The sequence below is a fragment of the Podarcis cretensis genome (assembly GCF_951804945.1).
Source record: "Podarcis cretensis genome assembly, chromosome: 2".
NCBI classification, from domain to species: domain Eukaryota; kingdom Metazoa; phylum Chordata; class Lepidosauria; order Squamata; family Lacertidae; genus Podarcis; species Podarcis cretensis.
The window spans coordinates 90,918,955-91,207,312 of record NC_137171.1 but is presented as its reverse complement, the minus strand read 5'-3'; the positions used below and the strand labels follow the sequence as shown (position 1 = coordinate 91,207,312).

The 288,358-nt window shown below is 42.6% G+C and overlaps 2 protein-coding genes across 4 annotated transcripts; both read right to left on the bottom strand.

The window, feature by feature from the left end:
• Window positions 1-4,024: 4,024 nt before the first annotated feature.
• OXTR (oxytocin receptor) lies at window positions 4,025-27,955 on the bottom strand. Of its 2 annotated transcripts, none has more exons than XM_079963811.1 (3): window positions 27,610-27,955; window positions 17,508-18,786; window positions 4,025-6,243 (listed from the first exon to the last, which is right to left on the bottom strand). In XM_079963811.1, the coding sequence occupies exons 2-3, from the start codon at window positions 18,424-18,426 to the stop codon at window positions 5,996-5,998; spliced, it is 1,167 nt and encodes a 388-aa protein (XP_079819937.1). In that variant the 5' UTR covers window positions 18,427-18,786; window positions 27,610-27,955; the 3' UTR covers window positions 4,025-5,995. The 2 variants fall into 2 exon arrangements, with proteins under 2 accessions (XP_079819937.1, XP_079819936.1); XM_079963810.1 differs by lacking the exon at window positions 27,610-27,955 and adding an exon at window positions 19,151-19,350.
• Window positions 27,956-155,020: 127,065 nt separating this feature from the next.
• On the bottom strand, window positions 155,021-264,903 carry RAD18 (RAD18 E3 ubiquitin protein ligase). 2 transcript variants are annotated; one of them, XM_079963556.1, is made up of 13 exons: window positions 264,769-264,903; window positions 263,037-263,118; window positions 258,006-258,067; window positions 255,462-255,532; window positions 242,571-242,908; window positions 237,689-237,788; window positions 228,012-228,196; window positions 223,042-223,118; window positions 222,296-222,356; window positions 206,156-206,287; window positions 202,328-202,490; window positions 183,451-183,513; window positions 155,021-155,671 (listed from the first exon to the last, which is right to left on the bottom strand). In XM_079963556.1, the coding sequence occupies exons 1-13, from the start codon at window positions 264,820-264,822 to the stop codon at window positions 155,578-155,580; spliced, it is 1,482 nt and encodes a 493-aa protein (XP_079819682.1). In that variant the 5' UTR covers window positions 264,823-264,903; the 3' UTR covers window positions 155,021-155,577. The 2 variants fall into 2 exon arrangements, with proteins under 2 accessions (XP_079819682.1, XP_079819683.1); XM_079963557.1 differs by lacking the exon at window positions 183,451-183,513.
• Between the last annotated feature and the right edge of the window lie 23,455 nt (window positions 264,904-288,358).

The window sequence follows — 288,358 nt, the reverse complement described above, 5'->3', positions numbered from 1 at the left end:
TCGGCTGTGCCCCATAGTACTTGACCCATTTGCAAAAAAAAAGAAAGAAAGAAAATTTTCCAGTGTTGGACTATGCTTAGTCTTTCCAGAGGTGATAAATGTGGACAACACACTGGAGTTGAGGGCTCACATGACTAAATGTTTCTCTGGATACGCCCCTCTCACACACCATACACCACCAACCTCAACACACACATAAAGCTTCTTCACATTTTAGGAAAAGGTAAAGGGACCCCTGACCATTAGGTCCAGTCGCGGCCGACTCTGGGGTTGCACGCTCATCTCTCTCTATAGGCCGAGGGAGCCGGCGTTTGTCTGCAGACAGCTTCTGGGTCATGTGGCCAGCATGACTAAGCCGCTTCTGGTGAACCAGAGCAGCACATGGAAACACCGTTTACCTTCCCGTCAGAGCAGTCCCTATTTATCTACTTGCCCTTTGACATGCTTTCGAACTGCTAGGTTGGCAGGAGCTGGGACTGAGCAACGGGAGCTCACCCCATCACGGGGATTCGAACCACCGACCTTCTGATCGGCAAATCCTAGGCTCTGCAAATCCCACAGCGCCACCTGCGTCCCTTCTTCACATCTTACAGGGGCCTAAATTATGCCTGTCTATATTTTTTGTTCAGTGTGTTTCCAGTTGTGGAGTTTCCTTGATAAAGGACCTTCTTGTTTAGTTTGAAGAATTGTGTTTGTGGCATGGAAGGAGGAACAATGGTGGGGGGGAGGGGGGAATCCTGTCTTCCCCTTAAGTGGTAGTAGCCATTTGGTGAGGAGACTGGTTGCTTGGAGGAAGCAAAATAGGCCGTTGGCCTGAAAATGGAGCTTATAAACCACTGTGTTTCCAGGAGAACATGTTATGAAGAACAGTTATGGTTGTGATAGCAACCTGGCATTTAAACCAAGTGCCTGTTAAAACTGATGACAGTCATAGTAGCGGTAACAGTATATATGACAGCAAGTGAAAGGTCCAGGTGTTCTGGTAGTTTACGGAGGCAAATGGACTATTCCTCTGGCTGTCAGAACTTCCCTATGTTATCTTTCCTATTCATCTCCATCTCCTTTCCTTCTCTGGCAGTGCTGGACTACACTGTCATTACTTTTCAAGCTGCCCATCTGTATCCTAACCCTCTGAGCTCTGTCCAGTAAGTAGCTTTATCGTCTTAACCTCTCTGGTGTCCATTGACTGTTATGAGGAACCATGACAGAGGATTGCACAGCAACAGCAGCATTTATAGTACTATGCCAAGAATGGGGGCCTTTAATCCTACAACCAACCCTTAGGCCACAGAGTTAGGAGTTACTACTGTCACTTGGTTCTTCTTATTTGGTCCAGCCTCAATCTCAAGTCAAACAAGCAACATTTTTCAATGTTGGTTGTAACTTGGCTTCCACATTGATTTCCAGGCTCTGTAAAACAGAACTAAATACTTTGAGATCCTATAGTTTTAAAAACTCTAAGACAACTGAGCCAATAACTCCTGCCCCATTTGCCCGCTGCCCCATTTCTTCACTGCTCTCCCCTGCCCATACTCTCCCCCTGCCATCACCATAGTCAAAGGACTACCATTTTACCTTCTCTGCATGCAGAGGACCTGGAAATCTTAATGGGAAAATAAAAAGACCATAAGCATATGACTGTTTCAATAAATACAAAAATGAGTGCTTGTTTAATAAGGCATGGCGTAATGTATGCTTGGTGCATTACGGTTTTATATTTACATATGCTTTGCCGTTTGTTTTTTCTTGGGTTTCCATCCATTTCTTTTATTTGCCATGTTTTCAAATTAAAGAACACAACCAAATATTTACATAAAATCTTTTTTTTCTTTAAAGTACTTGCATGAGTTACACAGCAATGAAGTTATAGCCACATAATATTTATCAAATTTATCTACAATGAAATAAGTCTCGACCTTAAGTAAAGCTTTTTAGAACAATGTGTTGGATGGATCCCGAGATGGATCCTGAGAACTGCTGTCAGGAGGGAAGTCCACAGACTGCCCCTTTCCTTCCTCCCCGCTATAGAGAGCAGTAGGAGGACCTTCCTGAACAGCATGGAATGGGCGGAGCTCCACTCAAGGGGTCTGTGCCTGATTTTGGCCAGTCCTCTTTCCTACTCCATCCCATGCCATTCAGAAAGGTTCCCCAGCTGTCAGGAGACACTTTGCAGGCCACCAGTAGAAGAGAGGGAGGAATGAATGAATGAATGAATGAATGAATGAATGAATGAATGAATAGAAAAGGCCCCTTCTGCTAGCTTCTTTCTGTGGCTTGCTGCTCATGGTTCTCAGTATCCAACCCATAGCTTTAATTTTGCAAATGTTTAAGCTCTTGAATTGCTTTAAGATCTCCCACTGAAATTGATGGACCAACTTCCACATTTAATAAAGATTCTCAGGATACTTAAAAAAAAAAAAAGCATCAGTATGTAAGACTAGGCCTGAAAATTGTTACTGCTATTAATGCTATTCCGTGGAATTACTCCTGAATGACACCGCTGATTTTCCTGACTCGCAGTGGTATTCTCACATTGATGAAGCTCTGAAAAAGACAGGGAATTTCTTGCCAATCTATCCAATGCATTTTGTCAAGCAAATGAGCACTTATAGGCTCAGACCTTATGCAATATTCATACAGATTTCCTTTCACTAAGAGAAAGGTTAAAAGGTTAAAAGAAAAATGTCGGAATCAAATCCTACTGATTTGATAACCCAAAGCTGAAGTACTTTGGAGCCAGCCAGCCAGCCAGTGTTCACATCTGTTTTGAAGCATTGCTGGGGTTCTCCTTTCAGACAAGATAATTAGACTCATTGCTATTAACATGATTTAATTTTAAAATGTCTATCCTACCCCATCCTTTTGGCTCATTTACAATGCAAAAATGAAAAGCTGCTCAAATGCAGATTAAAAACAACAATTAAGATATCCTCAGATTTATCCCCAGCCACTAAAGATGCAATCCTAAAACTAGGGAGCAAGCCCCATTAAACACCGTGGGATTTATATCTGAGTAGATGGCATAGAATTGTAATGTAAAGGGCTCTTTGCCTTAAAGTGGCAGAACTAAATGGATGCAAGCAGTGGAAACATGGGATATGGATACTGCAGGACTGCAGGTGGAGAATCTCTAGAAGTGAATCCAGTTTGGATGGAAAATCCTCCTTTGCAGTTTTGATGGATGCTCAGATATTCTTTGAATATTCTCTGAATGCTGTTTTTGGCATCCAGTTATATTTTACCTTCTCTGGGGGAGGGACAGTGGAAGTGCAACCATGTTTGTGGCTTCTGTTGGATCTCTCAGTGGCTTTTGATACCACACTGACCATGGTATCCTCATGGACTTTCTCTGCGAGTTTGTGGTTGGAGGCACTGTTCTGTAGTGGTTTTGCTTCTACTTACAGGGCATGTCCCAAAGAATTGCATTGGGGCACTAAGTGCCTACACCCTGGCAGTTCAGTTGTGGGGTGCTGCAAGGCACTATGTTATCCCAAAAGGCTATTTAACATCTGTAGGAAGCTGCTTGGAACAGTCATAAGGAGAACTGGGCTCAGTGCCATCAGTGTGCTGGCCAACTCTATTGTTCAATTAAATCTGAGTCGGGAGAGGCAGTGGAGCAGCTGAACCAGTGCCTGTATGCAGTGGTGGGCTGGATGAGGATGAATAAACTGAACCAGAGCTCTGTTAAGAGAGAGAGACTGCAGGTGAATAGCCCCCAGCTCCTAGAATTGAGGACTTTGACTGTTCTAGATGAGGCTGTAAAGGTAAAGGTAAAGGGACCCCTGACCATTATGAGGAACGGCTAAGAGAGCTGGGCATGTTTAGCCTGGAGAAGAGGAGGTTAAGGGGTGATATGATAGCCATGTTTAAATATATAAAAGGATGTCAGCTAGAGGAGGGAGAAAGGTTGTTTTCTGCTGCTCCAGAGAAGCGGACACGGAGCAATGGCTCCAAACTACAAGAAAGAAGATTCCACCTAAACATTAGGAAGAACTTCCTGACAGTAAGAGCTGTTCGACAGTGGAATTTGCTGCCAAGGAGTGTGGTGGAGTCTCCTTCTTTGGAGGTCTTTAAGCAGAGGCTTGACAACCATATGTCAGGAGTGCTCTGATGGTGTTTCTTGCTTGGCAGGGGGTTGGACTCGATGGCCCTTGTGGTCTCTTCCAACTCTATGATTCTATGATTCTATGATTCATTAGGTCCAGTTGCGGACAACTCTGGGGTTGCGGCCCTCATCTTGCTTTACTGGCCGAGGGAGCTGGCTGTACTCAATCTGAAAGAACTGGTAAACAGTTCTTGGAGCCATAGTTGTCCATGGAATCCCAGGGGGCAAAAACCACCTACCAATCACTGTTGGCTATCTTTTCTTGGGTTGGCAAAGATATGTTGGCTACTGTGATTCATGCATTGGTAACCTCATGTTTAGACTATTGCAATGTACACAGTGTAGGGCTTCTCTTATGGCTGGTATGGAGTCTGTGGCTACTGCAGAAGGCCACAATCCACGCAGTGAGTGGTGGCCCTTACCAGATACATATCATACCTCTACTGTAGAACCTGCACTGGCTGCCTATTAGCCACCAAGCCAGGGCTATTTACTTATAAAGCCCCCAACAACTCTGGAACAGATTTACCCAGATTTTCCTTCCACTGCCTGGCAAGGGCATTAAGATTTTGATTTTTTTTTAAAAAAAGGGAACCTGGATAGCCTGGTCACAGTCTGATGACCGTCAGTTTGTTGGCACTGCAGTGGTGAGCTTTTTCACTTGTAGCACTGATGTTGACGAATTAATTTTCTGCTGAAATATAAGAGGCCCCATCTGCATTGGCATTCTAACAGCTTTTGAAGATGCATCAGTTTATGTTGAGTTCTTAACCTGAGTGTCCTGTTCTTAACTGTGTATTTTAATTATGAATATTTATATCTTAACAGTTTGTATAACTTGCTTTTAAACTTTGTGAACTGCTTAGAAGCTTCCCCCCTCCCTTTTTGGCATTAAGTGGTATATATATAAATACAAAATAAATAATATTCAATATCTTGGTAGTCGATATCTTGCAGTCTGTGATTGTCGGCATGCAATGGCGTTTAGTTATGAGACAGTGCTGGCAGCTGGTGAAATGTGTCTCCACTACAAATCCTGGGGACAGCCATTTTGCTTTTATTTTGCTGCAGTTATTTCTTTTTAGAAGTCTGTGAGCAATGGGGTGTTATCATGCCCCATCACTTCCAAGAGTCATTTGGTTTCAAGCTTCTCCAAGTGGCAATTACTTGTCTTTAATTTTTTTAATAATAATAATAATAATAAAGGTAGCTCCCTTGCTCAGACCACCAAATCAAAAAAGGTCTTAATTCTGCATTGATTTTTTATTTTTTTAAAAAGATACACATTAACGTTGAAATGCAATGGGGCAAACTGCTCTTTGGGGGCATGAATAAATGGCATGGAGCATTTTTAGGCTGATCAACCCATCTCTATCTGAAAGTTCATTTTGTGGTCGGCATTTCCACATTTGATCTCACCTCCTGGCCTGAAAAGTTAATATGGGGCAGGGAGATAGTTATTCTATTGCAAGTGTAGTTTGTCTCCTAAAATGCCTCCACTTCTATCTGATCCATGCTGTAATAGTGTTCAAAGAGGAGCTGTCCTCCACTTTGTACCTGTGGGCAGATGTTGCCTTATGGCTTCAATGACTTGTGGAGTCCATTGTGTCTTTTAAAAATACAGCACTAGAACCTTGAGCTATCCGTTCTGTGAACTACTATTATGCTATAGCTGTCTTTCTGCTATCCTGCTCCTTAAATAATGAGTACCCTGCACATCATACACACATTTTAATATATTTTATGTAATATATTATATATATGTATATATGTATTTACATCCAAACACTCCTGTATACCTCTATTTCATATTTTTAAGTATGTACACGCTAAGGCCAGTCTGCCCATCTCATTGTGGCACAGTTCTTGGAGGACTTGGGTTTCTCCTCCTCACGCTGTGGACGGTTGAGTGAAGCTCCTCTGACTGGAGCTTTTGAGGCTCAAGACGAAGGTGGAGGAGTTGCTTTTCCTGCTAACGCTCAGGTCACATCCTTGCCGAGATTTTAAGTACCGAGAGGAGCAGCAGAGGAAGCGACGCAAGAGGTCATGGAAAAGGTGGCCTGTGAAAAGCATGTAGATCCAGGGGTTACAGCAGCTGTTCAGACTTGCTAGGAGGGTGGTGATGATGAACGCCACTTCTGTAGGGGAGAAAGGCATGACAGGTAAACAAACAGTGCACAGTTCTGTGAAGTTTTAGCTACAGCATGATTTGCTGGGGGGAAAGGGCCCATATTCCCACTATCATGCCAGGAGGGTCAGAAACAAACTGGAAGGTGTTATAAATGCCCGGCTTTGGCTCTCCTTCAGCCCAGCACGTCCTATAGTACTTCAGTGACATTACAGAGTTGGAAAGCAAGAAAATATGATATGATCCTGGGTGAGTGACTAGAACATGGTAACTGTGTAGAAGAGGTAAACCATTTGGCAGCACCAGGAGATCCACCTCAGATGGCAATTTTTGACATACATACATTGAAAGAGCAATAAACTGTCATTCACTAAAATCCTGCCCAAGTGCTCCATGTTAAATCAATACACAAAGGGGAAGTGAGGCTGCACACCAACCCCTACATTATGTGCACTGAGTCACCCCCCCCCCACTGCATCTCCACATACAGGGCAAAGGTATTCAAGGAGAAGGCATCTATGCCTAAAGCTGTGAAAGCAAAAGCTTTCATGAGACCTGATTACAGGTGGTTCCAGGTCGCGTGGAAGCCTAAGTCCCCATCACTACAGATGCTGCATGATTCTAAAAATTAGAAAGTAGAAAAATCCATTGCTACTACTGAGAGAAAAATCAGCCAGTTACCACGTCATTTTTAGGCATAGATTTCTCCAACGTTTCACTCAGCAGAAAGCTCGAATCTTTTTCAGATTCTAACAGTTGGACTATAAAAGCAACTCCAAAATCTGATTTACTTTGAACTAGGGATGAAATTCAATTCAGTTTGCATTTAAGGCAAGTCAATCCAATTTGCACTTCCTGAAATGATATGTGAGCCAAAGCACAACTTTCTTTCAAAATTCGCACTTACCTGAATTTTGTGATACGGTTCTCCAACCAAATAATGTTTACAAAAATGCATATACTAGGGTAAAATGTGAGTAATAAAATGTGAGTGAAAATAACCCACTGAGAGAGCATTCTGTGCAAAGTAAAATGAAGCCTCCCCATCATCGCCCTACTCTTTGCTTTCAGGAAATTGGAGGTCAGGTTTTGGCACTGCACTAATCACACTAAACTTTTACAACTGTGTTTGTACTGTCTCATAGGATTTATGGCCTATTATTTTGTTTGTGCTGCTGTAAAAGTGTTACTGAAAAGTAATTACAATATGATTGCTTTCAACTGTTTAATGTTCAAGGAAACAATGCCTGTAAGAATCACTCCCTTTGCATGCTAGATGGAAAAAATGGAAAAGGCTGGAGGAACTTTCCCGTTTGTTAACTACTCTTTAAAATTACCAGACATTTTGCCAACTCGTGAATTAGTTGCACTTTCTGTGAGGTCTGATTTGGCAGGGTCCAGTCTTACTCAAAAAGCATAACTGGGGACATTGAGATCAATGTCAACTTTCAGACTGAATCATAGAATCATAGAGTTGGAAGAGACCACAAGGGCCATCGAGTCCAACCCCCTGCCAAGCAGGAAACTGCTGAGAGTCTGAGGGCCCTGCTCCTACCTCTCTCCACCAGGCCTGGGGCAGGGCCCAGGACTGCTGCTGCCCAACAGAGAGTACTATTTACATTCTTTTAAACTGCTTTTTAATTGTGTTTTTAATCTTTTTTACAAAATTAAAATTCTTTTTACCTGTTTTTATGTGTTTTGGAGAGGTTGTTTGGCTGTTTCTGTTTATATTTTGATTATGTCTTTTGTGTTTTTATCTTGTAATTTTCTCTTGTTAACCACCCTGAGACCTGTGGGTATAGGGCGGCATATAAATGTAATGAAGTATAATAATAATAATAATAATAATAATAATAATAATAATAATAATAATAATTCTATCAGTCTCAGTTTTCTTTTAGGTGTCAATATTACACAAGGTCCGTTGTGCACCACAGCCACCTGTGACAACATAACAAAGTATTTAAAAATCACAGGAAAGGTTGTTTATATAACACACTCACCGCCCCCCCCCCAAAAGACAGTATAAGTTGCAACACTGAACAGCTGGATCAGTCCAATGGCCAATCTAGTCCATCATCCTGTTCTCACAGTGTCAACCAGATGCCCAGGACCAGCCAACCCATGAGGCAAGGTGAGACAAGTCAACCCAATTTGCACTTTCTGAAACAATATGCAAACCAAGGCACAGCTTTCTTTCAAAATTTGCACTTATCTGAATTTTGTGATACAGTTCTCCAACCAAATGATGTTCACTAAAATGCACATACTTGGTTAAAGTGTGGATAATAATAACTATATTTGGCAGCAGGATCCGGCCTCCAAGGACAGCATCAGCTGCTGCCGCTGCTACTGCCATGGTGACAGCAATGGCTGCAGCGTGATCCCTGGAGGCCAGACCTGCCAATGCTGCCTCTTGGTGAATAAGAGGCACTGCTGTTCTTCTCCCACCCCCAGGGAGGAAATAGTGAGGGCTGCCTCTGGGGTCTCCTGGGGTCTGCACATGCCTGGCTGGATTCAGAGTGGGTCCCTCCCCCCCCCCCCCCGCGATGGCCTTTGAGTCCAACTGTCGGGTAAGGTTGATTTGATTCCCTCCTTTTCCACCAGTGTAGATTTTCAGTCACTCACTCCTCCCAGGTTGCAGGCGACACCATTTTGCAGTTCACCTCAGGTGCCAAAATGTCTTGGGCCAGCTCTGCAGATGCCTGCGGGAAGCCTGCAAGCATTCTGCTTGCTTGTGAATCCCAGCAACTGGTTTCCAGAGGCACAATGCCCCTGGAGTGGAGGTTGCCCATTCATTTGCCTCAGCTGAATCTTTGTCAGTAGCAACACTGTGCTTTGGATTCTACAGGCTGATCTGTGAGAGGCTGCCAAGCAAATGGCCATCCTGTTTGGACAGGAGGCTAAGCCAGATGGGTTGTGTTTGCTTACCCTTCTAGTGCTGCCGTTTAATATCCTAACTGATTGCCTCAGGCATACCCTTACAACAGCTAGACATGCCAGGGCCATGGTCCTGCTTGCTTTAAAATGTTTTCGTTTTGTTTTTAAAGGTGACCCATATTCATTGTTGAATAAATCCCTCCAGATGCCCTATATCTGCCAAGAAAGAGGTATGTTGAGCTCATGTGGGGTCTTGCCTTTGAAGTGTAATAAATCACAAAGCAAACAATGGTTTTAGCTATTGCTAGCAAAATGCCTTGAGTGGTATGTGTTCGTGTGAACAGAGGGCTTGCATATTACAGGGATCTTTGGGTATCTGGGCCTGTGCAATGCATTGCACATGCATGCATGTACAGTGGTACCTCGGGTTACATATGCTTCAGGTTACAGACTCTGCTAACCCAGAAATAGTACCTCGGGTTAAGAACTTTGCTTCAGGATGAGAACAGAAATCGTGCTCCGGTGGCACAGTGGGAGCAGCAGGAGGTCCCATTAGCTAAAGTGGTGCTTCAGGTTAAGAACAGTTTCAGGTTAAGAACGGACCTTGGGAACGAATTAAGTACTTAACCCGAGGTACCACTGTACTTCTCTCTCTCTCTCTCTCTCTCTCTCTCTCTCACACACACACACACACACACACACACACACACACACCCCTTTAAGTGAAGATTGAGTCACCTAGCAGCATGCATGAAAGGCAGGTTTTTCTTCAGGTGCTGTCCTTTATCTTTGCCAATGAGTGTGAATGCAATCTTTCCTTTCACATGGGAGAAAAGAAACAGGCTTATTTCTTCTGTCCCTGGCAGCTCCATTCACTAAAAGTCATATATATAGTCCTGCCTCTTCTTAGTCACATGAGTCTGACATTAGAGTGCCTGAAATTAACTTAGATAGATGTATATTAATATAACAGTGACCCATAAGAGGAAGGGTTTTCATTCCCATTGTTGCTTGGTCCACTACAAATGGTCAGAGACTGCTCATGCATTTTCATTAGACTTGCAATAATATCTAATTTATTCAATATGAGTTGTGTAACTAAGAAAAATAGCACAATATCCTGACAAACACAATGTTATGGGTCCAAGGCAAGATTCATATCCGGCAAGCTCCTTTTACAAAGGTTTACATAGGTTTTATAGTAAATGTAGTAGGTTAGGTTTCTTCATATATAAATAAAATGCAAGACTGTCATTATGCAGCCCCAATTAAAACATTTGTTGTGCTGCATCACAATCCTGGATTTGCATGAAGTCAGGGGAGGGGAGCAAAAGAGGAGGCAGCTTGCGCAACAGCAGTGGCCATGGTATTAGAGCAAAAAGGGATGAGCATTGAGAGGGGGAAAGTGGTGGTTTAAAACAACAGCTGAAGTTTGAATAAAGCAGGGGATGAAAGGAACTGAGAGGGAAAATGGTGGTTTAAACAATGGCAGAGGTTTGAGTATAGTACTATGTAATATTTGAGGGTTCCACATTCTTAATTTCTCTCACATGAGGTAGCTGACAAATGGAAAACAGAAAAGTTTCAGTACAGTGAGAAGGGCAATACACTGAAAGGGGGGAAAGTGGCTGTTTTAAACAGCAGCAGAAGTTTGAGTAAAGTGGGGGTGGAGGAATACAGAGGAAAACTCTGGTTCAAGCCACAACAAAGGTTTGAATAAAGCAGGCCACACACAGTTGCGCTGTCTCTTCTGTTTAGTAACTGATAAACTGTGTGTGCAATTTTTTTCTGTGTTACTGTACATTATGTTTTCATATAGGCTAAGATACCCACAAGCTTTTTTTTTTCATTTAAAGGTATTTCATGTGCAAATAGACTTATTGAAAGATACATGTTTTAAGTTATATTGTTAGCTTTTAATTACATCCTTGCATGTGAACCAGTACATATGTAAATATAAATGTTTATTATGTTATAGAATCATAGAATTGTAGATTTGGAAGGGACCCGGAGGGTTCTAGTTTCATTGCTCTTTCTGTTGGGATACTACATTTTTAAATTTATTTTTTGGTAAGCTGGGGACTTCTAAAATTTGACATAGCTTGGGGTCTAACCATGTCCTAATCGTTCTCTGGATAGCAGGATGAGCTTGGCTATCCACATTGTGTCTGTGATGTATAGAGACACCCACATATATGTGTGAGGTTGGGTCAAAGGTTATTGCAGGCTACAGCGTGGTGGTGGTGGGGAAAGCAATCTGAAATAATTAGACAAAAAGCTATTATGTTTGAAAGAGTCCAGGGGGGGAAGGTATCAAGACTTCTGACGCACATTTGTTAATATAGGGGCACAACAACTCTGCCCAGAAAAGCTCTTTACAGCTCTACATCTGGAGGCTGGAAGATAAACATTTTGCTCATTAGGAAACTTTTCATCGTGCTGCTTTCTCAAATGGGTTTTTGTATTCCAAACGCCTGACCCAGCCATGCCTCTGTTAATCAGAGTGCTTCGCTTGGTGGATTGTTAGCTTTTGCACTTTACATACACCTTTCCAACTGAATGCATATCAGCCTCTGACAAGCGCTGTAATGAAAGTTATTGCGTGATCCTAATCTTGTTGTCTCTGTTGAAAATGTCACCGTGTGCCATGTGACTTGCTGGTAAATCTGTGGGATTTAGTCCACAGTTCAGACGGCAGTCTTAGGGATCTTTCTTCTTGACCGTTTCGCCTCTCTGCGTTAATTCCTTGAATGATTCATATTCTTGTAATATGGATTTAAGTACTGGTAATTATAACGGATCAGCTTGCAAACTTGCAACAGAAAGCAAAACAATAGCTATTGACTGTGCTGGGCTTCCAAATGGCAGGGGTACATCAAAGGGCACTGTGTCCATGCCCCCAACCCCTTTCTTCCAGAGTACAATAGCCATAACCACTGGATTGTTCCCAGTACTCTTTTTCTAGAAAAAGAGGTGCCAGAACTTCCAATGAACACCTCCCTTATTCTCGTATAATGGCAATGGTGCCCACCTGAGAGGTGCCAGAATTGATCACCTTCTCTCTACTGGGTTTTGTATTCGCTGGAATGAGTCAGGCTCATTGATGTTCCTCTCCCCTGCCCTCTCTTCAGTTATAAGGAACTCTAAAGCATCACTGTCAATAGTTGTATCTCTCCCCCAGCTGTTATTTATCTGTCCCATCAGGGAGGAGAAAGAGGCATGTCTTCTCTGGCTATAGATTTACCTCTCAGCCATTTTCCAACAGCAAGCCCTGCTAACCAGGGCCCTGGTCCAGCATCCACACTGGAGAGGAACACAGTGGGCAGTGGGGTGGTCCATGCCATCCATTCACAAAGCACATCATAAACACATTCTTATAACCATTGCCTGTTGAAATATCCTCCCCTCTTGCAAAAAAATTAGAAACACAGCCTTTGGAATTCCAGTTAATGGCTTTGCAAGCACGATATTTGCAAGTACAGGCAAAATATAGGATCAACAACATGTCACCTCAGCTTACTCTGCACACAATGTGGGTTATTTTGATGCACTGAAGGAACAACTCACCACCACCACGTAATACATCACGTCTCTAGACAAACAGCCATAGTAGAGTAATACCTTTATTAGGACCAAGTCAAATGTCACAAGGTAGTGTGCAAGCTTTCAAGTTTTCTGGAACTCTTTTTAAGGATGGAAGACTGATAGTTAAGAAAACTGCAAGCAAGCAGAGATGGGGAGGGTGGGGGGCATGCGGAAGAAAACTGGGCATGATGTAAAAGCCGCAGACTCCGTATATAAATAAATTAACTCTGTGTATCTTAATTATATTATGTCTCGCTAGGCGCAAAACAGATTTCAAGATGCAACTACGACTACCAGGACAAAGAAACAATAGTGGTTGTTTCCCTACTTTAAATCATTTCCCATTGAAAATGCAAATGCCAGCAGTCACTTGGATCGACACTAAACAAAGCACACATGTCTTTAGTGAAGTAAAGAGCAGATAGTCCCCGAAAGCTAATTTTAGGTAGTTTCACTAGCAAAATTGTCAATAGAATTTGGTAGTATTATCTAGTGTTGATCTAGTGGTCCAGGGCATGGAGCCCCTGAAAGCTAAGCTCATTCTTTAGGTGATCATCTTCTTAGATACTTTTCCTGTATGAGTAAATTCTATATCTTCTAAAACACACAAAAGTTGTAGGTAGTATCAGTTGATCCTAAAAATTGTATGTAACTATTTTATATATGTTTTTGATACATTGCTTTAGTTTTTTGGGGGTTTTCCCCAGTGCACCAACCAAGCCATCTATGATTTTTGTGGTCCAGATTCTAGGAAAGCACCTAAAAAATAAGCCACAAATGTGGCTTTTACTCATCATCAGTTTTCAACAGAATAGGAACTGCTAAAGAATACTTGTCAGGAAAGTCTAATGAGCAATTAAGTTTCATGAAAGTTCCAAAGGCTCCCGAGTGCAGTATTGTTAATGTCTCTCCTTTTAGGTTATAGCTGAAATGACAGATCATAAAGTGTCTGTCAACATCTGGATTCTAGATTGCCAGGAGGTTCTCCCTGCTTTTAATCTTCTCTAAGCAGCAAAATTCTCCATGGGTGTCTTGGCTCTCACTAAACTGTGTAATGGAGACAAGTATGGTTACCAGATTATGAAAGATCAGGATTGAACACTAGTATCCTTCATAAAACTGTCACGGGAGCAAACTCTTGCCTTGATCTACAGCTGTGAGTCATGAGATGGTGAGTAAACAAGTGAACGCATGTGTGAACCAGCCCCAAATTTATGAACTTATCCCCTGTTTCACTTCTAGAGGGAACTAGCTAGAACAGCAGGCTGCCACTCCGGACCAAACGAAGTCTCTAGGTCGCCACTCGCTCATTCCAATATATTTTGTGCAAGCACACAGTGATGCCTCGGTCCATTGTTTTGAAATAACTCTTCTGAAAGTGGCATTGGTCCTTCATGTGCCTTAAGGATGACAAAAGCGAGGAGTTCCTTGCCCTTGATTTGTTCCCTGTATAAGGCCAACCACAAGACGAAGAGACCCCATTTTCCTTGCCCTGCACCCTTGTTAACTTTTGGAATAATTGGTAAAACATTTCAAGGAGACATTTAGCTTAGGACTCTGTTAGAATTTTTGAAAACACCGTATCAGAGATAAGGAAACTTCATGGGGGTGGGGGAAGCAACATTGCTCAAAAGGTGACATATAATACCAGGAAGTGTTTAATTCCTTTTATCACTCCTATTCCCAATTGAATTTGTTCCACACTTTTCATTTTACTGTTATCTCTGGTGAGAGATAAGTGGTTTCTCTGCACTCCTCAATTCTCACTCCTCTTTGCCACCTACTGTTTCCTCTCTAGTCCATGCTTTTTATGCTCTGTCACCTTTTGCAGATAAAGTTGTGGTTGTCAAGTTCTGTTTTTGCTAGCGGAGGTGCCAAAAGTTTTCAAACAATGCTCTCGGTAAAGAATAAGACACAGGTCCCTCTGGTTCTTTTAGCAGTGTGTGCACACAATGGTAATCATTTCAGACAGCCTGACAAAAAACCTTTCAGTCTTCCTGTGATGCTTGAAAGAAACAGACCAGATATTGGAAACATTTGTTGCTATTTACAAGAAGCTGTTGGTTCCCTGAAAGTATTAACAGGTATTAACAGGTTGTAGCAATCTGGTTCTCGTTTCCTCAGGCGTACAGCTAAGGACTGGGATCTCCCCAATCATGACAAGGCACGCTGTGGGGATAGAGCTTGCTGATCTGAAGGAGCTAAGGCTATAATTGTCACAGAAGCCCCACCCAACAAGCATAGTCTGTGTTATGCAAGTACTTGGGTTGAACAACTGCTCCAGGACTGCTTGTGCCTTGGCTGGCCAGTGGCTTATGCCAGTTGGAGAAAGCAGTATCTTTTGATAGGGATTCAGGACCCTGTGAAAACGTTTTACAGATTATGTTTCCACACTTTTCTTCACTGCACGTTTTGCAATGTTAAAGCCCTGCTGGGGTTCTTTCACCAAAGAGTACTTGCCCCAAAATTGGGTTTTGGCTTCCAGGATAACAACAAGCAGAAGGTGTTTGATTTCTGGATATAGTTTTAGAAGTAAGTAGCAGGAAAGAAAGACTAGAGAATATCTTGCTTCAATACTTGGTACTCAGACATAGGCACTGATATTTATTTCATTGCATTCATATCACGCTCTTCCCCTAAATAGGCTTTGGGCGAAGAGAAAGTCTCTTGGCAAAAGTGTCCCTTTCTCAGTAAGCTTCATGGGCTAAGGGATGAATCTGGGTTTTTCACACCCAAACCTATCATTCTAGTCACCCGCAGCGCATCGGCTCTCAGTTCAAATAAGCAAGTAGCTCATGTATCTTCTCCCCCACAAGGGGGGAAAAATCAACTGGGGAAAAGATTTGAATGGGGAAATGGTTAGAGGAGAAAGTGATAAGCAAGACTACTCTGCTACTCCTCCATTTACTTGCAGTATCCTAGTGATGCTTGTTGTTGAAAAGAAAAAGATGAAAATGGGGGGGGGGGGTTTGGACTAGACACGCAAGGAATTCCTGGCTTAAGAAACCAAGTTTAGACCACAGGAGCTAGGTGTATATGATATTACGGCTGTCAAAGTGACATCAGTTATGAAAACTTAAAATAACAGAACTGGAAGATACCTTACGGGTCTCTTAGTACAGAGAGGGACAGCTAACTAGCATCCAGTCTTACCTAGCTTTCATCATCCCCAGCAAATCTTAGTGTTAAATCATTTGCCTATATTCACTTGCAAGGAAATTGTTCCCCACCCCCTGAGTTTTAACAGGTGGATATTTTTTTTAGGGGTGTGTGTGTGCATATAATGCCTTGGAAATGTCCAACTATGTGCTCTAGATACGTAACTCCAAACCCCTCATTCCTAACTGACACTGATTTTGGAGCAGTTCTTGATGTCCCATTAAGGGCTTCAGGTTGGGCGGCAGAATATGCTTTTGACCCCCTGTATGATCACTCTTGAACCCACAGGAGCCCCCCATGCCTTTACATGGGAACATCAGTGATGTGAGGCAAAATGTGAGTTCTGTCTGTGGTGTTTAATCATTCACACACATAAGTTGCCGCTTGATCAAACGACAAGCACACATGTGTGGTAGTTGATAGCCTTGAGTAGCTTTTCTACAGAGTGTTGTTGTTTTTCTTCTTCTGTGTGCTGCCGGTGGATAAATGCTACATGGCTAAGAATTCTGAAAGGTAGCCTTAACCCATTTAGAGAGAGGTGAGTGTTTCCTATTGCAATGAGTGTCTCCCCTCATAGCACTAATCCTGAACCAAGCCCCCGGGGTGAGGTCCACTGACCCCCTCACTAATGTGCTCATTAGCTTTTGGCAGTGGTTTTCAGAGGAACAACCTGGAACCTCCAGGCTTTGTGTACATAAAGTTCCTCCCTGACACAGAGGGGCAAATTAAGATTTGGAGAGGGGGGATCACAGACACTCAGTAACTGACATCCATCTATATGTTAAGAGATCACTTATGCCAACCTTTGTGGGCAGATGAGAGGCAGCTTTTACAAGCAAAAGGAAACTGGAGCAACACTAGTTTCAGTAAAGGAACCCAATCTCTGTAATTTTGTCATTGCTCAAGAAGACGCACCTGGTCATCTCAGTTCACAGCACGGGAGACACCTCCTTGTCAGCCCTCCATTCAGCTTTAAACTCGCCAGTCACTGACAAGCTGGCCACCCATTCACAAAATTCTTTTTATCATTTGGTCTCACTTCAGGGTGAACCCAGAGTGTCTTTGTGAATCCACCAGTATTTTCTTATGAATACCAGTGTTTTCTTATGATCATTTTATATTGCTTTATGGAAACCATTTACCCTTGTTTAAAAAAACACAAACAAATAAAGAAGCCCATAATATATTAGAGATCTATAAATGCATTCTTCTCCTTCCTGCTGCTCATTCTTTCTTCACATGCCTTATTATCCTGCTCCTCATTTTCAAAACATCCAAGTCCCTCATTTGGGCAGGCAAGGCAGTGAGGGAGAGAGATACCATGTAACATACCCAAGGTCACATAAAGAATGGCTAAGGTCTCCCAGGGTTACATCTCAACCTTCTCCACCCCATCATCACTCTGGCAAGTAAGCAAGCTGGTCTTCTTGCCATGCCATCTTAACATGTCTCGATTTATTTTATTGATTTATTGTTGCTGAAATACCTCTTGCATATCTTAATTCACATTGCACTGCAGATCAGCTGGTTTGATAATGAGCTCAACTGAGATACCTCTGTATTTTTAAAAAAGAAATTATTGGGTGGCAATTCTCTATACTCATTGCACACAGCTTGTATAGGCAGGGAAAGGAGGAGAGCAGACTGTACCTTCTTTTGGAGCATTTTCGTCCCACGCAATCCACATCTGCACAATGAAAAAAGGAGTCCAGCACATAATGAAAGCTAAGACTATGATGAAGGTCATTTTGACAGTCCGGATCTTGGCTTTGGAAATGAGTTTGACACTGCTGACCCTGGAGAGGGTGCCTCTATGGGGATTCCTAGAGGTCAAGTTCACATTGGTCTCATGAAGGGTCTTTAGCTTCACATTCTGCCAAATCTTGAAGCTGATCAAGCCATAGCAGATAGTCAGCATGACCACAGGGATAACATACACAGTCAAGGTTATCCAGGTGATGTAAGCTTTAGGTCCCCAGGGCTGGATGAAATTTGCCCAGCAATCAAACACCCCATTATCCACATCCTGCATGGAAAATATTTGGAGTTGTGGGATGCTAAACAGAAGGCACACCATCCAAGTGAGGAGGACAGACAACCGGTCAGACCTCCTACGTAAGGACCTCAAAGGCTGGCAGATGGCCAAGCACCGATCCAGGGACATCAGCAAGAGCATGTAAGTGGAAGCAAACATCCCCACCACCTGCAGGTATTTGATCAACTTGCAGAGGTAATCTGGCCCAATGAACCTGAAAGTGATGTCCCAGATGAGCTGAGGCAAAACCTGGAAGACGGCCACCACCAGGTCAGCGATGCTCAGGTGCTTCATGAAGAAGTACATGCGGGAGTGCTTGTGGCGGGTCGTGTGGATAGCCGCCAGCACACACAGGTTTCCAGTCAGGGCAAGGAAGAAGATGAGGCAGAGCACGGCCACCTCCACCTTGGCAACGTTCTCATTCCGCTTCACGTGAGTTCTGTTGCTTTGGGACGTCTGGTTCTCCACACTGGAATTGCTCAAGGAGCAGTTGTAGATCCACGGGTCACTTGCAAACAAGCAGAGAGTATCCATGGCTGACTGCTTCCCATCCAGTGCCTTTTGCTAGATTGATCTGAGGCTGGGAGCCTCTCTCTGTGAGCTGCAGTCCCCTTCACAGCTCTCCCTTCCTTGGGACCAGGCCTTTCAGTTCTGCTTTCCTTTTTCTGCAACGCCCCTTTGCTCCCATTTGGTCTTTTCTTTCCTAGATGTATCTCCACTTCGCTCCCTTTGGGTCATTCACTAGTGTTTGCACATGGAGAAGAGTTGTGAGTGGCTTTCCCCTCTCTGCAGGCTTAGGTGCCCTGGGAAAAGTCTGGGGCTGACAAAGTCCAAGCAGCCAGCTCTGTCTTCCTGTTACCTTCAAAATTACTCGACCCTCTTCCTCCTGGGCTCCTAAAGCAGTCACAGAAAAAGCAAGGAAATGTGTTTTTACCAGAAATCAGAATCACCACCCTGCATCCCTGCCATCCTCTCAGTGCTGGACCCTTCCCAGAATGCTGCTGTATTACTAGGGCACTCATTCAATCTCAGGACCGTTTCAGTTTGTTTCAATGGATTGCTCCAGTTTACTTTAATGCAACAATGAGCCATTGGCTCATTGGTTCACAGAGTCCCTTTGGAGCTGTGGTGTTTATTCCAACATATCAGTACATGCAGATCAAGGGAGAGAATAAATAAAAAGAACTACACACTTGCACATATTATCTGTTGTTGCTAAACACGACTTTCCTATTTGCAAAGAAATCCTGTTCCTTACCTTTAACTCATTCCTTTCTTTTAGAAACTCATTGGCTGTAGAGTTCTTTTCTCCATTTAAAATGTAGTATTTCCAGCTACCCTTCTCCAGATGAGATGATCCAAGGATTTCAGGTGAGTGTTTAATCCCTGTGACACATCCAGCTGCTCCACAAGTTTGCTCTCAAATGAATCCAGGAGGACAGAGTGGAGGGAGGGGGGTGGAGGAGGAGCGGAGGCTGCAGTCAGCCCTTCAGAGTCATTCATGGGCAAAATATACTGCTACTGTCTAAACACTGCGGAGATCTGTTTTTCCATTAGGTGGCGGAATAGGCCACCGCTTCGCTCATGTTTGCAGCAAGGGACTAAAAGCTCAGGAGAGACAGGATTGAGATTCCACTCAACAAGGACCACTTTCCAAATTAGTTTTAGATGTGCACAGCTACACACAGCTGTGTCTTAAGAGGCATGGAAAAATGCAAAGTCAGAACCCAAAGAACAGCAAAATCTGATCTATGAGTCCAGATTTGGGGGGGAAACAGCTACCTTTTGCTAACACCTCTCCACACAAATCCCCACTGTGCCTTTGCTGCATGCAAGACCAGCCCAAGATGTTTTGCTGCCTGAGGCAGAACAGCAAATGGGTATACCACCAACTGACATCTATAATATCCAAGACTCGCTAGGCTATTTTGGTGCTTGAGGCAGAAATAGACATAAGCACCTCTCCCTGAGAGCAAAAACAAGCAAACAAACCACAATAATAATTGACAATTTCCTGGCCTTTCATGAAGCTCATCTGCAGCTGTTGGAAGTGACTACTGTACTCTGCCTACTGGCAAAGCCAGCTCTAGGACAAATAGTGAGGTGGCATGCTGCTCACCCACTCAAAATGGAGGGGCAAAGCTCTTGCACTTCCCTGGACCACTGTGTGAAAACAGTGAGCAAAGATCTGAGGAGAAGATAAGTCAGTGGCGTAGCGTGGGGGGTGCAGGGGAGGCCAGCCGCACCGGGTGCAACATCTGGGGGTTAGGGTTAGGGGGCGCAAATCCACAGGTTAGGGGCGCAAATCCACGGGTTAGGGGGCGCAAATTACTTGCCTTGCCCCGGGTGCTGACAACCCACGCTACGCCACTGAGATAAGTGACTGCACCTTCCAGGTAAAGATCAATTTCATTACATAAACAGAAACCACACTTTACATTTCCAAAGACCTGGAAGTGATTATTACTACTATTGTTCTTATTATTAATTACCTGTCCTTAACCCTAAGGTCCCAGGCAGGGCTTTTTTTCAGCCAGAACTCACCGGAACTCTCAGGTAGACACCATTGCCATTATAAGAGAACATGGGAGGGGAGTGAGTTCTGGCACCTCTTTTCCTAGAAAAATAGCACTGGTCAAAGGGCAGTTTAGAGCAAATAAAACACAGTTTTAAAAGTTGTTTTTTGTGTGTTTTTTAGAACTGACACTCACAAAAAAAGGCGGAACCCACAAATATACATATAAAGTGTCAAGAACCAGGGTAAAGAGGTGAGGAACCTGCTTAACGTGATTATCCTCTTAAGGTAAAATGCTTGGTTGGCGACTGGTGACTGGTGGAGAAAGGTGTACCTACAGTATAAGAATGCCTGCCAAATGCCATGTATTTGCGGCCAGTCTTTGAGAAGTGATTCCACTGGCAGCCTCTGCGCAGATCTCAATAAACTCTTTTCTCCAAAGAACTCTGATCCCTGGTGAGTTTGTCCGAGGTCCTGGGGAAGCGGGCAAATGAGCCTTGGCTCAGGGTCCCTATAATATAATAAGGCTTCAAGAGGTATGAGGACAGGCCTTGCGGATGCCTGAAGGAGTCGATGTCTCTGAGTGACACTTTTCTGACTTTGTCAGAAAGCTCACAAAATTGAGTAATCTGCCTCACAACCTTTGCTAGTCCTGGTGACAGTGTTTGCTTAAACAGCTGTCACACCAAATCCCCCAAAGATCTTTTTAAACTCCGTGGAGTTTAAGAAGCCTGCTTTTTTTTAGCTTTTTGCCGGTGGGGGGGGGGAGTACAGCTGTGCTGTGAGAAGAATCTCGGGTGCATTTGGGTACATTGTGCATTCCTCTGAGTCACAACAGTCATTTCCCAATTTACCTCTCTGGCTCTTCCCAATATTGTTCTGCACTAAATGCTTCTGAGTTTTCCCTGGGTATCTCTTCTCCCACCCTTAATTATTTAATTTAGGCAGGAATCCTTCCCCCTCCAATTTAACTGAAAAGCATACAGTACATGTTTTGGTTCAGCTGCACCTCCTGTCTTTTCCCTATTTCTTTGTTAACAAGGAGATAGTTTCATCCCGGTAGCTTGAAAAGTGGGGTGGGGGGGGATATGGGTGCTCTTTGAAGTGAATAGATTAGATGTTGATTTCTTGAAGTAACAATTTAGTTGTGTGGTAAAAGCTTTGGGGGAGAGACCCATCTGTTAGGCTGGATTGGAGCTGCAGTTTAATTACTCTCCTTTTGTGTTGACAATCAGACTACATAAAAGAATGTCAGGCGCTAATGAAAAATGGCTTTCCTGTTTACAGCATTTACTGACAAGAGAGAGACAAGGGACAGGATCCAGCTCTTAGGGGTTTATATGCTGTTTAGAAGAGTCCAAATGCCTTCAAGTGTTTTGTGACAGGTGAGGGATGGGGGGAGACCGACAACTTCAAAGGAAATTTGAATTCTATATTGACTTCCCTGCAAAAATCCTAAAGTTGTAACCCCAACCCCTATTTTTTTCTTTCTGAATAAATTATGAAAGCAATTTTGCATTTGTATGCTCCTTCACTTCTTATTTTCATCTCTGAAATTCCCCTCCAGATTCTTAGTAGTTTTGAAGTTTTTATTTGCAGACACTTATTTGTTTACTAACTTGGAAGCTGGACCAAATAGATTCAGCAGAATCCATCTAAACTTTTGGAACAACCTTAGGGGCTTTTGAAATGTATAAGAGCTCTCTAAGCATCCTCACAGCTGAGCTTCCTGTGAGCAACCAGATTCTGTTATTCAAATCCCCTATTATTTAGGGGCTTCAGATGCACCTCTACACACACACACACACACACACACACACACACACACACACACACACTGAAAGAATGCACTGAAGGGGATATGGAGTCCTGTGAACAATCTCTAACACTTGCTGCAGATGTGTGCAGTAGCCTCAGGGAGGGAGGCTACTAGACCAAATGGCCTTGCAACTTGCTTCATGGGCTATTTTAGTTCACGAGGGGGAGGGTTCATCTGATCTTCCTTATTGTGAAGGCATTTTGGTGTCACACATGCCTTTCACAAACTATTTGTATGCTGACAATGATACTTCTACATTTGGACATTTTTTCCTCAGAGAACAGAATTCCTTCACCAGAATATTAATGAAACACTGACCAACAATCAACTAGCACTCATTTTCTCGATTTAAATCAACAGTGGATGCAAGACGTCACTTCATTTATTCATTTATTATTCTGCTGTTCATTTATTTTTTGCTCCAAATGTTGTTCCTCACGCCTCGCACACATTCCATGGACTGCCTACTCCGATTAAACATACAACAAAAGCATTTTATCCAGTGGGCCTTAAATACCGTATGTTTTGCTCTATTGGACGCAGTTTTTCCCCTCCAAAAATTGAGGGGAAATGTGTGTGCATCCTATGGAGCGAATGCAGGCTTGTGCCATAGCCACGCGCAACCCCTCCGGCAGGGAGAGGCTGCACAGGGCTATGGCCTTTAGACCTGCGCAGCGTCTCCCGGCAAGGAGAGGCTGCACGGGGCTAAAGGGGAAGCCAAAACAGCGAGCGGGATCCATCCCGCTCGCTGCCTTGCCTTCTTCCATAGCTGCGCACAACCCCTCTGGCAAGGAGAGGCTGCACGGGGCTAAAGGAGAAGCCAAAACAGTGAGCGGGATGGATCCCACTCGCTGCCTTGCCTTCTTCCATAGCTGCACGCAACCCCTCCACAAGGAGAGGCTGCAGGGGCTATGGCTTCTTTAGCCCTGCGCAGCGTCTCCCGGGAGAGAGAGGCTGCAGGGGGCTAAAGGGGAAGCCAAAACAGCGAACGGGATCCATCCCGCTCGCTGCCTTGCCTTCTTCCATAGCTGCGCGCAACCCCTCCAGCAGGGAGAGGTTGTGTGCAGCCTGTACGTTGCTCTTTGGGGCTGGGGGGGATATTTTTTTTCTTGATTCCCCCCCCCCTAAGAACTGGGTGCGCCCTATGGTCCGGTGCGCCCTATGGTGCGAAAAATACGGTAAGCAGTTTGAGACTGTTCTTTTCAAGGAAAGAGACCGATAGTCAAGCAAGATGTGGCTTTGGGAAGAAAGCTATGCCTCTGATATTGCCCCCCCCCCGCCGCCCCAAACCTGTGGTTAGCATGCACAGCAAAGAAACATTCCCAGCTGTCAGCTAAAAACAAGGCTAGAGATTAGGCTTCCTCCCATGAAGCCTTTTGTGTTTTGGTTAAAGGTGAACCCAAATCACCACAGCCGCCATTTCTCCACTCCAGTCCTCCTCCAGTAGCTTTACTTTTTTAAAAAATCTGTAAATTACATAACTACAGCAAAGCTGCATTATCAGAATATATCATTCTAAGTGGATGAGCCAGCGTTTGTCCCAAGCGATGGCAGTGGCAGTGGCAGCTGTAACAGAGCATCCCACTATGTTTATGACTGGTTGCATTACTTTCAGGTTAATGAAATGTTTAAAAAAGACATCAAAGAAAATGGTTATGCAGAAAAAGACTCAAACTTTCAAACAGACATAATAAACAATGATTGTAAAACTTTATCAAAAATGTATAAGATATTGTTAGAATGGTATACGAAAGATGAAGAAGTTAAATCAGTAATGATACATTGGGCCAAGGACTTTGGTTACAATATACAGTTTGATGATTGGGAAATAGTATGGAAAGAAAATTTAAAATTTACTGCATGTATGGTGTTAAAGGAAAATGTCATGAAAATGTTTTATAGATGGTACATCACACCGGTAAAATTAGCAAAAAAGTTTAAGACATGTAATAAGTGTTGGAAATGTAAAGAAAAAGAAGGAACGTTTTATCATATGTGGTGGGATTGTAAGAAAGTGATAAGTTTCTGGGAGATGATATATAATGAATTGAAAAAGATGTTAAAATACACATTTGTAAAGAAACCAGAAGCTTTTCTTTTAGGGATTACAGGAAAGGAAATAAGGAGAAAGGATTGTAAACTTTTCCAATACGCAGTTACAGCAGCAAGAATTTTATTGGCCCAGAAATGGAAGCAAGAGGAAATACCGACGATAGAAGAATGGAAAATGAAACTGACAGATTATGCGGAATTGGACAAACTAACGGGGAAAATTAGATATCTGCGAGACCAAAAGTTCATCGAAGACTGAGGAAAGTTTGTAGAATATCTGAAAAATGTATGTGATGTGCAAACAACGCTAGTGGGGTTTCAAGAAGCACTGCGAAAACTGAGGTGTATTGCTAAAAAGAAATAGAAGGGGGAGGGAGGACAAACTGCAATACAAATAAAGGGAATGTGTAATTGAGAGGTAAATATGGAGATTACCAGAGAAACTGAAGTCCAAAAAGAGATAATTTGTGAAAATTTGGATAAAATTGTATAATTGTGTTGAAAATTAATAAAAATTTATGTAACAGAGCATCTCGTTGCCTCAGCATGGCCACCGCTGCCAGCCTCTTACCTTGAGTAGCTTGTAGTGGCTGCTGGAAAGTGGGCAAAGAGGAGAGAATGCCCCCACTGAGGCCCAGCCCTGTGTGATGTGTTGGCTCTGAGGGGCAGGCAGAGGGCAGGGCTGCTGTTATGTAGTGAAGTTTCACCCTGGGCCAGCAGGGGGATACTGTATATAGTTTTCACTCAGGTCTGTAGATAGTTTTCACTCAGGTCCACGTCAGTTATTTTAGGCAGGAACTCTGGGCTCTTGTTGCTACAATGTTGACAGCCGGCTGCCTATAAAAGCAGGCCGGCTGAGCTGTTTGCAGGCAGTTCTATTCCAGCTTACAAAATAAAGAGCTACTTGGAGAAATCGCTGTGTCGTCTGCTATGTCAACCCACAACTTAACAGCTGCCATGGGTGGGAAGAAAGGGGGAGCAGAGCAGAGAGCAAGGAGTCTTGATTTAAAACAAAAAACTTTGTGCGTCCCTGTCTACTTACGCCCCTTTCTAAAATTTACAAAGAACAAAATAAAATAAAATCAGGATTAAGGGTTATTCTCAGGACAGTGGAGGGTGTGTATTTTTGTGTCCCGTTGCTGTTGTGTCCCGCCCTTTCTCTGGTAGGAAATGCTTTGTGTGAAGGCTGTGGGGCACCAAAAAAGGGAGGTCAATGAGGGTCAGCTGTGGGTAGTGAGAACTCCTGCAGGGGTGACAGAAACACAGGTGCTGAAGGGGCAACATCGCCTCCAACATTCCTCAGGTGAAAATGTCCCTATTTTCATCTGAGGAATGTTGGAGGGTATATATGTGTGTGAGTGTGTGCCCACACGCTGTCAGGGACTGTGCAGAGGAGGAATGGTGGAGACTGCCTCTCCATCCTGACCCTTCCAGGGAGGAGGAAGAGGAAGACAGTATAGAGTTACAACGGGGGTTTGAGGGAGGTTGCGACTCAGAGGCAGTTGAGGGGGAAAGTTGGGAAATCATGGGAGAGCCAGAGCAACAGCTGGCTGACACGTTGTCACTAGAAAGCATTCCAGACCCTCCATCTCCCAGAACCCGGCAAGCCTTAGAAGTAGGAGAGCAAAGAGCTTGAAGACAGAGGGCACTTAGTGGCACCCATAGAGGAGATGATGATGATGATGATGATGATGATGATGATGATGATGATGATGATGAAAGAGGAAGTGGGAGAGAAGGGGGGTGGAGATGCACTCGGGACAACGCCATTATCCAAGAGGCAGTGTTCTATAGTCTCTCTTTGTAAAGTTTGAAATAAAAAAGGACTGTAAGAAACTTTTTCATGTCTTTATACTTTCCTGGGCAACCAGCCAGGAGCTGCTGACAGCACCTTGACACCACCATTAACTCCAATTTTGGGCAAGATTGTGCTGATTTTTTTGGTGAGATCTTCCCCAAATGGATGCGATCTTACACCAAATCAGCACTGGTTGAGGTAGTACTTCTCCACCACTAGCGGATGTGACAGGTCAGGCAAGGCACCTGTGGGTATGCCTCCTTGGGGGCTTCTGCAGCCTGAAGCAGAGGTTTCACCCTGCCTGATAGCAGGGCCAGCTCTGGGAACAGTATAAAGACTTTTTCCATAATAGGCTAGTTTCCTAAGAGAGCAATCCTGTGCATGTTTTTTTCCTCAAAGGTAAATCCTGTTAAGTTCAAGTGGAGCTTAGGTATTTAAGCAGTTTAAGAGGCAATGGCAAAGAATTTAAACATGTGGTCCTACAGCTGCAGTCTGAAGTGGTAGGATCTCAGTTTGAACAAGTGGCATAGTCCCCAAAGAGCCACACAACGTTTTTTATTCTGAACATGCTGTTTTATCTTTGCAAATTTTCTCTCTCTACTGAAATGCATGGATAATAATAATAATAATAATAATAATAATAATAATAATAATAATAATTTATTTGTACCCCTCCCATCTGGCTGGGTTTCCCCAGCCACTCTGGGCGGCTTCCAACAAAGACAAAAACTACACTAAAATGTCACACATTAAAAACTTCCCTCTGAACAGGGCTGCCTTCAGATGTCTTCTGAATGTCAGGTAGTTATTTATCTCTTTGACATCTGATGGGAGGGCGTTCCACAGGGCGGGCACCACTACCGAGAAGGCTTCTGACTTTCCTCAGATAGTTAACTAAGTTTTATGCAGAGTAGACCTACGAACTTAATGAGCAAACTAGGGCCATTAATCCCAATGGAATTCCAATGGATTTTTTTTTTTTTTGCAAAATCTCAAAAAAGAGAAGTTTTCGAGCTATTTTAAAGGAAATATGCCAAAATCTACACTACCAACATGGGTTGCCATATGTCTGGATTTTCCTGGGCATTTCAGCAATTTCCGTCCGGACAGTTTCTGACAGCCAAATCCTGGATATGTCTTGGAAATTCTGAACATATGGCAACCCTACATTAGAGTGTCTATGCTCACAGCTGCCTGCTAGACGAAGTTAATTGTGCTTCTAAACATCGTTGTGCTGGGGCTCTCTGCATGTTCCTCATATTCAGCCCATGCTTGACCTACTCCATCCAGTGCACTGGCAGTGAACCTTAGTTACTCACTTCTCTCCTCTTTCTGCCATGCTACTCCTTGGTAGAATAAAAACCCATCCATCATGCGAAAAAGAAAAGGAGAGAAAAAAGAGGCAAACAGGTTCAGAACAAAGTGTGCAATTTGAGTCAGTTTCTATGAATTGGCATTGATCTGCATACAGACTGATACAAATAACCCCAACTGTACCAACATAGACATTTGCATTTCATTTGCGTATCTTACCTTTGGCACCACGTGATTCACTGCTTCCACAGGCAACCTGCAAATTACCATACAGTTCTTTGTTTCCAAAGGTAAAAGTTAGAAGCCAACCAGCTTCTCTTGACCTTGCCTGACTGCCCTCTGCTACAGATTTTGTATTATTTTCTCCACTCCCACGGTACATTACACTGCAGCACACATTCAAAGCAGGAGGCTGGATGTGACGGCTCCAGATCACTCTAGCCCCGTGATTCTATGTTTAGCAACACTCACCTTCCTGCTTATAGCATCACATTCTGGTGTGAAGTGAACGACCTGCCTGCCTCTCTTTAGGTTGTCATTCATGGAGTTACGCTGTTCAGTCTGATGGCAAATGGGTCTACTTTCCCCCCGCTTCGCTTTGCTGGAAACTCCCACCCCACCCCTTTTAATTTGCTTTCCACTGAAGCAAAAATTGCTCTCTTCCCCTCCCCTTTGTTAGAAGGAAAGGCTTCAGGGAGCAAAAGATGTAGCATTGCCAGCTTTATAGCTTGCCACCCGCAAGATGAAGCAGTGGAGCCTCAGTCCAGACTCAATTACGCATGCAGGGCACAGTAGTGCCGCTTTGCAGGAGACTTCTAGCGAGTGCTCTGCTTTCAAAAAAGGAAAACAGCTGCCTTTTGCTCCTGCAGGACATAGTGCTGCCTGCTGATTTCTTTAGGTGTGTGTGTGTATATATATATATATGGCTCAGTTTATAAAGAGCAGGAATTTAGACAACTAATTTAAAAAATGTGAGACTTTTAAATGGTAGGTCCTTCAAAGGCTTCTAAACTAGGATAGATAGGAAAAAGTGTGACCTTCATTTTTACTATTATGATTAATCTCTTACAAGCAGCGTCAGTGGATATGGTGCAGCCCAAAGCATCACAAGCAAAAGCAAGCAAGCAGAAATTAGGCATGCATATTTAATTTTAATATTTATTTATAAGACTGCATACATCGGTTTCTCAGGTAGTTCCTCATCCAGACACTGAATAGAGGACACCAAAGCTTTAGCTCAGCACAGTGCCTCCAGGTGCATTTGATAGTTGGGAGAAGGGATTAAAACATGAAGGAAAAGGAGTGTAACACAAGGCAAATAAGAACAAATGCAACCATCAGGGTTAGCCATCAGGCTCAGGAGCCACTAGAAGAAGAAGAAAGCCTTCTCTTCCACAAATTTGCCAAACCCTCTTTCAAAGCTATCCATGTTGGTGGCCAACACTAGTGGGAGCAAATTCTATAAAGTCTGAAAAGTTGTGTTTAAGTTGAAGATCACGGGCTAAACCATGGGTAGGCAAACTAAGGCCCGGGGGCCGGATCCGGCCCAATTTGCCTTCTAAATCGGGCCCACAGACAGTCCAGGAATCAGCATGTTTTTGCATGAGTAGAATGTGTCCTTTTATTTAAAATGCATCTCTGGGTTATTTGTGGGGCACAGGAATTCAATCATCCCCCCCAAAAGGTCTGAGGGACAGTGGACTGGTCCCCTGCTGAAAAAGTTTGCTGACCCCTGGGCTAAACTAAGGTCAGTTTAAGGGTGGCTTCAGGAGCAGTTTATTCCTGATTCAGCCTAGGGATTAGCAATGGGAATGGATGTTTCTGCTGTGCTCTTCCTTGATATCTTCCTCCTGGTACATGGATGCCCATGGACAATAGATAGAATGCTTACAATGTAATTATCTGATTGAATATTCTTACAATATAATTATATGAATGAATACAGGAAATGAAAGAGAGCCGGACTTCTGGTAGTTGCATATATCCTTTGATGAGAACTGGAACATCTCACCTCAGAGGAGGTGAAAGATGCCTCTACTCTAAAGATCAACAGTATGTGTGTGTATATATATATATATATATATATCAAAACCATTCAGAGTGTCCTATCATAGAAAGGTTTGGAGTCTGATATCCCAAATCCTACGAACACATTTAGCATTGTGATGGCGAGAATGATGATTCATAAATGTCCAGTTGTTGATGATGAAAGGAGAATAAAGAGTGCATAGGAACCCAAATAGATGTCAGGATTTGATGTCTCCATCAGACTGTACAGCTATCCACCAATCATGATCATAGAATTATAGAATCTCAAAACTGTAGAGTTCGGAGGCACCACGAGAACCATCTAGTCCAACATCTGCAATGCAGGAATCTTTTGCCCAGTGTGGAACTTGAATCCACAACCCTGAGATCAAGAGTCTCATGCTCTACTGATTGAGCTATGCTGGAGAGCAATGTGTAAGAAACACTTCCCAAGAAATTGGAACATTTTGATTATCTACAGGGTCATTTTAATAGCAATGCACGGAGTAATGCATGGAGAATATTGTATACTGAAATACGTTTTACATTATGTTGAATTTTTCTAGCACTATTAATAGTTTGTTGATTGCTCTTTTCTAATGAGACTTCCCAGAGATGGCAGAAAGGAGTTAAACATTGGAAGAATGCATGTGCCTCATGAATATTCGCTCCCTGTTCCGATAAGCATGTCACACACAAATTTGTCCAAAGTATGGTAGATGTGGCCACCAGAGTTTCTGGGATCAGAATCTGGATCAGAATATTTAACCTAAATTTCAGGATGCCTCAGATTTCTGCAATGAGTTCAGAGTCCAACTGCCAGTACACCTGTGAAAACATAAACAAATGGCTTGCTTAAGATTCATGCCAATGTTCCACTTAGGATCCACTTAACTTCACTGTAGGCACAATAAATGTTGGTTTTAATTGATGACACTTCTCAAAGAGAGAGAGAAAGAAGAAGAAGAAGAAGATTTAAAAGCCATTAAACTGGACAAATGGCTGATGTTACCTGCAGATAGATGAAAGCTTACAGTGCTGCTTGCCAGGACAGTATGGCCAAGTCCTCGCAGTGCAGGCAAAATATGAAAACATGTTATATAAAATCTAAACCACAATCAGTTGACTAGCTGGAATTTGATGAAACTAAAAAACAAAACAAAAACCTGGGAAACACATAAAGAGAACCAGATGGTGAATGTCCTCAATAAATGCTTTATAAAAGATTCCGCAAAGGGTAAACGTAAATGCAAAAGTGGGGAGTGATGTGGGGGGCAGCATTTTTTGGCTGCAGCCCACAGCCTTGTATGATTCATGTAGTCTCAAGTTAAGAACATGAGAGTTGTCTTGCTGGATCAAACTCAAGTTCTAACTGGTCCAGCATTCTGCTTCCAGTTGTGGCCAGCTAGATGCCTCCGGGAAGTTTATAAGCTGGACATGAAAGCCATAGCTGATTTCTGTTGTTTGGCCCTCAGCACCTGGCATTCAGAAGAATATGGGGACTGAATATGGAGTTGCTGTTGCTAATAAAGGTAAAAGGTAAAGGACCCCTGAATGGTTAAGTCCAGTCAAAGGCAACTATACGGTTGTGGAGCTCATCTCACTTTCAGGCCAAAGGAGCCAGTGTTTGTCCACAGACAGCTTTCTAGGTCATGTGATCAGCATAACTAAACCACTACTGGCACACGGAAACACCATTTACCTTCCTGCTGCAGTGGTACCAATTTATCTACTTGCACTTTGATGTGCTTTCGAACTGCTAGGTTGGCAGGAGCAGGGACCGAGCAATGGGAGCTCACCCCGTTGCGGGGATTCAAACTGCCGACCTTCTGATCGGCAAGCCCAAGAGGCTCAGTGGTTTAGACCACAGCACCACCCGCTCCCTTAGTTGTTGCTAATAGCCATAGACAGACCTATCCTTCATGACATTGTCCCATCCTTGCATAAAGCCAGTCTTAGTAAGTGCTAAATGCCATTGGTCTGAATCAAGTCTAAGGCTGAATACGCAACAGGTTGTCAATGCACATGTGACTTGCACATTTGGTCACATGGGTACTTTCAACCAGTGCTTTTTCCCTTAAAAAATGTTTAGGGGTACTCTCATTTTCCTACTCATGTTTAAACACTGCCCCTCAATGAGGCCAAACTTAGATTCACAAAATGTTTAAGGATATGCGTACCCTTGCGTACACCCAGAAAAAAGCACTGCTTTCAATTGAACACTTCTCTCAATACTTCTGGCCTTAGTGGGCAGTGTTTGATGGGATGTATTCGCACTGTGTATTGTTGTCCTCCTCCCCTCAGTTATTACTTCCCCGCCCTACCTAAGTTCTGGAAACTACAGGTCCATTGTGGGCCCATGTGCAGGTATTTGTTTACCTATGCGCAGGGCCAATTCATTTTTATTTATTTTTTGCATATTTTTCAAAAGACCCAGTGTCCTTTCTCCAGAGTTTGCCTGAAGTTCTGTCCAGTTTCACAAAAAACGGTTCACAGATTTTGAAAGGGTTGTCTTCTCCCCTCAGTGCTGGGGATCATAAAGGGGGAGGGTGCTGTCGCACTCAGGTCCTGCTGGCAAGCTTCCCATATGCATGTGGTTGGCCACTGTGAGAACAGGATGCTGATCTGGTTGGGCCTTTGGCCTAATCCACAAGCACAACCCATCACAAATCCTTTATCTTCATTTTGTGAAGCTAAAATCCATGTGTCATGCTTCCTGGGTCCAGATTTCTGAGCCAAGTCTTTAGCACGACTACGAATACTGTGATTTTACTAAGATGTTCCTGTCAAGACATATTCCTGAGCATTGCCTGATTTCTTTTTATTTTCTTTCGACACAGCTTGCAAACTGAAGAGATAAGAATACCAGTATTTCTATTTGACAGGCTACTCAGTACTACAAACAATGAAATGTGGAAAGTTCTCCAGTGGCATAAGAGAGCTCTAAGAGAGCTTCCAGCAGGCCTTGTTCAAATCTGGGCCAAACACTTGGAGGACTTAATGCCGCAGTGACCATCTCCGCTGTAGATAATTTTGCAAAGCCTAGAGTGGCCGCGTAAAAAGCTATTTGGAAAGAACATCCTATCAAGCCTACATACACCCTGTGGGGCTTAAAGCTTTAATTGATTATTCTCTGTGATTAATTCATTAAAGCATTAATCCTGCCTTGCAGATAAGTACACACACATAAAAAAAAAAAATTAACAGCCCCCGCTCCCCCAAAAGACATGCTATTTTGTCTGTCCACGTACATGTTCCTGTGTGGCTCAGAGAGGCTTGCATGTTAGGTCAGCCAAGCTTCACTTCAGCAAGACATTCATACTCACCCCAGGCATGTGAGTAACTGGGCAGTTATATTAATTTCAAGATTTCTAAAAGGTTTTCAGTTAATTAGTGACTGTGGGGAGCTGAAACATAAGTGGTTGCAGAAGACAGCATGTTCTGCATTTCAGATACCCCAAGGAGAAAAAAAATAATGTGTCTGCAGAAGCCGCCGCAGGCAGAGGCCCCTCACGGCAAAGACTTTTCCTACTCCAAAATCTGGGAAGGGCATTCCAACCCCATGCAAAGAATAAGCTCCTGTTATTAGTACTGAAATTTGTGCAAAGAGAAATTATCAGATTTACGGAGCACTTTTTAAATGGCTTTTCCATCACCCTTGCATCAGCTCTAGAAGGTAGATCACAAACATTCCCCAGTTACAATGGCATGAGCTTTCATAGCCTACCGCCCACTTTACTGAATACTTTGTTATATTTGTTAGTCTTTAAGGTACTATAAAACTATCTGTCATTTGCCCAGGCAGGCACATTATGTGACCCGTGAGAGCAGCAAAATAACCAGACTGTACAACAGTGTTGGGATAAAATCAGGCCAAATCTTTATTGACAGCAGCAGGCAGGGCCAGGGTTCGCATCACATTGGGTGCCAGGGTCTCAGCATCAGTTCATCATTCCACAAGCCCCAGGTAAAGGTGTCCAATGCTTATTGGGCAGAGAACGGGGATTCCCAGATACCCTGGAGAAAATCTTACTTGCTTGCACAGCTGCCAAATCTGCCTGGTTAAAAATGCTTTTTAATCATCTGAAACTGACCAGCACACTATAACTCTGAGATATATTCCGGAAATGGGTATATCCTAGGCTACTCAATGAACTTTTTACAGTACAGCATATGCACCGCAGATGTTGGCAATGCTACGATTTGCTACACACCCAGATCTCCAGACCTACAAGGAACGCATCCTGATGGTGGTATTGTCACCAGATTAAAATGATAACTGAAGAGCTAGCACTGACAAAAAGGAAGTGTACCACTTGCTTTACCACAAGGAAAATGTAACATGAAAGCAGCCTTTGCATTGCTGAACACCCCACCACCGAACTCCTACCACGTGATCAGTCATTCTGATTTAATCATCAAAAGCAAGAATCCTGAAATACAGTGAGAAACATTTTCCTGCAGCGTATCTTAAACTCAGCAGCCGCATGTCCACGAAGACCCAAAACTTTAAAGCTCATCAGAACTTCAAAGTTTGGAAAGTTTTGGGTCTTCTTGCTTGCTGGTTTTTGGTGGGGAGGGGGGTGGTTTTTAAAAAAGTACTATTCCACACTTCTGAGCCTCATTCATCAATTACTTTTAACATGAAAGAAGAAAATTCAGTTTGATTTTTTTTCCCCCATTCCCTGGGTTCGCAGTGTTCCTGTATTAAGAACAGAGTGCAGTCATTCACACAAAAAATTATGTATGGAATATTTTATTGTAATGGCCAGCTCTGCTGCCTCTTAGCAATGAATGTAACAGAAAGGAAGAACCTAAAAGCTCCTGGTATTTCTTGTTCGACAACCGTACTCTTAAAGGATATGTGCGTACATTTGCACGACCCATTCTATGTAAGCCAAGAGGTATACAATAGAAAACTCAAATGATTTAAGTGTGTGTGCGTGTGAACGAAATCGAAGCTATTTTATTTATTTATTTGTTATTTAAAGCATTCTTACCCTGCTTTTCAGCACAAAGGGCTCCCAGAGCGCTCATATAAGAGCAATAAAAAGAAGCCAGTCTCTTCCTACAGGCTTAAACCAGGGAACCAGACAGAGGGCCTTCTCAGTAGTGGCGCCCACCCTGTGGAACACCCTCCCTTCAGATGTGAAGGAAATAAGTAGCTATCCTATCTTTAAAAGACATCTGAAGGCAGCCCTGTTCAGGGAAGCTTTTAATATTTAACGCTGTATTGTTTTAAGACTTGATTGGGAGCCGCCCAGAGTGGCTAGGGAAACTCAGCCAGATGGGCGGGGTATAAATAATAAATTATTATTATTATTATTATTATTATTATTATTATTATTATTATTTAAAAGACACAACACAAAAGGAAAAGGGACAAGGAGGGAAGAAAACAAATAACCTCAGGCACTGATATTCTCCTCACAACAATCCCATGAGGTAGGTTAGGCTGATAGATGATGACTGTCCCAAGATCACCCAGGGAGCTTCATGACTAAGTGGGGATTTGAACTTTGGACTCCCAGGTCCTAGTTCAACACTCTAACCATTACACTGCACTGGCTTTCTTTGTTAAATGTATGCCCCTACATTTCTGTTTTAAAAAATGCCCCAGCTGACTAGACATAAAAGCTGGCAACCGTAGAAATCCAGTCAGGAAAATAAGACTGGCCTAAATTGACTTGTATACAACAGAAGTATAGGCATCAGCTTGGTGTCTCTTGGGAGCGTGTTCCAAAGACAGGGGACCATCACCAAAACATTTTGGTCCCAGTTTCCCCACTTCTAATCTTTGATGACCAGGGCACTAGGAACAGGCCCAGTGAGGAAGATCTAAGTGAATGGAAAGAAGGGGGTCCTAAGGAAAGGACAGAAATAATGTGCCCATGATGAAATTGCACTCTTGATGATATCATTGAGGCATTGAGCCCAAGGCCTTGTAATCTGACTAATAGTCAAGCTGTTTACTGACATTTTAGAAATATAACTCCATTATCCAAGTTCAATTTCAAGTGAAGATCATCACCCCTCCCTCAGGACAAGTACAGACATAATTCATAGACTAGATATTAGCAGAAAGCATGTTTCCTGTTGTGATGGCAAGTCTCAGTTGACTGAATGGAGCATGTACTTATCAGATGTGCACTTCACCGCCTCCATTGCATCTGCAGAAAACAGCAGCAGGAGACTTTTTCAGATGGTTCGCAATCTATCGGAACCACCTGCACCACCGGGGCCTGGTAGGGACCCCAAGATCTCCTGCAATGCTTTTGCAAAGTTTTTTGCAGATAAAGTCGCTCAGATTCAGAAGGAGGTAGACTCCACCGTGGGAGCAGGGCCAGGGCGGGAGAGTGCTAGAGTTCTGTCTAGTCCTGTTACATGGGATCAATTCCAATCTGTTACCTCTGAGGTTGTGGACAGGCTGCTTGGACAAGTGAAACCGACCACCTGTCTCCTTGATCCTTGCCCATCCTGGCTGATAAAAGCGAGCCGGGAAGGGCTGGGCGATGGGCTCTGCAGGGTGGTGAATGCTTCCCTCTGTCAGGGAGCCTTCCCAGACCTGCCGAAAGAGGCGGTCGTTAAACCGCTTCTTTAAAAAACATCTTTAGACCCAGCCAATTTGGCCAACTATCGCCCAGTCTCAAATTTACCATTCTTGGGCAAGGTGATTGAGCGGGTGGTTGCCAAACAACTCCAAGCACGCCTGGAGGATGCGGACCATTTGGATCCCTTCCAATCGGGATTCAGGCCTCACCATGGGACTGAAACTGCCTTGGTCGCGCTGGTTGATGATCTCCGGTGGGCTAGGGACAAAGGTGAGAGCTGTTTCCTAGTTCTGCTGGATCTCTCAGCGGCCTTTGACACCATCGACCATAACATCCTTCTGGACTGTCTAGAGCGGCTGGGAGCTGGGGCACTGTTATACGGTGGTTCCGCTCCTTTCTCCTGGTCCGTGTTCAGAAAGTGGTGGTGGGGTGCCTTAGGGTTCCATTCTCTCTCCCATGCTTTTTAACATCTATATGAAGCCGCTGGGAGAGATCATCAGGGGGTTTGGACTGGGTGTCCGTCAATATGCAGATGATACCCAGCTCTACCTCTCTTTCAAATCAGAACCAGTGAATGCAGTGAAGGTCCTGTGTGAGTGCCTGGAGGCTGTTGGAGGTTGGATGGCGGCTAACAGATTGAGGTTGAATCCTGACAAGACAGAAGTACTGTTTTGGGGGGACAAGGGGCGGGCAGGTGTGGAGGACTCCCTGGTCCTGAATAGGGTAACTGTGCCCCTGAAGGACCGGGTACGCAGCCTGGGAGTCATTTTGGACTCACAGCTGTCCATGGAGGCACCAGCTCCACCTGGTACGCAGGCTGAGACCCTATCTGCCTGCGGACTGCCTTTCCAGAGTGGTGCATGCTCTGGTTATCTCCCACTTGGACTACTGCCATGCGCTCTATGTGGGGCTACCTTTGAAGGTGACCTGGAAACTACAACTAATCCAGAATGCGACAGCCAGACTGGTGACTGGGAGTGGCCGCCGAGACCACACAACACTGGTTCTGAGAGATCTGCATTGGCTCCCAGTACGTTTCTGAGCACAATTCAAAGTGTTGGTGCTGACCTTTAAAGCCCTAAATGGCCTCGGCCCAGTATATCTGCAGGAGCGTCTCCACCCCCATCGCTCAGCCCAGACACTGAGATCCAGCGCCGATAGCCTTTTGGCGGTTCCCTCATTGCGAGAAGTAAGGTTACAGGGAACCAGGCAGAGGGCCTTCTTGGTAGTGGCGCCTGCCCTGTGGAATGCCCTCCCATCAGATGTCAAAGCAATAAACAACTATTTTACTTTTAAAAGACAACTGAAGGCAGCCCTCTTTAGGGAAGTTTTTAATGTCTGATGCTGTACTGTTTTTAATATTCAGGTGGAAGCCACCCAGAGTGGCTGGGGAAACCCAGCCAGATGGGCGGGGTATAAATAATAAATTATTATTATTATTATTATTATTATTATTATTATTATTATTATTATTATTATCATTATTATTATTATTAACTTCAAGGATCCATGGGGTTAACCTGTTCTGTTCTGCAGTGTGTAGGCTCTTTCCAGAAACCAGCTCTCTCCGGCACCAGCTTCATCCAGCCAGTTGTCTAGAACAAGGCAAATACGTTTGTTGATGCTAGATAATAATGGCTGAGTGTACCTCCCTGCTATCTTGGACTCGAGATGTTTGGGCAGTAAATTCAGGCATTGCCCTGCTGCAACTAATGCATTCATCCTTCCTCCGGGTCTGGCAAAACGGCTTGGTGGCATGCTGAACAAGCAGATGGGGATGCCCATCTTATATTTCTGTTGCATGAAGTTGGGTGGGAAATCCCAGCTCTGTGAGTAAACAAGGCTGGTCTTTGTGTTAGTCAGCTTCACATTTTAACATTAAAATGGATACTAACTCTGGACTGGAAGAGATATGATCCTGCAGAAGTCCTCTCTTAGAATCCTAGGCAGACCAAAAAAACAAACAAACCCGTCAATGACCTCTATTGATCTGTCATTGATTTAAAAAAATCAATTTTCAGTTAGACACTTACAAGCTTTACATAATTGTATTATTCATTTAAAGTGCAGTTCTGTAGGCCAAGAGTAAATCAAGTTCAATGGGACTTCCTCCCAGGGGCTGCAGTCCTATGGGAGGAAGTCCCATTGAACTTGATTTACTCTTGGCCTACAGTAGGAAGAGCCATGCACCCGGGGAAGGCACAAGCTGCTTGTGAAGGCAAAAACCATTCATTGTTGTTAATCTGCCACAAGGCAAGCATTTGAAGATACACGCTTTCCTCTTACCCAGCTTTGGCTACAAAAGGTGAGATTGCAGGGTTTGCTGCTGCTGCAAAGGTAGCCAAAGTGAAGCCATTTTGGTGTGGTGGAATACAGCTCCCATTAGCCTTGACCACTGGCTATCCTGGTTGGAGCTGATGGCAGTTGTAATCCATAACACCTAGAGGGCACCATGTTACCTACTCCTATGCTAACAAATACAACAGGCTACCCCAATGTGGCATCCCCTGTGAAATGCTGAACTCTCATTATCCCTGGCCATTCGTCATGTTGGCTGGGGATGGTGGGAGTTGAAGTCCAAAATATCTGCAAGGCACCATGTTGGGAAAGTCTGGAATGCAGACTCCAAGTCATATGGTTCCAGGTGATTAGCCTATTTTACTTTGATAAGACTTTACTGCTCCTACACACTCCTACAGCTGACTTATGGTCAGAGCTATAAAAAACCAGACATTGCGCCTTGTGATAAACCAATATGATGACTTGATTACCAAAGATAAATAGCTGCTATGGGCTCAAGAACATGCCTTGCCATCTCACCTTTCCTTGAATTATTTGACTAGCCAAGGAGGCCTTAAGACTCAGTGCAGTTTGTCACATACAATCTGTTCTAGAAGTCTTGCAAGATCAGACTGCAGCCTCCAAATGATGTGTGTACTCCTTCTGACACTCTTTTGACCGCACATGAACTGTGTGTTCATGAATAATCCTCCTCAGACATACAGTCCTGCAGCCTCACACTAGTTTTCATTTCTCTGGAAAAGCTCATTTGAAAGTGGGAGACACCATACTTTGCTCACAAAACCCACACAGATATGGAAGGAGCTACAAAAGGTGAAATTAATCAATTAGGGAGACTCCCTTGGTGTGTCTCTGTGAAGTGGATTTCAGTTCATGAAAGCTGGTGCCATCATAAATTTAATAATGTTTAAGCTGCTGCACAACTCAGTTGTGGATTCAACACCAGATATGACAAAAGATCTGTAGGTTTCAAAGATGTCTTTTTCTTTGAATGAGATTTGTGTGCAGGGGCTGCTCTGATGGCTCACACAGAGCAAACTGTAAGTCTAAATCTGGTCTGCCAAAACCAAATTACATTGCATGGCATTACTTATTATATAACCTTATATGGAAAAATGCATATAAAGCTTTAGGAGAGCAATTGTATCAATGACCATTCAGAAGGAAGCCCCAGTGGGGCTTATTCCCAGAAAAAGATGTATAAGGTTGCTGCTTTATATAAATATGTAAAGAGAGGTGGAATGGATGTATACAGGGGCAAGGAATAGTACTGCAGCAGCAGACTCTACCCCTGACCACAAACATTCAGCAGAGTTTTATGAGCCACCTTGAAAGGCTTTGAGGTCAAAAGGCAGAATATAAATAAACAAGGGAATCAATCAAGGAATCCTTTCGCCAAGCATTCATACTTCTGGAAATAGCCTCAGAATAAATCACACACATAACAGTAAATTGGTGCCAGTGTACACAGTGTGAATAATTTATTGTGTCGTCGGGAAATGAAGTTTTGTGGCATGTGCAAGAGGGAGTGGATCACACCCTTATTTTGCATCCTAGCCTTTGCCAACCTGCTGCCCTGAAGAAGATTTGGGCTTCAACCCCATCATCATCCTCAGCTGCTGCACCAGGTTGGCAAAGTCTCTTCTATCCCTATTTGAACAATGAACTGGTTTGTTTAATGAGAAAGGTGCGTCAAGGACTTCCAGTATCTTTACAAGTCTACTCTTAATGAGTACACTTTATTTTACCTGGCATACATTTTATTAATCTTTTCAAGCACCTCAGACTGAAATTATACAAAGCCAAAACTATGGCCGCTACAATATGTTGGCAATGCAGGCAAAGTAAAGTAATGCAGTTTGATTATTTATTTTTCAGAACGTAAGGACCGCTCTTCTGGATCAGACCAACGGACTCTCTAGCCCAGTATCCTCTTTCCCACAGGGTCCAACCAGATGCCTCCAGGAAGCCCTCAAGCAGGCCATGTTGGTTGGGGTTGGTGGGAGTTCCAACAACATCTGGAGGGCACAAGTTTGGGGGAGGCTGGCCTAGACTGGCCTGCGTATTCCCTCTGTGTGTTTTCTTTCTCACAAAGGCTGCTCTTTAAACTCCTCGAAGTCTAAGAAGCATTTGAGATGTAGCTACAATAAAGTGCATGTCTCAGCAGCATCTCCCATTGGTATCTGAAACCAGAGAAGTCTAAAAGAACATTTTGGGATTTCTATGGGAAACTTCATGAAAGGCAGAGGAGAGTGAAAAGCAAACCAAGCGGACCTGCGTTCAGTTTTCCTGAAACTGAATAACATCTCTTCAAGTGGAGTATGAGCGTGTCTGTCCACTGAGTTTTTATTAAAACCAAGATGTTTCCTTTTATAAAGAATCTCAACTGATCTCTGAAAATTATTTCCACAACTAATACTATGTTTCTATCCATACACATACTGGACTGTCATTGTAGGAATTTTCTTAACCACTGGATTAAGTGCCATGGTTTTTGTTTTGGAAAAACATACTCTTGTAACATTTATTTTGGAAAATAAGCAATTTTTTTAAAAAAGGATTGCATTGGAGATCATATTGAGGGAAATGCCATAGGGCAACAGCTTATATGGAGGAAGGCAAACCTTGAGAAGTTCTTCTCACAGGACTAAACTAGGAAACTTGTAGCCTGGTCCTCACAAAATGGAAGGTCCAGTGTTGCAAGTTTTCATGTTACTCTTGAATATCCCACTCAATATGCTAATAAAAGCCCCTGGGTTCTCTCTGGATGTTTTGTAACCACAGCTACAACTATCCAGATTTAAGACCACAGTCCCTGAGGTCAACATAAGAACATCGACACTAGCACTATTAGACCAAAGGAACACAGAAAAATAATGGCAGTGTGCATTTGTTCTGGTAATTTTCTTTATGATATAACTTTCCCCCACTGTAATACTATTGTGCCTGGAGCTGGCAATAAAGCAAGGCCAGGAGTGAATATGGGAGAACAGAAACCAAGAGTGGATCACAATTTTGATTAAAATGAATTTTCAGATTGATATGTCAGGAGTGCAGAAGTGATTCCTCACGCCATTGCATCATATCTACTGCCAGTGGCGCCTCCCAGTACCTCTCAGCTGGGTTGAAAGTGAGCCATTACTACCAGAATCCCCTGCTTGTTTGGCCATGGTTCAGAAGAGCCCTAATTCCCCACCACTTAGTGCATACATAGACGGCCACCTGTCCTGTGTTCAGGAATTGAAGGATATAATCTTTTCTTGTTTTCAGGAATGGAAATATATAATATTTAGTATATATAGTCACATTTAATTGTTTATAATAGCCACTCAGTGTGTTTAATCAGTGAGTTAGCCAAAAAAGTTATAATTTCAGAGGTACCACCATGTTAAAGTGTTGCAATTGTGACACCTTGAAGACCAACACATGTTATGCACCTAAGTAGACTAGTTCCTGGCAACGTATCCCATAATTAAATTTGTTAGACTTCAAGGTGCCTGAGTTTATAGGTATTCTTGAGGAATAATCACATTGTCTATTTACCTTTTAACTTTCCTAAATGGTGCTCCTGAGGAGGAGGTGTCCATTTATCACACCCATGTCTTGTACATAGGAAGTGAGACTATCTTGTCCGGCTAGCTCAGAATTGTCTACACTGGCTGATGGCAGCTCTCTGGGTTTTCAGGCTGGGTTCTCTCCCATGCCTTTCTTGAGATGCTGGGGATTGAACCAGGAACCTTCTGCATTCAAAACAGGTGCTCTGCCACTGAGCTAGTAGTGTGGACATACAGGATTCAGGCAATTGGTAACAGGAACAGTCTTCAGGATCTATTTTTTTATATATATAAATTTTTTATTAAGATTTTTTAATACAATACATAAGAATAAACAGTATAACATATATCTCAGCAAAGTTTCACCACTTCTTTGGACTTCCTCTCATCTCCCGCTCCTACCTTCATTCCAATAAAGTTTGCCAGCAATTCTTGATTCTACTCTTATATCTAATTTTCTGGTCTCCTATTCAAAAAATTTTAAATTATTTTAAATTGTTACATAGCTTATCTTCATTACTCCATCTAGTTTAGTGGTGCCAAATTATTTATGATCCAGCATCCTTCTTAACATTCAACCAAATTACAATGTTTTTGCAAATAAATCTTGAATTTCTTCCAGTCTTCTTCCATCCTCTCCTCTCCCAGGTCTCGGATTCTGCCAGTCATTTCTGCCAGCTCCATGTAGCCTATCAGTTGCGTCTGCCATTCTTCCAGTGTGGGTAGATCTTGGGTTTTCCAGTATTTAGCGATAAGTATCCTTGCTGCCGTTGTTGCATACAGGAAAAAAGTTCGGTCCTTCTTTTCCACCCTCTGACCGATAATGCCCAAAAGGAAGGCCTCTGGTTTCTTAAGGAAGGTATACCTAAATACCTTTTTCAGCTCATTATATATCATTTCCCAAAAGGCCTTCACTTTAGGACAGGTCCACCAGAGGTGAAAGAATGTTCCTTCATTCTCTTTACATTTCCAACATTTATTATCAGACAAATGGTATATTTTTGCGAGTTTGACTGGGGTCATGTACCATCTATATATCATTTTCATAACATTTTCTTTCAAAGCATTGCATGCAGTGAAATTCAACCCAGAGGTCCACAACCTTTCCCAGTCCTCAAACATGATATTATGTCCAATATCCTGTGCCCATTTAATCATGACCGATTTGACTGTTTCATCTTGTGTATTCCATTTTAACAGCAAGTTATACATTCTTGAAAGTACCTTAGTCCTAGGTTCTAACAGTTCTGTTTCCAATTTCGATTTCTCCACCTGAAATCCTAACTTTTTGTCATTTTAAAACATTTCTTTAATCTGAGCGTAATGTAACCAGTCTCGCACTTTATCCTTCATTTTCTCAAAACTCTGCAATTTCCAGTTGTCTCCATCTTTTTCTAGTATTTCCCAATATTTTGGCCATTTGGCCTCCATATTGAGTCTTTTTCGGGCCTTAGCTTCCAAAGGTGAGAGCCACCTTGGAGTTTTGTTTTCCAATAAGTCTTTATATTTTATCCAGACATTAAACACTGCCTTTCTGACAATATGGTTCTTAAAGGCCTTATTGATCTTAACCTTGTCATACCATAAGTATGCATGCCAACCAAAAGCATTGTTAAAACCTTCCAGATCCAATATGTCAGTGTCTTCGAGAAGTAGCCAGTCTTTTAGCCAGCAGAAAGCTGCTGACTCATAGTACAACCTTAGGTCTGGCAGGGCAAAGCCCCCTCTTTCTTTCGCATCAGTTAATATCTTAAACTTAATTCTGGGCTTTTTGCCCTGCCAGACAAACTTGGAAATATCTCTCTGCCACTTCCGGAAGCACTCCGCCTTGTCCACAATCTGTAATGTTTGAAATAAAAACAGCATTTTTGGCAATACATTCATCTTGATAGCAGCAATTCGGCCTAACAAAGAAAGTTTCAGTTTTGTCCAACTGTCTAAGTCTCTCTTAATTTCTGACCAACATTTATCATAATTGTCCTTAAATAGACTCAGATTTTTTGCTGTTATGTTTACCCCTAGGTACTTTACTTTTTTAACCACATTTAGTTCTGTCTCTCTCTGAAACCGTTCTGACTCTGTATCTGTCAAATTTTTTCCCAGTACCTTTGTTTTCTGTTTGTTTAATTTAAATCCCGCCACCCGACCAAAGTCTTGAATCAATTGTAATACTCTTTTCGTACTAGATTCTGGCTCCTGCAAGGTCAAAACTAGGTCATCTGCAAAAGCTTTAAGTTTATATTGTTTCACTCCGACCTGAATTCCTTCCACCAACCGATCCCCTCTAATCATATTCAAGAGCACCTCCAGAACCGAGATAAATAACAGTGTTCCTTTTTCAATTTTGAACTCTTCTGTAACCACATTGTTAACTATCAATTTAGCCTTTTGTTCTGAGTAAATTGCATCAATCCCATTTTCAAAACCCCGTCCCACTCCCATCCCTTCTAAGTTTCCCTTCATAAATTTCCAAGAGACATTGTCAAAGGCCTTCTCCGCATCTATAAAAATTAGCACTGCTTTTGTGTTGATATTTGTTTGCAAGAGTTCCAGAATATCAATAATGTTCCTTGTATTAGCAAACAAATGTCTACCTGGGAGAAAGCCTGCCTGGTCCTTGTGAATTACTTCATTCAAAACTTTTTTCAGTCTACTTGCCAAAATGTCTGCAAATATTTTGTAATCCACATTTAAGAGAGAGATGGGACGGTAGTTCTTAAGTTGTGTCTTTTCAGCTTCCGATTTTGGTATCAATGTGATGAAAGCTTCTTTCCACGATTCCGGCGCCTTCTTCCCCTCCATAATTTCATTGCTAACCTCCATCAATGGTTGTATCAAGTAGTCTTTCAATGTCTTATAGTACTTGGAGGTCAGCCCATCTGGCCCTGGAGATTTGCCCAATTTCATGTTCTGAATGGCTTGTTCGATCTCTTGGCGTGTTATTTTACAATTCAGGATTGATCTGTTTTCTTGTGACAATTTTGGCAATCCATTCTTTTTCAAAAATTGTTTAATCTCAGCCTCATCTTGCGGCCCTTGAGTATATAATTTTTTGAAGTAACTCTGGAAACATTTTCTAATGTCCGCAGGGTTCTGAATATTTCTTCCTTCAATCTCCAAATTTGTAACTGTGTTTAGTTTTTGTCTCTTCTTCAACTGCCAAGCTAGCAGTTTCCCACATTTATTCGCCGATTCAAAAGTTTTTTGTTTCATTAATTTAACTTTCCACTCTATTTCCTGATTTATCAATTTAGAATATTGTGCTTGATAGAGTTTAATTTCTCTCAGGATCGGCTGTGATTTCGGATTTGATCTTAATTTCTTCTCTAATTCTTTAATTTTCTCCAAGATCTTGTCTTTTTTCTCATTTTGCATCCTTTTCTTTACGGCATTCTGTTGTATCAAAAACCCCCTCATCACAGCCTTACTTGCGTCCCAGATGATTCTTTTTTCCACCGTAGTGTTCAGATTTATCTCAAAGTAGTCCTTCAAAACTTTTTGGGCCTTCTTAATGATCTCCTGATCTCTGAACATGTTGTCATTCATCTTCCATCTAAAGGAGCCGGTTGGTAATAGTGTCATATCCATCTTTACTGCATTATGGTCGGAGCAGGTCTTTGGGCAGATTTCCACCTTTCTGGTCTTAGGTGCCAGACCTCTAGATATCCATATTTGGTCGATTCTTGTCCATGTCAGTTGGGCTTCAGAAAAGAATGTTCCCTCTCTTCCCAAGGGGTTCTTTGTCCTCCAGATGTCAATCAAATCCATATTGTCTGTCATTTCAAAAAAAATCTTTGGTAATCTGCCATCTTTTGTAACATTTTGGCTTTGTGACTTATCCATGTTGGTTGATACGACCCCATTCATATCTCCCATCATGACGATGTTGTTATAGTCCAGATAATCCAGCATGCTCTCGTGCAACTTCTTGTAAAATTCCGATTTCCCCTCATTTGGTGCATAGATCCCTAATATCAAAAGATTCTCTCCTTGATGTTGTATCTCAATTGCCAAGATTCTTCCATGCTCGTCTTTGAATAAGAATTTAGGTGATAGGCTCTCTTTTGCATATATCACCACGCCTCTCTTCTTTACTCGATCCGAAGATATAAATTCTTGGCCAAGTCTTTTATTTATTAACACTTTTTTATGGAGGCTAGTCACATGTGTTTCTTGCAGGCAAATGATGTCCAATTGTTCTTTTTTTAATATGTGGAATATCTTCCTCCTTTTTTCCGGGGAGTTACAACCATTTATGTTCCAACTCAGAAGTTGCAGAGACATCCTGAATAAATCTGTTATTTTTCTAGGGGTGGTATTTTATCCGCTGGGTCCTCAGGTTCCAAGTGTGCGGGTACAGCCGGTGCTCCAGGCCCAAAAGGTGATTCCGTTCCTTTTTGAAGGTCCTCTCTGTGTGCAATCAAAAATTTGTCTCTGTCTTCCAATGTTCTAATTTTAACCTTCTTCCCTCTGAATGTAAAGGATAATCCTTGAGGGAATTCCCACCTAAAAATAATTGAATTGCTCCTCAGCAGTCTGACCAGTTCAAGATAGGCAGATCTAAGGTCCAGCAGCTGTTTCGGGATATCTTTATAAATTTCAATTCTTTTGTCCAAGATGTCCAGTGCTTTTTCGTAGTGTAGGCCCAATATCTTGTCCCTTTCCTCCTTTGATCTCAAAGTTATCAAACAATCTCTGGGCTTCTCTTTCTTTGCAAATCTTCCAAGTCTAAAAGCTGACACAATTTTAAAGTCCTTTTCCTCTATATTCCAAAACTTGGAAAGTTCTTTAGTCAGGAACTCAGCTAGGTTACCTTCTTCAACTTCTGGTATCGACCTTATCCTTAAGTTACTCTCGCGGTTCCGCAGTTCTATCATAGAAAGATAGGTCTGATGTTCACCAACTTGTTTGCAGAGTGGTCTTACCTCTTGTTCTAAATTTTCAAGTTTTTGGCTAGTATCCTCAGCCAGTTTACGATTTTCTGCTGTAGCCTCCGTCAGCTGCCCAATTGCTTGTACGTTCTGTGATACCTGCCCCGTTATTCTATTTAAGCATTCTGTATTTTGATCAATCTTGGCTGTTTGTTCATCCGCTTTCTTATCCAAAGATTCCAATTTTTCATAATTTTTTTCTAAAATGGAAGCAGTTGCTCCTGAGGCCATATCTTCCAGTTGTGGCTGCTCAGTTTCTCCCTCCCCTGCCAGTGGCAGAGTAGACACAGTTTGTTCTTCCGAAGGCAAAGTAGGTACAGATGATCTACGTGTCTGCAAGGCTGAGGTTAAAGTTGTTAGAGTTGTTTGTCTAGTTCTTGGGCCCTTTTTTCTTGCGCCACTCATTCCAAAGTTATCTAGGAGTCAAGGTCACGCTGAGTTGTTCCCATGAGAAAGCAACAACCCAGAGATAAACAGTCAAACAGGAGGTAGGGAAAAAGAAAGTAGGATGATGTCACTGCTGTAAATCCCAAATCCTCTAGGGGGAGCTTAAAATGTCTTTAGGGAAGAATCCAATTCTGATAAAATTATTAAAGTCTAATTTAATGTCCAAGGACCTCCAGCAACAGATATTAAGCAGAGTTAGTGTTGACAGCAATACATTGTTTCTGACAGTGCAGACTGGTATTTCAAATAATGTTTCAAAGTAACAGGTCCAAAAGCCCTCAGATTGTTACAAGTCCTGGTACACAGTAGCCAAGTCTGCAAAACTGACAGCTCTGTTTCTCAGGCAGCTCCAGCACCTGGGTTTCTCATTCAAATCGTAGTTCCAATAGAAGAAAGTTAGCAGAGTCCAGATAAAGGAAGGAAATCATATAATTAAAATCCTTACTTTGTTTAAAAGCAGTTTCAATGGGTGCTCAGATCGAATTAGGTTGAAAGTTTCTTCTACGCCCCCACTCCTCCAGCTCCTTGCTTTAAAGTTCAGTAAGAGCGGAAGACGGATTTCCTGTTTTTCATCTCTCCGCTTTCAGCCAAATTCAGTATTTTAGTCTCAAATTATAAAGGTCCTTCTTTACTCACGGGTTGCTGCTTTTTCCGAATCAGAAGTTTCCAGGAAAAGAGGTCAGCGCTCTCCGGCAGCAGCTGCGCAGCTTCACTCCATGGATTTGCGAACGACTCACAGCGCCGCGATACCCCCTCCACGTTCCGGAGCCCCTTACGGGGTTCCTTCTGCGTTTTGGGGGCCGCTTCTGGCGCCCGCCGAGTCTCAAGACCACAGGCTCTTGCTGCCTGTGGGTTTTCGATGTGGGTCTCCACTTCGCCATAGCGGACGACCCAGTTTCCGCGGAGCTTCCCCCTCACAGAAGCAAGAGGACCGCCATTACCGATCGCGCCGCCTCCGGAAGTCCCAGTCTTCAGGATCTAATTCCAGATGGAGCTTTCTTGTAGATGTTTTTGGTTCATATAGCAAGCCTCTACAGAAACATCAGGAGGACAAAGGAGGGCAGACAATTGCATAATCCCTGCAAGTCGTTGTTTCCATATATTGTACCATGGCACATTTCAGCAGTATTGTTGTTGTTGTTGTTGTTTAGTCGTTTAGTCGTGTCCAACTCTTCGTGACCCCATGGACCAGAGCACGCCTGGCACTTCTGTCTTCCACTGTCTCCTGCAGTTTGGTCAGACTCATGTTTGTGGCTTCGAGAACACTGTCCAACCATCTCGCCCTCTGTCGTCCCCTTCTCCTTGTGCCCTCCATCTTTCCCAACATCAGGGTCTTTTCCAGGGAGTCTTCTCTTCTCATGAGGGGGCCAAAGTATTGGAGCCTCAGCTTCACGATCTGTCCTTTCAGTGAGCACTCAGGGCTGATTTCCTTAAGTCAGAAGTATTGACCTTCCCTCAAAGCTAGTGCAGAGGAGCTTCTAACCTGTTTGGTTGGGGCAAACATGCAACATGTGTGTGCATGTACACACACACAAATGGACAAAAAAAAATTCAAAAGTGTAATCTTTTAATTTAGAAAGAAAAATGTCACTACTATAAATCTTGGATTGCTCATATTTTGTGGAGGCTGAAATATTTCCTTTTGAAAGGTGGTGACATTTCCATAATCTACCAATGCAACCTTTTAAATAGCATATAACATGCTCAAAATGTCTGTGGCTGCTGCTGTAATTCTGCATCAGCTGATGCTGAATCAGTATCCTCAAGGAGATGCATTTTCTAAGCACAGTATGAAGTTTCACTCACACACAGCTACTATGAATGTTGATGGGTGTCGTGCAGCACAAAATCGATTATGCACTTCACAACATGCTATGGTTTATATAGCTGACTTGATACTTGACATAGAAGTATTTGGACACAGCATTGAGGATCTGTTTTCCTTGTTATATCAGGCACAAATATTCCAGTGATCTCAGTGTTATGGTCTTTTGGGATTTTGATAATTTAATCCAGGGATAGGCAAAATCGGCCCTCCAGATGTTTTGGGACTACAGCTCCCATCATCCCTAGCTAACAGGACCAGTGGTCAGATGATGATGGGAACTGTAGTCTCAAATCATCTGGAGGGTCGAGTTTGCCCATGTCTGATTTAATCCTTATGTTGTTTAGATGGGTAGAAATTGTGCCAGTCTGAGTGGAAAAACTTTGAGAATTCTCCCCTGCACCACCAAGAGGGACTGCAACACAACAGAGGCCCCAGGTGTGAACTAGCTAGCAGGTGATGGATCTATCCTCAGACCTCTTAGCTATGCCAGCCTGGAGCCAGCATAGTAAAATAAAAGGAATACCTGCTCCCCACCTTCTACCTTGGCCAGCAGTAGATCCTCTGATCTGCTTCTTCACAGCTCAAAGTTAGGATTGCTCTGCTATTTTGACAACACTTTCTGCCTTTGGTCCTCTAGATGTTGCTGAACTACAACTCCCATCTGCCCTAGCAGGCCTGGCCAATGGTCAGGGAAGATGGGAGTTGCAGTTCAGCAACATCTGGAGGGCCTAAAGCTCCCCACACCTGGTTTACTGGAAAGAAAAATGCCTGCATCACTCTTGGTCACCTTGCAAACAATAAGGCAAGTTCAAAACCTGCACCTACAGAAATTCTGAAGAAATTCTAAAGTGCCGTGAGAATGAGGCAGAAATGGAGAAACCTCTTTTGCAAGGGAAGCAAGCTTTTGAGAAATTGGAGGACACATTTTTGGCGCAGCACCAGTTAATATTATTCCAATGGGAGTTGTATGTATTTTTTTGCCTAAAGTGTGTGAAGAAATCACAGTCATCCTTTGGACGAAGGCCTTGGGCCAAATTTTAATCTCCATTTTGAACCTGGCTCACTTTGTTGCTTCTGGATTACTTTAGAATAGATTCATCATCTGGTGACCTGCACTAGGGCTGATGGATGACATCTGTACAGGTCACTTGGATCATCTGCCAGCATGGTGTTTTTGCTGCTAAAACAGATGTCATTTTTTGCATTTCCAGGAAATTTCATAGCGTCTTCTTCTCCCTCAGCAGCCACTCTGAATGGTTTAATACAGGTTTATTTTTCTTTCTTTCTTTACTATGGTAATACTGCACGATCCTTTATCCTTTTCATGGGCAACTCTACAAACCAAAATAACCATGTCACCAATTCAGATCCTGAAATTATCCCAGCAAGGGAATGTATATTTCCCATACAGCCAAGGAACAGAGGAGTAAGGCTCAGACATGTACGTTTAGTGCTTTTTGGTTAATCACAATATGAGATCCCAGTTTGTGAAGCTGGACTGTGAGGGTTCATGAAGGACAGAATTTGGGTCTATTATAAAGGACGCATAATAGGACTCCCCAGGGTGCATCTGTTGCTGGCATGAGCAGCTGCAGTCCTAAAATTTCTTGGCATTTGAAAGCAGGTCACTGATTCTTCAGCTGATAATAGACTAGACAAAATTCAGGGCTTTTCCACCTTTTGCCCCATCCTTTTCTAGGCACAGGTCCACACTTTAAAGCTCTGTGTCCTAGCTCTTTTCTCTTTTTGCCCAGGTGCTTCCCCTGTGAAAATCTGCTCTTTAATGCTGAATCGTAACAAATGGCAGTTTGGATTTTCTGTGGATTGTCATTTGCTCCGATTCAGAGCTAAAGAGCTTTCATGGGGAAAAGGAAGTCTGGATGAGCCCTCATTCTATTGAACAATCCCTGGAAGAATGATGAAAGCAAAAGTAGCTTTTCTTCTCCCTGGTCCACTTTGTGGTTGTGTGTGGCTAGGCTCCCTCTTCAAACCACAAAAAACTTCATAACATCTCATCTCATCTCGTACCATCTCGTACCATCTCATACCATACCATGCCATACTATACCATGTAGGGATGCGGGTGGTGCTGTGGTCTAAACCACTGAGCCTCTTGGGCTTGCCAATCAGAAGGTCGGCAGTTCAAATCCCCATGATGGGATGAGCTCTTGTTGCTCTGTCCCAGTTTCTGCCAACCTAGCAGTTTGAAAGCACACCAGTAGATAAATAGGTACTGCTGTGGCAGGAAGGTAAACAGTGTTTCCGTGTGCTCTGGCTTACGTCACTGTGTCCCGTTGTGCCAGAAGTAGTTTAGTCATGCTGGCCACATGACCTGGAAAGCTGTCTGTGGACAAACGCCGGCTCCCCTGGCCTGAAAGCGAGATGAGCGCCGCAACCCCATAGTCGCCTTTGACTGGACTTAACCATCCAGGGGTCCTTTACCTTACCTTTTACCATACCATACCATACCTTACTATGTTATTTGATTGTTTGTTTGTATTATTTAGAATATTCATATTCCACTTTTCAACAAAATGTTCTCAAGGCAATCTACAAGGTAGCATGCAAATATTTTTCAATAAAGTGATTTACATTCATGGCAGAAATGAGATTTTCTTAACAACAGCAGCAGCAACAGTAATAATAATTATATGTGAACATCCAGTGAGTCTGAATTGTTGGAATATTCAGGTCAGATAAAGGAAAGTACTTCTTCACACAGCTTATAATTACACTATGGAACTCCCTCCCTTAGAAGGCAGTGATGGCACCAATTTAGATGGCTTCAAAAGAGGACTGGACAAATTTGTGGAGGAGAGGGCTATCGATGCCACTAGCCATGTTTTACTCTAGTTTGAGGCAGCGATGCTCCAGAATACCAGTTGCTGGAAACCACTGGAGCGGAGAATGCTCAAATCCTGGTTGCAGGTTTCCCCCAGGCATCTAGCTGGCCACTTTGAGAACGGGATGCTAGACTAGATGGGTCATTGGCCTGACTAAGCAGGCTCTTATGTTCTTACATTTCAGTTTGAACCCTCCCCTGTGTGTGTTTAACTTGCCACAGGATCTTATCCCCACAGCCAATCTCTCCATTCCTTGCAGCTACATGCACATGACATAGGTGAAGCATCACAACTTGCCAGCACAGCACAGCGGCTTCCCTCAAGCAAGCAAGAAAAGAAAAAGGTTGTTTGGGCCAACAAGGTCACGCAAACCTACATATATATATATATATATATCTCCTGTAAATGAGTCTGCACTTCAGACACACTCCTCTGTTCCTTCAGGCACAAATAAAATGAAAGCACATTTCACAGCAGTGCAGGAGAACATTTATCAGAGAGTAAAGTAGTACAGGGCAGCATCGCTTTATCACTTAAGGTGATGAGAGCGACAGGCAGGAAGAAGGGAATTTAAAAGCATGGGAATATCGACAGTATTGGCCTACTTTTGAATCCGTTGTTTTTAAACACTCTGATAGGCTTCAGGGAATGCTTTGACATCACTGGAACAACTATGATTGGCCAAGAGCAGCTGAGATTCCAAAACACCACATATGCTTGTACCCAAAGGTACTTTGCTGTGCAATTGAGTTTATTAGCGAAATGTCACACTGAGAGAAATAAGCAAATGTTAATTATACCAGATGTTGAATATTTATCTTTCTTCTCCAGGTCCCAGGAATCTCCATGAAGAAGCTCTACGCCACCTGTGGTGAGAAATAATATTTAGGCCTTTCTTCACTTCCACACAGGCTTTAGGGATATTCTCTCTTTCTGCAATGTATGCCTCCTTCTCCTGAATCACCCTGAGAACAGCAAATGTCATACTCATGGCTGCTGAAGTAACTGAGTCACCTTTATCAGAGGCTCAGAGGATGTTAGTACAAGTACTTAAGCGTTATTATTCTAGAATATTCTCCATTGTCTGTGTCAGGTATTGCTGAAATGCAGCTATAATCCCAGTAACCTGCACAAGAAGGAGAAGAAGAAGAAGAAAAATTATTAGATGGAGTGTTGCTCCCTATGGATGAAATTATACCGGGCAAAATCCCGCACTGTGCATTATTTAATTTGTTTATTTCAAAATATTTATGAATTGCTCAAAATCATAGATCTCAGGGCATTTTCCCAACAGAATAAAATAAAGAAGAACACACGCTACAAATAAATCAGTAGAGTATTAAAAGTGATCAGGTAAAACTGACATTTCGGAATTGCTTGTTGAAAAAAAGATGTTTTCATGACATGCTGAAATCCATAGGATGTCAGTATCTGCCTCACCTCCTCTGGGAGGCTGTTCCATATGCACATAGTGGAACAATATCGGGCACCGTTGAAGCCAGTAGAGCCTGGTGCATTGGGATAAATGTGGCATTCTCACTGTCCCATCAACTTAAGGGCTGGTGCTATCATTAGGCCAACACTACAATTCTATAATTCTATGATGGGGGAAGCAGTAAGATCCCTTTCCCAGTCTGGTTCAACCACTCCTTGTACTTGTTATTTGGTTTTTAAAGATCCATATGAGGGCAAATGTTGGAAATAACTAGTTTCTCTCTGAGAGAACACAGAAGACAGCCAGCTCTGCTCCCCAGCCTAAGTAGTGCTGTGGTTATCAGTAAGTCTATTAAAAACCCCAGAGTGGCTTCAGGGAGAAGCATCAGTGGTTTTAGATGCAGTTAAAAGTACAGACAACCACCTAGTTTGGAGTTCTCTTGTCTTCAGATAGGATTGATTCTTATTCTCTGCCCACCTGGGAGTTTTATATTTCACCAGGAAGTGAAAAGCAGAACCAATGTATGCCACAGCCCAATTTGTCTGTGGCAAATTATCTCACTTGGGGATGTGGGGTGGGGAAGCATTTATCCTGTGTGCCTGCTGCTATTTTTCAGACTATTTGTGATTACAGGAACAGGAACACTTCTGGTTTCGGCCTATCCCCCTTGAATTTTTAACAGTGTGACCGTGTGTCTATACTACTTGCATTCTCAGTATTCTCATTTCATTTTTAGAAGAAGAAAAAGTAAAAGAAAAAGTGAGGTGTAATATCCACCAGGCTCCTGTGACACCACCCATGTTTTGAGATAGCTTGTGCTCTTTCCTGGTGCCTGAGCCATCCTTTTCTTTTCAGAACTTGTTTACTCGGGTATAAAACAAATGCAGAATAATCAGTCAATTGGTTTTAGATTATTAAATCCTATAATTGGTAAGATTAAACAAAGGGCATGTTCCCCATTGCTCCTGGTACCATGGAAAGCTGTTAAAGTTTTTCATCTTGCTTCCTTGTCCTGGGTGGATAGTTGTCCGTCCGTCCGTTCGTCCCCCACACACTTTCAATCATGTGATTGGTTTTATGTGCATCTCATAATTGGCCCCTCACAGCCATTGCTGTGGCACAACATTCATTGTTGGGTGTATGCCAGTGTGGAAGAAAAACAAATATGGATCATCTTATGCAATGCATCTTATGCTCACTCATCTGGGAGTAAATCGCACTTAATCTAGTGGGGTTTACTACTGAGTAGATGCAAAGAGTATTCCACTGTGAGGCAACTTTCAGTCAAATGCTACTTGTGAGAATTCCACAAAAATTTTATTTCCCATTAAGCACTTTTAATTGGCAATGATTAGACACTGTGGGCAGCATTGCCACCTGAGAAACTCCAAAATAAGGAACACGTTGAGATGCTGTTAAACAATGGCTAATGGTACTTCATTAGATACCTTTTGCAGTTATGGAACATCACACAAATAAATAAGGGTTTGTAAATAAGAAACTACACCTTGAACAACTTCTTTTTCTTTGGCGATCACTCATAGCTGAGTAGGATTGTCTTCCATAAACATGGTTTTAACAGTGAGTCCGTAAGTGACTGTGGAGGCCAATTCTGTATCCACACGTCCTTCCACAGTAGGAACATAGGTTTCCAGGTGGGAGTTGATCACAGTGAGGGTTTGCCAAGCATGTCTTCCTCTTAGCACATTACTCCCTTTTGTCTTCAAAGTCCATGACACCTTTGGCAAAGGCTGTTCTTCTCTGCACTCGCAGAGCTCAGGTGATGCTGGATTTTGGCATCAGTGTCAGCCCTTGTGGAAAGATAACTGCCGAGGTAGGAGAAGAGATCAACACTTTCCTATGTTACACCATTGAGCTGGACCTAAGGAACTGGTGGCAAGTCACATCAAGGCAATTTCACACAGGTTGAATGGGAGAACTCCTCCGCAATCTGAAATTTCTGGCTTTGTGCCTTTACAGAGTACTTTGACTCTTTTCAGAATGATTGCCTCCTCGTTGCTTTCGGCTCCTTTGTCTTGCACACATTGTGGAAGGCTTTCAGATCACTCAATTCCATGGCATCATGGAAATTCTTTATCAGTGTGCTGCTTTTAAGTCTCTCACTCTCAGTCCTGACCTTGGCATAATTCAGGTGTCTCTGTTGGGTCTGTGGATAAGCAGCTGCATTCACTTCGGAGAGAATAATACAATGTGCAGCAGCAAAGGGATTGGTCCAGCTCTTATGAAGACTCATCAGCAATAATGAAATCCTCATTCTTATTTTTATTTTTATTCTTGATTTTTGCAGCTTTCCATTACAAAGAGCAGATCTGTTGCTGTGCACCATTTCTTGCATCTGAGCCAGGAAGGGACGTCTGTGTTCTGCCATAATGTATTCTATCTAAATGGCACCAGAAATTAGGCTGATCTTATTGTACTATCTGGAGTCTTTGTTTTAGAGATATTGTGAAACCTTATTTCCCAATGATTTCTTCAGTTTGAGGGAAAGCATGTGGCTTTATGAAAAGTAGCCCCAGTGGATGCTTCCCTGATTTAATTCTTCATCTCAATATCTCCCTGACCATTCTGATTATGGAGATGATAGCACATCGCCAGTATTAAAATACTCTTGGGGCCTGTTATCAGCACCCACAACGATTCTATGGATAAGTCTGTGGAGTCCCCTTTGGGGATTTCTAGCTTGCTGGACTCAATGCCCTCTTTGACGTACAGAGTGGCATCACCTCCAGTGCTGCTTTTGCTATAGAGATGATATCCAGAGATACATGTGTCCCACTGGTTCTCTGCTTTTCTGCCAAGTTTCCATTCTGCTTACTATATAAATGTTGTCTTCTAAGACCAAGCACTTCAGTTCACCCATCTTAGCTCAGAGGCATCTAGCCTTAGCATATAAATCAGGCATAGGCAAACTCAGCCGTCCAGATGTTTTAGGACTACTATTCCCATAATCCCTGACCACTGGTCCTGTTAGCTAGGGATGATAGGAATTGTAGTCCCAAACATCTAGAGGGCTGGAGTTTGCCTATGCCTGATATAAACACTTCTGTAGTGTCTCTCTCTTCAAATGTCTTGGGCACTTGCGTTTTGTCCAGCTGTGCTTTGCCACCTATGAACTGCTATCCTCTGCGTCTGCATTTAAATTTCCATCCATTTTATCATCTTCATCCCAAGGTGGAGATTTGTTCCAAACCTGACCCACCTCACAACTCCCCAATGACAGCAAAAACCGTGCGCACAAAATTGCAAGGGAATAACTTCTACTAAATTACAATCAACTTTTCTTCAAGCGCAAGCACTTATTTTATTCCCCAAAATAAATTTTAAAAATGCCACAGCAATTTGGTGACATTTAACTTTTATTGCTAGAAATTATAATGCAGATAATATTTAATGGCTTGCAGATTGGCTTCTTGAAAGGATAAATCTCTGATACATAGCCTGGAATTATATGTCATAGTGCTGGAATAATTTATTTTGGACAGTGTTACATTTACCCACTTAATATTATCCAACAAAGAACTCACATAATAATATTTTATTTCTTATACCCTTTCCATCTGACTGGGCTGCCCCAGCCGCTCTGGGCGGCTTCCAACAAAAATCAAAAATCAAAAATTAAAAGCTTCCCAAAACAGGGCTGCCTTCAGATGTCAATGAAAAATTGTATAGTGGTTTAACACTTTTACATCTGCCAGGAGGGAATTTCACAGGGTAGGTGTTACTACTGAAAAGGCCTTTTGCCTAGTTCCCTGTAATTTCATGTCTCACAGTGAGGAAACTCTTATGCAAAATGGAAGGGACAAAACAGAAGCTACAAACATCATGAATGTTGCACACCATAACATTCTGATGGGATTAAAGGAGCATCTGAGCCCTATTTGGGGATTCAATGAGAACATGAGGGAAGCATGAAGCATGCAGGGTAGGGCGGTTCATAAAAAACTTTTTTTGAAAATGCCTGCTCCAAAGGTCTTATCTTACTACACTAGGGATTATATAGCTTTATCTGAAATTTCATGCATATAAGTTAATATCTTGACCCTCCTCCATGAAAATAGCTGTTTACTTGGCCGTTTTCCTATGTCGTGAAGGCTAAAATTTCAATTCAGTGGAGCAGTGGTTACTTTGATTTGGGTATAACTGTAAGCTGTTTATCACTGTTGTTATTATCATTGTTATTATTATTGTCATTGTTTTTTTATTGATTTATTGGTTTGTTTGTTGCTTGTATAGTATATCTTGTTTTTTAATGTTTAATGTTTTGCTGTGTTTTATATGTTGTAAACTGCCCAGAGTGGCTGGGGAAACCCAGCCAGATGGGCAGGATATAAATTTATAATAATAATAATAATAATAATAATAATAGTAGTAGTAGTAGTAGTAATTTATTATTATTCAGAGGTATGGGTGCTGTGTCCGCTTCCTGCATCCCCATACATGCTGGCTGCGCCCCTCACCTGCACTGACTGTGGAGTTCTGAAAGGTGATTCTAAGCTAAGAGTCTCACCATGACCCCCTCCGTTATGATTATGGCTCCTGAACACAGGAAGGATTCCAAGGCCGTTTGTGAAGAAGCCCCCTTCACACCTTCCACCCAGCAAGCAAAGGTCTGGGGCTACAGCCAGCAGGGACAAGGCTAGATTGCATAGCCCCACTATTCCCTCAACACATCTTCAGACAAGGGCCCAAATAGGGATCTAGGAGCTGGGTTACCGTGAGATGAATTTGACGCTGTTTGGAACAAGGCAATGGTGATATGTAGAAAGATAGCAAAAGGTTGCCTAAGGGTTGCTTGTTTGATGAGGGCAGAGAGCAAAAGTTGTTATCCATCATCACTGTGATGAGTTTTTATGCTCATTACAACTACTACCGGGTGACTGGCGTGCTTTGCTGTTCCGAGCCCAAGTGTCAGGGACCATACTGAGGAGGGCTGCACTGAGGAGGAATGGTGGGAGCCACCCCCTCCCCCTGCTCCTGAATCTTCCCAGGAGCAGGAGGACAGTATAGCTTTGGAACAGTGGTTTGCAGAGGGACACAGTTCAGAAGGCGGAAGCTGGGAAGTACTGGCTGGGGAACAGCTAAGAGAAGAAGCACTGGGGGGGGGGGGAGAGTTAACAGATTCTCTGTCTCTGGAAAGCATTCCTCCGCCCAGCCCAAGGACAAGAAGAGCTGATAAGGTGGCAGCACAGAAAGCACAGAAATTATGAGCTCAGGTTAACAAGACGCAGTAGCGACATGGGTGACTAGGGAGGAAGTGGGTGGAACCCTTAACTGGGAGCGCCACCATTCTGTGAAAAGGATTCTTTGTCTCTCACTGTGATCATTAACGTTTCTAACTGGTAACAAGACTCCTTTTCCTTTGTTCTGCTTATCTACAGCCAAGGGGGCGAGGAAGCCAATTCCCTGAAGCCTGACACCAAGAGACTGCATTGTGAAGGGTGGCTGTGGAACAGCAACAACCCCCTAGCACACAGATGCTTTCTGACCTTTGTCTAGGTCAGCAGTGAGAAAGCCTCACTCAGATCCAATATCCTAGATGTAATTTGTTTGCTACATTTGCACCGCACCCTTTCTCAAAGGAGTACAGGGTGGTGCCTACGGTATCACAAGCTGCCTCCAAAGGTTAGTTTGACCGTTTTCGGGAATCAGTGAGAGTCGCTTGTGCAGCTCATAGGAACAAAGTGACAGTCCATTAGGCAGCAAAGCATGCCATCATCTGACACTTTTAAAAAGTGGTTCCCTCGCACTGAAATATATTCACTGGGGAATGCATGGGAGGGTGTGAGGCATGCACCATTGGCTCATAGTTCAGGATCCTGGAAAGAGCCAAGAATGAGCCTACGTGTACACATTCCGGTCCAACTCAAAACATATTTGGAGTTAGGACTGGAGTGCAGTCTAATCGCAGCATGGCGAAATTAGAGATTGGAGATTAGAGATGTCTTAGAACCTGTTGAAACGTTCTGTCTGGGATTTATTGACACAGAGAACAGTGATGTTTTGCAGCTCACCCATCAATACAGTGCAGATATGAAGAGTGCCTTGTTAGGCAACATTCCTCACCAAGGTCTCTATTCTATCTGTAGTATATTTTGAGCTACAACTTACATCAGCCACAAGTAAGGATGGGCAAATCTGTCGATTTCGGTTTCTCTCAGTTTTTCATTTTACCACTCTTGTTCAGTTCTCTACATTTCCACTTCAGTTTGCTAATAGAAATTTAAAAACTAGTTCAATGAAAATTCAGTAGCATTTTAGTATGAATTTCTCCCAAGACCCATTTTTGTTTGCAATTTTTCCTAATGCACACATTTGTGCCAAGTATTTCCCCCCTTATATGAGGCATTTTGTTTAGTCGTGTCCAACTCTTCGTGACCCCATGGACCAGAGCACGCCAGGCACTCCTGTCTTCACTATTTTGCACACTTCACCCTAATACAAGCCTTTTATTTAATACAATGTTTGGCTAAAGAGCAATGTTGCAAAATATGCACATTTGTTTAGTCGTGTCCAACTCTTCGTGACCCCATGGACCAGAGCACGCCAGGCACTCCTGTCTTCACTATTTTGCACACTTCACCCTAATACAAGCCTTTTATTTAATACAATGTTTGGCTAAAGAGCAACGTTGCAAAATTCTGAGAAGTATGAATTTTAACTGATTGCAATATTTGCAATATTACAAATGAGACACGGGCACTGGATTAGAAGGAATCAGCTTTACTTAGCAGCATGCTACTACCAAACTACAGTATATACAAGACTAAAACTAGTCAGATCTTAGCTTTCTTACCTTGCTGGTCGCTCCCAGAACTGATCCCCTGCTTGCATAGTTGTCTAATTCTTCCTGCTCACATGATGTTCTGTATTTCAGAGTAGAATAGCTTCTCCCATCCCAATGCCAGAAAACCCCTCTTTCAAATCTCACTCCCTCATGCTACCTTTCCCTCAGCATCAGCACAGCCCCATTGTTCCCCATCAGGAGATCGGGTTAAATATATTGGTCTATTTTGCAGAATTGTTATTTGAATGATCGTTTAAATAACGTGCGTGAAGTGCTTTGAGCAACTCAAACTACAACAAGTAGTTGCTAAGCAGTAACATTATGATCATTATTGTTAGGGAGAAGATGATTCAGCTGCAGTCAAGAAATATTAAACCCCTTTGATTTCAATGACTCTTGGCTGCAATCCAATACAGTGGTACCTCAGGTTAAGTACTTAATTCGTTCCAGAGGTCCGTACTTAACCTGAAACTGTTCTTAACCTGAAGCACCACTTTAGCTAATGGGGCCTCCTGCTGCTGCCGCACCACCGGAGCCCGATTTCTGTTCTCATTCTGAAGCAAAGTTCTTAACCTGAAGCACTATTTCTGGGTTAGCGGAGTCTGTAACCTGAACTGTATGTAACCTGAGCTACCACTGTACACACTCACCTGGGAGTAAAGATTTCAGTGGGACTTACCTGTGAGCCAATATACATACAATTGCACTGTTAGGCATATGGCTAACTTTCCCAACAAAATCAATACACTTTAAAGGTGATTAGCTTTGGCAGGATTGGGCCTTTTTATATATATAGTATAAGTGCTTTACATCTTACATTTTACATTTCAAGAGATCTTACATTTTATTTCAAGCTAGGTGCATTTGTCCATTTTTCTATGCAAACACTGGTGTTGTTGTGACAACGTCTTCTATTTTGAGGGCAATTTTATTTCCAAAAGTGACTGTGGGATTGATTAAATGACTATAAATACATGTGCATGCATAGCTTTGCATATCAAGATATATCTTCAAGAGGCTCGTGTTTGGCTTTTAGATGTTCAAGCAAATGCACATTTGTTATGTGAAACTGGGTTCTGAATGCAAACCTGGGCATGGAGAGAATGGTCACATTTATCTCCTGCGGCTCAATGGGAAGTTGCTAGAATGTGAAGATAATTTGTATTGGGGCAAAGAAAGGCCAAAACCAGTCGCAATTAATAATATGATCTAGTCCGGTGTTCAGTTTGATGCAGACTTCCCTAGGGATGCACAGGCAGTTGCAAGGCTGGGCATGAGATGACCATTAACCTCTCCAAGCATTCATGTCCATCAGTCCAGAAGTCAACATCTCCCTCAAGTGTTGTAAATCAGTGTGTTCCAAGAAATTATGTGCCTCATCCTTTGTAAAAGGGGCCAGTGGAACAATCCATTGTCTTTGCAGCATGACTGTCTACCAGCATAGTTAGATACACCATAAGGGGATTTCTGGGCCACCCAGTAGGTTAATCATAATGAAGGATATGATGCTATAGCGTAGCTTCAGAGCTACAAAGCCCTTCTGGTTTACACCAAGTAGGAAGGGTTCATCAAGTCTAGATTAAAACATAGTCTCTTGAGTTCCACTCAACGTTTTTCCATTCATTTAATTAAAAATAAATAATGAAGGAAATACATTAAACAACACCAAAATATCAAACTCTGAAACATGTTTTTGAAAAGCACAATCACACAATCTTGAGAGTGAATATAGAACAGCTAGCTATGACCTAAATCCCTGTTTCAAATGCCCCTTCTATCACAAATTCGGTAGGTGAATTCGTCTTGCAATCTTATCCCCTCCCAACAACCAACAAGATGAAGGTAGTAAGTCTGGCCTATTAGGATCATCTGTAAGGATTCCTAGAGCTCATATCTCATGAGAACACTATGTTCTATAAATGCTAAGTATTGTCATTAAAGGAGAGCATACCTATGTGCAAAAGGGAGGACACTTGAATCATAGAAGGGATTATGAGGACCATCTAGTTCAACCCCCTGCAATCAGGGAATATGCAACTTTCCCCGAACCTGCAACCTTGGCATTATCAGCACCATGCTCTAACCAGCTGCCCTCTCCAAACCTGCATCTCTTCTTTCTGCACAGCCTGTTAAACTTTTAAATTAACCTACAACAACAAGCTGGGTGATTATCCTCTGCTATTCAATGAAAGCACACCATTCTGAATGGCTAGGGCATCTTAGAGGAAACTGCTGAAGTGCATAAGATTGGACACACTTCAGAAGTCTCACTTCATAAAAGGACATGACAGCTGGGCTCTCTGACCTGCTCCACAGCCTACTTACTCAAAACCAGCCCTTGGCAGACTCAATTAAATATCATTTTAGGGTCTATTTAAACAAAACATTACTTTGAGTTAAATATCCTGAAGCAAGCGATGTGACCTCTAGCCCAGCTTCAAATGATTAGGATGAAACTTATTTCAGGCAAGCAAAGTCATTTGCTTCATTAGGAACATTTCTTGCTTTCATGGTAGAATGCACAACTGCAATGAATGACATACACTTTGCATGCTTAATGAATATAGGTGCAGACGAAGGATGGGAATGTGTCAATCGACCATGAATTATGATTATGCTGAAGCAAAAACGAGAGCAACTGGAGCTCCTTTATTATGACTAGCAAGCAAAGAGGAGTCTGGGCCAATTGTGATGGGTTGGATTTCAAAACTCTCTGAACAAATATTGCATCACAATGACTGAGGCAATCAGTTTCCTTTTGGCTCAACCTGTTTCCTACATCTGACAATCCTCAAAGCATATGGCTGCATTTATCGGATTAATGCAACTCCTCTCTTCCAAAACGGCAGTGTCGTGAGATAATGTTAGGCAGATTAAAAAGAAGACAGCCACCTTGCACTCCTTACTTAACTAAAGAAATCTCAACTAGGAGGAACAGGGCACATGAGTGTAAAAGGGATTTATTATCTTAAGTGTTTTGAGTTTTGGAAATCCATCCAGGTTTTTGTTTTCTTTTACATGACTGGTTTTTGAACAAATGGGATCACGTTTGTGACTCCTTAGGAAATGATAAATGAAAAACCACTGAAAATCTACTTTCTATAATACAGTGGTACCTCAGGTTACATACGCTTCAGGTTACATATGCTTCAGATTACAGACTCCGCTAACCCAGAAATAGAACTTTGCTTCAGGATGAAAACAGAAATCATGCTCCGGCGGCACAGTGGCAGCAGGAGGCCCCATTAGCTAAAGTGGTGCTTCAGGTTAAGAACAGTTTCAGGTTAAGAACAGACCTCTGGAATGAATTAAGTACTTAACCCGAGGTACCACTGTACTTCTGATAAAATGAAAGAGACTGCCTCTTGTTGCTGCAATCTCTAAGGCTGGAACTATGAAAACTTCTGTTTCCCAAATTCTTGTTGGGAATATTCTAAAAAATGCAGGAGTTGTGGAGAACTTGCACAGAGGCATCCCTACTGATGCTTCCCTACAAATTAGTGGGAATTTTCAACCCCTCTCAAAGCGACCTGTTTTGAGCTGAAGAAGAAGAAGACGAAGACGAAGACGAAGACGACGAAGAAGAAGAGGAGGAGGAGGAGGAGGAGGAAGAGGAAGAGGAAGAGGAAGAGGAAGAGGAAGAAGAAGAAGAAGAAGAAGAAGAAGAAGAAGAAGAAGAAGAAGAATTTATTATTATGACCATTGGCTGAGCCTCATGGCTATTGTAATCCAACAACACCTGGAGGACCACAGGTTGCTCACCCCTGGTCTACACTCTCAGAGGAGACATTAGCTGGATCCATTTTGATCTCTTTTGAAGCCTGACTGTATCACCAAAATAGACTTGGTCACCCTGGTGGATGACCTATGCTGAAAGGACAGAAAGAGCATGACAACCATGCTAGGTCTCTTGGACCATGTCTAGATTGGGGATTTGGGGAGGAGACACTGTCTTTCAGTGGTTCTACTCCTGTCCTGGTAACTAACTGCAGAAGATGGTACTGTAAGACTACTTCCCAGACCCATGGCTTTTATCTATCCTACATTGCTATGTCTTGTCCATTTAACACAGGGACAGCCACAGTTGTGCCCTCCAGATGTTGTGGACTACAAGTCCCATCACCTCCAGTCAACATGGCAAATGGTCTTGGGTAATGGAAGCTGTAGTCAGCAACATGTGGGAGGTGTTTTCTTTAATTGCTTTGAGCTGTTCTTGTGCTCTGTTGCACTACTTTATCTTGGTGTGGCCAGTAGGATTTTATTGTATTGTATTAGATTATCTTGTTATATATTTTATATTAGGTGTTGTTTTATGACTGCCTGAGAGTACTGAAGGGCTTCATCTCCAACTTCAACTAACTTCAGTGCCCTTCACTGGGCAGGACGAACCAAGTGCCTTACCCTTGCCAGCCGATGTCACCTCCGCCAACATTTCCATTTCAGTGCAATTAAGAAAAACAGAAGCGCTGTACATTAATTGGGGGGGGGGGGCAAGATTCTCTCTTAACATGAAAAGCAATTAGAGCAGATGGCATCAAATGGATCCACCTGCATAATATCCTGCAGATGGGGTGATAGCGGTTGTGTGTGTTTTAATGAATATCAGACCTGGCAGCATGCTTTATCAAGGTTATGTTTTGTACGCCTCGCTGTTGTTATGCACACTGGAAGCTTCAGCAGTTTTGCTCAACGTGTGCATAGCAGATGTGTCGCAGAGCTGAGCAGCTTTGCTCAGTTTGTGAAGTTTCCCTGTATCAACATTTTTCTTGGTCATGGTTATACCTTGCAAATTGGGCTCGCAATTGGCAATGCAGTTTCGCCCTATTTGGCTGCTCCCACTGATGTGATGCAATGACAAACCTAGACAGCATCTTAAAAAGCAGAGACATCACCTTGCCAACAAAGGTCCGTATAGTTAAAGCCATAGTTTTCCCAGTAGTGATGTATGGAAGTGAGAGCTGGACCATAAAGAAGGCTGATCACCAAAGAATTGATGCTTTTGAACTATGGTGCTGGAGGAGACTCTTGAGAGTCCCATGGACTGCAAGAAGATCAAACCTCTCCATTCTTAAGGAAATCAGCCCTGAGTGCTCACTGGAAGGACAGATCGTGAAGCTGAGGCTCCAATACTTTGGCCACCTCATGAGAAGAGAAGACTCCCTGGAAAAGACCCTGATGTTGGGAAAGATGGAGGGCACAAGGAGAAGTGGATGACAAAGGACGAGATGGTTGGAGAGTGTTCTCGAAGCTACCAGCATGAGTTTGACCAAACTGCAGGAGGCAGTGGAAGACAGGAGTGCCTGGCATGCTCTGGTCCATGGGGTCATGAAGAGTCAGACACAACTAAATGACTAAACAACAATGAAATATAACAGTTTATAAATATGACTTTGTCCATGATCTATATATACACTGTAATTGATTTCTGCCTTCTGTACACCCTTAACAAAGGAATCAGTTCTAGACTTGCTGTACTCTCTTTGAACCTTTTTGGTTCTCATGGAGACTCCACTTCCAAGTGTCCTGTGTACACAGTATTTTGAAACATGTACTTTCCTTGGATTCACAATAAACAAAAATCCTTTGGGATCAATCATTATTAATTTTATTTTACAGGTGGGAAACTGAGGCTGAAAGGTAATTATCTATTGAAAGTCAACCACTGAATTCATGGCACAGTGAAGACTGTTGCTTATATAATTCCACTGCCATCAAGGGTCAGTTTTCCTCTAATGTATTGTGTTCTAATTGAACTGTGGATCATGCTGTGAGTCCATATTTTTTAAAGTTCAGAGGATATTGATAGCAAAACTCTTCAGTTTCTCCTGAAGGAATGATAAAACACTTGATGGAGAGTAGAAAGGCAAGAACTGACCCCCATGACTTACATTCCTTTACTTAAAATAAGAGACCTATAAAAAATTCAACAGTCCAAGGCATTATGGCTGGCGGCACCTGCTAAGCAACCTTTAGATGAAGTCTATTTTGAGAAGTCTATTTAAAAAACCCACATGCACATTTCAAAGTTTCCAAATATAGGGTCAATTTTTCTGACTTGTGGGAGCCAGCATTTCATGATAATAGATCAGCAGGTGTTACTTCTTTGTTCTGTTTTCATCAATGAGCAGAAGCTGCTTTTGAAGGGAATGTCGCTCAATTTTGTTCATTTCCCTCGCTCCTTTGATGTGTTTAGTCATCCCGTTAGATTTTTCTTCTTATTTCTCTTATTCTAAATGTCTTTGATTATCTTACCTGAATCTACCCATTACTGACAACTATAATTTCTTTGTCCTCTTCGTTTTAAAGCAAAACCTTCCCCGCACTCCAAAGATTAAAGAGAGTTAAACCACTTAAAAGTGACAAGAAGGAGAAAGTATGTAGTATGTTGACGCCTAGATGTCTAAGTTCCTTTTCCTTGTGTACCAAAAAAGTCACTGCAATCCATTTTTTAGGATGGAAAATGTTGTTTCTGGAAGAACTGGATTCAAATCCTGTTGTTGCCATCCATAGGAGCCAACTCCTAGGGGCTGAGAGGTCTTTGTCCCCTGTTCCCCCCCCCATAAAATTATTTGAGGGGGCTAGGCCCTCCCAAAGTTGATGGACATTACCATTCAAAGTGCATGCACACACTGCATCATGTGATCAATTATGTGAAGTAGGGCTTACCTGGGCCCTCAATATTTTATTCCAGTTGGCACCCTGTTGCCATCAATTTCGGTAAGGAAAGAGGAAGTGCTGTCTCTTCGTCTCAGACTGCCTAATACGTAATATGGAAAATGGGTTCTGTAGGGGTGTTCTGTGGGTGAACACCTCTAACAACTGCAATGTACACGCCATTACAAGTAATATGAATACAGTCGTACCTCCGAAGTTGAACGGAATCCATTCCGGAAGTCCGTTTGACTTCCCAAACATTTGGGAACCAAGGTGCAGCTTCCGATTGGCTGCAGTAAGCTCCTGCAGCCAATTGGAAGCCGTGGAAGCCACGGCAGACGTTCAGATTCCGAAGAACGTTTGCAAACGAGAACACTCACTTCCAGGTTCACAGTGTTTGGGAGCCAAAACGTCCGTCTCACAAGGCATTCAGCTTCCAAGGTATGACTGTACTACATAACTGGAGAATGCTACTAGTTGCAAGGTTTACAACAAGATCAAAACAAATTCCAGAAGAGCAAAATCTAGAAGTTGTAGCAACAGAAGCATTTTAAAAAGGTATATGGTCTTTTGTGTGGCTATTCCCTCCCCCCCCACAGGTGGAATAAATTAAGACAACGGACACAGAGTTTTAGGTTAATGGGCGAAAATGGCCACAACTTTATTGATTACAGGAAAGAAGGGTATTGGCTTTAGGCATTGGCCCTAACTGACTATCCGGTCTGACCGGGAAGGGTTAAACACCAACAGGGGGAGCCACCCGAGATGCATATCCCTAGGCGCTCCCCGAGGGGTTACCGCTCGGGGGCGCGCTTTAGGCCCTAGCCTCCGTAGGTTTCGGACGAGGCGTCGCCCCTCGGAGTCCTTTAACGAACTACCCTTCAAGCATTGGGGGAGGTGATGGCGTTCCTCCCCCCCAACCTCATCTGCATGATAATACCCCGGCCAATGCCTACCGCCAAAACCGAGGGAGTTGTGACGATTTGCTACGAGGTAGGCGAAAAAACCAAGTGGCTCACAAAACCAGCCAATTAGCCAAATGGAAAAACTCCTACCAGGCCCCTTGCGGCGACCAGCCGAAGCCCATAGCAAGGTCAGTGGCAAAACCTAAAGGGCGGGTGGGTGGGAAACTGCGTCGTCTCCAGGGAAGAAAGGGGGCGAGCCAGGGGCTGCCCTGACCTTAAGTGGCCCTAGGAAGGCCCGCCCCTGCCGCCAGCCAATTGGCTGGCGCCACAGGGTATGCTAATTGGGTGAATCCCTGTCTCCTGCGAGGCTGACGCCAGCCTCGCAGAGTGAGTGTGGGCGGGGTCGTGATCCCACAACCCCCCCTCCTCCTGAAGATCGGAAGGGGCATTGGCTCTCTAGGGGGGAAAAGGAGCATAAGAAAAGCATGATGGATCAGACCAAAGACCCATCTAGTTCAGCATTCTGTTACCACAGCAACAAACTATATGCCTATGGGAAGCCCAAAAGCAGGACACAGTCCTATCTATGTTTTGCATTTTTATCTTTCAACTGCCTTGAGACATAGTCTGGGGGAAAGGCGGGATGTAAATGAATATAATAAAAATTAAAATAATAATAATGCCCCAGTCACTGGTATTTAGTAACTGCAGCCTCCATACGCTCAAACATTTCTCCAATGAAAACAGGGAAATCCTAGTTCATAATATTAATAATTTTATTATTTATATCCCGCCCATCTGTCTGGGTTTCCCCAGCCACTCTGGGCAGCTTCCAACATGTATAAAAAACATAATAAAACGTTAAACTTTTATAACCTTCCCTGTGCAGGGCTGCCTTCAAACGTCTTCTAAAGGTTGTAAAGTTGCTTATCTCCTTGGCTTGGAGGTCTCATAACTCCATACCCTCCAATGTTTCTCCAATGGAAATTGGGAGGTCCTAAGGAAAAATGGGACATTCCAGGATCAAATCAGAAACCGGGACAGCTTTTGTAAATCCAGGACATTCCTTGGGAAATAGGGACACTTGGAGGGTCTGGGCCTCTGATCCCGGAAGTAGTATACAGCCTTAAGGACTTGTGTCCACTGGGAGCCTTACCCTCCATGAATTTGACCAATCCCATTTTAACATCATTGAAAGTGATGTTCATATCCATTTTTTCCCCATTCAGGAAGGTTTTTACATGTTCTATATTTTATACAACACCTCTAGCATATTTGGATGGGCAATGTAACAAAATTTTGCTAAATCTATGTGCATGTGATCAAAATATAGTCAAGAACCTACTTCATTTTCTATTCTGCCAGACTGCCAGTAAGAGATTCCTCACAGGTCTTTTCAAAGTTCAAACTGGATTAATAAATTCCAGCAGAACCCATTATTTGCTGTCTGGTTCAGATAAAAATGTTAGTTTTAAGACAGTAACATTAGTAATAGCCGCTGAAACAAAATCAGATATAAGTAGGTACCACTGATTGCCATGGAGACCATCTGATATACTATTTATCGCAATGCTACTGTTGCAAATGTAAATCTTTCCACCTTTATAAAAACACATAGTAATTTGCTATATTGCTGAGCAAGTGTGGATCTAATACCCTGAGCTATATAGATAAGATACATCATATCTAATACCCTGAGCTATATAGATAAGATATATCATATGTAACATATTGCTTTTACAAGGAATGTTAGTTTAAATAACACATCTTTTGGGGAAAATGGAATCAATTCCATTCTCTTTTTTCCCACTGCTTTCCAATGAAATTAGCTCACATTTTCAATTGTCAGTCACGACAATATATGTGCATATGTGGATAAGTATGTGTAAAGCTGACCTTGATACCTGGCAGCTAAGATGTCAACTCACTCCACTGAAAAGTACTGCATATGAAAACAAAAGAAATGGAAGTTCTTTCTGGGGTGCTATAACTGGGATGGTCCACTGACATATGCAAGTCGTCACTTGAAATTTAAGTCATCCTCAGATAATAAATGTGTGTGTATGTGTGTGGACCTGCAGATATATACCCTCCAACATTTCTCTGATGAAAATAGGGACGTCCTATTCAATAATAATAATAAAATAATAATAATAATGATAATAATAATAATAATAATAATAATAATAATAATAATAATAATATTTATACCCCCCCCCATCTGACTGGGTTGCCCCAGCCACTCTAGGCAGCTTCCAACATATAAAACAAAATAAATAAACATTAAAAACTTCCCTATACAGGGCTGCCTTCAGATGTCTTCTAAAAGTTGTATAGTTACTTATCTAATTTGGCTCAAGGGTCCAATGAAAATAGGGATGTCCTACCATACCCTCCAACATTTCTCCGATGAAAATAGGGACATCCTAAGGAAAAGCGGGGCATTCTGGGATCAAATCAGAAACCGGGATGCCTTCTGTAAATCTTGGACGGTCCCTGGAAAACAGGGACACTTGGAGTGTCTGCAGGTGACAAAGGCAGATAGCAGGGTGGTCAGTCATGGTGTCTCCTGGCCTAGTGTTGTGTTGTGTTGTGTTGCGTTGCATTGCGTTTTGACACAGTGCTGCCAAGAACATCTTGAAAGGCACGTTTTCACATAAATGCAGAAAAGTACAACCAAAATTACCATAGAGCTGTGGCAACTCTTATGGAATGTAAGGTTATAACATTTGGAGCTATTCATTTTGGAAAAGAGGCAAGTAATGATAGACATGTATATAATTAGGCATGATGCAGAGGAAGAAGATATAGTGAAGTTTTTGTACATTTCACATAGTTCTTGAATTTAGGATGATCCAGTGAAATAAATGGTGGGGGAGCAGTGGCATAGACGGTTCTCCCACACAGGGCACTGAGCTGAGGGGGCGTAAAGTAAACAACAACAACAACAACAACAACAACAACACCTATATTTATGCAGGTACCTACAGAAAAGATCAATTTTAAAAGCAACTGTACCAAAAGGAATTATGAGGAATTGTTGTGAATATAAGAAATGGAGGGGGACAAATTTTGTCATTGCTCAGGGTGCCACATTACCAAAGTCTACCCCTGTGGGGAGTCAGGAGAGACAAGACCAATGACTTCTTTGAACTTCCCCAAGATGCAGCAATGGTCAACAACAAGCAGCTTTGAAAAGGGATTAGACAAATTCATATTACAAAATATATGAACCAAAATTCACACTTCTCCAAATTGTGCAATACAGTTTTCAATCAAGTTATATGTTCAAAACTGCATCTACTAGGATAAAAATGCCTGTATTACCAAAATAACATAAAAATGCATTATATTAGTATAAATTGCTTTGCAAAATAATATGTTTATATTAGGCTATGTTAGGAGAAATTCACTTACGAATTTTCATGGGGACATTCTAATTACAGCTGATACAGAAATGTGGAGAACTGAATTCAAGCTTAGAAAAATAAGAAATTGAGAGAAATCAAAATTTGACAGTTGCTCATCCTCAATGACTACTGTAGGAGAGGTCTGTTGCCCCCATGCCCTGACAGTGGGTTTCCCATAAGCATCTGATTGACCACAGAATGTCAAATTAGATAAAACTTTGGTCTTATACAGCAAGGCTGTTCTTATGTCCTTACATAATCAAATCATTTTTCCAAACTGTGAATTTACAGTGCATGTTCTTACTATGAATATTTAAAATCTAATTCTCCCCATGAACGCTTTGTGTTGACTTCCATGCTACACTTGTTTTAATTTCGAGGAAGCACTAAAAAGACGTGAAGCATTTTCTAAGTGTTAGGTTGAAGGGAGGGGAATTTTGTTTCTGAGGAGGGCTTTATTTCAAAGAGACTGATATGGTCAGTCCATTTACCTACTAAGTAGTGGCAATTGTACTGTTTCTACTGACTGACTCATTACAAGTCTGCCAAAAGTTTATCACTACACTTCCCTAGGCTTCTATTGAATCCCTGCCCTATGGTTCTTTCTTAATAAAATCTGAATTACTACACCCGCAGTACAGTTTCACTAATTTCTAACATTCACCACTGTGAGAACAGGATGCTGGAATGGATAGGCCACTGGCCTGGTCCAGCAAGCTGTTCTTTTGTAGAAGAAGAAGAAGAAGAAGAAGAAGAAGAAGAAGAAGAAGAAGAAGAAGAAGAAGTTGTTGTTGTTGTTTGGATTTGATATCCCGCTTTATCACTACCCTAAGGAGTCTCAAAGTGGCTAACAATCTCCTTTCCCTTCCTCCCCCACAACAAACACTCTGTGAGGTAAGTGAGGCTGAGAGACTTTAGAGAAGTGTGACTGGCCCAAGGTCACCCAGGAGCTGCATGTGGAGGAGTGGAGAAGCGAACCTGGTTCACCAGATTACGAGTTCACCGCTCTTAACCACTACACCACACTGGCTCCCAGTTACAATATTCCAATAGGTTCTGTTATGCCATGCTTAACTAATTAAACTTCAGAACAATTCCAAAGATGGTACTAGAAACTTTTAAACCATCTTAAACTCTTGTAAAACTCCTTATGTAGTTACTCAAAAAATGCTCTTCCATGAGATACAAACTGGTCCAGGATTACAGATAAAGATAAGTTTCAGTGGTCAACCTGTCTCTGTTTCCGGTCTAAAAAACATGCATTCATAATCCAATATATTTATCCAACTGTAAGCACATGTTCATAGCCCAGTTGTGAAAAGGCCAAATATGGTCAAATTAAAAGTCAATTTCCAATGATCTGTTTCAAAACATGTTTTTCTCAAGACCAAAAAGAACACTGAAATGACGACCATCGTCTTTTAAAAGCATACGCAGTATAAATATATTCTATATCTCATTCTCATCTGGTTATGGATACTAAAATATTTGCTTTCTGTGACTAAGCTTAGATATTCAAAGGCAAACATCATATGAAGGCAGCGGTCCTTGAGCCACAGAATGACATGATGAGCAGCTTCAAAGGGAATTGTTTACAAGGTCATTTCAGATGGGTGAACTATCCCTTCTTTCATTCTTTACCTGGTCTTTTGAACAGATAACTCAAGATGGTTCAAGTGGGGCAAAAGGAGGACTCAGCATGCACTAGCCAACCCTTCCATAAAATGTGAAGACTGTGGTTTCTGCCTCGCTTCGTGTATTTTTTGTGATTTTCATACTGTTCTGAATATTAACAAACATGCAGATCACTCCCAATCAGCATTTTTAAATAGGAACAATTACATTCTGTTTGACCTTTAGGGGGTTATTTCTATTAGAAGCTTTCCATTGCTGCCACAGTGATATCTCTTTTCTAGTCCGAGCAAGGTTGTTCCCCTATTATGCTTCAGCTTTCGTTTCTATTGACTGTGGCTTCTTACCCATTCCGTAGCTGAAATTATTTCGACGTGCTGTTACCTAGAGATAGACAAAGCTGCTGACGAACGTCGGGTTGCTTTCAAAGGCCTGTGAAAGGTGGATAAAGTTTTGCATGCTAGGAACCTTTGGCTTGCCAGACCCTCAGGGCTGACTTGAAGTCTACAGGTTTACCTGCCCACACTCAGGTGGCAGGGGGAGGGCTTGAATCCCCAGGTGAGTGACAGCACCTTCCCTACCCAGGCTCCGTAAGCAGGTGAGAAGGAATGCTTGCCCTCACTTCAGCTAGACCTAGGAACACCCCCTTTAGCTAAGGTTCTTTTCTTTAGAGCTACCCCAGCCAATAGAGAGGGTGATGCTGCTGCCTCAGGTGGTCAAAGCACCCTCCCCAGTGGCAGCCCCATGGGCACCCCACTTGCCCTGCTGCTGCCTCCTCCAGCAGCAGAGAAATGCCACCGCCACCAACCCCAGAGAAGAAGAAGAAGAAGAAGAAGAAGAAGAAGAAGAAGAAGAAGAAGAAGAAGAAGAAGAAGTGCTGATTTCAGGCAAGATCACATACATTTGGGGCAAAATCTCACCCACAATTGGTGCAATCTTGCCTGAAATTGGTGCCAATGGTGGTAGCGTTTTCCTGCCAGTAGCGAATGTAGCAGGGTATGCGGTGGTGGCAGAGAAGGCAGTGGCTGCAGTGGCAGCAGGAGCAAGTAGGTGGTGGCACCTCAAACAGTGAAATGGTACCTGCTACCCCTGCTTCTCTTCATTGACATGTTTGCTCATTGGTTACCATTTGCGTCTTTTATTTGAATGACATGCGCTCAGCGATCCTTGGTTAATGCTTATTGTGTCGTGCTTACTTCCTGTGACATTGCCAGGGGCCACCCCTAGGCCTCAGTTTGGGGCCCTGAAAACTCAGGGTCTGGGGTGCTCCTGGCCTGGAAACCCTCATGAGCCTGTGGATCTCTGGTAAATTGTTTTCAATCCCATTTTTTCATATACAGTCATACCTCATGTTACGTTTGCTTCATGTTACATTCTTTCACGTTACATCTTGCAGCAACCCGGAAGTACCGGAAAGGGCTACTTCCAGGTTTCGTTGCTCACGCATGCGCAGAAGCGCAAAATAATGTCACATGCATGTGCAGAAGCACCGAATCGCAACCCGTGCGTGTGCTGATGCGCCGCTGCAAGTTGCGCTCTTTTCATGTTGCAAATGGGCCTCCGGAACAGATCCCGTTCGCAACCAGAGGTACTACTCTGTGTGTGTGTGTGTGTGTGTGTGTGTGTGTGTGTGTGTATTATTAAATTTGTATACTGCCCTTCATCCCTAGATCTCAGGGTGGTTCATAACATTGAGTCTGCAGTCCTATACCCACTTACCTAGAAGTAAGTCTCATTGAACTTTTAAGTAAGTGTGTTTCGGATTTCAAAAAGCAAAAAAGAAGGAAGGCATACAGGTCCATGACCTTGTTTGAAGCGAGCCTAGCAGCAACTTAAAAAACAAACAAAAAAAAACCCTTTAAAATTAATCATAGGCAAAACCTACTGAGGAAATACCTGCTTGATTTCCTGTACTCTGTTCCGCTCATAGTTCCTGGTCAACATGAATGCTTTTAGTCAACAGAGAATTGGCTCTGGGAGTATAGTTCTGGCAACATTTAAATAACCAATCCAAGCAGAAGACAAAGGCAATTTGTTTCTCCAGACCATGCTTTTTTATTTTAGTCAGTATTTGTAATGAGAGAACCAGCTGGTAAAAATGTCAGGAATTTCAAAGTGATGTCCTCAGCGTGAGTCAATGACCTTGTTCACACATAACGCCAAGCCAAACCATAGCTTAGCACAAATGTGCAAGTGTCCTTCATATGCAGCACATGGTTTGCTAGAGGAGACAAACCTCAAGCTGGGGTTCAGACAACACACTAAACCAAACCAAACCATGGTTTAGCTGGGGGTAGGGAACTGGATCTGGTCAAGTGGACCACAGGCCACACTGACAGGTGGGTGTGGTTGCCTGGCTGTCAATTACCTGACATCACCATGACACCAGGTGAAGCATTTTCCTTTGTCCACATGATTTAAAATTAAATTCCGCAGGCCACTAATAAGCCTGCCATATTGAACTGATTTGAATAGCATGAACTTCTTGAAATGAAATCACAGGATGAGCAACATTAACTCTGAAAGAGCTTCAAGGGCTCTTGAGATTATTTTTCAAAGTTCCATACAGATAGGTTGTTCTCAACATCTTGCCCCAGTGCTAATTAGACCAAATGAGTTTTACAATGCCTAGAAAAGGAGGTCTGGCCATCAGAAGGGACTCTTGGATAACACACATTTGGCAAGCAATCACTCAGTGAGAGGTTGGGAAGCACCTGAAACAGATGCTGATTTTCATCCGCTCTGCCAATTGGGCATCTGAATTTAAGACAGAAAGATGAAAGGCTGGCTTGTCCTTAGGCACCCACAGGAAGGCTCAGCCACACACAGAAACTGTACTCTGGATATCTAAATATCCTGGCACAGACCCCCAATTAGCACCATAGCAGCTCTTTTCTACTTTATTATTTGTGATCAACTGCTGCCCAAATGATAGGGTTACCGTATTTTTCGCTCTATAACACGCACCTGACCATAACACGCACATCGTTTTTAGAGGAGGAAAACAAGGGAAAAAACATTCTGAATGAAACAGTGGATGTATCATTTTTGTGCTTCATGCTGTGGCCACAGACAAGTGATCTGATGGTGAATTTGGGGTGACCCAATGCAAAAATCCTGAGAATCCCTGTGGATCCATGCTTTGTAACCACGTTTTTGCACCATTGCAGCCCCAGGCAACAGTGGGTGCGTGATTTTTTGGGCGCAGGCTGTAGCCATGGACATGCTATGTGCTCTGATGGTGAATTTGGGCTGACCCAATGCAAAGATCCTGAGGATCCATGTGGATCCATGTTTTGTAACCACGTTTTTGCACCATTGCAGCCCCAGGCAACAGTGGGTGCGTGATTTTGGGGGGGCAGGCTGTAGCCATGGACATGCTATGTGCTCAGATGGTGAATTTGGGCTGACCCAATGCAAAGATCCTGAGGATCCATGTGGATCCATGTTTTGTAACCACGTTTTTGCACCATTGCAGCCCCAGGCAACAGTGGGTGCGTGATTTTGGGGGGGCAGGCTGTAGCCATGGACATGCTATGTGCTCTGATGGTGAATTTGGGCTGACCCAATGCAAAGATCCTGAGGATCCATGTGGATCCATGTTTTGTAACCACGTTTTTGCACCATTGCAGCCCCAGGCAACAGTGGGTGCGTGATTTTTGGGGGGCAGGCTGTAGCCATGGACATGCTATGTGATCTGATGGTGAATTTGGGGTGACTGAATGCAAAGATCCTGAGGATCCATGTGGATCCATGCTTTTTAACCACATTTTAAGTGGGGAGGGAAGGAAAAACACAGAAGGGACAAGGAGCAGGAGAGGGGTGTGCAGAGAAGCAGCTGGCTAAGAATGCAGCAGAGGGGTATAACGGGGGGGGGGGAGGAAAGGAAGGCAAAAGTTTTCCCTCACCTACCCACCCAAGCCAGCCAGCTCTCTCTCTCTCTCTCTCTCTCTCTCTCTCTCTCTCCCTCCTGCATGTTTTCACTCTGCTTTCCCCTCTGCTTTCCTGGAGGGGAGGGGCTTTCCCTGCTCTTTGTTCCGTTTGAGCAAACACAGCAAGGAAACAGAGCTGGGTGGGCAGTAAGACCCTGAGGCAGAATGCCGGAAAGCAGCCGCTTTTTTTGCCTCCCCTCGCACCAATTGGCTCCAGGGACCACACATTCGCTCAATAACACGCACAGACATTTCCCCTTCCTTTTTAGGAGAAAAAATCTGCGTGTTATAGAAGGGAAAATACGGTACATTCTTTGGGTGGAATTAAACGCTGAGCTACTACTGAGCTACTACTGTTCAAGCATATCAGCTTGCCAGATAGAGCTATCCCTCTCCCCCTTGTGCACTGATGAGCCAATTTGAGGAGGCACAGGGGTGTGGGGTGAATGGGAGGGGAGAAAGCACAAAACCCATTGCACATTCTTGTTTTGTGATAGCAATGCGCACACACTGCAGTCTCATGCAGAAGAGTAAGTGATGCCTGTGGGAATGGGGGTTATTGTTTTGGTGTTTTGCTTTACTTATTTAATTGTGTTTTGTCTTGTACAGTGGTACCTCAGGTTAAGTACTTAATTCATTCCGGAGGTCCGTTCTTAACCTGAAACTGTTCTTAACCTGAAGCACCATTTTAGCTAATGGGGCCTCCTCCTGCTGCTGCACCGCTGGAGCCTGATTTCTGTTCTTATCCTGAAGCAAAGTTCTTAACCTGAAGCACTATTTCTGGGTTAGCGGTGTGTAACCTGAAGCGTATGTAACCTGAAGCGTATGTAACCCAAGGCACCACTGTATTTTGTTCTGTGCAAACAGAAGGGGGGAAATATTGCCAAGCCCCAACCTCTGTGGCGCATCATTTCTATACATATTAGAGGCATCCACAGTTCTGAAGCGGTCAGCTCCGCGACTAGAGGAAGCTCAGGGGGCTAGCACCCCTGCACAATCAGGGTGGTAAACAGCATGGGAGTCGACTGCAGTTCGGCAGAGGCAGCCTCCAGAGAACCATGTGCTCAGCCATGTTCTGACCACAACACTGCTCTGTCCTACCTTGCCCTGCCCTGGTAGGCAGCAGCAACATCACTGCCAGGAGGGCAGCTCTGTGCACTTGCCACACGGGTCACCCCTGGGGACCCTCCACAAATAGGGGTGGCTCCTCCCTTCAGGCCTTTGTCCTCAAATTCATGGAGTGCGTAGAGATGACATGCTGGAGAGGGCAGGGCTTGGCATTGGGTCCCAGCTTCCTCTTGTGTGTTCAGTTACACACAAGAAGATAATAATAATAATAATAATAATAATAATAATAATAATAATAATAATAATTTATTTATACCCCGCCCATCTGGCTGGGTTTCCCCAGCCACTCTGAGCGCTTCCAACAAAGTATTAAAATACAGTAGTCTGTTAAACATTAAAAGCTTCCCTAAACAGGGCTGCCTTCAGATCTCTTCTAAAAGTCTGGTAGTTGTTTTTCTCTTTGACATCTGGTGGGAGGGTGTTCCACAGGGCAGGTGCCACTACCAAGAAGGCCTTCTGCCTGGTTCCCTGTAACTTGGCTTCTCGCAGTGAGGCAACTGCCAGAAGGCCCTTGGCGCTAGACCTCAGTGTCCAGGCAGAAAGATGGGGGTGGAGACGCTCCTTCAGGTATACTGGACCAAGGCCGTTTAGGGCTTTAAAGGTCAGCACCAACACTTTGAATTGTGCTTGGAAACGTACTGGGAGACAATGTAGATCAAACACACAAACAGGGCTCAATTTACTGAGTGGTTAATGTGCAGAAATTGTAGTAGCTTGCTACAGCCCTCAATCTTTACCACACATTCACATTCAAGACAGGACAAAGATCTTATCAAACTGTCTTTAATTCAGGTGGTGAAGCCAACTCAGTCGGTAGAGTGTGAGAGGGTTGTGGGTTTGAGTCCCATGTTTTGTAAAATATTCCTGCATTGCAGGGGGTTAGACTAGATGAACCCCGTGGTGCCTTCAAACTCAACAAATGTTTTGATTCTGTGATTCCACTAAGTCCTACTCAGGGCAGAACTGTTCTAATTAATGCACCTAAGTTTGACATGTCTATTAACTTCAGTAGATCTACTCTGGGTAGTTCTAGCACTGAACACCACCCAGAAAATCTTGCTACTTGATAAGTTCATCAACCTGTACTTAATTCCTTTCTTATACATGGTATTAGTCACCCTTTAACGCCTCACTTCATTAGGTACATAATGCATCCCTTACTTTTTAAAATGAGCCCTATTCAGTCATTAGCCCTCTTCAGACCTTTATTCATGACAAATGAATCTGTGGAGGGAGAATTGCATTTGTCATCTTTATTCTAATATGTGTAGAAAGCCTCTGAAAAGAGCTTTTGTTCAAACTAGTAGTTTAACTGGATTCTAATGCTGTTTTTGTATGGTGCCAGGTTATTCAGGGAGACTGCAGACAGAATGAAATCACATGGCAGAAACTATTAGCATTCCAGCAATATTGTCACTATCATATGTGAACTTTCTTGCCATTGACAGATACTGTCAGTATCCTGATGAAAGACTACCATGTGGAGAACTGGTACGTGATGTGCATTCCATAAGTGTTTTGTTTTGTGTTGTTTTTGGAAGCCATTTTTTATCATTTTGAACTGGCCAGGAACACAGAGCCTTCTGTATATCACAGATGCACACAGACACAGGCATCTTGATAGGCATTGCCACATGTTCTCTCTCTCTCTCACACACACACACACACACAAACACGGGGTGGGGGGGAGAGAGAGAGAGAGAGAGAGAGAGAGAGAGAGAGAGAGATTTTCTTACCCCCCAAATGATTTAGCAGTCACTCCCCACTCCTCTGTCACCAGGCTGGTTGTCACAATCACAAAACAACTCTATGGAGGAAATTATTGTTGGAAAACAAGCCCCCTCGGGAGAGGCTGGCCCCCCTCGCAGGTTCCCAGAGCTTGCTTACCAGTGATCTACCCTGGCTGGCATCCCCGCAAGTCCAGGGAGATCTTGATAGGTGACATCTCCCAGCGTGGAAGATGCACACCCCCTTTGCTCCTTGCATACCAGCAGGAGAAAGAAGAAAGTCTACATCATCTATGATTTATTTCTGTCTTTACATCTGTACAAAAACATGTCCGTCCAGCTCAGTCATCTCCAAGCAACTCAGTAAGACTTCCTCCACATGTGCAAACGGAAGGTCTCATATTACACACAGAACAAATCCCTGTGAACCGTCCTGATAAAAACTGCCTGGTACATTCTTTCCCAGGACTAGTCACATCACATGATGTCAACATCGAACTGCTTGTCTGCAGCTGTGTTGTACTCATATCGTAACATACTCCCCCATATGATTCAACGTTAGCTGCAAACAAAGCTTGATCCAGAGAAGAAAACAAACAGTTGTTATACACGTAACAATCCCCTGTTGTTTCAGTTCCACCTTTGGAACTACCCGCCACTGGTTTCACCAGTGTAACTCTCTGGTTGTCTGTTTTCCAAGGATTGAGTGCTACTGCATTACCTTGACTAGGGAAGGTAGTGCTACGCTTAGCAACTCCTAGTTGTGTCTTTGCCTCTGACTTAGACATACCTTTAACCTGGCTTGAGTTGTCAACAATAGTAACACATGCAAACTCTTGAGAATACCTTTTGGGTGGTATGCCCTTTGTGACTCTCTCAGACCTGCGAATTAGGTGCAGATCCTCTTTGCTGACTGGTTCATCCTCTGTACCTTTTGGAGAACCATGCCCAACAGTAAACAGTGGTTCAGTTACTTCTAGTTCTGTCTTAACCTGTGAAGGTCTAGACATTGTGTGTTAACCCCTCTCAATGATTGTGTCAGCAGAACTCTCTGAGCTCTCTGTGTCACTTTCCGTATCAGAATATTCATCTGAATTGTCATCAGTGGGAAATATGTGGAGAACCTCTCTCTCTTGTTTAGGTGTGCCTTCTAGAAATTTTGTGAGATTCACCTGACCAGATTCAGACAAAATTACTCTGTAGAGACCCTTTTCATAACCCACAAAAATGCCTTTTGCATGCTTAACCCCTTGTGGAGTTTCTGTTTGAACGTGAGATCCAAAAACCTTAAAATGTGTTACAGAAGGTTTCCTGTGGAATAGCTTCTCAGAAGGAGAACTTTCCATACCTTTTGAAACCTTTCTCACCCAAGTATGAGAGAATGAACATAAAGACTCAGTCCAGAACTCTTGTGGCAAATGTGAACTAAGCAACTGTGCTCTCATGCTGTCAGAGCTGCCTCTAGGTCCCAGCTCACAGAGGACCAACGCTAGGCTGTCGTTATGTACAAAAGTCTTTATTGAGGTTTAGTTTCCATTTCAAAGCCGCAGCGCGCAGCTCTACGTCTTAAAGCCTAGACCGGCGAAGTACCGTCTGAGTCTCCTCCCCTATGACACCAGTTTAAGATCCTAGCCCTGCTCCACCTCTTACGCTGCTCTCTCCTCCTCTGGGTCCTCCTGCCCGCTGGGGCATTGCCCTTTCTGGACTCTTCCGACGCTGAGTCGCTTAGCTCCTCCCTCTCCCTCCGGCGGGCTTTAGGACCCGGTTCCCAATCCTCATTCTCTGCTGTCCCGCGCTCCTGTACATTTGAACTTGCCTCTCGCGCCAACCCAGTGACCTTCCTCCTGACCGTTATACTACTTCTGTCACTGCTTCCCTCTTCCGGGATACTGGCCGGATCTGACCTCCCCTCCGTTGTCTGACTCTCCGATGGAGGTGTGGTCAGCCCTGCCTTATCTTCTCTCCCTGGTGGGGAATGCACTGGCCCCGATCCTTGGGCCTCTTCCCCCCCACTCTGCTCTGGTGGGGAAGCTGGTCCTGATTTCCAACTACTGCTCTGGGAGTCCCTGCTGCCCCCTTGCTCCTGGGGCGTTCCCCTTGGGAACCCCCTACCCCTGACCACTGGCGCCCCCTTCTGTGAATCTTCCAATTCGCTGGAGAGGCTCATGGAATCCCTCGGTTCACTGTCCTCTTCTCCTACGCTCCCCTCGGATTCTTCCCCTTCGCTCTCCATCTCCTCTCTTCCCTGTGCCTCTGCTCCTGAACCCCTGACACATGCCATTCTGTAACTCTTTGTTCACTTTTACACAAACACTCTTGTTCCATGAAGCTTCAGATACAGCAAACTTATGCTCTATCCCTTGTTTCTCCAGGAAATCCTGAAAATCCTGTGAAAAAAAAATTGGCTATTCATCTGTGAAAAAAATAATCAATATTAGCATCATGAACAGTCTTAACCTTATCACAAAACTCCTTAAACCTTGCTAAGGTTTCTTTGGGTGATTGCAATACATATACCCATACATATTGAGAATAAAGGTAAAGGTAAAGGTACCCCTGCCCGTACGGGCCAGTCTTGACAGACTCTGGGGTTGTGCGCCCATCTCACTTAAGAGGCCAGGGGCCAGCGCTGTCCGGAGACACTTCCGGGTCACGTGGCCAGCGTGACATTGCTGCTCTGGCCAGAGCCAGAGCCAGAGCCGCACACGGAAACGCCGTTTACCTTCCCGCTGGTAAGCGGTCCCTATTTATCTACTTGCACCCGGAGGTGCTTTCGAACTGCTAGGTTGGCAGGCGCTGGGACCGAGCAGCGGGAGCGCACCCCACCGCAGGGATTCGAACCGCCGACCTTTCGATCAGCAAGCCCTAGGCGCTGAGGCTTTAACCCACAGCGCCACCTGCGTCCCGCGACATATTGAGAATAGTGATCAACAAATACAAGATAGTATTTTGCATTGTGTTGGAGCCAGCCATCAAAAGTGGTTTAGCATAGCAAAGAAAGAAGACACAATGAGGCAGCGAGTATTTTCATAATACTGGAGGGCAGCTCCTTCCAGCCTTTCTCCTCCGGCAACTTTTTATTATACCCCTTTTGTTCTCCCAGCCGCATGGCAGTTTTCCAAAGTCTCCTGTTACCTCATCCGGTCAAGGCTTGACACTCCCCTCTCCATATAAGGTAATCATTGCCCAGAGGAATGTCAGGGGGCACCCTGGAGTATTTACAAGCCTCTGCCTTGCCTGGATGACTCCCACATGCCCTCTTTCTTTATTTTATTAATTAGAGTCATAAATGTCCGTTCCAATATGATTATATCGAGTGCGATAAGCGACTCTTGTAAGGGCGGGAGTGGGCCGCGGACTGGAGAACCATGCAGTACATATAGAGATTAAAGAAGGAATACATTGAATACAGCAACACAAAATAACACAAATAACTACTATAATGATCACTAAAATTAATAAATGTCGAAGCCAACTTCCATCCGGAAGCCAAGAATATAAGAATTCTGATTCCAAGCTGCATGGTAGGCTTCCTTTCTAATTTATAGCCATGCACTTGTGTCACTCCTACAGCACTGAGATTGGTCACTGTATGTTCCTGTAAGAGAACAAGAGCTATTAAAAGTGAATTTCAATGTATATTGACAGTTTGGATATATGCCCCATGATTCTTTCCCCTCTTTAATTTGAAAACAAATGGGGGCAGGCTCATGGAGGGTCAATTGTACTGGAGGCCAAAAAGTTTGGTTAGGTGATATAACATTTGTAAATTGAAAAGATCCATTAATAGGCACACCATGAAGCATTATGCCTGAATGGCTGGCAAAAGGGGGCATGTGCATACATAACCAACATTTAGAAGCATGCAATAAACTGGTAAACTTAATCATATCTTGCACAAAAATATTATCCCTCCATATCTTATGATAATTTTCTCCCCCAAATGTCTTATTCAACAAAGCTGTTCTTATAGTTCGAGAGTGGCTGAGCCGTGGATGCTGCCAGCCAGAGTAGGATTCTGATGACTGCGGCTTGCCAGCCGATAAGGTGAAATATGGTGGTTTCAACTGGACTGGGTCGTCTGCTTCTCTTCCTTGTATAACGGTGCAGCAAAGGATGGTGAGGCAAATGGTGAGGAAGGCAAACACTGCCAGATGCAGTTCGTGTGTAGCACCTCTAGGTGGCACATGCGGAAAGGTTTCGATGCTTCATCCACAAAATGCTGACAAAGTGTAGGGGAGTTCCGCATGCTGTGAGGCAGGACAACCCACTGATATCGCTGGGTGGGCTGCGAATTGTTATATACTGGCAATGTAAAAGCAAACCGTTCCTGTCTGCTGGGGCCAGTGGGATGAAAGTGGTTCAATGTGGCCGAAAGTCAATTGTTCAGAAATAAGCTGTTCAGAAACGAGATGGTGCCATTGCTGCGGATTTTTCTTTTGGTGGAGGCCACTCTACCCACACTGAGGTATCGGTGATCTTGGTTTGCCACGCTGGAAACGTTGTATTGGTGGCTACAGGCTGGTTTTTATTTTGCGCTGCTGTTAACAGATGAGCTGCTGTACCTACAGACTGACAAATGCGAAGCATAGCTGCTGTGTCTGTGGTAGGATTGTGTATTATCGGGTGCAACGCAACCTTACAATTCTCATTTGCATTTTCAAAGGCCAATTGTTTGATAATTATTTGTTTGGCTTCAGGATTTTCAATTTGTCTACTCACTGCTGTAATCAGCCTGTCCATAAAGGAAGAATATGATTCTCTAGGTTCTTGTCTGATTGAACCCCACCTAGACTGGATACTGGTGGGTTCCGGGATTTTTCTCATTGCTTGTTGAGCAGCAAGAGCAGTATCCCTCAATAAGATCTGCAACAGTGTGGCTTGTACTGAGGCCTGAGCGAAGGGACCACGCCCCATCATGGCGTCCATCACATCTGCGAGGGTAAGATTAGGATTATTCCCTCTTGCTTGTTGCAGTAAAGCAGGAGCATAAGCACGACAGGCGATTTCCCATTCATGGGCAAACAATACACCTGCTGACGGGGGTAAAACTGTACGTGCCAAAAGCTTGATGTCATCTGGCACCAACAGCTGGGCTAATGTAGCTTCCAAAAGAGCTTGTGTAAATGGAGCTTGCAGTCCATTTGTCCTAACTGACAATTGCAGTTCTTTCAAGATTTTAAAGTCAAAAGGTTGGTGCTGGGCTTGAGTTCCTCCTGGAGCACCAGCAGGGGGCACAATAACAGGGAATGCCATGGTATCCTGTGATAAGGAACAGGCAAGTACTGCACGTTGAAAGGGGGTAGCTTGTTCTGCTGCTGAAAGAGCAGGGTCATTTCCAGCCAGACCACTGTATTTTTGCAGGATTGGGTCCTCTGGTGAGGCACTGTAATCTGGAGGTTTGGGGTCTGGGGCTGCTGGCAAAACAAGTGCTGGAACACATGGCATAACAGCATGCTGAATTAAAGAAGCTGAAGGTTGTTTTGGCAATGCAGCCATGGAGATATTTTTTGGTGATAAAGAGCCCATAGCATAACGAATTTTTCACCAAGCATTTAAAATTCGAACACCGAAACTGGGATGTCCATGAAAATGTGCTCCAATCTTATCCCATTGTGTTAGTTCCCATGTCCCCTCTGCTGGAAACCAAGGACAATGCTCATCGATGGCCAGAATGAGCTGTATCAAATCACCCTCAGGAACTTCCAACTTGTTGGAGGAGAGGAGAAATTGTAAGTCTCTTAAAAATTTCTGTTGCGGAGATGACAGGGAATTGCCCATATTTCTAAAATCAATATAAAAGGGATCGACTCACCAGGGATCCTTAGATGAAATCAGCGCTGTGTAACCCTTTCCGGGCGTGATGAGTCAATGATCGAGAAGCCTCTTACGGTTTCCTTTGAAGTTTGAAGTCAGCCTCAACTGCTTCCTTTAGCCTTTGAAGTCCGTCTCAATTGCTTTCTTTAGTCAGCCTCCTTTCTTTTAAGTTTTCCTCTTCTTTTAATTGAGCCTCAGAGAGGGCACCACTTGTTGGAGCCAGCCATCAAAAGTGGTTTAGCATAGCAAAGAAAGAAGACACAATGAGGCAGCGAGTATTTTCATAATACTGGAGGGCAGCTCCTTCCAGCCTTTCTCCTCCGGCAACTTTTTATTATACCCCTTTTGTTCTCCCAGCCGCATGGCAGTTTTCCAAAGTCTCCTGTCAAGGCTTGACACTCCCCTCTCCATATAAGGTAATCATTGCCCAGAGGAATGTCAGGGGGCACCCTGCAGTATTTACAAGCCTCTGCCTTGCCTGGATGACTCCCACAGCATTGCCTCTAGATGGTGCTAGAGGACCAATTACATCAGCATACACTCACTGAAAAACACTGTTAATCTTAGTTGCCTTTTTATCCTTGGCTCCTTCCGATATACCTGCAAGAGAAAGCATTTTAGATTCACATGCAGTGCAACTTTTGTAATCAGACTCATCAAAAATCAACAGATACAGTCCGTCTTTCTCTCTGGCAGAAAGATACAGCTCTCCATCTTTAAAGATTTTGCAACTCTCCTTATCATAGGACAACACCAGTCCTTTCTTTGTCATCTGAGAAACACTCAGCAAATTGAACTTTAAATCAGGAACATAATAAACATTATTTATAGTGAAGTTCAGACTTTCTAAGTAGACAGTCCCGATTCCGGTAGCTTCCGTTTCCTGGCCATTGGCCTGTTTCACAGTGAAGCGTTGCTTCTCAAACATAGAAAACAATTCCTTGCGTGACATGAGATGCTCGGTCGCTCCAGCGTCGATAATAAATGCGTTTTCTACCGATGATGTGGCATTTGGTGACATCAAAGCCTTTGCTGGTCTTGCCTGCGACTTGGCACGACCTTTGCCTGAAACCTCAGGCTTTGCAGAGCTCCCTTTGGCTCCTTTTGGCTGACGTGGCTCTTTACAGTTCCTCTGAATATGCCCAATCTGGCCACAATTGTAACAAAGAACAACGTTCAGAGCTACAGCCTGCTCCTCTGAAGCAAGAACTGTGGGGGTGCTTGAACTCCGAGCTACACTCCCCCCATCAGCAACAGCTATTGCAGCAAGGCGGTCTCTCTCATTCAGAACCACGGAACAAATTCTCTCCACCGTAAGATCCCGGGCAGGTAGAGAACCAAGCTGACTCGCAACAGTTTTGTAAGTCCGGTTCAAGCTGTTAATAATCATAAAACAGAAAATTTCTTCCTGAAGAGGAAAGTTTCTTTGCGCCATCTCCTGGCGTAGAAATTTCATCTCTGTCAGATGCACCTGCACATCTCCATGAGGTGCCAGTCTCATGTTTGTGAGCTTTTCAAAATGCAGCAGTGCGGTGCCTGCGGCATCTCTCTGATGAATTTCCTGTAACGTTTGCCAGACCTCGTGTGCAAATTGCAAATCAGCTATATGCACAAGCTGATCATCCGAAACACATAAAATGATAGCCAACCTGGCCTTCACATTCTGCACATCCCAAGCCCTGGTGGGCGCTGCTGGGATAGGATTTTCAATCACTCCAAATATCCTCTGATTCTGAAGCAGGGCTTTCATTTTCACAGACCATGAGGAATAATTGTCATTTGTTAGGGGGGGTGGATAAGGCAAACCCGCCCCTTTCTTGGTATCCATCTTGATTCCAAGTTTCAGCTTTCAGCTACGAGCTGAAAAATCCAATAGCCTGCTAGCTGTTTACAAGCTGCAAGTCCTTGGTAGCAAGCTCCGCTTGGAAAATCCCTACCAACAGCTCTTAGCAGCAAACAAACACTGAAAATTCCAACAACTATTTTCAGCCTCTGAGCTTTGCTTTTAGCTCCAGCTTGCTTCCCTCTTTGCCTTTGAAGCTAACGAGGCCGTAAATCAGCTCAAAGAGTACTCACGATTCCTTGGCAGGCACTTGGCAGGCGACGGCAGTCTTTATCAGCTGCCCCGGAATGCTAATAATGTGGCTTCCTCTGCCTGTTTTAATCCAAAAACAGCAGCCTCTTCAGTGAACCGGAGAACTTTCAATCCGCGTTCATCAAGCAGCCATCAATCAGCAACTGTCAGGGGTCCATGGAACGTCGTAAATCAGCAAAAACATCTCCACCGGGTGCTCCAGCCGTCCTTAGCTGTCACTTTGTAGCCTCCACCATCCGCGTGCTACCACTTGTTGGAAAACAAGCCCCCTCGGGAGAGGCTGGCCTCCCTCGCAGGTTCCCGGAGCTTGTTTACTGGTGATCTACCCTGGCTGGCATCCCCACAAGTCCAGGGAGATCTTGATAGGTGACATCTCCCAGCTTGGAAGATGCACACCCCCTTTGCTCCTTGCATACCAGCAGGAGAAAGAAGAAAGTCAGAAAGTCTACATCATCTACGATTTATTTCTGTCTTTACATCTGTACAAAAACATGTCCATTCAGCTCAGTCTTCTCCAAGCAACTCAGTAAGACTTCCTTCACATGCGCAAACGGAAGGTCTCATATTACACATAGAACAAATCCCTGTGAACCGTCCTGATAAGAACTGCCTGGTACATTCTTTCCCAGGACTAGTCACATCATGTGATGTCAACATCGAACTGCTTGTTTGCAGCTGCGTTGTACTCATATCGTAACACTTATTACTGGGATGTAAAACAATTGGCCAGTCAGCATCTTCCATGCCCTTCTTGCTATCTCAAAAAAACAACAAAAAAAAAAAACAAAACCCAACAACCTGCTATGAGTAGTCTGCTTATACAGTGGTACCTTTGGTTAAGAACTTCATTCTGGAGATCTGTTCTTAACCTGAAACTGTTCTTAACCTGAGGTACCACTTTAGCTAATGGAGCCTCCCGCTGCCGCCACACTGCCACCAAACGACTTCTGTTCTCATTCTGAAGCAAAGTTCTTAACCCGAGGTACTATTTCTGGGTTAACGGAGTCTTTAACCTGAAACGTCTGTAACCTGAGGTACCACTGTACATGGCTGGCATGTGGTAGACGTAGGCTAGACCTAAAGCAACGTGACTAAAGTAGAAATCCTGTTTTGCCTACTGTATTTCAGAATTTGGGGATCTAGACAGTTAACTCCCTGGCCTGCTTCTGTTGTTAAACACCAAGTCTGCCCAGATTAAACCATCTATCACAGATTTTTCATGGATGAGGGGGGCCAAATTAGCATGTATAACTGAGGCTTGGGTGGATGAGCAGGGTAACTCTATGCTAACCCAGCTGCATCTACCTGAATACATGGTGACATGCCATGTCAGAGTGTCAGAGAGGTGTAGGTAACCACCATTCATAAAAAAAATTCCATCTCTCTTGCTAGGAAACTGATCCCCACCGTGTTTGGGTTTAAATGGTTGTTTGCTGTGTTGGATCAGAAAGAACAGGGATATTGTATAGTGTTGCCATCTTCTCTCTCCACCTGCACTAGAACCTCCCTAACTAAGCTGGCAAGATGTGGTGATGGAGAATCCATTGTGGTTGTGTTGGGGGACTTCAGTGTCCACTCTGAGGCTGCTTCAGATAGGCTGGTTTGGAACCTCAGGGCCTCCAGGACAACCATACCTGATTGGCCTGATGCATGTGGCCAGACGTACCCTCAACCTGGTCTTTGCCAAAGAGAGGATCTGTAATACTCCACTGATGGTGACGAGGAGGGAATCTTTGTGAGTCTGTTGTCATGGTCAGGTCACTTCTTGCTGTCTATTGTTATGGTCAGATTGACTCCTTCACTCTGCAGAGCTCACCTTAGTCTCTTGATTGTGATTTGCTTTAAATGATTCTAATACTATATTTTTAAATTATTGTAATTCACCTTGCGACTTCATAGGGAAGGGTGAGTAAGATATGTAACAATAAAGGCAGAAGAAGAGAGAGGATGGGGGAGGGGAGTTGCCTGTAAAGTCCCTGCTGTAAGCAAAAAGTCATCACTTATTTCACATATACCGAAACAGTACCAATTGTATTGAACACACACAGCTCATCCTTTAAGCTTATTTATCTACTTGAATAAGGAGTGATTTTACAGCAAGAACAATTCTATTACTTTCATGAGATTTGTTTACAGGGACAGGGACATTGTTAATGGAATACCAAGCTCCATTTGGGACAATCAAATTCCAAACATTTGTTTCCCATGTACAATTTGTTGATGCCTGCGGCAGACATTCTAAATTGCTGCTAGTTAATAATGAACAAAATAGGCTGGTGAAATATGTCGTTGAGTAAATAGATTAGTTCCTGCACAAGGACTCTTATCCCCTTAGAAAAGGCCAGTAAGTACCACATGTGAAAAAAGTTGGCTATGAATATGAGAGCTAATTTCCATCTAATATTAAGTGGCAACTCAAAAGCGCATTCATACATTATATGTCAGATCTAATATATGCTAATATATTAGCAGCCAGAAGCAGTCCTATTTAGCTGGTTGCAGCCTCTGGGAGCTCGTGACCAGAACATGTAAACAGGGGCATTTGCAAGGGCATTTTGAGGGGTGAAGGTGGAGTGCTGTCCCACAGTGCATGTGGTAGGACCCAGAGGCATGGATGGCAAGGGAGCTGCTGCAATTGCCTGCAACTCCTGTGCCATGTTTGTCCTCCAGTCTCACAATATGCAAAACTACACCTGCAGCAAGCGCAAGCTGCTTGCCTCGCTGGAAGAGCAGGTACAGCAACCTGAGGCCCAACTATCCACACTTTGAGTTATCAGGCAAGGTGAGGAATTTCTTGATAGAGCAAAGTGTACCATCCTGGAACAGCGACACTGGTGAGGAGCCCCTAGGGAGGAGGAAGATCGCCCATTTCTGGAGACAGACTCCTGGAGGAACATGACACACAGAAGCAGGACATTCAGGAGCCATGCTGTGTCACTAGAGCTACAAAATCAATTCCATGCCGTCATCTCAGACACCAGGGAGCAAGGACAGCAGTTGCAGACCTCAGAATGCACCAAGGTGGCTGTGGCAAGTACAGTGTACAGAACAATTCCTGCCAATCACCAGAGGAGGAAAAGATGTGTGGTGCTGGTAGGTGACTCTCCACTGAGGGGGACAGAGCCAGCAGTGTGTGGAGGTAACAGGATGTCCCGGGAGGTAAGCTGTCTTCCAGTTGCAAAGGCTGCTCAAGCCACACCCAAAACATCTCCACGTGTGTTGGGCCCACATGCATGGTCCCTGGCTTTCCTGTGTTGAGGAAGAAAAATTTGCAAGGGAAGCACAACAAACAGATATGATTGTATCTGCCATATTTAGGCTACAGAAAGTATTCTCATAGCAGTCCCCCCGCCAAAGTTGGTTCAAGGAGTAGTGACAAGGGAGTGGGCCTTTTCAGTTGTGGTTCCCTGCCTGTGGACTGTTCTCCCCACCAAAGTCCACCTGGTGTTTTCTGTGCCAGGTGAATACCTACTTTTTGTTGTTGTTGTTGCTGGTGTGCTGCCAAAGCTTCCAGTGGCTGTTATGGGAGTTGTTTTGATTTATGGTACAGTGTAGGGGTCACGAAGAGTCGAATACGACTAAACGACTAAACAACAACAACATATTTATATTAGTTGCTTGTAGATCTTCAGGTGAAGTGACTAACAAGTCTTAACTGATCCATATTCTTATTGTATAATATCAAACAGGTTCCATAGGTACATGAAACTATGTTGAACCAGGGTCTTCGAGAGAAGGAGCTCTGTTATTCAAAATAAAAATGAAAATCTGATACTTATTTCTTGTTACACATCTTTGCAAAATTTCATGGGTGGTAGTTGAAAGCAGTTCTCCACGTCCATTTAGGGGGCTCACTTTGTGAGGCAATTGATTACTGGGTGGCTTTAGTCCACTGTGCAACTACAGCTTGACAGTTGGAGCCCAAAGTTGTTTGCAAGGCCAACAGTGTCAGGCCTGGTCTCCTTTCATTACAGCTCTCCACTTTGGCCTTTCTGAGGAGCGTGAAGGACTGAGGTGCGATTCAGCCTCAAACTGGAATAACAGCTGACATCCTCAAAAGGATTAAGCAGACACACATTAAAATGCCATCAAGTTATATAAGCCCTCAGCCAACAAATGTAATAGTTAAAGTTATGTTCTTTGTGTCCTCACAAGCAAAACAGAACAGTATCCAGACAAGATTCTTGGCAACACGCTTCATTATTTTGGTTTCAGAGCTGTTACTAGGCAAAAGTAATGTAGTAGTCATGCCGTGGCCTGCTCAATGTACAATAGAGCCCTTTTGCCCCCCACCCACTTTTTTTTTTTACTTCGTCCTTCTTTTCACAGCACTTATTATGCTTCCGTACCCAAGCAAAATGCACTCACTCACTGAATAATTGTACTTATTATTCAAAGTATAGTCTCAAAGAAAGGCATCTATATGCATCCAATTAAAAAGCATGGTATTCTTCTGAGTCTCCTGAGTACTGCTGCTTAGGTTCTGAGTCTCTTTAGTACTGCTGGCTAGCATTTTCCTGAATCTCTTAAGTACCAGCAAGCTAGATCTAAACATGCTGCCTTCACCCAAAGGTGTGCAAAAGTAACAAATTACTGTTCTAATTTTTTTGACTGTGAGCTTATAATAAACACCCTTGAAAATGCAGTGATGTAATATGCAAAGGATTCAAATTATGTGCCAGCAGCCATACTCTGACAGGTGTTTTTTTAAAAAAAAAGAAAAAGAAAAGATTTTAATAATGCTGTGCTTTTTTAAAATAGATTTTAATAGATTTGTTTTTATATTGTTTCCATTCTATTAGAGTTTAGTTACTTTTTAATCATTGTCATAAATCTATATATAGTTTTTTTGTATTTTATCTGTGTTGTTTTAATTTGTTTAAGCCTCCTTGGTTTGTACTTCAGGGAAAATCAAGGTATGGTTTAAGACAGGGGTAGCCAACTCCAAAGAGACTGCGATCTACTCACAGAATTAAAAACTGGCAGAATCCCTTTTGGGCGGTTCAGGGCAAACAAGTGACCTGTTGCACATCCCTGGTTTAAGAGGACCAGGCAAACATGTGGGTTCACAGAGAGGAGCTTGCAGCATTTTACTCTAGTGTTGTGCTGAGCGAAGCCATGTTTGGTTTTGTCTACGGCTCATGGTTAGTGGGGAGAGCGCAGAATCACAGATGACATGCTAACCTTGGATTAACTCAGCATGGTGCATCAGCAGAATAGACGAGGGAGAAGCTTGGTTCAGAAACCCACATATTCACAATGTCCTAGTCATAGTTTGGCTTACCTGATGTGCAAACAAGGCCACAGGAAAATAATAGCCAAACCCCCCTGAGTGCAGGATAACAAGGTGTGCTTCAGGCTCCTTCAACCAGCAACAATCTCTACTAAATACAAGCTCTGCTTCCACTCAAAATCAAAGTGATGCAATTCATGGAGTCAGCTTGTCAGTGCTACTCTTGCCTTATCACAGTGTGAAAAGCTACTTTGTCACCTAGCATCAAATAAGGATAGCCTGCTGTTGTGCCAGGTGGGGAAACAGCAGCCAGAGAGAAGCCTTGTTATTCTCTTCTGGAAGACATCATTTGTGTTCCAGTCAGTCAGGCTTACACAAGCAGGACCAACCAAGCAGACAACAAAATCATGAACCGCCTTGATAAAAGAAATTCTGGCAATTAAGCTCTAGACAAGCAACAGTCTAAATATCTGAAGCTGGGGCATTTCTCCAAACTATTAAATATGCAAGCCAGTGCTTGGAATCAGACACATTACTAAAATAATATAGTGCAAAGTAAACATACTTACTTTGTTTTATTTTAAACATTTATATATACTCCAGACTCTGTGTGAAATGCCTAGCAGACCATAGCTCTAAAAAATATGCCAAATAAATGGTCCATATTTTATGAGACAGAGAGCTGAAACAATTCTAAACATATCCGAGACTTCAGGTCAACTTCAGCAGAAGAGTTGAAAGCAGTTTACATAGTCTACACACAATGAAAAACCACTGGTCAATGTAATTTTAATTTTACCTTATAAAGAATGAATACTTTTTTTCTTTCTTTTACTGACAATAAGCAGAAAGAAAGAAATAAATCAAGGAGCATATTGCTTAGAATGTTAAGACCGACAATATTTCTTTAGTTCTTTCTTATTTCTTTATTAAAAAATATCTCAGAAGCAAGAAAACAACTAGGAATGATGATGCAGTTAAAGATGTGCTTAAGGAGGATAAAAGCTGGATTTTATTTTATTTTATTGCATCTGTTTTCACTAAGGAAGATATCTGGCAGATACCCATGCCAGAACTGACATTTTCAGAAAGCGGGTCTGGCAAGTAATAGTGGCAAAGGGACAAAGGTCTAGGTGAAAAGGGTGAATTCGATGTTAGGGATCATTAGAAAAAGGGATCAAAAATAAAATGGTATCACTGTGACTTTATAAAAGTCTATGCTGCAACAACATTTGGGATACTGGGCCCAGTTCTGGTGCTGAGTTGTAAAGTTGGAAAAGGGCAACCAAAGTGAGCACAGGACTGCAGCAACACCCCCATGAGAAAAAGCTTCAATTTATGAACTATTTAGTTGGGGGAGTGAGATGTGAATCATGTGGGGACACGAGAGAGCTGTGCACAGGTCATAAAGAAAGTGGAAGGAGAGAGGTATTTCCCTTCCTCTCTGGTGATACTAGAAACCAGGGTCACCTAATGAAATTGAAAGTTGGAAGCAGTACGTTGCACAGAGCATAGTCTAACAATGGGATTTGTTGCCACAAGATGTGGTGATGGCTTTGAAAGGGGGATTAGACTAATTCAGGCGCAGGGATAAGGCTACGGTTGGCTATATTGTGTCAGACACACTGAATAACCGGATGCCCTGTATGTGGCTTTGTTACTGTGGAAAATAAGATGATGGATTCCATAGGCCTTTCACCTAATTTAGCAGGGCTCTTTTTATAGTCCCGTACTGGTGATCTCTGTATTTCATCAACTCTGTTGCATGGAATGATGTGATTCTTTAAAAAAAAAAAGACTGGAAGGAGGAGCTGGAGGAGAAGAACAGAGAAGTAATAGAACATTTTAACTGTGAACTTTAATGCAAAGATTGTACAAGTATCTGGTGGGAATGGCTTATATTTAGCATATTATGCCTAAGGATATGGGGAAGGCGGAATAGAAGAACCTTTGGTTCCCTGCCATTGTATAGATTTGAAGTTTGTAACAGCACTAGCTGCAACTTGACAAAACAAAGGATTAAATGCTGCCTCTTTATCCAATTATGCTACCCTGGCACAACTTGTAGTTCCGTTAGTACTTTTCCTAAAGGAAAACGCCTTATTAAATATCCTAATGAATTCCAAGAAACAGATTAAGTCTAGAATTATGGTCCACAGAAGTCCTTGTCCAGGTGATAGACCTCCAGCCAAGTCACCCTAGAGGTGAATTACCTCAGAAAGTTGTCATGAAGAGCTGAAGAAACTGTGAGTGCCAATAGTAAAGACTGGGTCCTAAATTATTGTTAATTCATCATTTATTAAATTTCTATACCGTCCTTAATCCAAGGATCACGGGGATGTTTAAAACAAAGAAACAGGGATGTTAACAACAAAGAAACAAGCAAAATAATAACCCTCCTCCCCAAATTATGGGGCGCAACACTGAAATCACTAGAAGCACAATTGCCATAAGGGCTACTCACTGCATGATTCATTTTGAGCATGCGTAGCTTATATTTAACCCTAGCACACATTGCTTCATTGTGGAATTCCAATTATGAAATTAACTGTGACAAGAAGTAGTAATGGCCCCAGTTTGGATTTATAAGGGATTTAGACTGATTCATGGAGGATAAGACTTTCAGTGGCTATGTACAACATCAGAAGTAGTATGCCTCTGAGTAACCTTTGCTGGCGAGCAAAAGTTGGGAGAGTTTTGTTGCACACAAGGGAATCCTGCCTGTGGGATTCTCATAGGCATATGGTTGGCCATTTGTGAGAACAGGATGCTGCACTATGTGAGGTCCAGAGGGTAGCAACACGAGAACGGGCCTTTTCTGTAGTGGCTCCCTGTTTGTGGAATGTTCTCCTTAGGGAGGTTTGCCTAGCGCCTTCATTATATATATTTTAGGCACCAGGCAAAAATGTTCCTCTTCAACCAGGCCTTTGGGTGATTAATAGTCTCCTCCTTTTAAATGTGTCTGTGGGAAGCGGGGGGGGGGGGTGTTTGTTTTAATTATTTACTTGTGTTTTTATCCTGTATTTTATCCTGTGAATTGCCCTGAGGTCTTGTGATGAAGGGTGGTATGTAAATAAATAAAAATAAATAAAAATGTAAATAAAGAAAAATAAATAAAGAAAATAGACCGGCCTTTGGTCTGACCCAGCAGGGCTCTTCTCACTTTCTTAATTGTCCTTCCATGGGGGAGCACACTTCCAGCGTTATGAACACATATGTCTTTAAACACAGGTAGAACAGTAGAACAGTGACTTCATCATGCCAAGCTGTATTATAACACTTGCCCTCCTATAATCTAATAGTCTGGGAGGGGCTGCACCCCTAGAGGATAAAGACTGCATTTCTGAATGATAACCAGACACCTGCCAGTCCATTAACCACCCCTCAATTCTTGCACAGTGGGAAAACCCACACCCACGGTAATTCAAGATAATTCATTTGCCCTGTTGCACTTTGCTCAACAATTAGGTATTTCTAACTACTTCTGCGCAACGAAGCTGTTGCCCAGCACATAATGACGCGCACTAATTGCAGAGGATAAATGCTTTTAGTTCTTAATACTGAACTAACAAGCCTGTGTCTTTTTGCCAGGCTCACATGGAGCTTTAAAGGTCATTCTGCCGTCACCAATAATCATTCCCCCAGGGCATGTGATTCAGGAGTGGAATTCACAGCGCCTCTTAACAAGGCTGTAAGCAGCTAAGTGGGAAGATTCGCTCTTTGCCTTGGCGCACAGGGTTATATACTGTAGTAGGGGAAACTCACAGGAGTGATCTGTCTCTTGTTGAGTATGTTTGCTTTAACCTCAGTGGCACAGAGCAAACAGCTGTCATCCCAGCAAGGAGACAAGAGGGGATTGTGTAAAGCTGAAGGCCGTTGGTCCCTCCAGATGTTGTCCATTGCAGTTCCCACCAGCTGTGCTGACTGTGGCTGTCAAAAGCTGGAGACTAACCACATTGGGAAAGCCACAGTTTCCCCAGCCCTTCTTGAAGCATAAAAACTGCCCATTTAGCAGTGTCCTTATTGGGGCCCATATTCAATTAAAAATGACATTGAAAATACACCACTTGTGAATAATGTGTGAATTCTGCAAATAGCACGTTTTATCAACAAGAGCTCAAAATGTGTCCCATTTTATAACCTTTAGTTAATTAATTGCTTCCTGATCTTAGCCAGTTTTTTTGGGTTTTTTTAGGTGTTGAGACCTTCTGGCTGTTTCACAGTGTTGTTTGACACCAGGATGTGTCTTCTAATGCCTGTTCTTACTCCTCTCTATCCTTCTCCTATCATAAATGATTATTTGGACAAAGCCCCATGTAAATCTTTCTTCTTCAAAAGGAGTCATTCAGGTTGTTTTCAAACCTAAAGTATCTTTCTTCCTTCATTCCTCAGTCCAAAACTGAAAAAAGGACTAATGAGGTGCAGTTTGCAGGAATCTCTTAACATAGTATTATACACAATGCCTAAAATTGTTTGACTAAGAGTGATGAAGCTCAAGTGATCTAAATCCATCACATAATATGATCTATAAATAAACTGATCCCCCCCCCCCCGGGGCCCCAGAGTGATGAACTATTGCAAGATAATAACCAGCAGCTATTCACCTGCCTTTCATAGTTCTGCCAAACACCTTAATTTTGCTGTATGGTTTTAATAGTTCTTGGCATGTCCCAACATAAATATTGATATTTTCCTTAGATGAAATCAGCTGCCCTGTGAAGACGAGAATCGCTTAGAGACAGCAATTTGAATGAGTATTTAAAGAACTGCTTACACATCTGCTACAATAATGTGTGCCTACAGATGCAGTTCATAAATCCACACAAGCATGGGGCGCCTCTTGCTAGGACTAGCAGGCAGAGCCCTAAGGGCACACGTCTCTCCTCATCATGTTAAAACCAAGAATGGGAGACGCCTTTCAGGAGGTGAGGATACGCTGCAGCTTTTTGTTTGCAGGTCCCATTTGCTGTCCAAACTGGACTGAACTACTTGCCTGCAAAAAGCTTTCCCATGTAGAACAACATCCACATCCTTTTTGCATACTTCGTAGCAACTACATTGCATATACATTGGCCATAAACTGTTTGAGAGAAGCACTGTGCTAGATTGAGATTTATTTTAAGCAAGAGCCTGGAAATTAAACCTTGTCAGACAAAGACCATTACACCTGTGTTTTGCGCTTATGTGCCTTAATATCAGCAAGAGTGGCACAAATTGAACTCTTGCCATGAAAATGACCTTTTGCAGAAGGAAACGCCAGGCACACCATGAAATCTACTGCAATCTGTTTAAAGGTGGCTCTTCCGGCACAACCAGTCTTTCACATGCTGGTGTTACCTGGACCGCATGAAAGAAAACATTGCTTCACGATAGTGGTTAGTTAGTGGCAAGCATGAACAATGATGTAGTGTACACCTCTTTGGAAAGATGCCTCGATGAGGGGGAAAATGATAGAGCTGTGTTTTAACCAACCCAGACAATCTCTTCTGAAACATCAGACATCTATCAGAGCTTCAAGCAGAGGTTCTCAAAACCATTAGTCATATTTGAAAAAATGTCAGGCAAGTAATGCTAGTCTGTGTTTGTATATGAATTCCTAACAGGAGAGTCATCAATTAAGTGTCAGGTTCTGAGCATTCACTGCCCCTTCATCACAGATAGATCCAGGAGAGTTTGCTCATGCCCAGCTTGCAAGCTTCTCAGAGACATAAAGTAGGTAGGCCCTTGGTCTGATCCAGTGGGGCAACTTTTATGAAGCATACCAGTACAAGAAACAGCTGCAGGATCAGATCATGTTCAGTCTCACCCTTAACCACACGTGCCTCAAATTTGTACCATAGTTTTGGGAGAGAAGTGGGAGGGGGTGTGGTCAGAGAAGTAAAAACAAATTGGGAATTGAGCTTAAAATCCCCATTTCAAATAATTGGATTCATGAAGACTTTCAAAGGCACAAATGATACAAGGCAGGTTTATAAAGCTGCTGATCTTTCAGGAGACCTACTGTACATGAGAATCAAAAGAAGTTCCCGGAGGAAGGCTATTTCTCTACAGTTTACTTGAAACAGTACAGTACATTAAACAGCTGCTTAAATACAGGTTGTGATCCTTGCTTGAGGCTCACCTAATACAATTGTTGGAAAGTTATCTTCTGTATTTTGTTTGCGGCCTCACAAGTATATACAGTGGTACCTCAGGTTACATATGCTTCAGGTTACAGACGCTTCAGGTTACAGACTCCGCTAACCCAGAAATATTACCTCGGGTTAAGAACTTTGCTTCAGGATGAGAACAGAAATCGTGCACTGGCGACGCGGCGGCAGCAGGAGGCCCCATTAGCTAAAGTGGTGCTTCAGGTTAAAAACAGTTTCAGGTTAAGAACGGACCTCCGGAATGAATTAAGTTCTTAACCCAAGGTACAGACCAAAAAAGCATGCTGTCATTAAATTTTATGTGGCATACATCCCTCTTTTGAGATTATAAATAAAATCACATGACAAAAAACAACAACAACAACAACAAAACAATGCATTGTCATTCTGCATTATTTCCTCACCTGGTTTTTGTCAGCATGCGACTGGATCTCATTCGTAACCATAGCAATGAAAGGAACAGATTTGCATGCATTTAAAAGATGTATGCAGTGCTTCTGCTTCCACTTCAATCAATGAGATTTAGCTGTGATTGCTGCATTGCATTCAACTAGATGACCCTCTGGGAACCTTCCAATTCTATGATTCTGTTGTGGATGTGAGGACTTAGTCATCAGATATGAAATTACAGCGCACAGAGAAGCCTCTCCACTGTCGGGAACCCTGATGAGGCAGGGTTGCAAACCATGGAGAGGCTTCCAGATGTGTTCAACTGATCATGCTTAGAAATCATCTTCAGAGACCTCCTCACCAAAGGTCTGAAGACGACAGCACAAGCGCAAAGATGTTGGAAGCAGGGCTTGTGTATGCACCCCTTCCATCCTCCCCATTTTAACCCCCCAGGTGTCCTGGCAAACACCTGAAAGTAATACAACTCACTTTTCAGCTGGCTCTTAATCCCTTGGGAAGTGTGGACTTGAAATCATAGTTTATGGCCGCCGGGACCACATAACACCGGTTCTGAGAGATCTGCACTGGCTCCCAGTACGTTTCCGAGCACGATTCAAAGTGTTGGTGCTGACCTTTAAAGCCCTAAACGGCCTCGGTCCTGTATACCTGAAGGAGCATCTCCACCCCCATCGTTCAGCCCGGACACTGAGATCCAGTGCCGAGGGCCTTCTGGCGGTTCCCTCATTGCGAGAAGTGAGGCTACAGGGAACCAGACAGAGGGCCTTCTCGGTAGTGGCGCCCGCCCTGCGGAACGCCCTCCCATCAGATGTCAAAGAGATAAAGAACTACCTGACATTCAGAAGATATCTTAAGGCAGCCCTGTTCAGGGAAGTTTTTAATATGTAACGCTGTACTGTTTTTAACACTGATTGGGAGCCGCCCAGAGTGGCTGGGGAAACTCAGCCAGATGGGCGGGGTATAAATAATAAATTATTATTATTATTATTATTATTATTATTATTATTATTATTTGTATTTAATTCTGCTGTTACATTTGCATGACCCTCTCATCTTCTGTTGGCAGGCATTTCCCTTTCACTGCTGGTGTTTGTATATATTTGATTGTCTTCCTGTCTAATTTCTTATCACTAAGTTCATTTTTCTCAAGTTTTGCTTTTGATCTCATCTGTGTGCTTTCTTTTCCCTCGTCTTCCCGAAGTAAACACTTGTTTAGCTTACATTCTCAATTGCTCCCTTTGACTGTCGTCAGAGGACATAAAATGTAAGGTCCTGACTCAGGGTAGTTATCTCTTAAGTTCCCATAGCGTTTTTCCCCAAGAGAGGTTTTTGATATCCATGCCAAATTCTTGCTTGAGTTACCGCATTTGGTCAAGCTTATGAGCAGAGCTACACTGTATACTTCCCAGCACAGGTGTCACTGAAAATCACAGGCAAAATCTCTCTTGTACTTTGGGATACTGTTCAATTCTACTTTATATCTGACCACAGGACTATACTGAGATGGGCTCCACTAAACGCTATGAGGCTATGTGGGGAAATGGCTTCTTTGCTGTTGTTACTGTTGCTGAGATGACCCAACAATGACTTCTAACTCATCTATGGTCAGACTCAGGTCACTTCCAGACAACCTATTTTGATTTGTTTGCACAAAATTTGTGGGTAGGTTAGATGAAGTCCACTACTTATGGAGCTTTTATTCTGTTTTGGTTGCAGGGAGGTTATGTATAGTGTTTCTTTTCTTAAAAAAATGTTTAGGGGTACTCTCATTCTCCTACTCATATTGAAATACTGCCCCTCAATGAGACCAAACGTAGATTCACAAAAAGTTTAAGGGTACACGTCCCCCCAGAAAAAAGCACTGGTTATATATATTATGACTGGGGGGGGGGGCTAAGCCTAATAAATTAATAAATGATAGGATTTTGATTATTTGGGATATGAAGGGAAAATACAAGCTGTAGAGGCATTCCTAGGCTTGCCTATGCAAAATGGCCTGCCCTGAGATGTGAACAGAGACAGGGGATTTGGAAGGTTGCTGGGGTAACTGTGTGTGATGTCACAGGAAGAGTTTGGGGCCTTTGGCAAGAGGCTTGGAAAAGCTGAAAAAAGGGCAGAATGATCTTGGCTGGCTGGGAGAGATGCCTTGGACTGCAGCGCTGCACTACTGTGGGGAACAAGCCCTTCTTGACTATGCTGTAGGATCTGTACTCCCTCTATGTAGACCAGGTCCCTACTGCCCACTAGTGGGTGATTCAGGATTCTAGGTGGGCGGTAGGGGGTTTTACGGCACAAGCTGAATCCTCCTTCCATCAAGCACTGGTGGGCGGTAAGGAAATTCTACCATCAAGAAAGATGCATTAGTGGGCAGGTATAAACTGCATTGTGGTAGTTGACTACACCTGATGCAGGCTATGTGTAATTAAACCATATTTCTAAAGGCACGACAATCTACGCCGCATCTTGAGTCTGACAGGAGCAGACCCCCAACCCCTCTAGAATCTTGGCCCTGCTAGGCAGAGATTGGGATTGGCTCCCAATAGGCTCATCCAAAAGTGTGCATAGCTTAAGCACTACATGCAGAAAGTCTCCGATTTCTTTTTGTTTTTAGCTGGAGATGCCATGCATTCAAACAGAAACAGGTATGTGGTGATGGGAAGGATCTCATTCTCAAACCCTGAAGGATTGCTGCTAGTCAAAGTAGTCTTGGAGAGATGGAAAAATAGTCTGATCTGGCAGAAGGCAGTGTCCTCTCATTACGTTTCTGTTGTACTGATAAGATGATTGACAACAGTGTCAGTCAGCTCTTCAGTGGGACTAGATCTAAACCTTGGCCTTCCAGACAGCTGGTTGGTGCTGGTACTGAATTGGTCAAGTAACACAATACTGAACACCACATCCACATGTATATCTAGTTCTTCATCCAACTAGAGAGATAAACACAGAAGACTGCTTCTGTTGCATATCACACTTTGCTGGATCAGAACATGTTGCTTTCCTATAGCTAGGTCAAATCCAAGCATACGTATTCTTAAAATGTATTTTACAGACTCATAGAATTGTAGAGTTGGGAGAGACCCTGAGGATTCTCTAATCCAGGCATAGGCAAACTCAGCCCTCCAGATGTTTTGGGACTACAATTCCCATCATCCCTAACCACTGGTCCTGTTAGCTAGGGATGATGGGAGTTGTAGTCCCAAAACATCTGGAGGGCCAAGTTTGCCTATGCCTGCTCTAATCCAACCCCCTACAATGCAGAAATATTCAGCTGTCCCATATGGGGATCAAACTTTCAACCTGGGCATTATCAGCACCATGCTCTAACCAACTGAGCTTTTTATGGAGAATAAGTAAACTTCTTGTGGCTATTTTCATGCACACCAATTTGCAAAACACCAGCCTCCGCTCAGAGTTGGGTCCCAAACTTCAGCCAGGAGTTGCCTGAGGAAGGTTATGACAGGTCATCCCGTGGACCACAGATGTTAAAAGGACCTCACTCCTCATTAAAGCACAGAAGCTTCTGTAACAAGTAGATGTTGTTATAAATTAATTATCAAAGGGACTCTCCAATGAGAGAGGGTTGCTGGGATCTGATCAAAGCATCTGCATGAAAGTTAGGACTGACCTTTTTTGCTTTTGCTTTTTTAAGATAACTATAAAATATAGCACACTAAAAGATGTGCAGTATGGACTGCCAACAGAGAAACGGAGCCTTTGAACATTTGAAATGACTGCCCCGTAAGAACTGGTTTAAGTTTTTGGGTGCCTGGACAAACAGAAACATTTTGACCTTGTGCTGAAAAGACAACATGAAAAGACAATAGGCATGGCAAGATTGGAGTAGTGCAATGGGAGAAATTGCACCAGGGCCCATGCCTGCAAGGGGACGCAGACTCCAAGCTTCCTTTAAAAAAAAAGCAAGAAGGAAAACTCCAGACATCCTGGAAGTAAAAATTATGAAGCAAACTGTGCAGCCAGCTTTCAGTGCAATTTCTGTAAGATGAACCAGCTTGGTTGTTCCCACCTTTTAGTGTTTTTAGTCAATGAGTGAAGTCAGAGCTGTGCTTAATGAGTGAGTGAGTTCATTGAACTCTAGGCTGCAAGAGTCCCTGAGGGCTAATCACAGTTAAGGATGACGTACATCAAATCAGGGTGACTTCCCTCCCACCCAAGATCATCAGTCTGAGGGTACCATAGTTCATCACCCTCATCTGGACCCCTTTAATGGCCCCTGGACGCCTTTAATGGGATATCCTGATTTCCTGGCTGGCAGTGGAGACTAAGGCTCCAACCCAATGCCTTAAGCACTACCAAGTTGTGACAATTGCTATGAGGTAGGCAAAAACCCCAGATGGGCCCAATTTGTCTGCAGGCAATTTCCTCCCTGGGGCCATATATGGCAGCCAAGTACTTCCATAGCAAGGTGTTACACAGGGCCTGTCCTCTTAGGCAGACCTACACATAAAGCATGGGGTAGGTGGTGAAGCCAGCACTAACAGAGACTAGGGCTTGGGCGCAGCTGGCTTTTACAGCCAAGGAATGGACCAGAGGGAAGACCTCTGGTCCACTCCTTAAGCTGCACCCCCAAGCACGGCTGTGATTGGCCACAGGCAAACGTCGGTAATCTGGTGAAGGAGGAAATGACAGCCTCCCCCAGTTGCGCCACAGCCAGAAGACCACCTTGCCAAAGCCATCCCAGATTGCAACCACCACCTCCCGACAGCCTGTAGGTAAGCTTCTGAGAAGCTGCTCTCCCCCCCCCCCCTTAATGTACTGTCCCTTCCTGCTTCTGTCTCATTTTCTGGTCTTTGGAATTTCCACAGTTTCCCCTTCCTTCTTTTCTAGCAACCATGTGCAATCCCACTGCCTTGTATCCTCTCCCCACAGTGGGTAGAAAACAGCACGCCTGATATTTTTCTGACCTACGCTTCTTCATGAAATGTCACACATTCATTTAGCTTGCTGCAGCTCCAGATATAAAAGTGATGTTGAGGGATGATTAAAACTAGCCAGCTGTCCTTTGTGCCATCTCTTCTGACGTGAGTCACAGCCACAAATTAATAACAACACAGCGGACTCAGATCAGGTCCAAAGAATTCAAGTTGGCAGGTATGACTCATAGCTTGAAGGAGCGCTGACAGCAAGAAGGGACAGAGTAGCTGTGGCATTGTTTACCCACACGAAGACCCTGAAAGAGAGCATTCTCTGTAAATGGCAAGCCTTGCCTAGAATGCCACTCTCAGAAATTTAGCAGATAAGCTTTCACAGCTGGAGGTACCAATGCTTCTGAATACCAGTTGCTTGAAACCGCAGGTGGGCAGAGTATTGTTGTCCTGCTTGCGGGTTTCCCACAAGCATCTGGGTGGCCACTGTGAGAACAGGATGCTGGACTAGATGGGCTTGATTCAACAGGCTCTTAAGCTTGCTGCTTTCTTCCTTCTGTTGCTAGTCAAATTTCTTGAATCTTCTCTGATGACAAGCCAAAAGCCAGGCGTGCCTATTTGTCCCTGTAATCTCGTGCCCAGATCCAGGAAATTCATATTTCTTTTTAAAAAAAAAAATAAAATAAAGAAATAAATGTAGCAATTTGATGCACTTAGAAAGTTTTACTCCACGCAAAAAGGATCTGGGAAAAGAACAGTCCAATGGTCAGAGAGCTGGAGCAACTGTCCTAAGAAGAAAGCCAGTGTGGTGTAGTGGTTAAGAGCAGTACATTCGTAATCTGGTGAACCGGGTTCGCGTCTCCGCTCCTCCACATGCAGCTGCTGGGTGACCTTGGGCCAGTCACACTTCTCTGAAGTCTCTCAGCCCCACACACCTCACAGAGTGTTTGTTGTGGAGGAGGAAGGGAAAGGAGATTGTTAGCCGCTTTGAGACTCCTTAGGGTAGTGATAAAGCGGGATATCAAATCCAGACTCTTCTTCTTCTTCTTCATTTGGGTGTGTTGAGTTTAGAAAAAGACGAACGAGGGGGGGAAACGACAGACATATAAAATGGTGCATGCTTATATTCTTCCTCTCTCACAAGAACAAATCCGGTAAAATTGAATGGTGGGAGATTGGAGGCGAACAAAAAAAGGCACTTATCCTCATAGTGCATAAATCATGGGATTTGTTTCCATGAGATGTGGGTTAAGCAAATTAATGAAAGATAACAGGGTTACCAATGGCTGGTAGTCATGATAGCTGCATGCTCCCTCCAGGATCAAAGGCAGCATCCCTGGGAATAAAAGTGGCTGAGAAACACCAACAGGAGAGGTCTGCTGCACTCATGTCTTGCTTCTGGGCTTCCCCCAGGCATCTGGTTTGCCACGTTAGGAAACAGGATGTTGGTCTTTGATTTGAGCCAGCAGGGCTCTTCATGTGTATCTGCTCTCTGTTGGCACTTGGCTAAAGTTATGTTTCTGTTATGCAAATATTTTGCCAGAGACATTTGATTGCCATGTTTTTCTGCATGATAGACCCAAAGCATTCTGCAACATTGATTATTGAGCCTGCATTAGGACAGGTAGGAATCCCACAATGCGTGAAGACAGACAGTCAGGTCATACATCCATAGCAGTGATCTGGTGAGGAATGATCACCGGGAGGATTGCAGAGAGAATAAACGCCATGGTGCACCCGTAGCAGCCAAACAAGATACCTTCATCTGCCACACCCATAACCAAATATGTTTATCCCGCATCGGTCTCTACAGCCACGGCAGGCGCTGCAACCTTCCAACGGTTTGACTTCACCCCCAAAGGCTCACTCCTCCATTGTCTCTTGAGACAGACGGATGCCAATCAAATTAGGACAGGCGTGGAGAGCAGCTGGCTAGATGTGGCCCATGGGGTCTCACTTTCCAGTTCACAGTCTCCCCACCTTGCACCACTTCATATCCTCCACTGCCACTGGTCCGCTCCCACCCTGGCAGTGCGTGGGTCCTGATCTGGGGCTGGGGGCATTGGCGGCATGTCTTGCCTCAGGTCACAGTCCATCCTTGCTGTTGTACATTCTGTATATGACATGACAAAAAACGGGCAGAACCCCACCTAACAGAAACACTAACAGGATACTACTATGAGGACATTTGCAGTGTGCCTTTGGTGCTTGCAGCTAGCTGAAACGCAATATGCTGTTGTATTAGGAGTTATGCTTTGTTACACTTTTTAATTTAAAAGTACGCAATATGTTAGATCATTACAACAGTACAGCAGCTTCTAAAAGAAAGCAAGAAGGGGGAAGCAAGGGAGGGAGACTAGCCTACCCAAAGACTGCATTTCTTACATGCTAGACAAAGCTTTTCATTATGTAAAGTCAACTGCCAGGGACATATTTTTTTTATCCAATATTAACTCTATTCCCAACGATTTGTTTTGATATGCGCAAGAGCCACAACACTTGATCCAAAATCCCCTAAATTCTCTTTCATCTTCAATCATTGCCAAAGCCCAGGGCCTTTCTTTATAACGAGAAAGATGCAATGCATTTTATAAATTGATCGTAGGCATGAGCATGAACAAATCAGAGTCTGTGGCCCTGGCTCAAACGATTCATCTGAAACTTTGCCCAACTTCTTTATTAAAAGTTTCAGCAATTGTCCCCTGCTCTGCAAAAAGAAGAATTCCAGACTCTTCTGCAGGCTTTCAGGGTGGTGGCGGGGGGAGGGGGGGCAGGGTTTGGACTAAAGACCCTGTTTTTCCCCTAAACTTTTTGGTATGCTTTGATATTTCTTTATGAATTTGAATGCTGGGTTGTGCTTGGCTGGATGTTTTATTTGCTGCTCTTTGTGTTTCAGAGGGATTCCCTCCTCTCATTCTCATATATTTAAAAGTCAGCTGACTCTGGGATAAATGTGGGGTAAAATGTATTTTAAACACATGCATACACACCCAAGGGCATGAAGTATATTCAAAGGACAATGTCAGTGAGATATCTGGACATGATGAAGGGAAGGGAAATAAAAACATAGGTTGCATACAACAATAAAACCAAACTGATGTTATAGATTCGAGGGAAGGCTAAACCCTAGAAATTAATAAATGGTAGGATTTTGATTATTTGAGAGTATTGAAGGGAAAACTGGAGGCCAATGGAAAAAAATTCAGGCTAAGCTTCCTTTCCAAGTCAGGTCCTCACCTGGGATAGGGGTGTTAACATGACAAAAAGTGTTGATGACCCACCTAAGAGGAATCCTTGGGCCTGGGCAGACAGAGGTTGTCATGGTGATGGTGCATGTGTGAGAGAGGCAACAGGAAAAGAGTGTATTTATAGCAAGGTGTGCTGGGAAGAAGAAGGGGAGGACAAAGACTGAGATCCATCTTGGGCAGGCTGGCTAAAGGTTGGCTGGGAGAGATACTGCTGTCTCTAGTGCTGCACTGGTACAGGGAACATGCGCTTCTTGAGATGACCATGCTGTAAGTTCAATAGTCCCTCCATGCAGAATGAAGGTGTAAAGGTGTGAATAAATCAGATTTCTTAAAGCAATGACAGCCTCCGCTGTGTCTTCAATTTTCAAAATAAGCACAAACCCTGGGGAAACGCCTGGAACCCCCTGGAATTTTGCTACCGCTTGGCACAGAGTAGGGGTGGCATCCAACTTGTGGAACACTATGGTTCAAATACATGGTTCTCCTGTGACCTACTTAGTGATTTTGCATTGCAATGGAAACAAGAAAACAATAATTACTTAAGATATGCTAAGTAATTATAGCTAAGATATGAATCTGTTACCACTGCTGCATTTCAAAATCAAAAATTTGTTAAACTATCAGGGTCTGATATCTTACTGATGCCAGAAGATTACTTTAGATGAGTTTGGCACCTGCAGTTCCTATCTTTCTACTAGTTTCTACTATTATGAAGAGGGACCATTTTCATTGCATATTCACAGCAGTATCATAGATGACATGCTGTCTGCATAGAGTTTTGTGGGTCAGGAAAATGTTGAAGTGATTATAAATTTGGAGTTGGGATCTGGTGGAACTTGTTACTATTGATTTATATTGAGTGGCTTTAAATGCAACATTCAGTCAAATAAAAGTTTTTCAGTCAGACAACTGAATTACGAATGCAGTAAAAGCATTTTTAAAAATGAATTTTTATCAATGTTCTAAAAGGCAAGGCTACACATCACAAAAACCAACCAACCAAGATAAATTCCCAGAGTTATAACAAAGGCAAGTAAAAATAAAAACAAGATTTTTAGAAACACTGGTGTTTCATGTGATTATTCTGTCTCTTTTCACGAGTTCTGTAGTGTGCAGAATAGAGTTCGCAAGATACTGGTCACCAGTTGAAAGTTTACACAATGCATTTCAAGCTTTTGTTATTTCTTGAAACCATATAATGCACAAATACATAATGCTGCAATTGGAAAACTGACGCTGTGATTGTTTGGTTTGTGGCATTGGTATGTTTCCTAAAAATAGACTCTCCTTTCCACCGTTTACAGGATGTGAGGTCACCAATATAATATTTAACTGGGGAGCGGGGAGCCCAGACTATTGTATACCTCCTAATAGACAGGAATATCAGTGCATCTAAGGAATAATCACAAGGTGTTCTAAAACACCATAGTTGGGGGAACAGAGGAACTAGAAGCAACAGCATATTTTAATCTCACTTTTATTTCATTCCTAACTACACAACAATCTTTTCTGACAAAGTGGGCTTGAGTCCATGAAAGTTTATGCCATAAAAATGTGTTAGTCTCTAAGGTGACATAAGACTCATTATTATAATTTTCTAGATAAGAGGTCTATCATCCTTTTTTTCTTGACTACAACCCACTTTTTCTCAAAACAGTGCCCAGAGTCCCTAAATTGTAAAAATCATAGAATTGTAGATTTGGATTGTAGATTGTAGATTGTAGATTGTGAATTGTAGATTGAGGTACCTCAATGTGAATCTAGTCTAATCCCCTGCAATGCAGGAATCTCAGCTAAAGCATCCATGACAGATGGCCATCCAACCTCTGCTCAAAAACCTCCAAAGAAGGAGAGTACACCACTTTTCGAGGAAGTACATTGCACAGTCAAATAGCTCTTACCATCAGAAATATTTCTTTCTGATGTTTAGTCAGAATCTCCATTCTTTTGGCTCAGGTCTTACCACCCAGAGCAGGAAAAAACAAGCTTGCTGCCATCTTCCATGTGACACCCTTTAGATATTTGAATATGACTATCATATCTCCTGTCAGTCTCCTTTTTTCCCAAGCTAAACATATCCAACTCCCTCAACTGCTCCTCATAAGGCTTGGTTTCCAGACTCTTGATCATCTTGGTTGCCCTCCTCTGCACATGTTCCAGCTTGTCAATATCCTTCTTGAACTGTGGTGTCCAGAACTGGACACAGTACTCCAGGTGTGGTCTGACCAAGGCAGAATAGAACAATACTATGACTTCCCTTGATCTGGACACTAGACTTATGTGGATGCAGCCTAGAATAGCATTAGATTTTTTGTGCTGCATCATACTATTGACTCATGTTAAGCTTGCGGTCTACTAAGACCCCTAAGATCCTTCTCAAATGTACTATTGCCAAGCCAGGGGTCCTCCCCATTTTATAGTTGTGCACCTGGTTCTTCCTGCCTAAGTATAGAATCTTACATTTGTCCCTATTGAAATTCATTTTGTTACCTTGGGCCCAGTTCTCCAATCTGTTAAGGTCATCTTGAGTCTTGATTCTGTCTTCGGTGGCATTAGCTTCCCCTCCCAGTTTGGTGTCATCTACAAATTGGATGAGCACCCCTTCAATTCATACATCCAAGTCGTTTATAAAGACATTGAACAAGAACAGGCCCAGGACACAACCCTTAATTTGCAACTTTATTCCAAGATAATGAGAAACCATAAGTCAGCACACTCTGGATTTGGTCAGTCAACCAGCCACAGTACAAATCCACCTTCAAGGCTCTAATCCACCCTTGAAGAAGCAACCCATCAAAAACTGAGCACCATGAAGCAAGGTAGATCCCTTGGCTGCTGCTTTCCCTTGCACATGTACTGCTCACAGCTGGGGTGTATCCCAGTATGTATTTACCCCTCCGTGGGACTGTTCTGAGTCTAGGAAGCAATGGGCAAAGAGGCAGTCTCCTGCTATTTCCTATAACCAACGCAGCTCACTATCATCATCCTGCAGTGGTTACATGGGATGTTATGCACACCAGAAACTAGCCTTCCCTGCCCCTCTTTCATTGAGGCCCCTTGTACTAAGGTCAGGCATTCCCTGGCCTTAGCATGCAGAGGGCAGGACCCTATTGGTAATATAATAATTATCATCACATTAAATCAATCTGCACACAAACAGGAAACAGCAAGAGACTAATATAAATAAGACCACACAGTTGTTTGCCTAACACATTAAATGATTGTTTTTTTTTACTTAGCAGCATATGCATTTGATCTCGTTCACTTTGACTTCCAAATCAGCCATCACTGTCTTTATAAAGGAAAACAGAGCCACGGTAATCACATTACATTGCAAATTGCTTCATCAGTTTTTGGGTTTTTGTTTTTTTGTTTTTAACTTTCCACTCTCGGCCTTGTTCCTCACGAAACCAGTGACAAGTGTGAATAATTTGATTGGTGGCACCCCCTGCTTTTATTTATTTATTTTTAAAATCTAGTGCTGTGTTGGTAAGGATCAAAGTCAAATCGTACAAACACAACACCTGAAATTATCATCACGCCTAATATCAGCATTCTGGAAACTCTTTCACAACTCCCATTCACGCAATGACCGCTCCCCGCTTAAAACGGGGGGCACCCTTTGCGTGGACGCGCGCAGCCCCTAGATCTGGAGCGGCTCCAACAGCATAGGCTTGGCTTTGCCTTCCCTCAGGTGGGATACCTGGAGGTCTCCGCCTACCTCAGTCAGTTGTCCAATCCCACCTGGGGGAAGCGTTGCCAAGGAGACCAGGCCAGGTAGGGGAGGGATTACCTGCCCACACAATAGAGGGAGGATCTTACCTGGGAATCCTCACTTGGCTCCAGAGCTTCTCCCACCCTACCCACCCTCAGTTAATGTCTTATTTTGCAGGTTAACTTTTCTTCACAGGTTTTGCAGGTTAACTTTTATTCAGAGGTATGCGGGCGCTGCTACGTTAAGGTCACTGTTAAAGGGCCGGAAAGGAATTTCCCTGCATTGGCAGGTTTCACCTTTCCCATAGCAAAACGTCACAACTTTGGCGGTATCAGGCCTTGGGTGGAATCCTTTAGTCCATCTTCCTCTTTGCAGCGGCGATACCAGGGTTCCCCGTTAAAGGGGTTTCTGAAGGGAGGCATTGACCATACGCCGAAAGGTCGTCATTGCTCTCCCCTGCGGCGGCGTAACGGGGGCGGCTATCTCTGCTTGAACATATGTTCTCCAGAGCTGGCCCATCCCCCACACAAACACTGGATAACCCTGATGCTCCCTAGGTCCCCAGCTGGGGACTGGGGAGGGAGAACGCCCAATGCCTGAGGCAAGATCTACCCACATTTGAAATTTAATAAAGTTGTGGCCAATTTAATCCCATAGCACGTTGTCTTGAGTCGTTATTCCACATGACGGGGGGGACTGCTCGGGATCTGGGGACTCCGCCTGTCCACGCAATGCACTTCCCCAGCGGATTGTGTCCAGTTTTAGCAGCTCCCTTTCGTGTATTATTTCAGATGGAGAGTCCTCTTCACATGCAGCAGCTGGGGGAGAGAGCTGCGCTTCCAGCCCCACTCCCAGGGTTGTATCTCCGGCACATGCTGACCTCAGAGGTCTGAAAAGGGAAGTCTTTGTGTGGAAAGCCCCTCTCCCTTTTCAGCATGCAGTTTGGGGGTGACAGGGAAGCAATATCAGGGGAGGCTCTACGCCTGCAGCCCTGGTCTTTTCCTGTCCTGTTGGTCCAATTCCTGCTGCTATACGTGAGCATCTTACTTGTGAACAGAGTGGGGGAGGGTGTCCAAGGGTAGCTCCTGTAATACCTCTTGATTTGGGACTTTCAGCAAGTGAGAATTTCATTATTGATCTTGTACAAAAATCTAGAAAGGAGAGCTGAGAGAGAGAGACAGGGGCAGTTTAACACAAAATTATAGAGCCCTATTCCACCATTCATTTCCCTCATGCGATCAGAATCATGTGGCTGGTCTCAACCATTCCACTGTATAACATGCACAGGGTGGCAATTTTGCAACAAAGATAAAGTCTTCTGTGATCAAACCATGTGTGGAACCTGGGCAAGTGCAGCAGGCTCCTCGCTGCAGATGTTTACCTTTCCATATGTGGAGAGCACCAAGCCCAGGGACCTAATAGAGGAGGCAGAACCAAACAACACTTCCTTGTTTCCTTGTGTAAGAGAAACAAATGCCTGAGTAGCACTTGGCCTGACCTAGGGTGGATACAGACACCCATTTCAACCATGCATCGTGTGTAGTGAAATCCTCATTACCGCTTATCACAGTAATGCAGGTGGCTCAGCTGCCTGTGGGTAAACAGGATGGGAACTTTGCACCCAGGATGATGAACTGTGTGGGCTGGATGATGCCTGCACAAATGTGGACAGACATTTCCACCCGTGTTTAAACTAATCTCTGGTACTTTCTAAAGGGAAGTGATACCAGCCGCCCAGAGTGGCTGGGGAAACTCAGCCAGATGGATGGGTTATAAATAATAAATTATTATTATTATTATTATTATTATTATTATTATTATTATTATTATTATTACCAACATTCTCTCATATGCAATGTGGCATTTGTTTGTCTCTCTCAATAGAGTTTTAATTGGATTGTATGTTTCAATAGCTGTAGTCACAACCTGTTCCCCCCCCCCCTTGAATGTATTTTCTGTTTTGTTGCATATTTTATGGATGAATGATTTGAAAAGCATAGAAAAAATATATACTGTATTTTACATTTCTAAGTATGTATTATATAAAATACATACAATTTAAATGCAGATGGCGGACATTATTTCCAAAAACCCAGAACAATTTAGAGAAAATATTTATGATTGAGTGCCAACAAGAATGTCAAAAGATGGAATTTGTTGCTCAAGCTGGAACAACTTGGGCATCTCTGACTGGCATCGGACTGAACTTTCTTGTCATTCATGTGTGGTGGTTCCGATGAGAGGGCAATGGTCTCTAGGGTCATACCACATGAATGTGAATAGCTTGTTAAGTAGAATCAAAGGAGAGGAGTCTCTGTAAGATACGTGTTCTTCAATGAATATGGTTGACGTGAATCCCAATCCAGGTCCCATCTAACAAGAATCCAAGAGCTTTGTTGTAGCAGTTTAGTAGGTCCTGTGGCATCAAATGTGGGGTGGATGCTGATGCTTGGAAACCTGGGAAGGAAGGAAGGACGGAAGGAAGCACGGAAGGAAGGACATTGTTGCAAGGGGCCTAATTTCCGTAATTCTGATTTTACAACAAAGTGTCAAACTAAGACAATGGGCAACATCTGTGTAGACTAGGCTAGCCAGTAATGGAGCTACATCCCACTGTGGAGAAGTCCACAACACCACTCCCTTTAATTATTGTTTATGTGTAGCACTACAGACTCTGCAGTTTGTTCCATCTCTTCCTTTATTCCATTTCCCCAACTCCTTCCCTCACCCGACAGTAGTATTTCCATCTGTACCAAATCATCAACTCCTACTCTTCTTCTGCCTCACTCAACTTGTTTTTAAAACATCCAGCTGTTCTGATCAACAGCTGCAGTGAGACTGCTCGCCCCTCCCTTTCCAGAAATATTGTGCATCAGCTATTTGAAGGCACTAGCAAGCTTGCCTCCTGTTAAGGAATATTTAGGGCAACCTGGAGATGAAATTCAAAATATATTGTGGTGGTGTTTTAGCCAGTTGGTGGGGGCATATAAATATGCAGAGGATACTTGGAAGACTCACTTCCTGGAAAAATGAGGACCCATACAAAATATAAACTAAGGGCTGCTTTCTTTTCAACTGTTGATACCACATAAAGGTAAAGGTAAAGGTACCCCTGCCCGTACGGGCCAGTCTTGACAGACTCTGGGGTTGTGCGCCCATCTCACTTAAGAGGCCAGGGGCCAGCGCTGTCCGGAGACACTTCCGGGTCACGTGGCCAGCGTGACATCGCTGCTCTGGCCAGAGCCAGAGCCAGAGCCAGAGCCAGAGCCGCACACGGAAACGCCGTTTACCTTCCCGCTGGTAAGCGGTCCCTATTTATCTACTTGCACCCGGAGGTGCTTTCGAACTGCTAGGTTGGCAGGCGCTGGGACCGAGCAGCGGGAGTGCACCCCGCCGCAGGGATTCGAACCGCCGACCTTTCGATCAGCAAGCCCTAGGCGCTGAGGCTTTAACCCACAGCGCCACCTGCGTCCCTCGTTGATACCACATATTCTCTAGCAATATTCTCTAGCAATATGTTGATACCACATATTCTCTAGCAATTCAACTATTTGTGTATTTATAGATTATTCTTCTGACATTTTAAATTTGTGTTTGACACCTGTTGATATTTCATGTCACAGATTGGTGACATTTCGCATTGAACTATATTTAATTTTTGATTAAATTCTTGATATGCAAAGGTACTGGGAATCTGACTGTTGGTTTTGCTGAAACAGGCTATGCTTTTGAAAACAGAAACAAAATGTAGAAGTCTATATTTGCACTGTGCATCAGAGTATATGGGAAAGGCCTGCAAGCATGAGGCAACTTCGTAAAGATGATTTTCTTGTAGACTGAGGTTTTCTAAGGACAATTATCTCTGTCTCTCGAGTGGGTAAAAAATGCAGTTTCTCTGCTTACTTTGAACATATACATGTGGTGGGATAATGAGCTGCTTGTGCGTTGAAACTGGATCCCTCAGAGCTCACTCAGTGTAGTGAAACCCTGCCTTGAGCGGAGCCCTTCAGCATGGCTCCGTCAGTCGCTGGTAGAATCTGACAGTGGGCGTTTGCGGAAACGTTTCCAACATAAAAGCTGTTTCACGGACATGCGCCTCCTGGATTCCCTGCGTGACAGTTTCCGGCGGGGGGTGGGGGTCCTTAAAGGCTGTTCTGATACCTCCTCACTGTTCTCGCTGGAAGTATCCCAGAGCCTCCCCTCCGACTCCCTTTCCTTTGGAGCTCCCGCACTCCCCCTACTGGTTCCCTCTTCTCCTGAAGAAGTGTCTCTCCTATTCTCCTGAAGCCTTCTCACCACCTGTCCTTCCGATGGCAGTTCCCTGACAATACACATTCAGTTTATAGCATGCTTGTTGCTCTGTTTTACATTGTTCTGCTTTTTGTACAGCTGTTTTGTTGTTGTTGTTGTTGTTTAGTTGTTTAGTCGTGTCCGACTCTTCGTGACCCCATGGACCAGAGCACGCCAGGCACTCCTGTCTTCCACTGCCTCCCGCAGTTTGGTCAGACTCATGTTTGTAGCTTCGAGAACACTGTCCAACCATCTTGTCCTCTGTCGTCCCCTTCTCCTTGTGCCCTCCATCTTTCCCAACATCAGGGTCTTTTCCAGGGAGTCTTCTCTTCTCATGAGGTGGCCAAAGTATTGAAGCCTCAGCTTCACGATCTGTCCTTCCAGTGAGCACTCAGGGCTGATTTCCTTAAGAATGGATACGTTTGATCTTCTTGCGGTCCATGGGACTCTCAAGTGTCTCCTCCAGCACCATAATTCAAAAGCATCAATTCTTCGGCGATCAGCCTTCTTGATGGTCCAGCTCTCACTTCCATACATCACTACTGGGAAAACCATGGCTTTAACTATACGGACCTTTGTTGGCAAGGTGATGTCTCTGCTTTTTAAGACGCTGTCTAGGTTTGCCATCGCCTTTCTCCCAAGGAGCAGGCGTCTTTTAATTTCGTGACTGCTGTCACCATCTGCAGTGATCATGGAGCCCAAGAAAGTAAAATCTCTCACTGCCTCCATTTCTTCCCCTTCTATTTGCCAGGAGGTAATGGGACCAGTGGCCATGATCTTCGTTTTTTTGATGTTGAGCTTCAGACCATATTTTGCGCTCTCCTCTTTCACCCTCATTAAAAGGTTCTTTAATTCCTCCTCACTTTCTGCCATCAAGGTTGTGTCATCTGCATATCTGAGGTTGTTGATATTTCTTCCGGCAATCTTAATTCCGGCTTGGGATTCATCCAGCCCTGCCTTTCGCATGATGAATTCTGCATATAAGTTAAATAAGCAGGGAGACAATATGCAGCCTTGCCGTACTCCTTTCCCAATTTTGAACCAATCAGTTGTTCCATATCCAGTTCTAACTGTAGCTTCTTGTCCCACATAGAGATTTCTCAGGAGACAGATGAGGTGATCAGGCACTCCCATTTCTTTAAGAACTTGCCATAGTTTGCTGTGGTCGACACAGTCAAAGGCTTTTGCATAGTCAATGAAGCAGAAGTAGATGTGTTTCTGGAACTCTCTAGCTTTCTCCATAATCCAGCGCATGTTTGCAATTTGGTCTCTGGTTCCTCTGCCCCTTCAAAATCCAGCTTGCACTTCTGGGAGTTCTCGGTCCACGTACTGCTTGAGCCTTCCTTGTAGAATTTTAAGCATAACCTTGCTAGCGTGTGAAATGAGTGCAATTGTGCGGTAGTTGGAGCATTCTTTGGCACTGCCCTTCTTTGGGATTGGGATGTAGACTGATCTTCTCCAATCCTCTGGCCACTGCTGAGTTTTCCAAATTTGCTGGCATATTGAGTGTAGCACCTTAACAGCATCATCTTTTAAAATTTTAAATAGTTCAGCTGGAATATCATCACTTCCACTGGCCTTGTTATTTGCAGTGCTTTCTAAGGCCCATTTGACTTCACTCTCCAGGATGTCTGGCTCAAGGTCAGCAACCACACTACCTGGGGTGTACGAGCCATCCATATCTTTCTGGTATAATTCCTCTGTGTATTCTTGCCACCTCTTCTTGATGTCTTCTGCTTCTGTTAGGTCCTTACCACTTTTGTCCTTTATTATGGTAATCTTTGTACGAAATGTTCCTTTCATATCTCCAATTTTCTTGAACAGATCTCTGGTTCTTCCCATTCTGTTGTTTTCCTCTATTTCTTTGCATTGCTCGTTTAAGAAGGCCTTCTTGTCTCTCCTTGCTATTTTTTGGAAATCTGCATTCAATTTCCTGTATCTTTCACTATCTCCCTCGCATTTTGCTTGCCTTCTCTCCCCTGCTATTTGTAAGGCCTCGTTGGACAGCCACTTTGCTTTCTTGCATTTCCTTTTCATTGGGATGGTTTTTGTTGCTGCCTCCTGTATAATGTTGCGAGCCTCCACCCATAGTTCTTCAGGCACTCTGTCCAACAAATCTAAATCCTTAAACCTGTTCCTCACTTCCACTGTGTATTCATAAGGGATTTGATTCAGATTGTATCTTACCGGCCCAGTGGTTTTTCCTACTTTCTTCAGTTTAAGCTTGAATTTTGCTATAAGAAGCTGATGATCTGAGCCACAGTCAGCTCCAGGTCTTGTTTTTGCTGACTGTATAGAGCTTCTCCATCTTTGGCTGCAGAGAATATAATCAATCTGATTTCGATGCTGCCCATCTGGTGATGTACACGTGTAGAGTCGTCTCTTGTGTTGTTGGAAAAGCGTGTTTGTGATGACCAGTTTGTTCTCTTGACAGAACTCTATTAGCCTTTGCCCTGCTTCGTTTTGATCTCCAAGGCCAAACTTGCCAGTTGTTCCTTTTATCTCTTGACTCCCTACTTTAGCATTCCAATCCCCTATAATGAGAAGAACATCCTTCTTTGGTGTCACTTCTATAAGGTCTTGTAAGTCTTCATAGAATTTGTCAATTTCAGTTTCTTCAGCAGCAGTAGTTGGTGCATAAACTTGGATTACTGTGATGTTAAAAGGTCTGCCTTGGATTCGTATCGAGATCATTCTATCATTTTTGGGATTGCATCCCAGTACAGCTTTCGCCACTCTTTTGTTGACTATGAGGGCCACTCCATTTCTTTTACGGGTTTCTTGCCCACAGTAGTAGATATGATGGTCATCCGAACTAAATTCGCCCATTCCCGTCCATTTTAGCTCACTGATGCCCAGGATGTCAATATTTATTCTTGCCATCTCATTTTTGACCACATCCAACTTACCCAGGTTCATGGTTCTTACATTCCAGGTTCCTATGCAATATTTTTCTTTACAGCATTGGACTTTCCTTTCGCTTCCATGCATATCCGCAACTGAGCGTCCTTTCGGCTTTGGCCCAGCCGCTTCATCAGCTCTGGATCTACTTGTACTTGTCCTCCGCTCTTCCCCAGTAGCATGTTGGACACCTTCCGACCTGAGGGGCTCATCTTCCAGTGTCATAACTTTTATATGCCTGTTGTCTTTGTCCATGGAGTTTTCTTGGCAGGGATACTGGAGTGGCTTGCCGGTTCCTCCTCCAGGTGGATCACGTTTGGTCAAAACTCTCCACTATGACCTGTTCATCTTGGGTGCCCTGCTCGGCATAGTTCATAGCTTCTCTGAGTTCTTCAAGCCCCTTCGCCACGGCAAGGCAGTGATCCATGAAGGGGACAGCTGTTTTAGAAGTACTTAAATAAAATCTGCAAGCTTACTTAGCTGCCAGCACATCAATTAAAAAGTAATGGGGCCTCTCTTATTTCATGCAATGTTTCCATTACTTTTACCAGTACTTATCTTTTTAGCATTTCACTTTTGTCTCTTTCTCAATCTCATCTTCTGATGGCTATCATAGAAAAGGTTTCTTGATTTCCCAAAGCTCATGTACAGGGAACCAGGCAGAGGGCCTTCTCGGTAGTGGCACCCGCCCTGTGTAACACCCGCCCATCAGATGCCAAGGAAATAAACAACTACAGTCTCACCTTGGAAGTTGAACGGAATCCGTTCCAGAAGTCCACTCGACTTCCAAAATGTTCGGAAAACAAAGCATTTCTGATTGGCTGCGGAAGCCCTGGTGGAAGTCTGGGTGACAAAGAATGTCCGCAAACTGGAACACTCACTTCTGGGTTTGCGGCATTTGAGAACCAAGGTACCACTCTAATTGTGTTTACTGCATCAAAAGAGGGTATGGGTAACTGAAAAAGGAATTGGGCATTTCCTTTAAAAAATGAAATACGTAAAGGCAGCCTATAAAAACCCTCCCCACTCCACAGAGAGAGAACATGCATATACTCAAAATGATGGAATCATTCCATGTAAATCATCTAAGCACACAGGGTAAAACAGATTGAATTCAGGAGACACCGCTATGCTTTGCTAGTTGCATAAAGCCCACAACATTTCAATGAATGATTTAGTATTGTGGCAGAAGAATGTATTCTAATATCCGTAGGCAGAGTTGACTTCCAGGGAATTAATATGCAAACCATTTTGCACTTGCAAAATTTAATCTTAGCACAAGCTGGGAGCATTAAACAAGCACAGGAAATCAACTGGCAAGTAGTCTCATCTTGCTTGTATGTCATATATATATATATATATATATATATATATATATATATATATCACACCATTGCCCTTCTTCCACCATTTTGCACTGGAGAAATTGCATGAGACAAATCAAAACTGAGCCCATTTCAGTGATTTAGCTAAACACTTGCAGCTTCTTGAGGAATGACATACAAAATTCTACCATAAGGTTTCAGATTCCTACCACCAGGTCTGAAATGACCGATTCCTTGTGCTCAGTGGGAACTGTTGGACAACATTAAGCAAAAAGAGATTGTTTCCTCTTGCTGAAATATCTGTGCCCTTGGGGAATGGATCTGTAAAGCCTATTCTGTGATGAACAGGGTTGCCACTATCTTAACAATAAATAACAATAATATATGTTGCATATGTCAGAAGATGATAGTGTATCTGATAGTATGAAATGCTTCCAGTTCTTTCCCCTACAAGATTAGCTAGCTAGATATTCCCCCCCCAAAAAAAATATGATTTTGAAAAATGCATAAAATTTGTGTGGATGTTTCCATTTTAGGATTTCAGTAATTCCCCATTTGAGTAATGTTTGAAGTCACAATCTATTACAAGAAAATGCTAATTTAATTTCCTCCAACAGTAACAGCAGCCACACAGGTTTTCTTGAATCCTCGATTGAAATCCACAAACATCTCATTCCAAAGATCTTGCCCTTCTACTGTCACCCAAGAGAGCATCAAAACAAAGTTATAGCGGAAGAGTGGAGGTCTGTAAATGTTATTAGGGATACCTAACAGCAGAACTAGAAAAGGGACTGTTATGTACTGAGCTGACATAACTTGGTGGTAGAGATTGGCAGGTATGATGGTATCAGCTTCAAACTCTGGCACCTCTAGTTGAAAAGGGGTGAATGAGGAGGAAATGGACCTTTATCTGAAATGCTGTGGCTGAGGATGCTGCCTGCCAGAAGAATTGGCAAAACTGTCCGGGAAGATCTGAGACCAGCAAGACCAACGGTTTGAAAAAGACTGGAGTAAATTTATTACGTATTTGAAAGAATATCGTAAACATTTAACAACACTTACAGGATTGACTTAAAGGTTTGCTAGTCAAAAGTAGAAGCTTATTTACAATTATAAGGAATATGAAAGCAAAAAGAAAGGTAGATAGGAGGAATGAGAAATGCGAATGAAATTATGACTGGAAGTTAGAAAGTCAGTTTGGAGGGATGGAGGGAACTCAATGACTCGAGAGAGTCAAAATGTAGGTGATGATAAGAAGTGTAAAAACTGTATGGTGTTTTTTGAAAATGAAAATGCTAATAAATATTATTATATATATAAAAAAGAGAATGCTGCCTGTCTGAAACCTTGGAGCCACTCCCAGTCAATGAAAGAGATAAGACAGAACTAGGTGGACAAGTGGTGTGATTTGTTCCTCTACAGTTTCTGGAGCTGAAGCGCTCTCTCTCTCTCTCTCTCTCTCTCTCTCTCTCTCACACACACACACACACACACACACACACGTCAAAGATTTCACCATCAATTCCCATTCTGCTTCCAAGATAGGAGTTCAAAGCAGTGGAACTCTGGAATTAAATAGCAAAAGTGTTATCAACATGATCCCAGTGATCAGAAGGAACTAAAAGAAAAACTTAAGACTTCAGGTATTAGAAGGGAAACTCAAAAGTGGTGAAAGTGACCTTCTCCTGGCCAAAAATAATTATTATTTCAGGTGCGGGGGGGGGGGGACAACTATTTGAAAAATAAGAACATATGAACCTATGGACTGGATCTGAAAAGATGGCTAGAACTAAATTATTTATTGGGAATTATTTTTCCACCACTTTCAAGAAAGTACATTAAATATTTAATAGTGCAAAAATAGCTTTTCAGAGACAAATGATTCCAGGGATGGTTGAAGGAACAAATTGGTCAGGAGATGTTCCACAGGCCACTTTTGCTGATGGCATGTCTTATTTATGAGAGTTGCCATAATAGGCTGGTGCTATCCTATTCAGGAGACAGGATTCCTACGGCAAAAAACCCCATTGGGGTCCATACCCCAGTGCAGTGCAAGTAGACCAGCAGCAATGCAGCCGCTCTGCAGGAACACTTGCCTTTTGCTGAGAGTCTTTGTGAAAAGGGTTCATTTTGTGAGGCGTTGCTGCTGCTCTCCCCAGCTTTGGCTTTCAGCTGCGTCTTCAACTTACCCAAAGCTGTGTCAGAATCCACTGCAACCTGTGAAACAGGCTGCCAGAGGCACCTCATTGGTGCACCAGTCATGCTAGGGAAGCAAGCTAGCTATGGGGCAGTAGGGCAGACAGACCACAAGGCATACATACCCTTCTAGCCACTTTCCATGCCTCAGAATTTGCCGCCTGAGGCAGCTGGCTCATACTGGCTTACAGTAGGGCTGGCCCTAGAGCTCAGATCCTGTGGCATGGAACACAGATGGTGCTGTGGTCTAAACCACTGAGCCTCTTGGCCTCCCAATCAGAAAGTCAGTGGTTCGAATCCCCGCAATGGATGGGGTGAGCTCCCTTTGCTCTGTCCCAGCACCTGCCAACCTAGCAGTTCAAAAGTACACAGGTCCAAGTAGATAAATAGGTACCGCTGTGGCAGGAAGGTAAACAGCATTTCCGTGCACTCTGGTTTCCGTCACAGTGTTCTGTTGCGCCAGAAAGCAGTTTAGTCATGCAGGCCACATGACCTGGAAAGCTGGCTGTGGACAAACGCCGGCTCCCTCAGCCTGAAAGCGAGATGAGCGCCACAACCCTATAGTCGCCTTGGACTGGACTTAACAGTCCAGGGGTCCTTTATCTTTTTATTGGTTGGGGATCCAGCACATCAGTACTCCCATACCTGCCTCGCAGTGGTCCTGCGCCTTTAGTTGGCCAACTTTAGGAGAGTTGGCACTTGAACTGATTGTAAGCAGAAACCCAGGATCTGGATCAATATTTAAATTCTGCTGGACCACCCAGATGCAGTGGACACAACACTATCATATTCAACACACATTTGAGTGGAAGATTGCCTAGAAAGTCCAGCCACGTTTAATTTCAGAAAAGGGAATTTCTCAAAAGTTGAAGGATTTAGTTTAAAGGAAGTTGGAGAAGTCCCAAATCCTTTCAGGAAGCCTGTCTGTTATCTGAAACCCTTTGATTAGATAAGTGTGCATCATAGATTAGAAATGGTGCAAACAATTTCAAGAGGGTGCCGGAGTGGTTAAATAGCAGCATTGAGGAAGTCGTAAAACTCAACAAGCCTCCCTTTAAATAAAATAAAAGTGGAAGTCCTGCCCCAAAGACAAAAGCCACACACACACACACACACACACACACACACACACACACACACACACAAAGGGAGCAGGGAACACAAACTGTAGCAAAACAAATAAAATTGGTGATAAGGAGAACAAAAATGGAATTCAAGGAATAGATTGATAAACAACCAATACACTTTCTCGCACCCCAGGCACATGAAAGCTACAGACTCCACTATTCCAATTTTAAACACCCCCCTTCTATTTTTACCTGGTTTAATTTTCCCTTAAGATCCTATCTATTGAATGCTGGAACCATCTTTCTCAACTTTCCCCTCGAGTGCACAGGAACCCAATTTTAGGGAGGTGGCTTTAGATAAAACTGCTGTGGAAACACGGAATTTACTAAGCATTTAACTAGTTTGGTTTGGCTGAAGTCTTAGGATGCAATAAAGGGCTTAGCAAAATACAGTCTTTACGGGTAGCTATTTCATCGGTTATTCTTATTTGGCAACTAATTCTTTCAGTTAATTATTCTTGCGTAAATTGCTGCTCTCTTTATATCCCTATTGCATTAGGTTCTTCCTTAGACTAATCCTCTGTTGTTTCTGTATTTACAGTTTATTTCACACTTTCATTTCCCCTTTGGTTAATCATGACATGCATCTCATATTGTTCTTCAGGGAAACCCAGAGATTTGCAGAAGAAGGGGGGAAATGTTTATAACCCCAAAACAGAGGACTGAGCATGCTCAGCCATCACAGAAGCTGGCTAGTCGGGGGGGGGGGGCAAGAGGGGGGAAAGGAATGGAGTATCTTGGAATATCTAATTGACTGGAACAGAGAACAGGAACACTCTGTACTGCAACATTTTGTGGCAGATCTCACTTGTTACTACAAAAGCAAGTAGCTGTTCTCCTAACAGGAGCAAAGTCAAATAAAACTCACAACTGCTGAACTAAGAAAAATCACTCTGAAGTACAGTGGTGCCCCGCAAGACGAACGCCTCGCAAGACGGAAAACCCGCTAGATGAAAGGGTTTTCCGTTTTGGAGGCGCTTCACAAAACGAATTTCCCTATGGGCTTGCTTCGCAAGACGAAAATGTCTTGCGAGTTCCTGCGGGGGTTTTTCCCCTCCCCCCCCTTTTCCTAAGCCCTAAGCCGTTTATCAGCTGATCCGCTAAAAGCCGCTAAACCGCTAATAGCGCTAATCCGCTAAGCTGTCAATGGGCTTGCTTCGCAAGACGAAAAAACTGCTATACGAAGAGCCTCACGGAACGGATTAATTTCATCTTGCGAGGTACCACTGTAAATGGAAGAATTCATTTTTCAAGGATCCTGAACTCTTTATTCACATGTTGAATAGGTTCCCTGGAGGAAAAGGATTCATGATTTGAACTGCATTCGGAAATTGGTATAGTACAGTGTTCCTTCTGCATGCCAAAGTAGCAGCAGAAGTGCCAGAGGAACTGAGGGTGGGAATGGAAGTGATAAAAACAGATTTCCATTTCCATTTCAAGTATCTCTATCCCACTTCTTAGGTGAACTTCCCAAACCTGAAGAGGTTCGACTGAAAAAGCAGAATGAGAGCATAGAAACAGGGCTAAACAGTTACACAAATAGATAAGGCCACAGACTTGAATCCTTATTGCAATTTAGAAATGCAGTTCAGAATCGGGAATCTCTACATCCTATGCTTAGGAGGTAAGCCACAACAGAAGTTCTGTTGTAGCAGAAAGAGCCAACAGATGCAGACAGTATTGCACAGATGGGTCTCTCTCTCCCTCCATTTATATATGTGAAAATATAGCCTAAGCATGCATGTAGCTGTGAGAGCAACATGCTGGTTTCATGTCTAAAAACAAGCCAATAACATGCACTAGTCACATCACAGTTTGACTACTGCAACCTGCTCTACATGGGGCTGCCCTTGGAAACCACCCAGAAACTTCAGATGGTGCTGGATTTTGTCGCCTGCTTGGGTGCCTCCATTGGAGGGGAAAGAGAGGCCATCCTTTTAGTATATATAAGATGAAATTCAGTTTCCGTTCTATCACCATTGTGCTCATAACTCAACAGGGCTGTTTCTCTACTGCATTTTTCAGGAACTATGCAGCCAGCTAGGCTGCCAAGGTTATCAAGTCCCAGCAATGAAATAGATGGATGAAGAGGCCACAGCAGTGAAGCAGTTTCCTGGATGTGCACACCTTCTAATTTGCCACTAGTCTGCCGCGCTATGACACAGAGGGTCTCTTTTCACTGATAATCAGATGTTTCTAGACTCAGTGAAGATGTCCTCTAAGCTATGATTAATGTACTTGGTCAAGCTCATAAGCACAGTTTGACAGAAAACAACTCTCGGCCAAAGATACATAAAGGGGCATGTACGCAACCCAACAACCTTCTGCCAGGGATCACCTTGATGAACAAAAATCCTAATCTATCATTCCTGTGGCAGATTTGCAGTGAACAAGTCTCTATCACCCTCGTCCTGTTTCTGCTCGTAGCCACTCTGTGAAGTAAATTGGTCTAAGACAGTGGTGTGCCTGAGTCCACCTGCAAAATATACAAAAAATTGATCTCAAAAGTTTGAGTACTTTAAAATTATTAGATGATCCACCTGATTTTTTTTAGGTTTATGTGGGTCTTCTCCGAGTATGACTAACATTGGATATTGATCATTTAGGTTTTGTCAGATGACAAAGATAAGATGCCACAAATTGTCAGCCATTATTATTGAAAAAGTAAGTATGTAATTTTATGTTGTGAACTGCCCTGATATCTACAGATAAAAGGCAGTATACAAATTCAATAAATGATAATAAAATTCAAAGCAACTCTGTATGTCAACTGCATTAACATGTTTATTTTTTAAAAACCTACTTACTGATATTCAGTACAAAACACTGTAGCGTGTCTATTATCAAATGCTAAAAACCTTTGGCATTTGATAGCTGAGACGTAAACACCATTTGGGGCCAGGTACCAAATACTTTCAAACAAAATGCCACAGTTCTTTTATCATAGAATTGTGGAGTTGGAAGGGACCCTGAGGATCATCTGCTCCAACTCCCTGTAATGCAGGAATATTGTTGGACTACAGGTTGTTGGACTACAAGTCCCATCATTCCTGAACCCTGGTCAGGCTGACCAGGGCTGATGGGATTTGGACTCCAACAGTACCTGAAGGGCCACAGGTTCCCCATCCTTCTTTTTAAGGCGAGGAGAACCTAGGATTCTACCTTCTACAAGGTCAGTCTCCTTATCCATGTGGCTAGGATTGTCCTCTTTGACAGGCATTAGCTACCCCTGGCTTCAGGCTGACATCTTTCCCATCACTTGTTAATGGAACTGTTTTGACTGGAGATACGAAGCATGTGCTGAGTCACTGGCTCCTCCCCAAGAGCAGCTGTCACTCTGCAACTTTATAGAGCTGACCTTGTGAATTAAGGAACCACCCTTCCCACTCCTTATTGTCTGAGCAGCTTTGATTGGGGTCACCACCCAAATCAGATGGCAAGATAACATTTTTAACAACACACAAAAAGAACGGCAGGGCTATTCAATTGCTCAGCCTGTTCGTAATGGAAATCTGAGTGGTGCTCACAACAAACAAAAGCTGGGCTGGCATGTACTGGTGAGACTGGTGTGCCTTTCTGACCCGCCCTGGTCCCTGGGCCAGAATTGAGGAAGCTGCTGTTATACAGGACTTGAGCTGAGCCTTCAGGTTCAATTTCATTGTAATGCTCTGGCCCCGAGCCATTTGCTCAGTGGGGCATCAGAGCTGCTATTCAAGCTCTTGTGGGAAGCTTCTGGTTCTAAGCAAGCTGTAGCCCTGTGAGTCTGCAGAAGGACATGGAGCTCCTTGCATCTCTAGGTTAGGAACTAGCCATCGCCTGCTCGACTCCTTCAGGCTAAGCAGGCAGGAGAAGAGGGTGCTGTTGATACAGAGGCAGTTCTAGGGAATGATGAATAGAATCATAGATTGGGAGCATTGGAAGGGACTCAAGGGTCATCTAGCCCAGGGTTTCCCACACTTGGGTCTCCAGCTGTTGTTGGACTACAACTCCCATCATCCCTAGATAGCAGGACCAGTGGTCAGGACTGATAGGAATTGTAGTCCAACAACAGCTGGAGAGCCAAGTTTGGGAAACCCTGATCTAACCCAACCCCCTGCTCACCAATGTGAAGGAAAGCAGGAGAATCTTGCAGCAGGGCAACCTGGTTTGCAAAAACCACAATTACAAAAACATCATTAATCTGCTGGTAAATTTTCGTTCAGAATACAGTCCAACTGGAGAAGTACCACACTGTGGTACAGGTGTGAATGTGTGGTGCTTCTGCACTCACCTGCTTTGTATGTACAGTGGTACCTCAGGTTAAGTACTTAATTCGTTCCGGAGGTCCGTTCTAAACCTGAAACTATTCTTAACCTGAAGCACCACTTTAGCTAATGGGGCCTCCTCCTGCTGCTGCGCCACCAGAGCACGATTTCTGTTCTCATCCTGAAGCAAAGTTCTTAACCTGAAGCACTATTTCTGGGTTAGCAGAGTCTGTAACCTGAAGCATCTGTAACCTGAAGCGTATGTAACCCGAGGTACCACTGTAGTATGAAATTCTTGCTGCACTGGGATTGGCATGCCCTGTAAAGATACTGTTGTACAGGGGGACATGGGTGGTGCTGTGGTCTAAACCAGTGCTCCCAAACCCTTTTATCGCCGCGGACCAGTAAATGTTTGATAATTTTTCCATGGCCCGCTTGTTTTGATTTAATAATTTTAATTTAATTGTATTTAAACATGCCTTCAAAATAAAATACAGCTACACCAAAAAATGAATATAAAGTGATTTATTTTATTTAACTCACTAGAATGCCAAATCAATGAGAACCCTGAGCTTGTTTCTTTGCAACAAGACATCTCCATCTGGGGGTAATAGGAGACAACGACACCCGAAGTGTGTTGCTTATGTCCAGTTTATTCCGTTGTTTTGTTTTGGTTGCTGCAGAAAAGCCCGCTTCACACAGATAGGTTGTCGGAAATGGCAATAGGGATTTAAGTGCTGTGGTGGCAATCTCAGGGTATTCCGCCATGACTTTAATCCAGAACACCGGCAGAGTTGTTGTCTCGAACGTAGTTTTAAGGCCACCGTCATTTGCAATTGCCAGCAGTTGTTCTTCTTCTTGCATAGACATGCTAGATTCGCCTGATTTGTTGGCAAATGGGTCGCGGATCCATTCCTTACCAGTTCGTGGGTCTTTTGTGGTTGGGAAGTAGCGCTCAAACTCTTTTAAAAGCAAAGACAGGTGATCGTGCACCAACTGGCAGAATGAATGTTCAAGCTCAGTCTCGCCTACAATCCCTGCTAATGTCTGAAACATGTCCAAAATGCCTCTGTTCACGCGCCGTCCCCACAACTCCAGTTTGGCTTTAAATGCAGCTACTTTGTCTGACAACTTGAAAACAGTTGTCATTTTCCCCTGAAGGCCCAGATTGAGTTCATTAAGCAGGCTGAATATGTCACACAGGTAAGCCAGTTTTGTGACCCATACCTTGTCACTGAAATGTGCTGCCAGCGGTGACTTCTTTTCTGAGAGAAATCTTTGCAATGACTCTCGTAACTCTGGTTAGCAATTTTCCTCTGGATAACCATCTTATTTCTGTGTATAAGAGAAGGCATCTGTACTCTGCGTCTATCTCCTCACAAAGCTGCTCAAACAGGCGCGAGTTAAGTGCGTGTGCTTTGATGTGGTTAATAACTTTAACGACATCCATCAATACACTGTTTAATTCCGGTGACATTTTTCGGCTTGCCAGCATTTCCCTGTGAATGAGACAGGGAAATTCACTCTCAGGTGCAACCTCCTTAATCCGAGCAGTTAAACCAGACAGTCGTCCGGTCATGGCAGCAGCTCCATCTGTGCATATGCTGACACAAAAGGACCATTTCAGTTTTTCTGATATATAACCATCCAGTGACTTGAACAGTTCTGCTCCTGTGGTGTTGGTTGGCAAAGATAGTGCACATAACAAATCCTCATGCACATCCTCCTGATATAGATATCGCACATAAACAAGTAGTAGTGCCTTGTTGTCGATATCTGTAGATTCGTCAACCTGGAGTGCATACCACGGTGATGTATTAATCCTCTCCAACAATTGTGCCTCAATGTCTTTGGCTATTTCCTCAATGCGCCTAGTCACAGTGCTAGCTGACAAAGGCACATGGGCTATCTTTTCCACAGCAGCCTCTCCTAGAAGTTCACGGCAAATGTCTTTAGTGGAGGACAAGATCAATTCTTCACCAATAGTAAATGGCTTTTTAGCCTTAGCAATGTGGTTAGCCACCAAATATGATGCTCTCAGTGCATTCTCCTTTATTGATGTGGTGGCCCTCATAAATATCTTCTGTGCTTCGTGCTCCCGCTTATTTCTTTCAAAATACTCCAGGGGCTTGTCTTTTATGCCAGGGTGCTTGGCGGTCAAGTGGCGAAGCAGTTTTGAAGGTTTCATTGCCTCATTAGAGAGCTTCTCGCCGCAAACTATGCAGAGCGGTTTTGGTACGTGGGAATCACCTGTCCCGATAAATCCATATTTCAAATAGGACTCATGGTATTGTCTGTTAAAAGTTGCATGTTTCTTTGATGTTGCATGTTTCTTCTTCTGTCTGTTCACTGGGCCTTTTTTTCTTCCCAAGGAAACTTTCTAACGATGTCTGTTTCATACTCATTTTTGCTAATTTGTGGGTTAAAGCAGACACAATAACACGTCAGTACACACGAGTACCGGTGAACAGATAGAAGAGCTAGAAGAGTGATACCTTCTCTTTCTCTTCACTCCACTGCTGCTTGCAACCACTCAGCTCCAGATGTCACCTAAATCCGAATGTAAATCAAAAAACTATCAACGCAAAAATGTGATCAGTGTTTTAAATATATGACCAGTGTATCAAAATAACTGTGAAATATATATATAAATCACAAAAGATGACTGTGCCCCCTTTCAATACAGAGATGCCAGCGTGCCCCTTTCAATACACAGATGCCAGCGTTCCCCTTTCAATACAGAGATGCCAGCATGCCCCTTTCAATACAGAGATGCCAGCGTTCCCCTTTCAATACAGAGATGCCAGCATGCCCCTTTCAATACAGAGATGCCAGCGTGCCCCTTTCAATACAGAGATGCCAGCGTGCCCCTTTCAACACAGAGATGGCAGCATGCCCCTTTCAATACAGAGATACCAGTGTGCCCCTTTCAATACAGAGATGCCAGCGTGCCCCTTTTAATACAGAGATGCCAGCGTGCCCCTTTCAACACAGAGATGGCAGCATGCCCCTTTCAATACAGAGATGCCAGTGTGCCCCTTTCAATACAGAGATGCCAGCGTGCCCCTTTTAATACAGAGATGCCAGCGTGCCCCTTTCAACACAGAGATGGCAGCATGCCCCTTTCAATACAGAGATGCCAGCGTGCCCCTTTCAACACAGAGATGCCAGCGTGCCCCTTTTAATACAGAGATGCCAGCGTGCCCCTTTCAACACAGAGATGGCAGCATGCCCCTTTCAATACAGAGATGCCAGCGTGCCCCTTTCAACACAGAGATGCCAGCGTGCCCCTTTTAATACAGAGATGCCAGCGTGCCCCTTTCAACACAGAGATGGCAGCATGCCCCTTTCAATACAGTGATGCCCCAGCATTCCCCCTTTCAACACAGAGATCATCGCGCCATAGTGCTGAGTCTCCTCAATAGGAGAGAACCCCCGCCCCCCCTTCCGTGCACTTATGCCTGAACCTGCACAAACACATTCGACCTAGGAGTTGTTGACCTAAATAAGTGCAATAGGCCTGGGTGAATGAGAGGGCATTCTTATTAAAACCACTGCTGCTCCTCTTTCCGTTTGATAGTGCTGAGTCCCCCCCTCCGTGCACTTACCTCACGGCAGCTTCTCTTCAGTCCCCGCGTCTCCGACCTCAAGTCCTCAGTCCTCCTGTGGCGCCTCCTCCTCGGCCAATGGCGTGAGGTTTGCCTTTCGGCCAATCAGGAAGCGGGAGGACCTGCTCCCTGATTGGCCAGGAGGAGCATCAGTGTAACAATAGCGAATTTCCATTCGCTATTGTCACACAATGGGCAGGCTTGGGAGGGTGCAATGCTCTGCGCCTCGGTCGCCCGCCACAGTGAAATGATTTGAAGTTCCTCGGGCAGCCCGGTGCCGATTGATCCACAGACCGGCACCGGTCCGCGGCCCGGGGTTTGGGGAACACTGGTCTAAACCACTGAGTCTCTTGGGCTTGCCAATCGGAAGGTTGGCAGTTCGAATCCTTGTGACATAGTGAGCTCCCTTTGCTTTGTCCCAGCTCTTGCCAACCTAGCAGTTTGAAAGCATACCAGTGCAAGTAGATGTTGTTGTTATTTAGTCGTTTAGTCGTGTCCGACTCTTTGTGATCCCATGGACCAGAGCACGCCAGGCACTCCTGTCTTCCACTGCCTCCACTGCAAGTAGATAAACAGGTACAACTGTGGCGGGATGGTAAACAGCATTTCCATGCACTCTGGCATGCGTCACGGTGTCCCGTTGTGCCAGAAGCAGTTTAGTCATGCTGGCCACATGACCCAGAAAGCTGTTTGTTGACAAACACCAGCTCCCTTGGCCTGAGCACCGCAACCCCATAGTCACCTTTAACTGGACTTAACCATCCAGGAGTCCTTTACCTTTACCTTTTTTTTTACTGTTGTAAAATGGACACACATGCTTCCCTTACAATACAGTCTGTATGACATGAAATTGGTAAGTGTAGATAACTTTTCGTAAGGCAAAAAGTGCACGTAGGTGCTTGACATTTACAATTTGAACTCCTAAGAGCTCTTATCCAAACCATATATAGTGCTTTCAGCAGCTAGGGGGTACATACGGCAAAGTAACTGATGGATAGAGAGCTCATTCCAGGATGCAGTTGAAAAGTATAGCTTTTGTATTTCACAGAGAATGAAGGAGCTGCAATTCTCAAGCTACTGAATCCAATATAGTCATTATCGTAAGTAAAACGCCAGTGAAAGTGGTTTAAGGGCACACATTTATAAATGATGTTCTTCATCTATTGTGATGAATAAGGTAAAGGTAAAAAGGGTAACATAACACACACACATTACCACCTGGGAACAGTAGTATTGTGATGCGGTCAGGGAACTCCAACTGAGGATTCTTAACCTTAACAAAAATAAGAGTTCCCAGGATGTCAAGATGTGTGTCTAGCCCTTTGAGTCCCCAGCCGGCAATCAAAGTCCACACCCGTTTTTATAATACCTCTCATGGGCAAGAGCAATCTTCAGCCAAGAAAACAATTTATGAGAGCAATTTTTGACACTGACAAATAAGAACAGTTTCCACTTCAAAAAACCCCAACAACAATAGAAGTGAGCCAAAGAAGAAACAGTCTGCAAGTACGGTAAGAAGCAAGGTGTCCATGTGTACAGAGGTGTCCAACAACAGTGAATCTCAAGGGGATCTCCAAGATCTCCAAGGTTGCAATGTGCATTAAATCCATACCGCTTTCTTGTCGGTCTAATGATTTTCCAGAGTAACCAAGCTATCAAAACCTTCTTTCATAAATCTTGAAAATACAGAATCAGTGTTTGCAATTGAGTTTTCCCAAAAGTGTTACTTTTAGGACAACTCTGTGCATTGCTACTCACAAGTAAGTTCCACTGAACTAAATGGAACTTGCAGCCAGGTGTGTATATTGTCAGAGTGGTGTTGTGGCTAGCTAGACCAAGGCCTGGGGAATCTGAGTTCAATCCCCCTTCAGTTGTGAAGTTTACTGGGTGACTTGGGCCAGTCACTTTCTGTCAGCCTATCCCACCTCACAGGATTGTTTTGAGGGTAAAGTGGGGGAGAAGCATGTACACCACCTTGCCATTTATTTATAATTGCCAACTTATCCCACCTGTGGTGTTTACACTACTTACGAGTGCTTACTTTGTCAACATTTAGTCTGTATTTCCACAAGTATCCCAGAAAGGAGACACTGCCAGTTTTTAAGCACCTGTGCCTAAGATTTACTCTTTGGATTTTAAATTGTGCACCACTCACAATAGGGTAGAGCTTAGCAGTGTGGGATATTTAGTCATTTTACCCAGCCAAATGCAGGAAATGGATGTTCATCTGCCTGAAAGGAATATTTAAAGCAAACAGAAGCTGAACAAGGAGGAACTGAAAGGATCTTTTCTATCTTATACTCAAACAAAAAATTAAAAGATGTCTATTTACCGACCAATAAAGGAAATACTTGGATTTCTAAAATCGTTATGTGTTCTTACCTGGTGATCATACTGTATTTTCAACACTGAATTTCAAACAAGTAAAACTGTACAAAACAGAACAGAACATTCTCCCTCACGCACACTCACAAAGGACAGAGAAAGTCTGAAATTTAAACTAAACCTTACCATAACTCAACAGATCAAACTCTGGAAAGAATGTGGGCTCTTATCCCCAGAGTTGTTGGCAGGGGGAGCAGAAGGGGGAGAGAGAGAGCTGTTGGGAAATGTGCACGAGGAGAAAATGCCTCTAAATTCCCTTGCCCCTAAATCAGCACAGGAAAAGCTAGTGGCGGCAGTAGCAATCAATTTGGCAAATTTTGAAATGAGTCAAACATCTCCATCTGGAATAGGCCACAGACAGAAGGAAGCTCATGCAACATGACATTCTGTGAACACAATATTTGGTGGTCAAGACAGAAACGTTCTAAAAATTGCCCCCGTGCCTGCGCACAACATATACAGTAGTACCTCAGGTTAAGTACTTAATTCGTTCCAGAGGTCTGTTCTTAACCTGAAACTGTTCTTAACCTGAAGCACCACTTTAGCTAATGGGGCCTCCTGCTGCCGCCGCACCACCGGAACACAATTTCTGTTCTCATCCTGAAGCTATTCAGCTAATAGTATCCTGAGGTACTATTTCTGGGTTAGCGGAGTCTGTAACCTGAAGCGTCTGTAACCTGAAGTGTGTGTAACCTGAGGTACCACTGTACTGCCATGCCCTAGAAATCAAATCATTTGCTATTCACATCTGTGCTGTTGTTTCTAAGCACATGCACAGTCAGCCTTGAAACACTCTCTCTGCACCACTTTCATTCCTTCTTTTCTATATGTTCAAAATCTTCAAAGAATTTTGCATTTGAAACATGAAGTAGCAGAAGTCTCGCGCCAAATCACCTAATGTCTGTTGAAGAATAGCATACGCTGTTCCAATTATTTTGTCTGCTTTTGTCCTTCCCCCAGTTTTTTTGGCTGCATCGTTCCATTTGTAAGACTTAGGCATTTCTGGGTACAGATAATCTCTTGGCACGCCAAAGCTGTCATCCTGCACTACATCTTGTGTTGTTGCCCTACTTACATAATTTTGTTATTATCCATTGGAGTCATACATGGTTCCTGATGTTTATGCAGTTTATGCAGCCCAGTATTCAGGACCACCTCTGAAAACAAGTTGCTGGTGACCTGGAAGATGTACAGAGAATATAGCCACTGGATTTCATTTACCATACAACTGATACTCAGATATTCCCCGCAGTTCCAGCAGGAACAATATATCTAGCACTGGCATGTGTTATTTCATAATAATGCTGGACACTGTCCTCTATTGATATTGCCAGATGTGTGCAATCATATTTGTGCAAGAGTTTCAGGCAGGTGGAAACAATTCTTGCGTACATTTCAACACTGGTGTTTTAATGGATATGGGTTGTAAGGAATTACGTATCTATCATGGACACCCACCAATTTCCTATGTCCCATTTCCAATACTATTCTGTCCATTCTCTCAAATTTGATACAGGAGATACTCATGTTTGGTCTGGTAACCTTTCTTCAAGACTCTTTGGAAACTCCTCAGCGCAGTTTCCACCCTTCATTCACATTGCTTCTGAGTTAAGGACACCACATGGATTATGAGAAATGTATTTAAATGTATTTGTGAAGTCTGGGGCCTAGATCTGGGACTTCTCCTAAAACTGCTAAATTTAGTTATGTACCTTAAATCTGCTATCTAGAGGTATGAACTTTGATCTGCTCCTAAATTGTATGCTTTTCAGTGCTGACTGAAAACTTTTTTTCTTAAAACAGGCCTTTGCATGGTGGAGTGTTCAGACCAAGGGATTATAATACTTTCCTAATACTTTTATGGATTTGGGGGGAGGTGTTGTGTGGTATTTATCTGTTTTTATCTGCTGTGACTTGCCTGAGATCCTGTGTGATGAGGGCCAGGATATAAATCTTATAAATAAAGAAATAAAATACAAGACAGTAATCATGTGTATATGAGACAACCCCTTTCTGTGAAACTCTGTACCAGAGAAGTAATTTGCAGCCTCTCCAAATCTTGTTACATTTCTTATGTGATGCAATATTACCTTTACTGGAAAACTCACACCAAAGTTTAGGACATCTGGTGTTGGACATGAACAATATGTACACATTCTCCTGCCTCTTTGAATTCCATATGAAATAATGTTTTCTCCTTCTTTCTCATTTGCCCCTCCTAATCATGTCTCTTCAGCATGTTTTCCTTTGGAAATGCCCTCATTTTATTTGCCTTTGTCGTTTCCCCAATTTTTTAATGGTTCCTTCTGTACCTAAAAGCTGCCTTATTTCCCTCAGCTACGCTCAGCATATTGTACAGGGAAGGGTTGTAGCTCAGTGGAAGAGCATGCAAAAGATTCCAGGTTCCATCTCTGGAATCTCCAGGTAAGGATAGGCCCTGGATGTTGTCTGAAGTCCTGGAGAGCTGCGGCCAATCAGTGTAGAGAATACTGAGCAAGATGGACCAATGGGCTGATTCAGTATAAGGTTCCTACGAAGGTTCCTATGTTCCTACAAAGGCTCTTTATCATTATCTATCACTGCCTTCTATTTGACAACATTGTTTCAAATCGTTCAGTATTCTCGCTGAGAAACATTCACGGTCCCCCGTCCTGAGATGTTGTGATGAGTCACGCACCGCTGTAGTCTTTAAAAAGCTGCATATCACCTTTCTGCCACAGTTGGCATTTAAGGCAACTTGCTAAAATTTAATTTTTTTAAAAAATGCAATCAAAACACAGAACAGCAGACACATGAGAAAGTGGAACATTTTAGTAAGCAGTTATAGATTGTAGTGCAGAGCCTACCCCCCTCCTTTTGGCTATTTTGAGCATCAGATTTCATAGACCTGAGATGGTGCACAACCTCCCCCTTAAAGCTGCTCTTCTGAAAGTTTGCAGACAGTATTGGTAAGCTCTGTTTTGTGAGGAGAGGCAAAAAAATAAATAAATGGGGGGGGCAAGGGTTATTAAAGAAACAAGGGTGGCTGATCTGTTATCTGGCTGCGATAGGATACCATTTCTCAAACAATGTAGTTCAAATTAACTTTGACTCCAGAGATATTGGAACCACCACAGGGAACACATATTTGAAAATGCACTGCAAACTAATTACATAACTATACATGAGCGGCTGCCACAATTCACAGAGGGGTCACTGGCAGATGTCCAACCGGTTTCCGGATTTAAACACTAGAAAGTAAACAAATGACATCAGGCAAACTGAGGATGGGCTTTCATGAAAATAACGCAAGCAACCACCTATTTTCTAAAAACTACAGCAAGTGCTAATTACATTCCACACAGCAGACAACATGCATCTTCCACTGTGCGCTGGTGAGGCGAGAACCTCCAGTGCCATGTCCATGCAGATGGAACTCATTTCATACCCTCCTTGGTATAAAACAGTACATATTTCAAAACCCACAGTAATCTGCATTGTAGTGTGTAAATCTCCGTTGTGTACAGTTTTCTGTTGAAAGAAGGACTTAAATAATTAGAGGAACAGGAACACACTGCGTACTGTGTGTAAGTGCTTACATAAAGGGAATGACGCAATGGGTGTACCCATTTGCAGCACATTAGTAGAAACGTTGTGGTTGTGGGACTTCTGCAGATACATTGAATATCCTGCCAGGACATTCAGGTGACTAGAATCTGACTGCCAGTTGGCTGTTGACCAGGTTAAATAGTTCTCTTTCCTGCCTAGATCTTTAAGCAATTCATGCCAGTAGGCCATTCTTGCCCTAGCCACTTTAACAGCATAACCCTGCCAACATTATCTCGCATAATTGCATAATTCCTATTACCTGTGTGCCCCACTGATACTCCCCTTTAGTCTGTTTCCTTGTGATTTACCTGTTGACGTTTGGCTCTTCCTGTAACCTTAGCCCCAAGTCCTCTTTTTTTGGTCTGAATGTTATTTCTTGTCCAACCTAGACAAACATATTTTGCCGCCTGAGGCAAAGAAGCATATGGTTCAAAACCCACAATTGCCTGTCCCTTCAACACACACATACACACAAACCAATTAGCTGAAATGATAAAATATGATATTTCTCAAAAACTGTTCTTCTGTTATGCTAGGGGTTACAGCCTTATCAGCTGTGGAAGATACCCAATTTCGGCTTGTGGGTTCAGATTTCACAGCCCAAAAGACAGCATACTGATGATCAAGCATTGGGGATTAACAATAGAAAACGATGTGATCAGTATGTAGTTCTAATCCCTTTTCTCTAACACCCAAGGTACAGAATCACTGTAGACAATACTTACTCAATGGGTAAAAATTTGTCACCAAGTAAGATTGTTTCTACTGGGAAGTATAAACTTTTTTTGAAAGCTCTGGTGTGGACTGCTGATATTAATGATACCAATGTGAGAGCCAGACTGGTACAGACTGGGCCTTTTCTGCGGTGGCTCCCCATTGTGGAATGCTCTCCCCGAAAGATTTGCCTGGTGCCTTCATTGCATATCTTTGAGCACCAGAGGAAAATGTTTCCCTATAACCAGGCCTTCGGCTGTTTAACATTCTATGGCCTTTTATGTGTTTGTGGGAGGGGGGCTCTTGGTTTGCTTGTTTTTATTATCTATTTTGTGTTCTCATTTTGTAGTTTTTTGTTGTGAACCACCCTATGATCTTCGGATAAAGGGTGGCATAACAACATCATCATCATCATAGCAGGTAAGATTGCTAGACAATTTTATTTATTTATTTATTTATTTATTTATTTATTTATTTATTTATTTATACCCCGCCCATCTGGCTGGGCTTCCCCAGCCACTCTGGGCAGCTTCCAAAAAAATACTATAATACATCAAACATTAAAAGCTTCCCTGAACAGTGCTGCTTTCAGATGTCTTCTAAAAGTCTGGTAGTTGTTGTTCTCCTTGACATCTGGTGGGAGGGCATTCCACAGGGAGGGCGCCGCTACCAAGAAGGCCCTCTGCCTGGTTCCCTGTAACTTGGCTTCTCGCAGTGAGGGAACCGCCAGAAGGCCCTAGGTGCTGGACTTCAGTGTCCAGGTAGAACGATGGGGGTGGAGACAAGGATTGGGGAGACCCAGGTTCAATTTTTAAAAGAAAAAAAGCACTGTATATATGCAATAAGTTAACAAAATAAAACAGTCAATGCATATCAATAACCACGCCATCATGAGTTGGTGGATACCTGCAGGTAACAACAGTGACTGCATGAACTGGCTCACTGTGTACATAGGAAGCTGCCTTATTCTGAATCAGACCATTAGTCCGTCTATCTCAGGGCTGTCTGCTCTGACTGGCAGCTGTACTCCAGGGTTTCAGGCATGGGTCTCTCCTAGCCCTACCTGCAGATGCCAGGGATTTATTAGCTGTGGGTTAAACCACAGAGCCTAGGACTTGCCGATCAGAAGGTCGGCGGTTCGAATCCCTCCGATGGGGTGAGCTCCTGTTGCTCGGTCCCAGCTCCTGCCAACCTAGCAGTTCGAAAGCATGTCAAAGTGCAAGTAGATAAATAGGTACCGCTCCAGCGGGAAGGTAAACGGCGTTTCCGTGCGCTGCTCTGGTTCGCCAGAAGCGGCTTAGTCATGCTGGCCACATGACCCGGAACCTGTACGCCGGTTCCCTCGGCCAGTAAAGTGAGATGAGCGCCACAACCCCAGAGTCGGTCACGACTGGACCTAATGGTCAGGGGTCCCTTTACCTTTACCTTATATAAATATTTATATTCCACCCATTCATAATAGATCAAGGTGGTGTACAACAATATGTACAAATACCATAAAATGTAAGTTATATAAAAACAATACAAAATAGTAATAAAAATGAGCCCTGGGCTTCTGCATGAAAACTGGAGTGAGTCAGTGTCTAATTGATCCCTAGGACTGTCTTCCACCAAGCAGGAACTATGCAGTCATTTTCCAGATTCTTCCTTTCATCTGTCTGGAATCAAGTTTAATCAATGCCTTTTTGGGGGCTAATAATCTCTGTGCCTTGGCCATTGCTGAGTCCTAAGCGCTTTGCCTTCATAAACAATCCTCTCCTTTATTATCAAATTTGTTGGCCAGGCTAATGACATATAAAGATATAATAGGCAATATGAATTTCTGTTAGAAGGGAACGTATCCCCTTTATGTATTCCTTATTAGCTTTTGATATTCTGGTGAGCTAGCTTCCCTACTAAAAGGCTGATATTTGCAGCTGACCTTTCTGCTATTGACATTATTGTTGTACGTACTTGTTTTGTCGTCTTCATAGTGTGAAATCCAACTGGTGTTTTAAAAAGAAGTCTCCAAGGATACACACAGCAGTGTCAGATATTTTAATAGCAATATAGAATTTAAGGAATTATCAGGAAAATTAACAACATGGTTACCATATCATCATTTGAATGAAGTATTTAAGAGAGATAGGATACGAGGGTTTGGGGAACAAATATCACAACTGGAGAGGGACCTGTTGGAATGTAATGTAAAAGTGTTGTTTAAAATGTATAAAAAATTATTGGGATGGGAGACAAAGGATGAGCAAGTAAAATCTGCAATGATACACTGGGCAATAGATATCAGTCATAATATAGACAAGGAAGCATGGGAACAATTGTGGAATATGGATATTAAATTTACAGCATGTTATGGTCTAAGAGAAAATCATATGAAAATGATATATTGATGGTATCTAATACCGAGTAAATTAGCAAAAATGTATAAATCTAAATCAAACAAGTGTTGGAAATGCAAAGACAAAGAAGGTTCCTTTTATCATATGTGGCGGACTTGTAGTAAGGTTAAAGCCTGATATATAATGAATTGAAAAGGATGTTTAAAATAACCTTTGTTTAAAAAAACACATAGAAGCTTTTCCTTTGGGAATTATAGGGACAGGACTACCTAAACTGTATAGAAACTTATTCATGTATGTGACTACAACAGCAAGACTTACTCACCACAAAATGGAAAGAAGCAGAAGTCCCAGCAAAGGAAGAACAGATATAAAAACTTATGGAATATGCAGAAATGGCAAAACAGAAGATGAATAAGAAATCAAGATAACAGACCTTTTATAAAAGAATGGAAATGGTTTATTGAATATTTCCAAACAGATTGCAAACAGATAAAACATTGGCAGGATTATTGTAACAACCTGCAGTTTCATAAGAGTACTGTATATATTTAAAGTAGATAATTAAATGAGCAAATTAAATGAATTTGGATATGCAGAAGATATTAAGAAATAAATTTAAGGAACTGCAGAAAGAGGGGGAAGGAAGTCAAGCCTTGAAATGTTAAAATGATTGTAAAATTAATGAAATGCATAATTCAAAAAGTATAAATAATTGTTTTTAAAAAATTTAATAGCAATATAGTTGAAATTCTTATATCTATTAATAGAACCTGGACATTTAATACTGTTTATATTTTATGTCCTCATATTGGCAGCACCCAAAATTGTCTTTCTGTTTTAGTCCCCAATTCTACCCTGCCCTTTATTTGCTACAAGGCACAAATATACATACCTCCTGGAACTTTTAACATTAATTATGGGGCCAAAGAAGAAAATCACAAATTGCTGCAGAAATGTGGAGAACTGAATGTAAGATTGGGAAAAATACAAAACCAAGAGACGTGAAGAAGAAGTTTTCAATTGCAGTTTTCATTTCAAGATTAAGGTTATAGCCCAGAGCTCTTCTGATATATATGTGAAACTGTGCATATAGAATCTTGGCTGAATAAAATAGAATTTATTACATTTATATCTCCACCTTTCATTTGCTATAGAACTCAAAGTTGTATGCATACGTGGGGTTCCTCTTCAGGTAATGGCCAGAACTAGACCTGTTTAGCTTCAGCAAATTTGCTGTATCCTATGCCTTCATCTCATAACCTGGGATAAAAGCAACTCTAATCATACACCCCTCTATGTCCCCATCAGGAACCTCCAAGCCAGAAACAAGCACTTCTCTCTGAATCAGGCTCCCTATACCAATACAAAAGGCAATTTATTACACAAAGTAAACTCCATGATACATTTCACTGGAATAACTTTATGGCGGAAATACAGAAAGCCAAAACTAGCTTTTGAAACCATTTCTGGTTTTGTTTTCCATATTCACTTACAGATTGTTCCAGCAAAATATATCTTCTTAAACTGCCCTGTGTGGTTCAGTTTGTGAGGCCACTGTAGTAACAAACACTTCCCACCCACCCACCCCCAAGTGAAACCACAGTGAAGAAAAACAAAGCTGTTTGCAATTTTGAAACTTAAATGTGATCTTTTCCTAGGGATTTTCAGTGTCAAGCCATCGTAAGTAATGTATGAAAACGTTGATTTCAAAAATGTTTCATAATGTCAAAGGCTGATTTAATAGTTTGTCTTGCAGGGTATCCCTACCTTTGCCATCTGGCATAAGAGAACATGTACTGGGAGCTACACATGTTCTCCCCCCCCCCACTCACGCTGCTTGCCAACCATTGGTCATGGGGACCAATAGCGACATCTTCATGGAAGAAATGGTCAGTGGGGCTATATCTGGGATCCAGTGCATCGTATTTGGAGAGACTGTCATTTGAATCAAGGACATGTATCAGAGATAAGAGTGAAGGCAGGCAATGTTTCAAGTTCTATCTGTATCTATCTGTATCTATATATCTATATCTATACACACACACACATTTTCTCAAAATGTAAAATACAGTGGTACCTCGGGTTACATACCCTTCAGCTTACATATGCTTCAGGTTACAGAGTCCGCTAACCCAGAAATAGTGCTTCAGGTTAAGACCTTTGCTTCAGGATGAGAACAGAAATCTTGCTCCGGCAGCGCAGCGGCAGCAGGGGCCCCATTAGCTAAAGTGGTGCTTCAGGTTAAGAACAGTTTCAGGTTAAGTACGGACCTCCAGAACGAATTAAGTACTTAACCTGAGGTACCACTGTATTGTTTCCACTTGTACTTTCTCCCTTTTCCTACACCTCAAACAGCTGAAAAACCACAACAGAAAACCACAAATAAACAAAAGCAGCCAATCTTTCTGTAAGCCAAACAAGTATAGCCAGCGAAACCAAAAGGTGTGCCTTACAGTCCCCCCACCCCCCCAAAAAGGCCAATTCCACAATCTCAAGTCAATAACTGTAAAGTGCCACAACAGTTCTCAACTTGAGCAAAATTAAAGCCTCAAAGAGGCTGCTCGTAGTTCATTAGCCCCTTGAGTTGCTCTGAACTCTCTTCTATGTGTGTTACCTAAGAACCAGGATTTTAAAAGCATCCTGCACTCCATTGGGAGTCAGTGTGGTGTAGTGGTTAAGGGTGATAGACTCATAATCTGGGGAACCGGGTTCGCATCTCCGCACCTCCACATGCAGCTGCTGGGTGACCTTGGGCTAGTCACACTTCTCTGAAGTCTCTCAGCCCCACTCACCTCACAGAGTGTTTGTTGTGGGGGAGGAAGGGAAAGGAGATTGTGAGCCAATTTGAGACTCCTTCGGGTAGTGATAAAGCGGGGTATCAAATCCAAACTCTTCTTCTTTTCTCTTCATTGTAGCCTGAAACTGAGAATGCTTTCAGGCAAAAGCAGCAACCCCCCCCCCCCAGCCTTCCAAACTCATTCAGAATAATCAGATGGTACAACCCTGTTTCAACTATGCCACCTGGGTGTGAGTGAGGAAACTGCATGATCTCCCACACAAAACTCCCTTAACTTGGAAAACTAAAATACCATATTGAAGCCCAATGCCCTCCCTGACATGGTATTTTCCAAATGCTGAGAATTTTGTATTCACATTGGAGAGGAATTGTAGATGCAATTCGTTACCCGTAATCTGAAAAGTGCATAGGCAGAGCCAGAGAAGGGTGAGCCTTAGACTGCTGTGTCAACCCCCTGGCATCAAACACGCTCCCACTCTTACCCAAGGGGGTCCATGAGTTGGTGTGAACATCTGAAGAAGTCTTCTACTCAATGAGAACTTGCCATTGCAATGAAGTCTCCACATGAACACAGATCAGTTCCCAGTGGAATAAAACCATCCAGACAGAATAACCTGAACTGGTCCCAATGGCCATATTTCTAGAGACAAGGCCAGTCTGCACTGAAACACTTCCTAATCTGCACATACGACATGAAAAGTCAAAGTGCTGAAACAGCACAACTGATCCCCAATGACAGACGTATATTATTTGTCCTGGCAAATGGTTAGCCCACCCTGAAGGATGATGAGTTGAAGTTTCTCCAGCTCCAAATTTGTGTTGTGAAACATGTTTTACAAGAAGAAACTATGTAACACAAAAAGGCAAACTTAATATTGGCAGCCAAGAGTGTTAATATTGACACCCTTTAATCAAAATAAGACCATATGATTGTTGCTATTTGGAGTATCGAAAATATAAAGCAACTCATCTTTGTAAGAGCAGCACTGTGCTGCATTTAAGCATCTTGTGTTTAATTTCAGGGCCTTTTAAAATAAACCATGATGGTATGAAATGAGTTTTATTGGAGGCAACATTGGGTCAGATGCCTGAGCCTTGAATTCTGCTGCTAAAGGAAATGACAACTTCCCAGCCGCCTTCTTCTAAGGCAACCAGGCCTACATGGTTCCCAGTTTCATAGTAATGGGTTCTTAGATATATGGCAATCTCTCCTTCCCTGCCCCAGTACGTGCCTGATAAAACATCCCTCTACCAGATGCAATACATAAAGCTACATTTTTATATCCAATATCTAGCCTATTTTATGAAATTGTGGCTGCTTTTTATTTAGAATCTGATATGCTTTCACATCCCCCCCCCCTCAGGGCAATAGTTATGAACAGACACAAGTGAGATCCTGCTCTTCGATGTTTATCGTGCCAGTGGTTGGAAGGCAGGATTACCCGGACAAGCTGCCAACATCTGGATAAAAAACATAACACTCCACATGGCGTGAGGAGAAAGACTTAGAGGCAGCTTCAAGAAGACAAGAAGAAACTCCTCGTCATATCGCCCACAATACACCCAAACAGCCTAAAACACAGGGTACGTGAACTCTGTGTTTCCTTCATGAGGCAAATGTGGGCATGAAGAGACAATTGCAGGGGACATCTGGAGGGCAAGAAATGATGCTTAACCCTTCCTTGGTTCAATCTCTCATGCAAATGCCCCCTAGCGTGTTTTAAATGAGTTTTCCCAAGCTGGCTTTAAAAGGAAGTGAGTCTAAGCAGAGTGACAGGGTGACCTTAGGGGAAGATTTGCAGGGGAGAAGAACAGACAGCCACAAAACAAACCGTCTCTTGCTCCCCTCCCCACCCCAATCAATTGTTCCCTGCAAGTGGCAACACATAGTACGTGAGATGGAATGTAGCTCTGTCTACACAGGTAGGTCAAACCTGTATCTCTTATACTGGATCCCTACATCATGCTAATTTAAAAACGCTATAGAACAAGACTATTAAGCAGTGATTTCCCACTCAGAAGAGTAATAAGGTAGCCGAAATGTTTTGCAAAAGCAAATGCAGCAAGATTGCTGTTTCAGCTTCTGCAAGGCAAATACCAAGTTATTTTATGGATCACAACATGGCCTTATATATATATGCATATTATTTTTCGAGGGGCTACAGCAAAGAAACAAACACACAATATAAAACAGCTAGCAGTTCAAACACTGTGGTGAACAGTATGATTTAGCCATGGGGAGTGTGCACGATTCTAAATCTCACAACTCCTTTTCAAGAAGATAAAAGGAGCTTTCATTCTGAAGAGTTCCTTCATTCCACAACTGCTCCCCCCCCCCCATACAACAGAAGCTAACCCAGCACAAGCGCTCAAGCTCTCTCGCTTTGTTCTATTTCTTCTTTGGATCACCAGCAGGAGATCTCTCAGGATATGGTGCAATGAAAGCCCAAAATAGGGGGGGAAAGAGAAACAACCAACAGCTTTGCTGCCTTCAGACTCTGTGATATGCAACCACCAGGAGTTCTCTGTGAAGTCAGTCACTGAAAGCTTTATTTGAAAGAAGTGTTTTTCTTCAGCTCACAGCATTTTTGCCCAGCATGTTGTTGTTGTTGTTGTTTAGTCGTTTAGTCGTGTCCGACTCTTCGTGACCCCATGGACCAGAGAACGCCAGGCACTCCTGTCCTCCACTGCCCCCCGCAGCTTGGTCAGACTCATGCTGGTAACCTCGAAAACACTATCCAACCATCTCGTCCTCTGTCGCCCCCTTCTCCTTGTGCCCTCCATCTTTCCCAACATCAGGGTCTTCTCCAGGGAGTCTTCTCTTCTCATGAGGTGGCCAAAGTACTGGAGCCTCAGCTTCACAATCTGTCCTTCCAGTGAGCACTCAGGGCTGATTTCCTTCAGAATGGAGAGGTTTGATCTTCTTGCAGTCCATGGGACTCTCAAGAGTCTCCTCCAGCACCATAATTCAAAAGCATCAATTCTTCGGCGATCAGCCTTCTTTATGGTCCAGCTCTCACTTCCATACATCACTACTGGGAAAACCATAGCTTTAACTATACTGACCTTTGTTGGCAAGGTGATGTCTCTACTTCTCAAGATGCTGTCTAGGCCTGTCATTGCCCTTCTCCCAAGAAGCAGGCATCTTTTAATTTCGTGGCTGCTGTCACCATCTGCAGTGATCATGGAACCCAAGAAAGTAAAATCTCTCACTGCCTCCATTTCTTCCCCTTCTATTTGCCAGGAGGTGATGGGAACAGTAGCCATGATCTTCGTTTTTTTTATGTTGAGCTTCAGACCATATTTTGCACTCTCCTCTTTCACCCTCAATAAAAGGTTCTTTAATTCCTCCTCACTTTCTGCCATCAAGGTTGTGTCATCTGCATATCTGAGGTTGTTGATATTTCTTCCGGCAATCTTAATTCTGGCTAGGGATTCATCCAGCCCAGCCTTTCGCATGATGAATTCTGCATATAAGTTAAATAAGCAGGGAGACAAAATGCAGCCTTGTCGTACACCTTTCCCAATTTTGAACCAGTCAGTTGTTCCATATCCAGTTCTAACTGTAGCTTCTTGTCCCACATAGAGATTTCTCAGGAGACAGATGAGGTGATCAGGCACTCCCATTTCTTTAAGAACTTGCCATAGTTTGCCATGGTCGACACAGTCAAAGGCTTTTGCATAGTCAATGAAGCAGAAGTAAATGTCTTTCTGGAACTCTCTAGCTTTCTCCATAATCCAGCGCATGTTTGCAATTTGGTCTCTGGTTCCTCTGCCTCTTCTAAATCCAGCTTGCACTTCTGGGAGTTCTCGGTCCACATACTGCTTGAGCCTTCCTTGTAGAATTTTAAGCATAACCTTGCTAGCGTGAGAAATTAGTGCAATTGTGCGGTAGTTGGAGCATTCTTTGGCACTGCCCTTCTTTGGGATTGGGATGTAGACTGATCTTCTCCAATCTTCTGGCCACTGCTGAGTTTTCCAAACTTGCTGGCATATTGAGTGTAGCACCTTAACAGCATCATCTTTTAAAATTTTAAATAGTTCAGCTGGAATACCATCACTTCCACTGGCCTTGTTATTTGCAGTGCTTTCTAAGGCCCATTTGACTTCACTCTCCAGGATGTCTGGCTCAAGGTCAGCAACCACACTACCTGGGGTATATGAGACATCTGTTTCTTTCTGGTATAATTCCTCTGTGTATTCTTGCCACCTCTTCTTGATGTCTTCTGCTTCTGTTAGGTCCTTTCCACTTTTGTCCTTTATTATGGAAATCTTTGTACGAAATGTTCCTTTCATATCTCCAATTTTCTTGAACAGATCTCTGGTTCTTCCCATTCTATTGCTTTCCTCTATTTCTTTGCATTGCTTGTTTAAGAAGGTCTTCTTGTCTCTCCTTGCTATTCTTTGGAAATCTGCATTCAATTTCCTGTATGTTTCACGATCTCCCTTGCATTTTGCTTGCCTTCTCTCCCCCGCTATTTGTAAGGCCTCATTGGACAGCCACTTTGCTTTCTTGCATTTCCTTTTCATTGGGATGGTTTTCGTTGCTGCCTCCTGTATAATGTTACAAGCCTCCATCCATAGTTCTTCAGGCACTCTGTCCACCAAATCTAAATCCTTAAACCTGTTCCTCACTTCCACTGTGTATTCATAAGGGATTTGACTTAGATTGTATCTTACCGGCCCAGTGGTTTTTCCTACTTTCTTCAGTTTAAGCTTGAATTTTGCTATAAGAAGCTGATGATCTGAGCCACAGTCAGCTCCAGGTCTTGTTTTTGCTGACTGTATAGAGTTTCTCCATCTTTGGCTGCAGAGAATATAATCAATCTGATTTCGATGCTGCCCATCTGGTGATGTCCATGTGTAGAGTCGTCTCTTGTGTTGTTGGAAAAGCGTGTTTGTGATGACCAGCTTGTTCTCTTGACAGAACTCTATTAGCCTTTGCCCTGCTTCGTTTTGATCTCCAAGGCCAAACTTGCCAGTTGTTCCTTTTATTTATTGTTCCTTTTGCCCAGCATACTTTTCAAAATGGACTTCTAGAAATCGAAATTACTGGGGTCCCTTTGGTTAAGTAAATTCTTTTGGCACATTTGAAGAAAGCTGCAATCTCAAATGGCCACTGGAATCCCAAGGATTTCTCCAATAGCTTATTATATATCTATATCTAGAAACACATATTTTTTAACTTGTCAGCCCTAAATCAGGCTACCAAGGAAATTCCTTCTTTTAATTTAATGTACACTACAATTCAATGTATTCAGAACTACACAGACAAGTACTTGCCCCTCTCAAAATGCTAACAACAAAAACCAAAAACCAGACACATTAAATACAGCCCCTTGAACTCTCAGAGTTCCAGTCATGAAATAGTGAATTCCTACATTCCTCTGCAGCTCCTTGCATCTTCAGCTGCTCCTGAAGAATTGGAGACCCTTGTGAATGGCGTGTCACACGGTGGCAAGGCTGCAGATAAAAATGGGGAACAGCCCCTTCTTGTGAGTGGAAGAACTTGGGCTCCAGGCCATTAATTCTGGTTAATTAATCAAGGCAGGGGTGCCAACTTGAATAAAATATTGGTGAGGCCCAGGTAAGCCCCGCCCCACATAAGCAATCACATGATGCAGTGCATCCATACTATTTGAATAGCAATGCCCATCACCTTGGGGGTGGGAGCCCTCCGTTTTTTTTCTTGGGAGGGGTGAAGACCCCTCAACCCCAGGAAGTGGCTCCTATGAATCAAGACATCAGTCAGTCAGAATACCCTTTGAGATAAGATTCGCCCGTTGACTTAAAAGTCTACAGCGGTACCTTGGGTTAAGAACTTAATTTGTTCTGGAGGTCTGTTCTTAAACTGAAACTGTTCTTAACCTGAGGTACCACTTTAGCTAATGGGCCTCCCACTGCAGCCACATGATTTCTGTTCTCAACCTGAAGCAAAGTTCTTAACCCGAGGTACTATTTCTGGGTTAGCGGAGTCTGTAAGCTGAAGTGTATGTAACCCGAGGTACCACTGTATAGGACACTCTTATAGGAGGGAATTCCACACAACATGTTACTCCCCACTGTTACCAGTTAAGGCCCTGGTCTACCCAAGTAGCAGAAGGAGGAAGGAGCAATGTTGAGGTGAGAGAACAGATTTTACCACTTCACTGTTCAGGCTAGAGGATTTTGAATGCTCCCAGCAAGTAGAAAAGCAGTATAGCAGGCAGCAGGCTGGGTTGGAAATATCCAACTTTTCTGTCCGCAAGAAGATTTCGACATGGGGAACATGGCACAGTCCTTTCTAGCACCTCAACATTCTGCATCCAGGCCTTACTTTTGTACAGAAAAGGACACTTCAATCATGCAACAGCCAGAGGTTTCTCCAGTCACATACCCAAGAAACATTATTACGTTTCAAGAGCACCTTCCAGCCAGGCAAAGGCACTTGAGGAGAGAAAGCAGGGCTTGTGAGGGAGTAGAGGGTCCCCAGGGCCAGACGGAGAGGCCTGGGGACTTGTATCAGCCTCGGCACCTCGGCTTCCCCACCCCTGCTGAAGACCTTTTTATTCCAGCAGGCTTTCATGTCCTTTTTAAACTACTGACCCCGTCTCTGTTTATATCGTAAAACACATAAACTTGTTTTATGGCGTTGTAACGTTGTATATGCTGCAAGCCACCCTAAGTGATGCTTCTACACTAGAAGGGTGGGGTGGTTTTCACTGCAGAGCTTATCTAATTGCTTCATACGGGAACATTTCCAAAGCAACGCACAACAGATTTTACAGAATCAAAACACGCAAGGTAATAAAAGAGTACGTACAAACAATGTAAAATGTTATCCCGCTGTTATATTATACTGACAGTAGGAATGGCTGGAATCACTCCTCTGAGAAGGCCTGCCTGGTTATTATTAAACTTTCTTTTCTTAAAAAAATAATTTTTATTAACCAGCCAATCAAATCAAATCACATCACATCACATAAATTCCAAATTACAAAGCCGAATTTTAAATTTTGTTGAGGGAACCCATATTTCAAGATCTGAAGGGGGATTCTGATCATCTTCTTGCCACTGCGTTAATGTCCAAATCAGTCCAAACAAAGTTCATAATTCTATCCAGTCTTATCTTGCTGTTTCCACATCACATCTTGTTCATATATTTTCTCTTTTTTCTTTATGATCTCTTCTGATAGTCTCCTTAAGCCGATAAACACCAATAATAATCCTGTGTGAATTTTTCCGTTCTTCCAATCCTCAAATCGAGATGGTTTCCATATATCATCACCTTCATAGATAACAGCGCTCTTTCCATCATTAATTACAGAACTGTCGTTCTTAAGTCCCACTGAGGAGTTTCACCCACAATATAAAAACAGCTCTATTTCTCTATTTCTCCTCTCAGACTTAAGTCCTCCGACAGAACTTCCCAATATGGCGACGGAATTTTTAACTGCATCATTCCAAAGCCCTTATACATTCCACGCTCTTCTTAAAACATGCTTTGGTTCGAAAGTTTATCTCCACACAGCCTTAAATCCACAGCTTAAGTCCTTAAAACGACATTTCTGACTTGGGGGGGGGGATTCTTGTTTAATCACATAGGGAAAGAAAGGAAAGTTTTTTCCCCTCCCCCATCAGTCCCTTTGCCATACCGAGTCTTGGCGTATCTTCTCATGATTTATACTTGTTCCTCCGACTCGTCTTGTTTTATCAGAGATCTCTTCTGTTAGTAGTCTTTACTCCCCCTTCTTCCTTGAAACATGTGCATTCGCTTCATCCAAATTGTTTCTTTTGAAGTTCTTGCAGCTAGTGGTGCGGATCAGAGACGGCGTCCAGGAGCGCCAAAATCCCACAGGAGGGCATTGTGCCTAGTGCCCCCATCCCCACAAATTCGGGGGTGGTATAGGGCACAGCAGGCAAGGGCAGTCCCCCACCAACAATCCTGGGGGGGGGGTAGGGAGGCTATTTATTCCCATCACAGCCTCCAATTTACCTCGTGTGGGTCGGAGAGATGTTATTGTCAGCCATCTTCTGATGTGCCCCTAGTGGTCCCTCCGATTATTATTAAATTTTCAATAGGCATAGAAACTCTATAACAGAGTTGTCGCCTGTCTAATGCTGTGAGGTGCAACATTATAGTGCAGGTGCTGCCACATTAAAGGCCTTGCTCGGGGCTGCCATTGAACAGATATCCAGGGCATGTTGCAGCATCAAAAGATCTTTTCCTGATGACTACAAGTTGTTAAGGGCTTTATAGACTAACACCAAAGCCTTAAATCTTGACCTGGGGTATTGTTTAGGGAGGGTTGTTGGGCCAGGCTTGTTGTTGTTTGTATCTTTATTTCAGTTCTTCCTATTTGTTCAATTTCACTGTGTATTCCCCCCCCCCCCAGTTTATGACTTTTGTTATGTTTGTCGTTATGTACAGAGCCTGAATGACGGAAAGTCAGCATACAAATAAAATGATTGACTGATTAATTCAACTTGGCCCATCAGGATATTGGCAGCCATCAACAAATGCCTACTCGGTGACAGTCGGCCACTTCAGTTAGCATTTTAGCTGCTGTCTTCTCACCAAATGCAGCTTCTGGGTCAACCTTAAGGGCACCCCCACCTAAAACACATTGCGGTAAACTAGTTCCTAGGTTATCAATGCATCAAAAGTGTGGTAAAGCTCCCCATGTCCAGAAACAGATGTAACTATCTTGCCAGTCAAGGCATTCCAAGCCACTAAGCATACGGGGTGATAAAGATGGATACACAGGTACCGCCAGACTAGGTACCTACTTCTTCAGAAAGAGTGCAGCCCCATCCAGAACTGGCAACTGCCCAGTCTCTTAGACATGAGAGCCCCTCATCCATACTGCCTCAGTCTTGCTAGGATGCAGACTCTGCTTTTTCCTAGTTGCACAGAAAAAGTCCTATGTATGCCCAAGTATATACATGTAGGAACTATATATACTGAATTTGGAAGCAGAGATAGCACATATGATCCCACTTCCTTCTTCATGGCGAATCTAAGAAGTGAAAAGTGGTTATATCTACTTTCAATGTTTATCACCAAGTTCTTTAGCTCATTTTTCTCCCACCTTCAGTCTTGCGCAAAGACTGAGAAACTAATGCAGATTATGTCAAGCATGGTCACTTGCTTAAACAGGGGTCACTGAGTGAAACTGGTTATCTACAAGTTTCCATAACCAAGGCTTGCTTATTTAGATTTGGCCTAGAACTGCTACTATAAACTCTAGATCAACTGAGTTTCTTCATAAATACAACTTGTGTCTCAATAATAGGAAACAGTTTACAATGTAACAAAAATGTGTGGGGTACACACACTACTTTCCTGGAACCGAATCCTGCTACAGAAACAAAATATTGGGTTCCCTTTTTCTAGATAGTGCTGTGGTCAGTATGAAAAATGTCAGATCTGCAAGACCACATTAAATGTAGCATGAGACTCTTAATCTCAGGGTCACGTTTCAGTGTATGAAACACTGTGGGTTGTGTGTCTTCATATGCACATGCATGCACAACTGAATTGAGTTTAACTGAATCAACAGTGCCCACACTAAAACAGCCTGGGTGTTTCTTGCTCTGGGGATGTTAAGTTTCAGAGCCTTCCATGAGTAATTAACTTTGACAGGCAATGTTTAGTAAAAAGGATAGAAATTCAATGATTGCAATGTAGATGGAAACATTTAGCTAGCACAGATTCTCTGCATGGCTGTCTAGGAAACTTTGAGCGCACAATCTTTCTTTTCCTTTTTTTTTAAGGGATCATCAATCCAGAAACATTGCACATACATCAGGATTTTAAGGGTTTTTAAAGGGACTCAGCATTGTTGGTCAACTGAGATTGACTTTATAATCAATCGGCTGTTGTCTTCAAAGAGGAGCAAAGGGATCATTAATGTAAAATAGGGCAGAAACTCATTTTGTTGAATATCTCACATGCACAGACAGTAAACTCAGAAAGCTCACCCAAACATACCCATATATCATTCACATCAAGCCTGGCAAATTTCAGTTCACATTGTGGTCACATAGTAGGCCAAAAAGAACTAACCATAATATTACTAATACTATTGTTGAATACTCAAGTAGGTATGAGTCCATTCTCCAACAAAAGCTTCTTCCCTGAAAGATTTGAGGTGAGATAATAGCCTTTGCAAAGGTTAGCAATCATCTGTTAATCTTAGATCAGAGGTTCCCAAACTGCTTCACTCCAGTGGTCTGCAGCATGTTGGTGGAGACAAGAGATGGCAGCACATAGATCATATTTAAGATTCAAGTAGATTTCAATTTTTTTATTGTATTTTTATTGCTTCTTCTATTTGTTCTATCGTATTTTATTGCAATACAATTTGAATTCTATAGAATTCAAATCACAACAGAATAAAATGCAATATAAAAGAAATAAAAAGCAATAAAAATATAATTAAAAACCATACAGCACCTAGCACAGCACATTACAATTGCTACAATAGGCAGAAAAAAAATTAAGTGTTCCACCAAGACCCTCCAAGTGGACTGTGGAGAAAAAAATGTTTAGGAACTACTGCCTTAATATGATTAAGAAACAGCCTTTACTGCTTCATATATTCATATATTTCACTCAAGTAAAATGCTCAGATGATGGGTAGCTCTCAACCTACAGCAAGAAAACTAACCATGAATAGGAAAAAAATGCCAAATAGATTCAAAGAGATTGGGATACTAATTCATAATTATTCACTGCTCTGGCTCACACAAGATTCTCTCTTAGTATTTCAATGTGAGGCTCTAGTTTAAGGTCCTGAGTGCCTGCTGCACATATTTAAATCTGGAAGGCATAATGCAGCACAATGATCGAGTGTTAGTCTGAGAAAAAGTTTCATAATATCTATTACCAAATGTATGTCTGTTCTCATTTGAATTTATCATCCTATTAGGTAGGTAAAGGTAAAGGTACCCCTGCCCGTTCGGGCCAGTCTTGACAGACTCTGGGGTTGTGCGCCCATCTCACTTAAGAGGCCAGGGGCCAGCGCTGTCCGGAGACACTTCCGGGTCACGTGGCCAGCGTGACATCGCTGCTCTGGCGAGCCAGAGCCGCACACGGAAACGCCGTTTACCTTCCCGCTGGTAAGCGGTCCCTATTTATCTACTTGCACCCGGAGGTGCTTTCGAACTGCTAGGTTGGCAGGCGCTGGGACCGAGCAGCGGGAGCGCACCCCGCCGCAGGGATTCGAACCGCCGACCTTTCGATCGGCAAGCCCTAGGCACTGAGGCTTTAACCCACAGCGCCACCTGCGTCCCAATTAGGTAGGTAACTTACCTTAAAAAAGGTAAATTAGGTAGGTAACTTACCTTTTAAGGTAAATTAGGTAGGTAACTTACCTTAAAACCCCTTTTTGCTATTTTATGCTATTTTATGCAGTGACAAAAAGCTTGTTGTTGATCGTTCACATCAAGCCAAATATAGATTGCACCATGGTTGCCAGCAGTTGAAGGTGTGTTGCCAGTCTCTAGGGCAGGCATAGGCAAACTCGGCCCTCCAGATGTTTTGGGACTACAACTTCCATCATCCCCGACCACAGGTCCTGTTAGCTAGCAATGATGGGAGTTGTAGTCCCAAAACATCTAGAGGGTCGAGTTTGCCTATGCCTGCTCTAGGGCATCTCATCCATCTTATTCATTTGATCAGTTAAAATGGGTTCACATTGAAATTGTGGCTTGCATACAGGACTTGTATTTGAGCTTTTCAGTGCTGATGTATAAACATCTCAGAATCTGGCCGAATCATAGTTCTCAAACACATGTACACTGACTTGGTGAAAGACACTCTACGCTATGGATGCCACATGGGCACCTGAGACCAAAACATAACCTTTAAAGAGAAGTACAAACCTATAAGGAACAGGTTGGATTCTCTTCTCTGAGCTGGTAGACCATCAGCCAAAAGCACTTCTGCCTACTCCAAACTGAGCTGGTGGTTGTTGTTGGTGTGTCATTCTTCAGAATAGGAAGGGCTTCAAATACTAATAGTTGCTTTATTTTTATTTAGTCTGCAGAAATATAGTGAACTATGCCCAAAGTATTATTTGTACTAAAGTGCAAATTTTTGGGGGGAAACCCCAACAGCCGTGTTGTAGCAGTCACATTTATGAGATAGATGGCTTAGGAAAAGTGTCAAGGAGATTGTCTGTTAGAAGAAAAAAGCATACATGGCCTCATTTCGCATTTATGTTGTTCTCATGCCAAATCCAGAAATGGATTTTTTAAAAAACCTGGGCTTAAAGAGCAGTTTTCAAATGAAAAGGCGAAGTCAGCAAAAATGCAAGTTGTAGGTGGTGGACCTCACCAAAATCAGGTATGCTGCAGACAACATGTATGAGAAAAGGGGGGGGGGTGTCTCCAATGACTCAAGGAAACCATACCACAAGCAGTAAAGAAAGATTTTACACACACTGGAGAGAAAAATAAAGAAGGTTGGTGGTTTTTCGTTTTACATTTTATTAGTTTGTAGTACATCCCAGAAGCAAGCTAGCATTAAGTGCTCTAGTGCTACAGAATGCCAAATAAACGGTCTCTTATAAGAAATAATAATAATATTATACTGTATGAGGTTTTCTAATGTTATTTTTTCCACAACAATCATGTTTTATGCATATTAAAACCGCCACAAAAGTTGGCAAAACGTCTGTATTCTTTTTTTCAAAAAATGAGGTTTGGTTAAGCCAAATCTCTAAGAGATCTCATCAGTAAAGAAATTTGACTGGAATCATATGGCTGATAAATCAGGCAGTGGCAGATCCATCACTTTGTTGTAACTTTGCAAACAATCCCCAAGATTTTCTTTAGTGCAATTGCTCATACCAGGCCTAAGCAGGTTGAAGATGTGGGTGGGAAAGTGAGTCCCAGGTATTATGGAGCAAAGGGGTGATGGGTGGCAAATGATGCAGGTATATGAAAAGCAGGACAGATAAGATTACCTATACAAGTATGTTATATTTTGGAAGTATTCTTAATGCAAGGTAGTATCCAGGAACTTTGCTATTCTTTTCTTCGCTTATGCTTAGGAAGTAACAAGCTGCTTCTAGACTGTTCTGATTTTTGCTTGGTCATTTTCTTATCTGGGAAACTGTTGCTAAAAGAAAAGGAAAAAAAGAGAAAAAATTAATCTTAAAACTGAATGTAACAGAAATGGATAGTAGTTATCTTAAGACTTATGAGTCATAAATACAGTGTAGTCTCTGTAAAGATCAAAAAGAATTTCTCCCCATCTTCAGCTTATCGCATCTACATTATGGGCAAAGGCTGATTAAAATAAGGCAATATTAACATAGCCAAAGGTCAGAAGAAACCACTCAGGATTCTCTAATCCGGCCTCCTGCATGCAGCTCAGATATTTATTACAAAAATCAAATTCACATACTTGAGTTTAGCTAAAGCATTCATTATTGAAGGACATCCAGTTCTGATTTTTAAGACTAAATCAGGGAGAACTGAGCACCCCTCTGTCTCAAAAGTTAATACCCAAAGAGATCATTTTGTACAAATTTTTTAACATTCAATTTCTTTATTATATGACACTGCAGGCCTTATTAAGCCATCTATACTGATGTAGGAGAGAAACCACATGTGGTTGTTTTATAATGGAGATGATGAGTTTGTCCTAATGAACAATACAACAATTTTGAGGGTGCCTGACGGGAGTCATGCAGCCAGTATTGTATCTTTTGGCTTTCCCAACAATGGATCCGGACAGGCGGTTGGAAATACGTCATCAAAGTGGGGATTTGAACAAAATAGCCTTAAGCAATAAAAGCTTACGCCCTAACCTCATGCTGTGTCTTTTCAAACATTAACAGTAATCTGAATATATAATATATGGGGGGGGGAGAGAGAAAACTCAAAATCTACAGATGCTTTCAGTCTCCTGCCGTCCAACCAAGTAAAGTTGTATCCAACGTTAATCACAGCGGATGCATTAAAATTAAAAGTCTTGACTAACTGAGGTCCGTTGACTGCTATGGGTCTACTTTGAGAGTAGAACTGAGTTGGATAAAACGTATGGTCCCAGTGCTAATCAGTAATGTGTCAAAAAGACAGGAACAAAGTTATAAGAAGATCAGATAAATGCATTAAAAAAAATATATCTGAAAGGCTAAGAAAATGGTAAAATGTTGCAGAAGTGGAAATGTTAACTGTGATAATGAGGATCAGAAATGGGCAAGCACAGATACAGGGCCTTATGGAGAAACAGCTCCCCCTTTTAATATTACATAAATATACTAGTGACATCTCGTAACATTTAATTTGAAAAGGAATTTCTGCTCAGTCAGAAAAGGTAATTACATTTTCTCCCATGGTAGGATAAAAACCTCAGATTTCAAAATGTAAAGTGCTACTATAAATAAAGGCTACTATTGGAAAGCCAGAAGACAACAGGAGTGAATGCTGAGGAGGAATTTAAAAAGATAAAAGGGTATATTGATCAAAGCCCAAAAATCTATACACAGTCTGCTATAGTGCTGTCATTTTGAAATGTATTATATTCATTTATTTAAGGCGCAGGGAACATGAGGCCCACTATTCTACCTGGCCCGTAGTACTATTGCCAGGCCCGGCCCACTCTTCTCAGGCCACAGCGCTCACCAACCGTGCACCATGCCCTCCTTGACTGCTTTCACCTGACTGGAATGTGCCCCTGAACTATGATAATGTCTCTTTTTTAACTGGCTAAAGAGGTAGGTGTTGGGATACTGCCAGGGAGATAAAGCCCATCCTGGCCCCCACATCGCCTCCGGACGATCCATCGATCTCCCATAGATACAGTATCAGCAATTAGCGACATGAGCTCCAGAAAATAGCTTGCCACATTCCAGAGCTGATGCACGCTCTATCAGCAGAAATCGTACAGTGAAAGATGCACGCAGGGGAGCATTATTTAGAAGTTTATTCAGCGTTGGTCAGAACAAAGGAAAAAAACATGACTGCCTGCTTGCGTGTTCAGGCACAGAGAGAGAAATGAAAGCATAGACACAACAGAAAAATCCTGTGAACAGGAAATACGCAAACTCTGTGACTCACAAAGCCTGCTCCCTTTTAAGGTGGAACGGAAATATGAAATATCCTAACAGTGGGCAGGCGTCTGTAGAAACCTTTGACATTTTCATGGCTGGAGCGTAGCCTACTGTAGAAAATTAAGAGTCACATCCAACAAGGTGCCTGATTTTCACTGGCATGAGATGCCTGGAAGGCTGACCGTGAGGGAAATGAGGCCTTTGGCTGAAAAGGGTTCCTCACCCCATAAATATTTTATATACTCAAAATATATAAGGATTTAACTTACGTGGGTTTTAAATTTCCAGTGCACCTTCACAGCAAATGAAAGCCTCATGCTTTCACTAAGACCTACAGAACTGCCTTATACTCAGTCGCGCTGGTGGTCCATCTTGCCTAGGTGCCACAGCCACAGAGTTCAGCAGCTAATTGTTTATTTAATAAATATCTTTCCTTTCTCTCAGTGCAGGGCCCAAGGCAGCTCACAGCATAAATGAAAACAGATACAACTAAAACACACAAAGAACACAAATATTTTTTGAAAAGCAATTAAATAAGTAACCCTATTAAAAACACCACTGAAAACCCTCAAAGTGCACACACATCCACACACACAAGTGCAACACCCACTCTCAAGAAGACCTTGTCACAACAGCCCATTAGTGGCCTGCCAGTGAAAAGAAAGCAAAGCCTGGGCCAGCCTAGCCCCCCATGGAATGGAGTTCCACAACCTGAGAGCAGTCCCCAAGGAGGCCCTCTCTCATGTCCTCACCAAATGTGCCTGTGAAGGTGGTGGGGCTGTGAAAAAGATCTTGAAGTCCAGACAGGCTTCTAGAGGGAGTTAAGGCCCTTCCAATATGGTTCAATGTTCAACCAGACTCAGAGTCTGCAGCCAAGGAATTGGACAGGTCCAAGGCTCCGAGTTTGCTCTTGGAAACTGGGAAACCCCTGAGCCTAACGCCAACTGACAGGAACCCACAACATACATGTATGTAGGCATACATAATTTTATTTGCATGCCACCTTTCTATAGTTCAAAACGTGATCAAGAAGCTTACATGAAAACTTAAAAAACTTACAAGAAACTTAACAAATGTCAGAAAGATCAATAAACATCAAAAGTACAGGAGCAAAATAAACAATTTCCACATATTATATATAATATCTAACAAAAATACAAAAATGAATAACAGCCAAAAAAAACCCCCACCCTAAACAATATCCCAGTCCAAGAGTTCAGTAGCCTCAGGTTTTTGTAGCTGGAGTCAGAGTCCTGCCTTCCCAGGCCAGGTGGAAAAGGCCTGCAAGGCAGGGAACAGGTCTTCCAGGACTCACATCCAAGATGGTCTCTGGCCTCTTCAGCAACCTGTCATATCACCAGGGCCCTCATGGGTGCCTTTCCCTGAGCCTGAGGAAGTAAATGCACCCCACGGTGCCTCACTGGGTCAGGTGTGAGGTTACAGAATGCAACAGGAGGAGGAGTGCTCATCTTCAAGTCAAAGGGTTGGCGCTTTAAGAATCTAAGTTACCACAAGGAGTGGAGGAAATGCTTTAAAAAGCTCAGTCTGCTCTCAACCTTCATCGGAACACATTGCTTCCTTGGAGCTATCCATGGTCCTGCAACTCTTGATCTGCCTTAGCCCATGGGACCCTGCACCAGGTCGGTGGCAATGTACTCTGAAAAGCAACAGTTTCAGTGGTAGCCCTCCCCAGTTGTGCTTGGACTACAACTCCTATCATCCCAAATCTTTGCTGATGGTGGCTAAGGCTAAGGCTGATGGGAGATCTAGAAAGCACCATGGCGACTACCTTCTTTTAAGTCTTAGAGAGCAGTCTTTCCAGATCCTGCTTTTCAAGGGCACTTTAATTAGAGAGGTTGGACCTTGTACATGTTTGATACATTTAGCTCTGGCTCCTCCCTGTGAGCTACTTGATTATACGCCAGGTTAAAAGACCATGTAGCTCAGCTGCCACTTTCAATGGCCCCAGGCAATGTTCTTTCAAATATCTGTTCTTCCTTGTATGTCTCATTTGTCCATGGCTGGGAAAGAACCATTTGGGGACACTCCCAAATTAGTCCTCCATTTGTATTTTACCTTTCCTTCAATGCATTCAAGGTTGTTGAGAATAAGCTGCTACGGAACATACAAATAACCGGAGGTACTCTATATGCAAATGGCTCTGAAGATCAGGTCAATAGCCATTCTAATGACTGGGACATGATGGTGTGAATGAGGCTCTTTTGCCTATCCATCGCACTACTTGCTCCCTCAACCCCTGCCCCTTCTGGCTTGTTCGTACAAGGCGGAAAGGCTGACAGAGTGGGCTCATCAGGTGGCCAAGTATCACTGAGTGAGGGGGTGGTCTGCACCACTTTGAAAGAAGCAATGGTGCACGTGCTCCTGGAAAAGGAACCTTCCTGAACCTGAGATATTTGACAACTACCACCCAGGTGCTAATACCCTCCCCCTTTTAGGAAAGGTGCTTGAAGCAGTGGGCGTGGTTCAGCTGCAGGCACTTTTGGAAAAAAACCTGGACCTGTTCCACTCTTCTTTTCCACTGCCAGGTAAGGGTGTTGAGATCACCAAGTAGAACCCAGTTAGTTCTGCCACAGACTGGTGAGCCAGAGCAGGCTTCCATATTGATGCTCCATCAGCTTTTGGAGACCCAACTGCTTAGGCAAGCATTCCCCTAATCTCCTGACATGCTTTGTTTTCATTGCTGCTTTAACTCTAAAACTCGATGTTTCAGCTGGCTTGTTTTCTTGAACGTTTTCTATGTGCATGTTTATTTTGATGCTTTGATGAAATTATTTCATTGCGCATTGCAATTATGTGTCTTTTGTAACTGGTTTTTATACTTGTATACCATTTAGAAGCCATCTTGACAAGCGGTATATAATTGAAGAAATAATAAGATGGAAGCGCTAGCAACAATATCTGGTCTCACATTCTGTACAGTAATGCTAGGAGTCTTTCTGGGAGCTCCCTCCCGAAAGAGGTCTGCCCCATTCCCTTTTTAACAGCCTTTTTAAAGTTGATGAAAACCTTCCTTTTAGATTTTAAATGACTGATATATTGAATTGGTTTTAGCTGTCTCGGGTTTCTATATAATTTTATTACTGCTTTGTGCTTTTCTCCCTTTTTTAAAGGTAAAGGTACCCCTGCCCGTACGGGCCAGTCTTGACAGACTCTGGGGTTGTGCGCCCATCTCACTTAAGAGGCCAGGGGCCAGCGCTGTCCGGAGACACTTCCGGGTCACGTGGCCAGCGTGACAAAGCTGCATCTGGCGAGCCAGAGCCGCACACGGAAACGCCGTTTACCTTCCCGCTGGTAAGCGGTCCCTATTTATCTACTTGCACCCGGAGGTGCTTTCGAACTGCTAGGTTGGCAGGCGCTGGGACCGAGCAGCGGGAGCGCACCCCGCCGCAGGGATTCGAACCGCTGACCTTTCGATCGGCAAGCCCTAGGTGCTGAGGCTTTAACCCACAGCGCCACCTGCGTCCCAATTAAGTGAGGTTTCAAAATGTTAATTGATGGTTTCACCTCTGATGGTGGGTGTCCTTGTGCTCATCTGAGGAAAGGCGACTGTCTGAAGTGAATAAACAAAGTTTCCAAAAATAACTTCCTTATCAAATAATTGAAACTGATTGCAGAGCTATAACAGCCAAGAGAGCCATGAAGTGTACTTACACTAGAGAGAGAAAGAAAATCTTATTCAAAGAAACTTAACAGTCCCTAAGATTACTATCATTTCCCTGTTACCAAGTGGACAGGCAACTATGGACTCACAAGCTCCACCATATGATTCCTCTCATTGCTAACTATTATTTTATAAGAACAGTTTTCACACACAAAATGCTTTCATTTTGCTCACCATTAAAATGCATGTTTCCATACTAGGGCTGAAGTTCAACATTTTACTCAATGAACTAGGAGAAAATTATATTTGCACAGAAATATAGAGTGTTGTTGTTGTTGTTGTTGTTGTTGTTGTTGTTGTTGTTGTTATACACTAGAAAAATGATTGTGAAATGTATGGCACTTATTCCTAAGTGAGACGACTTCTTAAATCTGCAAGCCAGTTTCCAGGAATCCAACATCACAGTTTATGCATCATCTCTAGTTCTACTGCCAAAGGTTGCGCAGGCATCCAGCGTAGCTGTGCCAGACTGGATCACATCAAATTAACACGTAAAGCACTAACTATGCATAATCCCAGAAGGAATGTCTTCCTTTATGGTCACTAATTCCTAGCACATGGTTGCTTCTTCAACTGCACGACAGTAATTGAACAAGACAATAAAAATTGGACAGAAAACAGAAATCACTGATCTGAAAGTCTAAACATGGCATTTCCCCAAATCAGAACTGAAAAATAAATTTGCTGTTTCGTGCTAGAGAGCTGTTGTACACCTTGGTGCATAGCTTGGATAAACATGTGAAGCAGTGGAAGATGAGTTCTAACAAGAACTCAAAATATGCATCAAACTTTGCTACAAAAGTTGCTCAGCTAAAATAAGCGATGCAAATGCTCTACTAATGAAACATATAATTGCTGATGTGCTAATAAGTGTGATTTTTTAAAAAATAAATAAAAAGTTAGGATGTGAGTCAATGTGAGTTCTATGGAAATCAATAGACACAATAACTTTGAGCAAATTAAATTAGCCACAGGTTAGAGGGAAAGGAAGGCTTTCTGCGTATACCTGTAGATGATCTCCTAACCATTCATGCAATTCTCCTTTTCAAGAGATCTGCAAGTGCTTTTCTATGGTGACAGAACTATCATGTTATTTATTTGAACAGAACTACAGCATCGGCAAAAGCCCATTTTACACAATGGAAATAACATGTCTCTCTCTGCTTCCTGGAAGAAGCTGGTAGCCCAGAATCGCTCCCAGCTCAAGAAGAAAAACATGCAAGTGAATGAAAAATAGATTTCTACAGCCTGCATCACAATTATTTTATAAGGAAACCAATCTCTCTTAATTTTAAGTTATTTCAAACTTTCTTCCTTCTTTATTTTTTTCTGCCAATGGATGGGGACTTGTTTGCTGTAACTTCTGAAACTTTGTGACAACCACTGGGAAAAAAAGTCATGACCCACCTGATGAAGACCAATTATTTAGAGCATGAGACCCTCACAGTCATGGTTGTTGGAGAAACAGGAGAGGGCCTTCTTGGTGTCTGCTCCCAGACACCAGAATTCCCTCACTTGAGAAGCTCCTTGCTTTTCTTTAAATTTAGAACAATGATTTTTTTTATCCCAGACTGTGGATGCAGCCCGCTCTGAATGTCCTTCAGCTCTTAAATACAAAGTATGCCAATAAAATTGGATCTTTGGCTGATGAAAATAAATAAAAGACTTAAGCACACTGAGCTCCAAAGAAATACACTCACCCCAGGTCTTAGTAGGTCAGGATCATCTTCCAGGTTGTGGTTTCCCTGTGCAAATTCTGTCCTACTTCAGCATCACCAGGACTAACTTTGCAGACAGTGTTTTGAACACAGTTTGAATTGCATTTCAAATTCTGATTAGTCACAGAGATGGATAATGTTATATGTGCACCAAGCCTGCACCCACCAGGATTCGTCATGTCACATTTGAATGGATCCTGAAATCTTTCATGAGACAACAAACCAGGGTATAGTGGATAATCTTCCCCCTGACACATCAAAATATATCGCAAAGGTCCTTTAGGTCTGTCTCTTAGTTCTGCCTAACAAAGGAACATATAATAACAAGAAAAAACATGGCACTGCTACTACATCCACTAGAGTCTACAGAATAGCTGGAATGTTTTTTTATACACAAAAAAGGGACTTCTGTTATTGCTGCTAGCTTAGCTGTCAAAGTAAAATGTGTCATCAAAGTAAAATTATAAATTGCCTTTAGTAGAAACACAAGTTGTTTGATGAACTACTTACAAAATAAGCTGTTCTCTAAAAATGACTGCTGAAAGCTAAAATATTCGCACTAAAACATGTTGCATTAGCAAACAGGTGGGTTGCTTCTTTTGGTGGGGGAGAAAGAGGAAGAGGAAAGAGAAAGAGAGAGAACCATAGGAAAACCTTACAAGGCAAATCCATAACAATCCAAGAAGCACACGCATGCATACTTCATGTGGCTACACCTGCCCTCCAAAACGAAGGGTTATCTTTCATATAAGCAAAAGTCTGGTAGAATTTCAGCTACGACTGAACTGGAAAGTAGTATTTAAGCATTGTAGCAAAACTACCAGAAGCTTTACAATGAAATGCTTGCTTTAGCTGAGTTTTCTGAATATCTCTGAATAATTCTGTTCCAAAAACCATTACATTTCAGTTTCAATGTCTGAACATTTCCCATTGTTTGTGAGTCACAATTTTTATTTTTGTTTCTTATTTTTACTACCAGCAAAGAAAATACAATTCCAAGAATCAATTTTGTTGGGATTTTAATTTTACCAAGGAATGCGTCCTTGAAATAAAAACCTGGCTGATGGTTAAATAAATGAAAAACACACAACTGTCTGATGAGCATTTTTCATTTGATTCACATTTTCATTTTATTCAATTGATGATAAATTGTATGGCCTGGAAAATCTCAAAATGTTGTATGCGTTTAAATTCCTTGATGTGCCCAGCCCTGAAATTTAAAACACAGCAAAATCAAATGATGTAAAAATAAGTCCAACAATAGGATTTTTCAAATGTCACTAAAACAAACATAAACCCTGCACCAACTAAATTAAACCTTCCATAAATACACTGCCCTTCTATCCACTAGAGAGCAGGGATAACTAACATGGTGCCCTCCAGAATTTGTTGACTACAATTCCCGTCATCCCTGACCATTAGCCATGCTGGATGGGAGTTATAATCCAACAACATCTCTAGGGGGCACCATCTTGGCTACCCTGCACTAGAGAAACAGACTAACTACTTGGGAATCAGGTCCAAAGAGATCAAAGCAAGTAGGTTAGGAAAGAATAATAGATTCTGGCAAATATTCATGGTAAGACTTGGGGAGGAAGCAAAGTACAAAAGTTGCAGTCACACTGGACAGCTATCTTCTCCTATGCCACCAACGAAGATCAGAATGAAGGCAAATCTGAAGACAAAGATGGCAAACTTAAGGAGAGTTCTTTGTTGATGTTAAAACTTTGCACGGTTTACAAAAGAAGAAGAAGAAAATAGGGTGTGTACAAGATAGCTGTTTATTCCCAAAGGAGTCCCATGTAACCAATTTACATACTGACAAAGATGGGGCATAAAATCCAACTAATCAAAACTGTAACAATCCTCAGATTCTCACCATTTCATCCTATTAGTTGCATTATGATAAAGCAGCTTTGAGTGCCCTGTGAGACATTTTCCACTGTAAGAACAGGATGCTTACTTTACTCAACGGATCACTGGCCTGATCCAGTAGGCTCTTCTCATGTCCTGTGAGTGCTTTAGATCAGTGTTTCCCAACCTTGGGCCTCCAGCTGTTTTTGGACTACAACTCCCATCATCCCTAGCTAGCAAGACCAGTGGTCAGGGATGATGGGAATTGTAGTCCGAAAACAGCTGGAGGCCCAAGGTTGGGAAACACTGCTTTAGATGAATGCATTCCAGTCTTTGTCTACAAGGTATGGAGCATTCCCTCAAGCTAACTAACTGTTAGAATCACTAAGTTAAAATCCCCCCCCCCTTTTGCAATGAGGTGTGGAGAACTAAGACTGATGTTGGCTTTTCGGATATAGCTTTTGGAAGCCTAGTTTTGCATGCAGGATCTAATCTAGATTACCTGTGACTTCTACCTCCTGGATAGCTTGTATCTATTGAAGAATCTGGAAAAAATCAAGAGGGATTTCCCTCTTCCGCTTACTACTACCTGCTTCTCTTGGTTTCTTTGCTCCGACTCTAGAACTGCCTCTGGGTGCAATGGCAGTCATTTATTTAACACACACCAGTTTGAAAATGTTTGTAACAAGCACTTTTTGTGGAGCCTTCTGGGCATAACACCTTGCTCCAGACAGTGAAGAGAAGCATTTGCCTAAAGACTTGTGAAATGTTCTGCTTTCTTATTCTTTTTACAAGTTTTAGAACTACTTGCTTCCTTTATGTCTTGATGCCAAAGGGACCCAGATTTCCTTTAAAATAAACTCAATATTACTTTTTAATTGCATATTCTGCCTTGGGGTTTTTCGAGCAATTGTGCACTGACGCCATCCAGATATTATTCATGTATCCAGTCTGGTACAGTCTGGAAGTATCACGCACGCTAGACTGATATACAGAAAATATTAGGGTTTTTATTATATTTATTTTTTACACGAGAGGATTTTTGGAGGCTTTCCTGCAGCCTCTGAGATTTTCATTTTTAGGAAATTAGGTGGAAGGACAGAAAGGTCAGGGAGAAAATCCAGTTTCATCACCAATAACACTGCCACCGTCTTCTAAAGCATAGGGCATTTTCTAAGCCCTGACCAAGATTAACAGTTAAAATAGTCCCTGCCCACGAAATCACAATCTAATAAAGAGAAAGGGAGAAAGTAGTGGAAAGGGGGAAGAAAGCAAACAAATTCAGGTCCCTGTGCTTGAAGCTAGATAACATCAGCATCATGATCTGGTCAGGTGGGCCTTCCTGCATGTGCTTAGTCCTCTATCAGCCTCTATCAGACTAAGGGAGCTGGGCATGTTTAGCCTGGAGAAGAGGAGGTTAAGGGGTGATATGATAGCCATGTTCAAATATATAAAAGGATGTCACATAGAGGAGGAAGAAAGGCTGTTTTCTGCTGCTCTAGAGAAGTGGACACGGAGCAATGGTTCCAAACTACAAGAAAGAAGATTCCACCTAAACATTAGGAAGAACTTCCTGACAGTAAGAGCTGTTCGACAGTGGAATTTGCTGCCAAGGAGTGTGGTGGAGTCTCCTTCTTTGGAGGTCTTTAAGCAGAGGCTTGACAACCATATGTCAGGAGTGCTCTGATGGTGTTTCCTGCTTGGCAGGGGGTTGGACTCGATGACCCTTGTGGTCTCTTCCAACTCTATGATTCTATGATTCTATGATTCTATGATCAGCCCTCAGCCCTCTGGCTAATGCCAGAATCCAGCTCCGAGGTCCCAGGGAGAGTGGTTGCTGGGGTCAAATGTTCTTTCTGGAAGGGTGGGGAAATCAAGCTCCCAGCTGCTGTTCCTTCTCTGGCCAATGGATGGCGGCCAGGCTAATATTCTTACCACTGATGTCCTTCCTGAGAGGAAGCCACCCATTAGCCCTTGGGCCCCTGATGATGGAAGAGGCCAGGATGTCATGGATCCTTCAAAACTGTGTTTTAGATAACAGGCATTTCATCTCTTAGCACAGCCACAGGAATAAAGCCTCATTTTTGTGTTCTCTGTGCTCCTCTAGCAAAACAGATTTTTTGCATCTGCTTACAGTTGATGGCGATCAAGTTCTGAAACTGGATTAAATTAGTGGTTTAATCCAGTAACAAAGAAGTACTCCAAAGTAGTGTTGAACTGCCTATGGGAGCAGACAGGGGAAGCAAAACATGTCAATCATGAATGCAGTTACCTTTTGCTAACTTAAAAAAAAAAAGAGATGGGGGCCCTAAGACAACTGAGCAAGGAGAAAAGTGGCAGAGAATAGAAGCCACAGCCAATGCATTGAAAGGAAGGGGCAGCAAATGTGTTGTCCTCTAGATTTTGTGGGGCTACACCTCCTCTCATCCTTGGCCACTGGCCATGCTGGCTGCAGTTGGTGGGGTCCAACAACATCAGGAGGGAAGTATGTGGGTTACCACAGCTGTAAGGCGGCAAAATGCCAGTCCGTGTGACAAAATCATGGAACCGTTTCCCCACCTTCAATTTTCTTATCATTGTGATAGACACATGAAGTTGGCTATTAAAGGGAGATGCAGGGCTACCTACTGGATTTATTCAAGGCTAGCAGTTGGAATCCAAACTGGAATCACAGTTTGACAGTGTACTGTAGGCCTTCAAAGAAATGCACTCATTTGCAGCTCTTAAACTCTTCTTTAATGCTTAAACTAGAAACTGCTCTCCTCAAAACTTCCTCTATTTTTGGTCTGCATTCACGCTCATTCCAAGGGTCTGGAGCCAAGCAAACAAGACATTTGCCTACTGTGTTCAATTTACTGGCATCTTTTGTGCTTGTCGAACTACCAACCCTCTCCAGCATTTTGCTTACGTAAGTCGCAACAGCAACCAAAAAATTCGGATCTAAGATTATTCCCCCCCCCCCACCAAGGGAGATCATGTCTGACATCAAATCGATAAAGCTAAAAATAATTTTTGACACATAGCATGGATAGATGGTAAAGGCGACTAATTCTGTATCTGAATGTGATGTTTGGAGAAAAACAAGACAATTGATTTTTTACTCCAACTTTTTTTTAAAAAAAACTAACTTGATTGAACATTATTCCAATGGCACAGTTTCATTTGCTTTTTCCAAGAAAGCATCCACTGAGCATTCTTCATGGCAAGGAAGAAAATTATGTGGAGATTACTTTAGCATATTAAGAAGCCAGAAATATTTTTTAAAAAAAACTGGTTTTACATAAACATCACTGAGCAGAGAAGTATGCTTTACAAATGCACAGAACAACATAACAAATATTTAGAAACCTACCCATCACCAGCCTGTGGGATTGACAATTTAGAATTTCATATTCTTATAAATGTGTAAATTTAAATTCTTTTGTTTTGTTTCAGTCTTTTAGATTTCATTACCTGGTTTCTTAAGTGCTCTGGGGTGGGGATTAACTATAATTTGGGGATTTAATGATTCACCTTAAAGACTAGTAAAACAGAGATTTGTATGAATTCCCTCTCACCAGTGATAGTTTTGATATTGACATGGACACTATCACATCATAAAAAACCCCATCCGTTCTCCTAAGTCTCAAAAGAAATGCAAATGTCAGGCAGGCAATGACTCTCCTCAGCCAAAAATCTAAGAATCTGAGTAGCCCAGCTACAGAAAAACAGGACTGTCCAAAGATTACAGCACACAGCACTGAATCTCTCTGCTGCCCCTTTAACTAGGTAAGGAGCTGGGCAGACCAGAAGTGGAAAAGAGGCAAGACATGGGAGGGGAAGATTCAAGGCAAGGCTGTCAGCAGAAGAAAGGGGAAGCTGCTGACACAACACCAGCAGGTTCTTGGCAAAGGGAGTAGGAGTCTTGAGCCTGGGAGCACAGAAGGCACAAAGAGGAAGGTGGGTGCTTTTAGCACAGAAGAGATGGTCTGAAGTAAAGGAAGGGTAAAGAGCAGGGCTTGGGGCTTCGGTGGCGAGCTAGGAGAGGGAAGAACTAGGCAAGCTAGGTTGGGGGGGGCACTAGGTTATAAAAACCTTATAAACACAGAATAATGAAGAGAGTACACAAGCTTTGAGAGTAAGGGAGCCACGAGGAGGTGTCTGGATTAAATGCAGATTCTGGGACTGTCAGGATCCGGGGGATCTTGACATAGGGTTAAGAAACTCATCGCAGGACGGTTGGAGACATGGGGGGGGTGAGTGAGGGTTCAGCATTGACTGTAACCTATCTTTCAGATATTGTCCCAACCTTTTCCAGTTCTAATTATGATTTATCATGTGCTCGTATATAGTAGTGGAAAGTAGTTTTGATCACTAAAGTAGCAAAAAATATATACAGCTAAGGATTCTTATCTACAGTGCAAATATATCCTGGAAAGTATCGTAAAAATATTGAGCACAGGCACAGAGGCGTAGCAAGGTCAGGTGGTACCCGGCGGGGAAATTTTTTTGTCACCCCCCACACACATTGACAAGGGACGCAGGTGGCGCTGTGGGTTAAACCACAGAGCCTAGGGTTTGCTGATTGGAAGGTCGGTGGTTCAAATCCCCGCGACGGGGTGAGCTCCTGTTGCTCGGTCCCTGCTCCTGCCAACCTAGCAGTTCGAAAGCACGTCAAAGTGCAAGTAGATAAATAGGTACCACTCCGGCAGGAAGGTAAATGGCATTTCCATGCGCTGCTCTGGTTCGCCAGAAGCAGCTTAGTCATGCTGGCCACATGACTCAACCCCAGAGTCAGCCACGATTGGACCTAATGGCCAGGGGTCCCTTTACCTTTACCTTTTACACACATTGGACGACTCAGGGTAGGCTTGGGAGTTGCAGGCAGGTGGCGCGCCGAATGTCACCTGTGGGTGCGTCGGCCACGACTCCCAAGCCTCCCCCGAGCTGTCAAAATGAAGGCAAAGCGGTGCAGCTCCCCCCTTCCCCCAATGGCTCAGGGTAGGCTTGGGAGTCGCGGATGGGTAGTGAGGCAAATGTCACCCCCCTCAGCGATGACACCCAGGGCGGTCCATCGCCCCACATCCCCTCCCTATGCCTCTGCATATGCAAACTGAAAAATACTGTTCTAAATTTGTGCTAAAAAATGTCACTCTATTAATATCGCTGTTTTTAGTCTTCGTGTATTTTAAAGTAAAATTGTTGTGTAATTTTATCTTTTTTAAAGTCCCGTGGCCATCCAAATAGAATGTTATGGTTCTTTCCAGTTATATTTTTTTAAAAAGAAGATTTTTCAACTATAAACTGAGTTCAGCCACCTCTGCAGGTCATTCACAAAGAAATAATGGATCACGTGTTGCTGCTTCCAGCAGGTAGTTCCAGTAAAACATATTAATATACTAAATGCATTGCTCTCCTCCAGACCTTCCACTTAACAGCAATTCAGAGAAGGAGCAGTCCACGCAATAACAACTGGAAAGGGAGGAAAAGCTCTGGCTCTTGTTTTGGAAAAGCAATTTTCACAGCTTTCTCACCATGGCCAACTGTGCATCACAAGCTCACAAACTCTCAATCATGAGGGTGGGCAGAACATTGCAGCCACCTCTGAAACTTCTTTTGACATTGTAAATATTAAAGCATAAAGAACTGGAGAAAAGAAATGACCAAGAACTCATCTAAACCAGACTTTCTCAACATGGAGCTCTACAGATGTTGTAAGCTATATAGCCCCATCATACATCTGGAACATACCAGGTGGAAGAAGGCTGATCTAAACTTATATCCACACTGATATTTTCAATAGGCCAACTGGCATGATCTAGAGCAGAGGTTTGCAAACTGGGATCCAAGATTCATTCAGGTGATCTGCGGCATGTCTGTAAAATGCAATTAAAGATTATACAGCATCTAGCACAGCACATTCCAATTACTACAATGGGCAGAAAAGTGGTCCATATTACTGGAAAGGTCTGGGAACCACTGGTCTAGAACCACACAATGTAGTTCTATTAGTGAACCAGGTTTGACACTGCAAGCTGCTTGAATGGGAGACTTTACCTGGGCAAAAGAGTAGCATCCACCGTAGTTAATGAACAAAACCATTCACCTCCTTTACAGACTGAGGCTTCATCCTATGCATACTTACCTGGGAGTAAGCCCCATTAAACACAGTGGGATTTACTTCTGACTAAACACACATGGGATTACAATGCAGCCATCTTACATATTCTTGTAGAATGACTTAAATTGCTGCTGAAAGAAGTAATTATTTCCTCGGAGGATTAACATTTGTTAATACGGTCTCGGATGCAAAACCCTCATTTGCGTTCTCTCTTGAAACCACCCCATCCCTTAATATCCTTGAATAAGGGTGCTGCATTCTGCGTCATACTAGAGCAGATTGGATCAAGATGATTATTCTACAAAAGAACATTTCTGCCACACAATGGGAAAAGCAAAAGCAATTTAAGTTTTACGCATGCTTTCTGCCTAATTTGGTGTTGAGCAAACTACCTCCCAAGTGACGTTATTGCACTTCTAAATGTTATTAGCTACCATCTTCCAAACTGAATCTAACTGCCAGGTTCACATCAGCCTCGAAATCTTACTGACTTGGAGAGGATCTGCAAAGAGGAGTGGGACAAAATACCTCCTGAGATGTGTGCAAACCTGGTGGCCACCTACAAGAAACGTCTGACCTCTTTAATTGCCAACAAGGGTTTTGCCACCAAGTACTAAGGACAGATCGTGAAGCTGAGGCTCCAATACTTTGGCCACCTCATGAGAAGAGAAGACTCCCTGGAAAAGACCCTGATGTTGGAAAAGATGGAGGGCACAAGGAGAAGGGGACGACAGAGGACGAGATGGTTGGACAATGTTCTCGAAGCTACCAGCATGAGTTTGACCAAGCAGTGGAAGACAGGAGTGCCTGGCGTGCTCTGGTCCATGGGGTCATGAAGAGTCGGACACGACTAAACGACTAAACAACAACAAGTAAGTCATCTTTTGCAAAGGGAACAAATACTTATTTCACTCATTATAATGCACATCAATCTCTGACTTTTAACTAGTTGAGTGCTGCAGAACCACCTCATCTATTTTCTTTGTCCACAATTAGGGAGTTTGTATATGCAGACTATAGAGAGAGCTAACACGAACACTGCTCAAATTGAAAGCCCCCCCCCCCCCCGATGGCGAGACATGCTTTTCTTTTCTGATTTTCAAGATCGGAACTCTTTCACCACATTGCCCTTGCCCTTTCCTTACCCATTTCACACAGTACACAACAAGGAGGCTGCAAATTATCAACCATTATTAGGGTACAAGGACCTGGCAGTGTGAACCAGCCCTGATCGACACAGTGATGACTAACAACACATTCATCTCTCAGTTGTGCCTGTACTGACAACACTCTCAAATGTTCCGCTTTATGCATTAACAACTAAGCTCCCCAAATGGCCTTGGCAAGAGATGGGCAGCCCATGAATCTTCCATTCAGCTGCCACAAGAATACACCATCTGGAGAGGCAACCTGAAGAAAGGAAAAGGCACAGTATAATCCAGATACAAAGCAGTCTGTGGGAAATTCTATGCCTGCAGAGATTTTGAGGCTTCTCGTTTTGAATGAAGCAATAGCCAGGCTTCTCCCAAGGACCCCTTCACATCTGCCATCAACCCTGACCGTTGTCCATGTTGACTGGGGCTCAGTTCAACAACATCTGGAGGCACCAGGTTGGGGAAGATTCAGTTCAACAGCCTGTTTCCAAAAGCCACTAGCCAAATGGGTCTGGGAAGTCCACAAGAACGGCCTGAAGGACATCGGCCCCTCCTGCTTTCTGCCACAATCCCACAACAACTGGCATTCAGGAGAATACTACTTCTGAAATCTGGAGGTCCCAGCTAGCAATCATGGCTGATGGTAATCAGAAGGCTTTCCTTTCATAAAGTTGTCTAATCTTTTAAATCCACCTAACCCCGTGACCACTGCCAACTCTTAGAACAAAGCCCTCCTAAAGCAGGCCACCTTTCGTAGTTCAGCAACCTATATCCTACAGTGGCTAACCATGTAAGCCCCCAAACAGAAGCTGAATGCCATAGTCATCTCCTTCTGTTGCTTCCCTGGAATTCTGTGGCACATAGCCTCTGAACAATGGATGTTCCATGTAGCAATCATGACTTATACTCCATAAATTAGCCTAGTCCTCTTTTAAAGTCATCTGAGCCAGTGGCCGTAACCATACCATGTGACAGTGAGTGCCATAAAATGTTACATATACACAATTACTTTCCAGAGCAACAGAAAATTTTCTCCATTATCAATGTGACAGCCCTCCAAATAGTCCTTCAGCCACCATATTGCCTCTCTCTTCAGAAGGCTAAACATAGCCAGTTCCTATCAAAGTAATTTGTAGGATGCCAGCATAAGATAGCACTGGAATCAATTCAGGGCCGGATTTAGGTTTGATGAGGCCCTAAGCTACTGAAGGTAATGGGGCCCTTTATATGTTCCGCTGTCCTTTGTCAACAACAAATTGTCACTGTTTTTTGTGTTGAATATATGCTATATGGTAATTTATGGACCTAATAGGTATCTAAAGCCATTTACACATGTTGCCATGCAACCAATCCATGCAGAACGTAGGCACCCTACATACAGATATGAGCAAGCCAGTGATATTTTAGGGAGCAGCCTAGTAGGCAGGGCCCATTACTTACATCATAGGAGCCTACACAACACAAAACACTGTTGATGTATGTAGGTTTTATTTTATTTGTTTTTTATCTTATATTTTGGAAATGTACATCCAGGTTTTTTTCCTTTAATTTTTGGGGGGGCCTCCAAGAGAGTGGGGCCCTAAGCTATAGCTTGTTTAGATTATACGTAAATCCGGCACTGTATAAATTGCTTGGAAGGCTCAGTTAACTTCCTCTCATAAAGGAGTACTAATTTATATTGAAGTTCACGTACTAGTTGAAGCACCAGTTCAAGTTTCCCCATGGCTGAGGTACTACTTTCCCAAGCAGTTGCTTGTGCAAGTTCAAAAAGGTTTAAGAAGAACAGTATTTGGAATCTTCCGAAACTACTTAGAGTACTTTGTAGGCCAACCAACCTCAGGCACTGGCCGTTGAGGTGGGGCACAATAATTTGGTTTAAAAAAGCACCGTCTTCACAAGACATAACAAAGATCTGTTGCTTGGTGGAAGTCCAGGCATGTAGCAGTGGGTTATTCTTGTTTTGTTTTTTGGGGTTCAAGAGGATTTGTTGTAGTCTGCACAGAAACCTGCTCCTATTTCTGTAGCCACAGCTCCCTGTTCCTCACGGCAGAAGCTGGCCAATTTTTGCAATCAATCATTTTCACAGGAGAATGCTGCGGCTGCAGCATCGGTGTGCCCAGATGCTCACCATGTATTCCCACATGGTGGGTTGCTGTTGTTGTTTTTAAAAGCACAAGTACTGAAATCCACAAGGACTATCTTTGTTGTACACCACCGACTGCTATCAGAGGGGAACATCATTCCTTGCTTTTGACTGATAAGCCTGCATCTATTATGACATCTTCCAAAATTGACGCAACGGATTTCCACTTAAGATAAGAAACGGGAAATTCAGGTGCATTGATTTCAGTGGGTCTATGCTGATTAGAGGGACGCAGGTGGCGCTGTGGGTAAAAGCCTCAGCGCCTAGGGCTTGCCGATCGAAAGGTCGGTGGTTCGAATCCCTGCGGCGGGGTGCGCTCCCGTCGTTCGGTCCCAGCGCCTGCCAACCTAGCAGTTCGAAAGCACCCCTGGGTGCAAGTAGATAAATAAGGACCGCTTACTAGCGGGAAGGTAAACGGCGTTTCCGTGTGCGGCTCTGGCTCTGGCCAGAGCAGCGATGTCACGCTGGCCACGTGACCCGGAAGTGTCTCCGGACAGCGCTGGCCCCTGGCCTCTTAAGTGAGATGGGCGCACAACCCCAGAGTCTGTCAAGACTGGCCCGTACGGGCAGGGGTACCTTTACCTTTACCTTTATGCTGATTAGATCTAGCATCTGAATACAGCCAATGATGATCGCTTCGCAATGGCTGCCATAATGCATAGAGCAAAGTCAGTGTAACACTGCTCACGTGTCCAGTCAGTGCTGGATCAGATAAAAGTGCACTTAGTCAAAGATTCCCCCCCCCCAACTGTATCCAGTCAAATGGGAGCTCCTACGCAGACTGTAAAGGTGATGGTGATAGTCCCCAGCAGCCGGCGTTCAGAGATATACACCTCCATATGTGAAGTTCTATTTAATTTCATAGAATCATAGAATCATAGAGTTGGAAGAGACCACAAGGGCCATCGAGTCCAACCCCCTGCCAAGCAGGAAACTTGATATTCTTCTTTTTTTTACAAAGCCTTTGAGACAACTATCTTGGACTCAAACTCTGCTGTAATGTTCCCTAATTATGTGGAACTTAAATAGCCACATATTCTTCCCATTACTTAACTATGTCTTGATTTCTCCCTCTTTTGTCTACTCCAGTATAGCAGTTTGATACACTATTAAAAGATAATTCTATGGAAAAGAGAATTCCAACACCAGTTCACTGTTGGACCTCTGCAAATTGATCTAGATAGGTCACCATAGAAATAATTCCAACAGGAAAGAACCGACTCCTTGGAAAAACAGGGTCACTCTGTTACTACATTATTCGAGCTGGATAGAATTCAAAAAGTGCCCCGGAGGTCATGCGCTGCAAAGTCAAATGCTCCCAAGTTTGCTACGTAGGTCATTTGGCTTCGCTGAGAAGTTGGGAGATTAGCTGAAGAGTTGGTTTTATTTGAGAAGCCTAGCCTGGGATTAAATATGTTAAGGCAATTTTTCTGCAACAATGAATTAACTGTCCTGATCAGAGAGCTTAATTTTCTTTGAAAAGCAGCCAGATTAATGTACAGTGATTACAAGAAACTGGAGCCTGTCCAGCCCATGCCTAAAGAAATTAAGCAATGTCTCTTCATGTGTGCTTTGCTTTAAGAAAGACATTTTAATTTATTGCAGCTATGTTAATTGTTACAATTAAAGGCATAACATGTTTAGATATGCTTCTTCTTTTTCTTTGGTGATCACCCGTAGCAGATTAAGATTGTCTTCCATAAACACGCTTTTAACAAAGAGTCCGTGAGTGACTGTGGAGGCCAATTTTGGATCCACACGTCCTTCCACAGTGGGGACATTGGTTTCCAGGTGGGAGTTAATAACGGTGTGGATTTGCCAAGCATGCCTTCCTCCTAGCACGTTTGTCCCTTGTGTCATGAGTTCAAGTGTCTTCAAAGCCCATGATACCTTTGATAAAGGATGTTCTCCAACTGGAGCGTTTGCAGGCCAGTGTTTCCCAGTTGTCAGTGTTTATACTACATTTTTAAAGATTTGTCTTGAGACAGTCTTTAAACCTCTTTTGTTGACCACCAGCATTACGCTTTCCATTTTTAAGTTCGGAATAGAGTAGTTGCTTTGAAAGACAATCATCAGGCATCCGCACAACATGATGTTGAAGAATCATTGCTTCAACACTGGTGATCTTTGCTTCTTCCAGTACACTGGTATTAGTTCACCTGTCTTCCCAAGTGATGTGTGAAATTTTTCGGAGACACCGTTGATGGAATCTTTTGAGGAGTTGGAGATGGCGTTTATAAGTGGCCCATGTTTCACACACATATAGTAAGGTTGGTAGTACAATAGCTTTGTAAACAAGCATTTTGGTTTCCCTGCGAATGTCCCGGTCCTCAAACACTCTGCGCTTCATTTGGGAGAAAGCTGCACTCGCAGAGCTCAGGTGATTCTAGATTTTGGCATCAATGTTGGCCCTTGTGGAAAGATAACTGCCTAGGTAGGAGAAGTGATTGACGTTTTCCAACATTACACCACTGAGTTGGATTTGTGGCACTGCAGAGGAGTTATTTTGTACTTGTTGGTGAAGCATTTTCATTTTTTGGATATTGAGTGATAGGCCAAGCTTTTCGTAAGCTTCTGCAAAGATAATTAGGATGGTTTGGAGGTCATCCTCTGAACGTGTGCACACTATGTTGTCATCAGCATACTGAAGCTCTATGATGAAAGTTACGGTAACCTTACTCTTTGCTTTCAGCCTGCTCAGATTGAAGAGCTTTCCATCTGTTCGATATATGATTTCTATGCCGGTGGGGAGTTTCCCATCGACAAACTGTAGGATCATGGCAATGAAAATACTGAATAGAGTTGGGATAATAACACAACCCTGTTTAACACCTGACCCCACTGTGAATGGTTCACTTTGAGAGCCATTGTTATCTTTGATTGTTGCTGTCATATTATCATGGAGGAACCAAATGATGTTTACAAATTTATCTGGGCAGCCAGTTTTCAGAAGGACAGTCCACAAGGCATTACGATTTACAGTGTCGAAAGCCTTTGTCAGGTCATCAGGATGTCTAAGCAATGCTTCTTATACAGCGCACCTTCCCTCTTAGCTTCGCCCCTCTGGAAAGATGAGAGTACACTGCAGGGCTGGACCTTAGCGCCTCATCTGAAATCAACATGGACGGTAAATACTACCAAAAGATATAGCTTGTACTGTAATTATGCAACAAGCAACATGAAAATGAATTAATGAAGAGCAAGAATACTGCAGTCTTCTCCTGACAACCCCACTAAACTATGGATGATGGGGACAAAAATAATGACATTCCCAATCCAAAAAGCTTCATGCCATATAGATCTGAGCTCAGGGCCTTTGGAATTCAGATACAATGCAAAATTAGATTCCCAGCACAAAACACAAAAATCTCTCCTAAAACTATTTACTGTCTCCCTTTCTTAGGAAAAAAACAAACCCAGAGGGGTGGCCTCTCGTTATCCGGAAATGTGCATGCTTAGGAGTCAGTTCTTGTTGCAGAACATTTGGACATGGAGAACATGGGACATAGAACTTGTCCACATGACATACTGTGACCCTGAAACAACATCAGTCTCAATGCTTTTCTCCTGTAAATTCAGGATTACCTGATACAGATACAACCATATAAATTGGAGGAAATCAGGCTCAAACCACTCTATTTGGAGTCGCAGACAATTTGTTTCAGTGTCTTTGTGTGAGTGGACACAATGCTTTCAATTCTTTTCCTGCCATGCTCGGAACTATTTCTGGTGCACTTCTGTATAGGGGAATATTTTTATTCTTTTGATACTTGAGATTTTGCCATTGCTTTCATTTATTTTCCTGCGTGTTAGTAGGGATCCACCAGGAACTTAGATATTTCTTTTGCACTCTCTGATTTGCACAAAATTAGAAAACTACACAAGCAAACTTACATCAGCCTTTGTGCTTTTCCACACTCCTTGGGCAGGGGCACTTTAAACAGAAAAAAGCAAGGTGAACATGCAGCTATTTTTGCGCATGCTCCATTGGTACTTAATTGGTCTAAGAGAATCAACACATTAGAAGGCAGGGACAAAGATAAAAGGGAATATCTACTGGTATGAACAGGAATTACAAAAGTTGCTCTGCATAGACAAATTCAAATACATGCAGGAATGCACTAGTCTAGTTTTAATCCGACTGGAAAAAATGTCAATTAACAACTAAATAATGCTCAAATGTGAACAAGCCAATAGTTTCTTCTGCGTTCCGAGTCCAGTAGTAAATCAAAATAATCCCATGCACCTTGGCAGCAAATCATAGCCAGTGAGCATGGGATGTGTACATTTTCCTGTTTCAGTTTGGGATAAAGAGGAACTTCACTTCTGGCTATGCTCAGAAACAAAATTTCCAGTTAAGCACTGCTTACTTCCACATTTTGCAAACCCCTTCTCCACTTGTTACTAAAGGCTTTTTCCCTCCCCTTGGAAATTGGGGGGGGGGGGCTGGTAGGCGAGAGTGTTCCAACTATTTTTTATTAGCTTTCCTTAATAATACTAACCTCTCCAGGAAAAAAGAAAAAAACACACTATCCCCCCCCCCAGTGCTCTTGGAAAACTGCAAAACCTAAAATGAAGGTTTTCAAGGTTAGCTGAGGGGTGTTTGCTCATCACTACACCAAAGATCAGAGTATACAGTGTTTATGCCACTTGAGGTTAAGAGTAGCTTATCAAACTCAGGAGTAAATGAAATGAAAAAAGAATAATTTAACAACTCTGCAATGTAATTACTTCATCAGTTATTTTAATTGACATACCCTGACAGCACTTACATTTGCTCATTTAGCAATCACCTTCTGAACCAGAGTCACTAAAATCTATTAGTCTTTAAGTGCAGTGATTCCAGACTATACAGTATAAATTGTGCTGATGACCCTTATTATAAGTTACAAGAGTTTTAAAAGGAACCTAAGCGTAAAGGGAAATGTATGATACCCATTAGACAACCTACTTAACAAGCCAAGTTGGAAACGTGTTTGCATACAAGAGAGGAACCACTTTGTGGTTTGTTTTTAATATATAAAGAATGCTACTCTTTAATACATTTAGAAAAGTTTAGAGAAACTGAAAGGATTATCACACTCTTATGATGGATACAACTGCCCCATCAAATAAAAAAAAATTGCAAATCTCATCTTCTGGGCAATAATCCAGATTCGATGTTCAAATCAAATAAAGTGGAATAGTAATAAAAGCAATTATACTTTTGAGTATTAATCAAAGGGTATTTTTCACAGAGGCATGCCACATATATATGGGCCACGATCCAAAGTGCTACTTAGTGTATACCTAAGGCACTTCTATGCACACAAACAAAGAGGCAGTTGATTCCTCCATTTGGCTGCAGCTTTTTACACCACTGAATACCACTCTGTGCCACATTGAGGAACAGCTTTTGGGGGACAAAAGGACTGCAGTGGAGATGTGAGACAGGATCTACAATGTTTTCTGAATTCCTGCCAAATACAAAAAAATGTCTTTTCCAATCACAAATGCTGTTTTCGTTATTAAAACATTACTGCAAATAAACAGCATTGGAGAAGAAAACAACAACAACAACAACCCAGGATGAAAAGACAACCTGTTGCCGGTACATGGAAACAAATGATACTGAAATAAAACATGGTGATATGCACATCTTTATTAGTATGTCCATGGTAAAATAGTAACAGCACCTAATGGTTGCACTGTAGTTATACTCAATCCAGATAAACAAAAAACAATTTGCCAACCACCAAATTCCATGCACTATAACAACAAGCGTCAGATATACCACTGGAAGACTGCTGGAAGTAAAAAAACAATTAATGGCATGTAACTATTTCTGTTACAACAAAAAGAATGAAGTGTCTTGCAGCACTTTATGGAAAAGTGAATTTCTTTATTATGGCATCAGCTTTTGTGAAATTTCACCAGCTGTATGATCATTTTTGTTAATTTATTATTACATTTATATCCCTCCCTTTCTCTCAAAGGAGCCCAGGGCAGCGAACCACACAGAACATAGCAATAAAAACATCTTAAAAAATATTAAAAACAGATCTGAAAATCTTAAAGCTATTTTAAAAAATTATTCCAGTATGGATGCAGAATGGGAATTGGTGCAACTTTGGAAGACAAAGCTCTTTGGTGGGGTCAACAGAAACAGCACCTGTCTAATTGTCAAGAGGAGGCAATTCCCAAAAGCAGGTGCCACAACACTAAAACCCTAATGCCTGCATTGTTCAGAATGGACTGCCTGGCAAGATGGCATCATCCAAGAGTACTCACAATTCTTGTGCCACAACTCTCTCCATCACCTTTCCCAGAAAAATGGTATTTGTGGCTGAGCAACAACATCCCCCGCCCACACACACAAAATAGAATATGCCGTTGTTCTGAGGATACAGTTCAGGGATGTCTCCAGCTCTTCCATACCCTAAAAATCTAGAGGGCTACTGAGAGCCCTGCCAAACCTGGCATTGCCATTGCCTGATTTATTCATGCATTATTATTGCCTGATTTATTCATTCATTGCCTGATTTATTCATGGTAGTAGTCTCAAGGCAGTAGAATGGCCCAGGTCTAAGTCACCAGATGAAGAAGAAGAAGAAGAGTTTGGATTTGCTATCCTGCTTTATCACTGCCTGAAGGAGTCTCAAAGCAGCTAACATTCTCCTTTCCCTTCCTTCCCCACAACAAACACTCTGTGAGGTGAGTGAGGCTGAGAGACTTCAGAGAAGTGTGACTGGCCCAAGGTCACCCAGCAGCTGCATGTGGAGGAGCGGAGACGCGAACCCGGTTCCCCAGATTAGAAGTCTATCACTCTTAACCACTACACCACACTGGCTCTCTGGAACTGGCAAAGAACCATATTCAGTTCAGTGCTGAGAAGGAAAGCACCAGGCAAAGCTGCAGTCCCCACCTTGATTTTTCCAGTCTCTGAACCCCACTGCGTTAGGATTCAGTGGCATTCTGAGTAAAGGAAGCCACTGTGTCATCCAGTCTCCTGATTTTCTCTACTCCAGGCTGCCTGGGTAAGCTTATTTTGCGTTGCCACTTGGGCAGGGTTGCCCAAGTTGCCCTCAAACCTGATGCTGGAACAGGAGCCTGAATAGTACTTTTGCACCAGTTAATGTTTATGAAAATTTATCATGCAAGTCCTCCCCTTCACTTCCTTTGGCTGCTGCTCTAAATCTTTTGCAGCGAAAGGCTTCTGAAGATTAGAAATTCAGAGTGGGCTGAATTATATTGCTGTTTTTATACCTGCAACACCTGCTCCTAGAATACATAGAAAGCAGCCCTTTGAAAAAGAGCTCACGTTTCATTCATTATCTATGGCAAGGAGGGAGAAACCTCTCCACTTACATGTCCCTCCATCCCCTACAGAGGAAGCTGTGATTTCTGTAACCAATGGTGTTTTAAATTTGATTAACAATTAGAAAGGTTTTTTGGGGGTGGGGTATGCTGTTGGAATGCTGCTTGGGTTTATATAAGGTTTCACTGTCCATTTGCTTTCCCCAGAAAAGAACTGAAAAAGATAAAACAAACTATATCTCGAAGAATTAACATATAATAAAGAAACAGTAAAGAAGAGAAGGCCCAGCATCCCAGCTTCTTTCCTTCACCTTCTCAACTGTAAAGAGACAAAATCTAGTCAAACTCTCTCTCTCTCTCTCTCTCTCTCTCTCTCTCACACACACACACACGGAGGGGGAGTCTGAATTATCAGTTCATACATTCATATGGAATAATGTCTTTATTGACTACTTAACAATCCAACAATTTTTTTTCCTGAATCAGTTACTGATCTGTAAGCCTCGCGTTTGGATTTACCCCTCAGCAAAAGCTTTTCCTTTGACACATCTCGCAATGTAACAAACATTTTCAAACATTTTCAATTAAACTCAGCTGGAAAAGTCACAGCTTTGTGGAACTGCCTAAACTTCTGAAACCAATGCTATTATTTCCAGTTGTTTAAAAAACACTTGAATGGCCACAAATAGGCATAAGAAATCGCAGTGGAATATGGTGCTTCAGAACAAAGAAATGCCATTAAAATATTTTACGGTTTAGTTTATTTCCATCCCATTTCAAATTGTGTTCGTTGCTGCTCTTAACGCTTGACCCGGAAGCTGCAGCTAGGGCAGAATGCTGCAGCACGATTGCTGACAGGAGTGAGGGCTTGTCAGCATTTAACACCTGTGGTCAGAGATCTGCACTGGCTGATTTGCAAGTTCAAGGTGTTACTATTAGTATATAAAGCCCTTAATAACTAGGGAGCAGTTTACCTATGAGATCACCTTACCCTACATGTGCCCACTCAACTGCTTCAATCGGTGGAATTGGCACGACTACAGGTATCCCGTAATACCCATTCCATACTCAATCATTTAGAGTAGCGGCGCCTACACTTTGGAACTGCCTGCCTAGTGAGATCAAGCAGACACCTTCAGTGTACCTTTTTTTGGTGCCTGATAAAAACAAGCCTACCCAGACGTTGAGTTGAGGTGAATTTAAATCTGTTTTAGTATTTCAACTTCTGTATGTTTAAAAGTAGGGTTGTAGGTTTTTCTCTCTTGATTTTACTGTTTCATCTTTTGTAAACTGCTTTGAGGTTTTGTTTTTTTTTAACAATCAAGCGGTGTATAAGTTTTATGAAATAAATAAATCAAATATTGCTTCAGAGAAAGAATTTGACAGGAAACTGGGGTGGGGAGAGACACAGATAGGATGGAACTGAGACAAGTCATGGTAGAAGATATTCAGTAAAAGGTGGCTCTCCCACTCACACCCCTTGCATGACATTTCCTTGAAAAGTCAATCCTGAGAGCTGGGAGACCATCTTGAATGGGATGACAGAACCTCTCAAAGAAGGTCTGCTCTATTTTTTTTTTTTTTTTTTTTTGTGGTCCACCTTTCCCCATGCAGTTCTCCATGCTTCAGTCCACCCTATTCAGGAATTCTCCCCCATCCTTCAGAGAGACCTTGGTGGAGCCCTGGGGGAGGGCAGCCAAGGGGGGAAGGGAGTTTGGGGGAGGACACATGGCAGGATGGACACCTTCCACAGACGTTTTTCTGGATCAAATGCCAAAATATTTGGCTCATTTTCAAGTCCACTAGTCAAGTTTCCAGTTAGCTGAATGACGAAGAAAAGTATAGGTGAGAACTTTTAAGACACAGAAAACAATTATTTTACACCACACTTACTTCTCTGACGAATCGGAACATCTCCCAGCAATCTCCAAATCCCTTATGATGTCTGAACTTGAGCTGAAAAGTAAAACAAAATTTAACCTTAACGAGCAGTGTAGTACTTTTCAGATATTCCAATCGAGTAGACAAAGAAGCCATGCTACAAACAGAAAGAAAGATGAAAACAACGATTATATCAGAATGTGGATCCAGTATCAATAAAATGATCACAAACCGAGCTACTGTCCTAAGGCACTTTCAGTTTCTTCCAGATTTGCAGATCTATTTGTACTCTGCATACAAGCCATTGAGTTACAGAGTGTTGGACAAGGACTGGGAAGATCAGAGTACAAATCCATGTTCAGCCATGAAACTCACTGGGTGACCTTGGGCCAACAACTATTTTCAAGCATAACCTACGGTACAGGATTGGTTTGAGGATAACATGGAGCACATGTTGCGGGGAGAGACGGAAACCATGTATGCTGCTTTGAGTTCCTTGGCGAAAGTGCAGGGCATGAATAAATTCCACCTCTACCCTTCCTTTCCCATTAGTCACCCAAATGTATTGGGGAGTGGGATCTCTTATCTCTTCTAATAAACTTGAAATTTTGGGGTTCATATATTCACAGCTGCCAATGCAGATGCATTCAAATGGAGTGAACATTCCAAAAGATGTATTCTCCTAGGAGACCTAGAGTTTAATAGGTCCTGGGCCGACACATAGTCAGCTTGCCCAAAAGAGATTGCTTCAGAACCGACAAGAGTCTCCCCTAGCTCTATATTTGGATCCAATACCCGACTGTTGTTCAATAGCCAAGTTTAGCCAGGCATCTTTTTCAGAAGGCATGGTTTCTTACAATGCAGAAAATGAAGACCTGGTTAGAAACTGGTCCAATCTGACAGAAGTCATGCGGAGTTTGTTGGATGATGCACAAGTGAAAAAACTATCCAACATTCAGAGCAGTAATAACAAACTATGTTCTGTAATTCCAACAGTTGAAGCTTTTGGCCCATAGTCACATGGGAATTTACCCTAGAGGGCTTCCTTGGCTGTTGGTTGGGTGGAGGCGCTGGTGAGTGCAACTTTTGGCAAGGGCAGCCAAAAATTGTAGATCCCTTAAGAAAAGTATGGATTCACTTAAGACATGCACACTGAACTAAAATAACCAAAGATTGTCGTATTAACATTTATACCATTACACAGGCTTAGTAAAAGTGTAAAAACAACAACAACCACACAATCCCAAACCAAACCATGTGAAGGGGAAAAGGAGACATCGACATACAATAGCCTAAAAGGTTTTTTGCTCAGCATGTCTCTCCTGTATCATTTGTATAACCTAGTGGAAATATGTAAGCATACCACAGTTAGTTGATGCAAAGATTAAAAATTAAAATTATTAATAATTTCAAACACAAAAGAGGAGAAATGAACAACTCCTCATTTAGGAATCAATGTGATATCAAATCTAGAGCTGTTGCAATGCAATTCATAAGGGGGGAAATCTAGCTTCCATGTGGAGCAAAAAGTATGCAAAGATCCTTGGCAGCATCCACAATTTCCAAATTTGAACCACATCCATCTAAAGCATTCATATAAAGCTGGGAGGGCTTGTAAACTGAGCTTCAGAAACCTAAAATGGTAGGCAAAAGCTTCTAAGCAAGCACTCAGAATGAAACGCTCCGCTCCCCTTTTTCTTTGGCGTGCATATCTAATAATTAAAAGGTAAAGGTAAAGGTACCCCTGCCCGTACGGGCCAGTCTTGACAGACTCTGGGGTTGTGCGCCCATCTCACTTAAGAGGCCAGGGGCCAGCGCTGTCCGGAGACACTTCCGGGTCACGTGGCCAGCGTGACATCGCTGCTCTGGCGAGCCAGAGCCGCACATGGAAACGCCGTTTACCTTCCCGCTGGTAAGCGGTCCCTATTTATCTACTTGCACCCGGAGGTGCTTTCGAACTGCTAGGTTGGCAGGCGCTGGGACCGAGCAGCGGGAGCGCACCCCGCCGCAGGGATTCGAACCGCCGACCTTTCGATCGGCAAGTCCTAGGCGCTGAGGCTTTAACCCACAGCGCCACCTGCGTCCCTATCTAATAATTAATTTGCCTTTAAAAATAAACACAGCTAAAATTTACAAAGCTTTTGAGAATATGTAATATGTTCCAGAAAATCCAACAAACTGGCAACATAGTCATTTGGACATTTGCAATGGAATATCTAAAACTGCATAAAAACTCTAATTTATCATTTGTCCAGGTACAGGAGTACCATTTGTCCATTTGTACAGGAGTATCATACACAGGGGCAGAAATGGACTGTGCCTTTCTCAGGACATTCTGCCTGCAGCAATATACTTTTAAATCTAAGTATCCAAACAGAAGAAAGAGCTAAGTTGCCTCTTCTGATCCAAACTCTTCCTGCTCTGACACAGCAGGCCACTGTGACAGAATCCACAACAATGGCCAGAGGGGAAAAAAGTATCACTTTTAAAAACTGATGTTAAACTTTTGAGTCCTCAGGTGTGGAGACTGATATTAGGAATAAGTTGCATATTTTTGATAGACCAGCAATTTTGCATATGACTTCTTTAAGAACCCTTGGGTGGATGCCATTCAGACCGAGCGATTTGTAAGTTTCAATGTCTAGTAGACCTAGAACTTGTTGCCACTATTTGTCTCAGTTTCTCAGACTCCCTTGCTGCACAAGTTAGTTCAGGCACAGAGATCTGCCCAATAGTTTCCGCTGTGAATACAGATGCAAATAATCAATTCAGTTCCATACTCTTCCTTTGGAACGTCTTTAGACTCCCTTATCATTCAAAGCTTCAACAGGTTCACAGGCCTATTAATGCATTGTATGTAGTTGGCCTTTATATTTTTAACAATGTGCTCCTCAAACTGTTAGCATCTGTTATTGACTGTTTGATTTTCCATATGTAAAAAGTAACCTATGTTAGTAGCATATGTTTAAGTTAAGCGCCCATGTTTCAGTGTAGCATAACAAATCATAGTAGCTAAGACAAGAATTATGTTCAAATAAATAAGCTGCATATTTACAGTGACAACTCACTCATGGAACAGAGGGGAAATGAATTGGATTGGTACTGTCCAATAAATTCAAATGTTAATCTGGAGCTGGTTAAGCAACAGAGGATGCTATTGCATTCTTGAAAGAATGCTTAATTTGCCATGTCCTCAAACTCCCATCACGAGGGAGCATACATAAAACGAAGGGAAGGAGATAATAGCTGTTTCTATCTCAGCTCCACACAAATAGGTTACTTAAGGTCTTCATGTATTTCTGGCAGACCGACTGAAGCAGAAATGAAAAATGTGGGTTGCTTTAAAAGTTCAGTTAAAAGTGATGTAACTGGATGGCCCCATCGGGTGGGTAACTGCAAATACTTTCAGGTGCCTTATTCAGGTGCATTTTGCAAGCTATTCAGCTAGAGGACAACTGAGAGACAGTCCTGCTGACAAGGTGGGACTAGAAAGCATACTGGTCTGGGTCAGTATAAATTAGGATCCTTCCAAATTTACAAAGCTTTGATAAAGAGAGTAAATTAACTTTCTATCTGCCCATCCATGTTGGAAAGGTACTGACCATTCTGGAGTGGCTTATGGAATGAGATTAAGGAATTCATTACATACAGTTACCGTCATAAACTCCCCCTATGTTTCCATTACATGGGGCTGGGAAGGAATTCTAGTCTGGGATACATGCCCTCCGGACTTTTTTTATAATATCATTGTGCAAACCCAACTCTCACATTTTGTTGCCATTTAGGATGGGAGTGCTACAAATCCAACCCCGACTCCAATTTCAGAAATAAAAATGGCCAAAAGCTGTGCCATCCAACCACCTGTGTCATTCAGTGCAGCATGCCTGGATGCATTCAATAAACAGCATGCTTTTTTATGGCTGTGCCTCTTGAGAATATGTTTGTGACTAGAATAGGTTCCAGCTGACTAATGCCTGGAAAGCCAGAGTGATGCAGTCGTTCATTTAGCTTATATCTTTGGGTTGATTCACTCATCGCAAAGGGAAAAGGTTTACCGGTCCTCCTTGCTGCATCAAAAGCCTGCCTACATTTGTAAAATCATAAGCACCAGTCAGAGTCATTCCCTGTAAAATATCCGAAGGTAACTGGGCAACTGCGGCTTAAGATGTCCATGAGAGAGGTCAGCAAAGATGGGACTGATGTGCCAGATTTGCAGCTTCATACATGGGCTGGATTAGTCCCAAAACAACATCCAAACTAAGCTACTCATGGGTTTGGGCAGGAGACACCCACGTCACGAAGTTCACTAAGTGACTCTGGGTATGGCACCAACCCTCAGTCTTGACGTATGTCTCTGCCTGCCCCTGATTTAACCCTTCATGTGTTCAGGATAATGCCTGAACAAGGCTAGGGAAAAATCTAGTTCAGAATTTGTTTATCCTGGAAGTTAACAACTGTTTAAGCCCTGGAAGTTTTTGACGTGTGTAGAATTCAGCGCCATAAAACTGGGAATAACACCAAAAACAGATTATAGCAGTTTAGGTGCTACAAACTCCAGGTCCTTTCCGAAAGAAAGAAGAAAGAACATGTTTTTAAAAACAATGGTCACACCCAAGACACACTGCGGTTCCCTCTTTCAACAGAAAGTCAAGCAAAAATGGGTTTGAGATAAAAATACCTTTTTGCTGCCCTCTCTCTTCTCCCTTCAGAATGAAGTTTCTTAGGGCTTTGCCTCTGACCTTGGCTGGCAGCAACCTATATAGATAAATCTGTCTAATAGCCCTGCTGACACATAGAGACAGCTTGCAATTTATGAGAAGCTGGATTAACTTGTTCATAAATGACCTGGAGTAAGGTGTGAGGTGGCAAAGTTTGCTAATCAAACAAAATTGTTCAGGGTCATTAAAACAAAAAGATTGCGAAGAGACTCCTCCAGATTGATTAAATGGGTGTTCAAATGGCAAATACAGTTGAATGTAAACAAGTGTTAAGCAATGCATGTTGGGGCAAAGAAAAAAAGAATCTTATTTTCAGTTTAATGCTCACAGAGTCTGAACTGGCGGTGACACACCAGGAATATGATCTTGGGGACAGGTCAGTGGAGGTATTGACCCAGTGTATGGCAGCTGTGAAAAAGGCATATTCTATACCAGGGACCATTAAGAAAGGAATTGAAAATAAAACTGTTTTAAGTGCTGTTCATGAAGAAAGAATGGGCCATGATAAAGAGATTTAGTGGTTTTAATGGTAGGTGATGTTGCTGTGTTGTATTATATCATTTATGTACATCAATTTATTTCTGGGAGTTAAGAATAGGAATGGGATAAAATGTGTTCGCTGAGCCCGTATCTTATACAGTCTGTATATGATGTTTGTTTGTTAATGTGTGGTGTGCTATGCCTAATAAAGGATTTTGAATTGAATTGAATTGAAAATAAAACTGCTGATATCAGAATGCCTTTATAAAAATGTGTGTTGTGACCGCATTTGGAATAGTATGATTCTGGTCACCTTGCCTCAAAAATATACTGTAGAGTTAGAAAAGGTCCAGAAAAGAGCAACCAAAACGATCAAGGGTATGGAGCCTATGAGAAAGGTTATAGCATTTGGGGCATTTTTATAGTTTAGAGAAAAGATGAGCCAAATCTTGTAAATTTGTAAAATTATGCATGGCTTGGAGAAAGGTTTTCTCCTGCTCACCAGAACATGTGACATCCAACTAAGATGCGGGAAGATTTCAGACAGGTAGGACAGGCACAGCCAGTGTTGTGGAGTGGTTAAGAGCGGTAGTCTCGTAATCTGGGGAACCGGGTTCGATTCCCCGCTCCTCCACATGCAGCTGCTGGGTGACCTTGGGCTAGACACACTTCTCTGAAGTCTCTCAGCCCCACTCACCTCACAGAGTGTTTGTTGTGGGGAAGGAAGGGAAAGGAGAATGTTAGCCGCTTTGAGACTCCTTAAAGGGAGTGAAAGGCGGGATATCAAATCCAAACTCTTCTTCTTCTTCTTCACACGGTGTTTGGTTGGAACTTGCTCCCACCAGAGGCAGCGATGGCCGCCAACTTTAATAGAGGATTAGACAAATTAATGAAGAGCAAAGCCATGAATGGCTACTAGCTACAACGGCTATGTTCCACCTCCACTGTCAGAGGCAGTATGGCTGTGAAGACCAGATGCTGGGAATGGCAGGTGGGCAGAGTGCTGTTGCGTCCATGTTCTGCTTGAGGGCTTCTTCCCACAGGTATCTGTTTGTTCACTGTGAGAACAGGATGTTTGACTGCTCCAGCAGGCTCTTCCTATGTTCTTCTATTCACGAGATAAAGCTTTTCTTAAAAAAAACAACACCACTTCCACCTGATTATCTCAGGCATGACTAAGACTGCAAAATTGATCGGAGTACAGCTGGAAATTTTCACATGGATTCTTTTAAAACCGAAATGGCAAGTGTTAATAACCTGTATCCTGAAGTGAAAACCTGAAGCAGGTAGATAAGATAAATGAGCCATGATTTCTGACAACGGGAGCAAGGATACAGTTTAGGAGGCAATTTATTAACTGCTAGGGTTTTGGTTTTTTAAAAAATGAAAGGCTGGTTCAAATAACCAGCTACTATTAAAAACTAGCTTTTAAAAATATTTAATTATCTCTCCACTACATACTTCTAATCATGTGTGTGTGTGTGTGTATGTATAGTGTGTGTGTTTTCTCTCACACACAATCATGTGTATATGTGTGTATGTGTGTGTATTGTGTGAGTGTGTGTGTGTGTGTGTGTGTTTTCTCTCACACACAAACGCCTCTCTAAAAAAATTATAAATCTGTGTCCTATATTGGAAATACAATTGCCTATTTTGCCTTGTCAGCAGATACAGTAGATGTAATTTTGACCTCAACTACAGAAACCTAGATTAAATTTCACATTCATAACTTAAAAACAGATTATTTAAGACATCCCAGCCCCATCTATATGATAGCTATGAAAAAGATGCCATTTTTTTTACACCACTAATAAAAGTTCTTTTCTGTCAGATACCTTCTATAGATCAAAGCATTATCTCTCCCATACATTTCATTTCCTAGAATTGCTTCAACTCTCAATAAATACCTTCTATATTTAAAAAATGCTAGGTGATTCAAAGTTAATCAAATACACGAAGAACACATAACTGTCTTTGCTATCTAATACTTCATGAAAGTTTTAACATTCTATAAAAAGAATCTTGGGATTTGAACAATTTTCAGCTTCTCACATGCCAGAAAGTGATAGTACCCAATTTTCAATTAAGTTGGGAAGCCAACTTTTTTGAAATCTTATTTCCAATTATACTTCTCTTACAAAAAAATAATATTTTAAACAGCAAGTCTAGGTAGAGCGTACTTGCTATTTTTAAGCAGCAGATTTTTATGACTGGCTGTAGCAACGTCTCTCAGCAAGACTAAGGAAGGATTTCAACATTGTGCTCTTCTGATTGTTCCATCAGGACAAGCACTTGAGCTAGTGTGCTGGGTTAATCGAACCAGGGCCCAATGGTGTTGACTGGCCATCAAAAGTCATATTGCAAACTTGTGATTTCTGTTTGTTATTTGCACTAACTTCTCATTTCTCAAGATTTAAATCCTGTCATGCCGCCCCCCAAAGAAACCTCAGTGTTGCTTACAACATACCAAGAAAAACATATAGCGATAAATTATCCACAATAAGATTGAGGGCACAAGGAGAAGGGGACGACAGAGGACGAGATGGTTGGACAGTGTTCTCGAAGCTACCAGCATGAGTTTGACCAAACTGCGGGAGGCAGTGGAAGACAGGACTGCCTGGCGTGCTCTGGTCCATGGGGTCACGAAAAATCGGACATGACTAAACGACTAAACAACAACAAAGATTGCTACCAAACACAAGATCCTAAAAACAGCCTATTCAGTTCTGCCAAGAGTGGCTAAAGTCACCCTCTCCCTTCTTGATCTCATTAAGTGGCCAGATTACCCTTCACCCCAGGGCACCATTCTCTTCAATTCTCCCTCACCCTCACCTTCAGTATTATTATAATTAATAAGATAAATCAACTGTGGTTTAGTGTTGCACCCACATGCATTCAATGTGGCACTGGAGTGCTCACCAAAAAAGCACTTTCTCGAGAGCAGCCAACATTTATTTATATATTTTAAAGCATTTATATACAACTTAATATTTTAAAAATCTCTAAGTAGCATACAATATAAAAACAACCAGCATCATTGAAAACAAGATGCATCCTAAAACCAATAAAATGGCAAGATAAAAACATACAGATCCAAAAATCTTTGGGGGAGATTTTTAGTACTAGTCACTACTCCCCCCCCCCCAATTAAATAGACTCCATGTTGATGTTTATGTGATTCTTGAATGTGTTTTTTAAAAAAACCATCTCACAAATCCACAGTTTTTGTCAAAGAACTGTGAGGTGAGCAGTCAAGAAGTTCAGTCTTGATTGCTCATGCTAAAAAGTTCGCTCTGAAACTGTCCACAGAGTTTAAGATTTTATTCAGTTCAGTGTCTTGGCAGATGTTTATGGGGAATCACAGTAATCCTGGTAAATGAAATGCATCTGAGAAGAGCTAATGAAGATTAGAACTGAGTTCTTAGCTTACTACATAATGTCTTAATTTGTGAGAGGCTTGTATGACTGCTTGAAACGGTAATTCCTTACGCAAACCCGTATCTGAAGAAGTGTGCATGCACACGAAAGCTTATACCCAGAACAAACTTAGTTGGTCTCTAAGGAGCTACTGGACAATTTTTTAATTTTTAATTTCCATTTCACCTGGTTGATATTTTCAACCAATTTTATTTGGTCCACAGCACCGTTCTTCGGTTAAAACAAAACTTTAAATGAGGCACAAGCTTTCAGCACCAAATGACCTAATAGCAAGACTATTTTCTCTATAGGAAGCACTAATGGTGCAGTGCTATGCCTCTGTGAACTCCATTATACCCATTAACAAGTAACGATTGCAAGCTTTTAACTGAGCCACTGAACACCCAATCCACAAGTTGTTGTTGTTATTATTATTATTATTATTATTATTATTATTATTATTATTATTATTAAGAATGAAAAGAGCAAAATGTTTTGCAAGACAACCATTTGCCATCATGATAGAGCTTTGCTGCTTTGCTTTCTGGGAATTTTGGAAATTCTGCAAGAAAGACTGCAAGTATGCAAGCTCCTCTTCGCCCAAATAACCAGCAACAAATATTCTGACAAGAATGACTTGACGGAAAAAAAATAAGGAGGCTTCTTATCAACGAGAATAGTGCGGTCAGCTTAGAGTTAGACACTTTCAGTTAAATCCTTGGCCATCTGTCAGGCATTTAGCTGTGATTCCTGCAATGCAGGGGGTTAGACTAGATTACTCTTGGGATCCTGTCCGACTGTACAGTTCTGTGATTCCACTTCCACCTCTGTTTTGTACTATATTCTTGCATTTTCAGGATTTTCAAGCCCATTAAGTGTATTTCTAAGAACTACTGGTTTTCCTACTATGCCAGTTGGAGGTTTAAGTGACACAAAAACATAACTGCACAATGAACACCCTAGCAGCCCTCCTCGCACGCAGCACGTCAAAACAGAAATTCCAAAGACCCTGTCTAGTCTCCACAACAATGCCTAAGAGAGTTTCTTTCTTTTACTTAAAAGCCTTAAAAGTACTGATGTTTCAGGATTTAAATATAATATTCCAACTCTAAATATTCTCACCCAGCAGAGCTATAAAGACCCTAAATGGGACTTTTTATGTCGGCTGCTGCTGAGGTGGTCCTGTTTCTTGTCTGCCGAAAAAGGCAGCTGACACCACTCTCAAGTGCATCACTGCGCTTGGATTTTTGTCACTGCATTTGGCTGACCCCACAAACATCCCTCCACCCCACCAGCTGTAACACGTCCCTTGGCAAGATGAGGCAAGCAGATTTAATATTGCAAAACTTCTGCTAGTAAAATGCCTTGCTAACATGCTCAATGCTGTCAACAACTCCATGTTTTTACTTAATAGGACCACTTCTGCCTAACCAGACAGTGGATAAAAATCCATGTTTTTCTTATATATAAACAATTGAATTAATACATTATATCTATCTATATATCTATATCTATATCTAATCTATATCTATCTATCTATCTATCATCTATACTTAGATCCAAAGTGCATCTTCAGCCCTTGATCATAAAAGGTTTATTTTACACTTGAGGTTTGTATGAGAAAGGCAAAACTAGTCAAAAGGTGGTGTTCTGCTTGCTCTAAAGCAGGGTTTTCAAAACTTGGGTCTCCAACTGTTTTTGGACTACAATTCCCATCAGGTCAGGGATGATGGGAATTGTAAGCCAAAATCAGCCGGGGACCCAGGTTTAGGAAACACTGCTTTAAACCTTGTGCAGCAGAAAAAAGGAGGTGATGTAGGAACAAGAAGAGAAAACCTTAAGATGCACTAAAGTACACTTTATTCAGTTAATCTTAGCCGGATAAATGACTAAATAGTATGCAAAAGTTGTGCAATCATTTCCATGTTCAGAAGCATGAGAATGGTGATAGAACGGACCTATAGCACCATATCTACTTCTGCACTAACTCTTGTTAACTATTTGTGAAAAGGCACTAGCGGCTACTTTCCTTCAGTTCATGATTATTTCAACCCAACATCTCTCTGTGTGTGTAGATTTTTTTAAATGAATGGGTGGAATCCAACTGGTGCACTATCTCACGGAAGGGATTGCAATCCATCAGAGGCATCGATACAATAATCTTTACTGTCATTGTCCCATACAGAACAACGAAATTGAAAAAATCTACACCAGACATTCAAAAACCAACAAGCCGGCTATCTCAGCTATCCCAGCCTGGTTAGCCCCCTAAAAACTCTGATATCCCATAATTAAATACAATATACTTCCATAGAGACTACCTTACACTGTGTTTAAAACCAAGAGACAAAACCAAGGGACAAGAGGAAAGGAATTTTTTGCTAAATTTGCCTTTCTCCTTGTCACCTGCTATGCCACCTTCCAGCCTGTTCTACAGGGCCCTCCAACTCTTTGAATCTGTTTTTGGTGGGAGCTGCAAGTAAGAGGGAGAAATTAAAAATCACCTTCCCTCATCTTCCATTAGCAGGTGTCTCTGCTACCATGAGCGTAGGGGAGCCACTTACATTCCACCCTGTCTTATTCCTTTTAAAATAAAACTGGGAAAATATCCCTAGAATGTAATCATACTTAAGTGCCATTAAAAAAAAGAATAGATATACTGCAAATTTGGGTTCAAGGTTCCATATGTTATTATTAATATGCTGCTGCAAATCCATGCCCATGTCTAATACAGCAAGCCTGTAACTTATGCACATATAACTTGCGCACTTGGCAAGAACAACAAAATTTTTAAAAATCAAATAAAAAGAGGATGGAATAGGGAGCGGGCGTCCAGGAAAAAAGACTTTGGCAATCACACCTGCTATTGCATCCAATGTGTTTTGAGTTTAAGCGCAATCCTTGGATCATAACCCCCATGTAAGTTGAGGGCTTGCTGTACCTGAAGTGCTTATGAACTGAATGTGAAAGAGTACAATTATTATTATTTATTAGTAGAGTTTGGTTTTGAAAACATCAAATGTGACAGTTGTTTCTCCTCCCACCCCCCTGCAAGTTCCCAAAAATGTACATCACTTTCAAGATGATTATTTCTGCCATTGGTAAACTTAGCTAAAGGGACATAGAGACCACTCAGTGCTTATCAGTCTGTGATTGAAACCCACCTTGAAGATAGGACAGCTATGCACATGGGATATGTAAAGAACAGCAATAAGCAGCTGTTCCATCTTCTTCACTTGACTAACACCCCAGAGCTGCCTAATCCTATTTTTAAACAGTTTACACCTGAGAGAGACGTTTTCCTCCCAAATGGCCAGTAAAATCAAGCAGTGGTAATTGCTGTGAAGTTTAAGATTTCATATCTCTTCCTCTTCTTCTTCAACCTACAGATTGTTCATTAAGCAAAAGGAACAAAGATTTGCACATTACTTCCAACGTGGTTGAATTACTTCAAAAGATACGATAAATATTTCATTTTGTGTTCCAAACCAGTTAAAACTAATTTTGTACAGCAGGGTATCTGACAGATGTTGAAAATTATTTGAGATCAGAAGCAGAGGTGGGTAATAACGGGGGGGGGGGTGACCTTTAAATCTACATAATACAACAATTCATTTTAAATTAACGCTGAGCAAACATGGTAAGCAGCTGTCTTACAAGTAACAAGTGATGTGGAGCAAACACAGCAAAGGAAGCCCCTTCTGCAGGGTTACTACCAAAGGGGTACATTAAGTGACCCCCCACCCTACATAACAATAGCAATACAGTCATACCTTGCGTTGAAGTAGCTTTGGGATGAGTATTTTCGGGTTGCACTCCGCGGCAACCCGGAAGTAACGGAGCATGTTACTTCTGGGTTTCGCCGCTCACGCATGCACAGATGGTGAAAATGATGTCACACGCATGCGCTGATGCGGGTTGCGTTCACTTCAGGATGCAAACAGGGCTCTGGAACGGATCCCGTTCGCATCCAGAGGTACCACTGTAATAGACTGTGATGTAGAACCATATACACAATATACACTGTACATATTACATACAGTATAAAAATTACATTGGACCACTATAATCAGATGGTCTGCATCACGTTTGGGAGTTTGAATGACAAAGAAGAGAAGAGACTTAGTAAGACCAGCAACTCCAGATGCAAAATAAAACCTGGAACTCAAGTTTGAGGCTTGGCACAGCTGCAAACACAGCTGCAACACAGGATCCCTTGTGGTGTGAGAAATCACAGAAAAGGCTGTGTGTTGTTATTCAGAGGATCTCTCAGAATGACTGACAGAGATAATGCAAAGGTGGAGCAAGCTGCTTCATTTTTCCCCTTTGGAAAATTTTGCTTATACAAACTGCCCTGCTGATGTACGATGGTTACAATACTAAGATTTGGCTGCATCTACTTAGGGCTGGCAAGTTAGAACAAATTTATAACTGAAATTTGCACCAACCAAGTTTGCACTTTGGGACCTGGCAGTCAATAGCAAAAGCCCCCCCTCCCCCCCAAAAAAAAACTTGCCCCAGCCCTTTAGGTCTTTACTGGCCCAACTAGAGCAAGGGAATGCTACCCCCTGAGGATGCAATGCAAGGTTTCCCCGGTGCCTCTCTCACCTTTAAAACCCCTCACACTTCCTGCTTGTTACAATGCAGTTCTTTCACCAAAAAGACTTGGACACAGAAATACAAAATACCAAAGAAAAAGAAAGAGGCATTCAGGATTGATAAGAATGAAAGTCCTGAAATGTTTTGCAATACAGATTTGTCACGGAGACAGAGGTCTAAAACCATTTGTATGAATATGTTTAGATTCTGACCACACTTATTCTGCATTCGTGTCTTTTGGTTTCTTGATTCCCAGAAAATGTGTTTAGAACAGGATTAGAGGTAATGTTTGTGAATTATCTTTGTAAAAGGACATGTGGCTTAAATTTGATGAAGAAAGAAAGAAAGAAAGAAAGAAAGAAAGAAAGGAAGGAAGGAAGGAAGGAAGGAAGGAAGACTCAAAAGCTCGGAAAGCTCTTTCAGAAAGAAAATGTGTGGCCAGAAAGAAAGGAAGGAAGGAAGGAAGGAAGGAAGGAAGGAAGGCAGGCAGGCAGGCAGACTCAAAAGCTTGGAAAGCTCTTTCAGAAAGACAGCTCTGCAGTGCCACCAAAGGCCTAGAAAACTTACATGACTATAAGCAACAGTAACCGCTCTGAATAAGAGGAAGCACCATTTTAAATTCTAGTGCATTTATTTTTGTATGGAGCATAGAGTAGCAAATGTATTTTAGAATAGAAACAAATTATTGCTAATTGAGTAGTTGCACTATTGAAGTCAATATAGGTACAATACAAGAATAAGGTACCTATGCACTTAGATCATGGAATGTAACGTTATAAAGCAGTGTTTTAATGATTAATCCTTCTCAAAGTACCATTTTCAACCACTATTTCATTGCCCCAATCAGTTTTGAAATTAAGATAGTATTTATCTGCAGAACATCTCCATGGTCATGGAAACCAGAAAGGGTTTCAAACTGAAATCACCATGACATATAGATTATAAAAGATTGCAAACTGATTGCACAATTAGAAGTAAAACAGCAACCACACTAATTAAAAACAGCACTTTTTAAAGTGGGGGGGGGGAAGAGTCTGGGCAGGTTGTGTTTGAAACAGTTTACTTTTAGCGGGGGGACTTAAAAAGCCAAGTGTCTATTACCATTTTCTGCTGTTCGATAACACCAAATAAAGTATGAATCAATTTTGAATCTGAGAAAGAAATACTGGAACCCAATCTTTTCCGAGCAAAAAGACTGCCACTAAGCATTTAATACTGAACAAAAACTCAGGATCAAATAAAACTACTGGGTATAGCAGGCTGTGAAAATAAAGGTTTATAATCAGCAGCCAACATAAGAAGCACACTAAGTTGTAAACTCACAGTATATGTTGTGAGAAATTAAAGGCTTATGTGAGTTTCTTTATTTGCACCCCACCTTTCTTCAGTCATGGAACTCATGAGAACCAGTGTGGTTTAGAGGTTAGAATACTAGACTAAGTCCAGGGTTCAAATCCTCACTTGGTCATGAAGCTCACTTGGCCAGTCAGAGCCAGTATGGTGTAGTGGTTAAGAGCGGTAGATCTGGGGAACCGGGTTCGATTCCCCGCTCCTCCACATGCAGCTGCTGGGTGACCTTGGGCTAGTCACACTTCTCTGAAGTCTCTCAGCCTCACTCACCTCACAGAGTGTTTGTTGTGGGGGAAGAAGGGAAAGGAGATTGTTAGCCGCTTTGAGACTCCTTCGGGTAGTGATAAAGCGGGATATCAAATCCAAACTCTTCTTCTTCTTTACTCTTAGGCTGATCTACCTCACAGGGTTGTTGTGAGGATAAAATGGGGAGAACTATGTACACCACCTTGAGGTAAAGGTGGGATTTAAATGTAATAACCAACCAACCAACCAGTAAGAAGCTTTATATGGAGTTCCCAGGCAGACTTGGATCCAGGCACTCAACAGAGGTAACCTTCTTAGCTTTAGTAAAGTGTCTGAATCAAGTTCCCTTATCTCCCAATGATGCATTTGGCCTGCTTTCTCGATTCAGACTCCACTGAGGCTGGGTGATCCTGCAATTTTATCATTCACAGACTCCTGATGCAGCCACAGCAGAACTACCCACCTTCAGAGGCTGCACATTTCATCTTTGCATGGTTCACTGACGTAGGTTTGCCTCTTTCTAAACCAGGTAACCCTCTTTGCTAGCTGCTCACTTGTTTACTTTTCAAAACAGCAGCCTTCTTTACGTTGTGCAATACTGCGCTTTTAGTTCCAGCTCTACAATGGCATTATTTTTTAGATGTGGAAACCAGAATGGAAGACACTATTCCAAGCGCAGTCAAACCATATTTGTACAGCAGCATTACTATATTGGCAATTTCATTTTCAGTCCCTTCCCTAATGATACCTAACAAGGAATATGCCTCTTTTCACAGCTGCTACACCCTGGGTCAACATCTTCATCAAGCTATCCACCTTGATTCCATTATCTATTTCCTGCCCAATCACCTTCAATTCAGTATAAAGCCCATGTGGGGATGTCGCTGAACTACAACTCTCATAATCTCTTGGCATTGGATATTCTTGCTGAGACTGATTGGAGTTGTAACTCAGCAATTCATGAACAAGAATCACATGTCCCAATTTGAACCATGGGAAGAGTCCACTTTCTACATCCCTCTATTGGGAAAACTGTAATATTCTCCACTTTCCTTTCTTAAACCAGTTACTGATCCATAAGTCTAATTGTTTAATTGACACTGAAATGGAGAATGTCTATGTGTATTGCTGAAAGGGTTTAACTGGAAGATTCCATTGAATCTAAAGAGAAGCAACAAGAGCTCTCTGAGCTCCTTGACAGGTTGTTAATTAACTGTTATTGTTCTCTGGTAGCTCTGAGGAGGTGTTTAACTTTAGATGACATGGGAGGCCACTGAATTGCAAACTCGCCATCTTGGAAGCGTGGTAGCTGGAGACTTTGTTCCTAGGCTCCATGGAAGTAGGATGTAAATAGTGAAGCACTTCAGGAACACACAGCCTCGGACTGTAATGGGGGCGAGAATCATAGAATTGGAAGGGACCCCAAGGGTCATCTAGTCCAACCCCCTGTAATGCAGGAATCTCAAAGAGACAGAATTTTGATCTAGATTATGATGCTGAGCCTATGCTGCCCTAAGCCTATTGTTATGGAACTGTTTGGATGTATTACTTACTTTTTTCTGTTTTGAAGCAAGTTCTGCAAGTAAAGTTTTGAATAATATCTAATAGGTCTGGACAATATTTCATTCCAAAAAGAGTCAGTTTTTATTCACCCATTCTCTTCAAGCTGTGCAATATTAATACCTGCAATAAAGAGTTCCTGTCCTCTTACCCCATGTCTGTTAAGTTGATTTGGAAGTTTACTTTGAAAGTCCAAATACACAATGTCAGCTCCTAGCCACATGCTTAATGACTCTCTGAAAGGACTCTAAAAAGTTGGTCAGACAATATTAACCCTTGCAGAAGCCATGTTGGTCCTCAGCAAGACGTGTTCTTCTAATATGGCAATTCTGTCTTTAATAACGCTTTCCAACCATTTCCCCAAAACAATGTTAAGCTAATCAGCCTGCAATTTCATGGATCGCTTTTTAAAAGTTGGCGCTACACTGGCCACTTTCCAGTCCTCAAGTATGGAGGCTGATCTTACAAACAAATTACACCTGTTTTTTGTAAGAAAGTCAACGGCTTCACATCTGAATTCTTTAAAAACTCTTGGAAGGGTAACATCTTGACTTGGTGATTTGTTGGTTTTTAATTCATCAACCCCTGACATACCCAGTTAAAAGGATCAGGTAGCAGATGATATGAAAGAGACCCTGCAAATCTGCTGCCAGTCAGAGCAGACAATACTGGCATTGAACAAGGCAGATTCCTATGTGCCTTTCTTCCTAAAATAAGCTGCCACCGCAAGAATGGCTGGGAATTCATTTGTTTCTGTTAGTTGATGGCTCATAAAATTTGACTTTTCAGACAGAGACATAAGAGGCACAACTTTCCTCAGAGTCATAGCCAAAATGGATTAAAAAAACTATACTAACAATGGTCAGCAATCTGACCACTAACAATCTGACTGCAGTACATAGGGACAAACATTCTGCAAGCCAGAGATATGGTAGCAATGGGAAACATCTGTTCCTTAAAACATGTTGCAAATTTACATTTTCAAAAGCTGTTTTCTCAGAACGCCATGGTCATTGCCAAATTTCCCCCTCAAAATTCTTTCACATACTTTACATTCTCATGTGCATTTCTGTTTAATTATTCTCTTTTGTATTGAAAACAAACATGAAAGTCAAGTAAAGGTCACCCATGAAGCATGAATGGACAAATCATGTGCACATGAGGGCCCCAAGGTAAAGACACCAACCCATAGCTGAACAATATGAAATCATGCCAAAGGTGTAAACAAATTGCAAAAGACCTTAATTAACTCCCCAATACTCCCAAGCTGCAGTGTCAGAAAGGCACAAGCTTTATTAAGATGGGTTTTTATTATTCTTATTCTTATTTTAACTTCAGAGTTTCTTTGCATGTTTTAACTACAAATTTTCAAAGGAATGATCATAGCTCAGTAGTAGATTACACGTTCTGCAAAGAGAAGGTCCTCCGCATTACCAGGCAGGGCTCAGAGAAAACTTCCCTTCAGAGGCCTTGGAGAACTACTGCTACTCAATGTAAAACAAGGGGGAAAGAACCTGATTGCTTCCAGTTGTCGTTGGACTAAATTTCCATCAATCTCAGCCAATACGACCAATGGTCAGGGATAATCAGTTTAATAAGCACATGTTTCCCCGCCTCTCAAGTAAATAATACTGAGCTTGGAAGATTGGTGGTCTGACTGAAAAAGCCTGCAAGTTGGAACACAACACATTCATGGAAGAGATAATGGGATAATGCACTTAAGTCCACTTTCAGGTGGAAAGAAAACACTGGCTGAGATACAAAGTATTCACAATGAATTCTGGGAGCAGATGGCATTTTGGGAGTATGTTTCTTCAAGAGAATTCCACCCCAATTCCACAGCATCTAAACATAGCTCAGATGGTTAGAGCATGGTGATGATAATGCCAAGGTTGCAGGTTCGATCCTCGTAAGGGACAGCTGCATATTCCTGCACTGCAGGGGGATGGACTAGATGATCCTCAAGGTCCCTTCCAACTCTACAATTTTATGATTCTATGACTTTCCAAAGCAGACTGTAATATGCCATTAAACTCTGCTGTTCTCTGTCCTGTAAAAGTAAAGGTACACCTGACTGTTGGGTCCAGTCGCAGATGACTCTGGAGTTGCGTGCTCATCTTGCTCTATAGGCCAAGGAAGCCGGCTTTTGTCCGCAGACAGCTTCCGGGTCATGTGGCCAGCATGACTAAGCCGCTTCTGGCAAACCAGAGCAGTGCACGGAAATGCCGTTTACTTTCCCGCCGGAGCAGTACCTACTTATCTACTTGCACTTGGCGTGCTTACAAACTGCTAGCTGGGGAGGAGCTGGGACTGAACAATGGGAGCTCACCCCATCGCGGGGATTTGAACCGCCGATCTTCTGATCAGCAAGCCCTAGCGCCACCCGCATCCCTCTCTGCCCTGTAATTACCTATATAAATGAAGTCTCCTCACCTTCAACATTCATCTTACACTTATGGTCTCGTGCCCTGTGATGAGAAAAGGCAATACAAACCCAAAAGGCTTTCATGCAAACAAACCTGCTTGAAGATTCAGAGAACTGATGGGAGGAAGTAGGAGACAATCCTCTGACTTCAGAGTAATCAGGAGGCTGGCTTCCTCCACAATCGAGAGCATCTATTTTGAAAGAGGGATCTGTATGGGGGACCAAGTCTGTTTGTTCTTCGACACTCAGTTTTTCTCCTAGAAAGAAAGAAAAAAAGCACAACCTAAAGGAAAGTAAATTGACTCAGCGACTGTTCAATTGATTCCCCCCCCCAAAAAAAATGTACCTATAGTCTTCTGCGTATAACTAGAACACGCAGAGATGAAAACACTGGGCTTTTGTGACTTGCACATTGCATGGCCCTTTTAAAAATCCATACTTTATAACAAACTTCTTATGGTGAGACTTCAACAACTGTTTCAGCAATGTCTCTCTATATATATCTGCCTCCACAGAGGCTCAGTGTTAAAGTGAAAGGAGAAATTACAAGGAATGGATTTCTCTCCCTACTGCAAAACAACAACTACTGCACAAACAGCCAATGCGAGTGAGTGGAATGCATGTGTTGTTGTATGAGTGAGATGTGGGGTTTTTTTCCAATCACAAGATGAAACTAGAATAGAGAAAACTAGAAAAAAGAAGCACTCTCAGTGATGGCTCTGAATTATTCTTCTCATAATCACTGATCACAGAAGTCATGTGGTGTTAAAGCTTTGTAACTCAAATATTATCTGGGTGCTCTTCAGCAAAGCTTTAGAATTGCCACTGTTAGCCCTCTGCATAGCGCAATTAATGTCCAATGGCTTGACTCCCAAAGTGCAGTTGCATGAGGGGAAGGTAATTTTGCTCAGGCAAGGAAGAATCCACAGTTTTCACCAATTTCTCAGACCCACGTCAGTTCCTAACCCCATCCTTCAGGGGCAGCTTTTCAAGAAGGCTGGGGTGGGTGGGGGCTGCACTGAATGGGGAAAGGCAAGAAAGCTGCAAGTGGAAGTTAGGATCCAAGCCAATATATCAGCACACAATATTTACAGTACATTAAAAAAAACCCAATCCTGTTGCTCAAATGCTTATGACCTCCATTTTACAAATGGAGAACCAGGAATGGTACACCTTGACAGAACATGCCAAGAAAGCTCATCGTTGAGCTGTAACAAACCATGGTAATCAGAGGTCTAAAGCCATTCAATAGACCTTATTGGCTTAGGTATAATGGATACAATTAGGTATTCTATCACCTATTGTTATTAACTGGAAAACAGTGTTCTCCACATGTTGTTGGACTACAGCTCCCGTTGTCCTTGACCATGCCATGCTGGCTGGGGCTGATGTACGACAACTCCCATCAGTACTACAACAACATATGGAGGGAACTATGCTCATCCTTGATCTCATGGTACACCCTTTCCATAGCACTGCAATGGAAGAATAGTGCACGCTTGGCAAATCCACATCGGGATCAACTCTCGCCTGGAAACCAATGTCCCCACCGTGAAAGCATGTGTGAATCCAAAATTGGCCTCCACAGTCACTTACGGACTCCTTGTTAAAACCGTGTTTATGGAAAACAATCTTACTCGGCTATGAGTGATCGCCAAAGAAGAAGAAGAAAACTCCCATCAGTACTATAACAAGGGAAACAGTGTTGCCCTAGAACAGGCTCCCTCAACCTCGGCCCTCCAGATGTTTTGAGACTACAATTCCCATCATCCCTGACCACTGGTCCTGCTAGCTAGGGATCGTGGGAGTTGTAGGCCAAAAACACCTGGAGGGCCATGTCTGAGGAAGCCTGCCCTAGAAGATAAGCTGCATGAAGCCGCTAGCCAAGTTCTGTGGCTTGCCGGATATTTGCCAGTCCCAAGGCAAGCCAAGGCAAGCCACTTGTCAGCCCCCTGATGGGGCATCAGAAATCACCAGTGGTCTGTATTGGGACATTAGCTGCGCAGGCATGATTTAAGATATGCCTTGAAACCAAAGGGGAGCTAGCGGCACCCACATTTCAGTTCTGCCTCTGCTGTGGACCCACACTTTGATTCCCAATTCTTTGTAAACCGCTTTGTGATATTTTCTGGTGAAAAGTGATTTATAAACTTCCAACCCTACAATTCTATAAAATAAGTGAGCAAATAACACTACAACGCAATCGGCTGGGATAGCTCAGTCTGTAGAGCATGAGACTCTTACTCTCACGGTCATGGGTTCGAGCCCCACACTGGACAAAAAGATTCCTGAACTGCAGGGGGTTGGACTAGATGACCCTTGTGGTCCCTTTCCAACTCTACAATTCTATGATTCTAATACCTACAGCGTCACCATGCTTTTAAAGAACTATGCCATCTGTTGTAAAGGAGATAATTGTGAACATTTGTTGACCTTGTAGGTCACCCTCGTATTGTGGCTTTTATTATGTTATCTAAATGTGTTGATAGGTTTGCTAGTTTTTTTGCAAAACAATCCTTCTAAAAAGAGTGCAGAGAGAGAGGAATGTAAGTTTGGACTTCTTCCATCCAATAATATTTCGAAATATACAAAGCGGGACAACTATCGCCAAACAGGCTAAACGTGATAACTTTTATTCTTGGAAGCATCTCAAGCTTGCTTTGGCTTCAAGAACTGCATACGATGTCAGTGATAAGGTTCAAAAAACATATTGGTATTTCTATTTATTTTTATTCAAGAGGGCTTTTGCTAAGTGAAACAAGTCAAGAGCCTCTGACAGGACAAAATAGCAATCTTGTTAACTTGAGAAGGGCTGGGGTTTACACAACTTAAACGAAACCGACTGCCAACATGAAAATGCAAAAGATGCAGTCAAAAATGAGGCTCCCCATATATGGGATAAAAATAACAACCATCATAATTTTAATAACAAACCAAGATCAAAAAACACAGTTTGATTCTGGTTTGCATTATCTAACTTTGATTAGAACAGCCCAGAGTTTCTGAATTCAGAACACATAGGATGTGTTCTGATGGGTGTCTGAAGCAGCCTGGGATCTGAAAGAAAGATTATTTTGAATTACTGGTAGTCAACACAGAATAAAAGTAAGGTTCGGTGTAATAAGAACACCCAATTCCCCCCCTGAGCCGGAAGTCCACAATGTACTAAATTATACCACACATTTCAGGCCCCATCATGGTTAAAGTGTCCACTAAGCAAGGAGCAGAAATGCCTTCCTATGTCAAGGGCTAATAAGGAAATTTGAAGTTCCCAACAAGTGGTTTTACATGCTCACATTTAAAAGAGAGAGCTGATTCTAATGAAACGCTGACAATGGCCGATGTTGAAATACAGTAAGCTCACAACTTACATGCATTTAACTTATGTGCATTCAGCTTTACAGGCTTGGCAAAAAAATAAGAAGAAGAAAGGGGGCGGGGGCAGAAGTCCAGGAAAAAAAGACTGGCAATCCTACCCAGCACTCGTGTTTTGGCTATATGCAATTTTGGCTTTAGCAGCAATCCCTGGAATGTAAACCTCACATAAGTTGAGGACTTATTGTACTACCTTTCCAGACTCAGCTTAGAATACACTTACATAAATACAATAATAATCTGGCTTAAAGTTAGGCAAATATTTCAGAAACCTGTCAAACCAAGCTCTTGGAAAATCAAGCTTCTGTTCTTTGAACAATTAATATCCAACATTAGTAAAGGTAAAGGGACCCCTGACCATTAGGTCCAGTCGTGGCCGACTCTGGGGTTGCGGTGCTCATCTCACTTTACTGGCCGAGGGAGCAGGCGTCCAGCTTCTGGGTCATGTGGCCAGCATGACAAAGTCACTTCTGGCGAACCAGAGCAGCGCAGGGAAACGCCAGACATTAATATCCAACATTAATTTGCCTTAATCAGCACTACGTACCAGTCTCCATAGGTAGTTCTTGAACAGTTGCCTCTTCCTGCTCTGGTCCTTCTTCCTTTATTTTACTTGCATTTTTCTTTCTCTTGTTCACTTGGTCAATTAAAGCCTGAAATTCAGCCTTATGTTTTTTTCCTGAAAAACAAAATCACATTGGCACATAAGGGGCAAACGGAATACATAAATATACTAACAGAATAGACAGTGCTGGTGAAGAGCTGATGTTGGCTGGGGCTGATGGAAGTGGGAGGCCAGACCATCCTGAGGGCACCACGTTGACAAAGGCTCCTCTAATTACTCATTCACTTTCAATTTCAGGTGCATTTTCACCTAAAGCGATTCACAGCAACAGATCCTCACAACAAACTGGTGGATGCTAGCAATTACACCAGGCAATATAAAGTTGTAAATAGCCACTTGCCCAGGCTAAGAGCAATTTCTATCAGCCAAAAAGACAGGAGAGGGTTTTAAAAGATAATAAAAATAGAAAGAGTTGGCACTCCCTTCCTCCTTATCAAGGATACAGGTACATCCCAAAAGGTACCAAAAAAAGAAGGTTTGTTGACTAGTAACCTTTCTGGACTCATTTGCAAGGTGGAAATATTTTCTGCTCTTCATGCAATTTCATTCATTGCGCCTACTCACCGTGGAAATAATGAAAATAATGGTTTTTAATCTTTTATTTTTATGTTGTGAACCACCCTGAAATCTATAGGTGAAGGGCAGTATACAAATTTAATAAATACAATAAACAAACAATGCTGTTGTAACCCACATTAAATGACACTATGGAAATATCACAAATAGTGCTTTGACAGAAAGAGTTATTTACTTAAAAATCACTGATTTCACAACAAGCTTCACACCCACCAATTTCATTGTCCAGATATTTAATACTGGTAGTGCTGTAGCCATCAAAAACAATAGTGACATTTCCATCTGTGACTGATGTCAAATATGATGCTGATACACTCATTTGTGGGAGGGAAAGAATTACAATTAGCAGAAGAAGGGGATGAGACATTCACTGCTGACATCATAGATATCCTGGTCCTTCCCTTGTATCTTGGAAATGATGGAGGCCACAACATCCTGAAAATATCAACCATCTTGCTGCTCCTGAAAATGCTATGAGTGGTTGTGCTACATTCAGCTCTATTCTTGGAAGGTACATATATCCCATCTCTATTCCATCTTCCAAAAAACAAACCAACTATATTGCCCAAAAACCAAACAAAAAATGTCCTCAAGGATTAGCTTGTGGACAGATCAAGTGCAAAATACTGCCATCTGTATATGATGAAAATCCAGACTGATGCAGTGAATTGCCACTTGTGCAGATATGTGTGATACTACACGGGGATGGTAACTTTTGCATGAGGAAAGGTTTGCTCAGTGGTTTGCAAACACTACAGTGGAAGTACCTGCACAAATATGTCAGCAATGATTAGTGAGGAGGAGGAGGAATAAGCAGCAGCAATACATGTGCTCATTCATTTACCGTATTTTTCGCACCATAGGACGCACCGGACAATAGGACACACCTTGTTTTAGAGGGGGGAGAACAAGAAAAAAAATCTCCCCCTCTCTGCCCAGCGCTCCTTCAACAAAGCGGCAGGAGGTGCTGCGCAGAGAGGGGGAGAATTTTCCCCCTCTTGCTTTCCCGCTCTAAAACAAGGTGCCGTTTAAGGTGCGTTCAGGCGGCTACCTTGGAAGCCTGGAGAGCGAGAGGGGTCGGTGCGCAACGACCCCTCTCGCTCTCCAGGCTTCAGGTTCCTTTCGACATGCTCTTTGGGGCTTGCGGGGGAAAGCCCACCACCAGCCCCAAAGAGCAGGTTAGGGAGCAGCGGAAAGGCGCAGCGGAGAGGCTGCTGCCATAGTCGGGCGTCACTTCTCCAGCTGGGAGAGAGTAAGCGGGGCTTCTTTAGCCCCACGCGGCTCTCCCGGCTGGAGAGGTGGCACGCGGCTAAAGAGGCTCCTGCCATAGCTGCGCGTCACCTCTCCAGCCGGGAGAGGGTCGCAGGGGGCTGCTTTAGCCCCGCGCGCGCGCTCTCCTGGCTGGAGAGGTGACACACGGCTATAGAGGCTCCTGCCATAGCCGCGCGTCACCTCTCCAGCCAGGAGAGGGCCGCGGGGCTATGGCGTCTTCGCTCCAGAGGATGCACACACATTTCCCCTTCATTTTTGAAGGGGAAAAAGTGCGTCCTATAGAGCGAAAAATACGGTAAATGGGTTCAATTGCTTCACAGTATTCTCTTTCGTAGGCCTTTATGGATGGTTTTCAATAAAGCTCAACAACAGCAAATGATCACCTTTCCCTAGATATTGGTAAACGCTGAATACATAACAAAGAGGCATGAAATTAGAATGGTAATTTTTTGAGTTAGATGACATTAAGGGCAATCTTAGACTTTTCTCTTCTACAGTAATGGGTAAGAACACATACACACACACACACACCCAGCCCCTGCGTGGGTTGTTGATTTTCTTACAGTTCCCGCTGCTAAAAGGACCGATGTAACTAGACTGTATTTTTACTGAAATATTTCAGAGGTGCTTCACCTACACACAGCCCACATAGCAGTGTTATCAATTCATCGAGAGAAGCATGTCCATCCTGCTCAGCTAAAATGCTCCAAAGCACAGGTCTAAAATCTCTGCTGCTTTTCCCTCCCTGAGCTTCTCTGCTTTATGAGCAGCAGATCTCTTGTCAAAGACATCAATTTAACCAGGATATTACTGAAGGGAATATATGTGTGTGTTACATACAAATTCTACTCTATCTGTTAGCAGAGTATTCAGGGTACTTATGATGACTGCATTCATTTCATCATCTTCTGGTATTTTGCGAAAGGAGTGCTTCTCCTTTTTGGATATCCCTAATCCCCTGATTGCAAGGGACGCGGGTGGTGCTGTGGGTAAAACCTCAGCGCCTAGGACTTGCCGATCGCATGGTCGGCGGTTTGAATCCCCGCGGCGGGGTGCGCTCCCGTCATTCGGTCCCAGTGCCTGCCAACCTAGCAGTTCGAAAGCACCCGGCCCGGGTGCAAGTAGATAAATAGGGACCGCTTACCAGCGGGAAGGTAAACGGCGTTCCTTGTGCTGCGCTGGTGCTGGATCGCCAGAGCAGCTTCGTCACGCTGGCCACGTGATCCGGAAGTGTCTCCGGACAGCGCTGGCTCCCGGCCTCTAGAGTGAGATGAGCACACAACCCTAGAGTCTGTCAAGACTGGCCCGTACGGGCAGGGGTACCTTTACCTCTACCTTTTAATCCCCTCATTAAAGAGTTTGAAAAATGAGACAGCAGCTCAGGCAGAAGATTATCTGTACTGGGCATCACCTTCCAGGTTCCATCAGAACACATTATGTATCCAAAGGTGTGGGGAGTACATCATTTAAAGGGCTCATAGGGAGACAAAACATAACTGTTTAAAAGTGATTTTAGTGTTAAAGAATACTGACTCAATATTTTGGTTTGTTCCAAGGCCAAAACTATTTATTTGGCTTGTGAGACTAACATCTTTGAAATGACAGAAAAACTGGGATAAACAGAACACTCATTTCCTTTTAAAAACTTAAATAAGTCCTAATCCCAAAGCATAGCATGTAATAAAACTTCAGAAACATTCTTTAAAAGTTCAGATTTGCTAATAAAAAAGGTGACTGCTCAAGAAATCCACTAAGAATCTCTGATGGCGGAGGGCTCCGGTGAAAGAGAAAATAATAATTTGATGAATGACAATTTTGATAATAAATGATATAGCAGCCCTCAGCAACTTACTTAAAAGGCACTTTTGAAGACTTCGCAGGATAACTGTATTTTGTATGCAAGCACAATACACATATTCTGCCTTCTCAGAAATCCATCCAAACAGGCCATCCACAGAGACTTCTGAATGCCAAACCATCCATTAAGCAGAATGCAAGCAGATGGACAGGCTACATTGTTTGCTGCTTATTCCAAAAACTGGGAAAATGAAATGTTTTCCCAACACTATTTGACAAACAGCATTAAAAACAACAGTCCAACAATAAGGATGCAACCCTTCTTTCCTGTGACTATTTACTGCTAACAAACAAACAAGCACACACGCTTGTGCTAGTTATACAACTGTAGAAATCTTTAAGAGAATTATGCAGAAGAGTAGTTGACAATACCAACTGACAAATAATAAATTCTACTGGAACCCAGGGGTGACACCAGGAAACAATTCCCCTTATATCAGAGCAAGAAATATTAAATATCTGCATTGTGCCTCTTTTTTCCCTAATGAAGCTAATGCCAGCTCTCCCCCCCGCAAGGGGAGGGATTGTTCCAGAAAATAGCATGTGGGAAATGCTTAAACGCATATTCACTGCTGCCACCACTCAGATCAAAATCAAATCCAATCCCTGCCGAAGATAACTGCTTCTAAGTTTTAACAAACAATTATTAACACATTTGGGAGATCAGGTTTGGGTTTCCATGTCATGTCTGTTCTGGCCCTAAGACAGTACAGTGGTACCTCGGGTTAAGAACTTAATTCATTCTGGAGGTCTGTTCTTAATCTGAAACTGTTCTTAACCTGAGGTATGACTTTAGCTAATGGGGCCTCCCGCTGCTGCTGCATGATTTCTGTTCTCATTCTGTAGCAAAGTTCTTAACCCGAGGTACTATTTCTGGGTTAGCGGAGTCTGTAACCTGAAGCGTCTGTAACCTGAAGCGTCTGTAACCCGAGGTACCACTGTAATTGTCTATGGTCTGTTGTTATTACTGTTACATCACCCTTCATCCAAGAAGCTTAAGGAAATGTGCAGGAATGTCACCCTCTTTGAATATTACAACCCACCCTCTGTTTCTCCTGGCACTCTCTCTACTACCCACATTGCATCCTGATTGAATGCTCCTAAAGACATTACCCACACTTCCTTAGTTTTGGTCTGATTAACCTAATGGTTTAAAAACAGGGCTGGGAACCTGCAAATTTCTGCATGGCTTCAAAGAGTTTAAGCATCATTAGCTACATTGCTATGTATCTTAAATCTGTAAGCTAAGAAAAAAACATTTGCACAAACTGTAGCGTGACATTTGCTGTTTTCAGAAACATTATAAACAAAAACATGTATTAGCTTGTGGCTCTCTAGCATCCTGTCTCGTTCCAAGCTGAACCCTCTGCATACCCAAGCCTAAAAATTTATTACAACACATTCTGCCAAAGTATCTTATTTACATAACAGAAAAATAAAATAAAAATAAACCCTTCATGCTTTCAAGTACCAGTGCTACTATTGCCAAGTGATCTGAAGAAAATAAAAATGAGCTTCTTATGATACTAAGTCAGGCTTCCTGGTCTAAGGGCATGCATTCCAGAGAATTTAAATTCTAGCAAATGGAAGAAGAGAGGATTGCATGATACAGAATGTAGGGGGTGGACCAGAGAATTCAATACTGAGACATACCCTGTGGGTCTATCTAAGCCAGTATTCTCTGCTCTGCCTTCAGAGATGTTCTACAGGGCCTCAAGCAGAAGATTTCCCCATCAAACATGGCATCTGATCCTCGTTTTAACTAGAGATGCCACAGAATGAATGTTGTTTTCTACATGCAAAGCATGCACTCCAACGCTTAGCTATGGCCCCTCTACCAAATTCAGTAGCTTCATATACGCTCAGATGTTCAATTTTCATTCAGAAACATCACACATGCAACTCAAAAAAAGGGCCTGTGTCCTTTGTTTTGATTTCAGCAAAGAAGAATGTAGAGCTTTCTGGCTGTTTTGCTGAATGCTTAAAAGGGACAGTTACAAGGCAACTTGCCAGTTTCAGCCTGCCAGGACAGGTTTAAAACCCCCAGCACCACGATGAACCTACTGCAGATTCAATGCCCTGAAGAACCCAAGAACACACATAAATTGAGAAATGAACTCAACACTGTAGGGAAGAAATGGTTCAGTGCCACTGCTATACTTGAAAATTTTATAGTTAAAAAGGTCTTTCCAACCTTCAGAGGTCATCCAGCTTTCATACACAAAGCTGGTTTTGTGATGCAAAAATCCAATTAAGGTCAAACTAATCTAGCTAACACCTATCTTACAGTAAAGAACTGTAGTATCTTACATTTTAACCTAAAAGTAGTGTGAGAACGAACATTGTGCAAGAAGACTTTCATTCACCCAAGAGGACTTCTCTTTCTGCAGCCCCACTGCCCCCATCCTGCATCTGCTTTGGAGGATCCCCCAACCCCCCAGAGCAGAATGGGGTGGGTGGCCGTATAGGAAAAAAGAATGAATGGAGGCCCTGTTGCATGAGCAGAAGATCATCCTGCTATTGGCCGGACACCACTGGAGGTCACCCAAAATAACTAGTTTCAGTTCTCTATAACTTTCTCCTTGGTGAAGATGTTAATGGACCCATTTGGCACCTGTGCTGTTAACAATGACCGGTCATTTGTGGTGGTTTCATTCTGTTTAAAAGTGTTTTACTTTCCAGAGCAGTGAATGATGAAGTTAATGGGATGAGGACAAAACCTCTCCAAGCACACCGCTTAAGTTCTAACAACACCATCACGTTTTTTTTTGGTATGAATCAACGTTGACTAGCCAAGGTTTCAATGCGAGCTGACGCAAAATCCATACAAAGAGAAGGCAGATGAACTGGGAGGTCATTGGAGCCATCCACCAAGCACTCCTCCATACAGTTTCATTCTTTTCAAATTGCAATGAGCAGGCGGTTAAAGCTTTACTTGATGAATTATACCCACAAAAATCAACAACTGCTATAGTAAGTGAGGCTCTATTCTACATCTAAATTTCTTTTCAGTTATCAAGCATGATTCACAAAGAACTTTCTATGACCTAGACATGAACCCTCTTTGCAGCCTTCTTGAAGGTATTAAAAAGATCCCCTCTCACAGATCAATTTAATACACTTCAAAACAGTCTTCAGTTAACCCTATCAGATTGGTTGCTGTGATAATTATGTGGATCACTGAACGCTCAAAATGAAGAATATAAAAACAGTCCTGGGAGCTGGATTGGTCCTGCCAGGTCTTTCTATTTGGCTCTGGGGACTGTCTCTGAGCCACCACCCCCTCCTCAGGGGACACTCTACACGGGCTCTGCTCTGCACCCTCCTCAAACGCTTTCGTGTGGTTGCAATGTGTCCCTGAACTGTGATAATGTCTCTCGTTTGTGAAGACAGCACAGATCCAAAAATCAGAGCAGATTTGCTGGTCGAACCACTGAATCTGGTAACCACCAAGGACACAAAGGAATGGTTCCTCCCACAGGGCAATATGTAACCCAGGCCCTGGGGTTAAGCCAGGCATTTCTGCTTAAGAATTTTCTGGCAACATGATGGATCAAACAGGCACCAGCCCTACTCAGGCATTTGTTAACTGTGTCCATGGAAGAGGGATGCATGCATTAGCCCTAGTCCTCTGACCACAACCTTTTCACATTGAGTGGGAAGGTCCGAAGAGGGATATTAAGCATGTTCAGCTGAATGCTGGGAGGGCTATTATCACAATCAAGAGAATGCATATACAATCCTTCTTCAAACCTTCCCCTTCAATGTGAGGAGGTCAGGAGAATAGGGGCAGGGCTCTTGGCCCTTCCTGGATAAATTTAACTAATACTCGGGTAAGAATGATGACCTACTACATCAATGTTCTCCAACCTGGTGCCCTCCGGATGTTTTGGATTCCAACTACTACCAACCCATCCGTGGCCAATGGTTCATTAGTTCAGTTTGTTTAATTTTCATACCACATTATCACATGAATATATCTATGCTGTGTACAGTGTAACAAAACCAATACAGAACAAAACAAAATCAATACAACAACTGGAGGACACTGTGGGCTACACTAGGTTATAGCAGGCGTCCTCCACCACCACCCCTTCAGAAACTGAAAAACAGCTAAGAGGAATGTATTATTCCATGTGATATCCCAGTTCAGAGTTCAAATACATTTCTTGTAGCAGTCTTTCATGTCTCCATGTGATATGGCCAGAGACAGAGGGCAGCACTTTCCTGGCCATATCAGGAGACATGAACCTTTTCTTACTGCAGCTCCCTTTCCAAGGTTTCTCCTGTTTCAAAAATCACCACTCAGCATTCGCTTTAGGGGGATACAAAAGGTAGGTGAATGGAGAAGGAACTGAAATAATGTTGGGTAATAATAGTGTCACAGAGGAAGCTTTTGCAAATATAGATTTCAGACAGCTAAGATTTTAAGCAGTATGTATCTGCACTTTACCCCACTATAAAGATTCTTCTTTTCCTGTTTTTATTTATTGGGGAGGGGTGTCACTTATATACTGTAGACAGCAATCATAGTCCAACAAAAATCCTGTTTTCAGAAAACTCCTCAAAAGCAAGCAAAGTCCCCCCACCCCCGGTCCATCCCCACCTGCTTTATTCCTCAGTCGCCTACTTGGTACAAACCAAACTTAAGGCATCTGTTATTTTCAACTGTAACATCCCTTCCAATTTCAGCAAAGAGCTGAAAAGGAGCAGAGGGGCCTATCCTGGCAAGACAGCTGCAATGAAGAGAGTCCAGCTGCCAAATTTAAGACACTAGTGAAATTCAATGGCCAAATTCGTAAGGGGGAAAAGATTCAAGCATAATAATGTTATAATAAATAAGGGAGCAATGTATGTTATTGTTCCACTGTCCCCCATTCACTTCAACTTTAAACTGGGAAAACGTTAAAGCATTAATACAGCTTAGAATCAGTCTGCATTCAAAGTTTGCAAATTCTAATTATAAACTTGCTAAAACAATGCAAACGGAGTTTAATGGGAGTTGCACCCAGGCAAGCCCATATAAGATTGGATACCTCAGATTGTTGTCTCTGTTATCCACTGGTTTTCATAGTTCTCAGCTGGAAAAAAGGGTCACAATACATTTCAAAATGTGTATTTAAATGGGATTTTTATTGCAGATTCTAGAAACAAGATTTCACACAGTATGGGTGAAAACATGTGTTTCTGCCTAGAGCAGTGGTTCCCAACTTCTTCTTTTTTTTTTTGCCATGCCCCACCTAAGCATCTCTAAAATCCTGATCCCCCCCCCCGTGACATGTAATTCTTATTATTCAAAAAGTGAATTCTTATTCACATGGAGGAAGCCTAAAAGGCCATTAATAACTCATTCTTGAATTACCCCTCTTAAAAATCAAATTGCCCCCCCCCCCCCGTGTGGCGTGTGCCCCACGTTGGGAACCACAGGTTTAGAGCTTGTACTCAAAGCCACTTTCGACCATTATTTCACTTTAACTACTAAAGACTCAATCTTCTTTCCCCAATATGAATTCATGTATATATGAGCATCCTTGCAAAGCCAGCGCTCATCCAGAAAAGCAAATGTATTCTGGTGTATTCTCACCTTGGACAACAACAAAATAGTCATTAGCCATCCTAATTGAACAGAGGTGAAAGCATCCATGAATGTCTCAATGAAATGAATGGAAGATATGCACAAGCAGTGCTTGGTAACTTAGGTCTACCTAGCAGCTTCTCCCAGTCGTGGTTCAGTAGTATGGCAACAACTGGAAGCCCAGGAACTTCTCTTGGAAAAGGCACAACACTCAGACTAATTCTACAATGGTTCTGGTATGTCCTTGGTATTGACACAGCTGATGTGCCCTGCATATGAGTAGTGTAGAAATCAGTTGCAACTGAGACACACATTGTATCCAAGGATGAAGGCGAAGCAGTGCACATCCCCAAAATGCCCAGCAAACATGGCATTAACAATAGGAAATGCATTCTTCACCCTTGTGTAGCCCAAATATTTTGGAATTAAATCTAAAGCTTTTTAAAAACTGTTTGACAAGACACATTTTATAGTCTCATACAAAAAGTTAACAGTACGGCTGCAGTTAGCGCAAATGTAGATCAGAAAGGAAATGAACACTTGTAACTCAAAGCATCTGCTCATAAAGGGCAGAAAAATTCAGCAAGGGATTTCGTCTGGAAGAAGATGGCTTTGAAGCATTCATCCGGGTGAATGCAATGACAAAGCATCCTGTCTGTGGTCTGCTGAAAAATGCCAGCGGTGTTAAGGGTAATCAAACTGGCCCAAGAGCCAAATCGCCTTCCATGACATTACAGGCTGAATACAAAAGAGCGGCAACTTCCCATTCACCTAGAGCACAACTAGTTGCGCTGATTTCCAAAAGGTAAGAAACAGGGATTGACAATCTCACTTTACAAGGGGTCAGGCCAGACTCTCACAAAGTGAGAAAAGCCCAAACCTGCAACTCCAGTACCAGGAGAAAAGGGGAAGGAGGTTTGATCCTTGCACCCTCCCTAAGTTCTGCCATTTGCTTCATCTCCATGCTTGCTTGATGCAAGCAGAGAACTCAAATGACCTTCCATGTCCCCCGCCCTCTCTGGCTCTGTGCTGGAAGGCGTGGGGGTAAAGGCACATCAGCTTAACTCTGTGCCTGTTGGTCAGTCGGAGTGGAACTCTGAATGGCTGGGAAGAGCAGAGACAGAGAAGGCTGGCATGCCTCCACTGCCACGAGGTGGAGGACGGCCAAAGTGTGCTGATTTGTCCATGACACAGTACAAGATACAGCATGAGGTATGCATCAAGTCTTCTCTCCCTGGAGCAAGTGAATGCCCCAAATACCAGAAATGTTTGCTTGCCCATCCAGAATCTGTCAGTCCCTGGTTAGATAACTGGTGATCAACTGCTAGATGGAGTCCTGTTCCACACTGATATTGTTTGGAAAAGGTCAAATTGGCAAGAATTAATCTACAAGGCAGTGAAGACAGCAACTTTCTATATGGTAGCATTTGCTCAGCATCTCACGGTGCCATTAGAGATTCTGTGAATACTTCAGGAAGACAGTGGTGCTTGCATCCCACCTTTTTTGTACTGCCACCGTTGGTCCACAATTGCTAGTCATCTGAGCTCACCATCTATTCATAGCTAACACCCTGTGGAGACCCTTTTACTATCCATCATCTGTGGATGCATGTGGTAACAGTATGGCTCTACCCAAAGAACAAGAGAACAATGATGAAAATAAGTATATAAAAATGCACAAAAACCATCTGCAGCATTCATAATTCTCCCTCCTTCGGGGGGGGGGGGGTTGATGGGAAAGATTCAGGACTCTATTTGCAGCACAAATTGCTTTCTTCCTGGTCATTCGATAAAAATTGAAAATGTATGAATTAATTCTATTAGAGACAGCCAGCCCCCTGCATAAACCGAACAACCACGATTTTTCTGTTTCTTCTTTTGTGTCCATCAATAAAAGCTTGTTTTAAGAAATCTCAGTGATAGGTTTCTACTACTAGAACACAAGTAAGACCAGAAAAGCTGAACTGGAAGTGAAAAGGTGAGCATAGGAAGAGCGAACATGACATCTGAGCATAGACCAATATATTTTGGATACTTTGCGCTTATAAATCTATTTGTACATAGATGCACATAAACAAGCACACCTCAAAATAAATTATCTTTGGGGGTTTTTTGAGGGGAGCACTAAAATGCTTAATAAATTTTAATCCATTGAAACCTTTGTGTTACAGTAATACCTCCGCGAACATCCACCTTGTCTAGCGTCCATTCCAGCAAACGTCCACGGCAAACCCGGAAGTACCAAAACGGGTTACAGTGGTGCCTCGCAAGACGAAATTAATTCGTTCCGCAAGTTTTTTCTTCTTGCGAGTTTTTCGTCTTGCGAAGCACGGTTTCCCATAGGAATGCATTGAAAATCAATCAATGCGTTCCTATGGAAACCGCCTTCAGACCAGGTCCCCCGACCTCTTCTGAAGGCTGGGGGGGGGGGGGGGACAAGGGCTTTTCTTCCCACCGCCAGCCTTCAGAAGGCTGTTTTGAAGGCTGGCAGTGGGAAGAAAAGCCCTTCTCCCCACCTCCCGCCCCGCAAGCTCCGGGGACAGGAGGGCTTTGCTGCCGACCCCCAGCATTTTAAAAGCCCCCGGGACAGCGGAGGTCTTCTGAAGGCAGGCGGTGGGCGAAAGTCTTTGCTCCCCCCCCCCCGCCTGCCTTCAAAAGCCGTCCGGGATAGCGGAGAAACGCGCTGCGCTTCTCCGCTATCCCGGGAAGGCAGGCGGGGGGGAGCAAAGACTTTTGCCCCCCGCCGGCCTTCAGAAGAGGTCCAGGACCTCTTCTGAAGGCCGGCGGTGGGCGAAAGTCTTTGCTCCCGACGGCCAGCATTTTAAAAGCAGTCCGGGATAGCAGGAAAGCGCAGCGCGGGCTTCCCTGCTATCCCGGACCGCTTTTAAAATGCTGGCGGTGGGGAGCAAAGCCTTTCGGCCCCCGCCGGCCTTCCTGGACCTCTTCTGAAGGCCGGAGGGGGGGGCGAAAGGCTTTGCTCCCCACCGCCAGCATTTAAAAGAGGTCCCCGGAGATTTCCCTATGGGCTTTCTTCTTGCGAAGCAAGCCCATAGGGAAATTCGTCTTGCGGAACGACTCAAAAATGGAAAACTCTTTCATCTTGCGAGTTTTTAGTTTTGCGAGGCCTTCGTCTTGCGAGGCACCACTGTACTTCCAGGTTTGCCGCTTGCGCATGCGCAGAAGCGCAAACCCCTCCACGCGCGTGCGCAGATGCAGCACTTTGCCCTGCATCCTTTTCAGCTAGCGGCCGGGGCTCCAGAACTAATCCCAGCTGCAAAACGAGGTACAACTGTATATGTGTAGTATGAGGTGTGAGGCTCATGAAACACAGCACTGAAAGTTCATTGATGCGAGCCTTTGTGAGCATGATGTCTTTGGAAGCCAAAGCTCTTGTTGAGTATCATCTTTGCTGGTGTAATTGCCAGAGCTGTGAATGAGGCACAGCCTTTTCTCCTTCTCCCTCAAGAGACCAGACGTGCTCAAGCAGCCATTCCAGAGTTTAGCAAGCCTCCTGCTATCTGAGCAAACTGTCAACTAGCTGACAAGCAAAATGGGATGCTTCTATGAAAATCTGGTCTCCAGGAAAATATCTGCCAGCTTCATGATTGCCATTTCCAGAACTGAGAACCAGAAGAAGAAGAAGAGTTTGGATTTGATATCCCGCCTTTCACTCCCTTTAAAGAGTCTCAAAGCGGCTAACATTCTCCTTTCCCTTCCTCCCCCACAACAAACACTCTGTGAGGTGAGTGGGGCTGAGAGACTTCAAAGAAGTGTGACTGGCCCAAGGTCACCCAGCAGCTGCATGTGGAGGAGCGGAGACGTGAACCCAGTTCCCCAGGATTACGAGACTACCGCTCTTAACCACTACACCACACTGGCTCAGCAGTCTGCCTTAGCAGTCTGAAATGTGTTCTCCAAGAAACCTTTTCTCCTTAGCCTTTTCTACCACAGCTCATTCATTCTCACTTAAGACATTCTCCGCTCTCCCAACGTCAGAAGGTGGGTCTAGTTGGTGTAGCCAGCCAATGTTGATTCAATGTGCTGTTTCTGAGCGTGGTTTATGTTCCCTGGCCAAAATAATTCGCAATCTGCTTTGGTTAAGAATGTAAGATGAGCCTGCTGATTCAGACCAATGGCACATGTAGTCCAGCAACCTGATCTCACAGTGGCTGAGCAGATGCCTGTTGGAAGCCTGCAAGCTGGCCATGAGCACAACAGCCCTCTGCCCATCTGTGATGCTCAGCAACTGAGACTCAGAGGCATAATGCTCCTGACAGTGGAGGTGGAGCATAGCCATCATGGCTAGCAGCCACTGGTCGCCTTATCCTCATGAATTTGTCCAATTCTTTTAAAACCATCCAAGTTGGTAGCCATCGCTGCCTCCTGTGGGAGCAACTTTCATAGTTTAACAATGTGCTGTATGAAAAAGTGCTTTCTGTTATCTGCTCGGAATCTCCCTACGTACATTCAGCTTCATTGGATGAGTTCTGTGTCATCTGGTGTCAAATATCAAGAACAAAATAATGTCACACGTGCAAAGATTTTAAGATTTTTCAATTACTAGAACAGGTGTGGGCAACACAACCACCTGCACTTTGTGAGTCTTTTGGTGAAAAAAACAATATATAATTCTGACCCAATCCTTCCCAACAGACCCAATGTTCCTTTTTGAACAATGCACTTTCATTCCTCAATATATGTAATAATTAGTTCTGGGACTGTGAATTTCACTCTCAGAAATTTGCTTCCCTGTAAATTGGAGTGTCCATGTACTGTAACTGTGAAAAGTGTGTCAGACAATGACCTGGGAGACTAGGGTTTGAATCCTCACCCAGCCATGAAGATCACTGGGTAACCTTGGGCCAGTCACTGTCTTTCAGTCTAACCTACCTCACAGGGTTGTTGTTTTTTAAGGATAAAATGGAGAGGAGAGAACCATGTACACCTTGAGCTCCTTGGAGGACAAGGAGGTCTATAAATGCAATAAATGAATGAATAATCCCTTCATTGTTATCTATTCTACTGACCTACATTGGTCTTCCCAACCTTGAGTACCCTGGTATTGCTGAACTACAGCTGCCATTATCCCTAACTGTTGATCTAAGGTTAAGGAAGTTAGGAGCTGAATACAACAACATCTCCCTCCTGAGGGATTTGCCTTTAGATCCTTGTATTCATTGTGCTTAGGTAACCTTAACCATTCCTTAGGTAAAATTCTAAGAACCCTTGTATCAAAGCAAAGGAAAACGAAGTCATTCATTGAGGATCTGGGCACAGACTGCTATTAGTCAGTTTCGATGTCCCTAAAGTCCCATATGGCTGTAGAATGTATGAACCTATACGGGAAGTGAAGCAAATTACTGGTCAGGAGCAAAATGCATGGGGACGAGCAACTCATCCATAAAAGGCCAGAGCAAATGTACAGTATTCTAGCTTCTCACTGCTCTCATTAAAAACTGATCAGTTTCATTTGCGATGCAGTACTTTCATTCACCTGTCATGCTACAGTGAAGATTGATATGCATACATATTTTTTTCCAAATGTTCCATTTGCATAATGCTGCTACAACATTTCACATTACACTAGTTAATACTAGTGTTTTGACATTTATAAAGCATCGACTGGGAGCCAAAAGAGGAATTGCTGGACTATTCAGTGTAGAAAAATTAGCCCTGAAATTAAATAAAGAATGAACCAGATAGGATCAAAATTATTCCCAAAATCAAAGTTTAAAAATAATGAAGAGCAGCCTGTTAAAATATATCCTAAACTCAATTTCATGAGGCAAGCTTTTCTAACTAGTTCAACATCCTGCTGCACTCCCAAAGGGCATTTAGTTACTAAATATGATGAGGAACAGACACACAGCAGTCCTATATTGGGTCGATCAAGGGTATACCTGAAAGTACAGTGGTACCTCTGGTTACGAACTTAATTCGTTCCAAAGGTCCGCTCTTAACCTGAAACCATTCTTAACCTGAGGTACCACTTTCGCTAATGGGGCCTCCCGCTGCCGCCGCCGTGTGATTTCCATTCTCATCCTGGGGCAAAGTTCTTAACCTGAGGTACTACTTCCGGGTTAGCGGAGTTTGTAACCCGAAGCATTTGTAACCCAAGTTACCACTGTAACTTGAGTCATAGTCAACATTATATTAAGCATAATTTGATACGATTACAAATCTAATGATTCCTTAAGACTTCTTATTGGACAAACTATGAGGTTGCTAGCTAACAGTTAAAATAAAAAAGCATTGGTTCAGTTCAGACAAAATGTGAAACTGTGGCTTGGCACTATGTGAACCCCCACCCCGCTGCAGCTCCCATGCTCTGATTCAATTACATACTATCTCTTTAGCATAAACCATAGGTTTTTTCCAGTATACCAAAACCTACAAACATTGGTTTCTGTTTCCCATCAAAACCAGTGTTACAAACTAACTTCAAACTACAGTTTGTGATCCTATTTGCAGGACAAATTTGCAGGAAAGATGTAACTAACTGAACCGGAGTATGCCTTCATGTTGACACCAAAGCTATTATGCCAAATGTGGGAGGAAGAGTGGAGAGTTTTGCTTCCTAGTCATAGCTCCCTGCAATCCCATAATGAACTGCTCGCATTTTATTTTATTTCTTTTCTTGGGCACACTAGTATAGGTAAACAATGATGGGGAAAAGGGAGAAAATGAGTATTTTAATACCAGTTCCATTTGTAATTTGTTCATTTCCTAAGAAGTAATTTCCTTTTTTAAAAAAATGCAAATGAAATAATTGCTTTACTTACGATAATCTCTGTGAATTTCATCTATTTCTTTCTCTGTCTGTTTTTTGGTAAATGTCATACTCTGCAACAGTAGAACAAACATTTCTTTTTAATGAAGGATGAAGGATATAAAGCCACACACCCCAAAATAATCAAGACATAATTATCTAAAAGGGAAGTTTTTATATTCTCCTCACACAACCATCCCCTCCCCTGACAGCTGTAGTTTAGCACTCTTTCTATACACTCTCAATTGCATTTAACGTGTGCTAGTCTACCTGAAGGGAGATCCTTTTCTCTACAGGGTCAAATTCAAGGTGCTAGCACTAGTGCATAAATCTTTAAATGGCTTGGGACCCAAGTACCTAAAAGAGCACCTTCCTCAATACCAACCATCTCACATCCTATAACTGGCAGGTCTCACATCCTATAATTGGCAGGTGAGGCCTTGTTGGTGGTGCCATCACCAGAGGATGCTCAGTTGGTGCTGACTCATGACGGGGTCTTTTCAGTGGTGGTTCCCCAATTGTGCCTGGCCCTCCCTACTGAGGTGCACCAGTCTCCATCATTATTAACTACATCTCATAGATGTGTAGAGTTGGAAGGGATCCCAAGAATCATCTAGTACAGTCCCCTGCAGTGCAGGGGGTACACATATGGTACATCCTCAGTTGTGGTTTGAAAAGCTCATTGTGGGATTTTCATCACATGAAGTGACACATGCTCATTTCTTGTCACTAAGCCTCAGTCAAAGTTTATCAACTTACGCCTCTTCTAGGTTTACTGGATTCCAGTTGTGTTCGAGTCTTCTCATTTTTTTCCAGCTCTCCTACAATTTCAGCAACTGTGGAAATAAACGATTGCCGTAAGCAGAAGCCTAACATCACGGGGGCGCCTCTTATATCAAGGCACAAAATGTTTCTGAGAGTATATTCTTTGTAAGAACTGAAACATGCTAGTCTGAAGTGAAAACACATTTTCACCTATAATGAAGCTTTTTCTAAGAGACGGGGAGTACGAGAGAATGGAAGAAGGTGCAGTTCACCTGCTTGTGAAAAGTAAGACCTGAATAGGGGAATAAAGACTGCATCCTTGTTGAAAGGGGTAGGAAACATCAGTAACCACATGTTAGCTGCCAGAAGGATCTCAGAATTAGGACAGATTTCTCATGCCATTCTGAGCAAGCTCTAAGAGGCTTCTCAAGAAATCCTTGACTGTTAATGTATCTGAGTATTAGACAGTATTTTCAAAAGCAGCAATAGTTTCCTGATAAAGGAGATCACAGAGTGAAGGAGAAAGGTAAATGAAAGAGGAAAAAGGCAAGAGGTTCTTCTTTGTGACTGGCTGCGGTAACAGCCCCTGATTCTGCAATAGTAGCCCATCTCCTGCCCAACAAACACTGCTTGTTTTCTGCTCCTTGTGTTTCCTTCCCAGAATCTATCCACCCCAGACCTATAAGCAACAAAGACAAATCAAGGACTGGAAGACCTGAACAGAAGACTGTGCTAAGAGAGTTTTGAATGTCACTACAACAAGGTCCATAGATCTCCAAGTGACTGTTACATCTCTCATTTGTCAACTCCCAACTGCTGCTGCTGCTATTATTATTATTATTATTATTATTATTATTATTGGATTTTGCAGGAATGACCAAAAAAACAGAGTTACAGAGTTCTTATTTCTCTCTCTCTCTCTCTCTCTCTCTCTCTCTCTCTCTCTCTTTGGGGAACATCTTTGGTATAGTACAGCTTCTGGAATGCCTAACCAGCATTCCTCTACTCACCACCCATGTGAAAAATTAGGGCTATGAGCATTAATAGTCACTGCTGTCAGTACTAGCAGGCAAACATTTCTTCAGAGCTAACAGAGCTGAAGCCATATAAAAATAAATGTATACATGTGCCTGAACAACATATGTAGGTGGATAATGATTGAGTCTTCATGCATCAATATTTTCTACTATTCAACAGAACAGAAATAAAAATTGTTGGCAGGGGGCAGAGGAGTCAACATGCCCCGCTGAATGTTGTGTAGGGTTAGAGATTAAGATCCTAGACTCTGACTCCCCGACTTGTAATCAAACTCCCAAGACAACAGCTTTGGGCCAATCACTCTCCATTTTGGTGCCCTTTTTTGTGAAACAGAAATATAATTGACCTATTTTACAGACCTGTGAGATCAAATGAACCAAGCATGGGAAAGAGGGTCCTTGGTAGCATTCTTGCCTGTTAGTGCCACCAAGAATTATTTTATTTTATTGTTGTTGTTTTTTATTTCTGGTCTTTGAAATCCAAATGGCTGGCAAAAACAAAATAGCAGGACAATTTACAGCATGCTATAAAATGAGAGTTTTCTGGCATCACAAATGGATTGTATTTTTGCTTGCAATTGACATGTTTGTTGATTTTAAGTCTGTCCTGCGTAGAGATCATTAATTTAGAGCCTATGGATTTTTCTCACGGGAAAACGAAACTCAAACCTTACTTCCATCAGGAATCCGATACCTTCTTAAAGAAGCTGCTCTATAAATAGATATCTAAGAAATAAGCCCAACGTGACTAAACCTCTCCTGATTTGTAGAAAAATCCAGACTAGATTGAGCAGTTTAGGGAGTGCGATAGGGGAACATTTGGGCATACAGATGTTGTTGGATTCCAAGACTCACCAGCCTTAGCCAACATGGCTAAAGGTCAGAGGTGGTGGGAGCTGTAATGCAACATCTGGAGAGCTACAGTTTTGCCATTCCTTTCGTTTTGCTTCTAATGTAAATCACAATAGCCTGAGTTGGATGCAACATTAAAATATGGTTTAATGCTACATGGATGAGCTCACACATGCCTGTCTCCAATCTCTTCGTCTAGTGTGGCTGCCAGGAAACTGGAAGTTTTTGCTTCAATTTTCAATTAACCCCAGTTAAGAGGTTTGTTCGAACCATAAACTATGGCTAATCTTAACTATGGTTTCAGGCAATTGAGCAAAACCACCATCTGAAATTGGTTTGTTTCTCCAAACCATAATTACCACCCCATGGAAAAACTGTGACCAAAAGGAACCAGGCAAATAAATGTAGGTGACTAAGAGAGAACATGGCAGATACTTATAAAATTATGTATGATTTGGAAAAACCAAATTCTGAGCCATATTGCATGTCACGCTTCTCGTAGTTTTACTCGTGTCATTTTAAAAGTGTTGCCAAAAGATGAAACTTTGGGAAATTGTATTTTAAATGTTAACTATATAAGAAAATGAAAAATGGGCTGACATTTTCATTGAGTTACCCTAGTAACCCACAGCCTTTGACTGTGTCGACCACAGCAAACTATGGCAAGTTCTTAAAGAAATGGGAGTGCCTGATCACCTCATCTGTCTCCTGAGAAATCTCTATGTGGTACAAGAAGCTACAGTTAGAACTGGATATGGAACAACTGATTGGTTCAAAATTGGGAAAGGAGTACGACAAGGCTGTATATTGTCTCCCTGCTTATTTAACATATATGCAGAATTCATCATGCGAAAGGCTGGGCTGGATGAATCCCTAGCCGGAATTAAGATTGCCGGAAGAAATATCAACAACCTCAGATATGCAGATGACACAACCTTGATGGCAGAAAGTGAGGAGGAATTAAAGAACCTTTTATTGAGGGTGAAAGAGGAGAGCGCAAAATATGGTCTGAAGCTCAACATAAAAAAAAAAGATCATGGCCACTGGTCCCATCACCTCCTGGCAAATAGAAGGGGAAGAAATGGAGGCAGTGAGAGATTTTACTTTCTTGGGCTCCATGATCACTGCAGATGGTGACAGCAGCCACAAAATTAAAAGACGCCTGCTTCTTGGGAGAAAGGCAATGACAAACCTAGACAGCATCTTAAAAAGTAGAGACATCACCTTGCCAACAAAGGTCCGTATAGTAAAAGCTATGGTTTTCCCAGTAGTGATATATGGAAGTGAGAGCTGGACCATCAAGATGGCTGATCGCCGAAGAATTGATGCTTTTTAATTATGGTGCTGGAGGAGACTCTTGAGAGTCCCATGGACTGCAAGAAGATCCAACCTATCTATTCTGAAGGAGATCAGCCCTGAGTGCTCACTGGAAGGACAGATCATAAAGCTGAGGCTCCAATACTTTGGCCACCTCATGAGAAGAGAAGACTCCCTGGAAAAGACCTTGATGTTGGGAAAGATGGAGGGCACAAGGAGAAGGGGACGACAGAGTACGAGATGGTTGGATAGTGTTCTCGAAGCTACCAGCATGAGTTTAACCAAACTGCGGGAGGCAGTGGAAGACAGAAGTGCCTGGCGTGCTCTGGTCCATGGGGTCACGAAGAGTCGGACACGACTAAACGACTAAACAACAACAAAGTACACCCAGGTTTGAAGGCATCATGCCTCTGAATGCCAGTTGCCAGGGAACATGAGTGTGTGGGCAGGCACTGCACTTGTGTCCTGCTTGTGGACTTCCTGCCGGCATCTGATTGGCCACAGTGGGAAACAGAATACTGGATGAGAAGGACCCTTGATGTGATCCAGCAGGGTTTCTCTAATGCTAACCACCATCATTCCTTTTTCTGGAAAAACAACAACTGTATTTCTCTAGTTCTTGCAGCGACAAAAGTCAAATCAAAACACTCAGAACAGACACTTCTGTTGTTGCCTACGACTACTGGAACCAGGGCAAGCACGTTTTAAGAGGTAAGCTGTCATGTTGTCTTCCCCTAGACAAATATTTGCGCCCTCAAGTCGCATTTTTGAATTGTAACTCTAGAGGTCATTTTGACCTTTAGCAGAAAAGATTTCCTGGCTTTCTGTTAAAATGGGACAAGTAGAACTGAATCAGAGATTCCTCTCCTAATTCTATTCAGAGATTATTTTTTCCCTTTAAAAGTGTGTTGTGCAACTTTGTGAGAGTCAACATCATCATCATCATCACCATTATTTAGATTTCATACATTTTACTGAGTGGGTTACAACAATTACACTCAAGAAAATGGGGGGGGGGGTCCTCAAAATGTATATATCAGATGTGAAAGGCCAGGGGAAAGAGGTGAGTATGTGTATTATACCTCGAGTTTTATAATACACACAGGTCTCACATGACGTTTGGGTACCAATTTCTTGTGTATGGATAAGTGAATTTTCGTATAGCGAGTGTTTAGATAGTGTAGCCTGCGTGTATAGAGTTGATTGGCTAGAAGCAAACAATTTACAGCACCCATAGCTAAAGTAGCACAAGACGGAATGGGATGACCACATGCATTGCCGCCACCACCACCCTGGATGAACAAGGACATTCACCAACAATAATTAAGTCTCTAAGGCTGACTTCACTCAATAAACACGCAAATAAGCTATTTGAAGTCACATCCATGTAGCAGCTGCGCAGTATGTGTGGAGGCCATAGAAATTAACTACCAACATACCACTGAGAATATTGCTGCCAGGGTTACAGGGGAATCCTAACGCCATGTGGAAAGCAACCACTGGACACAAATAGCTACCTTGCACTGAGCTGACCTCATGCCAATGAAAATTCAAATGGCCTTTCAGAAGAGTGGCTGTTTCGTGCGAAAAGAGTCCAAGACCAAATATGTCCAAAGAGAAATCTGGAATAGGCATGCTCGAATGTTTTGTTCTCAAATAAATAAAATGGTAGGTAAACAAGCTGTCAGAAAGAGGCATACTTTATGAAAACGTTGGCAGTTTTCAAGGAAAACCATTATGTGAAATCCAGCTTCCTACCTGATTTGGGATTTAAAGAATCGCACTCTGAATTATACATGTGCACAAACTCCTGGTGCCTTTTAATAAGCTGTTGTTTCGTTCCCTGAGTGGATAGTCCAAGTTCTTTCAGCCTTCTTCTCAGATCGCGATCAGACAGTAAACTGTACACCACTTTAGACAGTAGCTTTCTTTTTTGTCCAGAGCTGAAATAATTTTTAAAAATGGGAGGGAATCAATAAAGTTTTTCCGGTCAGGCACTTCAACAAATGTATGTGTTTTTTCCTACATTATAGTTATTCAAAAAAACAAAAGGGGGCACACACACACAAATGCACTGCAATAAAAGATCAGATACGTTAGAGGACTTTCAGGTCAGCACAGATGGGTGGTGGTGGATAACAGCATTCCTGGTACTTTTCCTAAGCATCTCCACTTTTCATCCCTCTCAGTCGGGTATAGCATTCCTTTCCCAACATCAAATATTATCATCGTCATCATCATCATCATCATTTTTATTAATTACTGTTATAACCTGTTTCAGCTCCGAGTTGCTCAACGTTCTCTCCACTTTCTACTGTCAGAACAACCTTATGATGTAAGCTAAGCTGAGGGGATCAAGAGTTTGATTCAAATAAAATGTTAAAAAACTATCACATTATAGAAAATGAAATGCCATGAGCCGGATACTTTGGATCTCTCTTTCTGGTTATATTTTACAATTATACAAATTACATAAATTTTTAATATAAATTGGCAATATAATGTATTAATATGACCAAATTCCTTCAAGTGCCAGTTAATGGAACTTGTTATTAATTATTATTTCAAGTTTTTTTAATCCAACTTTTCTCTTAGATAATGAAAACCTCTTACAAAATATAAAACCAACAATAGAACCAACCGTTTAGAACATCAGTAATCAGAATTTAACAGTGCTAGCAGAATCAGTACATTGTTACTAAAATGCCACAACCCCAAAAGGCTTGCTCAAAGAACTATCTTTATTGCCCACCAGAAAATGATTAAGAAACAGTGGGGTCACTCAGAGAAGATGGTGAAATGCAAACAGGGGACACAGAAAAGGCTGAACTCCTCAATGCCTTCTTTGCCTCAGTCTTCTCCGATAAAGAAAAGAATGCCTGACCTGAAGAATTTGGAGCAAATGATTCAGCAGAGGAAACACAGCCCAGAATAACTAAGGAGATAGTACAAGAATACTTGGCTAGTTTAGATGTATTCAAGTCTCCAGGGCCAGATGAACTGCATCCAAGAGTATTAAAAGAACTGGCAGATGTGATCTCAGAACCACTGGCAGTCATCTTTGAGAATTCCTGGAGAACAGGCGAAGTCCTGGCAGACTGGAGGAGGGCAAAGGTTGTCCCTATTTTCAAAAAGGGGAAAAGAGAGGACCCAAATAATTACCGCCCAGTCAGTCTGACATCAATACCAGGGAAGATTCTGGAGCAGATCATTAAGCAAACAGTCTGTGAGCACCTAGAAAGGAATGCTGTGATCACCAATAGTCAGCATGGATTTCTGAAAAATAAGTCATGTCAGACTAACCTGATCTCGTTTTTTGACAGAATTACAAGCCTGGTAGGTGAAGGGATTGCAGTGGATGTAGCCTACCTTGATTTCAGCAAGGCATTTGACAAGGTGCCCCATGATATTCTTGTAAAGAAGCTGGTAAAATGTGGTCTTGACTATGCTACCACTCAGTGGATTTGTAACTGGCTGACTGACTGAACCCAAAGGGTGCTCATCAATGGTTCCTCTTCATCCTGGAGAAGAGTGACTAGTGGGGTGCCACAGGGTTCTGTCTTTGGCCCGGTCTTATTCAACATCTTTATCAACGACTTGGATGATGGACTCAAGGGCATCCTGATGAAATTTGCAGATGACACCAAACTGGGAGGGGTGGCTAACACCCCAGAGGACAGGATCACACTTCAAAATGACCTTGACAGATTAGAGAACTGGGCCAAAACAAACAAGATAAATTTTAACAGGGAGAAATGTAAAGTTTTGCACTTGGGCAAAAAAAATGAGAGGCACAAATACAAGATGGGTGACACCTGGCTTGAGAGCAGTACATGTGAAAAGGATCTAGGACTCTTGGTTGACCACAAACTTGACATGAGCCAACAGTGTGACGCGGCAGCTAAAAAAGCCAATGCAATTCTGGGCTGCATCAATAGGAGTATAGCATCTAGATCAAGGGAAGTAATAGTGCCACTGTATTCTGCTCTGGTCAGACCTCACCTGGAGTACTGTGTCCAGTTCTGGGCACCACAGTTCAAGAAGGACACAGAGAAACTGGAACGTGTCCAGAGAAAGGCAACCAAAATGGTCAAAGGCCTGGAAACGATGCCTTACGAGGAACGGCTAAGGGAGCTGGGCATGTTTAGCCTGGAGAAGAGGAGGTTAAGGGGTGATATGATAGCCATGTTCAAATATATAAAAGGATGTCACATAGAGGGGGGGAGAAAGGTTGTTTTCTGCTGCTCCAGAGAAGCGGACATGGAGCAATGGATCCAAACTACAAGAAAGAAGATTCCACCTAAACATTAGGAAGAACTTCCTGACAGTAAGAGCTGTTCGACAGTGGAATTTGCTGCCAAGGAGTGTGGTGGAGTCTCCTTCTTTGGAGGTCTTTAAGCAGAGGCTTGACAACCATATGTCAGGAGTGTTCTGATGGTGTTTCCTGCTTGGCAGGGGGTTGGACTCGATGGCCCTTGTGGTCTCTTCCAACTCTATGATTCTATGATTCTATGATTAGAGGTTTATCTAGGCAACCTGCCTTGGGAAGGGCATCCCACAACCTTGACACGACTACAGCAAAAGCTCTGTCACTCATGCCTATCAGGTGCACCTCTGATGAGGACAGAAAGCAAAGTCTCTGAAATTAGCTTCCATGCTTGAGTTGTATTCATATTAGAATCTTCAGCATACCACAGCAAAGATGCCAAAAGCAACCATGAGGCCAAACTTCATCATCCCAATGGATACTTTCACCCCGCAACAAACAGTTTGGCAACCTCAAGGGTTCCAACAACAGAGGGCCTTTGTGTCAAATGGAAAGGAAATGGTCTTCCAGCTGTTCAGCAACGGGAAACATGATTTTGCTTTGGAAGTGTGTTTTACGGGCAAGTCCTGAACACATCATATCAAAAAATGAAGTTAAATGTATTTGAAAGCAAGCTTTAATTTTAACTGCAGTTTTAATCGGAGCGTTCTAATTATCATAATCTTTGTTTTCTGTAATGCAGGTGGCGAGAAGATACACTTTCTCTATGGGAGGCAGTTCTTTGAGATGCTGGTAGGGAATGCAATGTTTCAATGGTTAAATCTGCATTATATTACTTCCAACCATCCTAACAGCATAAATCGCAAACAAAACAAAAGCTGCTGAAGAGGCTGACAGGTGAAGGCTACAGAACTGCTCCCTTATGAGTCTGGATTGAAGGATCAGCATCAGACTGGAAAAGGTTGGAATCCACAGTCCCTGTGAAACTGCACACTCTGGTTTCCAGGACCACACAGTATTTTCAAGACCACCTGAGCCATTATTGAACCTCTATAACAGTGCAGCACATGCATTCCGCTCCTTGAGAAGTCTCTTTAAAAACTGTATTCCCTGTGCAATCTAATTCTCACAAGCATGATTCAAATGCAGACATCAAGCTAAGCTATGGTTTGCATTAAGCATGGTTTGAACTTCCAAATACTCCAAGCCTGGAGATGCTTGTCTACACATTCTCCCTCTGCTCAGGGTGCCTTTCTCTGCGGTTCAGTGCGCTCAAGGCTTGGGAAATTGACCAATCAAAACTGTTTGACAAGTTAAGCATGTTTAAATAATTCCTTTCTTCTTGGAATAATAGGTTTGGAATTGCCCAAGAAAGATGTTAAATTATTTTTGTATGCCACAACGGCCGGCCGAATATTACTTTCTCAAAATTGGAAAACACAAGAACTACCAATAGTGGAAGATTAGCAGATGAAGATGATGGACTTTTCGGAGCTAGCTGACCTGACTGGAAGAATCCGCAACCAGAAAGAAGGGGAGTTGCAAGAGGATTGGAGGAAATTTATGGACTATTTGAATAAATATTGTAATATAAAAAAATAGAAATTACTTGAAAGTAACAAATAGGCCTAGGATAAATTAAGTTATAATTAAATAAATGGGATTTAGAATGTTAAGAAAAGTGAGTAAGATGGACTATAATTGGAAATTGTTTTAGTTTAATAATGATATTGGAAAGCTGTTACTTTTAATTACAAGGAAACTCAGAAAGGAGGGTGTCAGGGAACTGCCATCGGAGCTTAAGGTGGTGGAGAGGCGCTCTGATGCTGGGAGACCCTCTGATGCTGAGGAGGGAACCAGCAGGGGGAGAGGGAGAGCTTCCGCGGAAGCAGGAGGGGAGGCAGAGGAGACAGAGTCGGAGGTGAGGCTCAGAGACGCTTCCAGCGAGACCAGTGGGGAGAGCTCAGGACCTCCCCTTGGAACGCCTACTCTGCGCAGAAAGATGTCACGTAGGGAATCAAGGAGGAGACTGTCTGTCAAAGAACTTTTATGCTGGAAGAAATTCAGGAAACGCCCACTGACGGATTCTGCCAGCGATTAAGGCAGCCATGCACTGATGGTTGCGCGGAGAGGGAGAGTTTTAAAACTAACTACAAAACTGTGAGAGTCTTAGCGCTCACGCATAAGCAGTCCCTTATCCCATTACAGAGGGATTTGAGGAAGTCAACCAAGATGTTTAATAGGTGGGATTTGTGAAGAATTAAGTTTGTTGTTATCATTTATCTGTTTATTGTTCTTTTTTTCTTTTTTCCTATTTTCGTGTATCATTTTGCTTTGTGGTTTGTGCTATCATTGTGGAAAACCTAATAAAAAAATTATTTTAAAAAATAATAATGTTCCAGTGTGTGTGTTTTTTTTAGAAAATGCACACTACTTTTTTGAGAATTGGTTTTGGCTTGCAAACCAACTTCAAAACGTAATGTATGATTCTACCATACTGGTTAATAGGGGGTGGGGGGGAGTTGCTTCTTCGAACCTCCACATTTTCAAAACACACATGGAGTGGGAGTTAGAAGCACACATGCTGGCCCTGCCCCAAAATCACTATTAAATTGGGCAGAAAGTCTGAAGAGGGAACCCATGTATGTTCCCTCTTCAAGCCTTCCACCCCCCACACATGAAATTATGGAGGGTGAAGTTGGCAGGGACAGGCCGCCCCCCCCCCTCATTATTTGAATGCATGAAGGCTATTGAAGGTTAGGTTTTCTTTGTCATTGTACAGCTTAATGTGCAAATGAGCCTATGAGGCAAAAAATCTTTGTTTAAAGAAAGAATGGGAACTGAGCTTTTTCAAGAGTCTGCACTGACAACCAGTTCCACACATCATTTTAAGCTCAGAAAACAGAAAAAGGTTAGCATACTTGTATGCAGTTACTAGGTTTCCTGTGTGAAACCCAGAATCATAAATAACTGCCCCTCTGAAATACTGCTTTAAAATATATGTTGGCCATTTTCCATGTGAAGCAAAAAAAACCCAAAACCCACCCCAGATAATATTCCTGACAGGCAAGCTAAATCTCCTAACTGCCACTGTAAGGAAGTTGAACACATTGCCAAGGTCATGCTCAATAACTTTTAGTAGCTAAATCTTTTGAGACAAGAATCTTCTCAGAGGCTGTTTTAAACTGCATGACGCCTAGACAAAAATAAACCACATTACAGAAAACAGCCACATTTCTTAGAATTCCAGAGGGAAAGCGTGTTCCAGCCATATATAAATCTTTACATCTGCAAGTAATAACAAAAATCAAGAAACAGTCAAAAAGCTGTCAAAATAAAGATGCTAGCACCTGTTCAGAGTGCAATAGAGAGACCTCTGTGGAAATAAGATGACTTGCAAACATTTGTCATTGTCTTTCCATGGCAAAGTGCTAACACAAGGTAAGCTTGTGGTATTTTGCATTCAGTATAACACTAAGAACTTTTGGTAATGAAAGCACACATTTGAACTAGAGAGAGCACAAGGGAAAGAATTAACTACTGAGCAAATACAGAAATTTCAAAATCCCAGTGCATCATTTGCAAAACAAAATTAATGGCAGATTAGCCATGCTCCTATTTCCTACTATTCCACTAAGAATTAGATCAAAGTTTGAAATCAGGGCTGGAAAAATGGCTCAATAAATTTATATCAGAACCGACAGCACAACTACTGCTCAGTGAGTGTGCAATATAGCCCCTTCATGTGATGTGGAAAAATAAGCCAGGAAATCTTTAACTATTAGTTTCTTGCTTCATGAAACCAGGACACTACAGTTAACGTCTTTAGAACAAGTTATGATTTTAAGCAATCTTTGAACCATAGCCTCATAACCTGGCTTGTTCCAAACCTGCTAGCCATAGTTTCCCAGTTCAAACAAAACAGGAAACTATAGTTAATGGAAGACTTTGTAATCTGTTTGCTCACTCAAAGAAGCTGTGCATGGGCACCCATTCCTAACTCGGCTGTTGAACTTATCATCTAAACACAGCCATTGTGTCCCTATAGTTTGGATCACAAGTCAACATGAGTCCTATTTAGGCACTTTGTTCCAAACAGGTGAAGTGGACACATGGGGCTACCCCTCCTCATAATAAAATAAATTTGCTGGTCATGTTGTTGTTGTTTAGTCGTTTAATCATGTCCGACTCTTCGTGACCCCATGGACCAGAGCACGCCAGGCACTCCTGTTTTCTACTGCCTCCCGCAGTTTGGTCAAACTCATGCTGGTAGCTGTGAGAACACTGTCCAACCATCTCGTCCTCTGTCGTCCCCTTCTCCTTGTGCCCTCAATCTTTCCCAACAGGGTCTTTTCCAGGGAGTCTTCGCTTCTCATGAGGTGGCCAAAGTATTGGAGCCTCAGCTTCAGGATCTGTTGCTGGTCATACCTGGAGCCAAACCTTTATCTGCATTAGTTTGAAGCTTAGGCCAAGAGTGAGTGACTGGCCCAAGGTCACCATGTATAGGGTTTCCAACATGAGGTTAATCATCCCTAGGCTGAAAATGCTATGTGCATCGAAGGTCACCATGGGTTGACTGGGGACACACCTATAGCTCATTTGACACATTCAATACTCACGGTACTGAAAGCCTGAATAGGCCTACCACTTTAGAAATAACAGTGCTCTGTTAACAAGACTTCCTTTTCCTGTGTTCTAAATCACCATTATGCATTTGAGGGTGGCATGGAAAGAGGTATGTAGAGCTTTGCCATAGTTGTGGAGCTCATAACCACAGCTGCAGTGCAACCTGCAGGTGCACCCCATAGTAAATGGGTAAGCCAAACATTTCGAAGGTCAGCAAATTGGAACAAGTTGCAGATGCTCATCTTCCCAGTGGGCCAGTGTGGTGCAGTGGTCACAGTGCCTGTCTAGGAGCCGGGGGACCAGGGTTCAAATCCCTACTTTGTCATGAAGCTCACTGGGTGACCTTGGGCCATTTGAATGTACACTGTGATCTTTGAGACACAATAGAAAACAAATAGTCTTTGTGTAACTGAGGCCTTAAAAAGCTGGAGTCTGCCTTACATAGTTATGAAGAACTCCTTAAAGAAAAAGGCAGTGTATATATCTTAAGCTTGTTAGACCCCATTGCATTCCCATCAAGCATGATATTCTGTTTCACTGGAAGTGAATTCTATATTCCTAAGTGGGAAAACAGACGATAATGAAGAGGCCCATCTCTGCAATCACGCCTCTCTGTTTCTAGCAGTCAAAGATATAGTCAATGGGTACATGCCACTGCATTCCCTAACTAACTTGACTAATTTGGCTCCAGCGCCTCTTGTACTCCACAAACTTATCTAATCCCTTCTTGTTTATTTATTATTTCTAACACATATGAATCACTGTCCTGCCACAGGCATTCAAAACAATTTGCGACAAATGCCACCAATAATGTTCCCTAGCAACAAGCTCAGGCTCCACAGGCAACTCACGCGTTTCATCTCTTTAAAAAAATTTAAAAATTCTTTGACATCGTTCACCCTGTTTGTGCTATTGCTATTTCACACAGTAATGCAGAATAAACCATTCTACCCTATTCACAAATGAACTCCTTTCATGATTCTTTTATTCAAGGTGATTGTAGGATTCTGTCATCTACACGAGACTTTATATATGATCTACTGGGATCAATCAGAGATGTTACTTTCCTACTAATGACATTAGTTTCCTACTAATGAAATCAACTAAGGCTGTCCTCCACCCACATTTGTATTGTGCAAATAATGTATCACACGCTATGCTTGTTATTATTGTTGTTGTTTTAAATGGTTAAACGTAATCATTGCATTTAAACTTGTCCGTTCACTCACTATCCTGGCTTTGTGTGTGCTTTTATGAGAGAAAAGAGGGAGAAGGGATTAAAATACAAGGCTGGAAAGCGTTTTTCTATGTCCAAAATAAAGGAACGTGCATAACAATGCAACAAGATCACCGATCTTTAAGAGCAAAGGCAAACTCACTGGTATGGCAATCATTAGTACATCATGGGTAAGCTTGTGGAACAATTAGAGGAAAATACCCTAAGGAGAAGCTCACAGACTACTGAGATAGATTGGATGTAATCATAGAAAAAAGAAGATGTGTGTCTGTACTTGATTGGATGTGATCAGAAGCTTGAAGGGCTTCTAACATAGCAGACAACTGGAAGCCATAGCACCCTAACATCTTTTCTTCAAAATAAAGCTTTCTGGTTTGTTGTACTTGCTGAGCAAGTTCGTACATAATCAGTCTCCAAAGCATTCATGGCTCTTTAGAAGACTATATGAGAATCTTCTATCGACTTTGCTGGTCTATATAACTGCTTCATTAGGTCTTGATGCATGGACCCAGCATCATTAGATTCTGAAGCATGGCTTTAAAAAGTTACCTGCAGTTATCTAATAATGATGATGTGCAGAAATTCCTGGAAGTACTCAGGAATCACGTTGCAGAACATCCACATTGTTGGATAGTTCCAAAGTGGGGGGCGGGGGAGGATGAATCAATCTGCCTGTGCCTCTTCCAGTAAGTATAACTATAATTTGGATATAGCCAGTGAGGTCTTGCAAGGGTAGTGCTCCACCTACTGAGAATTTTGCACTGTGCCTCCTTCTTATTTGATTGACAAGGTAGAGGAAGAGGTCCAGACATAATGCCCATCATCTTTCTTCCAAAGATTCAGCTATGCTATTTTTTATATGCCTGTACCCAGGCTGGGCTGTCATCCAAAAGTGGTACCTGAATGATATTATAAATAAACATAAATGAGGCCTTTAGCTAACAATACGATAGCATCTATGAAGGATTCAAAGGAAGTCAGTGGGTGCTTGCTTTAAGTCTGGCTAAGAAAGTGACAAAGACCCAAATATTGATACAAAGGCAGCAGGACTGGTTCAGCTTGTTTCCAGACAACTGTGCAGGACAGATGTTCCCCTTTATTCAATAAATCCAATGACTTTGAATAAATTGAACACCCGGAGTTTTGTTGTTGATAGTGGCATTTCCCCCCTTTCGGGTGGTGCATATTAATATCATTTGTTCACAAGCAAACAAAAAAGCTTGGCACAATCTGGTACATAATGGCATCTCCTTGCAGCAAGAATGGGCAGCATTCACCAGAAGCTCACTCACTCAAGTATCTTACCTTCGGAGACTGTCTTTCTTCTCATCTCTTCTCAAGCAGCCATCAAGGTGTTTATTTATATGAAGTTCTTGAACAGGAACCCCGCAGACAGGGCACTCCACTGAAACATTTGAAAGCATTCATGTTAACATGGACATTCCTAAAGAATGCTTGCCAACTGAAGAAAACCATTTATTTTCATAAGGGAGGAGGGAAAGAGTTGGTGTTTCTGTGCAAAGCAAAATGCAGATTTTGGGGTGGAGGTGTTCCTAATATATGAACACCATTTCATTACCTGTTCCAAATGGAGCTTACTTCCGCAAAAATACAAGTACAGACCTCACCAGCCACTTTCTATATAGAAGCATGTCTTTCCTCTAGCAAATTTAGGATATTTAAGATTCACAATGGCACCAGCAATGCATACTCATCTAGATTTTCCCAAACATGATTGCATTTACCCCAAATGACACAGCCCAGTGGTCCAGGTCTGCAGAACATTTCCTGCCAGCCTGGAAAAAATGGAAGCTCCATTCTCCAGCAGAAAATTCACATCCTAAAGTCCAAAGAATCACTTTCTCTTTAGAGAAGCATCAGAAGGAGCCATTTGAAGCAAAGTATCAGAAGACATGGAAAGAGATCATTCTTCTCTTAATCACCACTTTCCCCTACAACTTCCTTAGACATACACACAACCACTTTGGATTCCAAACCCATATTCTCTGTGTTTGGAATCTTAATATTTCTGCCAATGTGGAACAGGAAGGTGGTCCATCACAGGCATGATTCTTAGGTGTTGTTTTACAAAACCTGACCCCAGCAGGAGACACAGCCTATTTTACTCAAAGCCATTGAGCATTAAGTTACTCCCAAAGGTTGGATAGTGTTGTTTTGCATGTACAAACATGGCCTTGCCAATATTTTTCACAAGACAAAGGATCCCTTCTCCACAACCCCAGAGAAGTATCCTCAGCATGAGAGGATAGTTGTTTGTCCCCAAGGAGTATGGCCCCTTTGAAGGGAATGTTTCCCTCTTCCTCAGAATTATGTTCTCCATCCCAGGGACCCTTATTCTCCATGACAGATGGAGCTGCCACTGTGGGAGTGGGACACAGCTATCACCCACCAACCTCTCTGCCTTCCTTAGCTTTTCCAAGCCCGACACCTCAGTCTCAAGGGAAGAAACCTGTTCCTGGAGAGCCAGGAGCTTCTTGCTCATGCACACCCATGATTTCTCTCCAACACACCCTTTTCAGCTTTCTACCTGCATAACTGCTTTTTGTAGTTTCAGTTACTTTGAGAGCTTGGCTTTTCTTTACGTCAAAGAAAGGAGCGTTTATTTTTTTTAAATAAATAAATCCTGGTGGCAACACATTTTTAAAAGTGCAAGTTATTGTGTAGTTTTCAGTTGTACCTCGCACTCTAGCTTTGATAAAGGTAAAGGTAAAGGGACCCCTGACCATTAGGTCCAGTCGTGGCTGATTCTGGAGTTGTGGCGCTCATCTCGCTTTACTGGCCGAGGGAGCCAGCGTACAGCTTCTAAGCCGCTTCTGGCGAACCAGAGCAGTGCACGGAAACGCCGTTTACCTATTTATCTACTTGCACTTTGATGTGCTTTCGAACTGCTAGGTTGGCAGGAGCAGGGACCGAGCAACGGGAGCTCACCCCGCCACGGGGATTCGAACCGCCGACCTTCTGATCGGCAAGTCCTAGGCTCTGTGGTGTAACCCACAGCACCACCCACGTCCCTAGCTTTGATAGACCTGAGTAAATTTTACCTGGCTTTAACTTGCACTGACAGCTGCAAGTTTTCAGCTGCACCTTATTTTAACCCACAACAAGAGTCTAACATTTATAATATAGGGCTTATGAAGGATGAGGGGTGTTTTTAAAGAAGGCTAAGCCCACCCTTTTTAAAACTAAGCTGATTCTCCCACTAGCAAGATCTGTGTTTTGTAGAACTATATATGGTGGAGTTTCCTCCTTTTTATCCCTTCTCCAAAGTGGAAGCTTTTAGCCTAGTTTACTGTGGCCCCTCCAGCTGCCCCGCAGAGTTAGCTACAGGCTTCTTACCCCTAGAATGTAGCTCCTGAGTTATGAGTTCTTTCAGGATCTGGCTCCTAGCATACAATGATCTTACATTGGATCCTTATTATTCTGAACTGTTTTAATCAAATAAATGGGTGCTACCTACCCTCTCCTTGCATATCTGCTTAACTGCCTTTCTTGTTTTGTCATCTCAGGCTCCCTTTAGCACGTGGAGCAGGGCAATGTTAGATTTTATGGCTGGATTTTATTGTCCTACCGCTGGTTTGGCGTTATTGATTTATGGCTTTATTGAGTTGCTGTGTCATGCTTTAATTTTGTCTATTTATTTATCTGTGTTATGTCACCTAGAGAACATTTTTATAAGGCAACTTATGCAACGAATTAATTGTATACAGATATTCAGCTCAGCTATTCCACTGTAAGTCAAAGCTTTAAAAGGTCCAGAGTATGTCTCTGAGACATAAAGGGGGAAGGCAAAATAGAGTAGTACAAAGTCAGAGGACAGAAAATAAAAAATAAAATATAGTACTGCATTTATTTTCCTTATGCTTCGGACAGAGAAAGAGAATATTTACTTGCTGTTTTTATATAAAGCCATCCAAAAGCATTATTCTCTGTGTGGTTTACAACATAAAACGATAAACACCATTAGAAACACAATATCCTTAAAACACAGTAATTATTCCTATATAATAATTGGAATTATTCCAACTGGAATAATTGGACTGGAATTTGGGAGCAGGGAGCAGTTTATTCTTCATGGGTATAGAGACTAGGAAGTCACTTACTAATGTAGCATTTCTTGAAATGTTAATTATTAAAATGTGTTCTGATGCTTCTATAAATAACACTGGAAAAAGAGACCAGGAATGCCAAATTCATCTAAGCAATAATGTTTTGTTTCTAGGCCAACTGGGTTCCCACACTGTATTCCAAATAGCATATAAGTTAGCAAAGATAGTTATAAATGATATAAGGTAGTGTACAAAGGATATCATTGCATTTTACATTTATGACTCAATTCACAAGATGGAGTTAGAAAATTTTCACTCTTTCCCCTTTCATATTAAGGCAGCCAAAAAAATGCCCATTAAAATATGCAAAAACAACAATGGTATATCATGAATGTAAAGGCTTTATTACTGGCAATTTAAAAACATAAACTCTGAATTTTCCACTTCTTTTGGAATTAAGGAGGCCTCAACTGCAAAGCACCACTTGACTAGGGATTCTATCAAAGTCCATTTTTAAACCAAAAACTGTTCAACTGAAAAAACTACAGCAGAATCCTTTTAACATTATCACCTGATGGGCATCTTATTGCCTTTTTCTTAAGACCCAAAAAGAAACAGGATGTTATACTGAGCAAGAATTTAAACACAGTAGAAACCAATCTATTACAGAACTCTATCTTCTCTTAATATATTTAACATTTTCTGTGTTAATAGGAATACCTTTCCATCAGATGGCTGAGCACTATTTAAACCACATACGTGCTGCATCATCAAGAAGATTGTTGTTTAGGATTCAGTGCCACACTAGCTGATACTAGTTGACTTGCAAAAGGCATAGTTATGGCTGAGTGCACCAGATTCATTTTTTTGGCCACTGTAGCATGATAAATGAACTATGGGCTGGTTTACTATGGTAAACTATACTTAACATTACAAGAATGAACCTAACCTTTCCCCAGGCTTGTTCCTCAGGAATGGCCACAAGAATGAGTTCAGAAACTTCTACTTCTGCTCCAGATTTTTAAGATAAACCATAACTTGCCCTATCATCTCTACCCAGACAAACTGTGGTTACTCTTAACCAAGGTAAGCTGAAATAAGGAAAGCGCAAGCCATAGTTTCTGAAGTTGCCTGGTGTCCACTAACACTAAGATTAACTACAGTTAGGGTTTCAACAAAATGCTAAACTGTGGTTAATTTTAAAAGGGAATGGACACTTCCAATCTCCTTTTTACCGTCACACAACAGGAGAGGAGAGGAAGGAGGGGCATGCATGAACCCAGCAGGAAGCTAAACCATTAGGACGAGACAAAAAAAATTCCTTCCAGTAGCACCTTAAAGACCAACTAAGTCAGTTCTTGGTATGAGCTTTCGTGTGCATGCACACTTCTTCAGATACATTGAAACAGAAGTTTCCAGACCCTTCTATATAGTGAGAAGGTGGGGAGGGGTATTACTCAGAAGGGTGGTGGGAATGGGTGATTGGCAGATAGCTGTGATGAGCCTGTTGACGACTCTTAACGACTGCAATAGGTCTTACAGGAAAAAGCAAGGGGTGAAAAGGTGAAAAATGGACGAGAGATCACTTTGTACAAATTTGCATTTAAGGTGCCATAAAGAATGCACAATACTTTGTGCATTTCCAATACTTTGGCCACCTCATGAGAAGAGAAGACGCCCTGGAAAAGACCCTGATGTTGGGAAAGATTGAGGGCACAAGGAGAAGGGGACGACAGAGGACGAGATGGTTGGACAGTGTTCTTGAAGCCACAAACATGAGTCTGACCAAACTACGGGATACAGTGGAAGACAGGAGTGCCTGGCGTGCTCTGGTCCATGGGGTCACGAAGAGTCGGACACGACTAAATGACTAAACAACAACAAAGAATGCACAGGGATTGTTTCAGAATCAGAGAAGCAAAGCAGTTTGTGAAAACAACTTAATAAATGAATATGAACCTTATATTTCACTGGAGTCAATGTAAACTCATGATTGAACTAAAAACTTAAACTGCTTAATAATCCAACCCCGAAAGACCCATCTGAGTACAGATGAAAAATCAATGTGGAACCTTGGTGCATACAGAAAAAATAACGATAGAACAAAACCAACAACTTACCCTTTGGGATAACTTTTATTGCAGATGTGGAAGGAGTTTCAGGGTTTCTGGTGCCTGCTGCTTCTGTGTGAAGAGTCTCTTGGTCCTCTTGAGAGCCACATGGGATCGCCTCCTGCTCCATTTTGATCTGTTTACTTTCCTTTTCAGATGGGTTTAAGTGCCTTCTGCGGGCTGAAATGGTCTCTTTGACTATAAAGGTATCAGCAGATTGCTGTTCTTGTTTTAAAACAAGACCATCCAAGGAACTCAAAATATGGACTTGGTCAGAAGCCTTCTTGGTAAGCAGCTTTGGAGAAGAAAGTGCTGCAGGACCTAAGACTGCCTGGAACAGCCGCTGTCTAGAAATAAACACAGAACCATGTCAGTATATTACTATGCTATGTATTTTTGTGTTTTTATATTGTAAACCGCCCTGTGATCCTCAGACGAAGGGCAGTATAGAAATTTAATAAATATAATAAGAAAAATAATCATTACTATTTATACCCCGCCCATCTGGGCTGGGTTTCCCCAGCCACTCTGGGCGGCTTCCAATGGAAGGTTAAAAATACATTAAAACATCAGTCATTAAAAACCTCCCTAAACAGGGCTGCCTAGAGATGTCTTCTAAATGCCATATAGCTGTTTATTTCTTTGACATCTGATGGAAGGGCGTTCCACAGGGCGGGTGCCACCACCAAGAAGGCCCTCTGCCTGGTTCCCTGTAACTTGACTTCTTGCAGCAAGGGAACCGCCAGAAGGCCCTCAGCGCTGGACCTCAGTGTCCAGGCTGAACAATGGGGTGGAGACGCTCCTTCAGGTATACTGGGCCAAGGCCGTTTAGTGCTTTAAAGTTCAGCACCAAGACTTTGAATTGTGCTCAGAAACGTACTGGGAGCCAGTGTAGTTATTTCAAGACTGGTGTTATGTGGTCTCGGCAGCCGTTCCCAGTCACCAGTCTAGCTGCCACGTTCTGGATTAATTGCAGTTTCCGGGTCACCTTCAAAGGAGCGCATGTGGAGCGCATTGCAGTATTCCAACACATAACCAGAACATGTGCCACTCTTGTGATAATGAGGATGAGGATGATGATGATGATGAATAATGGTTCCTGGTGACACATATATGTTCATTCCAGCTATGTATCATCATCATCATCATCATCATCATCATCATCATCATGATTTTGTTTGTATGCTGCCTTCCTATGGTTGAAACTATGCTCAAGGCATCGCTTCTCGGCCTTTTGGCTAAGATCAAGTGTAGAAACTATGCTCAAGGCTGCTTACAACACAAGATTTACAACACAAGGCTGCTTACAACACAAGGCTGCTTACAACACAAGATTTACAAACATAACAGAAGTCATAAACAATAAACAGAACACATCAAAAAGTACACAACCAAACGGAAACAATTTCCAGGTAAATCATAAGATCTAAAACTAAAGATACAACAATAATATCAATAACAGCAACAGCTCTCTCAACCCCCCCCCCAATAAACAATACTCCAGCCCAAGAATCTGTTCAACAGCCTCAGCTTTTGTAGCTGGAGTCAGTCAGCGCCCCATTCTCCCAGGCCAGATGGAAAAACGCCAGCAAGGCAGAGTGCAGGTCTTCTATGGGTTCACAGCCAAGATGGTCTCATTTAAAACAACACAGATAAAAATTAAGGGCAGGGCCCTTCAGGCCCACAGCAGGTAGTCCTGCATGTATATCACGCAGAAGAACTGAAAAGCAAAAATGTAACACAAAAAGATGACAAAATATTGCTACTGAAGTTATAATACTCATTCTTTTGATAAATTCAATAAGCTAAGTGGTGACATCTAGTGGTCATATATTGGGTGAAACCATACCACATATTAGACCCAAGGGGCTGGCTATTTATTTATTTATTATTACCCACCCTTCACTACAAAGTCCTAGGGTAGGTCACAACAATGTGAATAATGGAACACCATGGGTTCACTGTAACATCTGGAAACAAGTAGGTTGGCATATTTTAGATTCAGGTAGGTAGCCGTGTTAGTCTGATGCAGTCAAAAGAAATAAAAAAAATTGTCCAGTAGCACCTTAGAGACCAACTAAGTTTGTTCTGGGTATAAGCTTTCGTGTGCATGGACACTTCTTCAGATACACATACAGTGGTACCTCTGGTTACAGATGCTTCAGGTTACAGACGCTTCAGGTTACAGACTCTGCTAACCCAGAAATAGCACCTCGGGTTAAGAACTTCACTTCAGGATGAGAACAGAAATCCCGTGGCGGTGGCAGCGGGAGGCCCCATTAGCTAAAGGTTAAGAACGGACCTCCAGAATGAATTAAGTTATTAACCCGAGGTACCACTGCAATTTATATAATTTTAGACTTAGCACAAGTAAAAGAAGAGATGGGCATAGCAGACGTCAAACTTAAGAGGACTGGGGAAAGACTCCTACCTCCTATATTTATCTTTGGAGGTCTGAAAATCACTTCTGGTCACTTCTCAAAGAATCCTTAGATGAATCCTAACCCTTGTTTTCACTTTGTGTCAATTTGATCCAATGAGTTTTCAGGGGCAGTCACACCACACAATGGCCAAAGGGGGCAACGGAAGAAAGCAGTCGATAAATACGCACAGGTTTGCCCAACCGTTTAATGTTTCTCAATCTAAAATGATAAGGCTCCTGGGACTCCCCATAGCAAAAGACCATGCACTTCACATGATAATGAAACAAAGCAGGCAAATAATCAATCATGAACGGCATACATAATTGCTGGAAAACAACAGTGGGAGAGTGCTGTGGTGCCATGCTCTGTTCAGGGGCTCCCCGGACATCTGGCTGGCCACCATGGGGAACAAGACGCTGGACTAAATTGTTCTTTGGTCTGATCTGTTAATCATGTGAATTTATTTTATTGATTGATTGATTGATTGATTGACTGAATATATACCACGATATACCCGGAGGTCTTAGGGTGGTTCACATAAAAATATCAGAGTATGTAAAATAAATGTAAAAGCAATACCCAAATAATTCCCCCCCCCCCCCAAAAAAGAGCCACATTTTAAAAGGGTATGGGATGTTGATCAGGTCAACCAAAGACCTGGTTAAAAAGGAAGATTTTTGCCTGGCGCCTACATGAATTTCAGTGGGTCTACTCTGAGTAGGACTAGTATTGAACTAATCAGAATAGGAAAGATCTCTACACATCAAAGCAATACTTTCTGTACTGAGAAATGAAAACTGACATAGCACTGGCTGCAGCTCTACATAAATGTCAATAACTAAATAAATAAATAAATAAATGAAATTGCCTGTATAAGCTTGTAAGAAGAACCCCGCCATACCTCTTTTTGATATGTAGTGCATAAACCTATTTACAACTCTTATCAAGTAACGGTTCTCCACCAGGACAGTCTGGAATATGGGCACTTTGAAATTGCATTTCACATCTCAATTCCTTGAAAATGTCACCCTGCTAATAAATCCTGGTCTCTGCTTTCAGGCAGGAAGGCTCTGTTTGTTTGTTTTCATGTGAGCTGAAATTTATTCAAAAAGGTTTGGGTCAGTAGCCTTCAGTCCTAGATGAAGGACAGACATCCCTAAGATTCGTATATATTACAAAGCAGCTCAGTAAAACCACTCCAGTCCCCTTGTTTCGGGGGGAGGGGGTTTCTCACTGACCTTAACACCAACTTACCACAATTACCACCAGGTCAGTATTCTACTGAAATAAAATTATATTTATTCACATAAACCCAGAAACTGGGAGGGAAAGAGAAAATAATTTATATGGTTTGGATCCAGAAAATTACTAATGTAAGACGTTTTGGTGAAGGTGAATTTGTACCTCTTCCTCACCTGGCAGTTTCCTGAAGCCCTCCAAATGCTTCTCACAAAGGTCAGGCAACCCTTCTGAATGGGCCACAGTGGTGGGATAAGGGAGCAACTGCTGAAAAGTGAGCTGAGGCCCTGCCAAAATTCTACTATAATATTTTTTCCCCAGTTTTTTTAGAACTATCAACTGAACAACCACCAAACCCACCTTTGAAAGGAAGAAGGGAAAAGCTACGCCTTTCACAAACCTACCAGAGTAGAAATCCAAAAATTTTCACAGCTGCGCAGTAAAAGCCACATTTTTCAATGATCAATTGAAGTTGGGAACATTTCTTTTAACCTTAAAACACAAACCAGCCAAACGGTTTCACCATAATTATTTATTACCTCATAAAATATACAATGGTTCCTCTATAAACGACATTCCAGGCCTGTGTGTGTTTGAATATTATGGACGCCATTAATCTTCTTAGATAAGAGACGAAACAGAACTATTAATACACAATAGACTGCTTTTAGCAGCGCACACTCTTTCCTCTGAATTATAGAACTTATTTTTATGTTTTATTTACTGGACATTAAAACGTGTCCTGGGTACACAAATCTAAGGAGACTGGGAGATGCATGTTTCTGGGGAAAGTTTATGGCAATTACCGTATTTTTTGCTCTATAAGACTCACTTTTTCCCTCCTAAAAAGTAAGGGGAAATGTGTGTGCGCCTTATGGAGCGACTGCAGGCTGCGCAGCTATCACAGAAGCCAGAACAGCAAGAGGGATTGCTGCTTTCACTGCGCAGTGATCCCTCTTGTTGTTCTGGCTTCTGAGATTCAGAATATTTTTTTTCTTGTTTTCCTCCTCCAAAAACTAGGTGCGTCTTATGGTCTGGTGCGTCTTATAGGGCGAAAAATACGGTAAATGGCTGAGACCAGGCTTTGTACAGAATGAAGATGTCAAAGAGACTAGAAGGCCAAGATAGGCCACAAGAAGCCACTACTCTGCTCTGGGTCTACCACATATACCTCGTCAACACTGCAGGAATCAGAGAAGGCGGCAACACTAAAAGTCTCTATGTATAGCTGGTTTACAGCAGAGGAAGCCAAAGAAATGTTCTGCTTTGTTGTGGACTCCAGCTCACATCATCCCTCACCAGAAGCCCAGCTGGCTGGGGCTGATGGGAGTGGTAGTCCACCACATCTGGAGGGAACCACACTGCTCTATAAGAACAAAAAGTAACCTCTCACTGATGATGAATGTATTTGCTGCCAACAACAGACCACGGAGAAATTATGCTACTTAAAAATGGGTTGCTTTGTTTTTTGTAGCTTCTTGCATGAAGTTATCAAGGGAAGAGCCTTCAGACGCTGAAGGTAAAAGAAGTTGTCTTTTATGTTATGAACCACCCTAAGATCAATGGATGAAGGGCGGTATAAAATCTTAATAAATAATAAATACAGTGGAACTTCGGTCGCCGAACATAATCCGTTCCGCAAGACCTTTCGACTTCCAAAACGTTTGACAACCGAAGCACAATTGCCAGTCAGCAAGTCCCACTGAGAAAAATGGAGAAACACACCTTGGAAGCTGTTGTACTTCTGAGGCGCGTTCAAAAATGGAAGCATTCACTTCTGGGTTGTTGGTGTTTGAAAGCCAAAACGTTCAACTTCCAAAGCATTCAACAATCGAGGTTCCACTGTAGTAATCATCATTCAGTGCTATTTTTATAGAAAAAGAGGTGCAGGGACTCACCATGAACACCTCCCTTATTCTTTATTAATGCCAATGGTGCCCACCTGAAAGGTGCCAGAACTGAGTTCCAGTGGGGGGGAGGGAGTCCTGATAATCATTAGAACTGTAGAGCTTGAAGGGTTCTCAAAGTCACAGAACCCAACTGCCATCTTCACACACCCAGAGACACACACAAATGCCAGATAATGGGTCCTCCACAAGTCCCTACAGATCCTATCCCACCACGGGGCTGATGACTCAACTGAGTAATAAAAACTTCCTATCACTAGTCAGCTTCTTCCAGAAGAAACATTCACTCCTGTCCTTGTAGCGGTCCACTGTCAGTTTCCCCCATGCCATGCAAAAAAGAAATAGCAGTACCATTTTCACACGCAGAAACATCAGTGTATAGCATAGTTATTCCCATGACTGCAGTAACTAAGAAGTGCTTTTTCAACTATAGAAAATGTGAGTTGTCTAGAATCACAGTCACACTATTGTTTCCCCTTGTGATCACACCACTGCAGCTGCTCAGATGTAGACAACTCTCTGGTGATGTGACTTCAGTCTTAAGAACTTGAAGAAATCATGCTAAGCTAAACATAATGAACAAAAACACGATGAACTCTCTTAGCCCTTTAGTACAGTTTGCTAAACTCAGCACCAGAGTTCAACACTTTGGCAGCTTCTAATGTCTCAAAGGAAGAAGAAAAAGGAAACAAAGACTGTAAAAGAGCAAGGGAGAAACTATTTGTGGTCGCAAAGGACAAAGGACACATAATTAGGACACAAGAACCTAATGTCTTCCTATCTGCCTCAAGATACTAAATCACACCAGCATTTCCATAAATCCAAGTGAGACTTCTTTTTTTAAAACTAATTTGTGGTACCCAATATTAAAACTTAGAATATAAAAGTGTGAACAATCCTGAGACTACAGGCTTTTTTGTGGTGTATTAATTGTACATCAGGTTAGCCAAGGACACTGTGCTGAGCATCGATTGATTTCATCTGCATTGGTAAGCTGATAGCCCTTTGGGCCACAGAGGAATAGATTGTTCACCCTCCCTGATTTATAAGATATGTTCAGATCCATTAAGGAAATCAGAAGTAGTTAAGGATTAACAGCCTAAGATCAGAATGGGTAGAGGCAGCACAACTTGTTCTTTGCAATACTGCAAGGAAACAATAAAGGTGCCAGTAAATCTGCCCCTAAGACAATTTAGACAGAAAGCAGAAACTAAAATATTTATGTTGTGGGATTTAAAACAATCATTTCCAGAATATCAATAGTTCTTAAGAAACAGAGGCACCTGGGAATCAAACACTATTTATTTGATAGACATAGATGCCACATTAAAGTCAAGCTTCTTTTTGCTTCCTGTAATTTGTTCTAAATATACAATCCATAAATGCAAAAAAAAAGGAGAAGCACGCTTTATGAATATGTACCAAATTTCAGCTTTGCCAGTGGCCTGCAAGTGTCTTAACCATTTTGACATCACTGTAGCCCTACTTGGGTGTTCCACTTACTCGCATGCAAATAAATACGCTAGGGGAAGTGGTGGTGTACTACTGAGCCATGCCCCATTTGCTGTGTCATCGTCATTCCACTAAGAAATGTTCTGTTTTCAAATATATTGAAATTAGGTTGGCTACTTTAAACAGATATTTTAATTTTATTTTATTTTATTTATTTATTTTTATACACTGCCCTCATCCAAGGATCACAGGGTGGTTTGCAACAACAAATACAAATATGCTTAACATAGTAACAAACAAAAACAGTAACTTCCCATTCCCTGTTTGAAAGGCCACAGATTGTTTAATCCAAAGGCCTTGGAGAAGAGAAATGTTTTTGCTGGGCACCTAAATAAATGTAACTAAGGAGCCAGGTGAGCCTCCCTGTGGAGAGCATTCCACAAAGGGAAGCCACTACATAAAAATCCCATTCTTGTGTTGGTACCCTCCGGATCTCTCATGGAGAGGGCACACAAAAAGGATCTCAGAAGGGCCATATGGGCTGGTACATTTGGGGAGAGGCGGCCCTTGAAGTATTTGAATTGGGTCCAGAAACTAACTGGCAGCCTGTGCGGTTGGGCCAATTTTGGCGTTATGTGCTCAAACCGTGTTGCCCTGGTAAGAAACCTGGCTGCTGAATTCTCACCAGCTGAGTTTCTATACTGTCTTCAGAGGCAGCCCCATGTATAATGTATTGTAGCAATCTAACCCAACAAACCAAAGCTGATGAAAGGCACTCCACACCACCAACACCATCTGAGCCTCGAGCGACAACATAGGATCCAGAACTACCTCCAAGCCACGTACCCGCTCCCCTCAGGAGCAGGCAACCACCCATTCATCTGGTCTAGGGAGCTGCCTACTAACAGTGTCTTATCTGGCTTGAGCTTCAGTTTCCTGGCTCTCATTCAGTCCATTACCAAGGCAAGCCAACAGTCCAGCACATCCACTGCCACACCTGCAGATGTAAAGGAGAAGGAAAGCTGTGTGTCACTTCATGTCAACAGCCCAAGCCATTCAGAGGCTCCAGAGGTCGGCCAGGGCTTTGACAGGAGAGCCAGTTATATCAGCCAGAAAAAACCCAGAGCCATCTTGGCCTCCAGCAGCCTCTGAGGGCGGAGCATCCTAATAGATTTGTTGACTCTGCAGAGGAAAAATGGTGCTGAAAGCCTAAATCTCAACAGAAAGTGATCTGACCAAGACAAGGGACTGATATCAATATCCCCCACTTTCAGATCACCGTACTCCTGCACCGTTGAGAAAGTAAGGTCCAGACTGTCCAGTATATCTGAAGGAGCGTCTCCACCCCCATCGTTCTGCCCGGACACTGAGGTCCAGCGCCGAGGGCCTTCTGGTGGCTCCCTCACTGCGAGAAGTGAAGTTACAGGCAGAGGGCCTTTCTGGTAGTGGCGCCCATCCTGTGGAATGCCCTCCCATCAGATGTCAAAGAAATAAACAATTATATGACATTTAGAAGACATCTGAAGGCAGCCCCGTTTAGGGAAGTTTTTAATGACTGATGTTTTAATGTATTTTTAACCTTCTGTTGGAAGCCGCCCAGAGTGGCTGGGGAAACCCAGCCAATGGGCTGGGTAGAAATAATAAATTATTCTTATTCTTATCCACAGCAGTTCCCCCTCCCCAACCCTCAAGTCTGTCCTGATGCTGCACCAAGCAGCAGGTGGGAACAGCTGAAGGAGACCAACTCCACCCTGCTCACCCCCTCAGGTCTCAGGGTTACCGACCAGATCGCCCTCCTCATCCACAATCAGATCATAAATGAGGGAGGTCTTATTCAGAGCCAATCTGGCATTCAGCAGCAGCTGCAGACCCAACAACTGGCTGATATGACAACCACAATACCCCAGGTTGAAGCATCTCATTTAGAGGCCTCTTGTACATGATGCCCCCCATAACTGAGTTTGTATGTAAATATAATATACAGTATGTGCTTTATATTTTTCCTCATGGCAGTTTCAATTCCTGACATGATTGCTAGAAGACCCTTTGCAGCAGGGGTTGTCAACCTGGTCCCTACTGTCCACTAGTGGGGGTTTCGGGATTCTAGGTGGGCGGTAGGGGGTTCTACGGCACAAGCTGAATCCTCCTTCCATCAAGCACTGGTGGGCGGTAAGGAAATTTTACCATCAAGAAAGATGCATTAGTGGGTGGTAGGAATAAAAAGATTGACTACCCCTGCTTTACAGTATTGAAACAAACACTGTACCAACCCCAACCCACCCCCCAACCCAAAAAAAAACCAAAGCTGGCATCTTCAAGCAATACTTGCAGTCTCCTATGAATAACCAGATAGCAATATTGAAAATTATTTAGCACAATAACAAGTTTCAGCATTGCTTTCCTAAAGAATATACCCAGTGGAAGAAGCAAAGAAGAAGACAATCCAACCATGAAATAGAGAAGAGGTTTCAGTGATACAGCAAGTAAAAAAAATACCAACACCTTCAGGGAAATGGTTTAATTCCCACAATTTTCATATTTTGTGGCATCTGTCCAATTCATTTAACAGCTGGGTTGCTGCTGCTGCTGTTTTTTTTATTCCTCAAGTCTGAGTAGAGACCACAAGCCTCGAGGGTTTATTTCTTCTTTGAGCTCCTTTGTAAGAATTTGGGGAGGGGTATTTTTGCCATTATCAGATGCCAAGGTGAAGTGAAAGAGGGACAGAATGAGTGTGTGTTTTAAGGGTTGCCGTTCGCTTCTGGCTGGGACACCATCCACCAGCAGCAAGCCAGACATGACAGCTTAGCCCATGGGTAGGCAAACTAAGGCCCGGGGGTCGGATCTGGCCCAATCACCTTCTAAATATGGCCCGCGGACGGTCCGGGAATCAGCATATTTTTACATGAGTAGAATGTGTCCTTTTAGTTAAAATGCTTCTCTGGGTTATTTGTGAGGCATAGGAATTCTTTCTTTTTTCTTCAAAATATAGTCCAGCCCCCCACAAGGTCTAAGGGATAGTGGACCGGCCCCCTGCTGAAAAAGTCTGCAGACCCCTGGCTTAGCCCCAAGGGAATGCAGCCATTGTGAGAATAGACGTTCCCCACCCTGGTTTAACAGTTATACCCACCAACACCACCCCGGACAATAAGTCCTCTGCTGATCTCTATTTTAACCCAGAGCTCTAAATACTCAAGAAAGATAGTTGTGTAGGATCAAGCAAGTTCAAAATAAAAAGAACAAGTACCTTACCTGGGCAATGCTATTACAGTAATAAACTTCTACATGTTGAGAATTCAGGAACATTCCAAAGTTTCCTAACTAGTGTTCCAGAGGACAAAAGATCAACCTATGTTATCATATGACAGTTTTTTGGTTTTTTTAAGTGTGGCTTATTGCTCTGACGTTCCTTCTTGCCCTTCCACTGACATGTGGGAGCACCAGTAAGACTTTAAAGCAAAATATAATAATAATAATAATAATAATAATAATAATAATAATAATAATAATACTGTAGTTATGTTTTACAGGTTGGCTCCCTTTCATAAAAGACAGTCTGGTTTATATGGATAGTGGCTTTTTTCATCTTTTCATGTGTCACTAAAAAGGTCTTCATTTCATGGTTTGCTGTCCCCCGTTTCCTCCACAAGCTACAAATTGTCATACCAAAACTAACCCTTAACATTCAGAGATCCGAGATATCTCAAGAGGAGTTAGTGAAAAGAACCATAGTATCCTGCCTCCTAGAATGTGGAGACTTGTTACATGACTTCATTAAATATATATAAATAAGTGTTACGTGTTCAAAAGAGAGGGAAATCGCAGAGCTGAAAAGCCCAAAGGAAAAGGCAAAGCATGTTTTTTTAAAGTAATGAGAGACAGTGATGGCACTAAAAACCAACACAGAGTAGGCCACAGAGCAGAGATCGAGAAACACGGCCCTCCTATTGTTGTTGGACTCCAACTCCTATCAGCCCCAGCCAGCACAGACAATGTTCAGGGGTGATGGGAGTTGTAGTCCAGCAAGTTACCTCACCTCTGCCATAAAAGCTGTCAAGTCAAGCAAGAAAATATTCTGAGTTGCAACTCCTTTTGAGTGATATAAACATTCTTTAGGGTCAGATCCTTGGTGGTGGGGGTATGGAAATAGCAATCTCATGGTATGAGCCACATTTCAAAGAATAACCTCCCTTTAAAAAAATTTAAAAACAACATATTATATGTAGGAATTGCTCCATTTCATTGCATTCTCTTGGCAAGGCGCTTATTTGATGAAAGATTCCACACACACCAAGATATTCCCTTGAAGAAGGGTTGGGTAGCCAAAAACAAGTCGGAACTCAGGATTTTTCTCTTGAATCAATACGTTTTCTACAACCTTGCCTACATTTTTAAAACACAATTTGCTCCACACAGAAAGGTTAGAAGTTTAGCGGAACCCCTGAGGTACAGAACTCTGAGTCATCCAAGTAAAGAAATTACACTGGGGGAGCAAAAAGGCAAAGCAGTCGATAGTAACACAGTTCAGACAGCCAAACGGCAGGAAATATCCAATTATTAACAGGTCCTGGTTAAGAAAAGCAATTCTTGTTGTAATTTACAATGGAATCAACAGCCATTCTCTTACAGAGTGCTCGCTGCCACACAATTTATTTATTTTTTAAATTACCTAACAGTCACTTTTCAGCAAGTAGTACTCTTGCCAGTTGTCTTATGTAGGTTTCATTGCCATTCTCGTACATCCACCTTCTTGAACGACTCCCGAAACAACGCCTGTGTTCCCTAGTCTTCCTTGGAAAGACTCAACTATTGCCATTATTGACTATGATATTTATTGTTGCCATTTTTACTACTCATTAGAACCAGAACATGGTGTTCACTATGAAGCACTGTCACCCAAAATGATTGGTATAGGGAGGGCGCTGGCCACCATACTATATGAAGAGGGTTCACTTCCTCTCTTGAGCACTACCCTGAAAAAAACTACCCTCAGGAGGTGACTTTGAAGGCAGTGATGTTCATGTAAACGAAGTCCGTTCCAGGTCAGCCCTAGTTTATATTCCTTTCAAAGCCAACAGGGTGCCTGAGGCCTATCAAGCGCAAGAGAAGAAAGTTGAAACCACTTCACAATTTTATCTCGCTCCTTGCCAAGTGATGTCTCCTGCTTGATTTCCTGTCAGGAAACGCATTTATTTGTGGCTTTCGCTTTCCTTAACTCTCTGCCATTTGGCAGGCCATTAACCTGGAGGAATTGATGTTCTGAATATTAAATTGCTATTAGGAAAGCAATGAGCACCACATTCTCCCAATCATTTGTTTATTGTTTTTAAAAAATAACTTGGGAGGGGACAATGAGAAAGATCAAACGATTTACCTCCTAGTGGTGCAGCAATATCGTGATTCTATGTTGAGATTCCTGCACTGCAGGGGGTTGGGCTAGATTACCCTTGGAGGCCTTCACAACTCTAAAATTCTGTGATATGTGCCTTGTACTTGTTGTTTTTGCAGAGTCCTGAGCACAGCGGAAGGATGAGGAGTACGTGCCACATACTTTACATTACTTTATTTACAGTTCAAAGCTGATAGTTTACATACATGCATTTTGCTTCTGCGAGAGCAGAGACGCAACCTCCTCTCTCCTCGGAAAACACAGAGAGAATTATACATGAATGTGTCATCCAAAGTTCCATATATGTATGTATGAGTGAAAGGTTTCAAGAATATAGGAGTATCTACTATGGCCACTGACCAAATTAGAAGTTAGTCAATATCAGAATCATCACAGGTCTAGATTTTTAACTTCAGCATAACCTGTATTTCCAAATGGAAATTGAGTCACATCCGCATTCTCACTCTGAAATTTACAAAATTATGTGGGGTACCTTGCATAATCGAAGGTTTTTACCAGTTCGTCTAATATCCGGTTATTTTTCAGGTCAGGTTCTGTAGCTGCCTAGAAAAGAACAAAGGGGGTGCTAATTCGCTCATACATTTCCAGTATCTCAAATCATCTGCACAAAAATTGCTATGTTGAAAGCAAAACATAAAAACCAAGTATGCATCCTTTTTCCTTAAAACATCTAAGCTGCTAGGGAAATCACCTCTTTTACCAAAAAATCTGAGAAATGTTTTATAAATGTAAGTTTCTTTTATCAAATTATAAAAAGCTATTACTGGCAAACTAATAAACTCTTAACTCTAATTGCCAGAAATTCACTGTTTTATTATGGCTGCAACGGCTTTTTGTAAGGCAAAAGGATATATACTGAAGATGCTAATATTAAGGCACATTCAGGGGTTGGAGGAGAAATTAGAGAGAGAACTTAAAAAGGATAAAACTTCAATTAATGGTGGAACAAACAGATACAGATAACACAAAGGTTTACGGCATATAAATTATTCTTTTTATAAAAACTGCCTGATATTTATCTTTCTTCTGCTTTTAGTTGCCTTGTATGGTGCCAAGCTGATACATACTGTGTTCCATAGAAATAAAACTAATTGTTTGATGTAGACGATACAAAGGCAAAAACAAGTTATTTGCTCCAGACATATTTACAAAGCAGTCTTCAAAACCAGCACCAGGCGTCAGGGGAGACAGGAAGCTGAGACTTCCAACTTTCCATTCTTTGTAGTCCGATTCATACCTTCAGGAGGAGGGAATAAGAGGCAAACATACTTTGCCAGTGCTTATCAAAACCTCTGCTTCAGTTTTTAGTGAAACTTATCATTTTAAGAATCCTACTAAAGTCCAACAAGCTTGAAGCGACAACTAATCCCAATATGGTTTAGGGTAAATATGGCTCCCTGCTATTTACTTTTCCAACAATGGATTTAGAGCCAACATGCTGTGCATATATAATACAGACTTCATTTGCTACTTAGGAAACATTACTCCCAGATTTGCTACAGTTCCTCAATGCTGAGCACCATCTCATGAGCCATAAGGGTTTGGGTACACTTCAGTTATTAGCTAGGCATTCAATTTTAATCTTATAATAAATTTTATTGAGCAGTCACAAGAGAGATTTATGGTGGGATGCATCAATTAAAAGCACACAGAATGCTACAACTGTGAGCCAGAGGCTAGATTAGAGCATATGACTAGGAACCTAGGAGGTCTGGATGGCCAGAAACTCAGTGGTAGGCCTTGAAAACTTTGCTTCACAGCCATAGAAACCCATGGAAGATTTTGGGTGGGTCATTCTCAGCCTCAATTGCCCCCTTTGAAATGGGTCTTACCTTATATGGCTGTGGTGAGAGCGATTCTAGGCTAAAGTTTACGTTTTGCAAATTTTAAAATGTTGTATAAATAAGTAACAGTAAAATGGCCAGTGTTCGAAACTCCCATTGTTTTAGGTGCATTTTGCCACAGGGAATTTCATTAGCGCAAGCAGTTCCAGAGCTCTGGGCACAGTACTGCGCCTAAGATTTCAGATTAAAACTGCACAGTGGAAGAAAAGGAAGACCTTTTTCTGCCTCCCCACTTCCAGCTACTCTCTGAAGGCTGGAGAAGAGACCCTCCTAAGAATATTAAGGTAAAGGTAAAGGTACCCCTGACTATTAGGTCCAATCGTGACCGACTCTGGGGTTGCGGTGCTCATCTCGCTTTACTGGCCAAGGGAGCCGGCGTCCAGCTTCCGAGTCATGTGGCCAGCATGACTAAGCCGCTTCTGGCGAACCAGAGCAGCACACGGAAACGGCGTTTACCTTCCCGCCAGAGCGGTACCTATTTATCTACTTGCACTGTGACGTGCTTTCGAACTGTTAGGTTGGCAGGAGCAGGGACCGATCAACGGGAGCTCACCCCATCACGGGGATTCGAACCGCCAACCTTCTGATCGGCAAGTCCTAGGCTCTGTGGTTTAACCCACAGTGCCACCCGCATCCCATCTTAAGAATATTGGGGGGGGGGGTTAATTATGAAAAATGAACATAATATTTTAGCTGCAGTTTTCAGCTTCGTATTCTTGTTATAAAAAAGCACGCCTAAACATTCCATTGTTGCGCCTATACCCTCAGTTTAAAGTGCCATTTAGCTCCTAGCTTTCATATCTCAGTTTTTAACCCTGAAAAAAGCAAACCTATGTCTGTTCTGGGTGAAGTCATTTGCACCTCAAGGAAATCCCATAAGATCTCAGTAATTTAACTGCATGCACATTGTGCTCTACAAATACTTACAAGTGACAGTAGACTATGCTGGAAAGAAAGTTAAGCATTTACCATACGTTGTGCTACTGGCTTGCTCACCATCCAAGTCATACATCGAACAAGGGGGGCAGGTTGTTCCATTTAAGATCCCAAAATGCCTAAATCAGGCACTGATTGAACTAGAAACATTTTCCAATACCTCCAAGTGTTCTCAGTTTGTAGAACTGTAGAGCATTTGCTTCAACAGAAACAGTAGGACAGGAAATAACACTTACCACACAACATGTAGGGCACTGAGTTTTGTAGGACAGGGACTTGCGAATGCAGAGAGAACAATCTGGAGGAAAAACAAACACAACATAATTAGAACACCAGGCTACTTGGCAGCGCTAGAAGTGCTGCAGTTTGATTTTCAGTTGGCAGAACTTAAGAGTGTAAATTTCATAATTGGTTTCAATTTCCCTCAGCGTATTAACTTTGTGCTCATCGTTTTAATGGTGAAAAACATTTATCAGAAGAGCAACCTCACAAAGTAGGGGAAACTATACGATGCAACCTTGCAAGTAGGATGAAACACATTCATAGCTCATAACATACATCTAATGGACCACATGCAAACAAGAAATGCTACCCCATACTTTGGTCCTGCCAACTACTTCCTAAGATAAACAAACCATAAATTTCAGAACATCCCTGTACAGGTGAACACCTTGGAGTAAATGTACACCAGTTCTTTCTACAGAATTCTAACTACAGCCAAGATGTGTGGATTTTAAAAAAAACAAAACATATTCAATTAAAAACATATTCAATTAAAAACAATCAATTAAAAAAACTACAGGGTGCTCTGCTAGTGCAATCATTAGCCCTAGTGAGAACAAAAATACCTTTGGGTTGGATTAGATGACCCTCGGGGTCTCTTCCAACTCTAGGATTCCAACAAATGCTGTTCTAAAGGTTTCGTGGATTGTTAGGTTAGTTGACATTCCCTTGTGTTTTTGAAGGTAAAGAACCCATGTTGGCATGGAAACCTTTTGCATCAGGCACCCATGGTCAATGGTAGCATAAGTTTAGGTTTTTTCTTCAGTTTAGGACATGAAACTCATCCCTGCCCTTTAAGTCAGACAGTCAGAAGCCTGTGGCAGAAAAACTTAAGTAGCCTACCTTCTGTCACGAATATCAATACTTTGTTTTGGAAAAAAACATCTTTCTTTCAGCCAGATCCTAGACAGTGTTTTAGGCAACCCCTCCTTTTAGGAAACAAAACCTTTAAGTTCTTGTCCTCAAGGGACAACATTATTTAATCCAACCATTTGGAATCAACAAATTTATATATATGCTTCTTAATCCAAATTACAGTATGCTCAAATCAGCTTACAAGAACAGTAAATATATAGCCCCAACCAGTAAATGAATGATATAGTTATACCAGCAAGCTAACAAATATTACAATTAGAGCTACCCTGAATGTATGAAAAACTTTTCTTTCACAAGAATTAAAATATCCACATTCAACTGAACAATTTTTCACTAATGAATCCAAATCACAAAGGGATCTGCAGCAGAAAAGGCTTTTAAGTATCAAAAGGTTACATTTTAAACCAATTAATTTCCATCACAGAAGCAGCATTAAAATAAGGCTGGGGAAACTGGAAGTTTGTTCATCCTTATCAACGTAAGAGCAGCAAAAAACAAGCTCACAGGAAAATCCAATACCAAGGAAGTTCACCAGTTCTGACAAACAATAACTGGACAGCCCATCTCTCAGCTGGGCAACCTTGTATCCAAGCTCTCATGCAGGGCATCATCAAGGCTCAAGGGATCCTGCATCACGAGCTCCTCCTCGTCTCATCAGAGAGCCCATAAACCTTTACTACCAATAATTCTTCCCATAACAAATTGAGTGGGGCTTCTCTCTGGGCTCCTTTAGCAACAGGAGGCTATGTAACTGGAATCAATCAGTTCCCACCCTCCAGACCATGTGGAGATGAGACAATCAAAGAAGCAGCAACCAGGTCTTGCAGAACTCACATCAAACCACTATACCACATTAAGATGTGTTTTGAATAAGTGACAAATTCCTTGTTCACTATAGCACTGGTGTTGACGCAAGTTTAAAAATAGCAACTAATCCATTTACATCACCTTTTATGATGAATACTAAGAAGCACTGGAGCCATTAACGAAGTTCCTGTTCAACGTCTACCCTGTCAATCAATTAAGTAGTCGACACAATTAATGATACATAATTCAAAATGCCATATATGAAAATCCATACTGGAAGGGAAGCTTTGGAGCTGAATGAATATGGATCAGCTTAATTGGTCTGTCTTGCAATCCCTTGAGCACCAAGACATTTTAGAACGTGAAAGGACTGGTTGATGTTATGTTCAATATTAATGTCCCGGAGGAGCTGGAACACACTTAGAGATAAACACTGAAGCTGAACCAAAAGAACAGTCTTCAGCACTACACCTCATTTATATTTGCGGTAACACTGCAGTAGATCTCTGTCTAAAGAACTGTACCTACAAAACTAATTACAGCACTCAACTGAATCGCCAAGTCAGAAGAGCCAACTACTGTCCAGCCCAGTCTCAGGAATATCCAACTACATTAAACACCAGAGAAAGGAAACCAGGACAAGGGACCCCAAGCTGTTCAACAGAGTCAGAACTATACCACAATGCCAGCAATGTTTTGATAAAATCTTAGCTATAGCCTTTTTTATTATTTTTACAAAGGTGGATGAAGCTCTCTAAACGATATGTTCTTCACAGTGCCACTATACAGATCTATGGCATATTCAGAATGTTGTCTACAGTTGCAGTCATCCCATCTCAAAAAGGGTTTCATAAGAGCAGCTACAGGAAACTACAGCTGAAAAGAGCATGAGTGAATATTTTTTCCTACAAAGAAATACTAAAGAGGCAGAAACTTCTTTGTTCAGAGAAACACATCTAAGAGACCTAACAGAAGCTCATAAGGTTATGAATGATGAAAACAGAGTAAACGGCTACATTTTCTCACATTATGCTAGCTTTCAGGATCAGTTGTTTACTGAATGAAGGGTGCTCCCAGGTGGAAGTTTATTGTGGAATTGGTGTTAATAATGCACAGAAGGGTCTTTTTTTGCACTATCCACATGACATTGTCATTATCAAAATGCCAGCCTGTCATTTTTTCTTTTTACAAAAAACCCCCACACACATTTAAGTTTCTATCTTACCACAGAAAATCTGGAAAGTAAACTTGTCATGTATCTGCAGTCACTTGTGATGGGGAAGCACATTAGCACAACTGTTAGGTAAGTAGCTTGTGGCACATATGATGATGTTTTTGTGGTTGGTCCTTATTGACACACCCCTACTTCCATTTGCTCCTCGCATGAGAATAACCAAACCATTTTGTTTCTGGCTGCTCACAATGCTAAAGGAAAAACACTTATTTCCTCTGATAGATGCATGCAGAAGGCATGCTGGTTTTCAAAGGAGTGAGTCACTCAAGATCTCTGCAAAGTAAATGTGAGCGATTACCTTGGAAACTAATCAGAGTACCTACAGCAGGCTTTAAAATAATAATGTGGAGGTCTTGTACAAGACCTGTTGATCACTATTGCAAGCCTTGTACCTTAGGTAAATAAAGCTCTTGACATCAGTATTGCAAGATTAACAACAAATGGAAATGACTATTTTGCATATCCCTCCACTCACAAAATCCCACAAACCTTCATTTTGCTCACTGAGAAACCTGATAGCTAAGGTTGGTAATGTTCACTTCTGCACACTTCCTGAGGAATTGGGTTTTTTTAAAAAGGTGTTCATGCAAAGCTCCAAAAAGATCTACATGCAAACCAAGAACATAAAACAGTAGTGCAGAAGACAGAAGCGGAGTAATTGAGGGGAGGGGCAGAAAAAACACAACTGAATACTGCAGGTCAGCTAACCATGGCATATGGTCCATAGAATGCAAATCTCATGTTTTAAAAGGTAAATCCACTTCTGATAAACATAAAACAAAAGAAGAAAAAAGGAAGTCATGCTTGCAAGCTGCGCATTGCAAACAGGCTAAACCAGAAGACCTAAGGTGGGAAAAACATATCGCTATTTCCAAGTCACTTTGAGTATCTAATAATTTGATTGTATCATACTACTGTAATTAATGATACAACTATTCTAAAATCGATTAAAACAAGACCGGATCACAAATAGTTTTGTTTAGCAGCCCCACACATCTTTTTGCTCCATAAATAGTTTAGACCCTTATATTTCTAGTGTTTGCTGTGATAGAAAGCTGCCTTAAACAGAGTCAGACCATTGGTCCATCTAGCTGAGTACTGTCTACTCTCAATGGCAGTAGCTCTCCAGGATTTCAGACACGGTTCTCTCCCAGCCCAACCTGGAGATTCCAGAAATTGAACCATGGAACTTTTGCATACATAACAGATGCTCTGGGCTAGGACTGCTTCTGTACCATCTTCATGATGACAGCCATATATGACTTTCATGTCTTCCATAGGCCCAGGGCAAGTGCTTAGTTTTGTGGTGAAGGACCTTGAAAACAAATGAGAACTTACATCCTGACCATCTATGAGAACTCATACTGAGAGAATGGCCTCTGCCTCCCTCTCTCCATCCCCAAATGCACTACTGCCTTTGACAGCTGTCTGAGCCTCCTCCTGGCATTCATGTTTTTACATATGGAAGAGTTTTTAATATTTTTTAATTATTATAATTGTCTTTTATATATGAAATTGGGTATTTTTTTTAAATTCTGAAGTCACTTCAAGATACTTTATGGGCAGTGACTCATATATGGAATTATACAAATAAAAAAATAAAATAAACATATCCCAAACTTTAGAGTCCTGGACCTTAGCTATGGTCCAATGGCCATATCACTAAGCACACTTATTCAGAAATAAGTGCTACTTGCTACCAAGTAAATATGCTTAGGATCAAGTTAGAGGTCAGGTCAGCACCACCAGGTTGTATTGTACTGGTTGCCTTGCACTCGGGGCACTGTAGCATAATAGGTTGCAGGCAACCAAGAACCTCCTATTTACGTGGCAAGAGCCACTTATGACGAGCATAACAGAACTATAATGAAACCTGGTGAATCAACAAGTCTGCCATCAATTTCTGTAAATTACAGACTCCCAATACCACCCTACCCTAAAGATTTAAATTTCTAGTTTATGTATGTTAGCACTGACATATTGGATTTAAAAAATTCAAAAATAAGCACTGATATAAAACAATACATTAACAGGAAACAAAAATGAAATAAATAACTTGTATACTTACAATTATGTGAACACTGAGGAATGATCATTGCAATATTGAAGTAGTCAAAGCATATTCCACAACGCAACAAGTTATCCACTTCCTGAAATGGGATTTTAAAAATTTGTTTATAAAGATCTGGCAAAATGAACAGTTCAGACTGCATTTCAAAAGTAAAGTTTTTCATTTAGAGAAACTATTTACTGAGAAAGAAGAGCTGGATAAAATTACTGCCACAATTACATAATAGAGGCAACATAATAACTTTCTAACAAAATATAATCATTATGATTTATTGTGCTTAAAATTGTTTAAGTTGGTATTCAACTAAGTTTTACTCAGAGTAGTCCTACTGAAATTAATGAACATGACTAAGTTATGTCCTTTAGTTTCAGTAGGCCTACACAGATGAAAACTTAGTTGACCACCCTAAGTACAAAATTAAAAAATAAATGCAGGCACTGCCCACAAGCTTACAAGCAGCGTTCAAAAAAATTTTAAATCAGTATTTTGACAATACCTTTAGCCTAATAAAGATATTGCCCCATTGTCATGGCTATCTTTGTTTTTTATTTGATTTCTGCTCTCTAATGGTAGAAACACCCACAGGTGGTTTATCAGGGGCCAAGCCTGAAACCATTTTAATCCTTTTTGAGAAATGATACCAAGTTACCCTGTGTAAACAGACACAGATCTTTTTCCCCGACACATTATTTTTAAAACAATGTAGATGTGGCAACCACCTTTTCCACATTTATCATGGCAGATGAACAAAACACACAAAAAGAAAGTGCATGCATACAATGATTCACACAGACAAAGAGACACGAGTGAGGTGCAAGTCTCCTTTGTGACAGCTTCAGTACAGTTTTATAGAGCTTCAGGGTGAAGCTAAACTCCGAGTTTGTCTGAAGACAGTTTTTCCGGGTCATGTGGCCAGCAGGACTAAGCTGCTTCTGGTGACCAGAGCAGCACACGGAAACGCCGTTTACCTTCCCGCCAGAGCGGTACCTATTTATCTACTTGCACTTTGACGTGCTTTCGAACTGCTAGGTTGGCAGGAGCAGGATCCAAACAACGGGAGTTCACCCTGTCGCGGGGATTCAAACCGCCGACCTTCCAATCAGCAAACCCTAGGCTCTGTGGTTTAGCAGAATGTCTGCACCCTACATATAGAAATGAGCACACCAGTGCTATTTTAGGGAGCAGCCTAGCAGGCGGGGCCCATAGTTACATCATAGGAGCCTACACAACACAAGACACTGTTGCTGTATGTAGGTTTTATTTTATTTGCTTTTTAATCTTATATTTTGGAAATGTACATCCAGGTGTTTTTTCCTTTACATTTTTTTTGGGGGGGGGCCTAAACTATAGCATGTTTGGCTTATACAATCCGGTATAACTACCCAAGAGCGGCAGAGGATTTGCGGACCTCAGACAGCAACCTTTTAAGAGAGATGCGCTTTAAAGTGGAAGCTTTAAGTGTGGCCCCCTCTGCCGCCGCCCCCGAGAAGCTTCGCCTCCAAGGCGAGCCTTTCGAGAAGCGAACCGGAGTCCCTTGATTTTTGCTCCAGCAGCCATTCCCCCCACCTACACAAACATACGGGGCTGCGGACGGCTCTTCCGCGGCAGGCACTCCGCACATGCTCAGAAGCGCTCTTGGGCATTTCTTGCCTCGCTTGCCATAGGGATAAGGGCCCCTCCGGCATCGCAGGCAGGTTCTTCCCCGCCGCTTGCTGGCGCCCTTACTTACTTTCAGCGCCTGGAGAGGCTGAGGCCACGGAGACTCAGCCGCCGGGACAGACATGATTTCCCCGCCGGTGCCTGAACTCCGCCCTCCTCGCCTCCCAAGCTCCGAATCACCCGCGCTCTCCGCCTTCCGGAGCGCGCGGGACGCCACGCACTCGTTTCCGGCGCTGAGGCTCATGGATAATGTAGTTTGTTGGGTGTGTCCCCGCCCCCCCCCCCTGTTTCTTAAAGCAGCGGAGGGGGCAAATCGCGCGCTCCATGCTAATTCCCTTGCAGCGGGGCAGAAGCAACCAGGTTATGGAAAGGAGGGCAATTGACTCCGCTTACTACGCCGCTGTTCGCTAGTGGAGCAGGCAGGCTGATGATGAGCGTGTTTGGGGAATGAATTTCCTGCCAGGTCAGCCTGCAGCCACCTGGTTTCCCACCTGGAAGAGATGTGGGGACTTAAGAGTCTTGTATTCAAGGGCTTACTGTACATAGACGTGTGTATGTTCATAATAATAAAGGTAAAGGTAAAGGTACCCCTGCCCGTACAGGCCAGTCTTGACAGACTCTGGGGTTGTGCACCCATCTCACTCAAGAGGCCAGGGGCCAGCGCTGTCTGGAGACACTTCCGGGTCACGTGGCCAGCGTGACATCGCTGCTCTGGCGAGCCAGAGCCGCACACGGAAACGCCGTTTACCTTCCCGCTGGTAAGCGGTCCCTATTTATCTACTTGCACCCGGAGGTGCTTTCGAACTACTAGGTTGGCAGGCGCTGGGACTGAGCAGCGGGAGCGCACCCCGCCGCAGGGATTCGAACCGCCGACCTTTCGATCGGCAAGCCCTAGGCGCTGAGGCTTTAACCCACAGCGCCACCTGCATCCCATGTTCATAATAATAATAATAATAATAATTTATTTATTTATTTATTTATACCCCCAGCCACTCTACAGTCATACCTCGGGTTACAGGCGCTTCAGGTTGTGCGTTTTCGGGTTGCACACTGCGCCAAACACGGAAGTACCTGAACGGGTTACTTCCGGGTTTCAGCACTCGCACATGCGCAGAAACACTAAATCGCACATGCGCAGAAGTGCCGAATTGTGACCCGCACGTGCGCAGATGCGGCGCTCTGCGGGTTGCAAACATGCCTCCCACACGGATCACGTTCGCAACCCGAGCATCCACTGTATTCATTGTAAGGGAACAGAGGTGGCTTCCAGTTCTGCTTGATTTCCTGTTGGAAACATAGGGATCTGCCTTGTGAAAAGCTAGAGCCAAACTTTTTCGGGCCACCCCTCCCACTTGGTTCTGTAAACTCATTCCCAGTCCCCACCCCACCACCCCAAACTTACCTACAAAAGAAGTACTGTATCCAGAATAGCGGTTTGCGTGACCCACTTGGGAAGATAATAACAACACAATTCAAAGCATCACCAATTTATTTGCACATTTATTCCAAATCCAAATAAAACTAGTTAGCTTCATTAAAGCAACAAAACTGATGAACGTGATCCAGAGATACCAGCTTTACAAAGACTTTGATATAAGGTTACAAGGTTTTTTTCAATGACTCCAGGGACACTTTTCAACTTGCTACTAAATAGAAGGATTTTGTCAGGGGACTGATTTGTAAACCCAGGGACTGTTCCCGGGAAACAGCGATGTCTGGTAACCTTACTTTGATAGCCATTTACAGGTCTGGCGCCTCCTTAGGCAATCCTGCTGCCCACTTTGGGAAACGCTGAGCTATTGATCCACTGATCCGTCTGGCTGGCTCAGCACTGACTGGGAGCTCAGCACTGACTAGGAGACGCTCTCCAGGGTTTCTCTGGAGAGCTCCTCCCAGTCACAGCCTCCTATATACAGAACACAGGTGGAGAACCTGTGATCCTTGTGGTATTGTTTCACTCCAGCTCCCATTGGACCCAACCACTATGCTGAATGGTCAAGGATGATGATACATCTGGAGCATACCCGGAGCTGTTATAGGGAATTGCTATTACAGTGGTGCCTCGCAAGACGAAAATAATCCGTTCCATGAGTCTCTTCGTCTAGCGGTTTTTTCGTCTTGCGAAGCATCCCTATTAGCAGCTTAGCGGATTAGCGCTATTAGTGGCTTAGCGGCTTAGAAAAAGGGGGGGAAGGGAAAAAACTTGCAAGACTCGCAAGACGTTTTCGTCTTGCGAAGCAACCCCATAGGGAAATTTGTCTTGCGAAGCGCCTCGGAAAATGGAAAACCCTTTCATCTAGCGGGTTTTTCGTCTTGCAAGGCATTCGTCTTGCGGGGCACAACTGTATTATTATTTTCCCAGCCACTTTGGGTGGCTCCCAACAGAGGACTAAAAACAGAATAAAATTTCAAACATTAAAAACTTCCCTAAACAGGGCTGCCTTCAGATGTCTTCCAAAAGTCAGATAGTTGTTTATTTCCTTGACATCTGATGGGAGGGCGTTCCACAGGGCAGGCACCACTACCAAGAAGGCCCTTTGTCCGGTTCCCTGTAACCTCACTTCTCGTAGTGAGGGAACCACCAGAAGGCCCTCGGCGCTGGACCTCAGTGTCCGGGCTGAACGATGGGGATGGAGACACTCCTTCAGGTATACTGAGCCAAGGCCATTTAGGGCTTTAAAGGTCAGCACCAACACTTTGAATTGTGCTCAGAAATCACACACAAAGCTGCTTGGAAGCCTTTGGACATGAAGGTTCTTTCCTGTTCTTTCCTTGAAAGCACTCTCTTGACTATAAGGGAATGCAGCCCACCAGAGGACAGGCACTTGTAACTTATTTAAGTTTTACAACCATTGCAGGAGCAGAAAAGGGGAGGGATGCTGAACTGGGAGTTCTTCAGGAGACACCAAAATGGGTTTCCATAAGACTGCAGAATAGAGCTTTATGGTGATGAAAACAGCTGTGGAACTTCAGAGTTCTGCAGTAGCATAGAACTCCCCATTTCCATAAAATTTCATCAAATACAAGTGTTCAATAGTCTCTACCCCTATATTTGCTTGTACTTTATATATATATATATATATATATATATATATATATATATATATATATAGCGTGTAAAATATATTATTCAATACGTACTGTCTTCTCGTCTTTAACGTTGTTTACTGTTTATGTTTGCTTATAATTCCACAGAGAGTGGTGAAAGTGACCTTGTTCAGTTCCCAGTCTTAAGTGGTGTGTTTTTGTTCACTGGGTCTATTTCACCAAATTGTTTCTAAATAAGTATTCCACCTTTGCTGACTCATCCACATCCTCCCATAAGTCTTTGGGAGTTCCGTTAAATGTTCTTGTTAGAAAGTCATGTTGACACTGTGAAGGTGAAGCAGACATGAAAACAATACCTGATGAGAGCACTGTTGAGGTTAGGAAGGAGATATGAAATAGGAGTGAGAACTGGAACTTTCCCCCAGAGAGTGGCTAGCAGAAGCCATACACTAAGGGCCAGGCCTTGAACCAGAACTAATTGCTCAGATTGTGTAAGATTCTATTAATGCCTCGGCACTTGTGTACTTAGAATATACCGCATGCTTCTTTCATTTTCTATGTCTGTCTGGGAACTTTAAACACTTTTACATAACAATATTAGTTTAAATTCAAAGTGCAACAGCAGATAGAAATGAAGCCAATTAATGGTTTTTCACTCTGCTTATTGGACACTGCCTGTCAACGCAATTTACAAAAAAGGCCCTTGAAAGGTTTTATTTAAAAGGATGTCGTTTATCACTTCCACTTCAATTTTATTTCTCTGTTGGCTGGTACTTTTAAGAGATGTCAGGACAGATCTGAAAATACAGTCTAAACTATCTCTCAGCGGCAAGAAGACAAAGAAACCATTTGTATTGAATTATGTCACAGTTTCTCTGTGTTTTATTTAACTGGACTGAAGAAAGCCACAGAGACTGTATGTCTAGGGAGACTCAGGATGCAATGGAGCCTGGATGCAAAGACTATACGCTGTATAAAGCCACACACACAAAGGCAAGGAGTAAGAAGACTTTCTGAAACTCTCCATTGAGGACAAGTATAGGATTTCTGCTTGCTCTGGGTCAATGGGGCAGAATTAGCTGACCAATAGCACACAACACGTTCCAAAGGTACAAAAATTGTTGAATAAAATGCATCTTACATAGTCCAATGGCCATAGTACCTATAATGCATTTATAAAGCAGGGCTTGCATTTTATCTGTTTTGGAACTTCTAAACACTCTAATCAATAGGTCAGTTACTGCTGCTTACTGGAATCATATATCAAAATCCACTTCTTACTTCCATTTTTCTCCTGTCCAGGGCCTATTCTTTCCACAAAAGCAACATCAGTCTACAGTTTGATTTGGCTGAGATTTTTTTACACAAAGAGTCACTAGGACTTGTGTGGCTAATCTATTACCCTCCAGATAGGGCCAGCCCAATAAATTTTGTCACCTGAGACGAACCACATAATCCTCTCAAACCATGCAACCTGACTAGGATATTTTCTACATTTGTACAGCACCAAGCACTCACAAGCAATAATGATGATGATGATTTTGAATTCCTACAGCACTGAGCACCTGGGGACTTATCCCCTGCAGGTTTACGGCTAAGGCAAAGCACTTCCAGTTATTTGATTAATACGTTGTGATAAATCTCGTATCTGCCACAAATTCATTAGAGTAACTGGAGAGGACACAATGACCAAAAGATTACATCTAGCAGGTGGTTCAGGGAAACGGTCTCTGTAAAGTTCAGCCATTTCTTGTGAAATAAGATTTTGTAATTTACACTTCCATGAGTTCTTGGCTGCATCATTTTTAATCTGAAAACGCTTTTTTCATTTTGCCAGGGCATGACAGCAACAACCCAGCAGGTCACCCAGTTCAGCAATTAGGAGATAACAGTATATCCATTCTTTAGATAAGCAGGAGTCTTATTATAGGGATATGACCTGACATGCCTTATCCACAAGGTAGCTTTAAAACAGCGTTCTTTTAAAACAAATTAAGTGCAAACTACATTTTTCCAAACTTCCCTTTTATAACTCTGTTGTTGAATTCCAAAGGACTTTCCCCAGATCATTCATGTATATAGTGTGCCATTTGATGAATTCAGTTAGACATGTTGTATTTCAACTAAGAGCACCCCAGCAGAACAGATGTTTAATCATAATGGGAATCTGAATATTTGCATAACTAAAATGTAGGTACTGTGAGTTTTTATAAACAATAATATCTCCATCCCGCCCACCCTCTAGGGCAGATACTTCTGGTAAGGTGTGATCATCAGGAAATCGCCCTGCTTTCTAGGCTCCCAACATAATATACAGTTTACACTAAAAGGTAAAGGTAAAGGACCCCTGACAGGTAAGTCCAGTCGCAGATGACTCTGGAGTTGCAGGCCGAGGGAGCCGGCGTATGTCCGCAGACAGCTTCCAGGTCATGTGGCCAACATGACTAAGCCGCTTCTGGCGCAACGGAACACCGAAACCAGAGCAGCGCACGGAAACATCGTTTACCTTCCCGATGGAGCGGTACCTATTTATCTACTGGCACTTTTTGGGGGGCGTGCTTTCAAACTTCTGGGTTGGCAGGAGCTGGGACCGAGCAACAGGAGCTCACCCCATCACGGGGATTCGAACCGCCGACCTTCCGATCAGCAGGCCCAAGAGGCTCAGTGGTTTAGACCACAACGCCACCCGCGTCCCTTCTACGGTTTACACTACTAACATACAAATGGAAGTTTTTCCATCCTGTAAGAGACTCTCATCTGCGAGTAGTTCTGAGTAAACGTTGGCAGAATAAATTTCAGAAAAGAGGGGTTTGGGGGGTGGCAGATGGGGTGGGTGTGTTTCTGTAGCATTCATTGTACCGCAAGTTTATGTGAAATGACAGTGTTGTGAACGATATTCAGGAATAAGGACTATCCCTCATTATAAAAGAAAGTTGCATACGTTGGCAACCACACTGCATCTTTAGTTATTTCCTAACATTTATACACAGCTTGATTGTAATTCATGTTTAGTGAATTGAGCATCAATTTGAGGCGGATTTCATTCTTTTAGCAAATTACCAGTTATTGTAGCCACAGGATGCTTGGAGATGTGTTGCCTTTCTTAGTTAATATATTGCTGCAGGCAAGTAACTTGTTGAGGAAGGAGGCAATAAATATCAAATCTGAAACATGGAGGTAGCAATAATAATAATGTATCTAACAGAACTTTGGCTGAATATAATTTATGTGAAGTGCTTTGAACGTGCTGAAAGTCTTCTGTATTATTTCTTCGCCCTCTTCCATTCATCTTGTTGTTTTGGTTTTTGTTTTACTTTCCAAAGATATCATTCAATCCATATAAATAAGTCCAATTACAGTAGGATTTCCCACCCAGCTCAATTTATAGACAGTTGTACAAAACCAGAGCTTCCCTTTCACAGTATGTACTTCTTTGTAGGCTTTGGGAGATTCTGCTATCAACCAGGCATCTGCAGATAGTTTATTAAACTCACACTTATATTCCCCTCCAGGGTGCAGAGGGAACTACAAACATGCGGTTATTATTTATAGCAGCCTCACACTCTGGATGTGTTCCCATCGAATGGGAGAGCAAATTTTTACAGCACTTCTAATGACATTTCCAACATATCCTGTAAACCTTAAATCAATTACAGTGGCAACTGCAGGACAAGAAAGAAAGAAATCCTGACATTCTGACAATCCACTTTCCTTGTGACCTTAGCAATGTTATCTGCTCAGTGTTTTTCCATTCCCTTTATTCTGAATGGTACAGAAGCAATTTTCACCATCTTGGCACAGATTCGTCTGCTTTTCTGAATCACATTCAGGGACTTCTAAGGTCATCTTAAGCTGCCAATCAGTTTATTTCCAAATGCATCATAATGTTATATACAGGCTGAACATCCACCACAGGCTGTTCCTTCGTTCCCAAATGTTTCTGCCTGGTAAACTGCTGTGGTGCCCCCAAGGTTTAAAGGGCACACCAGTTTGAAGAACACAAGCCTACTGTGTTGTTAATAGGCATTGCACTTGGGCCAAAATGGCTCCGTATAGCTAATAGCAATAATTGCCCCAGACCGTTGCATTCTGAGCACCTCTCTTAGTCTTAATTGTTGTGCCATTACAGTCAGAATCCACCCTGCCATTAAGCATTTAGCATACTTTGCTTTCATTAGACATTGTACACAGTGTACTTGTTCATACAGAACTTGTGTGTTCTGTATGTATGGCCAGCAGATCCACAAGGTGAGACACATGGTGTCCACTCAGCAGTCATGGTGAAAACTAAAAAGGAGCATTACTCTACTGACACATACGAATGCATAAACAGTATGGTAATGAGTCTACACCATGTGTCGTAGAGCACTGGAAACAAGGATTGTAAGCCCAGATCCTAGGCCCTCTCACCAAGGTGTAACCTATTGCATTCAGAAAAGGCTACCTAATTCTGACTAAACTTGCCCTTGGTCACCTCCCTCACCTGGCTGGTAGGGTTGCATAAAAGCAAGGGTACATTCAGAATGAACAACGGACAGAGGTTTGTGTAGGGGTGAAGGGGACTGCTGTTAGGAAAAATACATTCTTGGTAGGTGGGAGAGCTTTGTAAGGATTCCAGGGAGGATGAGTGAAGTAGGAAAAGGGCACGTGGATGGACAGGAGAAGCACAGAGAGGTGGAGGGGCATTTTAGAGGTGAAGAAACAGGGCAGACCAGTGTTGGCGTAATTTGGAAAAATGGGTGAATTTGCACTAAGTGCTTGGACCACGTCTTGAGGAGCCCATCTGCCTTGTCTGGATTTTGTTTAGAGAAAGACCCAGCTGCATAGGAAACAGCCCAAGGCTTGAAGGGACGACTCTCCCTCCCTCCCTTTCTCTAAGAAATGTGTGTATGTGCAGTGGCAGGTATAAAGCCAAGGTCGGCTTTAGCAGCATTGGCGAGAAGTATTCACTGAGAGTAAGGTTTTTGCTCAGTGCAAGGTATCTGTGGCGAAGCTGACAGTTACATGCTATATGGTTCGGTATAGCATGGTGAGCTAGCATGGTGAAGTGCTAATGGATCTCTCTGTATGCTTGTTTCTTTACAAAGTTTATTTCTAAGACCAGAGAATTTCATTACTGTAGATTAGTTTGTGATGTACCAGCATCTCCTAAAGTTTATGTCGCTAGTGTGCTTATGCTCCTCTTGTGCCATGAGGCAACACCTACTTTGAACTGAGCTGAGTAGGAAAGGAGGTGTCTTAACTGGGGACTCTGAAAAAAAGTGACTACTGGAAAGCAGGAAAACCCTGATGTGCTTGAAGTCTCTTGAGAGCCAGTGTGGTGTAGTGGTTAAGAGTGGTGGACTCGTAATCTGGTGAACCGGGTTTGATTCCCTGCTCCTCCACATGCAGCTGCTGGGTGACCTTGGGCTAGTCACACTTCTCTGAAGTCTCTCAGCCCTACTCACCTCACAGAGTGTTTGTTGTGGGGGAGGAAGGGAAAGGAGATTGTTAGCCGCTTTGAGACTCCTTAGGGTAGTGATAAAGCAGGATATCAAGTCCAAACTACTACTCTACTCTGCTGGAGTTGTGCATACTCTGCTGATCACAACAGTCGAAGTGTAGTGTAGTATCAACAATGGATGGTGGGCCCAAATCTAACACATCTAACAACCTGAAGGAGGTTGCACAACAGAGGAGGAGTTGAATATTTGGGGAAGTTAAGGGGTAGGTCACATTGGGAAAAGAGGGAGAACCCCAAAGAACTGTACGTCTTGATCATGCTCCACATATGCGCTTGTCTGCTCACGACAAGTAAGCATGTCTTTTGATCTGGTGAGGGCAGCATCAGGAAGCACTGGTGTACTTCTCCTGAGCATGCAGAAAAGTGCAGACTTCTGAGATGCTTGGAGAGCAGTAAGACTTCTCTGCTGCTTTTGGAGTATTTCTGGGATTCCCCCAGCACCCAGCGGAGAGCTAGGAAGGAAGGAATCCCCAACCACCACCGTTGCTTTGAGCATGAGCTTGTGTCTTATAAGATTCTGCCACTCCTTCCCATATAAATAGAATATGTTTTTAAGAGAATATGTTTTTGGTTGAAATAAATATTACCATATTAAAATAAATGTGGATTTTTGTGCTATATCATATTGAAACAGTTTTCATTTTCATTCAGAATGTGTTCTTGCATTCACAATAAGAATTTAATTTTAGATAATATGACCTTCAGTGATTAACTTCTTTTCTATGGAAAATATCTCTCTTCAGTGCTGCATTTCTGAATATAAATTTTGGTGTTTTTGCTGTGAAATTGATTAATGTTTTTAGCATTTCCTTGCATTTCCCAGAATATAGCAAGCCTTCTGTTCCTTTCTTCCCCTGTACTACACCCAAACAGCAATAACAAAAAAGCAAAGTATTAACATTTACCCTGCAGGTAGATAGGTAAAGTGACAAGATGCTACCAGCAGTAAAATCCACATCTTTCATAAGAGAGCCTATTGGACACATTTGTGAAACAGAAATGATTGCATAAGATAAGTAATCTCTTTTTACATCACTGGGTGTTCCAGAGATCTTCTAAACTACAATTTCTAGGAGGAAGTGGGGGAGAATAATACTAAAATTCAATAGCCCAGCCTTTAATCTGTAGTTCTCCCTCTCTATTTTGTAATATTTACCCTTCATTATAGCCATTCTACAAGGCAAATAGCATAATCTCATTTTGAATGCTGTATGATATGAATCATTGGTTTGCAATTAAGTTCTGTCATCTAGAAACTGTCACGTGAATTGTATTGCTATAGAAACTATTTTTTGCATGTCTAAGCAGCGTCAAAGTGCAGGATTCATATTCCTGTTGATAATCTTGCATCATGTTGTAAGTTTGAGGAGGTTAGCCTGTATGATGCCTGAGTCTTTTCTATTTCTGGGTTCCTGGATCCACAAGGGCTAAAATCTAATGATGGATTCAGTTGGTGAAGTGGCCAGGCCAGCTTCTTGGTGACTTAATGGCCTAAGCATGGCCCTTAGTTGTTGGTATCTGTCTGTCTTGAGAGACAATGGAGAGCTCCTCCAGGGGTGAACTCAAACTACTAGAGAATCACAGCGCCTGCTATGGCCACAGAGAGCGGTAACTCATAACTGTTGCTTCTCGTGTTGTTTTTGTTGCGTTAGCAGCACAGAAGTGACCTCTCCAGGGCACAAGCTTGGGCAGCGTGTATAGAGGTCCTGGGCTGCCCAAATGTCGGCCTTACTGGTGTGGTCCAAAGGAAAGCAGAGCAATGCATTTGACACCAGCTGAGGAGATTTCACCCCTCCCATATCCAAGAATCTGCTGATGTTCTCTGCTGATTCTCCAGAAAGAAGGGGGCGGTTTCTGCTCTCTACTTCAGTGTTTCCCAACCTTGTGCCTCCAGCTGTTTTTGAACTACAACTCCCATCATCCCTGACTAGCAAGACCAGTGGCAAGGGATGATGGGAATTGTAGTCCAAAAAAGCTGGAGGCACAAGGTTGGGAAACACTGCTCTACTTATTCCGTTTCAGCCTCACATCAGAGAGAGAGAGAGAGAGAGAGAGAGACTGAGTGTTAGAGAGAGATCGTGTGTATAGATAAGGTTGCTGCTAAGAGCAGCTGCAGACACTCAGTGCAGTTCAGCATTTTTCGTTTAGGCCTCATTTAGCTCTGTATATAGTTGTGTATTATAGTTATAGATAGAATAAAGAAGATATTCTACAGAGCTGCTCTCCGAGTCGTTTATGCTCTGCTATGCTCTGCTATACTCTGCTGTGCGACAACTGTACTGTGGAAGTGAATCCGGTGCTCACAACTCTAAGCTGTGAGTCCACAGCACTTTGACCTGTTCCTGTGCAGAAGGTGGTCTCTGGAAGTGCTACCCAGCTCGCCTAGCCCAGTCGGGGCTGAAGTGGATGAGTCCAGTTCGTGGCACTGGCTCAAGGGCGATGCTGACACCAGCTTGGCTGCAGGAGTTGCCAGAAGGAGATGTACAAGGCATCATCCAACCGTCTTAGGGACTCGACTTCAGATTTGTGTAGGGTTTACTTTAAGAACCACTGACTAGTAGCCACAGAATGCTAAGTGTCTGTTGCAGGGATTGGAGTTGAATGGAAGGGGTGTGACTGGATGGATAGAGCTTCCACTCTGCACTGCAACATTTTGTTTGAAGTAATGCATTGCTATAAATTGCCTTAAACCTGAACTACATAATAATTATTTTACAGCTTCATTTTAAAAGGGTACGATGCTCATACTTACAGTAGCTGTTTACTAGTGGTTTAGTCCTAGATGTGCCCATACAGCTTCACCCTTATCTGGGAGTAAGTCCCATTGACGTCAGTAGAGCTTCCTTCTGAGTAGGCATGTGCAGGATTCCATTGCAAGTTATTACTCAAACACCCAGCAGCAGTTAAGTGCTGTTTGCCTTAGGCTGTTTTGTATAAGATGGTGCAGACAGTTTCTATCAGCATTTATTATAAATGTTGACAGTTAAGATTAATTCACATACTACAAATGGGCTGCAAGATACCAGTTCCTTTTTTTTTTTTTAAATAATTTTTTTATTGATTTCCAAATTTTTAACATACACAAAAACAACATAAAAACAAACACAAAAAGTCATATTTTCTTTACCTTATTTCCATAAACCTCTTTTCCCGGACTTCCCCATACCTTCCCCTTTTTGCATCCTTAATTTTAAACAATTGTTCAGCAACCCTTCTTAGCCAATTAAATATAAATTCATTCTCCTTTTCAGTTCCACCCTAAAATCAAACACAGTTTACCGCTGCAATTCTACGTCTTCCTTTCCCTCAGCATTTTAGCACTCCTCAGTTTTATAATAATTCTTGAGATACGTCTTAAACTTCTTCCAGTCTTCTTCCACAGTCTCTTTCTCTTGGTCGCGGATTCTGCCGGTCATTTCTGCCAGTCCCATAAAGTCAATCACTTTTGCCTGCCATTCCTCCAGCGTGGGTAACTCTTGTGTCTTCCAATACTTTGCTAGAAGAATCCTTGCTGCCGTAGTAGCGTACAAAAAGAAATTCTTATCCTTCTTCGGCACCAGCTGGCCGACCATACCCAAGAGAAATGCCTCTGGTTTCTTGTTAAAGGTGCACTTAAGCACTTTCTTAATCTCATTATAAATCATTTCCCAGAAGGCCTTAATCTTTGGGCAGGTCCACCAAAAGTGGAAAAAGGTACCTTCAGTCTCTTTACATTTCCAACATTTGTTATTGGGCAAATGGTAAATCTTCGCAAGCTTGACTGGGGTCATGTACCACCTGTAAATCATTTTCATAATGTTTTCTCGTAGGGCATTACATGCCGTAAATTTAATACCTGTGGTCCATAACTGCTCCCAGTCAGCAAACATAATGTCATGACCTATGTCCTGTGCCCATTTAACCATAGCTGATTTCACTGTCTCATCTATTGTATTCCACTTCAACAGCAAGTTATACATTCTTGATAAATTCTTAGTATTGGGTTCTAGCAGTTCTGTTTCTAGTTTCGATTTCTTCACCTGGAAACCAATTTTCCTGTCTTGTTTGTAAGCCTCCATTATTTGAAAATAATGGAGCCAATCTCGTACCTGCAAGATACCAGTTCCTTCCAGGTTATCAGTACAGTGGTGGTGTACCTTGTAGACGCCTGGAGGAAGTGTCAGATCTTATAAACAACATCGTCTAGACACACATGTTGGAGGTGCTAATGATCATTTAGGCAACTTAAATTTTGGCTCAAGATAATTCACGATGTCACAGAGCACAGGATTTTCCAGAAGCACAGAAAAGTTCCAGATAGCTTATTGTATGAGGAGCAAATCTGATAATGGACAAAAATGGGTGTAAACAATTTCAATGAACTAAAAAAACCATAAATGTTACCATATGAGAGGCAAGGCTGCCAGGAAAATTATGGAGTTGTTGTTGTGTGGGTTTTTTTAATGGATTCTATTGATAAGCCAACCGGTTTCTTTGTGCCCTGTAATAAACTGTATTCAACTACATGTGTAGCTAGTCCAAGACATTTTGCCGCCTGATACAGAGACCTAACGGCAGAGCCAGGCCCACCATTATGTAGAGTAAGGTGGCTGCCTCAGCTGGCAAATGCTAGGAAAACAGCACTAAGATGTTGAGAGGACAGAGTGGTGTGTACCACATGGCCTGCCCTATGCCAGCCTACTTCTCTCAAGTGCACTGCATGTGGCTATCCCATCTCCGGTGTGGAAATAATTTTAATTGCTGGTGATCTTGAAGCACATCCCATGGTAGGGGAAGCCATCTTAACCTTTAATTCAAGCAGCAAAATGCCTTGATCCAGCCTTGCCAAATGACTTCCCTTCCCCCCACTAGGGCAAATAATTTGTTTATTTGTGTTTATTTTTGTAATGTCTCCATTACAAAAGAGCAATGCGTTAACCAATATTTTATTAATCAATGTTGCATTAAGCACTCATTTGAAACATAGCCACCAATTTTCACTTACATATTTTCAGAGTCAGAGATCAAAAGTAGAATGCAAAATATATTACAAAACACAATGTAACCATAGGATTGAATAGCAGCCCTCTTACACACCCTCCTTTTAGAGTGAGCATATACCATAAATGGGAATTATTTTTCAAAGAAATGGTCCTTGAAATGATGGGGGCATAGAAACCTTAATTTGCATAGCTATTTTGTGCATTGCAAGTAACACCAATACTCGGACAAATGTTGTAGGCGATCCACTGGGTCACATTTCCATGCTGCACATGTGCATTCAGAAAGTCATATATGCTCACAGAATTGGGTTTCTTGGAAAGATACCAACCCAGAGTAATAATTTGCAAAAGCATCAAAAATTCTTAGCTATCAATTAATCTACCTGGCCATTTATCAGTGGCACTATTTTTTCCAGCACTTTGAAAAGTCTTGCTATTCAGACACTCATTTCATCCATCTTCCATCTATCTTCCCTGACAAAAATAATGTACTGCTGAATCAGACCAAAGGCTTATTTAATCTAGCATCCTATTCAGCACAGTGGCCAACCAGATGCCTATAGGAATCCTACAAATAGGACATGATCTGGTGTTCCCTCCATTATCTGGTACTCAGCGTCTTACTGCTTCTGATCCTGAGGGTAGCATCTTTTTATCATGACTAGTAGCAATTGATAATCTTATCTTCCTTGAATTTGTCTAATCTCCTTTGCATTAAACCATTGAAGTTGGGAGCCATGGCCACATCGCATGGTGCCACTCAAGGTTGGTTGCTTCCTGGTGGAGCCAGCCCTGAAAGTGAACAGAAATTAAGTAAGGCCATTGGACTTGGAGGAACATCTGTAGAATTGGGCTGTTAGTCGCACACAAAAGAGAGCACTTGAGTACTTGTTTCCCATTGGCCACAAGTTCCAGAGCTCCAGTCTGCAGATAAAGATATGCGGCAAAAGATAAAGAAGTGTAACAAATTAAGCAGCCTCTTTTACCATCCCACGTTTCAGTATTCAGCTAAAATGTATGTCATGTTCTTTGTTGTGAATGAACCACAAACAGTTCCTTCTATGCTGCTGACATGTGCAACCTAGGTATAACTCCTTCAGATCAGATCAAAGACCTTGGCTGTCTCAGGCATCACAACCGAAGATGAATGAGTGTGCCGCCTTGGGAAAGAAATCAATCCATCACTTGGCATTCAAGGACTGACATATCCCTGCTACCCACATGCCTAGACGAGGGATGATCTATGAACTGCCTTTCTGAAGCATTTAAAGATTCATTTCTAATTTAGAAACAAACTTCTTCTTACTTCCGGGTTAGCGCCTCCGGCAATGGCGGAATTCCTCTGATCGGGAGGAATTTGCTCCGTGGAATTCAGGGTCTGGCCGCCACGGCAAAGGCGGAGACCCACTAAAAATCGCAGGCGGGAGAAGCCTGTGAACATGGGATTCGGCTGGCACCTTTTGTGCCTCCCCTACTCGTGGGGAGACCCAGTTTCGGGGATCCGGAGCGATGTGGGGTGAGCAGTGCAGTGCTTCGAATTGACTGCTTCTTTCACGGAGTGAAGCCGCATTGCTGTTGCCGGAGAGCGCTGACTTTTTCCTGTGGACAATTTGATTCTAAACAACTACCCGTGAGTAGAACAGAAAATTGGATTTTTAAACGTCTTAATTTGGCACTGAAACAGGGAGGTTTCAAACAGGAAGTCCGCCTTCCCCTTTTGTAAATAGATTGAAGCAAAGAATTTGCAAGCTAAAGTCTTGGAAAGTCCTATGTAAAGGATTAAACTTCTATCGGCTAAAATCATTAAACCCCCCTTGGAGGCAGGAGAAGAGGGGGGAAATTTTGGATCGCGTAAGCCTGCAGGAGAGAGTGAAGAAAGTTGGATCACCACCGCTCTGAACCTGGAAACGGACTGCTAGTAAGACTGACGTTTTTGGGAAAGTTCATTGACTGTGACAGTTAGTTAAATAAGAGAAATATATTGTTTCCATTGTCTCCTTCTGCGTTTAAAAAGGAGTAAAAGTAGCTGAAAATTGAAACTAATTTTACTGCTTGAACTGTGCTTAAAAGGATTGATACAAACAGAATTTGTTTCCCTCTAGAGGGAGCCTTTGAAATTGTTACAAGAGTTGAACTGGTGGAATCTCCAGCTGTAAGAGAAAACCGTGAGATTGACCTTAGATCGCTTGAGAATGTCGACAGAAGAAGCCTTAGTGATTGCACTATGCAAGATAAGTGTGTCATTGGAACAGCTCCACAAGAAGATGGATGTGATGAATATTAAAATTGATATTTTGGGACAAAAAGTGACTAATTTGGGACAAAAAGTGAACATCTACACAGAAACTATTCAGGAACCGATACAGGAATCTACTTTGACATGCCAAATGGTGGAGAAAGCGAGGGAGAAAGTTGTGGTTGTTGAACCTAAAGTAATACAAGTGGAGAGGGAGAGAGCCCCAGCCTTACAGAGGCAATTTGATGATTACAAGTTGTTGCCCTCTATGATTGAATTCAGAGAAAGTCAGATTGGAACCCTGCTTGGACTGGAGAAGGAAAGTTGGATAGATCATCTCTTGCAGGGATTTACTGACCTTTGGGATCTGGACCTGGGTCAGGAGGAAATTGGAGTTGTGGGGACCTCCAGATTTGGAGGGATTTTGAAACACGTCCTGAAATATCTTTTGGATTTTAGTTTTAACCACGGAGATGTGGATGACATGTCGAGAAGGAATAAAAACATTGCTAGGTTGGAGCTCCCCCGAGACCTACTCTTCAGCATCAAAGGAAGGAAATTAAGAACAAGATCAGCAGAAGACAAAGTTCTTGTTTGTAAAGTTTAAAAGTAATAAATATTATTTTAAAAAAATAGAAACAAACTTCTTCTGTACTTTTCTTTCAGAAGCAAGTTTAGAAATAATATGGATCCCCTTCTTAAATATGGATCCCCCTTATTAAAAACAAACTTTCCATAATAAGACTGTATTTTTAAATCTTGGAAACAGGACATTCCCCTATTCAAAGAATTTCAAAGCACAGCCCCTAGGAGCTGTCCAGGTTGAGCCCCATTTGAAGATTAGAAAAACTATAGGAAGTTGTCCACCAATAATCGGGAACTAGATTGCATACAGATCACCTGATCACAGTTTTCCACAGTATGTGTTTCTGTTTGAATTAGAATAATTGTTTCAAAATTTGCACTTAAACATACCAATTAGAATACACACATTTTCTGCAGATCCGTGTCCCCTTTTGTGGTAAAGCATTTCTCTGCTGAGACAGCAGCAGGAAATGCCTGTTTGTGGGTCTCCACCCTATGGTAGGTTTGCTACCATATCCTCTTTTGGGGGTCCTACTTGCCCATCTGGGGGGAATTTTACATTTTAAAGCAGATATCCTGGATTTGGGTTTTTAAAAAAATGTATGTGTGGGCGGCTCTGTTTCAAGCTCTGGTCTGGCCTGAACTCTGGCATGATCCGCTCCAGCTATTGGCAATTGTCCTAAAAGAGCTCAGCAACTTTTTCTGTCCAGATTTTTACTTATTGAAATATGGCAACCCTACCTATGGTATTCTGTAGGGTGGTGGCACAAGTAGAATCTCCTCAGGTGAGCAAAGTGATCTTATAGTCTATACAGGGTCAAGCTGTCTTCCAGGCAACCTTAGCCAGAGCTGTTCATGAACAAGACATTGAACATGACATTGAACATGGCCTGGTAGCTGATCGTTGGCCAGTGCAGTTCTCTCAGCACAGGTGTAATAAGAGCATGACCAGCTGCTGCACTCAATGACCTGGCCACACTATTCTTCACCAGTGGCAGCTTCCAGATCGATCCCCATAGCACCACGAAGAGTGAATAGCAATAGTCCAGTTGTGAGGTTACCAATGCATGAACTGAAGTGGCTAAGGTACTGTGTAGATCAGGGGTCAGCAAACTATGGTCCCCACGCCGGATCAGGCACACCAAAGCCGGAACCCACCACAAAGCCAAGACTCCCGGTGATGGTAAAGGGAGGAAGAGGCCGAGTGGCGGTGGCTCTGCCACTCAAACGCCACACCTGATTTACCTCAGAGGTGTTTGATTAGCAGAGACGTCACCACGCTGCGCTGAGGTAAACCAGGCACGGCATTTGATTGGTAGAGCCGCCACTGCTCAGGCTCTTCCTCCCATCGCCGTCACCGACGTTGCTCTGGTACTCTTGTGGGCCAGAGAGCAGAACGGACAAGCTCGCTGTGCCTACCCACGAGAAGCAGCAGCAGCAGTGGTGGTGGTGGTGGCAGCAGCCCCTGGGAAGGTAAGCGCAGCGGCTGGGGGTGGGGGTGAGGACTACTTGCCCCCCTCGCCTCTTCTTCCAGCTCCCCCCCGCCCCGGTGCCACTTCTCCAGCCTGCCACAAGGTATGAGGGACAGTGGACCGGCTGGCTGCTAAAGAAATTTGCCGGCCCCTGGTGTAGATCCAGTGAAGATCCTGCACTGACCATGGAGAGGACTAGATGGGACCCAACTCTGAAATTCTACATTTCTTTAATTCTTAGTACAAAGAGGCTGAATGTGTGGTATTTCAGAAGGAGTAGGCAAGCAACACAGCCACACAAGCCCATTTGGAAATCTTCCAAGTCTGCTTTTGGCACTAGGCTCCACTGGCTGCGCTCTATCCAATTATTCAGCTGTTCAGCAGAGATCAGCATGAATGAGCAAGCATTTTAACAGAGGTTAAGGATGATGTGAAGTACTATTGGCCATTAGTAAAAGCCTGTGGCAAGGAAGCAGATATTGCATACAAACAGCTGTATAAGACTTAAACCCGGGAACGGAATGGCTGGGCCTGCAAATGTGGTTTTCATAGCAACGTGGAAAATAAGAAACCATAAAGAGAAAAGATGACAAGCAGTGACTTTCTGACAGATGATGGTTCAGGCTGTGGTGAGGACAACGAGCTTGACGGTGAAAATGATTGTGGGCTGTATCAAATGTGTGTGCCATGGGAGGCTTGACAGCAATAAACTTGTAGGCTTTTAAATCTTTGACTGTCTCTGATCTGCCCTGTGCCGTTTTTCAGTAACTGAGCTTTGTCAATTAGAAGCATCAATCAGGACCTGTCTAAATTTACGAGAGCAACTGCAAGTTTGCAACTACAGTGAAATCAATAGGATGCCATGAGCTGACAGCTGACAGGTTTTTGGACCACAAAAGCTGATCTACCAGATCTGGTAAGAAGCTTTGTATACTACTGACTCCACACTATTAAATTATTAAATTATTCTGCTGCTTGCAATATGAATGAACACCGTTTCGGCAAGTAGGCAAAAATTGCATACAAGTATCTATATGACATAGGGACACGGGTGGCGCTGTGGGTAAAACCTCAGCACCTAGGACTTGCCGATCGTATGGTCAGCGGTTCGAATCCCCGCTGCGGGGGGAGCTCCCGTCTTTCGGTCCCAGCTCCTGCCCACCTAGCAGTTCGAAAGCACCTCTAAGTGCAAGTAGATAAATAGGTACCGCTTTCTAGCGGGAAGGTAAACGGCGTTTCCGTGTGCTGCGCTGGTGCTGGCTCGCCAGAGCAGCTTCGTCACGCTGGCCACGTGACCCGGAAGTGTCTGCGGACAGCGCTGGCTCCCGGCCTCTTAAGTGAGATGAGTGCACAACCCTAGAGTCGGACACGACTGGCCCGTACGGGCAGGGGTACCTTTACCTTTACCTATCTATATGACATGACTAATTATTTAATTTGTTTAATTCATTCAAGGATCATAGGGCAGTTTACAGTACAAAAACACAAAAATGCATAACCTAAAAAAGCCATAGGTTGTTTAATTAGCCAAAGGCTTAGTTGAAGAGGAATGTTTTCGCCAGACACCTAAAGATGTGTAACGAAGGCACCAGGTGAGCCTCCCTGGGGAGAGCATGCCACAAACAGGGAGCCACCACAGAAAAGGCCTGTTTTTGTGTTGCCATTCTTCAGACCTCTTGTAGAGGAGGCACACGAAGGAGGGCCTCAGATTATGATTGCAGGGTTATCGGGGGGGGGGATCTATTTTACTAAAACATTTGAGGGTCACAAGAATCAGGTATCAACTTTCATCTTTTAATCCCTTGTCATCGCCTTAAACTGAAAAATTACAGGGAGATTTTTATTAGGACTGCAACATGCAGGCAGGAGTTCATCTGCTCCTGCTCCAGATACGATCCCAATGAAAATCAACACCACCAGCTTGGCACCAATGGGAGCTTTCCTTCCCACAGAGCTAATAGCAGCACTGAGAGAAAGGAATATTTTCATTGAGATTAGAGCTGGAAAGGGAAGAATTAAAGCAACCCTCCCCGCATCCTGCAATCATCAACCCTGTGCCACTTATATAACACAGACAGAATCCAGAGAGAAACTAAATCCTGATAATACCTCACTGAGGAAAACTTGATCAAAAACAGCATATAATTTGAGGCAAAAGGAACAGAGATGTTTTGTCTTTCTTCAGGCCTTGTATATAGCAGGTCATTCAACCAAACATGCAGAGGGAAAGCTCAATTAGAACAACTCAGCTACTCATACCACTCTGCCTGGTTGCTAAGCAATAGCTCAACCAACATTTGTCTAGGCTAATTGACTTTACTTCCTGATTCAGCCCTATCAGTCATGTTTCCAAAAGAAACTCCCTGTTTTTTACTGCAGCAAGTGTTCATTGTTATGTATGTAATGAATTTTGTAGAGATCATTTTTGATGACCTGTAGCAGATTGTAGTAATTTTTCATAATTCAAAGATTGTTGATTATTCTCTCAGCATAAAATTAGCTGACTATGTGGAGAGGGGGGGGTAGTTATGTCAAATTTTTCAGGCAGGAAAATTATAGTCATTTTCTTTGAAAAATGCTTATGCTGACAATAAACTGATGTAACTTTTGTGTCTGCTCGCAGCAATCAGGGAATGCAAAGTCTATAGAACCAATTAACCCAGGCCATGCACTGCTGCATTAAAACAGCAGTTAGTGCAACATTTTTAAAGAAGAAAAAAAGTTATCTCATTGATTTTGTGTTATGTCAATTCTATGATCTTTCAAGTAGCAGATCAGGAAAGGAAGTCAAATTTATTCATTGCTAGCATCCATTTTAATATTAATACTTTATTGCAGTTTTTAGTTTCAATCATTTCTTCCCTGCCCTCTTTTTTCTTTGATTAAATCACAGCGCACACAAAAATCCCTTTCATATGTGAGTTCACAATGGGGAGAAGGCGCTTTCTGCACTGAAATTTAATCAGTGCACATGAGAAATCTGGATAGATGGAATTTCATAAGTGTCCCAAGTTGTGGTCTTCACTTTCAACATTTCTTAGAGCATATGTTCAGTGCAAAATTAGCACATCCTATCCCCTGAATACGGACGCGGGTGGCGCTGTGGTCTAAACCACAGGCTCTTGGGCTTGCCGATCAGGAGGTCGGTGGTTCGAATCCCCGCGACAGGGTGAGCTCCCGTTGTTTGGTCCCTTCTCCTCGCAACCTAGCAGTTCGAAAGCACCCCAAAAAGTGCAAGTAGATAAATACTTACTGCTCCGGTGGGAAGGTAAACGGCGTTTCCGTGTGCTGCTTTGGTTCGCCAGAAGCGGCTTAGTCATGCTGGCCACATGACCCAGAAAAACTGTCTGCGGCCTTTAAAGATGAGAGCCGCAACCCCAGAGTCATTCGTGACTCGACTTAACTGTCGGGTCCTTTACCTTTACCTTTTTTATCCCCTGAATGCATGTTTTCAGAATACCTACACTTTGCTTCATAGCTCAGGAAAGGCTCTTAAAATATCTTACAATAAAAATAATATTCAAAGCAAGTTTCAGGACTGAAAAAAATTACACGGTTTCCCTATTTAGGTAAGAGACCACAAATTGCCAGATTTTTTAGGTGGCCTTTCCTGCCTTCATCCTAGAGACTGGTGACTCATAACTGCTGCCTCCTGTGTTTTCTTTGCTGTGTTAGCAGTACTGAAGTGGCCTTTCCAGTCCTTTGAACGGAATGGTTTCAGGTCCAAATCCAGTCATTGCTACGAAAGTTGACTGGGTGGCACTCACTGCTTTTATTCTAGAAAAATAGGTAGCAATACTCACCATGAGGTTGTTACAGTAAGTGCCACACTTTTTAACAACAATAACAAAGAAGTGCCGGGACTGAGTACCCATGAGTACCCACTGAGTACCTCTTGTGGGGGGACAGTGGTGGCACTGTTGTTGTTGTTGTTTTTTAAAAAAATGTAATTACTTGAGTGTAGCCATTGCTCAGCTTCAGGGATCTTCAATATAAACTCGAAGTTTTCAACTCAGTGAAAGAAGGAAGGTGTTATGTAGTGAAGTTTCACCCTGGGCCAGCAGGGGGATACTGTAGATAGTTTTCACTCAGGTCTGTAGATAGTTTTCACTCAGGTCCACGTCAGTTATTTTAGGCGGGAAACTCTGGGTTGTTGTTGCTACAATGTTGACAGCCGGCTGCCTATAAAAGCAGGCCGGCTGAGCTGTTTGCTTGTCAGTTCTATTCCAGCTTACAAAATAAAGAGCTGCTTTGGAGAAATCGCTGTGTCGTCTGCTATGTCAACCCACAACTTAACAGAAGGAATATTAATGCAAGCAACAAATAAAGTTGTTGTACAGCATAGAAATGGATGCCATGGAGGCGGGAGGGGAGGAAGGAAAGGAAGACTAGGGGTGACTTATCTTCTAAATGGTGGCCTATGGACACATTTCAGCCATGGTGGAGCTGACAGTATTGTACAGCCCTACATGATGCCTGAGATATAGGAAGGTGTTCCAATAAAATGCAATACAAGAGAATGGGTTTGTTGCTATCTCTTATTTTTCCCTTGATGGGCATATAAAAATCAATAGGTAATGCACTGATGTCACCAAAAACCTTCTAGCTACATAAGAAAGATGGGAGACTGACTACAAGCTCTATGAAAGCTCCCTTTACAATATTTTTCTGTTCTCCTTTGAAAGGTGGAGCAGGGTAAATAGAAGGGAAGGGAAGAATGCCCCCGTCTTTTATCATCCATTAATCTCCTGTGGGCTGTATGTTCTGACTGACCTACCCATTCTCCCCTCAGGAAAAACAAGGATGGAAGAAGGCTTTGCTATATGGGTTTTCAAAAGGTCAAGGTATTTATGAACCACCATGCTTCAGTCTGGCATATTTGCCAGAAAGCTAGTCCCACTGAATTCACAATGGGCCCTGCAGGTAATTTTATTTTATTTCTTAGCATTAGTAGTTCATTGTTAAGATTCCCCATTACTTATAACGATGACATTAGCCAATAAGAAAAATAAAGGAGAGGAATTATAAATAAAATTACAATAAAATAAATAAAATAAATATTTAGGATCAGACTTTAAAGTTCTGTGCAGTAAGTTAAGAGTCTAAATATGTGCTTTGCCAATTCTCAGTTTTAAAGTGTATCTTAATTTAGTTATTGAAAACAAACAGTATTACAAGCTCAATTTCACAAAAGGTGTTTACTGCTCAATAAATCATAAATCTGGATTCAGTTTAATTATCTCATGCAGGGAGGAAATGAAAACTGAAAATGTTCTAATGGACCAAATAGCTATAGAACGGCATGCTCTAAGAGCGCAATAGCCATAAGTAATGGTAAGAGTACAACTCCAATTGCCCCATCACCTCTCTTGGCATGAGGCCTTCATTTTTCTCCTGCGTTGTTTTTGTTTTCTTCTGAATACTGAATACATCTGCTGAAGCAAATTCCCCGACTCACCAGTACCACTTTTCTTAGATGCTATTTCAGGTTGCTTTCTTCCTTATTTTCTTACAATGTGTTTGGGGAAGCAGTCAGCCAATGATCAAAGGTGCACGTTTTGCAACATGCACTTCCCTAGGACAGCACAGACAATAATTTTGTTCAATAATGGCATATTTTCTTCTTTTTTTGTTGTTATTTGTTTCAGGGTATCTGTGCATCTTGCCTTATATGCATTGCCTGATTTACACCTTGTCCTAGTTCTCTAACCACATTACTTTGGAAATACTTTCCTAACAATAAGAAAAATGGGATCCATGCTCCCTGCCCACAATACAGTGCCCATTTTCAATTGCCATATAGAATGTAATTATGTGACTGGCATGGGGGCCTA

Excerpts from the sequence above, each read along its gene's own strand:
- OXTR (XM_079963811.1), bottom strand. The coding sequence starts at position 18,426 with ATGGATACTCTCTGCTTGTTTGCAAGTGACCCGTGGATCTACAACTGC. Across the intron at positions 6,244-17,507 it reads CGAAAATGCTCCAAAAGAAG|AAGTGGCGTTCATCATCACC; the intron begins GTACAGTCTGCT and ends TCTCCCCTACAG.
- RAD18 (XM_079963556.1), bottom strand. The coding sequence starts at position 264,822 with ATGTCTGTCCCGGCGGCTGAGTCTCCGTGGCCTCAGCCTCTCCAGGCG. Across the intron at positions 263,119-264,768 it reads AGCCTCTCCAGGCGCTGAAA|GAAGTGGATAACTTGTTGCG; the intron begins GTAAGTAAGGGC and ends ATCCCATTTCAG. Across the intron at positions 206,288-222,295 it reads TGAAATTCACAGAGATTATC|GAAAAAAACATAAGGCTGAA; the intron begins GTAAGTAAAGCA and ends TTTGTTTTTCAG.